The sequence below is a fragment of the Acipenser ruthenus genome, chromosome 36 (assembly GCF_902713425.1).
Source record: "Acipenser ruthenus chromosome 36, fAciRut3.2 maternal haplotype, whole genome shotgun sequence".
NCBI lineage: Eukaryota > Metazoa > Chordata > Actinopteri > Acipenseriformes > Acipenseridae > Acipenser > Acipenser ruthenus.
The window spans coordinates 9,938,611-10,176,110 of NC_081224.1; the positions used below are offsets into that span (position 1 = coordinate 9,938,611).

At 44.5% G+C, this 237,500-nt stretch overlaps 11 protein-coding genes across 19 annotated transcripts in view; 9 read left to right on the forward strand and 2 right to left on the reverse strand.

Annotated features, from left to right (window-relative positions):
• Nucleotides 1-34,728: 34,728 nt before the first annotated feature.
• LOC117402158 (TLC domain-containing protein 4-B) lies at nt 34,729-64,094 on the forward strand. Of its 2 annotated transcripts, none has more exons than XM_034913652.2 (7): nt 34,729-34,971; nt 43,116-43,268; nt 49,188-49,277; nt 53,606-53,664; nt 54,515-54,609; nt 56,162-56,235; nt 58,556-64,094. In XM_034913652.2, exons 2-7 carry the CDS (start codon nt 43,129-43,131, stop codon nt 58,881-58,883), a joined length of 786 nt encoding a protein of 261 aa, XP_034769543.1. In that variant the 5' UTR covers nt 34,729-34,971; nt 43,116-43,128; the 3' UTR covers nt 58,884-64,094. The 2 variants fall into 2 exon arrangements, with proteins under 2 accessions (XP_034769543.1, XP_034769544.1); XM_034913653.2 differs by lacking the exon at nt 34,729-34,971 and adding an exon at nt 37,994-38,622.
• An 8,279-nt stretch (nt 64,095-72,373) lies between these two features.
• On the forward strand, nt 72,374-94,791 carry LOC131706648 (calponin-1-like). Its single transcript, XM_059008149.1, has 7 exons — nt 72,374-72,593; nt 83,378-83,499; nt 85,855-85,921; nt 86,549-86,686; nt 87,678-87,794; nt 89,113-89,259; nt 91,106-94,791. The coding sequence occupies exons 1-7, from the start codon at nt 72,531-72,533 to the stop codon at nt 91,343-91,345; spliced, it is 894 nt and encodes a 297-aa protein (XP_058864132.1). The 5' UTR covers nt 72,374-72,530; the 3' UTR covers nt 91,346-94,791.
• An 897-nt stretch (nt 94,792-95,688) lies between these two features.
• Nucleotides 95,689-100,476, forward strand: LOC117965562 (transcription elongation factor 1 homolog). Of its 3 annotated transcripts, none has more exons than XM_059008041.1 (5): nt 95,689-95,795; nt 96,213-96,327; nt 98,539-98,659; nt 99,505-99,575; nt 100,244-100,476. In XM_059008041.1, exons 3-5 carry the CDS (start codon nt 98,544-98,546, stop codon nt 100,306-100,308), a joined length of 252 nt encoding a protein of 83 aa, XP_058864024.1. In that variant the 5' UTR covers nt 95,689-95,795; nt 96,213-96,327; nt 98,539-98,543; the 3' UTR covers nt 100,309-100,476. The 3 variants fall into 3 exon arrangements, with proteins under 3 accessions (XP_058864024.1, XP_058864026.1, XP_058864025.1); XM_059008042.1 differs by having other exon boundaries at nt 95,786-95,918; XM_059008043.1 differs by lacking the exon at nt 96,213-96,327 and having other exon boundaries at nt 95,697-95,795.
• A 6,669-nt stretch (nt 100,477-107,145) lies between these two features.
• On the reverse strand, nt 107,146-113,456 carry LOC131706617 (coiled-coil domain-containing protein 159-like). The gene is made up of 7 exons (XM_059008044.1): nt 113,404-113,456; nt 111,767-111,842; nt 111,654-111,678; nt 111,236-111,315; nt 110,378-110,459; nt 109,594-109,834; nt 107,146-107,562 (listed from the first exon to the last, which is right to left on the reverse strand). Exons 2-7 carry the CDS (start codon nt 111,827-111,829, stop codon nt 107,289-107,291), a joined length of 765 nt encoding a protein of 254 aa, XP_058864027.1. The 5' UTR covers nt 111,830-111,842; nt 113,404-113,456; the 3' UTR covers nt 107,146-107,288.
• A 123-nt stretch (nt 113,457-113,579) lies between these two features.
• Nucleotides 113,580-122,662, forward strand: LOC131706642 (transmembrane protein 205-like). Its single transcript, XM_059008138.1, has 4 exons — nt 113,580-113,687; nt 115,520-115,627; nt 116,407-116,570; nt 120,567-122,662. Exons 2-4 carry the CDS (start codon nt 115,528-115,530, stop codon nt 120,867-120,869), a joined length of 567 nt encoding a protein of 188 aa, XP_058864121.1. The 5' UTR covers nt 113,580-113,687; nt 115,520-115,527; the 3' UTR covers nt 120,870-122,662.
• A 409-nt stretch (nt 122,663-123,071) lies between these two features.
• LOC117409772 (ras-related protein Rab-3D-like) lies at nt 123,072-158,798 on the forward strand. Of its 5 annotated transcripts, none has more exons than XM_059008323.1 (5): nt 123,117-123,235; nt 147,347-147,574; nt 152,038-152,156; nt 152,863-152,987; nt 154,259-158,798. In XM_059008323.1, exons 1-5 carry the CDS (start codon nt 123,164-123,166, stop codon nt 154,441-154,443), a joined length of 729 nt encoding a protein of 242 aa, XP_058864306.1. In that variant the 5' UTR covers nt 123,117-123,163; the 3' UTR covers nt 154,444-158,798. The 5 variants fall into 5 exon arrangements, with proteins under 5 accessions (XP_058864305.1, XP_058864306.1, XP_058864307.1 ...); XM_059008324.1 differs by lacking the exon at nt 123,117-123,235 and adding an exon at nt 138,600-138,754; XM_059008320.1 differs by lacking the exon at nt 123,117-123,235 and adding an exon at nt 138,824-139,459.
• Nucleotides 158,799-165,762: 6,964 nt separating this feature from the next.
• LOC117409796 (erythropoietin receptor-like) lies at nt 165,763-175,384 on the forward strand. Its single transcript, XM_034016071.3, has 8 exons — nt 165,763-165,923; nt 167,485-167,617; nt 168,199-168,365; nt 168,799-168,950; nt 170,007-170,163; nt 171,142-171,229; nt 171,978-172,065; nt 172,728-175,384. The coding sequence occupies exons 1-8, from the start codon at nt 165,827-165,829 to the stop codon at nt 173,430-173,432; spliced, it is 1,587 nt and encodes a 528-aa protein (XP_033871962.3). The 5' UTR covers nt 165,763-165,826; the 3' UTR covers nt 173,433-175,384.
• A 5,132-nt stretch (nt 175,385-180,516) lies between these two features.
• On the reverse strand, nt 180,517-182,677 carry LOC131706660 (ATPase SWSAP1-like). The gene is made up of 2 exons (XM_059008189.1): nt 182,293-182,677; nt 180,517-181,269 (listed from the first exon to the last, which is right to left on the reverse strand). Exons 1-2 carry the CDS (start codon nt 182,608-182,610, stop codon nt 180,724-180,726), a joined length of 864 nt encoding a protein of 287 aa, XP_058864172.1. The 5' UTR covers nt 182,611-182,677; the 3' UTR covers nt 180,517-180,723.
• Nucleotides 182,678-183,563: 886 nt separating this feature from the next.
• Nucleotides 183,564-197,169, forward strand: LOC131706623 (zinc finger protein 653-like). The gene is made up of 10 exons (XM_059008055.1): nt 183,564-183,916; nt 185,764-185,807; nt 186,788-187,069; nt 187,689-188,152; nt 188,578-188,758; nt 189,737-189,830; nt 191,520-191,631; nt 192,504-192,618; nt 192,742-192,841; nt 194,195-197,169. The coding sequence occupies exons 1-10, from the start codon at nt 183,615-183,617 to the stop codon at nt 194,370-194,372; spliced, it is 1,872 nt and encodes a 623-aa protein (XP_058864038.1). The 5' UTR covers nt 183,564-183,614; the 3' UTR covers nt 194,373-197,169.
• A 1,097-nt stretch (nt 197,170-198,266) lies between these two features.
• On the forward strand, nt 198,267-220,656 carry LOC131706658 (tetraspanin-1-like). The gene is made up of 8 exons (XM_059008186.1): nt 198,267-198,375; nt 207,986-208,062; nt 212,471-212,677; nt 216,269-216,343; nt 216,835-216,942; nt 217,024-217,152; nt 217,968-218,060; nt 219,167-220,656. Exons 2-8 carry the CDS (start codon nt 208,006-208,008, stop codon nt 219,218-219,220), a joined length of 723 nt encoding a protein of 240 aa, XP_058864169.1. The 5' UTR covers nt 198,267-198,375; nt 207,986-208,005; the 3' UTR covers nt 219,221-220,656.
• A 788-nt stretch (nt 220,657-221,444) lies between these two features.
• LOC117409851 (tetraspanin-1-like) overlaps nt 221,445-237,500 on the forward strand; it is a 27,294-nt gene continuing 11,238 nt past the window's right edge. Inside the window, exons 1-8 of one of the 2 annotated variants that reach the window (XM_059008148.1) lie at nt 221,445-221,619; nt 222,527-222,633; nt 224,408-224,506; nt 225,176-225,373; nt 227,128-227,202; nt 228,126-228,233; nt 228,692-228,844; nt 229,498-229,581. In XM_059008148.1, the coding sequence (XP_058864131.1) occupies nt 224,438-224,506; nt 225,176-225,373; nt 227,128-227,202; nt 228,126-228,233; nt 228,692-228,844; nt 229,498-229,581 (687 nt within the window). In that variant the 5' untranslated portion in view covers nt 221,445-221,619; nt 222,527-222,633; nt 224,408-224,437. The remainder of the gene's footprint in view (nt 221,620-222,526; nt 222,634-224,407; nt 224,507-225,175; nt 225,374-227,127; nt 227,203-228,125; nt 228,234-228,691; nt 228,845-229,497; nt 229,582-237,500) is intronic. The other variant, XM_059008147.1, reaches the window with a different exon arrangement.

Here is a 237,500-nt window from a genome sequence, read left to right on the forward strand (position 1 = left end):
ATATCATATTATGTGTGTTCTCTCTCATATATAGAAATTTCCGAAGGATGGGGTGTGCAGCTGTATTATCTGTCCCCTCTGAAAACTGTGATTTGATACAGAGTTCCCATTAACTAACTCACAGCTGCCACAGCTGCAGAGGGGGGCAGGAATTACAGTTGCACCCTATCGGTCATTTCTGAAATTCCGTGGAGCTGGTCTTGCAATCACTAACATTCTGTTTTATTTTTTTGATAAGTCTCTATTAAGTGACTCTGACTATGAATTCAGGAGCTGCTCCACGCTTCTAGTTGCCTGCAATAGACATATGTAATGTTGGCTAGATCAGCCACAGCGCCTTTATATTAGTAAGCACTAGCGCCATCTAGTGCACAGCAGTGTATTGCCAGCAAAGCAAAACTGATCTTCTATAAAGACACTTTGGCTGATCTAGGTTAGAATTCAAGACCAGACTTATCAACACATTTAAAAACACAGCATTCACGTAGCTGCACCAAGGGGGATTGCAAACAGAAGAAATAAAAAATAAAAAATATATGAAAAGGTCATTTAAAGCTGCTTACTATAGATGGTACCGTATATAAAAAATGAAGATCAAATCGCATATCACATATGCCACAAAAAAAACAGACGTACAGTAAAGAGGGATTTGATTAATAACTATAATAAAGTATGAGATGACTAAATAAGGTTCATTAAAACTTACTGTTATTAACTAACCCAGTGCCAACACAGTCCGGTGGTCCTCCGAATCACACAATATCAAAATGCAAAGATACAGCCTACAAATATTTCATATAAAATCCAGTTTATCGGATTGTAGTCTAATGCAATCTGATTGAAGCAAACTCAAGGCAATTATCGTGTTCACTGTGTAGTGTGTGACAGACAGACAGACAGACAGGCAGGCAGACAGACAGATAGACAGACAGACAGTTTAACTAGCTTGCTAACACACGAACAAATGGTGTTCATTTTTGTTTGTTAATGTTTAGTTAATATGCGGCTACAGTGCCCCTATTTAATACACAGTAGTATACAGTATATTCAGTACACAGATTTAAAAGACCAGTTCAAACTGTTTAGCAAATATCACATCCCTATCCTCATATTGAAACGGGGTTAATTACATTAAATTAAAGACACTTTTAAAGATGTTGCTGTAGTAACGGTTAGCAAGAGATCAGGCTTTAACTATACCTTGTTTTAGTTTATAAACCACACATTCCCTGCTCACCCAAAATGAGCCCTATTTGTTAACTAGTAAGCTAGTTATAACATGAAATAAACTAACACAGTGCCACTTAAAAGATTAAGCATGGCCCATTTTTAATATGGTATTGTAACAAGGTAATTGAGCTGTATTTTCAAAGCCTTGATTCCAGTCTTTAGTGAACTCCTGTTTATTTTTTGGATGGAGAAACACTCCTGTTAAAATTAAACTAGAACCAAGCTAACAGATCAGGTATTTTCAATCTTTTTTGAATCACGCCCCACCTTTGCATATTTTTTTCCTGTACTTCTGTCAGTCATTAGCCAGGACATCACCTGAGACGACACACTGAGGACAAGGTTCCTCTTCAGTGCCAGCAAAGGGAAATCCAGGTTCCCAGTCGCTTTCTTCATATTTACAAACGTTTTCGTTTTTTAGACTATGAGGCGCCTGTCTTTTTTCACACACCACAAATCTCCCGTCTCTGAGTTGTTAAGCGTGGTTTTCCACACGGTCATAGGCAAACTAAAAACACATTTTAAAAAAAACAACAAAACATTAACGAGTTTGTAAGACTCACATTTAGACTTATTTGATGTATTTAATTAAAGGATGAATTTAATTTTTATTATTGCTACAATTGCTGCATTATTAGAACGCTCACCGCACCCCCTTGCTGAATATTATAAGTATTATATGGGAGATACTGAAATTGAAGAAGGGAACTATGAAAAAGACCTAGGAGTTTATGTTGACTCAGAAATGTCTTCATCTAGACAATGTGGGGAAGCTATAAAAAAGGTCAACAAGATGCTCGGATATATTGTGAGAAGTGTTGAATTTAAACCAAGGGAAGTAATGTTAAAACTTTACAATGCATTAGTAAGACCTCACCTAGAATATTGTGTTCAGTTCTGGTCACCTCGTTACAAAAAGGATATTGCTGCTCTAGAAAGAGTTCAAAGAAGAACAACCAGAATTATCCCGGGTTAAAAAGGCATGTTGTATGCAGACATGCTAAAAGAATTGAATCTATTCAGTCTTGAACAAAGAAGACTACGCGGTGATCTGATTCAAGCATTCAAAATCCTAAAAGGTATAGACAATGTCAACCCAGGGGACTTTTTTGACCTGAAAAAAGAAACAAGGACCAGGGGTCACAAATGGAGAGTAGATAAAGGGGCATTCAGAACAGAAAATAGGAGGCACTTTTTTACACAGAGAATTGTGAGGGTCTGGAACCAACTCCCCAGTAATGTTGTTGAAGCTGACACCCTGGGATCCTTCAAGAAGCTGCTTGATGAGATTCTGGGATCAATAAGCTACTAACAACCAAACGAGCAAGATGGGCTGAATGGCCTCCTCTCGTTTGTAAACTTTCTTATGTTCTTATGTTCTTATGTTTGACACAATTGCCCCGCCCCTTCACTGGCTTCTTTCATTAGCCAACCAGCTGCTTCCCCTGTTGACTGACATGCTTTCAGCCAGTCACATGACCCTGAAGACACTGCTGAGGTGAACTGAGCAAGGAAGTGCAAGTGTAACAGATATCCTGAGAATAGGGCATAGAAACTGAGAACTTCCTTTAAGCTAAAATGAAAATACTTGTTTGCAGTAAAATGTGTTTCTTTCACAACTGCACATTTGTGTTGACAGTCGTGGGATTGAAAACACGTGGTATGTGGGTTTTCAAAGTTCTTTTTTCGATTCTGCACAGTGTTATATACCCAACAGTTATGACCAACAGTTATTGTAAAGCCCAGAGAGGTAGAGTATGTTAAAGCATATTAATAAACATGAGAAACCAGGGTAAACTACAGCTCTGGCCAAAAGTGTTGCATCACACTATAGAATTAACTATTGAAACCTGCTGAATAATGTTACGTTAACATATTGAATTGCATACCACTTTGTAGTTTTCCATATACTTAAAGGGGGGGAAAAAATGACAAAAATGGAGAAATGTGACATTTTGAAATCTAACATGAAATTATTATTATTTATTTCTTAGCAGACACCCTTATCCAGGGCGACTTACAATTGTTACAAGATATCACATTATTTTTACATACAATTACCCATTTATACAGTTGGGTTTTTACTGGAGAAATCTAGGTAAAGTACCTTGCTCAAGGGTACAGCAGCAGTGTCCTCCCACCTGGGATTGAACCCACGACCCTCCGGTCAAGAGTCCAGAGCCCTAACCACTACTCCACACTGCTGCCCCTAAAATCCTGTATTACTGTTATGGCTTCCGATAGACTTCTGCGATATCATTTCCGTAGTTTCTCTGATTATGTGATGTTAAATAAAAGAGCTAAATTATATTCATATATACTGTATACATTTACTATTATGTCTAAATCCTTAAATTGTAGGTGATGCGAATCTTTTGGCCACAGCTGTGTATGAAGGTGCTAAGGATGCTTCACAGCCTCTCATTCAAATCAAATGTTACCCCACTCGACAAAGCCCTTTGAATGCACTATCTTGATACACCATCTTTAGTGAGATTAATTAGAGAGAGACAGGCATAAACAGAGCTTAGACTAAATTAGTTAATTAGCTTTCCGTCCCACTACTTAGGGTAAAATAGCTTAATTGCTCCAAAAATGGACTGAATAAAGTCGGCACATGTATAATTTATAAAGTCATTTATTATTCATTTTGATGTTTTTTGTTGTTACTATGTTTTTTAACATGCAGTCCAAATGCAAACTTAAATAAAGGCTAGAATACAGGGATGGGAATAAGACTCCCGTTGCATAGCAGTTTGATCCATTCCTGGTTTTACTAGGAGTTTAATAAGACACATCTGAGCTTGTTACCTATACCCTGGGGCTAATCAAGCTTGTAGTAAAACCTGGAATGGGTGAAACTGCTATGCAATAGGAGTCTTATTTCCATGCCTGGAATAGATTGATGGAAAATCATTTTAGCTTAGAGAAAAATGTATTTAGTATCCCTTATAAAAGTTCCCCATAGTAAAACCACAGCATAATAAAGCACAGTGAAAGCATGCTTAAGCATAGGGTTAGCGCTGTAAAGCTTATTATTATTATTATTATTATTATTATTATTATTATTATTATTATTATTATTATTAATAATTTCTTAGACACCCTTACCTAGGGCGACTGAAAGTTGTCTACAAAAAATACATATCAAGAATTACAGTACAATTAAGAGAAAGCTAGAAAATACAATGACTTCAGTCCTAATAAGAGCACATGCTGGATATCTGTAGAAGACTGTGTTAAGGGTCCTCTTTCAATTCGAAGTTGCTTTCCAAAGACACATGTAGACTAGGCTGGCTAAAATGCCTTTATAGTGTGAGGGTGTCACAGTGATCTGCCACTTCAGATGCGTTTTCTTTTTGTTTCGCTGGCAATTCACTGCTGTGCTCTTGACTGTGCTGGCGCTTGCAGACATAAAGATCTATCCAGCATTACAGTCTGTGTGTCTATAGCAGCCAAGCAGAACTGCAGCTCCTGAGCTCATAGACAACCCTTATTATCCTGGTTTCCAGGTGTCAAAACCAAGGCTTTGATTGAACATACCACTCTCCCATCCTCCTCCCCGCACATTTCTGCAATCTCATAGTGTACTGTATACCAGGAGAACACGCCCCACACCAGGGTATACCAGGAGAACACGCCCCACACCAGGGTATACCAGGAGAACACTCCCCACACCAGGGTATACCAGGAGAACTTGTCCCACACCAGGGTATACCAGGAGAACACTCCCCACACCAGGGTATACCAGGAGAACACGCCCCACACCAGGGTATACCAGGAGAACACGCCCCACACCAGGGTATACCAGGAGAACACGCCCCACACAAGGGTATACCAGGGGAACACGCCCCACACAAGGGTATACCAGGGGAACACGCCCCACACCAGGGTATACCAGGAGAACACTCCCCACACCAGGGTATACCAGGAGAACACGCCCCACACCAGGGCGATGCCAAATCCAATGGAGCAGGCAAGTCCTAATAAAGTGGCCAGTGTATTTTTAGATGTGGATGTACTTGTGATTCTGGTTTTGTTGTCTCATGTGTTACTTTAAATACTCAACAAACAAGTGAGTCAATACTGATTTGGAGGCAGTCCGCAGCATTTACCCAACCTTTTATACAGCCTGTAATCACACTCATGTTTGACCTGCAGTTGTTATTGCTTAGAGCTTGGGTTTGAAATATCGCGCTTGACTCACTTTGTTGTTTTGAACCACTTTGTATGTTTCTGTAACAGTAGTCACATCCTGGTGACTTTTGTTTTGTTTTAGAGCACGCTTTCTCTCTGACTGCAGCTGGCACACCAGAGTGTAACCACTAACCTGTCCCCCCTGCAACACTCTGACCCCCAACAGATGTAAGACAGGACACATTTTTTTTATTATTTCACAGCCAACCTGAATCTTTTAAGTGTTATCCAGATGATAAACTGCAAAGAAAGAAAAGTCTTCTTATAATTGCATTCTGTGTCTTTTTCAGAGTCCTGCGCCGCGCTGTTGTGGCAGGTCACTGCGCTTCGATTGGGATTTCCGGATGTCCACCGTTCGTACTCCCTGTCGATCACGGGTATTCTTGGGTAGATAATACAGATGATGTTGTTATTGCTTGAGAATACGCGTAGTCGAGGGGAAGTCACTTCCGCCCAGCTCAACCGGAAAACAGGACGTTCACTGGGTGTTAAGAAAGAGTAAAAAAAAAAAAAACTGTTTTCTGCTGACTGTCTTCAATGCTGATTCTTTATGCTATAACTTCGATGCCTTAAATTATTCCCAGCAATGGAATTACAAAAAAAAAGGTAAATCATATATCTTTTTATTTTATCTTTCGGTTTTTTTTATAAAATAATCAAACACTGTGTTGTTTCGTTCTTTAGATTTTGTGTTATGGTGCTTTGACAAGCTCAGGAGCAGCTCTTTAATTCGTGTTTATTGATACTGTAACTGTGGTCTTTTTATCAGTAAGCACAGGGATGTGTGCAATACCGAGTTGTCCACTAGATGGCGGTAGATCCAGCACTTTCCCTCTCTTGGCTCAAGGCTCCCCATGAAATTGGGCATCCTGAGTGAAATTCAGATCGTCTGACTGCAAATGCAGCAGAAACCTGCTTGTAAAGGCAAGCGAGAGCGGTATGGTTTATTTCATTCATGTGGGAGGAAGAAAATATGTCAGGAACTTCTACCGAGCAAAACATACATTGGCAGAAATCCTGCATGTATTTATCTATTTAGCTTAATTAAAAACAATTGCTGTTCTGATTATAAAGTGCAGTAATATAGTTGCGTGTGTTTTGTTGTGGTGTTAGCGCAGGCATGAGCGGATGGCGATGGAATTGAATTGCTTTGCCATTTGGGAGAGCATTCTTTTGTATGCGCTGCGGCCCCCTGAAGCTATCTCACGGCCCTCCAGTTTGAGACCCCCGGATCTAGCCTACACGATGTCAAAGCCCCTTGACACAGAAACTGATCGAGTAACTGCAATATGAATTAACACCATACAGTGATACAGGCAGAAAACATACAGTGAAACAACTCTTTCAGGTATGCAGGTATTTTATTTCGAATGGAAATAATGCATTTTTGAAATGCATTTTGTCATTATGCTTGGGCAAACTTCACACTGCTGTATCAGTAATTAAAAATAAATAACGAAACAAACTGTAATAAACTTTTACACCAGTCAAGTCTCTTCTTATTAAACTGTATTCAACAACACTGGTCTTTCAAGATGTAACAGAATTAACTGCCATTTTACTGTACAGAATTGATATGGGTTAAAAATGTGAGTGGTCAGTACAATTACCAGACACGCGAGCTGATGAAGTACGTGGGTCTCCACTGTAAGCTTTAAAACACACACGGCAAAAAGGCATCTTTGTAAATGTTAATTACTTTTTCTACAGCGTGGCACAGAGTGAGCTCCAGAGATCTTAATCCGTTCGTTCACTTTTAATATGGTGCAGAGAGGTAGGCAGGAGCTTGTGAGGACTATTCCAAGTTAATCCCAAACTGGATTGAGACCCGGGGATTGTGGTGGAACATGGGAGAAGTTTCTGGCATGGTAGATAGGGATGACCTGAGAGAGGGAGGCTCTTATACTCTCTGAACAGCCTCCCTCTGCTCTGTGCTGGTGGAGCAGAGAAAGAGAAAGGGAGGCTCTTATACTCTCTGAACAGCCTCCCTCTGCTCTGTGCTGGCGGAGCAGAGAAAGAGAAAGGGAGGCTCTTATAATCTCTGAACAGCCTCCCTCTGCTCTGTGCTGGTGCAGCAGAGAAAGAGAAAGGGAGGCTCTTATACTCTCTGAACAGCCTCCCTCTGCTCTGTGCTGGTGCAGCAGAGAAAGAGAAAGGGAGGCTCTTATAATCTCTGAACAGCCTCCCTCTGCTCTGTGCTGGTGCAGCAGAGAAAGAGAAAGGGAGGCTCTTATACTCTCTGAACACCCTCCCTCTGCTCTGTGCTGGTGGAATGAAAGAGAAAGGGAGGCTCTTATAATCTCTGAACAGCCTCCCTCTGCTCTGTGCTGGCGGAGCAGAGAAAGAGAAAGAGAGACTCTTATACTCTCTGAACAGCCTCCCTCTGCTCTGTGCTGGTGGAATGAAAGAGAAAGGGAGGCTCTTATACTCTCCGAACAGCCTCCCTCTGCTCTGTGCTGGCGGAGCAGAGAAAGAGAAAGGGAGGCTCTTATACACTCTGAACAGCCTCCCTCTGCTCTGTGCTGGTGGAGCAGAGACAGAGAAAGAGAGGCTCTTATACTCTCTGAACAGCCTCCCTCTGCTCTGTGCTGGCGAAGCAGAGAAAGAGAAAGGGAGGCTCTTATACTCTCTGAACAGCCTCCCTCTGCTCTGTGCTGGCGGAGCAGAGAAAGAGAAAGGGAGGCTCTTATACTCTCTGAACAGCCTCCCTCTGCTCTGTGCTGGTGGAATGAAAGAGAAAGGGAGGCTCTTATACTCTCTGAACAGCCTCCCTCTGCTCTGTGCTGGCGGAGCAGAGAAAGAGAAAGGGAGGCTCTTATACTCTCTGAACAGCCTCCCTCTGCTCTGTGCTGGCGGAGCAGAGAAAGAGAAAGGGAGGCTCTTATACTCTCTGAACAGCCTCCCTCTGCTCTGTGCTGGCGGAGCAGAGAAAGAGAAAGAGAGGCTCTTATACTCTCTGAACAGCCTCCCTCTGCTCTGTGCTGGCGGAGCAGAGAAAGAGAAAGGGAGGCTCTTATACTCTCTGAACAGCCTCCCTCTGCTCCGTGCTGGCGGAGCAGAGAAAGAGAAAGGGAGGCTCTTATACTCTCTGAACAGCCTCCCTCTGCTCTGTGCTGGTGCAGCAGAGAAAGAGAAAGAGAGGCTCTTATACTCTCTGAACAGCCTCCCTCTGCTCTGTGCTGGCGGAGCAGAGAAAGAGAAAGGGAGGCTCTTATACTCTCTGAACAGCCTCCCTCTGCTCTGTGCTGGTGCAGCAGAGAAAGAGAAAGGGAGGCTCTTATACTCTCTGAACAGCCTCCCTCTGCTCTGTGCTGGCGGAGCAGAGAAAGAGAAAGGGAGGCTCTTATACTCTCTGAACAGCCTCCCTCTGCTCTGTGCTGGTGCAGCAGAGAAAGAGAAAGGGAGGCTCTTATACTCTCTGAACAGCCTCCCTCTGCTCTGTGCTGGCGGAGTAGAGAAAGAGAAAGGGAGGCTCTTATACTCTCTGAACAGCCTCCCTCTGCTCTGTGCTGGCGGAGCAGAGAAAGAGAAAGAGAGGCTCTTATACTCTCTGAACAGCCTCCCTCTGCTCTGTGCTGGCGGAGCAGAGAAAGAAAAAGGGAGGCTCTTATACTCTCTGAACAGCCTCCCTCTGCTCTGTTCTGGCAGAGCAGAGAAAGAGAAAGGAATCAGAGACTTTAACGACACAGTGATCAGGACAGGGGGAAACATTGTGCTAAAGTACTGAAGCTATTATTAACAGGCAGGAAAGCTAGTCTGGGTTAAACTGGGCTCTATATAGCCCACGTATTTCAAATACCCTGGTTAGTGATTTAGCGTAGATTTTGGCGTAGTTGCTTCTCGGGTCTTGGAATTATAATAAAGGGTAATACTGCTGCTGTTAATATCAAGCGCTGTCATCACAACAGGAATGTGTTTAAGACTCTAATCCATCGCTGTCACACTCTCCGAATAGGCAGCCAAGTCACACAATGATGTGACAAGTTAACATGCGTGTCACTTAGAGGAAGCCTGGAATGGGCTATAATCATCCAGAACTGTTCAACACTCAACAGAGCTGAACCTAGAAATACTCAAAGGAACAGAATGCACTGATTGAGAAGCGTTTCGGCTACAAGCCTTTCTCAATGGCTTCCTTTACAATGCTTGTCTAAGAGGGCACGCATTAAGGTATGGCTTTGCGTGATTTGGCTTGAATACACTGGAAGTATTGTTGGCTGTCAGATGGTCTGACACAGTGGCTCTCATAACCATATCCCGTGGTGTCTGATCGCATCACTCCTATCAGCAAAGTTCTGGAACTGAATTACTCCGTGAGGAGACACACCTTTCAAAATCCAGGTGGAATGGGGGGGGGAGCTGCAGTCCTGTGAAGATAATGACCTCCCACTGAATGCAGACTTGCTGTGTTAAGAGCAGCCCTGAAAGATTCCTACACGGCATGGACAAAGAAAAAAAATGAAAGGGTTCATTGTGTGGCAGCCTTTACTGGTGCTTTTAACAAGCTTATGTAAATCTGTTCACTGTGGGAGGATGTGGCTTTCGTTTATCGCAGCCTTTTGAAAGCTTTTCCCTACTAACCTTGAAGTCAGAAAGAATGGATTGTTCATGGTACGTTGTGAAGGCGTGTGGGTCCTCCCAGGGCTCCAGTAACACAGCATGCTGTCTTGTGTGTGTGTGTGTGTGTGTGTGTGTGTGTGTGTGTGTGTGCGCGGACTCCTCTGTTTCACTTTGTACAGTCTTCACATGTGTTTGTATTGTGGAATTGCAGAGCTGCATGAATCGATTACTCAGATTGAGCTCTGCACAGAAATCAGGCGCTGGTGATCAGGTGAGGGTCACTGGTGTTGACTGGGCTGATTCACCATTCAGAGTGAAACAAGCGAACAAACAGCTGCTTGGATTTGTGGTGCTTGCTGCTTTTCTTAGACTGTGGAGAACAGCGATCCACACAAACCCAAGCAGCTGTTTGTTCACTTGGATTGGTAAATGATCCCAATCGACCCCAGTGCCCCTCACCTCCGCTCGGTTCATGCAGCTCTAGCTGTGAGGTCCTAAATCACAGGAATACAATTTTAAAGGGTTTATTAGATGGGAGTCCCACCTACAATTCAGCCAACAAGAAAATACTTACTAAGGAACCAGAACTGAATATTGTGTTCAGTTCTGGTCACCTCGTTACAAAAAGGATATTGCTGCTCTAGAAAGAAAGCAAAGAAGAGCAACCAGAATTATCCCGGGTTTAAAAGGCAAGTCGTATGCAGACAGGCTAAAATAATTGAATCTGTTCAGTCTTGAACAAAGAAGATTACGCGGCGATCTGATTCAAACATTCAAATCCTAAAAGGTATAGACAATGTCAACCCAGGGGACTTTTTTGACCTGAAAAAAGAAACAAGGACCAGGGGTCACAAATGGAGATTAGATAAAGGGGCATTCAGAACAGAAAATAGGAGGCACTTTTTTACACAGAGAATTGTGAGGGTCTGGAACCAACTCCCCAGTAATGCTGTTGAAGCTGACACCCTGGGATCCTTCAAGAAGCTGCTTGATGAGATTCTGGGATCAATAAGCTACTAACAACCAAACGAGCAAGATGGGCTGAATGGCCTCCTCTCGTCTGTAAACTTTCTTATGTTCTATGTTCTTTTGAAGTTGTTTCCCCTTTAGCATAACTTTCACAGAAGTGAACTTGTCTACAGACACCTGCTTATTTATTCGATCACAATCCCAGAATCCTCTGCTTGCAATTTTGCTTTTGTTTCATCCTTAAACCACATGATCGTTTCATCTGTGAGCACGTCTCCTCACGCTAAACAGCACACTGAAGACTGAAGCTGTTCAAAGACTGCGCTCACATTCAAACACGGATCATCCTTTGAGAAAAAAAAAAAAACATGAGACCCGACAGTGTATGCAAAACAAATGCTGACCCCTTTTTCACAAAAAGGAAAAATAAAATTAAAAACACAATTACTTGGTTCTATAAGCAATTGAGTAATGCCTTTAGAGCTGACACTGTTATGGCAGGTCCTTCTATATTATTCCCTTTTCAACATAAAATCCAAAAACACAGTTAATTTTTTTTTTTAATCCTTAAACACATTTTAATAGAGCATTGCACAGGAGATTGATACAAAACAGCAAGCCTGGCTTAGTTCTAATAGTCAGCCCTGTCTAAATGCTTAGGGAAGCTTAATTAGCTTGTAATGAAATAATCTTGATACGTAAATTGATTCTCATCAGAAGATGCCTTTTCCAATTATCAGATCTGACACCCTTAGCTGGCAATCAAATAGCAAAGAAAGAAGATACTTCACATAGCTCAGGGTGCTTAGCAACAGTATCCCCCTGGTTGCTAGGCAACCCGGTAGCTGCAGAATGTGTGAAATGATTGGCAGCTCTGACAGCAGTGCACCTTGGTTTGAAACATCACACTTGACCCCTCCTGACTGCTAAAAATTAATTTTCCATTTTTGTTATTCCACCTCGTCACCCCTCCCCACCAGTCACCACCGCCTCTCCTCCCCTGATCTCCTTAATCCTGCGCCCCTTGAAGTCGGCTGTGAAGTGCGTGTGCGTGCGTGTGTGTGTGTGTGTGTGTGTGACATGGATTTTAAATGAAATTCCTACTGATTTGTGCTCAATACAAGATTTAAAAAAACAGGAAAGTGAAACAATACCCATAATGTAAGCTGTACGATACAGCACACATTACACACAGTACCTTCTGGAGATGTAAATATTATGTACATATATTTATTACAGGACAAATTGGATTGCTGATTCCAGTGGCCAGTTGCATCTCACCTCAAGTCCAATCCCCCCTTTCGTTTCACTCTTAAGAGTTCCTTGCGTTTAAGGGTGTTGCAGAAAGAAACGCAACACATTTCAGAGACAATTCTCTCGATAAGGGAAAACGTATCGTTAAGTGATAAACTTAATATTTAAGGTGTTTTATGCAAATCAGCCCTCTGCAATTAATATGTGACATCAGCGCAAACAGGGGCATGCCAGCCATGCAATCCAATCCAATCCAATCCAATACAATACAATACAATACAATGCAATCCAATCCAATCCAATCCAATACAATACAATACAATACAATACAATACAACACAATACAATGCAATACAATACAATACAATACAATACAATACAATACAATACAATACAATGCAATCCAATCCAATCCAATACAATACAATACAATACAATACAACACAATACAATGCAATACAATACAATACAATACAATACAATCCAATAAAATACAATACAATCCAATAAAATACAATACAATACAATACAATACAATGCAATCCAATACAATACAATACAATAAAATACAATACAATACAATACAATACAATGCAATCCAATACAATCCAATCCAATCCAATCCAATCCAATACAATACAATACAATACAATCCAATACAATCCAATAAAATACAATACAATCCAATAAAATACAATACAATACAATACAATACAATACAATCCAATCCAATCCAATCCAATCCAATACAATACAATACAATACAATACAATACAATACAATCCAATCCAATACAATACAATACAATACAATCCAATACAATACAATACAATACAATACAATACAATACAATACAATAGACTTTTTTTTATAGCATGATTCATGCAGAGCATCCCACGATGCTTTACAATAAAAACCCTGTAAAATAAAATATTTAAAAGCCATTGGCCATTTTTTTTTGCTACTTTAACCTGAAGAAGAGCTCTTTGGGGTCTTGAACACTTGTGATTACTTATTGTTTAGTTAGCCCAATAATATATATCACATAAGAACATAAGAAAGTTTACAAACGAGAGGAGCCCATTCAGCCCATCTTGCTCGTTTGTTTGTTAGTAGCTTATTGATCCCAGAATCTCATCAAGCAGCTTCTTGAAGGATCCCAGGGTGTCAGCTTCAGCTACTGGGGAGTTGGTTCCAGACCCTCACAATTCCTTGTGTAAAAAAGTGCCTCCTATTTTCTGTTCTGAATGCCCCTTTATCTAATCTCCATTTGTGACCCCTGGTCCTTGTTTCTTTTTTCAGGTCAAAAAAGTCCCCTGGGTCGACATTGTCTATACCTTTTAGGATTTGGAATGCTTGAATCAGATCGCCGCGTAGTCTTCTTTGTTCAAGACTGAATATCTCTCCTTCTCTTTTAATTTGATTTAAAAGACTCACGTGTGCCAAGCATTCCTGATATGACTCCAAAGGCAGGGAGCAGAGCAACCAGAAGTTAGCTGATCTCAGGGTGCGACGAGGAGCATAAGGCACCAACATCTCCTCTAAATACAAAGGCCCAAAACCATGAGGGGCCTTATAGTTAAGGTGACCATATAGCTCTGTGTTCAGCAGGACAGTTTGGGACAGTACAGGCTTTTAAACTCACATCCCAATGCATTCTGGTAAACGTAGTCCTGCTTCTCTTAAAGGAAAGAGATAAGCACCTGAGGCAGGTAAAATGTACCAGAATGCACTGGGATATGAGTTGTAAAGCCTGAACTGTCCAAAACTGTCCCGCTGAACACGGATCCATATGGTCACCTTACTTATAAGTAGTTAGCAGGATTGTAAAATCACCCTTGAAATGAACAGGAAGCCACTGCAGTGCTTTAAGGAACGCAGTGGTGTGGTTTGAATGTGCCTCAGAGCCTGAGATCAGCTGTCTCTACCACGAGGCTGTGAAATGCAAATCAATGGAATTGAGTGATGGTGATGATAACTTTTGGCCACAGCTGTATATATAAATTGCATTTGAAATAAAAGTGTCCTCTATTTCACAAAACAGATCTAGAACATTGTGGTTCTAATCTTCAGTGGGTGAAAATCAGCCTGCATCTCACATAGCACCATGTACTGTATATTTTATAATAGGTAGTTAAATATGAATAATTAAATTGTATATCTCTGAATACAGACCTTTTTCAATGGCTGCATCACATTAATATAAGGGTCTATTACATTATACATCATTAATATATTGCTATATCACAAAGATCTCCTATGAAAAATATATTGTTATGCCTAAAGTCTGTCCTGAACTGGACTAGAGGGCGCACCCTTTCTCTTAGGGGGTGAGGGAGGGAGCAGTTCAGTCTCTATGCCTCAAGCCTGCCCTGGACTGGAGGGAGCACCCTTTCTCTTAGGGGGGTGAGGGAGGGAGAAGTTCAGTCTCCATGCCTCAAGCCTGCCCTGGACTGCCCTGCCCTGGAGGGAGCACCCTTTCTCTTAGGGGGTGAGGGAGGGAGCAGTTCAGTCTCCATGCCTCCAGCCTGCCCTGGACTCAAGGGAGCACACTTTCTCTTAGGGGGTGAGGGAGGGAGGGAGCAGTTCAGTCTCTGTGCCTAAAGCCTGTCCTGCCCTGGACTGGAGGGAGCACCCTTTCTCTTAGCGGGGTGAGGAAGGGAGTAGTTCAGTCTCCATGTCTCAAGCCTGTCCTGGACTGGAGGGAGCACCCTTTCTCTTAGGGGGTGAGGGAGGGAGCAGTTCAGTCTCCATGTCTCAAGCCTGTCCTGGACTGGAGGGAGCACCCTTTCTCTTAGGGGGTGAGGGAGGGAGCAGTTCAGTCTCCATGTCTCAAGCCTGCCCTGGACTGGAGGGAGCATCCTTTCTCTTAGGGGGTGAGGGAGGGAGCAGTTCAGTCTCCATGTCTCAAGCCTGTCCTGGACTGGAGGGAGCACCCTTTCTCTTAGGGGGTGAGGGAGGGAGCAGTTCAGTCTCCATGTCTCAAGCCTGCCCTGGACTGGAGGGAGCATCCTTTCTCTTAGGGGGTGAGGGAGGGAGCAGTTCAGTCTCCATGTCTCAAGCCTGCCCTTGACTGGAGGGAGCACCCTTTCTCTCAGGACCTTCATTAACTGCTTAATAATAGCTTCAGTTTGACTCTGAGAAGGGTTCCTTCATCAAGGCAACATTAAGTACTGCAGTGAGGATGGAAGTGAAGAGGTAAACAGCCGTTTGGAGTCTAAGGTGGTTGCCGGTGGTTACGGCGCTGAGCTAACGAGCCCGCCTGTCATATGAGAGCTGTCTGTGCTGTTTAATACGTGACCTTTGCGCTTCTCAAATCAGCCCAAATTAGCCGTGAAGCAAAGCGAGCTGATACAACCGCGAGACAGCGAAAGCAGCGTGTGCCTCCCGTCCCTCGACGTGATCCCAATGAAGTTCACCCAATTAAGCTTTTCATGGGGTTTGTTTTTCTCTCTCTCTCTCTCTCTCCACCCTGCTTGTACTCTTCATCTGCAGTGGAAAAATCCATTCCCCAAACTTGCCATTAACTTCGGTGGTCTTGCCTCTGCTCCCCTGGCAATGCCCGGTGTGGTTTTCAAAGCTGTGCCAGAACACGACGCGCAGTCTGAAAGGGCAACGTCATTCTGTGGCAGGGCTTGAAACTGGCACCCAGTCCTGGTGTTCAGAACTCCCCTTGTTTAGGGATATTATTGAAATGACCAGCTGGAGTCCTCACAGTGTGAGCATGTCTAATATGAGTCTGCCTACTAACAGGAACTGTTCCTGCGACTATAAGGGAAGAACAAATCATTTAACATCAATTATTTTGTCCCGTTGGTTTAAATTAGAGTTCTTAAGGTAGTTTTAGCTCCAGGAACGCAAGCCCTGTCTCTCCTACCCCTTTTCTACTTGCCCCAGGCTCACACGGTCCACGTGGTTTTCCACTGGCTGTTTGACAACACGTGTGAATCTCAGAGCCCAGCAGGGTCAGGGCGGGGTTAATGATATTCATCATTGCGTTGTGTTGCGTCTGCATCCCCCGTCCTCAGCTCAAACGCAGCGCCTCTTACACCTCAGCTTCTGCAAAATCAATCAATTTACACGCATGGGAGCTGCGAAACTGGAGAGCATTAACTAACAGAAAATAATGAGCCAAAATAAACGTGCTTAAGTGATAAAAAAAAAAAAAAAAATTCAAAAAAAAGTGAATACAAGAATTAAGTCAAACGTGCCTATTTAGTGATGTAAGTAACTATTTAGCAGTGTGGAGTAGTGGTCAGGGCTCTGGATTCTTGACTGGAGGGTCGTGGGTTCAATCCCAGGTGGGGGACACTGCTGCTGTACCCTTGAGCAAGGTACTTTACCTAGATTGCTCCAGTAAAAACCCAACTGTATAAATGGGGTATTGTATGTAAAAATAAGGTGATATCTTGTAACAATTGTAAGTCGCCCTGGATAAGGGTGTCTGCTTAGAAATAAATAATGAAAATAATAATATTAAAAATAAATAAAACACCATGCAAGACACCGTAATGTAAACATTTCCGTTGTATTATAAAATAAAAAAATACATATTTTTTTTTTAACCTATCTTGTTTGAATGAGAATTATAAATCCGAACGGTAAGATGCATATACATACACGCTGACGCACATTATATATTTTGTGCTTAAGTCAATCTGCTTACTCTGTTACAGTGCTGTGCTTTTAACTGGAGGCAGTGTGGTCCAGTGGTTAAAGAAATGGGCTTGTAACCAGGAGGTCCCCGGTTCAAATCCCACCTCAGCCACTGACTCATTGTGTGACCCTGAGCAAGTCACTTAACCTCCTTGTGCTCCGTCTTTCGGGTGAGACGTAGTTGTAAGTGACTCTGCAGCTGATGCATAGTTCACACACCCTAGTCTCTGTAAGTCTCCTTGGATAAAGGCGTCTCCTAAATAAACACATGCCAACGCGTTGAATCAGCGCGTTTTGGTCCACTTGGCATAACAATACGATATGCGTGGTGAAACAGGCACGCCATGAGAGTGCTACCCTTTCATTGGCACTTTCACAACGCGTTGCCAGACTTTGGCTTTGGCTTGCCATGTCAGCGGGCACGTTCATTGCGAGTCACCTCAGCTCCACGGCTCGGGTCTGCAGTGGAAAAGAGCGATCTGTTATAACTTCACAGTTATTCATCTGCTCCTGCTACTTCATAAAGCAGCGTAGAGTTTTGAAATTAAAGCCATGGTGTACGTAAGCTTCCAAATATCAAAAGGTGTAAGGTCAAACTTAAAACAACTGGACAAACGCTGTGGCTGCCGTCCGTTTGAAGTTCTGTTTTAGCTCACTGAAAACGTGTTTGTTTAAAAGCTTTACTATTGCAGATTTACTTCCGATTTCGATCAGCGCTGACATATAATTCCATTAAATCTTAGTGTTTATTGACATCATCATGTTTTCTTATCTGAAAAGCCCAAGCATGATGGTAAAGGTGAATTCATGTTTTTCCTGGTAATTTATTTGAATATTTGTCGAACGCTCCTTGCGCAAGAGACGCTCGCCAGTTTTACTGTTTACCAGCGCTATGAAAAAATACCATTAAAATCAAATACGCGCTTAACGTAATGCGTGCCTCATTCATATAGGAAAATATGAAAGAGGCACAACGAACGAAGTGATGGAATACATATTAGATCGGATTTAATGTAGTTATTTTGTTATCGCTGTATACTTTAATCAACAACTTATGGAAAATATTAGTTCATGTTCATCGACAAGCAGCCACCGCTCAATATAGAGCTGCATGTATAAATACGAACAGAACCCTGATCAATTCAAGTGAGAAACATTGCAATCAAAAACATTGAAAACTCCCTTGAATGTTTTGTGTTTCTAAATGTATTGACGGAGGGGTAGAGAGGAGAGCAAGGTGACTCTCTCCTGCGTTCTGCTCAAATTAATAACCACGGAGCCCTGCTGAGAAATCGTGCGCTAATTGCTCTGCAATCTTCACAATTAGCCTGGCTATTCATCACCGGCTGCCAGGAGAGAGCTGGTAACATTTCAGCAGAACATAACCCCACAGAGAGAGGGGCGGAGAGGGGGAGAGAGGAGAGAGAGGAGAGAGAGGGGCGGAGAGGGGGAGGCAGGAGAGAGAGGGCGGAGAGGGGAGAGAGGAGAGAGGGGCGGAGAGGGGAGAGAGGAGAGAGAGGGGCGGAGAGGGGGAGGCAGGGGAGAGAGGAGAGAGAGGGGCGGAGAGGGGAGGCAGGGGAGAAAGGAGAGAGGGGGGAGGCTGTGGGAGAGAGAGGGGCGGAGAGGGGGAGAGAGGAGAGAGAGGAGAGAGAGGGGCGGAGAGGGGGAGAGAGGAGAGAGAGGAGAGAGAGGGGCGGAGAGGGGGAGGCAGGAGAGAGAGGGGAGAGAGGAGAGAGAGGGGCGGAGAGGGGGAGGCAGGGGAGAGAGGAGAGAGAGGGGCGGAGAGGGGAGAGAGGAGAGAGGAGAGAGAGGGGCGGAGAGGGGAGAGAGGAGAGAGGGGCGGAGAGGGGGAGGCAGGGGAGAGAGGAGAGAGAGGGGCGGAAAGGGGAGAGAGGAGAGAGGAGAGAGAGGGGCGGAGAGGGGGAGGCAGGGGAGAGAGGAGAGAGAGGGGCGGAGAGGGGAGAGAGGAGAGAGGGGCAGAGAGGGGGCAGGGAAGAAAGGAGAGAGGGGGAAGCTGTGGGAGAGAGAGGGGCGGAGAAAGGGAGGCAGTGAGAGAGGGGGAGGGAGTGGGAGAGAGTAGAAAGAGGGGCGGAGAGGGGGAGGCAGGGGAGAGAGGAGAGAGAGGGGCGGAGAGGATAGGCAGGGGAGAAAGGAGAGAGGGGGAGGCAGTGGAGAGAGGAGAGAGGGGGAGGCTGTGGGAGAGAGGGGCGGAGAGAGGGAGGCAGGGGAGAGAGGAGAGGGAGGCAGTGGAGAGAGGAGAGAGAGGGGGAGGCAGTGGAGAGAGGAGAGATAGGGGGAGGCTGTGGGAGAGAGGGGCGGAGAGAGGGAGGCAGGGGAGAGAGGAGAGAGAGGCAGTGGGAGAGAGAAGAGGGGCGGAGAGAGGGAGGCAGTGAGAGAGGAGAGAGAGGGGGAGGCTGTGGAAGAGAGGGGGAGGCAGGGGAGAGAGGAGAGAGGGGCGGAGAGGGGGGCAGTGAGAGAGAGGAGAGTGGGAGGCTGTGGGAGAGAAGAGGGGGAGGCTGTGGAGAGAAGAGAGAGGGGGAGGGAGTGGGAGAGGAGAGGGGGAGGCGGTGGGAGAGGGGGCAGTGAGAGAGGAGAGAGGGAGGCTGTGGAAGAGAGGAGAGAGGGACGGAGAGGGGGGCAGTGAGAGAGGAGAGAGAATGTTTTGTTTCCTCAATCTGTCAACAAAAAAAAATGTCATGGTTCAGGATAATTTGGAGTATGTTATATCCTGTAGGATCTATAGCTTTAAAAACACAGTCCTCAAAACGCTCAGGTAGAACTGTAATCGACTGTAAGGCAAACAGAGAAATGTTTTGTAATTTTTTTTGTTTGTTTGTTTTTGGTATCCACCGGGGGCTTAGGTTTAAGATGTTTTGAAGGTGTCGGGATGTGGGTGTGCCCTCACAGCCAGGTACAGCAGCCCCGGTCTGCACTGGTAGAAGACGGAGACACATTCTCAGAGTCTCTTCTGTGTAATGTGAGGGGGTTCAGTGGAAGCGACGGCACACTTGCCCCTGGAGGGTCCTCGTTGTTTATTGTTGTCTTAGCAGATGCCAGAGCTCTCTGAAGTCTCCCTTTATTACATTTACGATGAAATGGTTCTTGTATCCCGGCAACCACAGTTCAGAGAGAAGGGGGCGGGGGCTGTCAAGCAGCTTCCAGGGCAAGACACACCGAGGTTAGAAAATAACTATTGTGCTAGACTAAGGATGGCCCTCGTCGTTCTCAAAACCGAGCTGCAGAGCTCAGAGGCTGTTCTGTGGTTAGTTGAAACCTTTCTTAGTTTTTCCAAGTTGAATTCTAAAAAACAGTCGTTCACTGGTGTCTGTTTCTGCGAGTTTCCTCGGAAGTGGTTCAAAATGAAAGAAAGTGCTCTGATTGGATCAGCCTGCTCTTTCATAAGACACAGCCGGATGTTTTAGTGGATTTTCCAGCACCGGTGAATCAACCTGGATTGCATCAGACATCTGAGATTATTGTGAGATTATGCCTAAAAAGAACTGGGTTATAATTAGAATAATCAGTTATGGTGATCCCTAAATTTAAACTCAGACCTATTATTTCTGCACCTGATGCTGAAAGATTATTGCATGCCTTTGTTTCATCTGGAACTGATTATTGTAATGCACTTTTCTCTGGTATCCCAGAACACGTGGGGTCTCGCTGACAGCTCGAATTCTGACTAAAACCAGAAAACGTGAACCTGTGACCCCTGCTCTGGCCTCTTTGCACTGGCTCTCTGTGCAGTTCTGAATTGATTTTAAGATTTTGCTTTTAACTGGAGGCTGTGTGGTCCAGTGGTTAAAGAAAAGGGCTTGTAACCAGGAGGTCCCCGGTTCAAATCCCACCTCAGCCACTGACTCATTGTGTGACCCTGAGCAAGTCACTTAACCTCCTTGTGCTCCGTCTTTAGGGTGAGACGTAGTTGTAAGTGACTCTGCAGCTGATGCATAGTTCACACACCCTAGTCTCTGTAAGCCGCCTTGGATAAAGGCGTCTGCTAAATAAACAAATAATAATAATAATAATAATAATAATAATAATAATAATAATAATAACTTATAAGGCCTTGAATGGATTAGCACCCAGTTACTTACAGGAATTATTGAGCCTGTACACTCCTAACCACACTCTGAGATCACAGGAGGCAGGGCTGCTGGTTATTATTCACCCTGTACACTCCTAACCACACTCTGAGATCACAGGATGCAGGGCTGCTGGTTATTATTCACCCAGTACACTCCTAACCACACTCTGAGATCACAGGAGGCAGGGCTGCTGGTTATTATTCACCCTGTACACTCCTAACCACACTCTGAGATCACAGGAGGCAGGGCTGCTAGTTATTATTCACCCTGTACACTCCTAACCACACTCTGAGATCACAGGAGGCAGGGCTGCTGGTTATTATTCACCCTGTACACTCCTAACCACACTCTGAGATCACAGGAGGCAGGGCTGCTGGTTATTATTCACCCTGTACACTCCTAACCACACTCTGAGATCACAGGAGGCAGGGCTGCTGGTTATTATTCACCCTGTACACTCCTAACCACACTCTGAGATCACAGGAGGCAGGGCTGCTGGTTATTATTCACCCTGTACACTCCTAACCACACTCTGAGATCACAGGAGGCAGGGCTGCTGGTTATTATTCACCCTGTACACTCCTAACCACTCTCTGAGATCACAGGAGGCAGGGCTGCTGGTTATTATTCACCCTGTACACTCCTAACCACACTCTGAGATCACAGGATGCAGGGCTGCTGGTTATTATTCACACTGTACACTCCTAACCACACTCTGAGATCACAGGAGGCAGGGCTGCTGGTTATTATTCACCCTGTACACTCCTAACCACACTCTGAGATCACAGGAGGCAGGGCTGCTGGTTATTATTCACCCTGTACACTCCTAACCACACTCTGAGATCACAGGAGGCAGGCTGCTGGTTATTATTCACCCTGTACACTCCTAACCACACTCTGAGATCACAGGAGGCAGGGCTGCTGGTTATTATTCACCCTGTACACTCCTAACCACACTCTGAGATCACAGGAGGCAGGGCTGCTGGTTATTATTCACCCTGTACACTCCTAACCACACTCTGAGATCACAGGAGGCAGGGCTGCTGGTTATTATTCACCCTGTACACTCCTAACCACACTCTGAGATCACAGGAGGCAGGGCTGCTGGTTATTATTCACCCAGTACACTCCTAACCACACTCTGAGATCACAGGAGGCAGGGCTGCTGGTTATTATTCACCCTGTACACTCCTAACCACACTCTGAGATCACAGGATGCAGGGCTGCTGGTTATTATTCACCCAGTACACTCCTAACCACACTCTGAGATCACAGGAGGCAGGGCTGCTGGTTATTATTCACCCTGTACACTCCTAACCACACTCTGAGATCACAGGAGGCAGGGCTGCTGGTTATTATTCACCCTGTACACTCCTAACCACACTCTGAGATCACAGGAGGCAGGGCTGCTGGTTATTATTCACCCTGTACACTCCTAACCACACTCTGAGATCACAGGAGGCAGGGCTGCTGGTTATTATTCACCCTGTACACTCCTAACCACACTCTGAGATCACAGGAGGCAGGGCTGCTGGTTATTATTCACCCTGTACACTCCTAACCACTCTCTGAGATCACAGGAGGCAGGGCTGCTGGTTATTATTCACCCTGTACACTCCTAACCACACTCTGAGATCACAGGATGCAGGGCTGCTGGTTATTATTCACACTGTACACTCCTAACCACACTCTGAGATCACAGGAGGCAGGGCTGCTGGTTATTATTCACCCTGTACACTCCTAACCACACTCTGAGATCACAGGAGGCAGGGCTGCTGGTTATTATTCACCCTGTACACTCCTAACCACACTCTGAGATCACAGGAGGCAGGCTGCTGGTTATTATTCACCCTGTACACTCCTAACCACACTCTGAGATCACAGGAGGCAGGGCTGCTGGTTATTATTCACCCTGTACACTCCTAACCACACTCTGAGATCACAGGAGGCAGGGCTGCTGGTTATTATTCACCCTGTACACTCCTAACCACACTCTGAGATCACAGGAGGCAGGGCTGCTGGTTATTATTCACCCTGTACACTCCTAACCACACTCTGAGATCACAGGAGGCAGGGCTGCTGGTTATTATTCACCCAGTACACTCCTAACCACACTCTGAGATCACAGGAGGCAGGGCTGCTGGTTATTATTCACCCTGTACACTCCTAACCACACTCTGAGATCACAGGATGCAGGGCTGCTGGTTATTATTCACCCAGTACACTCCTAACCACACTCTGAGATCACAGGAGGCAGGGCTGCTGGTTATTATTCACCCTGTACACTCCTAACCACACTCTGAGATCACAGGAGGCAGGGCTGCTGGTTATTATTCACCCTGTACACTCCTAACCACACTCTGAGATCACAGGAGGCAGGGCTGCTGGTTATTATTCACCCTGTACACTCCTAACCACACTCTGAGATCACAGGAGGCAGGGCTGCTGGTTATTATTCACCCTGTACACTCCTAACCACACTCTGAGATCACAGGAGGCAGGGCTGCTGGTTATTATTCACCCTGTACACTCCTAACCACACTCTGAGATCACAGGAGGCAGGGCTGCTGGTTATTATTCACCCTGTACACTCCTAACCACACTCTGAGATCACAGGAGGCAGGGCTGCTGGTTATTATTCACCCTGTACACTCCTAACCACTCTCTGAGATCACAGGAGGCAGGGCTGCTGGTTATTATTCACCCTGTACACTCCTAACCACACTCTGAGATCACAGGATGCAGGGCTGCTGGTTATTATTCACACTGTACACTCCTAACCACACTCTGAGATCACAGGAGGCAGGGCTGCTGGTTATTATTCACCCTGTACACTCCTAACCACACTCTGAGATCACAGGAGGCAGGGCTGCTGGTTATTATTCACCCTGTACACTCCTAACCACACTCTGAGATCACAGGAGGCAGGCTGCTGGTTATTATTCACCCTGTACACTCCTAACCACACTCTGAGATCACAGGAGGCAGGGCTGCTGGTTATTATTCACCCTGTACACTCCTAACCACACTCTGAGATCACAGGAGGCAGGGCTGCTGGTTATTATTCACCCTGTACACTCCTAACCACACTCTGAGATCACAGGAGGCAGGGCTGCTGGTTATTATTCACCCTGTACACTCCTAACCACACTCTGAGATCACAGGAGGCAGGGCTGCTGGTTATTATTCACCCTGTACACTCCTAACCACACTCTGAGATCACAGGAGGCAGGGCTGCTGGTTATTATTCATCCTGTACACTCCTAACCACACTCTGAGATCACAGGATGCAGGGCTGCTGGTTATTATTCACCCTGTACACTCCTAACCACACTCTGAGATCACAGGAGGCAGGGCTGCTGGTTATTATTCACCCTGTACACTCCTAACCACACTCTGAGATCACAGGAGGCAGGGCTGCTGGTTATTATTCACCCTGTACACTCCTAACCACACTCTGAGATCACAGGAGGCAGGGCTGCTGGTTATTATTCACCCAGTACACTCCTAACCACACTCTGAGATCACAGGAGGCAGGGCTGCTGGTTATTATTCACCCTGTACACTCCTAACCACACTCTGAGATCACAGGAGGCAGGGCTGCTGGTTATTATTCACCCTGTATACTCCTAACCACACTCTGAGATCACAGGATGCAGGCTGCTGGTTATTATTCACCCTGTACACTCCTAACCACACTCTGAGATCACAGGAGGCAGGGCTGCTGGTTATTATTCACCCTGTACACTCCTCACCACACTCTGAGATCACAGGATGCAGGGCTGCTGGTTATTATTCATCCTGTACACTCCTAACCACACTCTGAGATCACAGGAGGCAGGGCTGCTGGTTATTATTCATCCTGTACACTCCTAACCACACTCTGAGATCACAGGATGCAGGGCTGCTGGTTATTATTCACCCTGTACACTCCTAACCGCACTCTGAGATCACAGGATGCAGGGCTGCTGGTTATTATTCACCCTGTATACTCCTAACCACACTCTGAGATCACAGGAGGCAGGGCTGCTGGTTATTATTCACCCTGTACACTCCTAACCGCACTCTGAGATCACAGGAGGCAGGGCTGCTGGTTATTATTCACCCTGAACACTCCTATTATTATTATTATTATTATTATTATTATTATTATTATTATTATTATTATTATTTATTTCTTAGCAGACGCCCTTATCCAGGGCGACTTACAATCGTAAGCAAATACATTTCAAGTGTTACAATACAAGTAATACAATAAGAGCAAGAAATACAATAACTTTTGTTCAAGCAAAGTACAAGTGTGACAAACCAAAATTCAATAATACAGCAGATAATAGTGATAGTTACATCAGGATATGATTAAATAGTGATAGTTACATCAGGATGTGATTAAATACAAAGTACTACAGGTTAAACACTTGGCAGATTACAGTATTCTGAAGTACAGGATTAGATGCAGTAAAATAGGGGGCAGATAAGATCAAAATAAAGCACATTTAAATGAAGGGTGATAGTGTCCCAGGATACAAACAGAGGAGTTCTACAGGTGCTGTTTGAAGAGGTGAGTCTTAAGGAGGCACCGGAATGTGGTCATGGACTGGGCAGTCCTGACATCTGTAGGAAGGTCATTCCACCACTGCGGAGCAAGGGTGGAGAAGGAGCAGGCTCTGGATGCAGGGGAGCGTAGAGCCAGTCTTCTAGTGCAGGCGGAGCGGAGAGGTCGAGTGGGGGTGTAGGGAGAGATGAGGGTCTGGAGGTAGCTGGGTGCAGTCTGGTCAAGGCATCTGTAGGCTAGTACAAGAGTCTTGAACTGGATGCGAGCGGTGATCGGGAGCCAGTGGAGCGAGCGGAGTAGTGGAGTAGCGTGGGCGAAGCGAGGCAGAGAGAACACCAGACGGGCAGCAGAGTTCTGGATGAGCTGGAGCGGACGGGTGGCGGACGCAGGGAGGCCAGCCAGGAGGGAGTTGCAGTAGTCTAGGCGGGAGAGTACCAGGGCCTGGACCAGGAGCTGGGTAGCATAGTTGGTGAGGAAGGGTCGGATTCTTCGGATGTTGCTCAGGAAGAATCTGCAAGTGTGTGCCAGAGTGGAGATGTGCTGGGAATAAGAGAGGCAGGGGTCCAGGGTGACTCCAAGGTTCTTAGCTGAGGAAGAGGGAGAGAGTGTGGTAGATTCCAGAGGAACAGAGATAGAGAGATCAGAGGAGGGGGAGGAGGAGGGAAAGAAAAGGAGGTCAGATTTAGATAGGTTGAGTTTGAGGTGATGAGAGTGCATCCAGGAGGAAATAGCAGACAGACAGGTAGAGATACGGGAGGAGATGGTGGAGTCAGAGGTGGGGAAGGAGAGGAAAATCTGAGCATCATCAGCATAGAAATGGTATGAGAAACCATAGGATGCAGTGAGGGGGCCCAGGGAGCGGGTGTAGAGAGAGAACAGGAGAGGACCCAAGACTGACCCTTGGGGGACTCCAGTTAAGAGAGGGTGAGGTGTGGAGGTTGCTCCACGCCAGGTTACCTGGTAAGTGCGGTTGGAGAGGTAGGAGGAGAACCAGGCCAGAGCAGTGCCATAGATCCCCAGGTCAGCGAGAGATGATAGTAGAATAGAGTGATCAACAGTGTCAAAGGCAGCAGAGAGGTCGAGGAGAATTAGGACAGAGGAGAGAGAGGCAGCTCGGGCACACTTTATTGAGTTGGTGACAGACAGGAGGGCGGTTTCAGTGGAGTGAGCAGAGCGGAAGCCAGATTGGAGAGGGTCAAGCAGAGAGTGGTTGGACAGGAAAGCAGAGAGCTGGTGGTGTACAGTCTGCTCGAGGGTTTTAGAGAGGAAGGGTAGGAGGGAGACAGGACGGTAGCTCTGGAGGGAGGTGGGGTCGAGGGTAGGTTTTTTGAGGAGGGGAGTGATAGAGGCTTTTTTGAAGGCAGAGGGAAAGATACCAGAAAGTAGAGAGGTGTTGAGGAGGGAGGAGATGAAGGGGAGTAGAGCAGGAGCAGCAGCTTGAAAGAGGTGAGTGGGGAGGGGGTCCAAGGCACACGTGGTGGGTTTGTGACCCTGGAGCAGGGAGGAGAGGTCAGAGTCTGAGAGGGGTAAGAAGGTGGAGAAGGAGGGCGAGTTAGTAGGGGATGTAGTGGGTGTAGGGGTTGGAGCAGGAGGGGGTGCGGGGGAGGGAGAGGTGTTAAAGAGTTTGCGGATATCTGAGATTTTAGAAGAGAAGAAGGAGGCAAAGTCATCAGGGGAGATAGAGGAGGGAGGAAGAGGGGGGGAGGGTTTAGGAGGGAGGAGAAGGTAGAGAATAGTTTACGTGGGTTGTTAGTGGAGGCTTGGATTACAGATTGGAAATAAGCACATTTAGCAGAGGAGAGAGTAGAGGAGAAGGAGGAGAGGAGAGTGCGGTAAAGGTCTAGGGCAGCAGGGAGTTTGGTTCTCTTCCATTTCTTTTCAGCAGATCGCACACTCTGAGATCACAGGAGGCAGGGCTGCTGCTAATACCAGCGTGAATAAAAATTATTTATTTTTTAGCAGACGCCCTTATCCAGGGTGACTTACAATTGTTACAAGATATCACATTATTTTTACATACAATTCCCCATTTATACAGTTGGGTTTTTACTGGAGCAATCTAGGTAAAGTACCTTGCTCAAGGGTACAGCAGCAGTGTCCCCCACCTGGGATTGAACCCACGACCCTCCAGTTAAGAGGCCAGAGCCCTGACCACTACTCCACACTGCTGCTGAATTATGGGATGCTCTGCCTTCTGTCAGGGAAGCTGGGACTCTCATTGTTTATAAGATGGAAAACATATTTTTACACAATAGCTTTTTTTTAATCTTAGTTTTCCTCATTTTACAATCAAAACCGTGCTTTCTTTTTAATTCCAATATTTGTTGTGTGTGTGTGTGTGTGTGTGTGTGTGAGTGTGTGTGTGTGTGTCTGTGTGTGTGTGTGTGTGTGTCTGTGTGTGTGTGTGTGTGAGTGTGTGTGTGTGTGTGTGTGTGTGTGTCTGTGTGTGTGTCTGTGTGTGTGTGAGTGTGTATGTGTGTGTGTGTGTGAGTGTGTGAGTGTGTGTGTGTGTGAGTGTGTGTGTGTGTGAGTGTGTATGTGTGTGTGTGTGAGTGTGTGTATGTGTGTGTGTGTGAGTGTGTGTGTGTGTGAGTGTGTGAGTGTGTGTGTGTGTGAGTGTGTGTGTGTGTGTGTGTGTGTGTGTGTGTCTGTGTGTGTGTGTGTGTCTGTGTGTGTGTGTGAGTGTGTGTGTGTGTGTGTCTGTGTGTGTGTCTGTGTGTGTGTGTGTGTGTGTGTGTGTGTGTGTGTGTCTGTGTGTGTGTCTGTGTGTGTATGTGTGTGTGCGTGTGTGCGTGTGTGTGTGTGAGTGTGTGTGAAGCGCTTTTGGGTCCTTGTGATGAAAGGCGCTATATCAATGTGTATTGTATGGTATGTTACCGATAATTTGATTATTTATTGAAGTGGACAATGATAATCTTATCGGCGGCAGCCGTGTTTCTGACGATCATCTGAAGATTAAAAATATCGGCGCCGCTGTTACCGCGTCGTTCCTCTCTCCCCCTGTAGAGAACCGTCCATAGAGACACGCGGGGCTGATGTTAAGCGCGGTGTAATTAAACTGGGCTCCGGAAAATAACTTTAATTCAGTTCCACTGTTGTGGGAGAGAACAGTGGTATCGATTTATTTTTTTTAAAAAAAAGCCAGCAAGCTAAAACATGAAACAAATAGTGTGGGAGAGAAAGATCTGCTAAGCAGGGAGAAAGTCGCAATTATTAATAGAAGTTCAAACAGGATTTCAAATGCCTATCGGGATCGTTTATTTTCAGTCAGCTTCTTTCCAAGCACTTGACATTTAATTCCAGGCGTGATTAAAATGCAAAGGGATTTTTATTTTGGTATCTTAATGTGCCACGTTGGCAACTCGGACAGGATTATTTGAACAAACAGCTCATCCTGGGTTTATTACACACAGCGCTGAGATCATTGACCAAAGAGCAGCTTTTCACACAGAGGACTGAGGGAGGAATCTGAGTGCCACACCGCCACCATGTGGCTAGAAGGTGTCATCACAGGGCTTTAAAAACGAACTACAGTACAAGTCTATATTATAGGGCCATAATACAAACATATTGGTCGCTGTATGATTTGAACTATATTTTTTTCATGGAAGGAGTCAAATAAAAGAAGCATCGCAGTCATAAAAATAAGATTCCCTCCATTGCTATTTGTTCTTTTTAGTTTAAACAAAAATTACGTTAAAACAATTAGCAATTGCATTGTTCTCGTTCTTTTTTTTATTAGATATGTTTTTTTTTTTAGTTAATAAGTTATCAAGACACACACGTGGTTTATTAGAGAATGGATTTTTTTTTTCATTTTTAAACATGACATCTGGTCCTACTCTTGGTTAAAGAAGTCTCTGTTTGCAAGTCGTGTTTTTAGACTGTCTTCCACTTCCTGGGTCATTTTATCTGGAGGGTGAAATTGCCCCGCCCCTTCACTGGCTTCTTTCCTGTCAATAACCAATCCGCTGCTTCCCCTGCTGACTGACAGTAACACGTTTTGACCCTGAAGACCCTGCTGGGGTGAAATGACCCAGGAAGTACAACAAGTGTAAACAGATAACCTATGACCTATGTAGTGAATGAAAGTACAAGTCACTGCCTTGATATTTGGATCCCAGCAGGCGTTATAAACAGGTTGCAAAGAAAGAAAGAAAGAAAGAAAGAAAGAAAGAAAGAAAGAAAGAAAGAAAGAAAGAAAGAAAGAAAGAAAGAAAGAAAGAGTCGACTCTCTCCAAATCATTAAGTATTAATGCATTTTAGACCGGAATGATTTTAACCACAGAAAACACAGATAATAGAGCAAAGCGGATGTTTTTTTTTTTAAAGATGAATTCCTGCTCATATTGGTTTCAGCTCTCCAGAGCTGTACTTACCTTCCATTACTTCCGCAGATGAAGTGTCTAATCACTGGAATGGATTAAGAGGCTGCGTGTCTGGAGAAGGAGCTCTCTGCTAATTCAGCTGTCAGTTCCCTTGCATCCAAACCTCCCCCGTGAATGCCGCTTCACAGCCATTCATTAATTGCAGTCTCCTTTTCACTGATTACCGTGTAGCTGAAGTTGTAAAACGAGAACGCCTGCCGTCTGTAGCCATGCCGGTGCTGTGCAGGGTGCAGTGTGAGGGGTGCAGATGCTGTGCAGGGTGCAGTGTGAGGGGTGCAGATGCTGTGCAGGGAGCAGTGTGAGGGGTGCAGATGCTGTGCAGGGTGCAGTGTGAGGGTTGCCGGTGCTGTGCAGGGTGCAGTGTGAGGGGTGCAGATGCTGTGCAGGGTGCAGTGTGAGGGGTGCAGATGCTGTGCAGGGTGCAGTGTGAGGGGTGCCGGTGCTGTGCAGGGAGCAGTGTGAGGGGTGCAGATGCTGTGCAGGGTGCAGTGTGAGGGGTGCAGATGCCGTGCAGGGTGCAGTGTGAGGGGTGCAGATGCTGTGCAGGGAGCAGTGTGAGGGGTGCAGATGCTGTGCAGAGTGCAGTGTGAGGGTTGCCGGTGCTGTGCAGGGTGCAGTGTGAGGGGTGCAGATGCTGTGCAGGGTGCAGTGTGAGGGGTGCAGATGCTGTGCAGGGAGCAGTGTGAGGGGTGCAGATGCCGTGCAGGGTGCAGTGTGAGGGGTGCAGATGCTGTGCAGGGTGCAGTGTGAGGGGTGCAGATGCTGTGCAGGGAGCAGTGTGAGGGGTGCAGATGCTGTGCAGGGTGCAGTGTGAGGGGTGCAGATGCTGTGCAGGGTGCAGTGTGAGGGGTGCCGATGCTGTGCAGGGTGCAGTGTGAGGGGTGCAGATGCTGTGCAGGGAGCAGTGTGAGGGGTGCAGGTGCTGTGCAGGGTGCAGTGTGAGGGGTGCAGATGCTGTGCAGGGTGCAGTGTGAGGGGGTGCTGTGCTGGGAGCAGTGTGAGGGGTGCAGATGCTGTGCAGGGAGCAGTGTGAGGGGTGCAGGTGCTGTGCAGGGAGCAGTGTGAGGGGTGCCGGTGCTGTGCAGGGTGCAGTGTGAGGGGTGCAGATGCTGTGCAGGGAGCAGTGTGAGGGGTGCCGGTGCTGTGCAGGGTGCAGTGTGAGGGGTGCAGATGCTGTGCAGGGTGCAGTGTGAGGGGTGCAGATGCTGTGCAGGGAGCAGTGTGAGGGGTGCAGGTGCTGTGCAGGGAGCAGTGTGAGGGGTGCCGGTGCTGTGCAGGGTGCAGTGTGAGGGGTGCAGATGCTGTGCAGGGTGCAGTGTGAGGGGTGCAGATGCTCTGCTGTCTCACACAGTCTGCTGTCTCTCTATATGGTCACAAATAGAGATTAGGACCATGGACCAGGATTTAGGACCATGTATGTGCCCGCTTGACAACCGTACTGTCTGACCTGCTGAATTCGAGGGTAGGGCCGTTGTGGAACATTTTTATATATTATTTTTGCTATGAAATGGATATTATACAGTTCATATTTTCACACACAAAATGTAAAACCTACCTACCAACCACCCGTTGCAATTATTTAGAAGTATTGATTTAGGGAAATTAAATTATTAATTAATAAACCTGCATTCTGGCACGCAAGGTTTGGTTTTGAAGAAATCTGCCGTGTTGTTTTTAGGTAAACCGCGTCCAGAGTGTGTTTACAACTTAGCAGTCAAGATGTATTAAATATATGAGTACTCCATTATCGCTATTTTTTTCGTAAACTTTGCAGGATAAAATATACTACTTATAGAATATATTAAACACAGAAATAAAAAATACATACTCAACTATCAATGTAAATACATTTTAAAGAAATTAAATGGGCACATGGCCTCGGTTAAAATCATACTAATAATAATTTATTTAGGCCCTTTTACACGTTGCTTTGATGCAAAATAAAATCCTCGTTGTCTCGGAATAGAAAATAGGAGGCACTTTTTTACACACAGAATTGTGAGGGTCTGGAACCAGCTCCCCAGTAATGTTGTTGAAGCTGACACCCTGGGATCCTTCAAGAAGCTGCTTGATGAGATTCTGGGATCAATAAGCTACTAACAACCAAACGAGCAAGATGGGCTGAATGGCCTCCTCTCGTTTGTAAACTTCCTTATGTTCTTTCTTTCTTATAGCCCGTGGGACACAGAGATTACAAAGCATTAGATTACAAAGCATCCCCTGCACACTCCCACTCACACCCCCCCACACACACACCCACACACACCCCCACACACTGCAGCACTAAAGCATATCGCCTGCTTTCAGCAAGCTCCCTCCGACAGACACTGACTCAACGCATCCCAGACGTTCTTAATTCGATAGCGGCACGGGCATGGAAATAATACTCCTGTTGCACAGAAGTTTCATCCATTCTAGGTTTGATTAGCCACAGTGTGTGTAGGTAAGAAGCTCAGGTGTGATATTAAACTCTAAAAACAGGAATGGATTGCACTGCAATGCAACGGGAGTCTTATTTCCATCCCTGTAGCTGATGAAAATCTGGCGCTCTGTGGATCTTCAAAAGTGAGCAGCTCTCCTCATACCATTGAAATCACGTTATAGTGTGAACATCCAACTGCCAGCTTAGACGGAGAGTGTGTGGGGCTGGCAGATTGTCACTTGGCACTTAGAGCTCCCCAGACAAGCTCAAAGCCAGGCAAGGCAGAATTAGAGAACAATTATAACTCTGTATTGGATCAAGACAACCCATCACCACTCTGAATTATTACAAACACCATGCATAGTATAAAAAAGCAAATGGAAAGACATCTGAGGCTGATTTCAGTCACAGCAAGACAGAAAACAGATCAGAGAGACTTTGATTGAGAACAGAAGGTAGGAAGCACTTCTTTTTTTTTAACAGCGAGAGTTATAATTGCACTGGAATTCCAGGTGAAGCATCTGAAACCCTAGGTACATAAAAAATAAACAAAACAACAGATTATGTTGCTGCCCTTAATAGAGAGAAATGACGTGCCATTAAGGAGAAGGAATGATGGGCTGAACAGCCACTCTCTATTCACAAACCTTTCTTATGTTCTTATGATAGAGAGCTAGAACCTAGAACGCACTCTCTTTTTTCAAGCCCAAATGCTACAGAACAGAACTGCAGGCAACACACTTTTTTTTTTTTCCCCCCTGTTTGAGGGCTTGGAGTGTGAAAGAAAATATTTCACCATTTCTGAATTTGCTTTCTTTCCAACTGTGACTGTAAAGCTTCTATCATTTAATCCAAACAGAAAGCATTACTGTTTGCTCTGTAGTAATCTAATTTGCAGGCCTGCCGAGTCGTAGGCCGAATCTGGTGACTCAATTTGAAGCCCTCCTAACAGAAGGTAAGTGGTGGCTGCAAAGTCTTACTGAGCTACAAGACACACGTTCCCCTCCAAAACCTGGAGTAGAAATAAACAAGAGGGAAAACACTGAATTCAATTAGAAAATATGTGTAAATTCATGGGCCAAATGCGCAGTACTCACAGTGGGGGAAATAAAAACCTCCCCCAGCAGGATTGACAGCTTCTGGGCATCGTGCATTTTGGGGAATTCTGGGACTAAACTGCCTAATTTGGGGAAGAAAAAGTCCAGTATGTTTTTATATTTTTCACAGTGTGTTAGGAAGTGAATCTCTGTCTCGACCTCTCCTGTCTCACAGTGACCATCTCTCTCTGGCCAGCCAGGTTTGCCTGTCTTAGCCTTTTTCAATGGCCAGGTTGTGGTCACTGAGCCGGTATTTGGTCAGGATCTGCCTCTGCTCTGTCTTTCTGACAGTTACCAGGTATTCTGCCAGGGTGTAGTTTCTGTTTAGTTTTTTTGTGTTTTAGTGTTTGTATCCCAATGGTCCAGATAGGAGTGTTTCAGGTGTTTTATAATTTGGTTGACACTAATTGGAATTGTTTTTGCAGTGCTGTCCTGAAGCTGTCTGATGCCAGTGTGGCTCAGCTCGGAGAGCTTCAGGACCAGCTGGCTGAGGGGACTCTCTTCTGGGCTGAACTCTTGGTATTGCAGGGCTTTATGATGGAGTGAGTTTGGGTCACTAATTTTTAGATGAATCTCTCTCTCTCTCTCTCTCTCTCTCTCTCTCTCTCTCTCTCTCTCTCTCTCTCTCTCTCTCTCTCAAATTCAAATTCAAAGGTGCTTTATTGGCATGACCATTATTCACAGTATTGCCAAAGCAATGCATACACAGTACATCATCTGAACATTAAATAGACAATAACACTGATGAGAATGGTAATGATAATAATAATGGTAAACAAATATAAATAATAACCACTTTATTAATAAGTTAACAATAACAACAATGAAATATAACAAGATTTGAACTAATGTAGAGTGCTCACTGTCTGTCCCTCAGGCTGTGACAGGCGGCTGTGTACTGGGCTGCCAGTTGGACACAGCTGGACTCCTCTCCGAGGAGGATTGGGAGTTTCTGAGAGTCTGGCAGGTCTGGGAATGTTTTGCAGAGATTTTTTTCATATATATATATATATATATATGAAAACAGTTATTATTTTTTGTAATGTAGACAAAAGGTTTAAAGTTTTAAAAGCCATTCTTTCGTTACTTTTATTTTTACGCAGCTCAAGAAGGGCTTTTGTCCAAAACGTACATTTCCAACTAGCATATCTGCAATTTTAACAACACGACTCCAGGTCTATGTTTCACAGGTTCCACGGCTGTTTCCAAGACAACCGAACCAGCGCGTCTTCGGAGAGGGGGCGTAAACCACAGGACTGAACGGGCGGGGCGGGGCGGGGCTTTCCCCAGGCGGGCGGGGTAAATACGCAGTGACGTCAGCAGCTCGATCGGAGAGCTGTCAGAGAGCGCGCCAGGACTGCGGAGGCGAGCGGACCGACACATCTGCAAAAGAAAAGTTTCTCCGGAGGGCTTCTGGGGTAGGAGCGGGGGAAGTAAGTTAATGCATCTAATGCTGGGCGTCGGAGCAACAAAAACACACCTGCAGCTGAACTCGAGGAAGTGTCGTAGAAAGGAGGAGTCAGCCGCGTATACAGATCTATGCAACATTTATCGGGTAAGACGCATTACAAAATAATAATAATAATAATAATACAGTAATGCAGGGTGTGCAACTGTAGTTGACCTTGTGTAACCGCGGCTTGTGCTTTTAAATGCAAAAAAAATAAAATAATTAAAAAAAATAATACAAATGATTTAAGGTCGCTGTGAGTTGTTTACGCTCGGTGAGTTGCAGTTTGATGCGAGTTCAAACATTGACACGTACTGGTGGTATTTGATTAGCTTGCTTAAAGGTGTAGTGCGCCCAAGTCGAGTGCTGTGTAGTGTAATATTATAATGACGTTACACCCGCTGCATACAACAAAGCAACGCAAGTCTGCGCCGTGTGCAGTGTGCAGTGAGCTGTGAATAAATTAAGCGTAAAAATCTCATTAAACTGCACGGTGCGGGGTCTGTGTGAAATCAGCCCCAATGCAGCTCCGCTCTGTTCTGATCGGCTCGCAAGGCAATTGAAAACTGAAACCGACACGTCTTGTGTGTTTTTGGCGAGACAGAAATACCTTCCGACGCGCCGCAGTATTTGTGTAGTAAACTGCAGTTCTGATAGGCAGGGGTTTGTACTCCCAGTAAACACATAGCTTTCTTACATTATTATTATTATTATTATTATTATTATTATTTATTTCTTAGCAGACGCCCTTATCCAGGGCGACTTACAATCGTAGGCAAAAACATTTCAAGCGTTACAATACATTACACTGTCCCACTACTGCACTAATGGTATTGTGTGTGTGTTTTGGAAGTGTGAATACAATTCCATTGAACACAACGTGAGGGTATAGCTAAAAATAACACTGTTAAAAATGAAAGATGATAATAATAATAATAATAATAATAATAATAATAATAATAATAATATGAATTGCCCTGCCAAGACTTTGAACAAAAACAACAACATATATGCATTATAATTTGTTTATTTCTTAGCGGACGCCCTTATCCAGGGCGACTTCCAATTGTTACAAGATATCGCATTATTTTTACATACAATTCCCCATTTACACAGTTGGGTTTTTACTGGAGCAATCTAGGTAAAGTACCTTGCTCAAGGGTACAGCAGCAGTGTCCCCCACCTGGGATTGAACCCACGACCCTCCGGTTAAGAGTCCAGAGCCCTAACCACTACTCCACACTGCTGCCCTGCACAAATAGGACACTTAAAATGGAATGATAATACATGCAGTTTCAATAGCGCTGCATTAAACTAACGCATGCCATTGGAGCGTCTAGTGAGGAGGGAGGAGAGCTTCATTCTTTGCTGTTGGCTGTTGTATTGACACTCGGGCATCAGTCCAACATCAGTAAGTTGTGAGCAGTCCCCATTAATCCCTGTGTGTCAGTCTTTCTGGTCTCAATAGGATCGTATTGTAATGATAAATTGCCTCTTGTCAAACACCCCATTGTCAGCGAGGAGTATTTTCAGACGAGAGAGGGAGAGGGAGAGGGAGAGGGAGAGGGAGAGGGAGAGGGAGAGGGAGAGGGAGGGAGAGGGAGGGAGGGAGGGGGGTGGGAAACAGCTGCACAGCGAGAGACCAATACATTCATAAAACAATAATACAGATATGTTCATTTCACACAGGCGGGTGCTACAAATCTTCAATATTCCTGCCCCAGTTAAAGAAGTAAAGCCATTAAGGCTGTATACAGTGTACAAGCAGGGTTGGCAAAGCTGGCTATTCCTCTCCTGGTCTTTGTTCCAACCCTGTTATAAATTGTTTCATTGAACCAAGTAATCCTCCAGGCAGTTCATGATCTCGTGTTACCTGTTAAACCTGGAGTGGATTAACCCTGCAGGACCGGATTGGACACCCCTTGTGCAGTCTGAATACATATTTTGGCTCTGCATCGACACACTTTCGATATTGTTCGATATCCAGTTTGTTTGCTGTAGAGCTGTGGCTTTTCAGGATTTCAGGATTGAGACATCATTTAAATGCAAATAAAAGCCCGCTATATGAACATCATTTTATTTTTGTCAGTGTTTCCGTTAAGTATATGGGAAACAGGGTGCAGTTCAATATGTTAGCGTAACATTATTCAGCAGGTTTCATTTCATTTATGAAGCAAGGTGAGTTAACTCTAGGGGGATGCAAAACATTTGGCCATAGCTGCACAATACTTTTTTTCCCCCAATAAATGCTGTTCATGATGCTATACGTAATTATACATTCTGGCTTTCCTGATTGGTTAAAAACATGCGTTCAAGTTTAAACATTAAAACGTGTTTAATCCTAAAATGGAAACATTTAGGAAACAAACCGAAAATTCAAACCGCTAGTTTCAGTGGTTTCTTCCTCTGGCTTCTCAAGCTCAGGTGTGTCTAATTAAGCTTGGAATCTGTCAGCCCTAGCTTCTGTCACCATAGCAACATGTGGACCAGCCAGGTGGGCCATTAGCTTTGCCTGTGTGCAATAGAAACAGTCAAAGTAAATAAACAAATACAGGTCAACGAAGCTTGCTTTCTTTCTGTAGCAGAGGCTACAGGGTGCCAGCCCAAGGCTGTGCATGTATACTGGAGTAATCAGCTGGTTTTGAAATGAACGTGGTTGGCTGTGGGTAGCGCTGGGGGGTGAAAAGGATTTGAATATTCTTTCAGAATTAAAAAAAGCAGTGTTTGTTTGACTGCTTGAATATTTCTCCCAGGCAGCACCAGTGTTGGGTCTTCTCAATCAATCATTGCTGGATCAAAAAAAGACAGAACTGTGACTTTAAGAAGCTGCTGCAAGAGAGGAAGCGAAGACTGAAAGCCCATTGATAACGTGTGTGTGCAGAGTTTAAAAGATTACCACAGAAAGACTGATCTCTGAGCTTAACCAGCCCCGCGCCCGCGCCCTCGTACCTTTGTTCTGTGGGAGGAGACACAGTCTTGTGACAGTGCAAACACGGCAGTCTGAAAGTGCATGCTGTGTACAATGTAAACAGCTTCTGGGTTCAGGAACAATTACCTTAGAGATATATATATATATATATATATATATATATATATATGTACGTATGTATGTCTGTGTCTCTGTTTAAGGTAATTGTTGCCTGAATTCAGAAGCTGTTCTTCATTTCTAGTTGCTGGCTGTTGACATATATGAGGCTGGATCAGCCACAGTGAATTTGTTTTTATGCTACAGTGCGTTTCCTCAGCGGTTTGAAATGAGTCTCGTTCATTTCCATCAGCAGCAGATCTGAGATCAAATGCATTTCAAATCGGGACTCTGTGTGTCTGTCTATCTGTGTGTCTGTCTGCCTGTGTGTCTGTCTGTCCTGCCTCTCTGTGTGTCTGCCTGTGTGTCTGCCTGTCTGTCTGCCCTGCCTGTCTGTGTGTCTGTCTGTGTGTCTGCCTGTCTGTGTGTCTGTCTGCCTGTCTGTCTGTCTGCCTGTCTGCCAGTGTGTCTGTCTGTCCTGTCTGTGTTTGTCTGTCTGCCTGTGTGTCTGTCTGTTTGTGTGTGTGTGTCTGCCTGTGTGTCTGTGTGTGTGTGTGTGTGTGTGTGTCTTTCTGTCTGTCTGTCTGTCTGTCTGTCCGCTCCAGTTAGGATTGCAGGCTGCAGAACTGCATCTCTCCACACTGATGGGTGAAGTTACCTGATGAGCGTCCGATGAGAAGGACGTGAGAGACGGGTTTCAAATCTCTGCAGAGAAGCCCCTAACTTAAGGAGTGAGTTTCCTTTAATATTGTTGGCAATACTGAGTAAGCGGTTATCTTATAAAACCACATCGACAGTCTCAAGTCTGTGGACACGCCCTGATATTTGTGTTTTGCTTCTCTGAGCTGCAGGTGACATTCATAACCTCCTTCTGCTGCAGGTACAGCAATAGAAGGAGTGTGCCTTTTTATTTTAAGACACCCGAGAGTTGGAGTGCAGGCTCGTTTCACTCCCAAGTCACACAGAAGCAGAGAGATACAGTATATAGTAGTAGTTTGAAATGCCTCTAGTTCCTCCTCGCACTTTATCTTTTTTGGCAGTATTTCTTGTCACGTCATTTACAGCTCTGGGTGCACAGCTGCAGCTGAAACCAGCTTCAGAGAACGTAAACCAACAGGAACAACAAGGTCTGTACTTCAGAGTTCAGTTTGTTTACTTTCACTGCAAGTGATCCTGCAAGTACGGTTCAGAAATGTAGCGGCAATTTATAAATGCAGATAAAATGCTAGTGTAAGTTGCTCAAAGTGTGGAATACAAGTCTAGGGAGGTTATGCTCAGGCTGTATAATGCTTTAGTTAGACCCCCATCTAGAATGCAGTGTCCAGTTCTGTTCACCTCACTACAGAAGAGACATGAGTGCACTAGAGAATGCACAGAGAACTGGGCTGATCCCAGGACTCAACAGCACGAGAGGATGTTGAGAAAGGAAAGAGGGGTCTTGATTGAAGTTTATAAAACCCTAAACGGTACAGATAAACCCAGGTTTCAATTCAGCACAGAGAGTCGAACAAGCATAAATGGAAGCTGAGTGAAAGTAATTTGAGAGCAGAAGGTAGGAAGCACTTTTTACACAGAGAGATCTAAATGCATGGACAGGTTAGACTCTGTCCTATTGAATTCGATCCCATAGTGGGGCAAATGGTGCGCTAGGAAGGGGCTCGTCCCCTTTCCAAACTTGTTCTGAAATTACAGGAACCGTGACCAAGACAAAGGCAAATACTGCATCTTGAAACAGCTAAAATTGTCATCTTCATTGCCTCTTAAATTGCTTATTATTCAGTATTACAATTCAAATTAAATACTCGCAGAGCAGATTGAGATTTCTAAACATGTACAGTCTTGTAAACTTTACGTTTAGTCAAAGCCGGAGTAACTGGAGGACATTGACTTTGAAGACGAGGTGAATGAACTGGACCAGCCTTCTGCTTGTGTGTGTGTGTGTGTGCGTGCGTGCGTTTGTGTGTGTGTGTGTGCCTGTGACAAAAGTAAGGGTTAGAAACTAACACAAGTCCTACCCTCAAATGAGTATATTATTGAAATGATCAAGAGCCAGGAGTCTGGTGTTAAATAAACTGATCCTTCCTTTATAGCTGCGTGAACCACTCCTAATAGTAAGCAGACTCCGGTATGATTTATTCATGCTGTGTGGAGACGCTCGGAGCGGATTTCAGTACAGCTGGTACATGGCCTGCTCGTTTCAGTAATATATCTAAAGAAGGGATGATCTGAATCCCAGGACTGGGTGCAGGGTTACTCTTCTGACCAGGTCTCACCGTGCAGCATGCAGTACAGCACTGGGGACTCCTAATCTGGTGGCTTTGCATACAGCTCGCTTCTCGCTCTCACTTGCCCATCTAAATTGCTCAAGAGCAGACAGCCTTGTACTATGAAACCTTTTGTGTCAATGTTCCACGTGACTAGAGAACTAGTGCAAGGGGAAATTTGTCAGCAGTTCTGTCCTTGCCAAAAAAGCAGCAACATGACCTGCATTTTGATTTGAGGAACTGGATGAAAATAAAGTTGAAAAAAAGCTGCTTGAAGGGTAGTTGATATTTTGTGGTCTAAGGATACAGGGTCAACTAGGCTTAAAATGGTTTGGGTTTGATAAAATAAACTGGGTCTGGGTCCCCGAGGGTCTCCCCTGGTGAAGGCACGGCCGCGTGGAGCGCAGGGTGAATTTGTCCTCCAGAACCTGGAAGCTCAGATCCGCTGTGGAGCTCCTGGGTGTAAATGTTGAGCTGGGTGTGAGGATTTCTGGGCTGAGTAAACTTGGACATTTTTTTGGGTGAAGAACAGCAGTAAAGTAATTTGGTACGCTAAAGAAAATGTGTTAATAGCTGTGGGTATATGTGTGTGTGTGTATATATATATATACAGTGCCTTGCGAAAGTATTCGGCCCCCTTGAACTTTGCGACCTTTTGCCACATTTCAGGCTTCAAACATAAAGATATGAAACTGTAATTTTTTGTGAAGAATCAACAACAAGTGGGACACAATCATGAAGTGGAACGAAATTTATTGGATATTTCAAACTTTTTTAACAAATAAAAAACTGAAAAATTGGGCGTGCAAAATTATTCAGCCCCTTTACTTTCAGTGCAGCAAACTCTCTCCAGAAGTTCAGTGAGGATCTCTGAATGATCCAATGTTGACCTAAATGACTAATGATGATAAATAGAATCCACCTGTGTGTAATCAAGTCTCCGTATAAATGCACCTGCACTGTGATAGTCTCAGAGGTCCGTTTAAAGCGCAGAGAGCATCATGAAGAACAAGGAACACACCAGGCAGGTCCGAGATACTGTTGTGGAGAAGTTTAAAGCCGGATTTGGATACAAAAATATTTCCCAAGCTTTAAACATCCCAAGGAGCACTGTGCAAGCGATAATATTGAAATGGAAGGAGTATCAGACCACTGCAAATCTACCAAGACCTGGCCGTCCCTCTAAACTTTCAGCTCATACAAGGAGAAGACTGATCAGAGATGCAGCCAAGAGGCCCATGATCACTCTGGATGAACTGCAGAGATCTACAGCTGAGGTGGGAGACTCTGTCCATAGGACAACAATCAGTTGTATACTGCACAAATCTGGCCTTTATGGAAGAGTGGCAAGAAGAAAGCCATTTCTTAAAGATATCCATAAAAAGTGTCGTTTACAGTTTGTCACAAGCCACCTGGGAGACACACCAAACATGTGGAAGAAGGTGCTCTGGTCAGATGAAACCAAAATCGAACTTTTTGGCAACAATGCAAAACGTTATGTTTGGCGTAAAAGCAACACAGCTCATCACCCTGAACACACCATCCCCACTGTCAAACATGGTGGTGGCAGCATCATGGTTTGGGCCTGCTTTTCTTCAGCAGGGACAGGGAAGATGGTTAAAATTGATGGGAAGATGGATGGAGCCAAATACAGGACCATTCTGGAAGAAAACCTGATGGAGTCTGCAAAAGACCTGAGACTGGGACGGAGATTTGTCTTCCAACAAGACAATGATCCAAAACATAAAGCAAAATCTACAATGGAATGGTTCACAAATAAACATATCCAGGTGTTAGAATGGCCAAGTCAAAGTCCAGACCTGAATCCAATCGAGAATCTGTGGAAAGAACTGAAAACTGCTGTTCACAAATGCTCTCCATCCAACCTCACTGACCTCGAGCTGTTTTGCAAGGAGGAATGGGCAAAAATTTCAGTCTCTCGATGTGCAAAACTGATAGAGACATACCCCAAGCGACTTACAGCTGTAATCGCAGCAAAAGGTGGCGCTACAAAGTATTAACTTAAGGGGGCTGAATAATTTTGCACGCCCAATTTTTCAGTTTTTTATTTGTTAAAAAAGTTTGAAATATCCAATAAATTTCGTTCCACTTCATGATTGTGTCCCACTTGTTGTTGATTCTTCACAAAAAATTACAGTTTCATATCTTTATGTTTGAAGCCTGAAATGTGGCAAAAGGTCGCAAAGTTCAAGGGGGCCGAATACTTTCGCAAGGCACTGTATATATATATATCAGTTATCTCATGCCACCACTCCAGGCATTGTTCTCTATTTCTACACGGCTGCTCTCCCACTGTTTTCTATGGAGGTCAGCCGTTCTGTTACTCCTCAATAATGGAACGGGTAATAAAGCTTGGCTGAGCGATGACACTGTGTTTTAAAACCACTGTTTATAGATGACAAGCTTCACAGGAACGCTCAAGCCCTGCTCTCCAAAACCTCAGTTATTATATCAGACAAACCCAGGGAAATAAATACATACGTACATTTCAGCATGTGTCCTCTCAACTTGTTCTGTTATTACAGACCGCTCGGGGGCTCTCAGCCAATCAGAGCGCACGTTTTGCCTGCTTCACCACAAACTTCTCCATGACGTCAACCGTGCCTCTTTCAGTTTTAACTGTGCTGTATTCTCCATATCATACCTGCTTTAAAAAACCTGACACACCTCGCGGAATTTGACCTCTTAAAGTCCGTTCAAAACGGTGACATCACAATCGGCCACGTACGTCAGTCACATGACAGTATTCTCTTCAATCGTGTCCGTCTTGCACCAAATGCACCAAATACAGGCTGGTAATGATTAGAAAACAAATCCAGCTGGATGTGTAACTTGTATGAGTACTAAAGCAGTATATAACACAGTTCTAGGACTCTTGTGTTTGCTGTCCTGTATCGTGTATCAGTGTGTTAACTCCCTCTCTCTGTCTCTCTCCCCAGGCCTTGAGTGGCGATGGATGAGTTGCTGGTGGTCGCCGGGAGCTTCGTGGTTTTCCAGCTTATGTTTGTCCTGGCCAGTCCGCTCCTCACGGCCCTCTTCTGCCAGGGATACGGGAACGTGGTGCCAGCCAAGCACACCGAGTGGAATTCCAGGTAATCTCGTGAAGCCTGCTCTGGTCTCGGTGGGGTTAGATGTTGTACTGACCGGTCATGCAACACCAAGTAAGAAATGACCCAATAAGCACGTTCAGAATGTTCTGCATTCCTTTCAAAGTGTTCCTGTGAGCTCCTGGCATGAAAACAGGCCTTTTAAATGCTTTTCATTACACGGTTTAAGACAAATCGACAGTTGAACGTCCCTGATGTGATTTGCACATCCCCACGGCAGGGATGGAAATAAGACTGCTTTTGCACAGCAGTGTCATCCAGTCCAGATTATAATATGAGCTTGATTAGCCCCAGTGTGTAGGTAGCAAGCTCAGGGGTGTCTTATTAAACTCAAAACCAGGAGCGGATCACACTGCTGTGCAATGCGGCTCCTATTTCCATCACTGGCTATACTATGCTTTTGCGATAGCTTAACATGGTTTGTCATGTTTTGTTTAACATGCTTTACTCTGCGCTTTGCAATGCTTCCTTATGAGACAGATGCTGTCAGCGTGCTTTAAGACACTGTGCTGTGGGAAGCTTTTATATATCGTGGCTTGCATGATTCAGCTGGTTTCATTGGACTTTACAAAGCAGCTCATTCTACTGGCCGATGCAAAGCGTTTGTGCATCGCTCTGTGCACAGGAAGTGGTTCTGGAATGCCACTGTGGATGCAGGTCACACTGACCTGTCTCTCTGTCTCATGCTACAGAGTCCTGCGCTGTGCTATTTATAAACCTGTGTGTAAGCCGTGGCATGCCGTGTGTGGCAGGACATGTGACCTGAGCAGGGGGAAGGGATCCTGCTTACCTCCAGCCCTGGATATTCGAACCGCCTTTGAAATGCGTTGTGAAAATGATCCAGCCAGTGCTAAACCCCTCCCGGAACTATTCCTGCATCACATTAACCCTGCAGTGTCTAGTTCTGTATCACATATGATACAGTGCATAGTCACCCCTCTATAGTAAAATCCAGAAGCTTTTCTCATGTCAAGAATGCTTGGGCATTGCAGGGTCGCTTTTTTTTTTTTTTTTAGTTTCGCTTCCCTATTTCATGATATTTGCATTCATAGTTTGGAAATACTAAAGGCAACAAAAGTTCATCTATTCGAAACCTTTGTCTTTTGAATTTCAGTTTCTTTTAGTGTTTCTAAAACCCAGCGTTATTGAGTGATTACGTCTTTGAACCTGGAAGGGTTCCTAAACGCTTAGCCGTTGTCAGAAATGTGTCTCGTTGGAAGTCGTCTGTAGTAGTGTTTCCTTATTGCTGTGTATACATGCAAACACAGTTTCAAACTGCCGTTGGCATCTACAACCTGATGGAACTTCAACCAGCAGAACCTGTATCTCACCTGCATGTTTGACCCCAGAATTAAAAACGGTCAACAGCCTAATTATCCCCACGTCGAAATGTCCCAAACATTTATAATAGGAGTTTGTGATTGTTATCACACTGGTTAATATCACTCGCAATTCATATCGCTTTGAGAGTCCAAAGCACATGAGGGTTTACATGCAAGCTGAAATGTTCTGCGCAAAGTCTTACAATGTATTTACGCCTACACTCTCATAGACGATACATTGCAAAGAAAGGTTATTATCAACGAACACTGTTGTGATACCAAATACAGCAGATCCCGTCCTGGAAGATCATTTACTGATGGAAACTGATCAATGCACGTTTTATTGTGGGTCTAAATCAGTAAATGCAGTCTTCGCAGGACAGAATTGATTAAGTTGGAGATTTTTGTTGTTCCTTTTTAAGTGCGGGTGAACACGCGTTTACAGTGCACACAAAAAACCTGGATTACTGTGACATGGTCTGGAATGGAATGCTGTTGTGTGAAGTGCCAGGTACTGTATATTTTAGTTGCACAGCAAAACCGGCATGTTTGTCGTATCAACACTGAGTCTGTGTTTTATTGCTTATATTGCCGTGCTATTGTTGATAAAGTCAGCTCCGTGTCAGCATTTATGCTCAGTCCCTTAAAAAAAATGATTTGCTTTAACTCAGGTTTAACTGTAGGATGGTTTTAATGTAAAAACTCAGATGCAAAGTGTTGCTTACGCCGTGGGGACCCACATTCGCACAGTCATGTCCCAGCTTTGATTATCGCTGCCATCCAGCAGTTGCCTGTGTCTCTGATAAGAGTTGAAATGATAAGAGCTGGAGAACAAGGTCACTGGATTGCAGAGGTGGAAGTACAAAGGTCCTGTGCGTAACACTGCTTCAAAGAAAAGCTGTTCAAAAATGATTCATTTGTTCTGATATGTTCTTACACACATGCCGTATTCTGAATGATTAATCAACATCAAAATACTGTGATATTCAAGCACAGGGGAGCAGGGTGCAACACAGGGGAGCAGGGTGCAGCACAGGGGAGCAGGGTGCAGCACAGGGGAGCAGGGTGCAGCACAGCGGAGGAGGGTGCAGCACAGGGGAGCAGGGTGTAGCACAGGGGGGGCAGGGTACAGCACAGGGAGGCAGGGTACAGCACAGGGGAGCAGGGTGCAGCACAGGGGAGCAGGGTACAACGCAGGGGAGCAGGGTGCAGCACAGGGGAGCAGGGTACAGCACAAGGGAGCAGGGTACAGCACAAGGGAGCAGGGTGCAGCACAGGGGAGCAGGGTACAGCACAGGGAGCAGGGGACAGCACATGGGAGCAGCGGACAGCACATGGGAGCTGGGTGCAGCACAGAGGAGCAGGGTACAGCACAGGGGAGCAGGGGACAGCACATGGGAGCAGGGTACAGCACATGGGAGCTGGGTGCAGCACAGAGGAACAGGGTACAGCACAGAGGAACAGGGTACAGCACAGGGGAGCAGGGTACAGCACATGGGAGCTGGGTGCAGCACAGGGGAGCAGGGTACAGCACAGAGGACCAGTAAAATTCCAAATGGAAAGCCAATGAAGCAACAGAAGGCAAGCGTGCCAAAGAACAATTAAAGCATGCAGACAGAAACTCATGCTGAAACTGCACTCTGATCCAGGGCAGCTCCCATGTGCTGCAGTGTGGAAGGCAGGGTGTGACCCTGCTTACCTGAGCAAACAGAGAGAGCTGTCTGCTCCTTCAATGCATGCACTGCGACTGCACCAGAGTTATAAGGAACCGCATCCAGGGTGCTTTGATACACATGTAAGAAGCAGACGCACAGAGACAAGTAGACCAACGTTTCAGCTAGGGCCTTCTTCAGTGTAAAACTCTGAAGAAACCAAGTCCAGGTAGACAATGTCTACAGTACACTGAGGAAGGCACGAGCCCAAACATTTGTCCACTTGACGTGAAAGCATTTAGCAGAGGGCCATCAGTGATCATCCGGCCCCTAGCAGCTGATTAATCTCAAGCCAGGTCTTAAAGGATCTCGGTGATTCAGCTTCAGCAACGTGGCTGGCATTGGAATTTGAAATGGATATTTTAGAAACCTGATGATTGTTCAACTGCTTTCATTTGAAGCCGATTTTTAATTGACTAACAATTGTGAGAAGCTCATTTTAACAGAGTGCTGCTCGTGGCAGTTTTGATAAGTGATGTGCTGGAGTTGATTAAAAGGGAATTTGGAATTGGAATTAATTTTAAAAAGGAAATGGAAATGAAGCTGGAATTGAATGTAAAGAAATGGACTCTGAACGTGATTGGTCACCCACTCCACACCCTGTCCACTCTCTGGCTTCTTCTGGGTTCATCACAGACTTGTGAGTGAGCATTGGGACGCCACACACGTCTCCAATGTTGCCTGTTGGTCACAGAACCTCGGTTGCAGTTCTCAGAGCACATAGCTTCAAATTACATTGACTTCCTTTTGTTTTTTACTATTCCCTTATTACAATGTTCTGATTATTTGCAGTTACTCATGCTTGACGCGTTGCACCCAGTCCTGGTTTTCAGAACTACCTTCAACTATATTCCTGAAATGACCAGGAGCCAGGAATGTGACAGTGAATGGTTCCTCCCTTATAGCTGCATGAATAATTGCTATTAGTAAACCTACAGGCACAGGTGAGACTTGTTCATGCTGTAATGAAATCAGATTTAACAACTCCTGATCATTTTAATAATATACCTAAGCAGGGGGAGTTGTGAAACCCAGGACTGGGCGCCGGGTTGGGTTTGATCGGAGTGCGAGAGGGAGTGTTCTTGCATGCCTGTTTGCTCCTCTATCACTGAGGCTGTGCTCTTGCAGAGTCAGCAGGTCTGTTATGCACGCCCGCCCCGGACATCTCATAAAATTCCAAGCCAGGCGATACCGGCAAAAGATAAAACCGAATTAAAAACCACATTTTTTTTTCGACCGTCTCAGCACTGGCCTGTCAGCATTTTGGGAAGCTCATGGCACACTTTGCAGCTTGTGGACGGATCATATTCACGTCCCTTAATAATTGATTGCACCAGCCCTCAGTAGAGATGACCGTGGATTCATACTGTCTCGGGTTTCTAAAGCAGTTAGTTGATGAAAGGTGCCGGGGCTGGGGCTGGGACTAGCAGGCATATTTTATTTATTATTTATTTCTTAGCAGACGCCCTTATCCAGGGCAACTTACAATTGTTACAAGATATCACATTATTTTTACATACAATTACATTATTTCTTACACATTATTTTTACATACAATTACCCATTTATACAGTCGGGTTTTTTACTGGAGCAATCTAGGTAAAGTACCTTGCTCAAGGGTACAGCAGCAGTGTCCCCCACCTGGGATTGAACCCATGACCCTCCAGTCAGGAGTCCAGAGCCCTAACCACTACTCCACACAAACACTTTGCAAAATAAATAAATGCATTCTATGAAGTGAAAAGCTGATGCTGGATTAAAAAGATAAAAAGTCTTCAACAGGGTCTTCTGGTTTTCCAATTTAAGCTCTCAATTGATATAATCAATTGGACATGTTTAATATTTTTCAAGGTCTTTTACAGTTGGCGATTTAAAAAAAATGCACTTGATTAAAATATTACATTTGTCCAATTAATCAAATAATTAGACCAATTAAGTAATTGCGTGCTCGGGGTGGAACGAAAGCCAGAAGACTCTGCGTCCCTCCAGGAGCTGAGTTTGAGACCCCCTGGTGCAGACCTAATTAAAAATGAAAGAATGACGTTAAACTGACTAAAACAGCCAACCACTGTGAAACTGCAGTACCGCAGTAAGCTGGACGAACACAGACAGAGATCTGGAAGCTGCTTTTAATGAGATGCTTCTGTGAGCCAGTCAGTGTGTTTTTATTATTGGAGCTTCATTCACTGTGCAGGCATTGAAGTTAGTTTAATTTGCCTGGTGGCTTTGTTGCTGCTGCATGCAGATTTTTGCTGACATAAATCCAGGTGACGTTTTAAAACGAGAAGTGCTTCCTCATCAGAAACTGTTTCATAATCTCGGTCGCTTTGAAGCCTGATTTAAATTATTTCAATTTCAAAAGCCAGGAGCTGCAGTTCTACTCAGACATGATTTTCCACTTGCTGTACAACTGACTGCAGCAGCAATGGGGGTACCCGGAAATAACCAATCAGTTTGTGTCTCTTAGTATATGATACTCTCTACATGGTGATTGTATAATACAGGGCTTCTTAACCCTGATCCGGAGTGTCCTCTGGTTTTCATTCCAACTTAACTAAAGCCTTAATTGAACTACTTAATTAGACCTTTTTAATTGTTTTCTTACACAGTTGCAGATTTCAAGGTAACCATAACATTGTCTAATTAACTTGAAATCTGCAACTTTTTCATAAAAGTCGTTCAGTCCCTCAGCAGCCAGCTGTGCTGTGAATGGGACCCTTTGTGACGTTTGTTTTATTGCAGGATTTGGAATCCCACGGAAAGCGAAGGGGAGATTCCACCTGCCATATCATTGTCAATACACTGGCCCTGCATGCTTGTACATTCTGTTCTGAACCACTGACCGCTCCAGCGCCTGGGTCTCGTTGCAGGTTAGTGTCGACGGTCCACGCTCTGATCGTGGGGACGTTCTGTCTGTACATCCTGTGGTTCGATGACGCTGTGAACAAGGATCCCGTCTGGTAAGAGAGAGATTCATTTCTCGCTAACAAACCTGCTTTGCACCTGCGTTAGTTACACAGGCCTCACACGTGCTGTTTGGAAAGAAACACTGTAATAGCATATGCTTTCATTTTAAAACGGGATATCGGGAACCACACTGGGTTAAGAAAAGTTTTTCTGGCTTGTCCTCAGGAAATCAGTTATGCTAGCACTTCCTGCGTTCTTTCACAACACTGTGTGAAAGCAAGGCTAGCAAACAAAGACTTCTTTTTAAGCAAGTGTCGGACCAGGCCAGGTAGAGGCTGTGCGTTTTTAAAAAACGACTGCAGTACACTGTCAGTGAGTTTCAGAGCTGAAAACCTGAAACATGATGGGTTTGAAACAAAACATTTTTTTTCTTTTGTCTTGCTGGTGTGGAATTTGCTCCAGATGTGCAGCAGGCTGCGGTCGAGTAGGAAATGTCTCCTGGGAACACGCCAGGACTTTTTAAAACATTTTTTACGTTGTTTCATTTAATCAAATGCAGAACTAGCTTCTCCAGCCCTGTTTTTATTATTTAAATAGCTGATCTTATTTATTATCCTAGTCTTAGGGCTAAACAGCTTGTGAATGTTTAACATGAATGTTTGCAACCAACCAGAGAAGAGCTCAGAAGACATCCAGCACGTTGATAAATCTGTGCAACCCTATCATTGTGTGTGTGTGTGTGTGTGTGTGTGTGTGTGTGTGTGTGTGTGTGCGCAGCATTTTAGCTTTATATGGAAAAGACTGTGAAGAAATACTGAATATGAGTTAAGCCTGTCTCTTTGTTTTTCACAGATTTCACGTTTTCTGTTAAATTGACCTAGCCATGTAATATGTAGTTCCCTGTGAAAATACACATTTCTGAAAGAATAATGTAAATACTGTACTTTGTTATCACTTAAAGAAATACAGCTTCCGGTAAATGATTGAACACACACTGCATGATTTCTTTAAAATGTCTTCAACGGAAAAAAACAGCAGCTGCATCAAAGATCTGAAATATTTCTGCTAAAGATCAGTCTGTCCAGGACAAGGAGACGTTTCACGCGTCTGTCGTTGTTTTTACTTTTAACGATGTTTTCATTTTGTTTGATCATTCACTGCTGGTGAAAACAGAACGTCTTTTAAAGGCGGATTTTAAAAGGGTTTTCAGGTCGGCATTGAAATGTTTAGGAACGTGTGCTGTGTAATAACTTGAGACAATGATCAGTTTTGATCTGATCAGCCTGCAGGAGCCACAGCTGCATTGTACTGGAGCCTTCTGAATCGCCCAGGATATAAAAGCAGTTCATCGATGCAATCCAGGAGGTCCCTGCTTCACATTCAGCACAGAGAGTAGGATGAGAGAGCATGAGTGGAAGCCGAGAAGAGTTAGGAAGTTAGGAAGCCTTGTTTTACACAGAGAGTTAGAAATGCATGGAGCAGCCCACCAGGTGAAGCAGTAGGATCTAAAACACTGGGGACATTTAAATAAAGAGCAGATTCTGTCCTGTTATATTATACCCCCCTGATCGGGGCACATGGCATGCTGAGAAGGGAAGAGTCTTGATGGGCTGAATTCCTAAACCTTTCTTCAATTCTTACTCCCCAGCCCTGTAAAATATCCTCATTCTCTCTTTCGTTAACGTGACATTTTCCCCTTTTCATAAATAAATAAATAAATAAATAACTGAAGACCCGAGGCAATTCCTTGAAACATTTTTCCGTTTCGTAGCTTCTTTTAAATTTCTCATTAAGCTGAGAGCTGGGCTTTCTCAGCTCTGGTGAAGATTAGACCTCTGAGGAAACAAACTCCCTTTCATGACAAACAAACAGCCCATTAACGAGACGGCCCCCATGTGACCTCCCCACTCAGCTCAGACATTGTTCGGATCCGGGCTGCACTTGAAGGGGGGTAGCGGGGGGGTACAGTTACTCTCTCTCCTCCTCTCAGACTGCATTAGCATCTCTAGTCTGGAACCGATACTGTATCATTACAAATAAAAAGTGTGCTCTAGTCCAGAGGAGTCCGTCCGTCTCGTCTAAAAGAAGCTGTTTTTCACAAACAGTGTTGGTTTGTAAAATATCAGTCATGTGTTGTTATTTAGATTCACTTTGCGTTGCTTTCTGCCCAAGTTATCACATCCTGTTTACTTTTTAAAACCGAGTCGATAAAAACATCCCTAAGGCCTACAGCTCTGGCCAAAAGTTTTGCATCACCCTATAGAATTAGCTTACTGTGCTTCATGAAGTGGAATGAAACCTGCTGAATAATGTTACGTTAGCATATTGAATTACACACCGCTTTGTAGTTTTCCCAGATTCTTGACGGAAATCGGACAATGTGACATTTTGAAATCTAACATGAAATACTGTACTGTAGGTAGGCTTTTGCGATATCGTTTTGTAGTTTCTTTGTTTAGCTGATGTTAAATAAAAGATCTAAATTATGTTCATAAAGTTTTATTAATATGTTTCCATCCTAAAATTCTAGGTGATGCTAAACATTTGGCCGTTGCTGTCTATAGAGCTCTCAAACATTTGCTGCAAGAACACCTGAGCGTAACCATTAACCTGTCCCCCTGAAACACACTGCTTCTAGGGCAAGGAACACTCGGTTCCATGTTTCTTGCATCCACTGAAGGCAGCCTTGTTGCAGGGTGGACATGTTTAGGGTTACCCTTTGTTGCGCTCATGTGTTTGGGAGGTGAGACCTGATTCTGTAAGCTCCCCAGGATGTAATGAGTGAAACACAAAACCTAAACAACTTGAAAGCCTGGAACTAAAATGTGATACACAAGATCCTAATGGTGGGGCAACTCGGCAGGCACAGCAAGGTGTTAATAAGTAAAGGTTCCCCCGGAACACCCTGAAACCGTCTGCGTGTTAGGAGATAATCCTTCGCTCGCACACACTGCTCGGTTTCCCTTTGCCCCAGCTTCAAAGCACGCTGGTGAAAGCTGTAAAGAATGGCAAATCCTGAATTAAGCAATCAGGAAATAAACAACCTTTTTAAGCTTCTTATAGGTTTAGGAAAACAACAACAGCTGCATTGAAAGAGAAGCCAGTGTGACCCCCGTGGCTCCGCAGTGCGTCTTGAAGTCTGGGAAAGCAGACAACATCCGACTTTTAAACAAACCTTTGAAATGAAAATACGAACGCAGCATTTCACGTCATGTGATTCTTACTGCATGCGCTCCAGTACTGTGTGTTGGTCTGTGATCAGGAGCTGCTCTTCTAGGTGCCTGCCACAGACATATGTAATGTAGGCTAGATCAGTGTCTTTGTAACAGTAAGCAACAGCGCCATCTAGTGCACAGCAAGTGTATTGCAGAAAACAAAAAGGCTTGGTTTGCAGTGGTTCTTGCTTCTATGAAGAGTTACAGAACGGAGTTTACTAGAAACGCATCACGTTGCCTTTGTGCTGTGTCCCGTGTTGTCTGAAGCGTTATAGTTTTAAACATATTGCCGACTCTTCTGAAAATTTTAATCACAAATCATCTGGGCAATGCGTTTCTCCACATTTACTCGGGAGTGTTTCGGCAGGAGAATTTTCTTTTGCTTTATCTTCTGTGGGTCGCGGTGTGTCCAGATGACGCTCCCTCCTTCAACAATGCTGGTTTTCTGCCCCTTCTAAAAGGCCACTCATTTCAGTCGGAGCACCAGCGTCGTTGCAGGAGGGAGCGTGATCTGGACGCACTGCGACGCTCGGAAGAAAAATGATCTTTCTCTTGGTGAACTTTCCCTGAGTAAAAATTGAAGAAAAAAGTAATTCCTTAGTTGACTTCCCTGTGATGTGTGAATAAAAATATTGAAATCTGGATTCTGTTGAAAAACGTAATGCTGTGATACGGACAACGCAGGATTATTATTAATTAATTTCTTAGCAGACGCCCTTATCCAGGGCGACTTACAAGATATCACATTATGTTTTACATACAATTACCCATTTATACAGTTGGGTTTTTACTGGAGCAATCTAGGTAAAGTACCTTGCTCAAGGGTACAGCAGCAGTGTCCCCCACCTGGGATTGAACCCACGACCCTCCGGTCAAGAGTCCAGAGCCCTGACCACTACTCCACACTGCTGCTCTGAAGGTATAGTAATGCGTTCCTAGTAAACACTGTAACACTTCTAAAAACACACTGTTCAAATAGCTGTAATGGGATCCACTGAGACATCATAAAAAAGGTTAAGTTAACACAGAACTAAGAAGCAGCTGCGTGCTCATAAGAGCTCCTGGATGAAGATCAGCTGATCCAATACGACTGGCTTTCAGCAGCCCAGCCCTGGTCAGTCTCCCGGGAGAAGCTCTGATTCCTGTTCCTTTCTTCTCTCCTGCAGGGGAGAGCCCCGGCTGGTCAAGCTCAACGTTGCCATTACCTGCGGCTACCTCGTCTATGGTGAGTTTCCCATCGCTGTGATTTGAAGTGTTGCTGAACAGGCTGTAGGGTTTAAAACACAACGCATTCCGGCAGTATCTTCTTCAACATAATCGCCATATTTTTTTTATCCTTTATTTGGTCCTGTTTTCGGTTCACATCGGTTTTGCTTCAGGGATTTCCCAGTCAAAATGTCTTCTGAATTCATAGCATGGGCTGCTAAAATCCACACCTGTTCAATCGGAGACATTTCATTGGTTCCTGCCGACTCCTCCTCCTCTCCCAAAGCCTTTTGATTGGTGAAATGCATGCTGCCAGCAGCAGTAATAACTTCTGTATCATAGTTGTTTTTATGTGAGTGTTTTTATTTTTGAATGGTCAATGCTTCTTTTTGAATTAAATAGAAGTGTGAAATACAAAAAGTCAGCGCTAGACGTGGCACTTTTATTATGATCTAGATTCCGATCAGGACTCTTAGAGGAGTCAGTTATCATAACAATATAATTAAAGAGAAAATTTAAATTATAAAACATGCTCCAAAAATATGACCACCTGGCCTGTCCTGAAAGGAGGACAGTGGCTCTTAATGGGTTAATGTGACCTGAGCACCAGGACCTGCTTTTCTGTTCTAGCAGTCAGTCAGAAGCATGCGGAACCAGACGGTTCATCGAAAGTGTCTTTATAAAAGTAATACCGAGTATAAGCCCAGAATCAGAGTAATTTAAAAACAAATTAACAGAAAATGCAATGGTGCACCGAGGTGTATTATCGCGGGCTGCAGTTGCGCTAGTGATCCACTAGAGGGAGACAATCCCTCACAGCAGCCATGCTGGCACAGCCACAGGTCTCTGATCTCTCTCTCTCTTTGCAGATTTGTTGCTGCTTGCCCGGTACTGGAAGACCATGGGGGATGGGTTTTTCGTCTGCCATCACATTGCTGCGCTCTACGCCTATGGGTTTGTCCTGGTAAGGAGAGAAAACGAGTTTCTTCCAAGTCTATCCTAAGGGTGGTAACGAGACTCCTTCTGCAGCGGAGTTTGATCCATTCCTGGTTTCACTGTGAGTTTAAAAACTGAGCTTGTTACCTCTACACACTGTAATAAGCTTGTAATAAAACCTGGAATGGGTGAGGCTGCTGTGCAATAGGAGTCTTATTCCCATCCCTGCTATGCAATCTTCTTTAGTTAAGAGGCGTACCAGTGACCAGGTGTGTAGTTTATATAAATAACAGAAAAACATTAAATACTGACATAAAATGTGCTTTAGTTTAGTTTTATTTTAACTTTTCCTGGGACTCTATCTGCATTTATTTTTAAAAGCATCTGAAGGGCTGCATTTGCAGTTAACGAAGTTATCACAACAGTATCGTTCTGATGAAGTTCTCAGTTTTCCAGTTGAAGATCAGTGGTGGCACTCGCTTGACTGGGACACATTTGGGTTCAAATCAGACAATACCGACCTGCAGCTTTTGTAAAACCTCGGATTTATTTGTTCCGTTAAACGAGAATAAAGGAACTTGGCTAAAATGAACGAGCTGGCGGAATAGCTTCAAAGCTGGTTTGAAAAACAGATCTTAAAAGAGTAAGGAGCGGGGTTCTGAAAGTCGTTTTTCTTTTCATTGTTAACATCCTGACAACTTACACTTACAACTTTCAAATCTAAAGCTCTTTTCAAAATTTTGAAAAGCTCTTTGAAACTGGCTTTAAAGTTATAAGTATAAGTAAACATTTTTTAACTGTGCTTTTTTTTATCTATATAGATTTCCAAACATATATTAACTGTTACTAAAAGGTCTTAAAATTGTATTTTTCAAACATGAAAAACACACAATAAAAAGCTGGCAAACATTTCTGGCTTCACAGTATATATGTATATACACACACATACCAGTGCTAATACTCTCTATTAACAAAAAAAGAAATGAAAACCATGGAAAAGTTTTCCAACACAACTGAACAAAAAATAAATTAAACAGTGCTTTTTATATAGAAACACTCAAGACACTAATAGCACTTTATTTAAACAAGTTTGTACATTATGAAAAACAAAACGTTTCCAGTGTGCAATTTAAGTACTGGAAAATATGTTCTGTACTATCAGTGTGAAATCTGAGCTTTCATATTCTGCACCAGTAACTGGAAATTGAGAGTCAGCGAGTTGCTTCCACATTGACTTCACTGAGTCTGCTCCTAGGCTTTGATTTGAGAACTTCCACTGTTCAGCATAATCGTCCGATTTGAAGCATACTGAATGTGTGACTTCGCAACGTCACCTGAGGCTTGCAGAGAAAGCAAGTCGCTTTCAAATCGATTCCTAGGTTGCACGTTGTCCTATATGAAAGACACGGGCTTTATCTTAAAGGCAACGTTGTTAATGGCATTTAATTTGAAGCTAATAGTGAAGAAAACATATTGCTGTTATGAGCTTAAATAAATGTGGGATCTACAAAGTCCTGTTAGATAAGATTTACTGGAAAATGCATGTGCAGTAATGCTGTTTTTTTTGTTTGGTCTCGCAGAGTCGGGGGGTGCTGCCATATTTTGCGAATTTCAGGCTCCTGTCGGAGCTGTCGACCCCCTTTGTGAACCAGCGGTAAGTTTCTCTGTCAGGTTCGTTGTGTTGATTGAAGTCTTTAAAACCTGGCCAGGACCAGAGGACACAGTGGGGAGATTAAGCAGACATAGGACAGAGGGTAGGAGGCTCTTCTTCACACAGAGAGTGGTGAGGGGATGGAATGGGTTACCTAGTCATGTTGCTGAAGGAGACTCTTCTTCACACAGAGAGTGGGGAGGGGATGGAATGGGTTACCTAGTCATGTTGCTGAAGGAGACTCTTCTTCACACAGAGAGTGGGGAGGGGATGGAATGGGTTACCTAGTCATGTTGCTGAAGGAGACGCTTCTTCACACAGAGAGTGGGGAGGGGATGGAATGGGTTACCTAGTCATGTTGCTGAAGGAGACTCTTCTTCACACAGAGAGTGGTGAGGGGATGGAATGGGTTACCTAGTCATGTTGCTGAAGGAGACTTCTTCACACAGAGAGTGGGGAGGGGATGGAATGGGTTACCTAGTCATGTTGCTGAAGGAGACTCTTCTTCACACAGAGAGTGGTGAGGGGATGGAATGGGTTACCTAGTCATGTTGCTGAAGGAGACTCTTCTTCACACAGAGAGTGGGGAGGGGATGGAATGGGTTACCTAGTCATGTTGCTGAAGGAGACTCTTCTTCACACAGAGAGTGGGGAGGGGATGGAATGGGTTACCTAGTCATGTTGCTGAAGGAGACTCTTCTTCACACAGAGAGTGGTGAGGGGATGGAATGGGTTACCTAGTCATGTTGCTGAAGGAGACTCTTCTTCACACAGAGAGTGGTGAGGGGATGGAATGGGTTACCTAGTCATGTTGCTGAAGGAGACTCTTCTTCACACAGAGAGTGGTGAGGGGATGGAATGGGTTACTCTTAGGAACAGGATGAGCCGTAATGGGCCTCCTCTTTAAGACCAGACTTGAGATTTGAAAAGCAGTCCGTTACTGTCCTGGGAACTGGATGAGCACTGATGGGCTGAATGTTATTTGTAAATGTTCTTATGTTTCTTAATACAAGAGATCCCTGTGCCCTCCCTGTAGTCAGCACTGCTGCCCCCCCCACCTCTCCCTGTAGTCGGCGCTGCTGCCCCCCCCACCTCTCCCTGTACTCAGCACTGCTGTCGCTCCCCCACCTCTCCCTGTACTCAGCACTGCTGCCCCCCCACCTCTCCCTGTACTCAGCACTGCTGCCCCCCCACCTCTCCCTGTACTCAGCACTGCTGCCCCCCCACCTCTCCCTGTACTCAGCACTGCTGCCCCCCCACCTCTCCCTGTACTCAGCACTGCTGCTCCCACACCTCTCCCTGTATTCAGCACTGCTGCCCCCCCACCTCTCCCTGTACTCAGCACTGCTGCCCCCCCACCTCTCCCTGTACTCAGCCCTGCTGTCGCTCCCCCACCTCTCCCTGTACTCAGCACTGCTGCCCCCCCACCTCTCCCTGTACTCAGCACTGCTGCCCCCCCACCTCTCCCTGTACTCAGCACTGCTGCCCCCCCACCTCTCCCTGTACTCAGCACTGCTGCCCCCCCACCTCTCCCTGTACTCAGCCCTGCTGTCGCTCCCCCACCTCTCCCTGTACTCAGCACCGCTGTCGCCCCCACCAACTCCCTTTGTACTCAGCACTGCTGTCGCTCCCCCACCTCTCCCTGTACTCAGCACTGCTGCCCCCCACCTCTCCCTGTACTCAGCGCTGCTGCCCCCCCACCTCTCCCTGTACTCAGCACTGCTGCCCCCCCACCTCTCCCTGTACTCAGCACTGCTGCCCCCCCACCTCTCCCTGTACTCAGCACTGCTGCTCCCACACCTCTCCCTGTATTCAGCACTGCTGCCCCCCCACCTCTCCCTGTACTCAGCACTGCTGCCCCCCCACCTCTCCCTGTACTCAGCCCTGCTGTCGCTCCCCCACCTCTCCCTGTACTCAGCACCGCTGTCGCCCCCACCAACTCCCTTTGTACTCAGCACTGCTGTCGCTCCCCCACCTCTCCCTGTACTCAGCACTGCTGCCCCCCACCTCTCCCTGTACTCAGCGCTGCTGCCCCCCCACCTCTCCCTGTACTCAGCACTGCTGCCCCCCCACCTCTCCCTGTACTCAGCCCTGCTGCCCCCCCACCTCTCCCTGTACTCAGCACTGCTGCCCCCCCACCTCTCCCTGTACTCAGCACTGCTGCCCTCCACCTCTCCCTGTACTCAGCCCTGCTGCCCCCCCACCTCTCCCTGTACTCAGCACTGCTGCCCCCCCACCTCTCCCTGTACTCAGCAGTGCTGTCGCTCCCCCACCTCTCCCTGTACTCAGCACCGCTGTCGCTCCCCCACCTCTCTCCCTGCAGGTGGTTCTTCGAGGCCCTGTCCGTGCCCCGCTCGGACCGCCGGGTGGTCCTGAACGGCATCGCCATGTCGGTGGTCTTCTTTGCTGTGCGCATCGCCGTCATCCCCACCTATTACTGGCGAGTGATTTCCACCCTGGGGACCCCGGCCTTCGAGAGGCTGGGCCCGGGGCCGCAGGTGGCCTGGATCCTGTCCAGCGTGAGCCTGGACGTCCTCAACGCCATCTGGATGTACCGCATCGCTCGGGGCTGCTACCGCGTGGTCACGGGATCCGGGAGGAAAGCCAAGAGCCTGATCCCCATCACCGACACAAACAACCACGCTGACTGAGAGAGCCCAACACCACTGCCCTCGCCGTGCCCCTCCACACCCCCCGAGGGCATCACACTGACTGAGAGAGCCCAACACCACTGCCCTCGCTGTGCCCCTCCACACCCCCCCGAGGGCATCACACTGACTGAGAGAACCCAACACCACTGCCCTCGCCATGCCCCCTCCACACCCCCCGAGGGCATCACACTGACTGAGAACCCAACACCACTGCCCTCGCCATGCCCCCTCCACACCCCCCGAGGGCATCACACTGACTGAGAGCCCAACACCACTGCCCTCGCTGTGCCCCCTCCACACCCCCCCGAGGGCATCACACTGACTGAGAGAACCCAACACCACTGCCCTCGCTGTGCCCCCTCCACACCCCCCGAGGGCATCACACTGACTGAGAGAGCCCAACACCACTGCCCTCGCCGTGCCCCTCCACACCCCCCGAGGGCATCACACTGACTGAGAGAGCCCAACACCACTGCCCTCGCTGTGCCCCTCCACACCCCCCGAGGGCATCGCACTGACTGAGAGAACCCAACACCACTGCCCTCGCTGTGCCCCCTCCACACCCCCCGAGGGCATCACACTGACTGAGAGCCCAACACCACTGCCCTCGCCATGCCCCCTCCACACCCCCCGAGGGCATCACACTGACTGAGAGCCCAACACCACTGCCCTCGCTGTGCCCCCTCCACACCCCCCCGAGGGCATCACACTGACTGAGAGAACCCAACACCACTGCCCTCGCCGTGCCCCTCCACACCCCCCGAGGGCATCACACTGACTGAGAGAGCCCAACACCACTGCCCTCGTCATGCCCCTCCACACCCCCCGAGGGCATCAGAAATAACGCTGTGCTTCGGATGCATCAGATTCTGGGGTCTTTTCAATTCATGTAAACAGAGGCGTTCATTTTCTTCTGTGCATTTACCTTTTAACATGAGGTTTGCAATCGCTCAAAGTGGTTCTCTTGAGTACGATGTAAAGTCATTATCGTCCACTTTGATAAAACTAAAAGAGGCTTCAATTCAGTGACCGACGTTTCGACTAGAAGTCTAGTGAATTCAAAAGACATTTAGTTGAAAGTTTTGCCATTGAATTGAAGTTTCTTCCAGTATTTCTGAATTCAGCTCTATTGAGTGTTTAATGATCTGCCTCTCTGGTCCGGCGTTTACGAGACACTTTGGCTAATCTAGCTACATTACAAACAGCAGCGCAGCTAGAACTGAAGAGCAGCTCCTGAACTCACAGTCAATGCAGACTGAGCAAAAAGGAAACGGATAAATGTAATTTGAAGAAATCATAACCCTTTAAATTATTATTATTAGTAGTAATTAGGCAGACACTTTTATCCACAGAGACTAGGGGCTGGACTATTCATTGCAACTGCTGCTGCAGAGTCGCTTCCAATAGGACCTTGTTTGTTTTACGTCTCATCCGAAGGACGGAGCACAAGGAGGTGAAGTGACTTGCTCAGGGTCCCACACAGGGAGTCAGTGGCTGAGCTGGGATTTAACTGGGAACCTCCTGGTAACAAGCCTCTTTCTCTAACCGCTGGACCAACAAGCCTCCTCTATAAATCAACAGAGTTCTGAAGCTATGGAAAGAGAGAGGAGCCCCCTGCAGCTGCTGTGCTGTTCTACATGTCCGAGTGGTGCCTGCGTCAGAAACGCTGTGGATTTCTGATACCTCCGCCAGGTATTGGGGTCTCCACAGATCTGAATGGAGATCTTAATACCAGTGCCCTTCAAATCCTTCCAAGAAGTGGACTGAGAGAAAACCAACAGTGTGTGTGTGCGTGCGTGCGTGCGTGTCTCTCTGGTGTGTTTTTGTCTTTAAAAGAAACTAGAAGAGCAGGTCCTGTTAATATTGAAACAGTGGCTGCATTTAGCAGACAAGTTTCGGTTTATTTTCCTAAATGTGTAGACTTGAGGATTGAACACGTTTTAAACTTTAAAATATTGAGAATGTTTCTAACTAATCAGAAAAGCCATCATGAGAAACCGTCACTTCTTTTTATAGATTACTGCATCATGTATGTATGTGTAAGACAATGTGTAGAGCATTTCATTGTATACAGAAAAGAATGTGAACAAGTATTGAATATGAAGTAATTCAGTCCACTGTAACCTTTACTGCTTTGCAAACGCATTTGGCCGGCCTGTTCAGGTGAAATTCTAAACATTGAACCTATGTAGGCTTTAAACAGTTCAACTTAGTATTAGCATCCTTAGTACTGTGTTTCAATCAGCCTCTAGCCACCGTTACAGAATAGAAACTCACACGAGTCCTGCACCCAGGTCTGGGTTAAAGCCCTCCCTTCAGTTATCGTGTGTCCTGTTTGTATCCATGATAAATATCCCAGTCGTGTTGCTTTGATAACATAAAGAGAGCTGTTTGTAACGCCTGCTGTGTGTGAATGGCAGTCTTGTGTTTTGTGTAGGGAGCAGGAATGCCGTGATGATCCGTTCAGTGCAGATTGAACCAGGGGCCTGATCGCTCCCGTTCCTGTGCTTCTGGTCATTTCAACAATATCCCTTTGGTACCATGTTCCGGTTCTTATCTAGGTCTTTTGTAATGCTCTTTTAAAAGCCTTGGCCGGGCAAATTCTCGTACCCCATAAAGTTCATGCAAGCAGTTAGAAGAAATCCTAAAACATTACATTAAAAAGTCTTGACCGAAGGCTATGTTTTAGTACACGGGGGAGTTCTGTAACGCAGGGCTCGTGTGAGTTTCTATCCCTCTGCTCCCTTTCAAACCACCGGGACTCCTGCAAACTACCACTGATCCCTCAATCACCCTTAAAGACCCCTCTGTGTAACATACCTCCGCTCTCTCTCTGCCGGTGTCATCCCGTGCATCAAGGATAATCGTCTCTCTGCTGTCCTGCACCCTTTAAACTGATCAAATCATCTTTCACCCTCTTGTGATTGCTCTCTCAGTTGCTGGTACTTACAGCAGTGTGGGGGCAGGAAAGTGACCCACGCTACCCTGCTCGCTATCCAGCCACTGGAAAAACGTCCCTGTAGTATTTCTGTCTGCTGTCCTGCCTCCTCTTTTAACGGACTGACAATCTGATACATTCATTTAGCAGCTCTCTCCTGCAGTGCTGGGCTTTTATTTGGAGACACAGCGATTGGAATCCCAAAGGCTGCTGGGAGTTCCCAGTCGCTGTGTCTCCGGTCAGGGATCATAAGCGAAGCACGGGACACAGTTAGAACCATTCCCGCCATGTAGAAAGAATTTTTTTGTTGCTCTAAACTTTCAGAAATCAAAGCTTTCAAGGATTCTGGACTTTGAGTAGCATGGCATTGATTCATTCATGGACAAAATGGATTTGTTAACTGGAAGTCCTTCAACCTGTGTTTAAAATGCATTCTGACACTACATCGAAAAAAAATCTGTTTTGTTTTTTTTTGTCGATTTTGTTTGTATGCTTGTTAAAAACGTGATTTGATTTAATTTTCTTAAAAGGTACGTCCATTTCAAGTTGTTTAGTTAGAGGGAAATCGACCCATTTCATATTGATATGAAGCTGCTTTCAAGTACTGATACATAACCTAGTGTAATGTAGCATACCAGGTGTATACTAACTTACTCGCTGTAGCGTAGAGTCTAAAGTACTAGACTATTGTACTAGAGACAGTATTTTTCTGCTCAGGTTACTGTATATTTGTAGTGCACTCAGGAACTCACATCTTCATGATGGCATATTCTTAGAATGGGCGGGGCAGGTGATGTCATATTCTTATTGTGAAATATCCACTACCTTCCTTTGCAAGTGAAATGCAGTGTTGAAATTGAAATACATAACGCTCTCTGTTCACAAGTCATGAAGTCGCTTCAGATTTCATGTTCTTCTCTTTGCAATCATTCCCAAGTCGTTCTTATTGAAAACACTCAGATACCGTGTATAACACGTTCACTAAGTACTTTAAATAATTACCCAAGCATTAATTAAAAACGTCTAATTATGATTAGTATTATTATTTAATAATAGCGGAAACCAGATTGATTCAAACATTAGCATCTTACTGGCTCTCCGTCCTTTTGTAATAATTGGATCTGATGTCTTTAAGCAGACAGAATACCACACAGGGTTGGTACATGAGCCTTCTCTGTGCAAAACGATTCATTCAGAGCTACACAATCCGTCCACCACCGTCCTTCAGACAGTTTGAGGGAAACCTGGGTACTGTAATTTGTCTGAAATCTGTATAATATTTAGATCAGTGTTAGTTAAAGATCTCTCTTTCATAACTGACCCTTTGCCTTAAAACTGGTGTTCGTACTGCCTTTGATTGTAACAGTACTGTTAGTGGGAGGCTCTTATACTCTCGTAACAGCTTCCCTCTGCTCTGTGCTGGTGGAGAAAGAGGAAGGGAGGCTCTTACACTCGCGTAACAGCCTCCCTCTGCTCTGTGCTGGTGGAGAAGGAGAAAGGGAGGCTCTTCCACTCTCGTAACAGCCTCCCTCTGCTCCGTGCTGGTGGAGAAGGAGAAAGGGAGGCTCTTCCACTCTCGTAACAGCCTCCCTCTGATGGTGGAGAATGAGAAAGGGAGACTCTTCCACTCTCGTAACAGCCTCCCTCTGTTGTTGGTGGACCCTTGTCTTTTAATAGTGTTGTCAGACTCATGTACACCACTGATATTTATTGGGTGTGTAAGAAGATCACAAAGTCCCTCTGCGTGATGTATTGGGATGTATTGGGCTTTAATATGTGCTGCTTGGTGTGATGTGAGATGACAGAAAAGTGATCATGTATAACAAACTCATTATTGGTGCTTTCGATCTTCACAACCTAATGAGTTAGTAACTTAAAACTGACATGTGCCTGGCGTCCCTAGATCAGCCAAAGGGTCTTTATAGTGTGCTAGCGCCATCTAGTGCACAGCTAACGCACTGACAGCAAAACAAAAGAATGTCGTAATACTAGATGGTCCCAGCCCTTATCAAGTTGCATAAATCAAGCAGCTGGAACTGCAGAGCTGCTCCTGAAATCACTGTAACGCAGATTCATACAAATAATAATAATAATAATAATAATAATAATGAAACACTCAGAGTAATAGCAATTCTAACTAAATGAGTCCAATAAGGGGTCAGTATAGAAAGCTTCAGAGATGGTACTGTACAGAGGCATGAACCCTGTAATAAGCAAAGAGATCTTGTATCATTTAATATTAAATAATGATAAGATAATAAAATCGTTTATAATGGGAGTGTCGTGTGTTTTCTTGGTGCACGATTGCAATGACTTTTGATGTCATGTTTTGTTTTGTGTGATTTACTTTCCTAACTGTTCAATGTGCTGGTTCTTTTCTGCGGTGTTATTTCTGCTCAGATCGTTATCTTGAGAAATACTGAAAGAAACGTAATTAAATGGCAGACGTTTAGACTAGAAGCCTTTCTCGTGGTCTTCAGACACTTGAGAAAGCCTTTGAGTGGAAACGTTTGTCACAAAGTTTATTTCACTATTTCTGCCAAAAAATATTTAAGAAAATGGTGCCGTTTTTTACACATTTACTAGAGTTTACCACTGTTTGTCATGTGTTTAACATGCTTTACCAGACCTCTCTGTGCTTTACAATGCTTCCCTATGCTTTACCACACCTCTCTGTGCTTTACAATGCTTCCCTATGCTTTACCACACCTCTCTGTGCTTTGCAATGCTTCCCTATGCTTTACCAGACCTCTCTGTGCTTTACAATGCTGCCCTGTGCTTTACCAGACCTCTCTGTGCTTTACAATGCTTCCCTATGCTTTACCAGACCTCTCTGTGCTTTACAATGCTTCCCTATGCTTTACCAGACCTCTCTGTGCTTTACAATGCTTCCCTATGCTTTACCAGACCTCTCTGTGCTTTACAATGCTGCCCTGTGCTTTACCAGACCTCTCTGTGCTTTACAATGCTTCCCTATGCTTTACCAGACCTCTCTGTGCTTTACAATGCTTCCCTGTGCTTTACCAGACCTCTCTGTGCTTTACAATGCTTCCCTATGCTTTACCAGACCTCTCTGTGCTTTACAATGCTTCCCTATGCTTTACCAGACCTCTCTGTGCTTTACAATGCTTCCCTATGCTTTACCACACCTCTCTGTGCTTTACAATGCTTCCCTATGCTTTTCAGTCTGCAGTGCTTTTGCTGTGAGAAACGTTTATAAGGGATTGTGGAGAAGCGGTGTTGCACAGACACAAAGGAAGATTAACAGTGTAAAACTAGAAAGAAAAAAATAACTTATCCAAAGATTTTAATCTGTCCTTTTATAGTCTTTTTTTTTTAAGAGTAGCAAATATTAATATACATGTTTTATGCTTGTATTGGAGCATAAAACATGTTAATATTTGCTACTCTTAAAAAAAAAAAAAACAATAGTTATGTTCAACTGATTTTCCATCTACAAGCAGATATATTCAGTATAATGTATTTATCAATAGAATTCGTATTTGTTCGTTCTTTCACCCTTTCACTTTCTTTCAATTTCTTTCACTTCATTTTTCCCCAGTTTTCCCTACTTTTTCTCTTTCTATCATTTACAATCTCCTCCAGAACTATTAAACACTCGGCCCAGCCCAGTTTAGAACCCCAATCCCTTCAGCCTCTCGAAGTCTTTCTCGATGTCTTTCCAAAGCTGTTCATTAGCGGGCTGGGCAGTGTTAAGCTGTCACTTCACTGGCTCTGCAGGGTGAGAGGGAACATCTTGCTTATGTAAACTCTGCTCGTTTCTGCCACTTTAGGAAAGTGAGTTCCCAGTCGGCCCACTGTTACAAAAAGCAAGTGCTTTCTTCGGCTTTTTTGACCAAACATGGTCAGAGCGTGCAGGAGTATGAAGGAGTCCCTTCCCCAGCCCCACCCCCTGATTCTGGGCTTATCACAGATCGAACAGCGGTTAACTGTTCCAGCTCTTCATAGAGCCTGAAGGTGATGGGTCTCCGATGTTGTTTTAAACAGTGTTTTTGGTATAAAGCTGATGCTGCCTTATAAGGCTGTAAATCTTCAACTCGCACAGAGTAACAATCTTATTTTGTTGTACTTTTCCTGAGTCGCATCAAGTTTAAAGATGTAACTTCTTCTCAATCAGAAGCTAACTGGAAATGGTTCCTTGAAATCTCTCTGTGCCAGAGCACTAGTTTTTAGCGAGAGGTGAGATTTCACAACCAGTTTCCTAATTGAGTATCTGACTTTATTATTCAAAAGCAAAATGTGCGTCAAGAAAACCTTCCCATACAACTCAAAACATGCAACTCCAGACCCTCAGGGACCCCTGCACTCCCCTGACTGTGTGACTCCCCCTGCTAACTACGTGGCCGTGCCTTTACCAGGGGAGACCCTCGGGGACCCCTGCGCTCCCCTGACTGTGTGACTCCCCCTGCACACCACGCGGCCGTGCCTTTACCAGGGGAGACCCTCGAGGACCTCTGCGCTCCCGACTGTGTGACTCCCCCTGCACACCACGCGGCCGTGCCTTTACCAGGGGAGACCCTCGGGGACCCCTGCACTCCCCTGACTGTGTGACTCCACTTGGGGACCCCACATTAATTCATTTTTAAACGACTACCAAATTCATTCCCAATCCCAACTCCCTCATTCCACCAATATAAGAAAACATTTTAGTATTACTGTTTCTATTCCATATTATTATTTAAAAAGAAAAAAAAAATGATTAAGAGTTATTATTTTCGTGGAGTGTCTGTTTTCAGTCTGCTTTGTTTATCCGGCGCTCCTGCATTCTTTGCTGGCTCCCGGAGTAAACCTTCTTCCTTAAATAGCCAGGGAATGAAGGCCAGCACAGGCACAGACTGAGGGGATATCGTGCCAGACCTGCCCTGCGGGAGCCTGCTGGAGGAGTGCTCAGCTTCTCCATTCACATCACAGTCCAGTGGAACATACAGCTGTGGCCAAATGTTTCTCATCACTTAGCATTTAGGATTGATACATCATTTTAAATAAATAAATTTATATATATATAATAAGTGAGGAAAGGTTGGATAGTAAATACGACTGTGTATTTTGAATATAGCTGACACAGCATATGTAAATAAATATTGATTTATATATTTTGTTTAAATGTAGCTGTTACAGCATATGTAAATAAATACAGAAAGTCTCTGTCTGGTTTGCTGACTGCTGCATAATCCAGTTTATATCTCGTCTGTTATTATTTGTTTATTTAGCAGACGCCTTTATCCAAGGCGACTTACAGAGACTAGGGTGTGTGAACTATGCATCAGCTGCAGAGTCACTTACAATTACGTCTCACCCGAAAGACGGAGCACAAAGAGGTTAAGTGACTTGCTCAGGGTCACACAATGAGTCAGTGCCTGAGGTGGGATTTGAACCCGGGACCTTCTGGTTACAAGCCATTTTCTTTAACCACTGGACCACACAGCCTCCTGTTATATTTGTTTTCGTCGAGTTCAGAAAGTCAGAAAACAGTGACAGTGGCGTTTTAATCATTTCAGTGGAGCATCTTTCCTAAAGTGGCAGAAATGAGCACAGTTTTGTAATTCATTTTCTGTTAAGTCACAGAGTCACTACTGAGCAGGGTTTTTGTTCACATTTCACCATTTTCTCTTGTTGTGAGGAGTGAAGATGAAAGGCGTTCCTTTGAAAAGGGGCGGGACTGACAGTGATGTGAACCAATCACATGACAGACGGAGACTATTGCCCAGTGGTGTAAGGATGTTAGAGCAATAGTTAAATCTATTTTGATGAGGTTTTAACCAATCACGGGCCAGGATTTCCAACCACTGAAATACAGTATATATATAGAGAGAGAGATAGATATTTAACATCATGTAATCAAAGAAACCACACAATGATATCGCAAGTGTCTATCGGAAGCCAAAACAGTAGTACAGGATTTCATAATGTCACATTTTTCCACAGATTGATAGTCCTTCCAATGTGAGTTTAAGCAATATGTCTTGTAAGCACTGTGTTTAAATTACTTTCCCCCACTGGAGATGAAATTATTTATTTGTTTATTTAGCAGATGCCTTTATCCTAGGCAATTTACAGAGACTAGGGTGTGTGAACTATGCATCAGCTGCAGAGTCACTTACAACTATGTCTCACCCGAAAGACGGAGCACAAGGAGGTTAAATGACTTGCTCAGGGTCACAGAATGAGTCAGTGGCTGAGGTGGGATTTGAACCGGGGACCTCCTGGTTACAAGCCCTTTTCTTTATCCACTGGACCACACAGCCTCCAATCCCATCCTGTGAAGGGGATATAGTGGATGCGATGGTACAGGCGTATGCCACACATTCGCCATATACCCTACGAATAGCTCGCCCAATTGTCATGAAACTTGGTTGTAAAATTATTTAGCACAAGTTACTGAAACTAACAGGTTTTGGGGGTCTAGCAGAGGATCTGTCTGTCAGTTCCTCTGCACGTCACTCTTGAAGTTTGATAGCAACATGCTTTAGCATTCATCAGCAAGGAGCTGTGGCTTTGCTTTCCTTTGTGACATATGAGCTGATTTGAAATGCAGCCACTGTTTATTCTCTGTTATACACACACGGTTAAGAATTATGAGCTCGCCTGTCACAATGTTTATGTGCTAAAGCAGTCCTATCTCTTTGTGCACATGCTTTAGATTATGTCAGTCCAAACTGATACACAAAACACTGCTTGCCAAATACAATGTTTTAAAATAAAAGGATTTAGACTGATTTCTTGACACTTTGGGAAACAATTTGGTAAACATCCTTTCTCTTAGGGGGGTGAGGGAGGGAGCAGTTCAGTCTCCATGCCTCAAGCCTGCCCTGGACTGGACTGGAGGGAGCACCCTTTCTCTTAGGGGGGTGAGGGAGGGAGCAGTTCAGTCTCCATGCCTCAAGCCTGCCCTGGACTGGACTGGAGGGAGCACCCTTTCTCTTAGGGGGTGAGGGAGGGAGCAGTTCAGTCTCCATGCCTCAAGCCTGCCCTGGACTGGACTGGAGGGAGCACCCTTTCTCTTAGGGGGTGAGGGAGGGAGCAGTTCAGTCTCCATGCCTCAAGCCTGCCCTGGACTGGACTGGAGGGAGCACCCTTTCTCTTAGGGGGTGAGGGAGGGAGCAGTTCAGTCTCCATGCCTCATGCAATTTATTCTATATGGTATTTTTTTACTGGTATTTCTTACATCAAGGAGGCCAGGTTAAGAGACATGTTTGAGAGCTGAATTGTAGCTCCCAAAATAATTCCAGCAATTGATGGCTAGTTCGGACATTACTTCATGTAACTGTGATGCTGCATGCCACCGTGAAGCAGCATCTGGTTATAGAAGGTGACTTCACCACTCGTACTGTACAAGACAGGGGTGGCCCTGGCATTTTCATATTGTTTAGAGTCCTCTGAATCTTGAGTCAGTGTCTCGGATGATGTCATCGCAGAGAGAGTGAGAGTGGCTTCTATACATGGAAATCAAGCCAGAGAGGAAGCTACTGGAGAATTTCATAGGGAGTAATGTGAGTCACTCTGCGCTCTCTTAACTGTAATGTACACAACTGTATCCCAGTCTCTTAACAGTCATTACTTTAGTCCCGTCACACACTGCCATTCACGATCTCTGCAGCTCTTACACACACGCTAAGTAAAAGGAACTTCTTACTGGCTAAAAGCGTGTCAGTCCCTAGGAGAAGCAGCTGATTGGTTATTGACAGGAAGGAACCCAGTGAAGAGGCGGGGACAATTTCACCCTTCAGGTGACCCAGGAAGTACAAGACACTCAAGGCTTGCAAACAGATCTATTTACCCAAGAGTAGGACCTGATATCATGTTTAAAAATGAATTTCCATTTTTGCCAAAAACATTTGAACGCTATATTGTGAACGGAAGTGTGCATTAGGCAAGATTTCTGGAATTATTTTGTCAGCTATCCCCCTTTTAAAGCAACTGTCACACAAAAACAGTTTGCATCAGAAACGGTTCCACCTGGTAAAACTGCATAACCACGAACCTGTCTATCGTACAAAAACGAGCTAGCATCGAGGGACCAGACACATAAAGATGTCATCTCTACAAAAGGAGCCCTGGTGCGGTTGTGTTCTCCTGGTATACCCTCGTGTGGGGCGTGTTCTCCTGGTATACCCTGGTGCGGGGCGTGTTCTCCTGGTATACCCTGGTGTGGGGAGTGTTCTCCTGGTATACCCTGGTGCGGGGCGTGTTCTCTTGGTATACCCTGGTGTGGGGCGTGTTCTCCTGGTATACCCTGGTGTGGGGCGTGTTCTCCTGGTATACCCTGGTGTGGGGCGTGTTCTCCTGGTATACCCTGGTGCGGGGCGTGTTCTCCTGGTATACCCTGGTGCGGGGAGTGTTCTCCTGGTATACCCTGGTGCGGGGCGTGTTCTCCTGGTATACCCTGGTGCGGGGCGTGTTCTCCTGGTATACCCTGGTGTGGGGCGTGTTCTCCTGGTATACCCTGGTGCGGGGCGTGTTCTCCTGGTATACCCTGGTGCGGGGCGTGTTCTCCTGGTATACCCTGGTGCGGGGCGTGTTCTCCTGGTATACCCTGGTGTGGGGCGTGTTCTCCTGGTATACCTTGGTGTGGGGCGTGTTCTCCTGGTATACCCTGGTGCGGGGCGTGTTCTCCTGGTATACCCTGGTGCGGGGCGTGTTCTCCTGGTATGCCACCACAGTTCCCAAATCTCAAGCCAAACATTATTCAGCAGGTTTCATTCGACTTTATGAAGCAAAACATGTTAATTCTATAAGCTGATGCAAAACTTTTGGCCATAGCTGTGTATTTTTGTTTTCCACCAACCCACTACCAACCGAGTATAAAAACGGTACCTGCTGGAACTAGGTGGGTGTTTAAATGTTAAATCCACTGCCAAGACTTCTTGAATAGGCAGGAGCTGTTGAATAGGCAGGAGCTGTTTTCAATGTTTGTTTTACAGAAATTGCTACCAAAAACTTCGGATTAAAACGACACTACATCGGCAGACAAGTTCTCGAGTTTCCAGAACACTCTCTCTCTCTCTCTCTCCGTTGACAGGCATTCAGTCTAGTAACAGTCTAAATGACTGTTGTTTGGGTTTGGCACACCTCTTGCCCAAATAAAGACTCTACATTCCTTCTGTTCGGGTTTCTACGTGTTTGTAAGATCTCTCGTCCAGCTCTTTCTCTTCGCTTTAACTTCCTCTCCGCCCCCGCCCCCTCTCTCTCTCCCTGTATTTCAGCGTGCTGAGTTAAAATTGGTTACATCTCCTTATTACTTTAAGAATACGAACGCTATTTCAGTCCAGTCTCAGAAAACAGACCTTGTTGGTGATCCAATTCCATATATAATTCAATGTAAAACAACATAATAAAAACAATCTAATTTTATTAAATAAAATTGCTATTAATCGCGTATTGTTTAGTACATATAAATACCAGATACTTAATTTGCGTTTGTTGATGTACATAATAATAATAATAATAGTAATAGGCTACACTGGTGGTCAGAATTATGTGTCACCTGCCTTGACCGCTGTCTCTGGACAGATACCTATCTTACTTCGTGTTTCACAATCAGGCCCTTCGTTCACACAACATCCTGGTGTCCTTGAATAGATCAGTATGCCCTCTTTAAAAATGTTGATTTTAATTAAAAAAAACCTCTCCCACAGGTGCATCGATACCCCCAAAACGGTATCAATGTACTCCCCAATGCAGGATGCCTGTGTAGGGCAATTGTTCTTCATTGAACACCAAACCCTGCTGGATTTTGAATCAGTCTTGGTCGTCACCATCCGGGCTCCGAGCATCTATCGACGTCATTGCTCGATGTATTTGATCAGGAGCCTACAGTATCACAGTAGCTAATCTTTGAACTAATTCGTAAAAAAAAAAAAAAAAAACGCACCTCATTGTCAGCGCTCAGCCTGCTAGTCGTCACTATAATATATTACGTATTGTTATAAAGTCGTGTTCCTTATTTGGCAAGTAAGTGGACAGGGGTCTGAAGTATTGCCAATCAATGGTGAGTGTGTGTGTCAGTGTCTGTGTGTGTGTCTGTGTGTGTGTCTGTGAGTGTGTGTGTGTCAGTGTCTGTGTGTGTCTGTGTGTGTGTGTCAGTGTCTGTGTGTGTGTCTGTGTGTGTGTGTGTCTGTGTGTGTGTCTGTGAGTGTGTGTCAGTGTCTGTGTGTGTGTCTGTGTGTGTGTGTCAGTGTCTGTGTGTGTCTGTGTGTGTCAGTGTCTGTGTGTGTGTGTGTGTGTGTGTGTGTGTGTGTGTGTGTCTGTGTGTCTGTGTGTGTGTATTTTCTTGTTTTTTTATTATTAATAATAATTTCAGGAACAATATAAACGATAGATTATATTCTGTCAGCAGCTGGTGTTACGTAAAACATTTTTTTTTAATTAATATAGGCTAGTCTTTAATAAACCAAAGGTGGAAAAAATGACATTGCTAGCATATTGCTACCTAATACCATCGAGCTGACATCACTGAGAAACGTTATTGGACCCCGGCTGGGCCAATCGGAGCGTTTCACGAGGAGACACAAATGGGACCAAAAAAAGTTTAAAAAGTTGCACAACACCTTTGAAAACTACGCTGAGCGGGCACACACACACACACACACGCACACAGTCGGATAGCAGCGAACGCCGGTCAGGATTTAAATCTCACCTCCTCCTTCTGTTCAACGCGTCTCTGTCCAGCGCTGGGATCGATAGGAATCATGTCATCCGGACACTTCAACAAAGGACCCGCGTACGGGCTCTCCGCTGAAATTAAAAACAAGGTAAGTGCTGAAGTTAGACAGCGATACGCGATAGCGCGTCCCGTAGATAAGAGACGGTCCCTTCAACACAAGGTCCGTTTAAATAATAGGAGAAACGGTCGGCCAGTATTTCTGCCAAATCCAGTTAAAACTCGTATCCCACCACCGTGTTCTGCTTCAGTATTGCGGTGAAGTAACTTGGAAAAATACTACAGCAGCCAGCTCAGTGGGTGATAAACAGGTGTATTAAAAAATAAATAAAATAAAATAAAACTTTTGAAAAAGAAGAATGAATACAACACGTTTTCACCTGCATTTTGTTGTTCTGTGTGTGTTTGTTTGTTTGTTTTTTACTGATGAAAAACTATATGTCACTTTAGTTAAAGTCGATCACATCATGTATCACCTACCGGTACCCGCTTAATATCACATTCGGAAAACAAAGCGAAAGACTGGAGGCATTAAGAAACGCATTATACCATACAGAACACTGTTTGAAATGTAGTTTCAGTGTGCTGTGCAGGTTTGTAGACTGTATTGTATCACTGTGTGTGTGTGTGTGTGTGTGTGTGTGTGTGTCTGTTTGTGTGTGTGTGTGTGTGTGTGTGTGTGTGTGTGTGTCTGTGTGTGTGTGTGTGTGTGTGTCTGTGTGTGTGTGTGTGTGTGTGTGTGTGTGTGTGTGTGTGTGTGTGTGTCTGTGTGTGTGTGTGTGTGTGTGTGTGTGTGTGATATATTTAAGTTATCTTATGTAACTTTGTTCTACAGCTGAGGCGACAAGTTTTCAAAATGTCACATTTTTTTGTCAAGTATATGGAAATCTACAAAGCAATTCAATTCAGCATTATTCAGCAGCTTTCATTCGACTTCATGAAGAAGCAGGATTAGAGAGAATTATATATGATGAAAGTAAAACAGAAGGACTACAGCGTGTGATTTTTGCAGACGCTGTGAAACCCACAGATGATCAAATTCACAGCGCTATTCATAAACACAGCACAGCAAAGGCAACAATGACAGTTCTGTAATCGTGTAATGAAAATCACTAGGGAGGTTTCCTTTTAACTGCCTACAAGTTTTTAGTATGAATCTTGAAGCCCCTCCGTTGGAGCGCTGTTAGGGTTTCATGATGGCACGTGAATGTGGATGAGACTGCATGTGTGTAACATGTATGTGGAATGACCTGACACAGCATCCACACACATCCTGTTGTATAAACACTGCCGCTGAGCGACGTGTTTGACATGCACATCTTTTATGAAACATTAAACTTTAATTCATATGTGCCCTTCCTAGAAAAGAGGCTGCTTTTCTTTCGCATTGTGCTTGAATGGCTGCCCTTACAGTTAGGGGAGTGCAGGTTCGGTCTTCCCTCATCGCGCTACAGCGGACCGTACCGGCCAGGCGAGCTCAGAGCGGACACCTGCAGGGCTTGTCCTCCAGAGGGCGCCAGCTCGCTGACATGCGCTCTCGAGTTCCTGGGTATAAACATCACCTTTTTTTAAGTTAACAGGAATATGCTGTTATCATGTATGCAATTAATTGGTAAGCACTGTGCTTGTATAATTCTTAAACCTCTAAATGAACCTAATATATTGACACAAAACAAGTTAGAAAACAATACTGACGAATGACAACGGAATTAACTTTCCCCACCTGTGGCTCTCACTCACCTTCTCGGGCAGCACAGACTCTCTGTGGGCCTAGGGGCTCCCACAGGTAGGCTTGGTGGTCCAGTGGTTAATGAAAAGGGCTCTGTACCAGGAGATCCCTGATTCAAATCCCGGCTCAGCCACTGACTCACTGTGTGTGGCCCTGAGCAAGTCACTTCACCTCCTTGTGCTCCGTCCTTCGGATGAGACGTCAAACAAACTAGGTCCTATTGGAAGTGACTCTGCAACAGCAGATGCGATGCAGTTAAGTCACTTTGGAGAAAAGCATCTGCTAAATAACAATAATACATTAAAATACCTACTGCACATTCTATATAGGGCAGCAGTGTGGAGTTGTGGTTAGGGCTCTTGACCAGAGGGTCGTGGGTTCAATCCCAGGTGGGGGACACTGCTGCTGTACCCTTGAGCAAGGTACTTTACCTAGATTGCTCCAGTAAAAAACCCAACTGTATAAATGGGTAATTGTATGTAAAAATAATGTGATATCTTGTAACAATTGTAAGTCGCCCTGGATAAGGGCGTCTTCTAAGTAATAAATAATTATTATTACTTATCCAGACACCCTTATCCAGGGCAACTTACAATTGTTACAAGATATCACATTATTTTTACATACAATTACATTATTTTTTACACATTATTTTTACATACAATTATCCATTTTTATACAGTTGGGTTTTTACTGGAAGCAATCTCAGTAAAGTACCTTGCTCAAGGGTACAGCAGCAGTGTCCCCCACCAGGGATTGAACCCACAACTCTCCGGTCAAGAGTCCAGAGCCCTAACCACTACTCCACACTGCTGCCCTGATAGTTAATAATAATAGTTAATCTAAAGTCTGGAGGAATTCTATAGAGATCAGAGGTCACGGCTGCCAGCAGGCATGATGTCACAGCGCATCCGCCATCGCAGTAAAGGAAGGACTTGCACATTATGAATACATCTTTGGGGAAATCGTCTAAAATGAAAAATGTCCCTTTAATAAAAACCTCGCGATCTGGAAGGGAAAGCTCTGATCTGGCAACACTGAAATCAGCAGGGACTAGCAGCTTTGGAACTTCGGGTAGTTTTATTTCTGTAGCAGGGTTGAAGCAATATTATCACAGAGGTATCGCGTGTTTAGTCTTGAGACTGAAAATGTTTTATTGGTAATCCACGGTAAGCGTGTTTCTGTAGAGAGATGCTCATAAAGACATGCTGAGGGGGGATGTTAGGAGCCAGGGAACATGACTTGAATCCAGTCACCCCTCTGTTGTGGGAGAGGACAGGGGTTTATTTTAAAAAGCCAGCAAGCTAAACGATGAGAACAAAACTGTGTGAGAGAGAAAGAACTAAGAAGTTGGGAGAAAGTGGCAGTTATCGTGATCGTTGCTCGCTGCAGATCTGTCGTCATGTAGAACACCTTTGTGTTTCGGCCCTCGATGAGGAACGAGGGCTCGGTGTTTCGAGAACGTGGCTTTATTAACACGCTGTCTGGTGTTGTTTTGTTTCTGTCCCTCAGCCCAGCACATTAAGAGACACGGGGGACTGACCAAAGAGAAAGGGAGGCTCTTATACTCTCTGAACAGCCTCCCTCTGCTCTGTACTGGTGCAGCAGAGAAAGAGAAAGGGAGGCTCTTATACTCTCCGAACAGCCTCCCTCTGTGCTAATGAAGCAGAGAAAGAAAGAGAGGCTCTTATACTCTCTGAACAGCCTCCCTCTGCTCTGTGTTGGAGGAGCAGAGAAAGAGAAAGGGAGGCTCTTATACTCTCTGAACACCCTTCCTCTGTGCTGGTGGAGCAGAGAAAGAGAAACGGAGGCTCTTATACTCTCTGAACAGCCTCCCTCTGCTCTGTGCTGGAGGAGCAGAGAAAAAGAAAGGGAGGCTCTTATACTCTCTGAACAGACTCCCTCTGTGCTAATGAAGCAGAGAAAGAAAGGGAGGCTCTTATACTCTCTGAACAGCCTCCCTCTGCTCTGTGCTGGTGGAGCAGAGAAAGAGAAAGCAAGGCTCTTATACTCTCTGAACAGCCTCCCTCTGCGCTGCTGGAGCAGAGAAAGACAAAGCAAGGCTCTTATACTCTCTGAACAGCCTCCCTCTGTGCTGGAGGAGCAGAGAAAGGGAGGCTCTTATGCTCTCTGAACAGCCTCCCTCTGTGCTGATGAAGCAGAGAATAGGAGGCTCTTATACTCCCTGAACAGCCTCCCTCTATGCTGATGAAGCAGAGAATAGGAGGCTTTTATACTCTCTGAACAGCCTCCCTCTGTGCTGATGAAGCAGAGAAAGGGAGGCTCTTATACTCTCTGAACAGCCTCCCTCTGTGCTGATTAAGAAAGTGTTAATAATATAGCATTGAAGCCTATTCCCCATGCTGTATAGCATTTTTCCAGGTCAGCTCCCTGTAGAAATGAATCTGCCGTGATTCTGAAGTGCTGTTTGTTTGTCAGACTCCCTGTTGATGGTAAAGCAGATCTCACTGTTTCTCGCCTGCGGTTGAAATTTCACATCCCTTCGTTAACGCATGCAGCTGCGCTCCAGTAACTAAACCCAGCAATGAGTTCACCTTCATTGAAATGCCCTTTTCATGACTACAGCCTAAAAATGCAGTTCACGGTTTAGTACGTGGCTACAGCTGCCAGGTCTCCCCTGGTAAAGGCACGGCCGCGTGGTGTGCAGGGGGAGTCACAAAGTCAGGGGAGCGCAGGGGTCCCCGAGGGTCTCCCCTGGTAAAGGCACGGCCGCGTGGTGTGCAGGGGGAGTCACAAAGTCAGGGGAGCGCAGGGGTCCCCGAGGGTCTCACCTGGTAAAGGCACGGCCGCGTGGTGTGCAGGGTGAGTCACACAGTCAGGGGAGCGCAGGGGTCCCCGAGGGTCTCCCCTGGTAAAGGCACGGCCGCGTGGTGTGCAGGGTGAGTCACACAGTCAGGTGAGCGCAGGGGTCCCCGAGGGTCTCCCCTGGTAAAGGCACGGCCGCGTGGTGTGCAGGGTGAGTCACACAGTCAGGGGAGCGCAGGGGTCCCCGAGGGTCTCACCTGGTAAAGGCACGGCCGCGTGGTATGCAGGGGGAGTCACACAGTCAGGGGAGCGCAGGGGTCCCCGAGGGTCTCCCCTGGTAAAGGCACAGCCGCGTGGTGTGCAGGGGGGAGTCACACAGTCAGGGGAGCACAGGGGTCCCCGAGGGTCTCCCCTGGTAAAGGCACAGCCGCGTGGTGTGCAGGGGGAGTCACACAGTCAGGGGAGCGCAGGTTCCTGGCTGTATGAAGTCGCCGATCTTCGCTGGGGATTCCACAAGGAGCATCTAGCTTAGGGAGACAAAATTGGCAGGGACCATCTCTCCTTATTGCACTACAGTGAGCCCTACTGGCCGGGCACACAGGGAGCTCAGAGGGGACAGCTGCAGGGCTGGCCTGTGTTCTAGGGGCTGTGGAGCTCCTGGGTGTGAAGAGGCGATTGACTTGGGGATCAGAGCACCCCCACTGACCTTCAGTTCTGATGAGATGAGATTTGCTGGGATGAGGAATGGTAGCACAATGGGATGAAAATGCGATTGGTAGAATGTGTATCCAAAGAGAAACATTGGCAGCTGATAATGAAACTAAAAACTAGCAAAAATCAAGGCTTGCAAACATGCATGTTTGCAAGCCTTGATTTTTGCTAGCTTTTGCACCTGCAAAGTGAAATTGCCCCTACCCTTTTAGGGTCGTCTTTCCCGTCAATAACCAATCAGCTGCTTCCCCTGTTGACTGACACGCTTTCAGCCAGTAACAGGACCCCGAAAACACTGCTGAGATGAAACGACCTAGAAAGTGTAACAGATTTCCTGGAAGACAAGGCAAGCACACTGAGAACTTTCTGTAGTACCAGATGCTGCACATTCGAGACCTGAATTGTGTCTGGAAGTGAAACACCAGCCTGATCAAATTATTGTGCTAGCTGCAAACGCTGCAAGGGAAAAGATAAATGACTTTTGAAGCCACTTCTTATTTGTTCATGTTCTTATTAGGAAGTGGAACGCGAGCAAACCCAAATAAGAACCATCTTTTCCTCTACTGATGTTCAGCAGGCAGACAGGTACTTAGCGCCATATTTGGCATCAGTATATCTTGAAGTCAGTGGAAGACCAAGTCACCATGTAAAGTGTGTGTTCAACAAGGCATTCCACTTACTCAAAGAGGCCACTCAGTGTGTCACGCAGACTGCAGTGAAGCAGCTGCAAAGGAAGGTCAAGCTAAAAACCTAGTGTTAATTACACAACACAAAAGAATGGGTTCTGCACAACCATTGATTTAATACAGACCCTGTCATGATCAAACTAAAGGGTTACCCCACCCCGCAGTGTTTTTATCCTGTGCTGTCCGTATCACACCAGTGCAGTGTTGTGTTATTTTTGATTAATTTAGCTCTTTTCCATAGAAACGCGTCAAATCTGTGCAGTGAATTGTGGGATTGTAGTCCTGGGCAAGCGTTAATCTCGGATTCTAAAATCAACGAACAACTAGATCTCCCAGTATGCGCACAGCGGTAGATAATTCAGTGGCTTTTGCTTGTTTCAAAGCATGTTTTGTGTCGGTAAAAATGACTGGGTGAGAGGAAGAATCCATTCCAAATGCTTTCAAATCACTCAGTGTGGAATGAATTGCCATTGGTCGGAACTCAATTGTATAGCTGAGGGCTAAGGTCACACTGACACGAGATTTGAACGGACTGAGGAAAGATGTTCAGTCCAGGCATTTGTTTCATAGTTCTGGATTATGCATTCAAGAAATGAGCAATGAAGTTGCAGACCTGCTTGCAAACAGTAGGGGGCTCCAACTGCCATACCATGCCAACTTAATGTATATAGCGTCCTGCGTACACCAGCATCCCAGGATGCACTGCAAATGTTTAACAAACACTAGTTACTCATAACCAGAATTGTCTTAAAGTTGGCAGATATTCAATAAATCCATTAATTAAAGTGGATTTCAACCCCCCCCCCCCAAAAAAAAACTGTCCTTCCCTCATGTTTACAATTGCGTGCCAATTAACAGCAACTAGCTTCTGCATTGAGTGTTTTAAAAGCTGATTGGAAGATTCGTCTCCTCTCATCCGGGGGCATTGACATTTTTTTTACTGCCGTGAGCTGACAGTGAAAAGTCTGTCTGCAGCCTTGGTCGATCTGCCCTTGATTCGGTACTCAATTGTAAAGGTGGGGGAAGGACAGCTGTTCTCGTTTTGAAATCAACACGTTAATGAATGGATTTATTTAATACCTGCCGATTTTAAACACTTCTTAAAGGCAACAATTAGTAACTATATTATTTATTTATTTAGCAGACGCCTTTATCCAAGGCGACTTACATTTACAGTTGACATGTTTTGGTCAGATCGCAATAGAAAATAAACAAAATGGTTTACTGTATGTTTGTAAGGGTTCGGTGGCTAACCCTCTAATCATGTTGACAGTGTGCAACAAATACACTCTGAATTTGATTAGAGGCAGCCACTGAATACTTACAAACATACGATAAACACACTCTGTGCTTTGTGTTGTTATATACAGTTATTTTAATGGCTTCGGAGTTGCTACAGTGCCAATGAAGAAGAAGAAAAAACGTCCCATTTTTTCGCTCCGAAAACCTGATATTCATGCGGCCTTGTGTGGCCTCAGGCCTCAACTAAGACCCCCCAATTTACTTGAACCAGGCCTGTGCATTAGGTTTGTACTTTATTATTAATATTATTATTATTATTATTATTATTATTATTGAAAATTATTTTGTATTCGTTTTTTAAACGTACCACAGAAAAATAGAAAACACACACGAATATAAATAATAATATTAACAATAATTACATAGTTAAGAACGTGCTCCAATGTCAATTACTTTGACACCTGCGTTTTATAAACACAAGCAAACGCAGATTGGACAGCTCTCTAGTTAATGATGACACTGACAATTAATAATAAAGACGCTGGGTTGTTTTGTGTTGGCCAGCTGTAATCTCTGGTTAATCTTCAAAAAAATAAAGTTCTACACGAATCTGTGATCTGTCAGACCCCTGAGATAACTTTAATATATTATTATTTTATTCGTTTCGACAGCATTTGAAGCTGTTTAGCCGTTTATAAAATATCCCTTTTGGGAATGTCGCAGGACGACCGGTTGATTAAAAATAACCCTGTTTAAAGAAAAGGCTTGAATTCCTTTCCTATTCGAGACAGTGATGTCAGAGGCAGGACCTCCCGTGCGCGCGTTGAGCTTTTTTTTGGTGAAGGATTTTCAGGAATTTTTCAAGCAATTAAAGTTAGAGCTGTTCTCTTGTGCTACTGTAATGCCAGCTCCTGTTTTCCCTGTTTTTATTTTTAGTTTCCAGGATAACTTCAGTTTAAAATCTTATCAGTGCTGTGCCGAGCGTGGGGTTTTCATGTCCGAATAACGTTTCAAAATGTCAAAGAATATTCTAATATTCTTTTCGAATTAGCTGGAAAATAAAAGTATAATTCATCATATTACAGTAAAAACCCCATCAAATGACATATCTCAAAAGAAAGCAGCGTGAAGCGCTCTTCTGTACAGAATATTATTATTATTTGTTTATTTAGCAGACGCCTTTATCCAAGGCGACTTACAGAGACTAGGGTGTCTCAATTGTCCTTCAATTATACGACAGTGTGACCTTTCAACCCTTCTAGCCCCGCCTACTCTCTCTATATATTGTAGCGAGCACAGGGTAAGGAAACAGCATGGCAAACACCATACAAAAAGAAATATCTGAACTGCTTCAATATGACAGTCAGCTGGAGGAGCACAAGAAATTATTCCACATGCTGGAACTCATTTCAATGCATATTTACCACGATACCAACCCCTCGCTTGAATACCACTGATTGCATTTCCATTCATCTGTTTCACTGCCATTCCTTATTCTGTATATACTGTTGCTATACATCACGGTCAGCAACTTTCTCATCACACTGACAGCTCTGATTTCTAATTTACAATCCAGCGTACCTTTGCCCTGAATAGAATTCATTTTTCAGGGTCATTAAACAGCACATTGCTGTCCCAGACTACAAACCTCGACTGGTCTGCGTGGCATGGAAAGGCTCCTTTGAAACTGCTGCTGTAACAGACCTGCAAACGAAAGCTGGCTAGATGGTCCGCCACTCAGCTATATTGTTCCTGCATTTCATGTCAACCTGTTTGTGTTGGCACAGCGCCCCCCGGAGAGAGAAAGGGGGAGGACAGGGGAGGAGGGGGGGGGAGTAAGCCAAAAGCAATGCTTGCCATCCCTGTTTTTAATTTACAGCTGGGGAAAAATGTTATACTGGCACTCACTGTGGAATCCTCAGGATAAACAGAGTTTCAATATCCCTTCTAAAGGGGACTCTGAGCAAACACAGTGGATCTGGGGAACAGTTTAGACATGATTCTGAGAGCTCTACTGAGGGGTTCTTTCAACGTTTATAAACCGTCGTCGAAAACACAAAACGACATACAAAGTGCATCTAGACGAGAACAAGATATTAAGTAAGATGATATTTCCGAACTCTACCAGACAGCGGAGCAATCAACAGCCTAATACCCTAATCGATCGTCACAGATGCATTTATTTCTTAGCAGACGCCCTTATCCAGGGCGACTTACAATTGTTACAAGATATCACATTATTTTTACATACAATTACCCATTTATACAGTTGGGTTTTTTACTGGAGCAATCTAGGTAAAGTACCTTGCTCAAGGGTACAGCAGCAGTGTCCCCCACCTGGGATTGAACCCACGACCCTCCGGTCAAGAGTCCAGAGCTCTAACCACTACTCTTTTTTTTTTAAAATAGACTGTTTAGCTTTATTTTTTGAATCAGGAAAATGAAAATAAATTCCTACAGAATCCATGTTTTAATATAGACTGGCAATGGGAGGTCTAATTTGATGTGTCGATTCACCAATATGTCATTGAAGCTCAGGAAATTTAAGGACGGATGATCAATAACCGATGCATGAATTAATTGTTGCATCTCCAGTACCAAGTATATTTCATAGCCGCTTCAAACACTAAATGTATCACAGTTGTTCCAGATATTAAAAAAAAAAAACGCTTTGAGATTTTAGAATGGGGAGATGTTTATTAACATGGATAGCGTTTACTGTTTAGCAAAATATGAGCAAGGAAGAGTTTCTGTGAAGAATTCACAAGGCAGACTCACGCAACCTTCGCATTGGATTCCACAGCAAACGACCTTCACATACCTACAGAAGAGAGTCTTTGCAATTCCAATAGTTCCTTTAAAGGAGTTCTACTAACCAAGGTTTAAAGAAATCGCTCGCTGCAACATTCTCTAAAAACTCCCTAATCATTTTTCATTTGCTCTTTTTTGTTTTTCAATTTGGTGAAGCCCAATCTTATCATCTTCATTCATAGCAAAGTGTAATAAAGCACAGAGAGGTCTGGTAATACACAGGGAAGCATTGTAAAGCACAGAGAGGTGTGGTGAAGCATAGGGAAGCATTGTAAAGCACAGAGAGGTGTGGTAAAGCACAGGGAGGCATTGTAAAGCACAGAGAGGTCTGGTAAAGCATAGGGAAGCATTGTAAAGCACAGAGAGGTCTGGTAAAGCATAGGGAAGCATTGTAAAGCACAGAGAGGTCTGGTAAAGCATAGGAAAGCATTGTAAAGCACAGAGAGGTGTGGTAAAGCATAGGGAAGCATTGTAAAGCACAGAGAGGTCTGGTAAAGCATAGGGAAGCATTGTAAAGCACAGAGAGGTCTGGTAAAGCATAGGGAAGCATTGTAAAGCACAGAGAGGTCTGGTAAAGCATAGGGAAGCATTGTAAAGCACAGAGAGGTCTGGTAAAGCATATTAAAAAAAAAAAAAAACATGGTAAACTAACCTTTATAAAAGTTTGCCACAGTAAAATTACAGCAAAGTGTAATAAAGCACAGCGAAAGCACAGTAAAGCACATGCAAGCATTGTAAAGTCCAGTACAGTAAAACATATTAAGAAACATGGCAAACTATTATAAACTGTGGTAAATGCATAGCATAAGGATGGGGAAAATGCAAAAAAAAACAAAAAACAAAACATGTACATTTACCATTGAATTATTGTATCAGGGAGTCCTCCATTGGATGCTTCCATAATAACCCCTTGTGCTCTTTGTGCCCCAGCTAGCCCAGAAGTATGACGCCCAGAAAGAGGAGGAGCTTCGGCTGTGGATCGAGGACGTGACGGGCAGGAAGATAGCGGGGGGCTTCATGGAGGGGCTGAAGGATGGGGTGGTGCTGTGCGAGTGAGTATCGAGGGATATCTATAGCTTCATATTGAAGGATGGGGTGGTGCTGTGCGAGTGAGTATTGAGGGATATCTATAGCTTCATATTGAAGGATGGGGTGGTGCTGTGCGAGGGAGTATTGAGGGATCTCTATAGCTTCATATTGAAGGATGGGGTGGTGCTGTGCGAGTGAGTATTGAGGGATATCTATAGCTTCATATTGAAGGATGGGGTGGTGCTGTGCGAGGGAGTATTGAGGGATATCTATAGCTTCATATTGAAGGATGGGGTGGTGCTGTGCGAGTGAGTATTGAGGGATCTCTATAGCTTCATATTGAAGGATGGGGTGGTGCTGTGTGAGTGAGTATTGAGGGATATCTATAGCTTCATATTGAAGGATGGGGTGGTGCTGTGGGAGGGAGTATTGAGGGATCTCTATAGCTTCATATTGAAGGATGGGGTGGTGCTGTGCGAGTGAGTATTGAGGGATATCTATAGCTTCATATTGAAGGATGGGGTGGGTCTGTGCGAGTGAGTATGAGGGATATCTATAGCTTCATATTGAAGGATGGGGTGGTGCTGTGCGAGTGAGTATTGAGGGATATCTATAGCTTCATATTGAAGGATGGGGTGGTGCTGTGGGAGGGAGTATTGAGGGATATCTATAGCTTCATATTGAAGGATGGGGTGGTGCTGTGCGAGTGAGTATTGAGGGATCTCTATAGCTTCATATTGAAGGATGGGGTGGTGCTGTGCGAGTGAGTATTGAGGGATCTCTATAGCTTCATATTGAAGGATGGGGTGGGTATGTGCGAGTGAGTATTGAGGGATCTCTATAGCTTCATATTGAAGGATGGGGTGGGTCTGTGCGAGTGAGTATTGAGGGATATCTATAGCTTCATATTGAAGGATGGGGTGGTGCTGTGCGAGTGAGTATTGAGGGATCTCTATAGCTTCATATTGAAGGATGGGGTGGTGCTGTGCGAGTGAGTATTGAGGGATATCTATAGCTTCATATTGAAGGATGGGGTGGTGCTGTGCGAGTGAGTATTGAGGGATATCTATAGCTTCATATTGAAGGATGGGGTGGTGCTGTGCGAGTGAGTATTGAGGGATATCTATAGCTTCATATTGAAGGATGGGGTGGTGCTGTGCGAGTGAGTATTGAGGGATCTCTATAGCTTCATATTGATTATCTAGGGTATGTTAAGCACAGATGTATCTAAATTAATGATAGTATCTTAAAAGAAAATATGATCGAACTTTGATCAGTTAATGTAAATACATTCAATTAAAATACCAAGATTAACTTAATAATTCAATATATTTCCTTTCTGAATATATGTTAAACAATATTCCCCATTGGTTGAATAGAGGTTTATCTATAACAGGGCTTAATAACATTCAAAAATAAAATCAGTCAACTCAGTTTGAAAGTAGAATTACTTTTGTTTTGTGTCAAGAGCCACACCCACACTGACTTGGGAGCGGCGAAGACAAACACACACTGTCCTCCGAAGCGTGTGCCGTCAGCCGCCTGCTTCTTTTCACACTGCAGACTCACCATGCAGCCACCTCAGAGCTACAGCGTCGGAGGACAACGCAGCTCTGGGCAGCTTACAGGAAAGCCCGCAGGCGCCCGGCCAGACTACAGGGGTCGCTGGTGCACGGTGAGCCGAGGATACCTTGGCCGACCTAACCCTCCCTCCCCCTGGGCCGTGCTCGGCCAATTGTGCCCCACCCCCTGGGAGCTCCTGTCCTCGGTCGGCTGTGGAATAGCCTGGACTCGAACCGGCGACGTCCAGACTATAGAGCGCATCTGGATGCGCCACTCGGGAGCCCCCCTAGTGTTATATTTTTAAACCAACTCTTTTCAAATATTTAATCACCCACCATGGATGGGCAACGCATTTCTCAACATCGACTCGCGAGCGTTCGCCAGGAGAAAGAGGATTTCTCTTCTAAGGATCGCCGTGTCTCCAGATCACGCTCCCTCCTGCAACAGCGCTGGCTTTCAGTTCCCACGCTGCGCCGCTCGTTTAAATCAGCCGTGTTGCTGGAGGTAGCGTGAACTGGATACACTGCGGCGTTTGGAAGAAAAAAAACATCTCCTGGCAAACAAATGAAAGTTGAAAAAAAACCAAGTCACTCAATAACATGAAAAGGATCTGGACTGTGTTGAATATCACAGCAAAGGTAAAGTCTTGAGAGTCTTGGAAACACTGCAGGGGGTTCTGGGATGCTTTAGCTAAGGCATTATTTGTGTTGTTTTGCTCGTGCAGTTACAGGCATCGCATCCTGGTGACTTTGTAACCCTCCGAAGTTAAAAGCTCCATGTGGTCAGATCATTATGTATTTTTTTCTCCCCTTCAGATTGATCAACAAACTGCAGCCGGGATCAGTCAGAAAAATCAACCAGTCCACACAAAACTGGCACCAGGTACCATTTCATGTCATAAATCGTATTATAAACCGCACGGCGGAAATCAACCAATCACAGTGCAGCATTTGCCAGAATTCCAGTACTGATGTCATCCCGTGCATAGAACGCCACACCTAATTCCAATGTTCAAAAATCTAAATAAAATACACACACACACACACACACACACACACACACACACACACACACACACACACACAGAGCTGGTCCCTTTTGTAAAATGGATGATCCTATTAACGTCACCCTTTCTTTAAATTTCAAGGAACTTAGTTAGTTTCTCCGGTTGCCCTTTTTGTTTTAAATAAAGTGTCACCCGTGACACAGCCCCTGTAGGCCTGCCCGCATTATTCGGGGACTGTGGCAGCTGATTCTGGACTGAACCATTTCACAACCTGGGGGAGGGGAGGGCAGACAGTCTGTGTGATTTATAATAAATGAATCTGTGGTGTGTAGGGCGCCTCTTATCGTGTAAGCGATGTCATTTCACACAGATTGAGCAGCTCAGCTTCGCTTCATGATCCTCTCACCCAAACTGCACGAGATGACACCCTGCACACCGCGGATTCATTTATAATCACTGGCAAGATCCAGATAACTAACCTGATGTATCTCTTTATTTTGCAGCTAGAAAACATTGGTAACTTCATCAAGGCCATCACAGAGTATGGTTTGAGACCCAACGATATTTTCGAAGCCAACGACCTCTTTGAGAATTTTAACCACACCCAAGTCCAGAGCACTCTCATAACGCTGGCAGGAGTGGTAAGAGAATGGCTCCCTTAATGCTGGAAATAATGCACAGAAAAAACGTTTGGGAAACGAGAAAAAGCCTTTCAGCCCATCAAGGCTTGTCCCTTGTTAGCGCACCATTCTCCTCTACTGGGGGGAACTCATTTAAAAGCACAGACTGGTCTTTATTTAAATGTCCCCAGTGTTTTAGATCCCACTGCTTCACCTGGCGGGCAGCTCCATGCATTTCTAACTCTCTGTGTAAAACAAGGCTTCCTGCCTTCTGCTCTAAACTCTTCTCGGCTTCTATTCATGCTCTCTCATCCTACTCTCTGTGCTGAATGTGAAGCAGTGTCTTGGGTTAACTTTATCTGTTCCATTTCTGAAAGACCTCAATCAAGTCCACTCTTTCCCTTCTATTCACTCGTCTGAAGAGATCTCATTCATTTAGCCTGTCCTCACCGCTCATGTGTAAGTCAATGTAAATACAGAGAATGAAAACTTGGATTAAGTGCTCAAATTAGGGCAGCTATTTCACCTCTTCTGAATCACATAATGCAGAACCATTAAGGTCTTTTAAAGACTCCACCTGTGTATAGATGTCCCCCCGTGCAATTTTTGTTTGAGTAAAATGTTCATGTTTGTGATTTATAATATATTAACTGCACGACATCTCGTTATTTTAAGATAACACACAACACTTCCATCTCAGGATGCAGTGTAGGCAGAGCCACTGCTGCCCTCTGCTGGCCAGACTCTGCCAGTGCAGCTAGCTTCTCTGTTTTAACAATCCAACACCTATCATAACACTGTCAGTCAGGCAACCAGGACTGCACTGGCGGAACTGACTGCAAGGTATTGACCAATGAAGTTGCTTTCTATAATACCCTTGAACTTCAGCACAGGCATTGCAGTCGGTAACCTGCTTTGACCCAGAAGACACTGTTAAACTTTCCTGAGAGATGCTACACCTGGTTGTGTTGCAGGCCTTGTCTCACCTCTTCTCTGTTCCTATCTGGGCCAGGCCAAGACCAAAGGTTTCCGTTCCAAGTTTGAAGTGGGGGTGAAGTTCGCTGAGAGGCAGCACAGACAGTTCAACCCAGAGCAGCTGCGGGAAGGACGAAACATCATTGGACTGCAGGTGAGGACCTGACAGTTAAACCCACTTAATATCACACCCCTGCTTATCATCATCACATTGAAATGTCCCGCCCACAATGGAATGGGAGCCAATGGAAAGAGGCTCCTGATAATATCACTTTGGTTAATATCACACTCCGCTTATCATCATCACATTGAAATGTCCCGCCCACAATGGAATGGGAGCCAATGGAAAGAGGCTCCTGATAATATCACTTTGGTTAATATCACACTCCGCTTATCATCATCACATTGAAATGTCCCGCCCACAATGGAATGGGAGCCAATGGAAACAGGCTCCTGATAATATCACTTTGGTTAATATCACACTCCGCTTAATAGCAAGGAAATGTAAGTGCCATACAACTACTAAGAGATGAATAATTATTATTATTATTATTATTTATTTCTTAGCAGACGCCCTTATCCAGGGCGACTTACAATTGTTACAAGATATCACATTATACATTATACAGATATCACATTATTTTTACATACAATTACCCATTTATACAGTTGGGTTTTTACTGGAGCAATCTAGGTAAAGTACCTTGCTCAAGGGTACAACAGCAGTGTCCCCCACCTGGGATTGAACCCACGACCCTCCGGTCAAGAGTCCAGAGCCCTAACCACTACTCCACACTGCTGCCCTAATAATGAACTGAACTAAGTACTGCAGTAAATGTATTACAGTTAAACTGTAGTAAATACACGCTACTGTCTTTAGAAACACGAAACGAAACGCAAGAGATTCAGTGACAAAGCTTTCGATAATAAGTCTAAGACATTGATGAAGACTTCAATAAGTCTAAGACATTGATGAAGACTTCAATAAGTCTAAGACACTGATGAAGACTTCTTTGGGGACACCAGACTGTATTGCAGGGATGGTAATAAGACCCCTATCTCAGGGGGGTCCAATCCCGGTCCTGGAGGGTTATTCCGCTCCAGGTTTTACAGGTGAGATGATGAACTACTTCAGTGTCTGGACTGAGGTTTAATCGGTTCAATTAAACCATTTAGAACAGGGTTGGAACAAAGATCAGGAGCGGAAGGGCTAGCTTTGGCCACTCCTGCCCTATTGCACAGCAGCTTCCCCCATTCCAGGTTTTACTACCAGCTTGATTAGCCACAGTGTATAGGTGACAAGCACAGCTGTGTCTTATTAAGCTCACGGTCAAACCAGGAATGGATCAAGCTGCTATGCAATGGGAGTCTTATTTCCAGCCCTGGATTTGGTGGCTTCTAAGACGTCTAGTTACTGTCTCACAACAAAGAATAAGTGAATGAAGGGATCCCACCTGTTGACTCTTAACTAGATGGGCACCAACAAGTTTGCCAGCCAGAAGGGCATGACATCGTATGGGACCCGACGCCACCTGTACGACCCCAAGAGTGGCTCGGAGAAGCCCATGGACCAGTCGACCATCAGCCTCCAGATGGGAACCAACAAGGGAGCCAGCCAGGTAAGCTGCAGATACACTCACACAGTGTGACACAGCCATGGGCGACTTCATCCTGCTAGAACTACATACAGAAGCTGTCATGCCCAACCCTGATACACTCACACAGTGTGACACAGCCATGGGCGACTTCATCCTGCTAGAACTACATACAGAAGCTGTCATGTCCCGATCCTGTAAGACACGATCCTCTCTATTAACTGATGCACTTCTGGCTTGTGTCATTCACACAGGCTGCTGCTACCAACTGAACGGTATGGATAGAAACTGATCAATGCACATTTTATTATGGGTCTGAAACAGTGAGTGCAGCTCTGCGCAGGACAGAATTGATTACTTTTGACATGCTGCCCAGTTTAACCATGTTCAATAACACAAAACAAGAAGGCGACAGATTCACAGAATTACTGTAGCGGTAAAAAGCTGAAACAAGATTGTTTTTCTACTTGATTTTCTCATGGTTTTATCTCTAAATAAGTATCTCTCTCTCCCTCTCTCATCCCCCCTCCCCCTCTCTCTCTCGTACCCTCTCCCCATCTCTCCCCCTTTCTCTCTCTCCCTCTCTCCCCTCTCCCCATCTCTCCTCCTTTCTCTCCTCTCTCTCCATCTCTCCTCCTTTCTCTCCTCTCTCCCCCCTCTCTCTCTCTCGTCCCCTCTCCCCCTCTCTCTCTCTCTCTCTCCTCCTCTCCCCCCTCTCTGTCCCCCTCTCTCCCTCTCTCCCCTCTCTCCTCTCTCTCCCTCTCTCCCCTCTCCCTCTCTCTCTCCTCTCTCTCTCTCTCTCTCTCTCTCTCCATCTCCCCTCTCTCCCCTCTCCCTCTCTACCCCTCTCTCCCCCTCTCTCTCTCTCCTCTCTCCCCTCTCCCTCTCTCTCCCTCTCTCCCCCTCTCTCTCCTCTCTCTCTCTCTCCCTCTCTCCCCCTCTCTCCCCTCTCCCTCTCTCCCCTCTCTCTCCTCTCTCCCCTCTCCCTCTCTCTCCCTCTCTCCCCCTCTCTCTCCTCTCTCCCCTCTCTCCTCTCTCCCCCTCTCTCTCCTCTCTCTCCCTCTCTCCCCTCTCCCTCTCTCCCCCTCTCTCTCCTCTCTCTCTCTCTCTCTCTCTCCCCTCTCCCCCTCTCTCTCCTCTCTCCCCCTCTCTCTCCTCTCTCTCTCTCTCTCTCTCTCTCCCCTCTCCCTCTCTCCCCCTCTCTCCCTCTCCTCTCTCCTCTCTCTCTCTCTCTCCCCCTCTCTCCCCTCTCCCTCTCTCCCCCTCTCTCTCCTCTCTCTCTCTCTCTCTCTCTCTCCCTCTCTCCCCCTCTCTCCCCTCTCCCTCTCTCCCCTCTCTCTCCTCTCTCCCCTCTCCCTCTCTCTCCCTCTCTCCCCCTCTCTCTCCTCTCTCCCCTCTCTCCTCTCTCCCCCTCTCTCTCCTCTCTCTCCCTCTCTCCCCTCTCCCTCTCTCCCCCTCTCTCTCCTCTCTCTCTCTCTCTCTCTCTCCCTCTCCCCTCTCCCCTCTCTCCCCCTCTCTCTCTCTCTCTCTCCCCTCTCTCCCTCTCTCCCCCTCTCTCCTCTCTCTCCCCCCTCTCTCTCTCCTCTCTCTCTCTCTCTCTCTCTCCCCTCTCCCCCTCTCTCTCCTCTCTCCCTCTCTCTCTCCTCTCTCTCTCTCTCTCTCTCCCCTCTCCCTCTCTCCCCCTCTCTCCCTCTCCTCTCTCCTCTCTCTCTCTCTCTCCCCCTCTCTCCCTCTCTCCCCTCTCTCCTCTCTCTCCCTCTCTCCCCTCTCCCTCTCTCTCCCTCTCTCTCCTCTCTCTCTCTCTCTCTCTCCCTCTCCTCTCTCCCCCTCTCTCCCCTCTCCCTCTCACCTCCTCTCGTCTTGCCTGTAGTCTGGTATGACAGCCCCTGGCACCAAGCGTCAGATCTATGAGCAGAAGCTGGGCATGGAGAAATGCGATTCCATGAACGTGTCACTCCAGATGGGCACCAACAAGATGGCCTCCCAGCAAGGCATGACTGTCTACGGGCTGGGGAGGCAGGTCTACGACCCCAAGTACTGCGGCAACGGAGAGCAACTAAACCTCTCCGAGGATTACAACTCTCACAACTCCCAAGATTACTGCGACTAGCCTGGAGGGGGCGCCACAGACTCAAAACCCCAGCGCCACGAGGCATGCCCCCCCCCCCCTCACTGAAACAGCCAGGAAGCGTGACAAAAATATATTGTGGCAAAAAAGAACCCCCTTTAACACTTACATATAAATTGCTTTTTATTGCATTAGATTTGAAGTTCTCTTGCTCCAGTTTTGAGTTCTGACCTTTTATTCTTTCGGCTTTGCTTTGTCTGGAGAACTCTAAGTGCCAGGCACCAAACAGCCTTTCTGCTTTCCATTCAATCATGTGACACTGGGACCAAAACCTGTATTTACAGGTGGAGTCGGTGGGGCCGGCAGAGTTGAAAGGTCACGTTGTCACATGTTTGGAAGGCCGCTGAGTCCCGGCACCTCTGATTCTCCAGGTGAGCTCCGTGCCTCTCAGAGCCAGGTCAAGGCAGATTGAGAGACCACGTGGAAGATCTCAGTGTTGGAGTGACGGGTCTCAGACCCCTCAGAACGTCTGCAGACCTCATCAGATAGTAGCTGAGGTCACTTTCCCACGCAGACCAGAGCCTGCTTCGTATTGCTCTGCTTGCAGCTCTCCCAGTTTTACTGCGATTCTGGTGACGTTGCCACCGTGCTGTAGATTAGAGTATTAGCAGTTAATCCTGTCTAATGTGCCACTAGTTTCACCTTGGTTCCTTGGGGTCTAGAATTTGCTCTTGTGACTGTGCAAACCTATTTTAAATGGATTTTTTTTTTTAAAAGTACTTTGGACATCTGGCTGTCTTTTAAATATATATATATATATATATATATATATATATATAATTTCATTTTCTTAAACCTTTTTATTCCATTTAAAAAAAGCAAAATGATGCTTGAGGTGAAGTAAGAATTCTTTTTTCAGCCTTTGCTATTATTAGCCCAGAACATTGCCCTCACACAGGAACGCACAGCGTTACCAGCAATGCAAACACAATGGAGCCGCACAGCACCGTGATCCTGAGCGCAGCCCTGCCTGCCTGCCTGCCTGGTACTGACACAGTGTGGACTGTGTGTTATACCTTTAGATCTCTGCATCACAGTATGATATCCCTGCGGTACCATGCAGCCTAAAGCAGGCCACTCCCATTGTAGCTGCTCAGTTGCCACTGCAGCCTGGTCATGTGACTGGGCAGCTCTCCGCAGTTTCCTGTAAACCCGTCATTGCTTTGGTCTGTGCTAGTCGAATGTTTGAAACAGCCCAGAGTGTGTTCCAGCTGTCCTTTTGCGACGCTGTTCCGTGGCAGAGCTATGTTTACACTCAGATGGAAAACGGGCCTAGTTTGTTTACATCCACCCCTGGTAGGTTTAGCCCGGGAGACACATGCTCCTTCCGCTCCTCTGAAACGCGCTTGACACAGTTTTAGCCTTTAGAAGTGCCACTTGTTTTTTTTATAAGACTTTTCAGGTTATATTTCTAAAACATTACCATGAATGGAAATGCAATTTAACCCTAGAATGCCCATTTCAGCGGCGCATATCAGTGCTTAGCCCACCCCTCTATATTAGTATTCTTTAAATCCAGCCTCACCAGCCAGAATGTTTCATACGCAGAACATGATGTGTTTAGAATAAGAGCAAGTAAATACCCCTGCGTGGTCTTGACATGCATCATGGCATTTCAACACGGGACCACCTTTAGTTATATTCACAGCGTCAGAGCTGTTAACATCACCCTCCTGTTCTCATCACACTGAAATAGCTGCATGTAATGAGACTCAATGAGGACCAGGTTCTGATTATTATTATTTGTTTATTTAGCAGACGCCTTTATCCAAGGCGACTTACAGAGACTAGGGTGTGTGAACTATGCATCAGCTGCAGAGTCACTTACAACTACGTCTCACCCGAAAGACGGAGCACAAGGAGGTGAAGTGACTTGCTCAGGGTCACACAATGAGTCAGTGGCTGAGGTGGGATTTGAACCGGGGACCTCCTGGTTACAAGCCCTTTTCTTTAACCACTGGACCACACAGCCTCCTCCTGATGATAGCAGTGTTCACAGCCCGGTTCATATCAGTCACATTGAAATCACAGCTCTATTGAAAAGCTCACACTTCATTGCAAATACATTTTATTTGTGTATTTTAATCAATGCAATATCTAGTACTATATGTCAAGCTCCACAGCACATTATTATAAAGCAAAATCCAATTTGCAAAGATATTTGTGAGCTCCGGATCATCACATACCAGTATCACCATTAATGTCCAGTGGCTTTGAGGTGGTATTAAAAGGGAAATGAGAAAAGAAATTTGCTGGCACGCAGCAGCCAATCCAAATTGTACTTGAGCTTGTGTTGACTGGTGGGAGCAGAACATTTCAGATGTTAAAGTTAACAATCTCGTTGGGTTTAAAAGAATGCAACATAATTATTCTGCCCCTCACCTATTTTAAGGTAAAACACGAAGACAATTGAAGCTGCACTTGCTAAAGTAATCAGGCATGTGTTTACACACAAGTGTAGTTAACTCAGGCAGGACTAGTGGCTTTGAACCCCGCTGAAAAGCTGTGTGGCTGACATGAATGGTGGCTCTGAAATATGTTAACTGATGCGCTCTCTTTGCTGTCGAGAATCGCTTTGTATATCGTTTTTTGTTTTATTCATCACACCCTGCTTACAAAGACAACTGAAAGCTCCCATGTGGCCTCAATGTAGCTCTCCAGAGTGCACCCATTAACCCGTCCCTCCTGCAACACTGCCCCCCAGTGGATTATTATTATTTGTAAGTATTTATTTGGCAGACGCCTTTATCCAAGGCGACTTGCAGGTGTTACAGGGCAGGCGTGGAATATATTACAGTGTAGTTTACAATAAGGGCAAATACTACTTCTAAAATACAATATGAACTAGGATGCAGCCAGTTATAACAAGTTAGATCTACAATGACCTAATAGCAGTGCAATAGTGCATCAGCTGAGGATCCAGTAACGTGGGGTTTAGATCAGGGGAGTCCAGTGCAGAGTATAGGGGCAGATCTAGAAGGGCAGTCTAAAGAGGTGGGTCTTGAGGAGGAGGAGGAAGGCAGCGGGGGCAGCGTGGAGGTTAGCCGGTAACTGGTCCCACCGCTGTGTAAGAAATAGCGCGTTTATTTAGACCGGTGTGACGCAAACTGAAAATGACATGTAAAGTGATTGAGATCAGCAGGAACACCTTCGATGGGATATTTCCAGTGAGAAATGCTCCGACACGTGGAGAAAGAATGTCACGTGTCTAACGTCATGCACACATGCAACGTCTTGTTCATGTATCAGCTTATAATTAAAATGCAGGGACATCCAATATTCAAAAGGATATGCAGGGAAAAAAAAGGTTCACCCTAACGTCTAAATTGGTTTCAGTTTTGATGAGAATGCATTTTGATTATGTCACCTGAAAATAAATATGAAACATGTTGAATGTCAATAAACACATTTTTAAATACCGAAAAAAAGATGTCTTGTGTTGTTTCTCCAATGAAAGCTGCCAGTAGATGGATACAGATAGAGAATTCAAACACAGAGCACAGCTGTCTGTCCCGGGAGAATCGGGATCCAACAGGATACTCATCGATCGCCATCGCCCCGTCACAGAACCGCCCGCAACGTGCTTGAGAGAAATCCTCAGGACCGAATGCCAGGTTACTGGAAGCCGTTGAAGGGTTGTCGTTAAAATAAGGAGCCACTCTCACAGTGGCTTTCAATATTCAAACTTCAACAGAAACAGACTGCAATGAGCACGATTTTATCATGACCGTTTCACCAGAATCATTATTCATTTTACTGCGGTGTGTCTGTCTGAAAAGTGCGATTCTGCTATATAAAGCAACCAATGCAAACGCATAGCTTTTTTTTCTGCACTTAATAATGCAACATTTCGAAATGCTAGGAAGACGCTTGTAACTGGATTCATCAAGTTGCTTTTATTTCTGAATCTTAGAATACAGTAGAATCGTATTTCATCAGAGCAGTGTGTTGCATTTTCTTGTAAGGGAGAAATACTAAAATAATAATAATAATAATAATAATAATAATAATAATAATAATAATAATAATAATAATGTACCTGATCTTGCACATTTCAGAATATTGTGTTATCTTTGCTGTATGTTTTTAGTGTTGGTACACAATAAAACATATTTACACCCTGCATACAACATTGTGTGTTTCTTCGTTTTGTAATAAAAGTCTATGTCACTAAAGTGCACCATTATCCCAACTGGCAGAACCCCAGCGCTACCCGGCGGTACCCCGTTGCGTGTGATCGGGTATTGAGTGCAGTGGTGGGAGTCATTCGCCAGATGGCGCTCTCTATTCCTGGTAGAAGTTGAACAAAAAAAATCCGACACAAGTCTAGCAGGACAAAACCACCCAATCAGATTAACGACCTGGTAAAGACTTCCGGTAGCGGGCGTATGCGTTTCGTTGAGACTCGTGTTGCGTGTCACACGGAAAGCAGGTAAATAAACACGTTTTCTATATTTTCTAACGTTTTCCAGTAATCGTAATTCACCGGTAATACCTTCGTGTGTAATGCAGGTTGGGCTGCGTTAGTCTGGATTTGCACGGTCTCGTTGCACCCGTGAGTAAATATTAAAAATATGAGCTGGTTATTATTATTATTATTTATTTCTTAGCAGACGCCCTTATCCAGGGCGACTTACAATTGTTACAATATACCTTGGTTTATCATTCAGCGCACCTGGTTTAATTTAACAGCCATACACTGGCCAGATCTATAACGCGCTGCTGTATTTAATTAGCATTCATTTACGTGTTGTTAATCACGGTGGTGAATCGCGTTAATATGTCTTGTTTGACTCAATGCTTGTTCTATATCAGTAATTGTCATAAACTCGTTATAACTTAATTTCAGCGGGTTTGCGGTAAACACGGACCGGACACGGATTCAGAACCGGGCTGTCTTCTGAGACCCAGATCTCTTGAAGTGGAAATTAAATACTAAACTAAATCGTTTTCCCTGACCAGCGGTGAGTTTCCTCCATCCTTCACGGTTCAGAACACCTTTCCCGTTTAATTTGAAGTGTTTTTGTCTGTTTCTTAAGACGTCTTTTATTTTTATTTAAATTACATCGATGAGCGAAGGACTCGCCGACCTGTGTGAGTCGTTCTTAATCGTACTGTCCAGTGTTTATTATGATTAATTTAACCCATCCTCTTTCTGTGTACTTGGGTCCGATGTACAATATTCAGAAAGTTTAACGTTAGTCTGTTTTTTTTAGTAATATAACGCACGTTTTAAGAGGCAAAATATTGCGTAATGTGTGATCCGTCATAACTAAAAACACGAAGTTAGTGATATTGTGGAGACTTTAGCTACTGCCATGTAATTATGAAAAATTTTAAATAACTACCAATTATCACACCGTGAATTGATACTAACCAGTTATTTTTCAACTTTAATTAAACACAACAAATTAACCACAGTACACCACGTAACTTGAACCTTGAAATACAAAAAATGTGTTTTTATATATCGGAAGATAGTTCTGTTTTCTCATGGTTACTGTAAGAGTTTAGTTTCAAATTCGTTATCTGACTCCACATCAGAAAACATTGAACCAGTAAAGAGAGAGAATTTACTGAAGCGCAGAACAATTTACAGTCAACAGCGACTAACCTTGAATTATGAACTGCGGAGTCGAGATGTCCCCCCAGGCTGCTGGGCAAACAAGGGCGTTTAGTAGAATGATACAGCTGTGTGTGTCTCTGTGCAGTTACAGTGTTTCTGTGTGTCTCTGTGCGCAGTTACAGTGTTTCTGTGTGTCTCTGCGCAGTTACAATGTCTCTGTGTGTGTCTCTGTGTGCAGTTACAGTGTTTCTGTGTGTGTCTCTGTGTGCAGTTACAGTGTTTCTGTGTGTGTCTCTGTGCGCAGTTACAGTGTTTCTGTGTGCAGTTACAGTGTTTCTGTGTGTGTCTCTGTGTGCAGTTACAGTGTTTCTGTGTGTCTCTGCGCAGTTACAATGTTTCTGTGTGTGTCTCTGTGCCGTTACAATGTTTCTGTGTGTGTCTCTGTGCCGTTACAATGTTTCTGTGTGTGTCTCTGCGCAGTTACAGTGTTTCTGTGTGTCTCTGTGCGCAGTTACAGTGTTTCTGTGTGTGTCTCTGTGTGCAGTTACAGTGTTTCTGTGTGTCTCTGCGCAGTTACAATGTCTCTGTGTGTGTCTCTGTGTGCAGTTACAGTGTTTCTGTGTGTGTCTCTGTGTGCAGTTACAGTGTTTCTGTGTGTGTCTCTGTGCGCAGTTACAGTGTTTCTGTGTGCAGTTACAGTGTTTCTGTGTGTGTCTCTGTGTGCAGTTACAGTGTTTCTGTGTGTCTCTGCGCAGTTACAATGTTTCTGTGTGTGTCTCTGTGCCGTTACAATGTTTCTGTGTGTGTCTCTGCGCAGTTACAGTGTTTCTGTGTGTCTCTGTGCGCAGTTACAGTGTTTCTGTGTGTCTCTGCGCAGTTGCAATGTTTCTGTGTGTCTCTGCGCAGTTACAGTGTTTCTGTGTGTGTCTCTGTGCAGTTACAATGTCTCTGTGTGTGTCTCTGTGCGCAGTTAGTGTTTCTGTGTGTCTCTGCGCAGTTACAATGTTTCCGTGTGTGTCTCTGCGCAGTTACAATGTCTCTGTGTGTGTCTGTGCGCAGTTACAATGTCTCTGTGTGTGTCTCTGTGCAGTTACAATGTCTCTGTGTGTGTCTCTGTGCAGTTACAATGTCTCTGTGTGTGTCTCTGTGCAGTTACAATGTCTCTGTGTGTGTCTCTGTGCAGTTACAATGTTTCTGTGTGTGTCTCTGTGCAGTTACAATGTCTCTGTGTGTGTCTCTGTGCAGTTACAATGTCTCTGTGTGTGTCTCTGTGCAGTTACAATGTCTCTGTGTGTGTCTCTGTGCAGTTACAATGTTTCTGTGTGTGTCTCTGTGCAGTTACAATGTTTCTGTGTGTGTCTCTGCGCAGTTACAATGTCTGTGTGTGTGTGTGCAGTTACAATGTTTCTGTGTGTGTCTCTGTGCAGTTACAATGTTTCTGTGTGTGTCTCTGCGCAGTTACAATGTCTGTGTGTGTGTGTGCAGTTACAATGTTTCTGTGTGTGGCTCTGTGCAGTTACAATGTTTCTGTGTGTGTCTCTGTGCCGTTACAATGTTTCTGTGTGTGTCTCTGTGCCGTTACAATGTTTCTGGGTCTCTCTCTGCGCAGTTGAAATGGGCCGCAGGAAGTCGAAGCGAAAGCCGCCTCCCAAGAAGAAGATGACTGGGAATCTGGACACTCAGTTCACCTGCCCGTTCTGCAACCACGAGAAGTCCTGCGACGTCAAAATGTAAGCGTCTCAACCTCTCCCAGTCCCAGGGCTTCAGTCACAGCGTCTCAACCTCTCCCAGTCCCAGGGCTTCACACTGGCACAGCGTCTCAACCTCTCCCAGTCCCAGGGCTTCACACTGGCACAGCGTCTCAGCCTCTCCCAGTCCCAGGGCTTCACACTGGCACAGCGTCTCAACCTCTCCCAGTCCCAGGGCTTCACACTGGCACAGCGTCTCACCCTGATTTGGTGTTGTGATAAGGCCATTGCAATATTATACCTAAAACAGGACTGTGTGTTTATGTGTGTGTGTGTGTGTGTGTATATATATATATATATGTATATATATATATATATATGTATATATATATATATATATATATATATATATATATATATATATATATACATATATATATATATATACACACACACACACACATATATACATATAATGTTGTAGCGACGGTAAGAATCCAAGTGTACAACTTTTATCTTCCAAAATAGATTGCTGGTTTATTTAGCAAATCGAGTGAACAGCAACACTCCCCAGCATGTGGGGCTGATTTTAGCCGATGGCAGGGGCTGTTTCCCCTCATCACGCTGCAGTGAACCCTGCTGGCCAGGCGTCTGGTGAGCTCAGAGCGGACACCTGCAGGGCTGACCGTTCTCCTGTTTATCACGCTGCAGTGACCCCTGCTGTCCAGGCGTCCGGTGAGCTCAGAGCGGACACCTGCAGGGCTGACCGTTCTAATCCAGAGGCCGGCAGCTCACTGACATCCACTCTCGAGTGCCTGGGTGAATAACAAAGATGTCATGTTCCAGTTTGAAGTGGTTCGTAACCCTTTTTGTGTTTCCTTCTCCAGGGAGAGGACTCGGAACACAGGCGTGATCTCGTGTACAGTGTGTCTGGAAGAGTTCCAGACTCCAATAACGTGTATCCTTTTACAATGGCCTCAACACAACAGCATTGCTCTGTGCTTACTCTGGAAGATGGTGACTCTTGTCCTGTGGTTACTCTGTTCATAAAGCAGCAGATAGAATCTGGGGTACTGTCCCTCGCTAGGAACGAAACCCCCTGTGGAAGGGGTATAGTGGAGTACGTGTGCCACACATCGCATTTCTCCAAAAAGAAGAAATCAAGTTGTGATGAAACAGTATTTAGCCTAGGTTATAGAGAGAGTCAGGTTCTGGGGAAGTATAGGGCTATGTTTATGAACGCAAGTGTATCTGGAGAATCATCAAATTGTGATTAAGAATTTCATTGCTAATTCGTATTCTACTCTATCTACTGTTGATATGCATCACAGTCAGCTTTTTCATCACACTGATCGCTCTGATGGGGATGTGTGTTATTGATGTACATGTTTTGAATTTCAGTAAGTATAGTCCGTACCTGAAATAACTCTTATTGCATAGCAGTTTGATCCATTCCTGGTTTTACTGTGAGTTTAATAAGACACACCTGAGCTTGTTGCCTAGACACACTGTGGCTGATCAAGCTGGTAGTAAAACCTGGACTGGGTGACACTGCTGTGTAACTGGGGTCTTATGCCAGTTTTAACTGGAGACTGTGTTTGTGTTTTGCCTTGACTTCCACCTCAGATCTCTCGGAACCAGTTGACGTGTACAGCGATTGGATAGACGCCTGCGAGGCAGCCAATCAGTAGCAGACCCTGCCTGTGAAGGGCGGGCAGTTATCAGGGGATGGTTACCAGCAGTTCCAAGGACTCTAATGTTACTGGCAAAGCAAGGGTTAACACTGCAGCACCCAGTCCAGAGAACTTTATATGTGTGTAATCTTTACTTTCTTTATATAAATATTTGTTTTCATTTTAGTCTGTGTGATGATTATTATTATTTTAAATTTGTTGGTCATTTTCAATGAACTAGCCAGCGAATCATTACTGGTGACACTTTGCATGAAGCATCTTCGAATGACTGTGTGTTTACAGGTAGTGGACAAAAAAATGGAAACCCCAATGTAAAGTCTCTTAATAGGGCGTTGGGCCACTATGGTATCCCGCGCTGTGGAGTTCTCGGCGGACCGTTTTTGATGAAACTGGCTGCTCGCGCCCCAGGTTGAAATTTGCAGTCAATTGATCTGCAGTGGCTCGCCTTGCCCTTCGAATTAATGCACAGATATCACGATCCTGGAGTATGCGCTTCCGCCCACTGTTGCCCTTTGCTGATGATGGCATTCCCTCGGAGTTCCATGCCGGCATCACCTTAGACACCGTTGCTCGTGAAACATCAGCAAGTTGAGCTGTCTTGGTCACTGAAGCTCCTGCCAAACGCGCCCCGACAATCACCCCTCTTTCAAAGTCACTGAGGTCTCCTCTTGCAGCCATGCTTGCCATAATTATAGGCAACCAGGCCTGTCCAGCATTTTATACATGCCCCTAAGCATGCTGGGATGTTATTTGCTTAGTTAACGCATGAGCCACACCTGTGTGGAAGCCCTTGCTTTCAATATACTTGGTGTCCCTCATTTACCCAGGTGTTTCCATTTTTTTGTCCACTATCTGTATATAGTAGTTACTTAGTAAATACATGTGTAATTACACGTCATTACAATGTTATTACTGATATGACAATTATATCGATAATATCAACGTCTTCCACAACACAGAACTATAACACCACACGATTTCAAACTTGTTCACTGATCTTTCCAAATGAAAAGCAGTAACTTCCTTTAACTTCGAGGTGCTTCGCTTGGCTCCCATGGAGAGAAAACAAGGTCACATTTTACCATTCCATCATCAGCCGCCTCAAAACCAAAATACTTCTCTACTTCCCTGCGCACAGGCTTGGTCATTTTCTACCCAGTCTGGAAGTAATTGAATCTTCAGCTGCTCTGCGTGTGAAGGCTGACTCACGACACCTCTGAAGTATTGAGTACGGTGCCATGCTGAATTTTGCATTATTTTGAGACATGTGTTAATGTTTTAAAATCTCATTTACAATATCGAAAGTTCACATTTTAAAAAATATACTACCATGTGCGTATCTCAGTGTAATGCCGGTAGCGCTGAACGCAGCGTGCACATTGCGTTTGGAACCTAAACACCAAGCAGTGGAATACAATGGTTAAATAATACTTCAGTGTGTGGGGTTTGCCTACGAGAATGACTATGATTGGTATGTATAGGGCTTGTTGTATCTTAATATAAAATAAACTTGATTATACTGCATTTGTATTTTTAGCAGTATTAGCAATAAAAAGTATGTCCCTGCGAATTTCTTTTTAATACCGCGATATGGAAATTATCGATATCATATCAAAATATCGATATTGGTGCCCATCACTAGTTATTGTGCATCGTTACAATGTATTTAATGTGTCATTTTTATTTAGTTTTACATGATGTAATCCCAAGCCGTTTCCTGATACAATTGTGTGCTTGCATAGATCGTGTGTAAGTGCACCTGTATTTACTATGAAAACACACAGTAATTGGACACAGGTGTTCTGTTTTTACCTGTGAAATCTAGCGAATGACCACCTTTTTTTAAAATGCTTTTTGTTTAATGATGTTTGACTACGTTGTGTGTTGGGTCTAAACGGTACCCAGTGTGTGTGTTTTTGCGTATTGGATTTAGGTGCGGTGTTCTGTACAGAGGATAAGATGTGCTGGAGTTTTGGCAAATGCTGCACTGTGATTGGTTGATTTCTGATATTCTGTACATTCTGTTTGATATACGTCACAGTCGTCCACTTTCACACCTCTGCTCTTGAATTGACAGTGTGTTTGTGGCATACTTAACATCGCCACTCTAGACCATTAAAATACATTGTGTAGGAGTGAAGCTTGTCTAACTTGGCTGCTTTTGTCGGCGTGAAATGAGAGCAGGAAAATGCTCTCTAGTAACTCCAGCAGTGGTGCTGCCCGGCATGGGTTTTTATTTTTATTACTGTCAGAACTGAAAGAGTCCAAACGCACAAGAGCACTGGAGGCTTGGAGGTGAATGGCTGTGTTTGGGTGAGGCTTTGAAGATTGGACTGGTGTGAAGATTTCTGTGTCCCCGACAGCTCGTTCTACAGGAGAGAGAGAGAGAATTCAACTATTAAACACTCAATAGGAATAATAGGAAAGTAAATAGATCCAATGAAATGTTTCCACTGGAAGTCGTTTTCATTGTTGGAAGTTTTCAATGTTTGTATCGAGTTGTCAGTTTTTCACTATATCTGCCTCTGAGTTTGTCTGGAGAATCCTAACTGCCTCTCTCTCTCTGACCAGCCTTCCTACTTCTGTTCGGACCATGTGACATTGACTTTTCAACTCTGCTAGCCCCGCCCACTCTGTCACATGGTTCAGCGCTTATCAGTCCAGACCAGCTCAAAGGCAGGTTTAGAGAACAATGATAACTCTGAAGCAACGCAACCAGGAGCTACTGAGAGTGACTGGAAACACATTAAAGAGTAAGGAAAGACAAGCTGCTTTATTAAGAGTTCAACAATGCAGTCTGAATTGAAATTAACTCAGATAATGCAATAGAATGGATAGTCGCCACTTTAATGAAATAAATCATGCAACTGCACACAATTCCAACAGCTGAACCCAATTAAAATACTGACATTGCTGGTTTACTAAGTGCTGCTGTAAAAGCACAGCAAAGTGTAATAAAGCACAGTGAAAGCATAGGGAAGCTGTAAAGCATATTAATAAACATGGCAAACCAGAGTAAACTGGCAGGGAACTGCAAAAAACAACACAGGGGTGAGCTTTTATAAGGGCTGCCCTTCAGACACCCATGTATGTGTTGCTACCAGTGCTTTGTAATTGAAGTGTGTGGTTAATAGACTTCTAGGGTCAATTGCAACGAACTGAAAGCAGCGTCCTAACTGGGGATGATCCCGTGGTTAGTACAGAGGACGGGACTAAACCAGTATGCAAGTTAATACCAATCGCAACAAACTAATCAGCTCAGCTGCCTATTAAAATGTGTCTCGGTTGCAACAAACTCACAGTAACTGCTGTTGCCCTCTAGAGTATACTAAAACACGTTACTAAGTTAGTCCAGCGATTTCTGTAGATTAGTGCTATCGTACTAACGAACAAATCTGAAAAATCCCAAAATGTATTGCCAATTTTTATGAAACTGCACTATTCATAATAAAAATTATATAAAATGATTTGAATTCTTCTTGGGGAGGGGGGGGAACAGGTGTCAAAACATTTGCAACAAAACCAGTTTCATCCTTCAACTTAACTATTTTAGGACTATTTTATACAATAATAATATTATTTCCTGTGTCTCCACTTTCAGCCTCAGATTTGTTACATTGGCTGCTGTACCTGGCTGCCTCTCAGGTTAGGTATTCAAAGTGTATTTCATGGCGTTGTGCGTGGCAGAATTGTGTGGGATCCTTTCAGCCATCCTCCACAGTTTCAATACAATCTTTTATACTCTCTGTGAAAAAAAGTTTTTGCTCCATTGTATCATTTTGCACACGACTACTGGCCATGATTGCCTTCGTATGGATGTGCTGTGAAATGAAGCTCTTATCGGCTGTACCTGAAACATGTAATTAGCAATTCAGATACATGTTTCATAGTCTTCAACACACCTTTGGTCCTCTAAACGAATGCATGTGTTTTGTGTGTGAATTAAGAAATGAGAACTAATACAAGTTTTGTTTATCCTCTAACTCAGCTTCATTAATTCTGGTGTTTTAGGAAAAACTTTTCCAGGGGACTATTTGGTGAAAAGCCCCCAGCTTGGGCTGCCCCTCCTCCACACTCCCCCACTCTCTCTCTCTATCACACACGCTCTCTCACCTCGCTAGGGCTGCTGTCGGCCTGCCCGATTCATGTCCTCGGCAGAGGAGCTCAGTCCCTCGCTCTCAGGCGCCAGTCCGAACGCCCGGCCGATATCAGAGTCCTCGCTCTCGCCCGTGGTGCTGCCCGCCGCCGGCACCCTCCTCACCAGCTTTCTCTGCCGTCTGCGCCTCTCTGGCAAACACAAAACACACACAGTGCCCGGAGACCATCTGAACAGGGCCAAGTGCAACCCGCGCCTGGTCCAGAGACCCGAGAACCTCGTTTATTGTACTGCACTGGGGTGAACGCACGCTGAGGAAAAGCAGGCTGTGCTGACAGATTGTTTTACATTCCCCAAAGGTTCAGTAGCAGAAGACAAGCCAAACACTCTGGTAGATCATAAAAACTATTAATAACATCATATATATGATACAATGGATTATTTGGGGGTCAGTTGAACATAGAAATATAAAATACAAAGGTTTGTAAGCAGTGAAACCCCTTTGTCTTTACCCTGCAATCATTATTGAATTGTGCCATGCGGCTGTAGGCTAATACACACATGCACTTATATTCCCAATAATACAGTAAAAAAAAAAAAAGGACAATCTTTTTTCCCTGTGTGCTTATATTCCTGATAATACGGTAGTTTTGGCTGCAAGCCCCGCCCTTTGGAATTGTAACTATGGCTCATTTACTAAATTAGGTTTTTCATCAAACAAACATGAAGAAAGAAACCAGCGGTGCTTTACGCCTTTAATAAAGTCACCTCGCACTCTGGTCGGCATGTTTTTGGAGACGAGAAGGATTCGGACTTGCTCTTGCAGCTCGATGATTGCCGACCTGTTTAAAAAACAAAAAATAATAAAAAGCTGTGGCTCCTGTTTCGCTGCTCCCCTGATCATGGAGCAGTGGAAGTCGCTCTCACCTCAGAGCTGTGATCTCCTGCTCTCTCTCCTCGTTGTGAAGGCTGCTCTGACAGCCGTCAGTCAGACGCTCCTCGTTCTGGAAGGGAAAGGGTTGAACGCGGGGTGAGAAAGGAGCACTGTGTGACTCTCCTCAATCTCTGTTGGGTGCAGAAGATGTGTTTTAGCTGTGGATGAATGCAGGGTGATGGGACAGCGAACCTCTGTGTGGTTAATATGAAGCGCTTTGTGATGGTGATGAAAGGCGCTATATAAAATAAAGACTGATTGATTGATTGATAATGTCATTACGAGTGCAAGTGTTTGCTAATGCGTTTGAGTGTCTGTATAACCCACACACAGTCCTGTAGCTCTGTTATACACTCTGCTTTAATGTTAATATTAAAAACAAGCTGTCTGTTAAAGACCAACTTTTATTTAGTCCATTTAGATGTTCCTTTAAAAAAGAGGGGGGAGATTAATTATGAGAATACAGTTTAGAGGCTGACTGTGTTTTGAATTCACGAGAGGTGCCTGAGGTATGATTTTTTTTTATTTAAAGACCAGGTCAGCTGTACCAATACTGAGAATAAAGCACGGCAGAAACGTGCGTTCTGATTGGCTGAAAGATCCTCTCTGGTTAGAATCACGGTGTAGGTCATGCTCTGTTAAAGGCTGCACAGTGTAACATGCAAACCCGTTTTCACTGACTGAAAGAGACTGTCTTTAGTCAAATCCACGTTTTATGGTATGACTTGATGTGGGTGAGAGTGAACCAGATCTCTCTGGGGGGGGGAGGGTACCTGACCACAGCGCTCTCGTCCCATTCCTCCTGCCTTGTCATCATCCACACCCCTCACCCAGCTCTCCTCTTGGGGCTCTGACAAAACAACGAGACCCCAAATCAACTTCACAGGTCTAAATGGGTTTTAAATAAGCATGTTGCTGAAGGAGACTCTTCTTAACACAGAGAGTGGGGAGGGGATGGAATGGGTTACCTAGTCATGTTGCTGAAGGAGACTCTTCTTCACACAGAGAGTGGGGAGGGGATGGAATGGGTTACCTGGTCATGTTGCTGAAGGAGACTCTTCTTCACACAGAGAGTGGTGAGGGGATGGAATGGGTTACCTAGTCATGTTGCTGAAGGAGACTCTTCTTCACACAGAGAGTGGTGAGGGGATGGAATGGGTTACCTAGTCATGTTGCTGAAGGAGACTCTTCTTCACACAGAGAGTGGGGAGGGGATGGAATGGGTTACCTAGTCATGTTGCTGAAGGAGACTCTTCTTCACACAGAGAGTGGGGAGGGGATGGAATGGGTTACCTAGTCATGTTGCTGAAGGAGACTCTTCTTCACACAGAGAGTGGGGAGGGGATGGAATGGGTTACCTAGTCATGTTGCTGAAGGAGACTCTTCTTCACACAGAGAGTGGTGAGGGGATGGAATGGGTTATCTAGTCATGTTGCTGAAGGAGACTCTTCTTCACACAGAGAGTGGGGAGGGGATGGAATGGGTTACCTAGTCATGTTGCTGAAGGAGACTCTTCTTCACACAGAGAGTGGGGAGGGGATGGAATGGGTTACCTAGTCATGTTGCTGAAGGAGACTCTTCTTCACACAGAGAGTGGGGAGGGGATGGAATGGGTTACCTAGTCATGTTGCTGAAGGAGACTCTTCTTCACACAGAGAGTGGGGAGGGGATGGAATGGGTTACCTAGTCATGTTGCTGAAGGAGACTCTTCTTCACAGAGAGAGTGGTGAGGGGATGGAATGGGTTACCTAGTCATGTTGCTGAAGGAGACTTTTCTTCACACAGAGAGTGGTGAGGGGATGGAATGGGTTACCTAGTCATGTTGTTGAAGGAGACTCTTCTTCACACAGAGAGTGGGGAGGGGATGGAATGGGTTACCTAGTCATGTTGCTGAAGGAGACTCTTCTTCACACAGAGAGTGGTGAGGGGATGGAATAGGTTACCTAGTCATGTGGTTTCACCCAATTTGACAAAATGAATCACCTCTAAAAGGTATTTATAAACTAATGGATATATTGATTTACTTGGTGGAAGGCTGTGGTAGGAATTATGAAATTGTTTCATTAGCCTAGAACTCCTGTAACTGCACTGGTAGATCCAGGACAGTAAAGGGTTAATCGATTCTGTTGCCATGGAAATAAAGGAATACTTGCTGAGTTTCTGCTTGATGTCATCAATTTCTGCCCTGATCGCCTCCATTTCTTCCCATAAGAACTTCTTGCTGTGAAAGACACAGGTACACAACAGCGAGAGAGCTACAGACAGTACTGTTGCAGTTTATACTGGTGAGAAGCAGGGCAGTACAGATACTCAGATTTTCCAAGTCAGTCCCTTTAACAATGATATCTGGTTTACTTTCTCTGTCTAGCACTTTACTTTCTCTGTCTAGCACTTCCTGTGTCATTTTACCAGGAGGGTGAAATTGTCCACACCCCTCATTGGCTTCTTTCCTGTACACCGCCAGCTCTCTGCTTTCCTGTCCAACCACTCTCTGCTTGACCCTCTCCAATCTGGCTTCCGCTCTGCTCACTCTACTGAAACCGCCCTCCTGTCTGTCACCAACTCACTTAAATGTGCCCGAGCTGCCTCTCTCTCCTCTGTCCTAATTCTCCTCGACCTCTCTGCTGCCTTTGACACTGTTGATCACTCTATTCTACTATCATCTCTTGCTGACCTGGGGATCTCTGGCACTGCTCTGGCCTGGTTCTCCTCCTACCTCTCCAACCGCACTTACCAGGTAACCTGGCGTGGAGCAACCTCCACACCTCACCCTCTCTTAACTGGAGTCCCCCAAGGGTCAGTCTTGGGTCCTCTCCTGTTCTCTCTCTACACCCGCTCCCTGGGCCCCCTCATCGCATCCTATGGTTTCTCATACCATTTCTATGCTGATGATGCTCAGATTTTCCTCTCCTTCCCCACCTCTGACTCCACCATCTCCTCCCGTATCTCTACCTGTCTGTCTGCTATTTCCTCCTGGATGCACTCGCATCACCTCAAACTCAACCTCTCTAAATCTGACCTCCTTTTCTTTCCCTCCTCCTCCCCCTCCTCTGATCTCTCTATCTCTGTTCCTCTGGAATCTACCACACTCTCTCCCTCTTCCTCAGCTAAGAACCTTGGAGTCACCCTGGACCCCTGCCTCTCTTATTCCCAGCACATCTCCACTCTGGCACGCACTTGCCGATTCTTCCTGAGCAACATCCGAAGAATCCGACCCTTCCTCACCAACTATGCTACCCAGCTCCTGGTCCAGGCCCTGGTACTCTCCCGCCTAGACTACTGCAACTCCCTCCTGGCTGGCCTCCCTGCGTCCGCCACCCGTCCGCTCCAGCTCATCCAGAACTCTGCTGCCCGCCTAGTGTTCTCTCTGCCTCGCTTCGCCCACGCTACTCCACTACTCCGCTCGCTCCACTGGCTCCCGATCACCGCTCGCATCCAGTTCAAGACTCTTGTACTAGCCTACAGATGCCTTGACCAGTCTGCACCCAGCTACCTCCAGACCCTCATCTCTCCCTACACCCCCACTCGACCTCTCCGCTCCGCCTGCACTAGAAGACTAGCTCTACCACCGCTACGCTCCCCTGCCTCCAAAGCCCGCTCCTTCTCCACCCTTGCTCCGCAGTGGTGGAATGACCTTCCTACAGATGTCAGGACTGCCCAGTCCCTGACCACATTCCGGCGCCTCCTTAAGACTCACCTCTTCAAAGAGCACCTGTAGAACTCCTCTGTTTGTATCCTGGGACACTATCACCCTTCATGTAAATGTGCTTTATTTTGCTCTTATCAGCCCCTATTTTACTGCATTTAATCCTGTACTTCAGAATACTGTAATCTGCCAAGTTTTTAACCTGTAGTACTTTGTATTTAATCACATCCTGATGTAACTATCACTATTTAATCATATCCTGATGTAACTATCACTATTACCTGCTGTATTATTGAATTGTGGTTTGTCAAACTTGTACTTTACTTGTTTTATTGTATTTCTTGCTCTTATTGTATTACTTGTATTGTAACGCTTGAAATGTTTTTGCTTACGATTGTAAGTCGCCCTGGATAAGGGCGTCTGCTAAGAAATAAATAATAATAACCAATCAGCTGCTTCCCCTATTGACTGATATCCTTTCAGCCAATAACATACTTCGAACCAGAAATGACCCAGGAAGTAAAGCAGTAATAGACTTCCTGGAAAGCAAGGCATGCAAACTTCATGCAGTTTTCAATATAAAACAAGAAGATTCTTCAGCGTTACCTCTCAGATATCTCCTGGGTGATGTCATTGAGGGCCTCCTGTCTCTGACTGTCACACAGGGGTAGGCCTGGGCTGCAGCCTGGGAGTGGAGTTTGGAGGTGCTGGGTGGTTCCCTGCTCAATGAGGCCTCGAAGGAAGAGCAGCTTCCCAGACAGCTCCTGGCTCAGGGCCTGGAAACGCTTCTCTAGCTGCGAGTCTTGGTTCTGTCTGTCCACAACCTGGCCTAGCCTGCGGAGCTCCTCTGAGGAGTGACCAGAGACACAGACTCAGGTCAACACTGGCTTTCCTTTCTTACATACTTTAAGTTTAGTGTTTCACAATACATTATAACCATGTCTGTTAAAGCTAGCTGTGTTAGATACCACATACACACAACAATTAAAGGTATAGTTATCGTTAGCGGGTGAGGGAGCAGTTCAGTCTCCATGCCTCAAGCCTGCCCTGGACTGGAGGGAGCACCCTTTCTCTTAGAGGGTGAGGGAGGGAGCAGTTCAGTCTCCATGCCTCAAGCCTGCCCTGGACTGGAGGGAGCACCCTTTCTCTTAGGGGGTGAGGGAGGGAGCAGTTCAGTCTCCATGCCTCAAGCCTCTCCTGGACTGGAGGGAGCACCCTTTCTCTTAGGGGGTGAGGGATGGAGCAGTTCAGTCTCCATGCCTCAAGCCTGCCCTGGACTGGAGGGAGCACCCTGTCTCTCTGTCCACTAAGGTCTTGGTTTAGATTACAAACTCACTGCACTGGATTTGGGCCTTCAGAGGGTAGTGCATTAAGCCACTGAAACCGTTACCTTGAAATGCTCTGATCTTGTTAAACTGCTGGCTTCTCTCTCTTTCCAGCAGGGTGATGGTTCGATTGAAGGCTTCCACGGACTGTCAGAGATAAAGAAACAGGGGTTCAGTAAGGTGGGCTTCAGAAGAAAAGCTGTGCTGGAGCCGGGCCATTTATTGCAAACTCTATAACCCACCTAGATCGCTTGCTTATTAAAAAGCAGTTTAGTTTTATTTCTTTGTATTTTAACCCCTTACTGTTTCATGGGTTTGCAGTCATTGTGAGTGAGGCTGGGTTCTATTGATCAGGATGTTTCTCAGTTTCTCTGCTGCGATACAGAATTACCCCTTGGTTCTGCTAGCTTGTTTTTTTAAGATAGTACAGTGTTATTACTCCTCGTGGAGGGGATGCGATTCCCAGCAGCAGGGTCTAGTGGAGGCAGCTGCACGTTGGCAGATATCTGGAAAAGAGCTTGTCCAGTTGAGATTAAACTCGGTAGTTGCATTATTAAGGGTTACTGAGTTATTGGGAGTATGAGGTTGTAGAGGCACATGAAGGTGTCTCTCTGTCTGTGCATCTGCCTGTCTCACATGTATCTTGAGACACACAAAACGTTTCCCCACAGACTGGAAATCACTCCTTTTCAAATTCTTTTCATTCGCTCACCTAGTAGCATCATTATATAACATCGCTGATCCAAATTCCATTCATCTGTTTCACTGCCATTCCTTATTCTGTATATACTGTTGCTAAACATCACGGTCAGCAACTTTCTCACACACTGACAGCTCTGATTTCTAATTTGCAGGGTGGCGATGGGGGAGGGGGGGAGGTGTGACTGACTGACTTGTTATATTTGAAAGAACGGTCTATTTACCTTCGCTTGGGCGAACAGGTGCCTTTTGACAGCTTCCAAGTCATCTTTCAACATCTTCTGTGCTTCAAACAGCTGAGTTTCTATAAGACAGAGTTCCCTCGTCTCAGTCTATAGACACAGTCTATATAAAACTCCCAGAGAGTAAGCACTTAGAGCTGCTAGATCAGCCCAAAGTGTCCTTTACAGAAGTGAGAGCCAGCGCCATCTAGTGATCTGTCACTCTGGATCCAGTTTCCTTTTGCTTAGCAGGCAATAGAAAATGTCATTTGACGCTACTTATAAAAAAAATATTCTGCACAAGTTTAAAGGGGACCGATGATAATGTTAGTGATACAAATAAGGGGTAAGAAACCAGATTTTACTGTGCAATACAATACAACTGCCAAGCCAGCAGAGGAGATAAAGAAAAAGCCATCACCGTTTATTCCAGGGCTCGGGGACGGCTGAAAGACAAAGAAGAGGGAGGGTTGCTTATCAGAGACAAGGCAAAGTCACGTTTTTTAAAAAAAAATTTAATGTGTGTTTTCTCACCCGGGTGTCTCCATTCTCGTCTGCACTCAGCTGTGAGTAGGCTCTCAGTCTCTCAGTGTTCATAGTTAACTCAGTCCTAAGAACACAAGAACACAAGAGGTGCAAAAGAATTTAGTTTTGCTAGGGCTTCTCTTATAAGAGTTTAGCAGAGGACATCTGCACGGTATTTTTTTCCTCTGCTTTCCTCATGGTTATGCCAAAGTTTAACCTGGTTTGCCGTGTATTTTTATATTAATATTTCATATTAATTGTTTTTGCAACATAACATCAATAATGGTCAATTCATCTGCTAGTGTGCAATATCACAAATACCAATAAATACACAGAGAAGCCGTGGTGCTGATGAGAGGTTAAAATGAAAGGGCCAGTCAGAGTCGAAATAAATAATTAACGCTATGAAACAAAAATGTGTGTGTCGGGCTCGTGTGTAACACTGTAATCAAAATCCTTAATGTACTGAAGTACGGGATCGAGCCTCTTATTGGAGAGAGATGGTTTGTGTTTTTAATATGCTGTGCCAGATCTCTCTGTGCTTTACATTGCTCACCTGTTCTTTACCATTCTTTCACAACGTTTAATCAACTTTCCCATGCTTTACTATGGGGAACTTTTATATATATAAAAAAAAAACACTGGAGACCAAATAATAACTGGCAAAAGTGTAATATTAATATACTTGTCATATAAAAGTAGCCTCACATACATGTGCACACGAGTACCATATGAATGTAAATTGCACACATGTATGCAACATTATCGGTGCAAACACACACAGGAAAAGATATGTATAGTTAAACGTTTGGTTATGCCATTTATGATAAAATATCACATTGTGGTAACATGATGTCATAGGTTGCCAGTGTGATGTCATTATATTCCTTCCAATTCATCGGTGCATTATAAAGACAATGCAGGGTTCCAATAGGGAGATCATAGTTTCACACCGAACGCATAAGGATGCTGACATCATAGAACCGCTTGCTGTAAATATCATGCACAGTTAATAATAATAATAATAATAATAATAATAATAATAATAATAATAATACGTTGTTATTTAAAAAGTAATAAACTTCAATTAATCTCTCTCTCTCTCTATATATATATATATATATATCATATATAGATAGATCGATATAACATATATATATATATATATATATATATCATATGTAGATAGATAAATAGATAGATAGATAGATAGATTTAACAGCTTGTTACAGCAATATATATATATATTTGAATTCGTTCACTAGCTTATCAATACTTTTGTATAAATGTTTAATTTTTTTCTTAAACATTTGTTTTGTTTTGTTTTTCCCCGTTGGAATAATGCAAAGCTTAATATCAATCAATCAATCAATCAATCAATCAATCATTATTCTATATAGCGCCTTTCATAGCGGACCACCATCACAAAGCGCTTTACAAGATGCAGTAACAGCAAGAAAATCCATAATACATTAAACACAGAGAAATGCATCATACATGATATACAGTAAAAAAAATGCATGATACGTTAATAGAGTGGAAAGTAGCGTAATACATGAAATAGTAGCAGTACATAAAAAAATATATTATGGGTAGTTCTATCATAATAATGCATTTATTTCTAAAAGAGGAATGTAAACAGTTACCGTTTCAAAGTTCAAACGCACCTGTTTTGCAACCCAAAAAAACCTGCTGGTTTCTTATTCGCAAAGCACCATGCGTCACAATGACAGGGCGTGGTTATGCGGGACAAAATGTGCTTGGCGATGATTGGCCCCTGTTGAGATAGTTTATTAAATATGCATGAATCGAGGAGCATGATTGGTAAAGGTGCTCTGAGGGCGGAGCTATCTGTCTAGATCCCGGAAGACGAGCAAGACAGACAAAATAAGAGAGGACCGCTGCAAGGGTGCAAAGTTACAATAACGAGGTAATATCTAATAATAATAATAATAATAATAATAATAATAATAATAATAGGTATTTTATGTGTAACTAAGTATTGTAGACGACAGGTTATGTCGCTTGTGTGATTGCTGTACTGGTTCTGGCGTGGAATTTTCCAGGCTTGGGTTATCACAAGTCAATGAACTTCAGAATCCACAATCATGGAAAGTTTTCATGGTATAAAAACACAGCGAGTGCCATTGTCCTCGTTTCAGGACAGGCTTCTTTGTACATTTTTTTAAACATTTGTAACTGGCAGCATCGACCTGTTATTTCAATGTCACTCGCTGTTGTTTTTATGCTTTACCAGAATTATGCCGGGTTTAAAAGGCATGTTGTATGCAGACAGGCTAAAAGAATTGAATCTATTCAGTCTTGAACAAAGAAGACTACGCGTGATCTGATTCAAACATTCAAAATCCTAAAAGGTATGTCGACCCAGGGGACTTTATCGACCTGAGAAAAAAAACAAGGACCAGGGGTCACAAATGGAGATTAGATAAAGGGGCATTCAGAACAGAAAATAGGAGGCACTTTTTTACACAGAGAATTGTGAGGGTCTGGAACCAACTCCCCAGTAATGTTGTTGAAGCTGACACCCTGGGATCCTTCAAGAAGCTGCTTGATGAGATTCTGGGATCAATAAGCTACTAACAACCAAACGAGCAAGATGGGCTGAATGGCCTCCTCTCGTTTGTAAACTTTCTTATGTTCTTATGTTCTCTTTAACTATATTGTTATGGTAACCGACTCTCATTTTGTTAACCGCAAAAGTGAAGTCAAAACGTATCGAATTCCATAAATACAGCTTGTGTGGTGATCTCTTTAAAGAAAAAAAAAATAATGTTGCTACTTAATTTAAAAAAAAAAAAATTCAAATGTAAAGTAGTGTATAAACGTGGATAAACAGCAACATTACAAGCCGTATTTACCGCCGAGTCAAACGTTTAGAAACGGAACGTGCTTCGTTAATTAATTTGTCAGCAGGTTAGTTTGTCATTATCAGCTCCTTCCAGGGCTGGGGCGAGTTCTTTCACGGAGTTATCTAATCTGTGAAACGCGTGGGAAGTTGGATGCGGGAGCAGTTTACGCATTTTTAAAAGGCAGATGTTGCTACAGACCACTAGGATTATTACTGTCAGCTGACCCCGCTGCTGCCACTAGCGGCGCGAAACAAACTCTTAATAGAAGCACCCGTTTCACTTTCTCAATTTGAGTTTTTTTTTTTTTTTTTTAATTTTCCCCCCATGGTTGTAGTATGCATTGACCATATTTTACCAAGATTTGTCTTGTTTTAAGTATGCTTTAGGAGATGGAAATAAGTATTATTTGTTTATTTAGCAGACGCCTTTATCCAAGGCGACTTACAGAGACTAGGGTGTGTGAACTATGCATCAGCTGCAGAGTCACTAACAACTACGTCTCACCTGAAAGACGGAGCACAAGGAGGTTAAGTGACTTGCTCAGGGTCACACAATGAGTCAGTGGCTGAGGTGGGATTTGAACCGGGGACCTCCTGGTTACAAGCCCTTTTCTTTAACCACTGGACCACACAACCTCCTTTATTCCCTTTGAATAGCAGTTTGATCCATTCCTGGTTTTACTATGAATTTAATAAGAGCTTGTTACCTCTGTGGCTGTGGCTCATAATAAAACCTGGAATGGGAAATACTGCAATGCAGTAGGAGTCTTATTCCACACCTCTCTGGAATTGACCAGTGTCTCCTTCTGCTTCCCTGTGCTTTATTACTCTGTGCTTTTACTGTGGTAGACTTCTATCAGGGCTCTTCTCGTTCTGATGTCTTTTATATACAGGAAGCCCGATGGCTACAGAGGGAGAACCCACAGACCTGGTGAAAATCACCCATCTGCTGATCCTGGCTGGCTCGTGGGGCATGCAGCTCTGGGTCACGTTTGTATCAGGTGCGTGCCTCAGCCTGGCTCAGCCCTCGCTAGAGCATGATGAGACGGACCCGGGCTCAGGTCCAGCTGGAAGGGTGTCATTGTGTATTTAATTGCAATTCCAATAACATCGTAGCTCTGCACACCTGCGTATTTGTAATTGTAATTTTGAGTGTAATTGTAGTGGCATTTGCAGCCGTTGTTAGTGGCCCCGTTTGCTTGAAGACCCGTTCTGTAGCATGTTCCTGTATTTTGTACCAGCGATTACCGCTTGGTAGAATAAACAGAGCAAGCATGTTAATGTGTGGAGCTGGTTATGTTACCGTTTACTGTAATTGGAATTATAATTGAAATTACTGCAGTGTAATTGTAATTGATTGAACAATAGCATTGGAATTGGAATTGCAATTTCAGCAAACCACGCTGCTGTGACTGTGATTAGACTTGTTTTTGACCCCAGGTCTGCTCTGGGACGTGTTAAAAGATGATGTTGTTTAAAGTTGTGGCAATAGACCCTCCGTTTAAAGGTGAAACAACTTCTATAGGAAGTATTTCATTTTTTCGGGGCTTTTCTAGTCGGCAAAGTTCCCATCTTGAGCCTTGTGCAGTAACTCTGCAGCTGCTCCCCCAGGGGTGGGTGTTCAGTAAGGGGCTGCTCTGGCTGCTCCCCCAGGGGTGGGTGTTGAGTAAGGGGCTGCTCTGGCTGCTCTCCCAGGGGTGGGTGTTGAGTAAGGGGCTGCTCTGGCTGCTCTCCCAGGGGTGGATGTTCAGTAAGGGGCTGCTCCGGCTGCTCTCCCCAGGTTTCGTGCTGGCGGCTGGGGTCTCTCGTCACACCTTCGGCTTGGTCCAGAGCAAGCTGTTCCCCTTCTATTTCTACGGCGTGCTCGTCTCCTCCTTTCTGAACCTGGCGGTCTACGCAGCGTACCACCCCCGGGAGCTGCTCGACACATACGAGGCTGTGCAGGTGAGGGATGAGCTGCTCCACACACACACACACGAGGCTGTGCAGGTGAGGGATGAGCTGCTCCACACACACACACGAGGCTGTGCAGGTGAGGGATGAGCTGCTCCACACACACACACACACGAGGCTGTGCAGGTGAGGGATGAGCTGCTCGACACACACGAGGCTGTGCAGGTGAGGGATGAGCTGCTCCACACACACACACACAAGGCTGTGCAGGTGAGGGATGAGCTGCTCCACACACACACACACGAGGCTGTGCAGGTGAGGGATGAGCTGCTCCACACACACACACACACAAGGCTGTGCAGGTGAGGGATGAGCTGCTCCACATACACACGAGGCTGTGCAGGTGAGAGATGAGCTGCTCCACACACACACACACGAGGCTGTGCAGGTGAGGGATGAGCTGCTCCACACACACGAGGCTGTGCAGGTGAGGGATGAGCTGCTCCACACACACACACACGAGGCTGTGCAGGTGAGGGATGAGCTGCTCCACACACACACGAGGCTGTGCAGGTGAGGGATGAGCTGCTCCACACACACACACACGAGGCTGTGCAGGTGAGGGATGAGCTGCTCCACACTCACACATGAGGCTGTGCAGGTGAGGGATGAGCTGCTCCACACACACACACACAAGGCTGAGCAGGTGAGGGATGAGCTGCTCCACACACACACACACAAGGCTGAGCAGGTGAGGGATGAGCTGCTCCACACACACACATACACGAGGCTGTGCAGGTGAGGGATGAGCTGCTCCACACACACACACACGAGGCTGTGCAGGTGAGGGATGAGCTGCTCCACACACACACACGAGGCTGTGCAGGTGAGGGATGAGCTGCTCCACACACACACACACACGAGGCTGTGCAGGTGAGGGATGAGCTGCTCGACACACACGAGGCTGTGCAGGTGAGGGATGAGCTGCTCCACACACACACACACAAGGCTGTGCAGGTGAGGGATGAGCTGCTCCACACACACACACACAAGGCTGTGCAGGTGAGGGATGAGCTGCTCCACACACACACACACGAGGCTGTGCAGGTGAGGGATGAGCTGCTCCACACACACGAGGCTGTGCAGGTGAGGGATGAGCTGCTCCACACACACACACACACGAGGCTGTGCAGGTGAGGGATGAGCTGCTCCACACACACACACACGAGGCTGTGCAGGTGAGGGATGAGCTGCTCCACACACACACACATGAGGCTGTGCAGGTGAGGGATGAGCTGCTCCACACACACACAAGGCTGTGCAGGTGAGGGATGAGCTGCTCCACACACACACATACAAGAGGCTGTGCAGGTGAGGGATGAGCTGCTCCACACACACACACACGAGGCTGTGCAGGTGAGGGATGAGCTGCTCCACACACACACACACACAAGGCTGTGCAGGTGAGGGATGAGCTGCTCCACATACACACGAGGCTGTGCAGGTGAGGGATGAGCTGCTCCACACACACACACACGAGGCTGTGCAGGTGAGGGATGAGCTGCTCCACACACACGAGGCTGTGCAGGTGAGGGATGAGCTGCTCCACACACACACACACGAGGCTGTGCAGGTGAGGGATGAGCTGCTCCACACACACACGAGGCTGTGCAGGTGAGGGATGAGCTGCTCCACACACACACACACGAGGCTGTGCAGGTGAGGGATGAGCTGCTCCACACTCACACATGAGGCTGTGCAGGTGAGGGATGAGCTGCTCCACACACACACACACAAGGCTGAGCAGGTGAGGGATGAGCTGCTCCACACACACACACACAAGGCTGAGCAGGTGAGGGATGAGCTGCTCCACACACACACATACACGAGGCTGTGCAGGTGAGGGATGAGCTGCTCCACACACACACACACAAGGCTGTGCAGGTGAGGGATGAGCTGCTCCACACACACACATACACGAGGCTGTGCAGGTGAGGGATGAGCTGCTCCACACACACGAGGCTGTGCAGGTGAGGGATGAGCTGCTCCACACACACACACACAAGGCTGTGCAGGTGAGGGATGAGCTGCTCCACACACACACATGAGGCTGTGCAGGTGAGGGATGAGCTGCTCCACACACACACACACAAGGCTGAGCAGGTGAGGGATGAGCTGCTCCACACACACACATACACGAGGCTGTGCAGGTGAGGGATGAGCTGCTCCACACACACACACACGAGGCTGTGCAGGTGAGGGATGAGCTGCTCCACACACACACACGAGGCTGTGCAGGTGAGGGATGAGCTGCTCCACACACATGAGGCTGTGCAGGTGAGGGATGAGCTGCTCCACACACACACACACGAGGCTGTGCAGGTGAGGGATGAGCTGCTCCACACACACACACACACGAGGCTGTGCAGGTGAAGGATGAGCTGCTCCACACACACACACACACGAGGCTGTGCAGGTGAGGGATGAGCTGCTCCACACACACACACACGAGGCTGTGCAGGTGAGGGTGAGCTGCTCCACACACACACATACAAGAGGCTGTGCAGGTGAGGGATGAGCTGCTCCACACACACACACACGAGGCTGTGCAGGTGAGGGATGAGCTGCTCCACACACACACACACAAGGCTGTGCAGGTGAGGGATGAGCTGCTCCACACACACACATACACGAGGCTGTGCAGGTGAGGGATGAGCTGCTCCACACACACACACACGAGGCTATGCAGGTGAGGGATGAGCTGCTGCACACACACACACGAGGCTGTGCAGGTGAGGGATGAGCTGCTCCACATACACACACAAGGCTGTGCAGGTGAGGGATGAGCTGCTCCACACACACACACACACACGAGGCTGTGCAGGTGAGGGATGAGCTGCTCCACACACACACACACGAGGCTGTGCAGGTGAGGGATGAGCTGCTCCACACACACACACACGAGGCTGTGCAGGTGAGGGATGAGCTGCTCCACACACACACATACACGAGGCTGTGCAGGTGAGGGATGAGCTGCTCCACACACACACACACGAGGCTATGCAGGTGAGGGATGAGCTGCTGCACACACACACACGAGGCTGTGCAGGTGAGGGATGAGCTGCTCCACATACACACACAAGGCTGTGCAGGTGAGGGATGAGCTGCTCCACACACACACACACACGAGGCTGTGCAGGTGAGGGATGAGCTGCTCCACACACACACACACGAGGCTGTGCAGGTGAGGGATGAGCTGCTCCACACACACACATGAGGCTGTGCAGGTGAGGGATGAGCTGCTCCACACACACACACACGAGGCTGTGCAGGTGAGGGATGAGCTGCTCCACACACACACACGAGGCTGTGCAGGTGAGGGATGAGCTGCTCCACACACACACACACGAGGCTGTGCAGGTGAGGGATGAGCTGCTCCACACACACACACACGAGGCTGTGCAGGTGAGGGATGAGCTGCTCCACACACACACATACACGAGGCTGTGCAGGTGAGGGATGAGCTGCTCCACACACACACACACACGAGGCTGTGCAGGTGAGGGATGAGCTGCTCCACACACACACACACACGAGGCTGTGCAGGTGAGGGATGAGCTGCTCCACACACACACACAAGGCTGTGCAGGTGAGGGACCAGCACTCAGCTCTCTGTCCAAGGAGAATTGACAGCCTATATATAGATAGATAGATAGGTACAGCTGTGTTTAAAGGTTTGGATCACCCTGTAGAATGAACTAATCTTGCTTCACGAAGTCGAATGAAACCTGCTGAATAATGTTACGTTAACATACTGAATTACACACCGCTTTGTAGTTTTCCATATACTTAACAGAAAAACTGACAATAATTTAAAACTACACTGACATATTTCTATTTAAAAAAGACCGGGGCACCTTTGCTTGTAAACATCAATCTCTCTTTCCTACTTTCACCTGAAGAAGAGACCTTTGAGAGGTCTTGAAATTATTGTGTGTGTGGCTCCTTTAAGAACTGGTTCTGGTTATGTCTTTCCTGTTTCCCCAGATGGCTCTGTTTTTCTCCTGCGTGCTGTTAGCAGGCCTCAACGCCCAGTGGTTCAGCCCCACGGTGACGGAGGCGATGTTCCTCATGCAGGAGGTGGAGAGGGAGCACGGACTGGGGGGGGAGGTGGGCGTGCGCACCAGCAAGGAAGCCTACAGCAAGCTCCGAGAGCAGGACCCCAAATACAAGAGCCTGCGAGGGACCTTCTACAGATACCACGGGCTCTCCTCTCTGTGCAACCTGCTGTGTGTCGTCTGCACCGGAGCCAGCCTGGTCTACACTGCTCTCAACCTCCGCACTGTGTGAGGCAGGGCTGGGAGCCACACGGGGGCTCCGGAAAGCATAGCAGACCAGCCCTCGCCAGCATGCAGCTGTGCTGCAACTAAAGCTTTCTGAAGTCACCTGCAGCAGGAGGGAAGCTAGAAGGTTTTTAATATTATTTTTTCTGCTCAGGACAAGACTTAATATTTTCCATGGAAGTTGTTTAAACTGAGCTGGCGTTTAGCAGTATCGGACGCGATAAAAAGATTCAGAGGCGATATTGTTTAAAGATGAGGCTCGCATTAAAACGTGGATAGGTTTTGTTTGATACCAGGGTTGGGGTCAATCGCTTCTATTCAATTCCAGTTCAGTTTTGAAGGACGCGGGATTGATTTAAAAACGGAACAGGAATTGGAAATGGGTGTGACGGGGCCGAGGCTAACAGCCTGAACCACACCGCAAAAGAGAACACCTGCATTCCTGCCTGTAGAGCTTTTAACCTCATCTCACCGACAAGGGGTATCGCCTGTAATGACAGCACTGCCCGATACACCAATCAGGAAATAATAAATAACAATAAATTGCTCGTGCATAGCATTCCATACACATGGGGGGCAAAATAGAATCATTTCTGCAGCTATAACCACTTCCCTTACAGGCGGAACAGCAGCTGTAGTTAATCTAACGCAGACTGCCTCTGCCATTTGTTTTCTTTGCTTTGTACTACAATGATGATGAAAACTAGGGTTAGGACAGGTTACAGCAAACCCACATGAGCACGGGTGCCTCAAAATGTTCTCCAGAGAATGACTATTGGTGGTCAGTTTACAATCCTCTATCCCCTTACTAAATAGCTCTGTGCCAAGTGATTTATTCAGGTGTTTCTTTTTTGTATATAGGCAGGCGTGCCACAAGTTCAGTGGCACCCATACCTCCCAATGCAGATAGTCTCTTACCTCCCAATTAATCTGTTGCCTCCCAATGCAGAGTGAGGGGGTGTGATATGTGCTGTTCAGTAAAATGGATGTAAAGGTCACTGACAGGAATCACAGTGATTTCTGAATGCTTCTCTCAGTACCACGGCTAGAAGCTGTATTCTTCAGCTGCAAGTAACATTCAGGGATGGCACAAAGACTGCCATTCCGAAGCAGTTTGAGACAGTGCAGGTTTTACTGCCCGCTGAATTGGAGGCTAAATCTGAACCTGGTAGTTAAATCCAGCATTGAACCTGGATCAAGCTGCCATGCAATGGGAGTCCTGTTTAATCCATGTGTGTGATGTTTATTAGTATAATCCAAATCACTTATCACGCACCCTGGCAGTCCAAAAACTGCACACACAAACTGGGCAGTCAACAAGGTATTTAAAATATCAATTCACTCTAGGCTAAAATATTGAAAAAATGTAGTTGGCATGCAATCATATTTTAAGTTCAAGTTGACTAACACTTGTTTTAAAAGCATACTTACGTTCTATTAAATAAGTTATCACAAAGCAGTGTTTTGTTTTATTTTTTACATTGTAAGCATTGCTGTATATTCTTGTGTGCCTGAATTACTAACCTGATTTTTTTTTTTTTTTTTAATTCATATATTCTGATGCAGTATTTTTTGTGTGTGATCGAATATATCAGTTTAACAGTGTGATATACTGGTAATTGTTTTTTTAATGGGTGTGCATTAAATTGTGTGCATTAAACATAAATTTAATAACGTGTGCTGGTGTCGATTTTGCCTTCCTAGTAACTACTAGGAGCTATTTTCCTCAGTTAAACACACGTGCAATGGCTACTAATGAAATACACAGTGTTTACAATACACTGCAGTATTTCAGCTAAAGTAACTACGAGCGTGGTGCATTTAAATTGTGATGCAAAAACAGTACATATAATTGCATGGGTCCTTCTACCCATATTAGTAGTGTATTTTTGTGCTACTTTTTGCTTTGTGTCGCTAGAGGGCGCCAGTGGTGTTCAATTGCATTTGCAAGACACGCTAGCCTGTTTGAATTTTAATGAGTTTTTACTTACGATATATATATATATATATATATATATATATATATATATATATATATATATATATATATAGTAAAAGCCCTATATATATATATATACCAGACGTACGATAATTATCGTATTTGCACGATAATTTTCAACCCTTGTACGATGTACGACCGATAATAGCAAAAATAGCAAAATGCACGATACTTCTGGCAAGTCCAAAAAGTATTTGAACAATTTCCAGTTTAAATTTAAATGACGACCTTCTACGTCATCACGTCACGCAGCCACGGGCTTCCACGGCAGCTTTTCCACGCACGCACTATGTGTGTCGTCAATGAGGCGCTGGAGACGCGTGACGACTAGACACTCAAAAACATATATATTATATATATTTGAAAACTATCAGGTAAGCAACATGCATACTGACTACACAGACTCTGTATAGAATTGCATTATATGCAATGGAACATTGTAAACTCACAGATAACTGTAAATAAATGACATAATGCAACGCTAAGTACCTAATGCAATAATTAATTTACAAATGAAGTAAAAAAAAATACAGAGTGGGCAACCAAAGGATATACGGGGCAGAATGACAATACACAGAATTAAAGAGAGAAACGAAACAAAAGTAACGACTCTCATTGCTTCAAGAGTTAAACACAAGGTGCTTGCGATCAGTGGGCGGTGATACAGTTTATATGATGTCACATATTAAGCATGACAGAAAAACCGTTGTATATTCTTATTTTTACAATGTACGATAAACTTTTTTTTTCTGAAAATACAATAATTTTGAGGCCCCAATTCGATATTTCTACTTTTCAGATCTGGCAACCCCTACTGGTGGCGCGTAAACGTGTCAAACCCGAGTTTAAATTTCCACTTCGAAGTGCTTATTAAACTAAGTTTAAGTCTGTTTAAAGCAATTAAAAGTGATGCTTGAACACGCTGGTTGCCGTTAACAAACCAGACATTGATTACGACTGGGGTAACTGCCAAACAAAGGTATGTATGTTTCATGCCGGTGGCTTGCTTGTGCTTGTCTTTTTTACACGCCTCTAAACGTCCTAATTTGCGGGTTTTATTTTTAAATACCACACTGGAACACGCCAGGATTTTGAGAATACATCCCCTGCAATTATTAGTCGTCGCCCGGAGTCGTTTTGTTGGTTTATGTTTACATTTGACATTTTTTCACGTTGTTGTGTGTTTGAATTTTAAATTTCGGTAAACACAAAATAAGAAAAACGTCTGTAATATTATAAACCGCCAATTACATATACATACAAGTACAGGCCAAAATGACAGAATACACTGATATGTAAATTACCGGTAATGGAAACACACACATACAGTTTAATTAGTGTAAGTTTTGTAATTATGCTCTGTATTTTAGTACAGTAAATGGCCGGTGAAATATCTAACCCCATTTTAAAACAAGTGTGCTTAGCCTCCGGTGTATTAATAATAATGGGCTACTGTGAAGATTATTATTATCATTAGCCACAGGCTACTGTTTAAAACAACATTATTTTTTAAAACTGTAATGCAAATAACACTACTTCGACGAATGCATGTATTTATAAAAGTAAACGCTAACAGGGCTAAATCGTTTAATAAAAACGTGTAGGACGGCGTATGAGCGGCGGTTCATTTCAAAAGCCTGAACGCATGAAGTCCCGGGCAGTCCAGCCTGCTTAGGTTTCATGTTCTGGCTCATTTTGTTTACGGTTATTTTCTGCAGCAGCAGTGTGTTTGAGTTACCATGGTGATCAGCCCGAGTTACCATGGTGATCAGCCCGGGAGAGGTAACTCCTGGTGCAGTGCCTGAGCTCGCGGGCTCCAGTACATTCCAGTGTGACCAATGCAGTGCAAAGCCTGACACGTCTTATAATGACAGGGCGGTGAATGTTACTGCATTTACACACACAGGACAAAGTGAGTCGACTGTTTAAAAGTCTCTCATTAAAGTTAACAGCAAAACGTTGCGTATAGCAATAGCGAAGGCATTGTGAAGAGCAGGCACTGAGCTAGTCTGTAAGGGTTGCTAATGGGAGCTGTGCATAAGGGAGGAACAATTCATTTAAAACCTAGAATAAACAGGGTGTACTCAAATATAATCATTTGCTCAGCCAATTTCTTTTACATGATGTCCTAAAGTGAAACTTTATTTTTTTAAAAGTCTCAGCTCAGCAAGGCAGTATTTTCTCTACCTAAGGCTATTACTAGTTGCTTCCAGTTTGTTCCCCTAAGGGCCTTTTGCGTCATCAATGTGAGAAAGAGAACGGAAAATAATTATTAGAAACCAAATAACGTGGGTGAGAGAATGACTCTAATCTGTACAAGCTGTTTATTGTACCTTTTAACATCCAACACCTGGCTCCTGATCCGTGAAGTAAAACTGAAGGTAGTTCTGAAACCCAGGACTGGGTGTGAATTTCAATCCATGCATTATACTGTTTTATTAAAAAAACAAAAAATACACTACCACATCTTGACCTTGTTCCAGCTGCTGGGAAAAAAAAAAAAACCCAAAATGCTCCCGGAGGGGTTTTCGATGGGGAAAACGTTCAAGCTGTTGGGGATTGGCGTGGTGGCAGCCACCCTGAGTCTGGAAGGAATCTCCTGGCTGCTTCGCTGCCTGCGAGACGGGAGAGGCAGGCCTGTGAAGGAAGTCCTCTTCTTCCCCACCACGGTTACCTGCATTAACCACCTATTCCTGCCCGGCCCCTGCTCCTGCTCGCTGCCGCACGGAGACGGCACCCCTTTCACCCGGCTCCTGAGGCACCTGCTCTCCGCTCGCTCCTCCCTGGACCTCTGCATCTTCGCCTTCTCCAGCCAGGAGCTGTGCAGGGTGGTGCTGGAGCTGCATCGTCAGCGCGGGGTCTCCGTGCGCGTGGTCACCGACAAGGACTACATGATGATCAGCGGCTCCCAGATCGGAGCGCTCCGCAAGGCAGGTAGGTACCATCTCCCCTTCCCCCACTCCCACCCTGCTTCTCCCTCATCGTTTACAGGGCTGTCTATATAAGTTTCACACTTCAGAAACGCATGTTTTAATGTGAATTAAAAATGAGAGCGATCAGTGTGACGATGAAGTGGAAAATCACAACTTTTATTAACAGTTTGTACAGAACAGTATAGAGTAAGAAATGGCCGTTTAATGTTTTGTCGCAATTTGATAGACACCCTCTCCTCTCCCCTTTATCCCCAAGATCTAATATTCTCAAAAACTTTGAACAAAAAAAAATGCTAATGCCAAGTTTCATGAAAACTGGATAAGCGGATAACAGGATTGAAAAAAAAAAGCATGACACAGTGCCTTGCATAAGTATTCAACCCCTTTGGACTTTTCCACATTTTGTAGTGTTACAACCTGGAATTAAAATGGATTTAATTGGGATTTTTACCATTTGATTTACACAACATACTTAACTCTTTGAAGGTGCAAAATATTTTTTATTGTGACACAAAAGTTAATTAAACAAAAAAAAAGACATTTGTTGGTTGCATAAGTATTCACCCCCCTGAGTCAATACTTGGTAGAAGCACCTTTGGCAGCAATTACAGCTGTGAGTCTTTTTGGGTAAGTCTCTACCAGCTTTGCACATCTGGATCCTGCAATTTTTGCCCATTCTTCTTGGCAAAATTGCTCAAGCGCTGTCAAGTTCGATGGGGACCGTTGGTTAACAGCAATTTTCAAGTCTTGCCACAGATTCTCAATCGGATTGAGGTCTGGGCTTTGACTGGGCCATTCTAAGACATTCAGGTTCTTGTTTTTAAACCACTCCAGTGTAGCTTTGGCTGTGTGTTTAGGGTCATTGTCTTGCTGGAAGGTGAACCTCCGCCCCAGTCCCAGGTCTCTTGCAGACTGAAACAGGTTTTCCTCTAGAATTTCCCTGTATTTGGCTCCATCCATCTTGCCCTCAATCCTGACCAGTTTCCCAGTCCCTGCTGATGAAAAGCATCCCCATAAAACGATGCTGCCACCACCATGCTTCACCGTGGGGATGGTGTTCTCAGGGTGATGAGCAGTGTTGGCTTTGCGCCACACACAGCGTTTTGCGCTAAGGCCAAAAAGTTCAATTTTGGCCTCATCAGACCAGAGAACCTTTTTCCACATGTTTGCTGTGTCTCCACATGACTTTTGGCAAAATCCAAATGGGATTTGATATGGGTTTTTTTCAGCAATGGCTTTCTTCTCGCCACTCTTCCATAAAGCCCAGCTTTGTGGAGCGTCCGGGTTATAGTTGACCCATGGACGGTTTCTCCCATCTCAGCTGTGGATCTCTCCAGCTCCTTAAGAGTTACCATTGGCCTCTTGGTTGCTTCTCTGACTAATGCCCTCCTTACCTGGTCACTGAGTTTTGGTGGACAGCCTTCTCTAGGCAGAGTTGCATTCTTCCCATTTTTTAACAATGGATTTAACGGTGCTCCGGGGATGTTCAAAGTTTGGGATTTTTTTTTTTATAACCCAACCCTGATTGGTGCTTCTCCAGAACTTTATCCCGGACTTGTTTTGATAGCTCCTTGGTCTTCATCATGCTGTTTGTTTGGATATGCTCTCTAACAAACTCTGTGGCCTTCCAGAAATAGGTGTATTTAATCTGAGATCATGTGACACTTTAATTGCACTCAGGTGGACTCCATTCAACTAATTATGTGACTTCTGAAGGCAATTGGTTGCACCTGAGTTTATTTAGGGGTGTCACAGCAAAGGGGGTGAATACTTAGGCAATCAAGACTTTTCAGTTTTTTATTTGTAAATAATTTTGAAAAATATGTAGATTTTTTTACCCACTTCGACATTATGGACTATTTTGTGTAGATCAGTGACAAAAAATCCTAATTAAATCCATTTTGATTCCAGGTTGTAACACTACAAAATGTGGAAAAGTCCAAGGGGGGTGAATACTTATGCAAGGCACTGTACGACACATAAACACAGACGGATGAGCGTACAGACAGACGCCCCCCCTAGAATGTGTACCTGGATCACTGAGGGTGCTTGGAATTTAAAATTAGTTTGAAATGTGTTTTAAGGAAACACAGACAAAGTTAGGGCAGAAGATATCTATATAATATTTATATATATATATATTTTAGCTCAAAGGGCCAGCTGCCCAACGTTTCGATATGTTGTACATATCTTTCTCAAGGGAGCCTGTGTTTGAATCCAAACATTGGAGGTATTTATAGGTTTTTGACGGCATGACAACTACTTGTTATTGTTTACATTCAAATTCATGATTTATTCTTACATGATGTAATGGTGTTCTATATATTGTGACATCATTTTTACTTCTATCTTTGAATCTGTATTAATTCTAATTAACACTACTTTATATAAACTTATATTTTTATTATATCATGCAATGCTGGCTTTGAGGATCAGTCTAGATTTGGCCTCCCCAGCGCATCAGCATGCACAACTTTTGAATGAATTTTGTTTATTTATTTAAATGTTATATATTTATTGAAGTTAATTAGTTCATTCTTTTCTGTTGAGTCCCGCTGGCATAATCGTGTTCAGTCTATTTATCCATTTACTTTCTTTTATTCTTCTATATGTCGCATTGTCTAATTTGAGCTGTTCTAATACTACAAACTTTACATCATTTATGTCATGTCCCTGACTGGTGAAGTGCTGTACTATTGGTTCATTCATTTTTTTATTTCTAATTAATGAAAGGTGGTTCTGAATTCTTTTATATAAAGTAGTTCCAGTCTCTCCAACATATTTGATTTCATCACATTTTTCACAGGCTATTCCATAAACAACATTGCTATTTTTACAGTAGGTATTAGTTTTTAGTGGATATGTGGTGTTCTTATGTTTAATTATATTTTTACGTTTGTCTATGTATTTACACACTTTACATCTACTAGTGCATATGTTCGTAGAACCTATTTTGTCAATTATTCTTTTATGTTTACTGTGAACTAAAATATCACCTAAATTAGCTTCTCTTTTGAATGCTACAACTGGGGCCTTAAGAAATACGTTTTTTAATTTTTCTGAATTATGTAGAATCCGCAAGTGTTTCCAAACTATCTTAGAAATATTGGGCAAAAGTTTAGAGTAAGTCATTATTAATGGGACTCTTTTGACCTTTTTATCTCTATTTTTATAATCTAGTAGATCATCTCTTTTTAGTTTATCCACTTTTCTTAACTCTGTCTCTATAATTCTTTCTTTGTATCCTCTTTTTTTAAGATTTGTTTTTAATACATTTCTTTGTTTTACATATATAATGTGTGTGTTTGAGAAGCTGAAATGATCCTGCAATTTGTGCAATCATTGCTTTGATTGGATCAGCCGACCACAGCTGGATTGTATTTACTTACCTGGATCTTTCCCTGCATCAATTAAGTAAAGAAATTAAGTCCGGCAGACTTTAAATTACAGGCTGGAAGCAGCCTGGATTACATCAACCACCAATACATGATTATCCAGGGATTAACACTGATATGAGTGTCTGATGCAAGGCATGGATTCAAAGCATAGTAACGTCAGTAAACAGCAGTACCATCTAGAGCAGAGGTTCTCAATTTGTTTGTTGACGGACCCCTTTTCAAATGGAATAATAATCACGGACAAGCAGGGGACCGGGATTCGAAACAGATTCGCTAAAAGACCCGGCAGTCTGAGATGCTGTGGTTGTTACCAGGGAGCGATGTCACCAGCGGACACTCCACCAGCCCCTCTGCACACGCTCCGTCATGAATACAAGCACTCGCCCAGCCCCTCTGCACACGCTCCGTCAGGAATACATGCACTCGCCCAGCCCCTCTGCACACGCTCCGTCATGAATACAAGCACTCGCCCAGCCCCTCTGCACACGCTCCGTCAGGAATACAAGCACTCGCCCAGCCCCTCTACACACGCTCCGTCATGAATACAAGCACTCGCCCAGCCCCTCTGCACACGCTCCGTCATGAATACAAGCACTCGCCCAGCCCCTCTCCACACGATCCGTCATGAATACAAGCACTCGCCCAGCCCCTCTACACACGCTCCGTCAGGAATACAAGCACTCGCCCAGCCCCTCTGCACACGCTCCGTCATGAATACAAGCACTCGCCCAGCCCCTCTACACACGCTCCGTCATGAATACAAGCACTCGCCCAGCCCCTCTCCACACGATCCGTCATGAATACAAGCACTCGCCCAGCCCCTCTGCACACGCTCCGTCAGGAATACAAGCACTCGCCCAGCCCCTCTACACACGCTCCGTCATGAATACAAGCACTCGCCCAGCCCCTCTACACACGCTCCGTCAGGAATACAAGCACTCGCCCAGCCCCTCTGCACACGCTCCGTCATGAATACAAGCACTCGCCCAGCCCCTCTACACACGCTCCGTCATGAATACAAGCACTCGCCCAGCCCCTCTGCACACGCTCCGTCATGAATACAAGCACTCGCCCAGCCCCTCTGCACACGCTCCGTCATGAATACAAGCACTCGCCCAGCCCCTCTACACACGCTCCGTCATGAATACAAGCACTCGCCCAGCCCCTCTCCACACGATCCGTCATGAATACAAGCACTCGCCCAGCCCCTCTACACACGCTCCGTCATGAATACAAGCACTCGCCCAGCCCCTCTACACACGCTCCGTCATGAATACAAGCACTCGCCCAGCCCCTCTCCACACGATCCGTCATGAATACAAGCACTCGCCCAGCCCCTCTACACACGCTCCGTCAGGAATACAAGCACTCGCCCAGCCCCTCTGCACACGCTCCGTCATGAATACAAGCACTCGCCCAGCCCCTCTACACACGCTCCGTCATGAATACAAGCACTCGCCCAGCCCCTCTCCACACGATCCGTCATGAATACAAGCACTCGCCCAGCCCCTCTACACACGCTCCGTGATGAATACAAGCACTCGCCCAGCCCCTCTCCACACGATCCGTCATGAATACAAGCACTCGCCCAGCCCCTCTACACACACTCCGTCATGAATACAAGCACTCGCCCAGCCCCTCTGCACACGCTCCGTCAGGAATACAAGCACTCGCCCAGCCCCTCTACACACGCTCCGTCATGAATACAAGCACTCGCCCAGCCCCTCTACACACGCTCCGTGATGAATACAAGCACTCGCCCAGCCCCTCTCCACACGATCCGTCATGAATACAAGCACTCGCCCAGCCCCTCTACACACGCTCCGTCAGGAATACAAGCACTCGCCCAGCCCCTCTGGAAGTGAAGAACAGCTCCTGAACTCTGTCCATCCACAAACAGAACAAAACAAGAACAACACTGCATTTCAGGTATTGAAGTAAGAATCACTCATCGTGATTAAGAAGGGGAATATGAACATGAATTTAAACTTGTAAACTATTAAAGTCTGAAACACCTGCAGGGTCAGGCTCCATTCCTGTTTTTTTTTTTTTTTTTCTCAATTCCTTTTTCAAATCAATTCCCATTCCGACGCATCCTTGATCAGAATTGCAATCGGCAGTCTTCTGTAAAAATGAGTATCTCTCGGTGGCGACAGATTTCTCAAATCGAAGTCGCTGCTGGTCCGTGGCTTCAAATGGAAGCAGTTGAATAATCTCAGCAGTTATGATGTTTGAAATTATAAATTCCAGTTCATTCAAAGGAATTGTGAGAATTGATTTTCAGAAGGAAATGGAATTTGAATTGAAAAACAGGAGCTGACCTCAACCCTGCGCCCTTGCATTACTAATCTGATGAGTGTAGCTACTTAGCGATTCTAAATACACGCTACCATATCAGATGCTAGCATAATCTTTTATAAATACCGGGGCTGCATTACATCAAATAAATGAATAAAGAGGTTTGCAGAAATAAAACGCTGACGAGCAAAGGGAGATGGAAATGGAAGCGCTGGATCCTGTCCTGTCCAGCTTGTCTCTTTAATTAAATACATCAGGGAGTCTCTTAATGGGCGACTGGATCAGACACAAAAGAGCACTTCAATTTCAAGAGGACGGTTTGGCTTGGCTTCAGCGAGTCTCGCTGCCTTCAATCCCCAGGCTTTTTACATCATCCCCCTGCAATTTAATTTCTGCCAGGGTCTTGAGTCGGGAGCTGCTGGGACACAAAGTACTGTATGAAAACAATATTAATGAGGTGGGTGTCCTTTGTGTTTTATTCGTGCCTGTAGGAGTTTGTGTTGCAACTTCATTCAGCTCAAACAGGATCTTTTATACTTCGTTGTTAAGGATGGCTGACCGACATTCTCTTACCTAAGTTACAGGTGATCCTATCCTGTGTGAGTCATATCCTGCTAATTACACCCACAGGTGTATCCAGGTTAAGGTAAAGAAATCAAGAGCCGAAGCTGAGAAGACTTGTGTTTTAGAGAATGTCTTCATCAGTGTGTTAGCTAGCTCTGCAGTTTCTGGTGTCATATCTTTGCCCCTTAATGCCAGCCAGTGGTATGACGATGCACTGGTGTCTGTACTGGTTAATTTCTCCACAGCTGCCTGATGTTTCAGCATGCACAGTTTGATACAGCACACGTGTACAATCCAACAGAGTAAAGAAAAACAGAAAGGGTGTAGTCAATTATAAACTGCAGAGTCATTCAGATTTTGTTTTTACAGAGTGAAATAAACTCTCGAGACTGTGCTGTTGGTCTTCTGATAACCTTGGGCTCTTTGTCTGAGTCCTCGTTCACAACATGAATGTGCCGATCGTGGTGATTTTTCAGCAGACTTGTGTAATACACTCCTACACTCCAGCCCCTTTTAAAAGGAGCTCTAATAGTGTTTTAAAAACCATGTCTTACCCCTTGTTAGCACAAGCATCACTGGCCCCTTTTAATGGTGCTAACCAAGTGTTTTAAAACCCATTTCCTGCCTCTGAATAGCACTACACAACCCTTTGTTGTTGAAAATCCGTTGTCTGTTTGCTTTCCTGCTTTGATTGTGTCTGTGCATATACAGCTGTGGCCACAAGTTTTGCATCAACTAGAATTATGAACATCATTTAGATGTTTTTATTTAACATCACATCTAATCAAGAAACTACACAATTATATCGCAAAAGCCTACCGGAAGCGATAATACAGTATTTCATGTTAGATTTTGAAATGTACCATTTTTTCTTTTTTTGTTGTTAAGTATATGGAAAACTGCAAAGCGGTGTGTAATTCAATATGTGAATTTAATGATCGACGCTCAGGATTGTAGGATGTGAAGTGTAGTGTGGGCTGATTGACTGTTTGGCCCAGGATCTCGTCTTCTGGATCGATAGGAGCCGCCCTCGTTTGAGGTGTGACCTCCGAGGTCGGGTGATGGAGGACCATCGATCCCCAGAAGGGAGATACAGTTGCAAAGGAGGCGGTGGGGAGGTGGAGGAGAAAGACTTGCAGAACAAGTATTGCAAGGTGAGCCTGGGCTATATAGGCTGAGGAACCAATAGGATTAGCGTAGCTCCTAGAACTACGGCAAGTCTCTATTGTAAGATTATTCAGCAGGTTTCATTCGACTTTATGAAGAAAAATGTGTTAATTCTATAGGGTGATGCTAAACCTTTGGCCAGAGCTGTACATTTGTAACATGATGCATGTCATTTGCATACCTAATCGCATCTAGATCTTAATTACCACTTACCCAGTTTACATTAAACAGTGCAGTGTTGTTTCTTATTCTACCCTGGTCTGTGCGTGCTGTTGATCTGCCACGTCGTGCTCGTTCTGTGCGTGCTGATGTGGGACGGATGTTACTGACATGCTTGTCTCATTAGCTGTAACTCTTTAAACCTGTCTCTGAATCTGCAGGGATCTCGGTGCGGCACGAGCTGGGCGGGTTCCACATGCACCACAAGTTCGCCGTGGTGGATAAGAAGCTCCTGATCACGGGCTCTCTGAACTGGACGCACCAGGCGGTGCAGGGAAACAAGGAGAACGTCCTGGTCACCGAGGACAGCGGCTTCGTCAGGCCCTTCCTGCTGGAGTTCGAGAAGCTCTGGGACGCCAATGACCCAGCCAGATCACCCACGCTGTCTGACTTCATAATGCTGTAGTGACGAGCCCTAGTTATGAGACCGCGCTGTTTGTGTAACGAGGAGGAAAGTGCTGTAAAGCCACTGAGGTACTGTATTAACCATAACTACTGTACATGCATTCACACACACACACACATGGTAAGGTATTGGATGTGTAGTCTAGTAAAACTAAAAGAAACCTATACAAATTTTATGACAAACATTTCTACTAGATTCATTAAACACCATGAAAAAAAAAAAAAAACTTCACCACGCCCTGGCACTTGATAACTTGCAAAAAACTCTAAAGCAGGGAGTTCCTGGAGCAGCCGCAGTGTCTTCTGGCTTTCGTTCCACCCCGAGCTCTCAGTTAATTAATTGATCTAAGTATTTGATTAATTGACCAAATTTAACACTTCTCTCCAGGCCTCAAAATGTTTCATAGGTCGTGTACCTTAAATCAAGCGCATTTTAAAACCATCAACTGTAAAAGACCTTGAAAAATATTAAAACACATCCAATTGAACAAATAATTTGATCAATCACGTTGATTAAGAGTTGGAATGAAAACCAGAAGACTCCACGGCCCTCGAGGGCTGGAGTCTGACCCCCCTGCTCTTGGGACTTGGCTTTGACCTGTCTGGGTATTTTCCATGGAAGACCAGAGCTGCATAACAGGCACTTTGTACACAACCTGCGTACAGCACATACAACACCAAGGGGTCTGATCTCAGTGCTGCCGTCCTAAAACTTCGAAACATGCACCCCGTTTTTAGCAATGTTAACAAGCCTGTCAAGAAAAAAACTACTGAGGGATCAACCACAGCTGGATTAATACAGAGTTAACCCCTGAAGGTACACAAGGAATTTAGCGCTTGTTCAAACCTCTTAAAATACATTTGAGAGTGACTCGAGGCATCGCAAGGAGGACACTGACCGTGTGGATGACCAGATCCATCCTGTCAGTACATTGTAAACCCTGTTTCGTGCTCCTCATTGCAGAAATAAGAATGTTAGCTTTTTTTTTTTTTTGTCCCTTATACCTTAAAGAGCGGCAGTATTAAGATCTGCCACTGTGTAGATCATTAAAATAGAGCCCACGTGTTCATCCACACTGTATGTGTGCCGTGATTGTCTAGACCTGAAACGAAAAAAACATGTTATATAATGTTTTTTTTTTTTTTTTTTAATGGTGATTTGTTTTTGAATCCCCTTGTACATAAACTTTGTAGTTCCTCCTTACAGAAAATAAAATAACAATTTAAAATAATCATAAAAAAATAGGTTTTGTGTCTGTAGGGTGACAAATTTACAGCAAAAGGTTAAAAGAAAATTAAATTTGGAGGAAAAGCTGCTGCTGCAGTTCTTTATCGTTTTATTTGTGTTCGTTCTGTCTTGTTGTTTCAGCAAACGTTTTCTTTTACTTTGAAATGTAACAAACATGGGATGTTATGCAGTAAATGGTTTTCTCTATTAAAAAGAAAGACCTTTTAAATCCCTCAATTTGTGTCTGATTTTGTGATTTTTTTATTTCACAGATTAAAAGTGCAGTTACGTTAGAGTCTAATCGAAACCCGCTCGTCCAAACTGGCTTGTAATCAGAACCGTGCGATCGTAATGAAATGCTGGCTGGTAACGGCTGCAGAAACCAAACCTCAAAATCAGAAGCCGTGCTTAAAACATGATTGACATCATTCTCTTGTTTTTATTGAAAGGGTAATCAGTGTCTCACTTTAAACTGAACTAGGCGAGGCAAGCAAGTTTCTCTTCAGGTACAGATTGCGATCAGTAATCCGAGTCTAAACGAGGTCCCAGCTTGATAACGGAGGAGTGAAAGTCTGCCATGCAGCAAAGCCTGCAACGCCAGCAGCTATCTCCTGAGGAATGCACACAAACCAGACAGAGGCTACTGTAGGATTACCATGGAACCGTTTTGAAAAAAAACTACAGGTTTCAGCACTAGTGTCTTGGCTAAATTCCTGGGAAGTTCAAAAGAAATATTTAAAAACGCTGGTTAATTTAGTCTTATTTAACTCCTATAGATGGCAGCATGAGGCAGGTTTAAACGTGAGCTGTAGTCCTACAGGTATACTGTAGTGTTGAAAATCCATGCCATGCATTGTAACAATCAGGATCTCACCCAGCCTAGAATGCAGTGGCCAGTTCTGTTCTCCTCACTACAGAAGAGACATGAGTGCACTTGAGAATGCACAGAGAACTGGGCTGATCCCAGGATTCAACAGCACGAGAGGATGGGATAAAAGAATTAAAACTGAGAAAAGAAAAAGGAAAGAGGGGACTTGATTGAAGTTTATAAAACCCTAAACGGTACAGATAAACCCAGGTTTCAAATTCAGCACAGAACAGGACAAGAGGGCATAATTGGAAGCTGAGTGAAAGTAAGTTTAGAAGGCAGGAAACACTTTTTACACAGAGTTTTAGAAATGCATGGAATAGCCCGGCCAGGTGAAGCAGTAACACACTATGAATGTTTAAAAACAACAGTGGTCGCTTCTCCTTACTGAACTTCTGTTCTGCTGAAAATTGACCTTAAAATGAGCAAAATAGCATTCTGCAAAGAACGAGGTGCACATAATAAAACAATGATGCGTCAGTCAGAAGACAACTTCACTGCTGCAGATCTACCCCGCGGCACTTCCATGAAATGAAAACAACTTCCATGGAACACATTTCATTACTGACTGTCACTTACAGGCGAAATTCTTATCTTTAGATCTGTGTCCTTTGGTGGGCGAGTGAACGCCTGGGAAAACACTGTGAGTGAAAATATCTTCCAGTAATTTTTTTTTTTTACTTCTGTGGAGACATATTTCAAACCACATACCGTTTCGCACTAAAACCACAGCCGGTATTGACAGACCAGCAAAACCTGTTAAGAGAGTACAGCCAGCACTGCACTGGAGTAATGCTGCACATCAGTGAATCACAAGAGTCCTGGCGTTGCAGCCTGCAAGGTTACAGGTGCGGTCTAAAGTATTCTAAAACCCTTCCCTTTTTAATTAAACAGCCGTGTCAAACTCCAGCCCTCGAGGGCCGCAGGGTCTTCTGGTTTTCATTCCAACTTAAGCTCTCGATTAACAGAATTGAGCTAATTATTTGTTCGATTGGAGGTGTTTTAATTTTTGTCAAGGTCTTTTACAGTTGATGGTTTTAAAATGCGCTTGATTCAAGGTAAACTACCTGGGGCAGCAGTGTGGAGTAGTGGTTAGGGCTCTGGACTCTTGACCGGAGGGTCGTGGGTTCAATCCCAGGTGGGGGACACTGCTGCTGTACCCTTGAGCAAGGTACTTTACCTAGATTGCTCCAGTTAAAACCCAACTGTATAATGGGTAATTGTATGTAAAAAATAATGTAATTGTATGTAAAAATAATGTGATATCTTGTAACAATTGTAAATAGCCCTGGATAAGGGCACCTGCTAAGAAATAAATAATAATAATGAAACATTTTGAGGCCTGGAGAGAAGTTTTAAATTTGGCCAATTAATCAAATCATTAGGCCAGTTAAGTAATTACGAGCTCGGGGTGGAACAAAAGCCAGAAGACGCTGCGTCCCTCCAGGAGCTGAGTTTGAGACCCTCTGGTTTAACAGCTTCAGGACTCTTTTTCACTAGCCCCCTGACGGTTGAGACTACAGGCACACAACATGGCTGTCTAGTCACAGTTTTTAGAGAATGTCTAAGAGAAAGGGTGCTCCGTCCACTCCAGTCCAGGGCAGGCTTGAGGCATGGAAACTGGACTGCTCCCTCCCTCCCTCCCTCACCCCCCTAAGAGAAAGGGTGCTTCCTCCAGTCCAGGGCAGGCTTTAGGCATGGAGACTGAACTGCTCTCTCCCTCACTCCCTGAGAGAAAGGGTGCTCCCTCCAGGGCAGGGCAGGGCAGGACAGGCTTGAGGCATAGAGACTGAACTGCTCCCTCCAGTCCAGGGCTGTCCAATGACAATAACAAGCTCTTAAAAAAAAAATTCCATCCCTAAAAAAAAGTGTAATAAAATAAGAAGCCAGTTAGGATACTTTTAAATTGTAACAGACTATCCATTAGTGAATGGGGCTGCATTGGGACTTGTGCACAATGATAAATGCTGCCCTGAAGCCAATTCAATACTGCAGTGCTACGGAGCAGCGTTAAAACACAGCTTCAATTCCGCTGGGGCTCGGGAGAGACTCGGTGCTTACTGTAAGCTGCAGCGCGGTCGAGTTGCTTGTCTGTTGCTTTGCAGCCGAACAGAAAGAAAATACAGAAGCGTGTGCAATGAATACAGACAGGGCTTGAGAGCAGCTTTCAAAAGAAGCCCAGTGTAGAGGCTTTCATGAACTACTATCACAGAGCGAAGTTTAGCTCTGCAGGAAGACATGTTTCCTAACTGAAGTTTAAGATGTTTAAATGCAGTTAAAGCAAAGTAACTTCAACAACGTAATTACATTACAACTGTATGTTAAAACATGACGAAACGACAATGTCATGGTCATTTTGCCTCTCATATATTTAAACATTTGTATTAAGTATATATATAATCTCTGTACATTTGGAAAAAAAATACAGTAGTTTAGGAATGCATTTCCGATTTTTAATGACCCTCACAAAAAATAAGCGTGATACTGCCCGTGCTACTTGCAATGTTTTGCAATGTATTCTATTATTTCAGATAGAATAATCGTCATGCATGCACCAGCTACTGAAAATGTCGTCCGTCCGTCCCCTCCCCCTCCCTTTTAAAACCAGTTACGCCACTTTGTATGTAATTATGCTTCGATGTTGAAAGACCGTTCTTCATGATGCAAGCGGCATTAACTCCTCTCATGAAGCCTTCAAACAAACAACCCGCCTAACCCTGCATTAAAGAGCTTAGCTAGGGTTACACGGAGCAGTTTAAGAAGTGTATCTGGCGAGTGGAGGCGGTGCATTCTGTTATATAAGGCTTTTCTTTGTAAGTGACCTCCATATTTAAATGAATACTTCATAGTCGCTTTTTGTAACTACAGCATTATTAGATCATTTGCCTATTTTGCTCCTTGGTCTTTGAATGATTTACAATCTAAACTGAAGCTGCAGTAACAAATAACTTCAGTGCAATTTAAGAGTAGGCTGCACGATTGTCTGCTTGTGCATGTTTTAAGTATTTGAGTAGAATTTGTGTTTTATTGTGTTGCTGCTGCGTTTCTTGGCTAGGTCGCACTTGTATAAAATATTTTAATCTCAGTGTGCTTACCTAGTTTAAATATTGCCTAGCATTATTAATTAAAAGCCCCGTAGCAGGTGCCTGCATCATATCTCGACCCACGCCGTGCTTCATAATTCACAGTCGCAGCCTCCAAATCCAGTTGAATGAGTCAGAGCATTGATTGTTAAGGTCTGCAGTAAAAAAAATTAGAAAATACGGCGACACACCTCTTGAGTCTCGGAGCCAGCTGCAGCGCCGGGCTCGCTCGCTTCCTTGATCTGCATGCATGAGACTCGCTTAGATCCGGGTGAAGGGAGACAGAAAAGGAGCGAGGAGAGGGGGAGTGAAACAGAAACAAAAGAAGAAAAAGAACAAGAGGAAGGAGGAGGAGAAGAAGAAATACGCTCGGGGAATTATAGACTACACATAAGAGCGAACGCTAGCGAAGGGGGAAAGTCTTGCATCGTAAAGGTATGTGATGTGTATGTGCGTGTGTTTTTATAAACGCTAAGGTACGTTTCAAATTAAACCGAGACGCTGTCGTTTTCCCCACAACGTTTAAAACATATGGATGTTCATGCAGCTTCCTGAGACGTCGTTTTCAAGTGTCATTCTTATTTATTAGGGTTTTTTTTTAAATAGAAAAGACTTTTGCTTTTCAAAACTGCGTATAATTTTTTTCTGCAATTGTATTTCTCACGCCGGCTCACACGTCTGGCCCGACACTCGGTATGTTGTTGAGGTTTAGTGTAATAATTATAATCAGAAATAGTTTAATATAATACCTCAGTAAAACATTGCGGTGGTGCCACCGATCTGATTAATACTCACGGGCAATTTGGTAAAATAATTTTTACATTTGAATATTTACGATGACGATTTCCATTTCGAAAACGCTTAGCCGAAACATGTCCCCTATTTGAATGTGAAGTATATTGTGAAACGATTGCTGGTTTGAGTGAATCTTATTTATTTACTCGCAATCTAAACGGCTGCTTTTTACTAAGATGTTAAAGTTACAGAACGCCTTGCTCCAGAGAAGAAGAGACAAAACAGCAATGATGGGGTGTCTCAGAAGTGGGGTGCGTTTGCGGCTTTAAAAACGCACAAAACCAGCTGGTTTCAGTACTGTCTCTTTAAACTCTTGGGCGCTGTACAGTGGTTGATCGGGAGATGATGATAACGTGTTTTGCTCGGGTTATTTTTTGCAACTTCGGCTCAGTTTTTGCACTTTACAAACTAAAGCTTCACAGCGATGTCATGTGAACGATGGCGATGAGATGCGTTCTCCAGCATTGTGGCTGGATATGTTTTGTCTTGTCTTTTAATGACAGTGTTTTCAAATTAACTGAGTGACTTGAACCACTAGAAAATCTACTGGCAGCAGCCTTTTACTGCAGTATTTATTATTATTATTATTAATAATAATAATAATAATAATAATAATAATAATAATAATAATAATAATAATATCAGCATTACCCGCTGCACTGTTACATAGTCCTTTGGTGTATAAAGTGTAATAATTTGTGAGGAACAGTCCTTGTTGGATGTGCAGTTGGTTTACATTCTCCGAAGGCTAGTTTCAGCGGTCTGGACCCAACAAGTCAACGTTTTACCACGACAATGTGTCTCTCCTTGAAATTAGCAAGCCGGTAGTTCTTGCAGCAGTAGGAGGTTATGAAGGGCGGTACCACGCCATGCCAGGCCTTATAAATCAAGCAATGTCAACCCACGTGTTGATTTTTTTTTAAGTGTTTGTGTTGTACCTTATTTCAGCATTGACTTAGGCAACAAACATTTTAATTATTAAAAAAACAAAGAAAAACAACCGCTTTTGGAAACGGCAGCAGTCCAAGTGCAGTTGAGCTGTCGGCTGGCAACAGCTTCGCTTTCTTTCACCGCAGTTGCCTGTTCATAACCGAATAGTCTTATTTTCTCTGAGGCAGTTGACTCATCTATTCAAATCAATGTTGCCGAAGCTGACACCCTGGGATCCTTCAAGAAGCTGCTTGATGAGATTCTGGGATCAATAAGCTACTAAAAACCAAACGAGCAAGATGGGCTGAATGGCCACCTCTCGTTTGGAAACTTTCTTATGTTCTTAAGAAACGTCGCGGCTTCCAGTAAAACGTTATTTAAATCCAGCGTGTAGTTTGGAAGCACAGCGAGTATCATAAATTAACTAAAATAAAAAACAAACAATAACAGGTTTAGTTAAAAAAATATCCTATATTTATCAAAGTGCAGCACAGCTTCCAAACTTGGCGTTGTATGAACAAGGGTTTGCACAAATCTGTGAACATCGCGATTGCTGTAGCAGAGTGTATACATGGCTGCATCGAAAAGACACCGCGTAATGCAAAGAAACGCGGTGCATATGACGTACAAAAAAATAAACACCGCACGCTCTAAAGTACGACAGAGTCTCTCCCCTGTTCAGAAGGCAGTTTGACCACAGGATGGATTTTACTCCGCAGAGATTTATTTACTGTGCTAATTCAGAGTTAAATAACTTTTAGGCCTACATTTTGACAGATGTTGCTACCAGTAGGATTTTTCTCGGCACTAAGGCAGCTGATTCCGCTGCTGCCAGTAGCTGCACTATAAACAAACTCTTAATATAAACACCCGTTTCACTTTTTCTAAATAGAAGTATTTCTCTCTCTTCAGCCCTGATGTTAAACTGTGGGCTTCTTACTGGCAGTAGAGTTTGTACTGGTAATTGGAACCCCCTGAAAGTCTGCTGCTAGTAGATTTCATACTGGCGCTAATCACCTCGTTGAGTATCTGTTTGAACACGTGTTGACTACAATCATAACGCTGGCAGTGTAGCTTAACGCAAGTGCATGCATTTCCTGGGCATAAGCGAAACTGTGTAGCTAATCCACCATTTGAGGATAGGGAGTGAATGTATAGGACCTGGAGGATAGTAATAGCATGTCTGTGTTCCTGTGTGTGTTGTAATGGTGCATCAGCAATAGTAATAGCATGTCTGTCAGTCTGTGTTCCTGTGTGTGTTGTAATGGTGTAATAGTAATAGCATGTCTATGAGTCTGTGTTCCTGTGTTTGTTGTAATGGTGCAATAGTAATAGCATGTCTGTCAGTCTGTGTTCCTGTGTGTGTTGTAATGGTGTAATAGTAATAGCATGTTTGTCAGTCTGTGTTCCTGTGTGTGTTATAATGGTGCATCAGCACACTGCTGAGTAACTGACAAGGAAGGAAGGAAGCCGATGCAAAACCAGCCAGCTCCTCACGTGCCAACCAAGAACAAACGTACCAGAACTGTGCAGTCTCCATGCCTCAAGCCCGCCCTGGACTGGAGGGAGCACCCTTTCTCTTAGGGGGTGAGGAAGGGAGCAGTTCAGTCTCCATGCCTCAAGCCCGCCCTGGACTGGACTGGAGGGAGCACCCTTTCTCTTAGGGGGTTAGGGAGGGAGCAGTTCAGTCTCCATGCCTCAAGCCTGCCCTGGACTGGAGGGAGCACCCTTTCTCTCAGTCTCTGAAAACTATGACTAGACAGTCATTGCTTCACGTGGCTGACAGCAATTTATTTTGATATTTTAATTTTTTTTCTTTGAAAGTTATTTTTATCTTATCTTTGCCGGCAGTTGAAAAAGTTAATCAATTGTATTTTGTGGTTTTGTTTGACTTGGCAGGACAGATGATCCTTTTGAGAAACCTATAAAACCCTTATCTGGAGTAAGCTAAGGTAGCAGATCAGTCTGCTCTTTAAGGGGCACTTGCTAGGTTTCTCGGTGCTTCTCATTATATATTTGCAACAAATTAACGCACTTCCCCGTCACTTGCGATTTCCAACTCCGTCACCAGTTTTCTGATACAAAGCCCCTCTCAAGGTCACAATGTACTTGTTTATCGGTCACAGCCCTCAGTTCTTTTCTTGCATGCACAAACCCGTCTGTCTTTACTGTGCAGTTACACAGCGCTTCCTCCAATTTCACATGACGAAAATTGCAGCAGAAGCAAAGCGAACGAGACCAGCTACGGTAATGTAAAACGGTTCATCATTAAACAGTTTTAGATACTGTGATGTGTTTTTTCTCTAAATCTGTGACCTTTAGTTGTTTTTGTGCATTTTCATTTGCAAGTGAACTGTGAAATTTTGAATACTGACTTTGGATGCTGTTAATTATGGAAACTGTTTTTTTTTTTATTTATTTTTAAATCTTTTGATAAATCGCATTGCCTTTTACGTTTTACACTGTTCTGTGCACGAGTAACAGTTTGACGTAAGTTTGCTGTTGGGTCTTTAATGGGTAATTTTGCATACTGCTACAATCCGTACCAGATTTAAAAGTATATCCTGTATTACAGTCAACGTGTCGTCTTTTGGCAAGTGATATTTTCAGAATCGTATCGTTCTGAATTAAAATACTTCTGTTGAAAATATAGTACTTTACCAACAAAACCAATACAGTATATCTAAATGGAAGCCTATTTATTTTCAAACACAGTCCTTTCAGCTGTGTGTTTTTGACATTGTATCTTTTTTGTGTGCCCTGAGGGTTGGAACGGGCCAAAATGAAATATTCAGATCTGCGTCTCACTCTTTAACCGTCACTGAAGTCAGCGTTTTATAGGGCTGGATATGTGAGTGCTGACTGTAGCAAACTTTTTATTAACTTTGTCAAACATCCCAGACCCCCGTGATAACACGAGCATTTGGGGGGACTGTACTTGGACCCTTCCTGTGCCTCTATAAATATCCTGGAGCAGGATATACACGCCAGGATTGTTCAGTGTGCAGATGATACTAAACTAGAAGCCAAAATGGACTCAAACTGCAGCTCGGATAATTCGCAGGGATTTGGAGCTGTCTCTCTAACTGTTGCAAACGAATACAGGGATGGAAGTAAGCCTCCTATTGCACAGCAGTTTCACCCATTCCAGGTTGCACTGTGAGCTTGATTAGCCCCAGAGTATTAAACTCCTAGTAAAACCAGGGTTGGATCAAACTGCTTTGCAGTGGGAGTCTTATTTCCATCCCTGTAATATTCATGTTTAAAAGTATTGCATAATCTAAGATACAAGAACAAACAAATTTGTTGATCGAGAGCGAAGACCTTGAGGGTTATTGTGGTCTCATCTTTATCTTGCAGATGTGGTGACTTTTACGTTGCTCAAAGTGTGGAGGTTATGCTCAGGCTGTAGAATGCTTTAGTTAGACCCCCATCTAGAATGCAGTGTCCAGTTCTGTTCACCTCACGATAGAAGAGACAGTACTGCACTTGAGAATGCACAGAGAACTGGGCTGATCCCAGGACTCAACAGCAACCTGAGAGGATGGGATAAAATAATTAAAACTGAGAATGGAGAAGGGAAAGAGGGGACACATTCCAAATGATCTAGATAAAGTTAACACAATGCACTACTTCGGATTTAGCACAAAGAGTAGGACGAGAGGGCAGAAATGGAAGCCGAGTTAAACATTTGGACCTTGGATTGGGGTGTGCTCAGAACTCGGAACGGTACGCAGCAGGGTCAGGCCTGGTCAGAACTTCTTATTTTCGGAACTCTGATTCTGATCTGCTTAGACCGGGGGGGGGGGGGTCACATCGCAATCCTGCAGGACCGGTCACTCCAGGGTCAACAGGAAAACTGATCAAATTGAATACTTCAGAGTCTAGATGGGGGATTAATTGGTTCAATTAAACAATTTAGAACAGGGCTGGAACACAGATCAGGAGTGGAAGAGCCAGCTTTGTCCAATTCCTGGCTTAGATGTATTAAAGATAAGGCACAGAATCAGGCTCTGTTATTTGTGGTCAAGCTGACATTATTTAAAAAAAAAAAAAAAAAAAAGCTGTTCAAAGTTTTGTACTAGCTTACATCCTGTATCGCACAATCAAACTGTGATGTCAACAGGAGCCTGTGTGCATGAGGGGATTGCATTATTTGCACAGTCAAGCGGATTCACTGCTTCCTGGTAAGGGAGAGAGCAGGGATCCTGGCAGCGCTGCTGACTAACTGGAGAAGCACGCTGTGCCTGTTATGCAAACTGCAGAGGAGAATTGGGAAGCTCTGGTCTCTGCAGCACCTGGCAATGGAGTCGCACATGCAGAGCAGGGATGTTAACAGCTGCAGTGTTTCATGTTTGTACAGCAGGATGTGTGCTGTGCAAAGTGATAAAGTCAGTCTTTTCCATCTGTCGTGTCACAGTGTATTAACTGCACACCTAAAGCAGGGCTTCTCAGGGGACGTTTCTCATTGTTTTCAAACGTTCATGATATTTAAACTCGTTGAATCCGCAAGTTTAATCATTTAGGATGTTAAACAGAAAGCTGGTCGTTTTTTTAAGCTGAAGTCAACATGCAAAAAACAAAATGATGGGTCTTTAACAAACAACCGTGCTAAATGTAGACCTGCTTTGACAGGCGTTGTCGTGGAGAAAGGATGGAGTCTGTGTTGGTGTTCTGGCAGTGCCACGGTACAGATGGCACTTTCACATCGTTCTGTTTGTGCTTGTTGAAGCGTTTTACAAACACACATCATCACATTGTTAATATAACCTCTGAGACACACGGGGGCCGTGCTGAGAAGACCCAGATTCGTTACGGGAAACCACGACTGCATGAGGATTAGAAACGGCGCTCCCCGATCCTGTGATCGCTCACACGTACCTCTAACAAACTGGAAGAAAGATGATGATGCTTATTTTACTGTTAGAGGCTCTGTGTTTTTGAAGACATTTTGTGGAGCAGGCAGGGGTGCAGGGCTCCTACCCAGAGCGAGGTGTGTGGAGCGGGCAGGGGTGCAGCGCTCCTACCCAGAGCGAGGTGTGAGGAGCAGGCAGGGGTGCAGCGCTCCTACCCAGAGCGAGGTGTGTGGAGCGGGCAGGGGTGCAGCGCTCCTACTCGGAGCGAGGTGTGTGGAGCAGGCAGGGGTGCAGTGCTCCTACCCAGAGCGAGGTGTGTGGAGCAGGCAGGGGTGCAGCGCTCCTACCCAGAGCGAGGTGTGTGGAGAGAGACAGAGAGACAGAGGCAGAGATCAGGAGGATTAATGCGTCATTCAAGTTCATCCCAGACTTGCTCAGTCGGATTGAGATCTGGGGACTGTGGTGTCCACAGAAGATGCCTGAAGTCTCGCTCATGCTTCTCAAACTGTTGGTGTACAGTTCTGGCACGGTGGCTGGGTGCATTATTGACTATCCATCAGCTTACAAGTGCAGCATTGTTGGGTTGACTTGATCCACATCGATGCTTCAGTAAACAAAAGCATTCGTGAGCAATCGAGGGACTGGGAATACCAGGAGAACACGCCCCGCACCAGGGTATAGCAGGAGAACACGCCCCACACCAGGGTATACCGGGAGAACACGCCCCGCACCAGGGTATACCAGGAGAACACGCCCCACACCAGGGTATACCGGGAGAACACGCCCCGCACCAGGGTATACTGGGAGAACACGCCCTGCACCAGGGTATACCAGGAGAACACGCCCCGCACCAGGGTATACCAGGAGAACACGCCCCACACCAGGGTATACCAGGAGAACACGCCCCGCACCAGGGTATACCGGGAGAACACGCCCTGCACCAGGGTATACCGGGAGAACACGCCCCGCACCAGGGTATACCAGGAGAACACGCCCCACACCAGGGTATACCAGGAGAACACTCCCCACACCAGAGCCATGCCAAACAGAGCCGAGTAGAGTGGCAAGATACATACAATTCAAATCAACATGGATTTTTATTTATTTATTTTTTTTGTATCTTTTTAAAGATATAATTGGACTAAACCGGAGTGAATGTGCCGTCCAGTTTCTGGAAGATTACCTGACTGTACAGAGCAGCCAAGTAACTTCATCTACACACTGTAGGTTCTGTCTTGATTGATCTGCGTGCCCAGCGCTCTGGAATTGCTGACTGGAATGTAGTTCCTGCAGGCCAGCTAAATGGATGGGGGGGGGGGAAACAAACAAAAAAACAATTAGGCCGGTTTCCACGACAACAGACTTCAAAACCCCCTGTTCAGAGCTAAAAGACTCTTCGATTTATCAGCAGCCATCGCTCTTGTGTGTGGAGCGTGCTCTCCTGGTGTACCCTGGGTCCCTGGTTTACTCTGGAATGCCCTAGTTAAGCATTATTGCAGATCCGCTCCCCCCAGCAATGCTGCATGAGTACCCAGATGGCGATGCTGCTTGCAAGTGAATAATGCACCCATTCCTGGTGAGCCCAAATGATCTGAGGAGTCTGACAGAGATGCAGGTATCAGTCAATGGTAGTCTGTGAATAATATTGGGTGTTACACTGTGTTGCGTATTGGAATCTGTTGCTCGCTTGTTAATCTCCCTCTCCCTCTCCCTCTCCCTCTCCCTCTCCCTCTCTCTCTAGATGGCCTCCGCTAATGACTCCCGGCAGTCTCAGAAGGACGCGGCGGATCAGAACTTCGACTACATGTTCAAGCTGCTGATCATCGGGAACAGCAGCGTGGGCAAGACCAGCTTCCTGTTCCGCTACGCCGACGACTCCTTCACCTCCGCCTTCGTCAGCACGGTGGGCATCGACTTCAAGGTGAAGACCGTGTACCGCAACAACAAGAGGGTCAAGCTGCAGATCTGGGTGAGTGAGTTTTCACTCGACCTTTATTTAACCAGGAAAAGTTCAATCTCTTTTATCAAGAATCAATTTAGGAGCACCAGCCAGAACAGAAACATGCCTTGGCACTAGACTAAGTATTTTTAGTTTGAACTCCTTTTTAAAAGGGATCAAGACAGTAAGTTTCAGTTTTTCTTCCTGAAGTTTATTCCAAGACCACGGAGCTAGAAAACTGAATGCGTTTTTTTTCCAAATTCCCATACAAACCCTAGGAACTGCAGCACGGCTGCCAGCATCCAGAGCTGTCCAGCGCTCGCTAGAGCTGAGCAGAAAATTCAGTGACAAACTATCGACTATCTAGGAAGAGGTGCCGATAGACTTCTGGTTGAAACACTTGCCAATATCTTCAATTTTAAATATTCTAAGGAGCAAATAGAGAAGCAGACAATATCAACGACATCATTTTATTTGTTAATGTATTTTTTTGACGGCTCGTTGACTATTTCAGCCTTGACTATTGGAGCCTGTCGGATGAGTAGAGGCTCTGCCCCTGATCCGATGCCTGGGTCTGTGTGAGTGAGAGGATGCAGCCGGTGTGTGACGAGGGTGTAATGTGTTGACCCACAGAATGAGTGGATTACCTGCCTAAATCAGCTGGGTTTACATTCCAGTTAATGATTGAAAACCACAGGAAAATCCCATCTGTTCCACAGCGTGTTTAAAAAAACCTGGAAACTCACAAAACAGCAGTTACAAATATTTGCCATAAAGAATATCTGAGGGGGGGGTGGTGAAGGAGCGTCCTGTTTTTAAATGTGATTTTAAAAGACCAGACTGTGCCAGCGTTCCTGATAGGACTCTGGACGGAGTTGCACAGGATATCTGGTGCTAAGTTAAAGAAAGCATTCCAAATTAAGGTTAAACATTTCACAAATGAAACCGAATTTTATTGTAAAGGTCATTTAAACTGCATTTATGAAGAATAACAAATAACAAGGGGGCTGGAGATCTCCGAAGGGCTACAGTGTTAAAATAACAGCTGCATTGCTTTCTGTTGTACAATACAGTCGACTCCTCCGTTCCACCTGGCCTCAGACCCAGGCTAGTCTGGTGATACCAGTGTCCAGTGCGCGTGAATCTCTGGATTGCAGTGTGCAGCTGGTGCGTGACTCTGTGTGTGTGAAGAAGGGGGCAGGGTTGAGGCGTCTGTGTGCTAGCTGCACAAACACCCGTCTGCACTTTAAAAAGATAAGTCTGTGATCGGTCACAATGGCTCTCCTGTGAGCTGCAAAACCCTTTAGCATGTTTACACTGCCTGGGAACATGTTCCTAATACCTGATTGGGTGAGTCACCGTTTGCCAGCCTTGACTTTATATGGATATCGCAGACTGAGGTACAGTTATATTGTATAACAGCAGATCACATTGCATTCGTTTTGTACTTAAGACCGATACAGTATACTTACGTAAAACAGCAAAACATTCAGCCACAAAACTGGCTTGCTGAATAATGTTGTAGCATGCTACTCTTAAACATAATGCTCATGGATTTTCAGTTCATCTCATCTAATACGTATTGCTCTCCGTTCCTATCTGAAAGGCGCTCACGTTGTGTTAAGCACGATTTCTTTTCAATGCTGTTTTTTCCGTACCTCTTATTGAAATCTCTGAATGTCTTTGGCACTCTTTTTTCTTTTTCAATGCTGTACTTCCCGTTATGAAGGACTGCAGTCTAGTGAAACGCTCTGGGGAGTTTCAGTTTTGGGGAATTGAAAAAACGGTTATTTTAAATATCATTTTTCATTGCTTCAAGCATTGGCCTGTCTTCCCAGTAACCAGCGGTGTGGTCCTAATTCTGAAGGTACCAGAACACCACTAAATTATCGATTTTCTTACAAAAGAAATATTAGACGAATTCACATTTTATTTGTAGACGCAGCTTCTAGTAACACATATAAGAGGTGATGCATTTATCTCATTTCTACAAGCATCTCCACACAGTGTCTTTCTCCGTCAAGTCAGAATGCTTTACTTTATTGACGTGTGTGTGTGTGTGTGCGTGCATGCGTGTGTGTGTCCACAGTCGTAGTCCATTTGTCGTCTTCGTCAGCATTTTCAGCCTTCTTAAAGAAGCAGCTGGTAATTGAAGAAGTTCCTAATGCTCTTTCCATTGCATCAAGAGGACTGATTGAATCAGACAGGGGTGCGGGAGAGATGGGAGTCATGTGACTTAGCTTGCCTGTTATGTTCTGGCTTGACTACAGCACTGTCAGTAACCTGTCGCTGCCTTTCCTGAGACTTTTTAGAGTCCACTGCGTTCCTTTTTGATCTAGAATGCGGGAAATGGCAAAGGCATCTTTTGATGTATCTGCACAGAGAGATCAATAAATATCCTTCACCTCTACCAAAACCTGTGAGGAGAGTCGTGCTTTCAACCAGTGCCAACGTCCCTCACCTTTCACCAACTCGAATAATCATTCCGTCATCTTTACACCCACTCGGTTACCTCGGCAACCCCTTTGTGATTTGAAGGCCCCTTTTTTTAAAAACCGAGGCCTGTAAGCTGGTTACCAGGAGACCAGAGATGAGCAGAGGCTGGTTGCCACGTCGACAGATTTCATTCATTGACATTCATCAATTTTGTATTCATGTTTTGTGCTTGGGCTTTTGAATGACGCTTTTTATGAGGGTGTTTACGTAGGTAAAGAAAGCACCGTACGTCATGACATCCTAAAAAAAATGAGTGGTTCTGTGACTCAGCAAAGGAAGAGAACCGATGTTTAAAACAGCCTTCTTCATCGCAGCAGTGTGGAGTAGTGGTTAGGGCTCTGGACTCTTAACCGAAGGGTTGTGGGTTCAATCCCAGGTGGGGGACACTGCTGCTGTACCCTTGAGCAAGGTACTTTACCTAGATTTCTCCAATAAAAACCCAACTGTATAAATGGGTAATTGTATGTAAAAATAATGTGATATCTTGTAACAATTGTAAGTCGCCCTGGATAAGGGCGTCTAATAAGAAATAAAGAAGAAGAAGAAGAAGAAGAAGAAGAAGAAGAAGAAGAAGAAGAAGAAGATTTGCAGGAGCCCCTGACTGGCTGAGTTACAGGACAAAAACTACTTTCAATACATTTAGTGTGTCCAGTGACCCTTATTAGATGTGAAAATGCACAGTATATGATACTGAATTCACCACCCAGTGTTACAGAGTGTTTACAAGAAATATCTTTGCTGCATCCTGTGCATTGTCCACATCGCAGCAATAAAGGGTTAAAAGAAAACAGAATTGTTTTGATCTTTTTTTTTTTTTTAAATACAGCCCTCATGGGTCATAAATCACCCGGGGGATACAGTCCTCAACTTTTATTTTGTTCTCCAGTAGAGAGAGTGATTTTGTGTGATCAGTACCGCTGTGTATCTATGCCCTCATCCTCTCTCCCAGCAATACGCCCCTCGTTTTCAAACAGGGATCCTCTACAGCAATGCTTCCCAACCCTGTGTCTGCTGGTCTGCATTCCAAATGAGCTCTTGATTACTTAACCAGACCCTTCATTTTTTTATTATTATTTTATTATTTATTTCTTAGCCGACGCCCTTATCCAGGGCGACTTACAATTGTTTACATACAATTACGTTATTTTTTACATACAATTACCCATTAATACAGTTGGGTTTTTACTGGAGCAATCTAGGTAAAGTACCTTGCTCAAGGGTACAGCAGCAGTGTCCCCCCACCTGGGATTGAACCCACGACCCTCCGGTCAAGAGTCCAGAGCCCTAACCACTACTCCACACTGCTGCCCATTGAACTGATAATTTGCTTAATTAGACCTTTTTAATTGAACAGTTGCAGATTTCAAGGTAGCCGTAAACATTTTGAACTCTGCAACTGTTTTTAAGAGCGGAAAACAATTTAAAATGAAACAAAATGTCAGTTCAATGAAGGGTCTGGTTCAGTAATTGAGAGCTCAGCTGGAATGAAAGCCAGCAGACACACAGGGGGTCCCCCAGGACCGGGGTTGGGAAGCGCTGCTCTACAGTGTTTAAGAGGAATTCACGGTCTCCTGGTGGACCCCAAAACCAAGAAAAGTTTGATCAGATATCCCCTGGTTCTCGTTTTACTAATCCGTCCTCCTTCTCGGAATAACTCCGGATCTCCGTGTTCTTTTATAAATTATTATTAATTGTTTATTTAGCAGACGCCTTTATCCAAGGCGACTTAGAGACAAGGGTGTGTGAACTATGCATCAGCTGCAGAGTCACTTACAACTACGTCTCACCCGAAAGACGGAGCACAAGGAGGTGAAGTGACTTGCTCAGGGTCACACAATGAGTCAGTGGCTGAGGTGGGATTTGAACGGGGGACCTCCTGGTTACAAGCCCTTTTCTTTAACCACTGGACCACACAGCCTCAATCACGTGGTGTGTTGCTGTGTGGGCTGGCAGGCTCTGCCCCCATGTGTGAGTATCTGTCTGTATTTGTGATGCAGGACACCGCTGGTCAGGAGAGGTATCGCACCATCACGACCGCCTACTACAGAGGAGCCATGGGATTCCTGCTGACGTATGACATCACCAACCAGGAGTCCTTCAACGCAGTGCAAGACTGGTGAGTGAGAGCGCCCCGACCCCTGCCTGACCCCATTACATCACGGAAACACTTGTAAGAACTGACCACAGTAAATTCACGCTGAATTGGTTTTGCAGTTTGCCTATGCTGTTTTCACATCCTTCTGCCGTGTGTATACCATGGTTACCCAAGAAGCACATTCTGCATCATGTGCTGTCCGTATCACGGTTAGGGGGCTGTGTTTTAATTTCGTTAGGGTTAAACACTTTAAACTTTAACGCACTGGGAACGTTTGTTCGTAAAAGTCATCTTAAAAAATCCTCCATCTCCTTTTTGCACTTGATCTTTTGATATTGAGTAAGGGTGTAACGATACACTCATGTCGTGATGCAGGACGTATCGTGATACACTGGCTGCAGTACTCACTGTATCACGATGCATGTGATGGGCTACTTGTATGATGCACAGTAAGATCAAAAGATCATTTAATGAGAGACTGTTTTGTTTAAAAGACAAGCCTGCAATGAGACAGGAGAAACATGTATTCATGACAGCTATAAAACACTTCATTCAAGAACTGTTTGAGCTGCAGAGAGCTCTGCCGTTGGAGCACCGCAGTACAAACAGCACCCTCCTCTATTACGGTACAACAAGAAGGACCCGGGCCTCGCTGATACACAGTGAAGCGTTTTTACCCCTAACGCTTCACTCCTCTTCAGGACTCTCTGTTTTTCTTGTCTCTCAGGGCGACGCAGATCAAGACCTATTCCTGGGACAATGCGCAGGTCATTTTAGTCGGTAACAAGTGTGACCTGGAAGATGACCGGGTCATCCCAGCAGAGGAAGGCAGGAGGCTGTCTGACGAGCTAGGTGGGTTTGGAACTCAATAAAACAGCGCTTTGGGATTTAGACGGAGCTTGTGTGACCAGTGGCAGTGGCCAGTGTTGAGGAGTAATGCATTACTGCAATCTGAAAATTGTAGATATTTCAGAGCACTAGAAAAGCCTACAAATAGTGGTACTTGCTTCCTTACTAAAACGGAGTGCTGTTGTTTGTTAAAGGCAAGCAAGCAAAATCCCCCAGCAGCTGCTGCCAACATTCTCTGTCTCTGTGTTGTGACTTGCCCATACATTGAGACTGCACGTCTGCATCCACTGAATTGGTTGGAAGTGTAAGGCAAAGCTTTGCCAAGTTATACAGATGTGGAAATCAATTAGAAACGGATACACAAGGGCATCTGGCATTCTTTAATAAAGGCCTGCTATAATCTGCACGTTCATTGTCTTTAAATGTTATTTGTCTCAAGTGTGTGTTTGTTTTGTTTTCTTAACCCAAGTGCAATGCACACAGGACAGAGAAGGGATAAAGAAATCCTATCTGCAGAGTGAAGACACATAGTTTGCGTCCCTTGCGTTGTGCTGTAGTTCATTTAAACAAGGTTTTTTTTTTTTCTCTCTGTAATTGTCCAGTATGCATTGGCCCCTAAAGAGGTGAGTTTTGCGGTGACCCCTCAATTTCCTGATTTCCGTGAATCTGGTAGACCCCTAGCTGTAAGGGCTTTGACTGAAATGAGTCCTGATAATTCCTTCAAGGAGTTTTGTTCATAAAGACGTTCATGAGAGTCGCCCTAATGCGACGAAATGGTTTGAAATGAGACTAGTTCATTTCCATCAGCAGCAGATCCTGAGATCAAATCCATTTCAATGAGACTCCGTGTGTCTGTGTGTTTGTCTGCCTGTCTGTGTGTCTGTCTGTCTTCCTGTCTGTGTGCGTCTGTCTGTCTGTGTGTGTGTGTGTGTGTGTGTGTCTGTGTGTCTGTCTGCCCTGTTAGGATTGCAGGCTGCAGAACTGCATCTCTCCACACTGATACCTTATAAGCGTCCGATGCGAAGGACTGCAGAAAAATATCTAGGCTACATGAGGGCTGTAAATACACTGTCGGAGAAAAATTGAGAATTGGTGAATTGATTTGATTGCAGACTGCAGATGGAACCGACTGCAGCCCCAGTTTGATACTGGGAACGAGATGAGATTGAGTGTCACACACTGGCTTCATGGTGCAGCTGGAAATGTATTGTTTCTTTTTATTTTTTATTTTTACTACTTCTGCGACTTGAATTGATTTGATTTTGTGTTTTCAGGTTTTGAGTTTTTCGAAGCCAGTGCGAAGGACAACATCAACGTGAAGCAGGTGTTTGAGAGGCTGGTGGACATTATCTGCGAGAAGATGAACGAGAGTCTGGATTCGGACCCCACTGTCATGAGCAATAAGACCCCCACGCTGAACGAGAGCCCGCCTCCCAGCCAGGGGGGCTGTGCCTGCTAGAGACCCCCTTCAAACAACAATCTCATCACTGCACCTGCCAGAGACCCCTCCAAACAACAATCTCATCACTGCACCTGCCAGAGACCCCTCCAAACAACAATCTCATCACTGCACCTGCTAGAGACCCCTCCAAACAACAATCTCATCACTGCACCTGCTAGAGACCCCTCTAAACAACAATCTCATCACTGCACCTGCTAGAGACCCCTCTAAACAACAATCTCATCATTGCACCTGCTAGAGACCCCTCCAAACAACAATCTCATCACTGCACCTGCCAGAGACCCCTCCAAACAACAATCTCATCACTGCACCTGCTAGAGACCCCTCTAAACAACAATCTCATCACTGCACCTGCTAGAGACCCCTCCAAGCAACAATCTCATCACTGCACCTGCTAGAGACCCCTCCAAACAACAATCTCATCACTGCACCTGCTAGAGACCCCTCCAAACAACAATCTCATCACTGCACCTGCTCGAGACCCCTCCAAACAACAATCTCATCACTGCACCTGCTAGAGACCCCTCTAAACAACAATCTCATCACTGCACCTGCTAGAGACCCCTCTAAACAACAATCTCATCACTGCACCTGCTAGACTGAGACCCCTCTAAACAACAATCTCATCACTGCACCTGCTAGACTGAGACCCCTCCAAACAACAATCTCATCACTGCACCTGCTAGAGACCCCTCCAAACAACAATCTCATCACTGCACCTGCTAGACTGAGACCCCTCTAAACAACAATCTCATCACTGCACCTGCTAGACTGAGACCCCTCCAAACAACAATCTCATCACTGCACCTGCTAGACTGAGACCCCTCCAAACAACAATCTCATCACTGCACCTGCTAGAGACCCCTCCAAACAACAATCTCATCACTGCACCTGCTAGAGACCCCTCCAAACAACAATCTCATCACTGCACCTGCTAGAGACCCCTCCAAGCAACAATCTCATCACTGCACCTGCTCGAGACCCCTCTAAACAACAATCTCATCACTGCACCTGCTAGACTGAGACCCCTCCAAACAACAATCTCATCACTGCACCTGCTAGAGACCCCTCCAAACAACAATCTCATCACTGCACCTGCTAGAGACCCCTCCAAACAACAATCTCATCACTGCACCTGCTCGAGACCCCTCCAAACAACAATCTCATCACTGCACCTGCTAGAGACCCCTCCAAGCAACAATCTCATCACTGCACCTGCTCGAGACCCCTCTAAACAACAATCTCATCACTGCACCTGCTAGAGACCCCTCCAAACAACAATCTCATCACTGCACCTGCTAGAGACCCCTCTAAACAACAATCTCATCACTGCACCTGCTAGAGACCCCTCCAAACAACAATCTCATCACTGCACCTGCTCGAGACCCCTCCAAACAACAATCTCATCACTGCACCTGCTAGAGACCCCTCTAAACTACTCTCTGCACTTGCAAAACCACCTGACTCTCCCACCCCCCAGGCCATCGCTCAGCCCCCTTGCAGAGGAGGTTGTGAAACTGATGCCATTGCAGCTCTACCACAGAGCCAGCCTCCTGTAAGAAACAGTAGAGCAGCTTGAGCCGTTGCAGTTTCATTTTCTGTTTGACGCAATTCCAGATACTGGGTTAAAATCTAGTCAAGTGTTTTGTGGGGTTCTAAAGATTCCTGCTCAAGGTTGGAACCCTAGTATTGTAAGTCAGGTGCCCATTGTAAACGCGAGATCAGCCGTCCGTATCATCGCACGCAGTATTGCTGACGATTTTCAGAACGTGCTGTGCCAATGTTTGTAGCAATGCGATGAACACATGTAAGTGCCATGCTGGTTAGAGCGGGCTTCTATTGGAGCAGGTTACAGACCTGCTCTACCTTGAAGATCCTAGTCGTTAACACTGTGGTATCAAAAACTGCCAAAGCTTGGGTTTTTATGTCTTCAGCCAAGAATATAATTCAGATTTCAGCCCCCGCGTCTTGTTAAGAAGACTGATAGTCATTGCAGATCCTCAGTTTGTTAGTCATTCTCTCTAACATGTTGTAAGCTGTTGGGTGTTGCACAACACATAAACTCTTTCTGCCCTCGTACCATCTGACAGCGATTTTAATGTACAGCTCTGGCCAAAGGTTTTGCATCACCTACAATTTTAGGATTGAGAGATTAATTATATATATTAAAAAAAACTATATGAACGTAATTTAGATCTTTTATTTAACATCATGTAAGAAACTACAAAATTATATCACAACAGTCTAGCGGAAGCCATAATAGTAGCACAGTATTTCATGTTAGGTTTTGAGATGTCACAGTTTTCGGTCTGTAATTCAATATGTTAACGTGACATTATTCAGCAGCTTTCATATTTGGAGGGGGATCTAAATATCTGCACAGGCTGCTGGCAGACTTTTTTCAGTTTGTCATTTAGATTACAGTAGATGGGAGTCCCCCGTGTGGACCTGGAAGAAAAGTTCAGTATTTTCACACTGCTGCTGATCCGTCGCAGTGCTACGGTCAGTACCAGGCAGGCAGGCGCTGTGCTATCGGGATCACTGTGCTGTGCAGCGCCATTGTGTTTGCATTGCTGGTAGTGCTGTGGTCTGTGCATGGTTCTGCTAGCTGGGGTGTCTTCAGGAGGTTATAATGACACACATTTCTGTACCATTTCAGCAGGAGAAATTTGTGTGTCCCCTCCCCTGGGCTCGCTTCTAGCTTGGCTGTGACCAGGGCGAGGCTATGTGTTGCAGTGTTGTGTCTATTCAGGCTATTGCAGGAGCTCTTTTAGAGCAATATCGCCACCTGCTGGGCAGCCTTTTTAATTGCATGATTTAAGATGCCCTTACCTACAGATTAAGCTTTACAATACTGCTCAGAGATTGAAGTGGGACTAGACACAGGAGAAACGTCTTCACACAGAGAGCAGTGAGGGGATGGGATGGGTTACCTAGTCATGTTGCTGAAGGAGACTCTTCTTCACACAGAGAGTGGTGAGGGGATGGGATGGGTTACCTAGTCATGTTGCTGAAGGAGACTCTTCTTCACACAGAGAGTGGGGAGGGGATGGAATGGGTTACCTAGTCATGTTGCTGAAGGAGACTCTTCTTCACACAGAGAGTGGGGAGGGGATGGAATGGGTTACCTAGTCATGTTGCTGAAGGAGACTCTTCTTCACACAGAGAGTGGTGAGGGGATGGAATGGGTTACCTAGTCATGTTGCTGAAGGAGACTCTTCTTCACACAGAGAGTGGGGAGGGGATGGAATGGGTTACCTAGTCATGTTGCTGAAGGAGACTCTTCTTCACACAGAGAGTGGGGAGGGGATGGAATGGGTTACCTAGTCATGTTGCTGAAGGACACTCTTCTTCACACAGAGAGTGGTGAGGGGATGGGATGGGTTACCTAGTCATGTTGCTGAAGGAGACTCTTCTTCACACAGAGAGTGGGGAGGGGATGGAATGGGTTACCTAGTCATGTTGCTGAAGGAGACTCTTCTTCACACAGAGAGTGGGGAGGGGATGGAATGGGTTACCTAGTCATGTTGCTGAAGGAGACTCTTCTTCACACAGAGAGTGGGGAGGGGATGGAATGGGTTACCTAGTCATGTTGCTGAAGGAGACTCTTCTTCACACAGAGAGCAGTGAGGGGATGGGATGGGTTACCTAGTCATGTTGCTGAAGGAGACTCTTCTTCACACAGAGAGTGGTGAGGGGATGGAATGGGTTACCTAGTCATGTTGCTGAAGGAGACTCTTCTTCACACAGAGAGTGGGGAGGGGATGGAATGGGTTACCTAGTCATGTTGCTGAAGGAGACTCTTCTTCACACAGAGAGCAGTGAGGGGATGGGATGGGTTACCTAGTCATGTTGCTGAAGGAGACTCTTCTTCACACAGAGAGTGGGGAGGGGATGGAATGGGTGACCTAGTCATGTTGTTGATGCTGAATCACTGGGATTCTTAAAGGCAGGACCACATTTTGAAATCAACCAGCTACTGGGGACCGGACTGGCATTAATGTGGGCGAACGGTAATGAAGAACTCAGATGGTGAATATTAGCATCGCTGCCTTTGAGCCACCCTTTGCCTTCGTTAAATCTTATTCCTTCACAGTGTAAAACGTTTCCATTGCTTTGCTGCTTTAGTTACGAACACTGACTCTCTGGTTTTAGCTGTTAAGCAAAGACGCCTGTCTGCTCGTTTCTGTTTGAAAGCTGAATGATGCAGATTGTATGTTCTCGAACACACCGGGTCGCTCGCTGTGTGTGGTTTCTGAGGAGGCAGGGTTTCTAGCTGTGACCCTGAGACTTGCCTTAAATTGTTTTTCTGTTTTATTGTGCTTGTTCTTAAAGTTTTTGTTTTCTTTGCACCTGTATTGTTTGTGAGTCATTCATTCATTCTCAAAAGGACTGCTGACCAAGACTTTCAAATCCGTTTTCTCACCTATTTCCTCAGCAACATTATTACCCCTTTGTGTGCTGTTCTCGTTGTTTGCACACACACACACACATATATATATATAATATACATTTTTTATGAAATGCAACTCAATCATTTCTTCCTGGTTCCTCATCACTTCCCGTGCTGAAGGGACGTCTTGCTCCAGTAGTCTTGCTGCAATCCGAACATGGGAAGTGATCACCTACCAGGAAGCAGTGTCTTCAGTTTTTGGTTGATGCACATCCAAGTGCTAATAAGAGGAAAGAAGAAGGAAACGAAAGCCTTGGTTAGTTTAGTGCTTTTTATGAGCAAGTAGCTTCAGACGACGATGTTCCAGTTTGAAGTTTCCCTTGCCTTTTTGTGATATTTGCCGTTGCTCGGATATAGAGTTTAATGGGTCTTGTCTGTGTAAAGTGGGCTGGTGCTTTTCCCAGTTTTGAAAGCTGCCAGCAGTGCTGCAGTCAGTCGCACGTCCGCTCCGGGCAGTGGATTGTTGTGTCTGCCAGGGGAGCCCCCGTTTCACTCCCTTTGCTTTACGCATGTGCAGTTTTCACTGCGGCTTTATTCATGTAAAACCCGAGTGCTTCCCTTTTTAAATCATGTTCTTGCAACGCTGTGTTTTAAACATTGCCATTCGCTGTTCAGTCCGCATTGTAGTCCTTGGATCAGATAGAGTGATAACTGATCTCCTTGTTGTAATGGATCGCCCCCTAGTGGCTGAGGAGTTAACAACACTGACATCCAGCAGCAGACCCCAGCTTGCCTCTCTCCACTACACAGCTCGAAGTTGAGCTTAGTATTAAGATGTCTGTTTAATTCAATGGGCTAAGATGCCAAATCCTTACTAAGTGTAAGAGATACCGGGTAAGTTTCAGGGGCTTTTCGAAACGGTTAACTTACCCAGAGCTACTCCGAATAACTGCAAATATCAGACCAAGGCAAGAGAAAGGGACTTCTAGAATCTGGTGCAACCAAAGACTGACCCGAAACCGATTGTTCAGGTCAAGTGTTCTAAGTGAGCACTCTGTGCGAGGTCACTTCCTGTGCTGTAGGGCACGGGACCTGATGGCAGCTATACCATCGGAGTGAGATTGACCCGAAGCACAGGAAGTGGTTCTAGGAAGCGGGTCATAATGAACGGTTTGGCGCTCTGCTCGGTTCTTGGGGTTTCACTGTGTTCAAATAAAATGCCAAAACACTATTCTGTCTTGTGATGTATGTTTTTATTTAGGTCTTGAATGTGTTTAATTTTATCAGACAGAAAAAAATTATATATATTAAAAAAAAGGTTAAAAAAAATAAAGATTGCATTCATGAAGCAAAAAAAAAGGCTATATTGTTTTCTTTCTTGAACTAAAATCCACTTCCCTCTCGTTTCAAACAGCATTCCCCAAGTGTGCGAAAAAAACCCAAACAAAACACCTACACTGGGCAGAGATGAAATAGTGCCGGGACAAAGATAGATTTTGAGTTTTCTATCAACATTTAAACCAATATTCGATTTAGTGTTTCATTTTGAATTAGCTGGCCAAAAAAATCTGCCTTAATTATTCATCCCACGTTACATCTCTCAAGAGTAAAAAATACACCTGGCAAAATGACCTATTACAGGAAGTAGAGAAACAATGTTCTGTACAGTCCAGTGTTATTTATTTCAGCCGTCATTTACTGTATGCATTTGGTTTCCTTTGCATCTCGTTGATCCAGTCGTTTTATAAATTCTGATACAAATTCTGTACCCTTTTTGTGTTTGTGCGGACTTTTATCTTGCTATCCAGAAAACCACAGGCCTTTTTAATCACTCTAAACAAGGAGTCAGGCCTTCCTGCTCCCACTCCAGGTTGCCTAGCAACCCTTAGCCAGCAGGGCTAAAGGCCTACGTGAGTGCATTGGAGAGGCTTTGAAAAACATAAACATCGACCTGTAGCAGATTCTTCAGAGTGACAGCATGTAATAAAAGCTGATGTGGAACAACTCTGTACTGGAAAATCGGTTCAAATAACTGCAGTTCTGTAGTTTTGTAACTGATACTGCATTAGCTATTTTTAATTAAGGGCCTTGAACCTGTACAAAACCAAACATTAATATCGTACAATGTGTGTGTTTCAGTTTAAGACTACACATTCCTATTAGAGGCATTTGTATTGTGGATCTTGATATGTCGTCTTATCGTATTTTAGAAGATACTATAGGGCTTTGTTTACAGTACACGGGGCGCGGCCAGCAATAGGAACCAACATTTCGCTGCCACTTAGAGAGGGGCCCTAATTCCTGCTGCACAGGAAGCCAATCTCCAGTGTTGACCTGAGAAAGGTAACCCAAACTTTGCAAAAAGTGGTGAGGTGTTTTTTTTTGTTTACTGTGTAACAATCGAGAAAGCGGGAAACGCTTCCCTGAAGGGGTAGAGAGAGAGAGAGAGAGACGTTATCTTTGCGTGTGCAGGTTGCAGTGAATGCAGCTGATAAGAGGGTCCTGTAGCACGGACACACGGCTCCTGGCTGATAAGACCCCGCAGCTCCGAGCCTCCCTGCGTTACACACACACACACACACACACACGACGGGACAGAATGTTCTTGTTTGTGTCTCAGCATTATGAGAACGTGCCGCTCTTGAACAACAGTGAGAGGCCGACTAGGGGTGAAACTAAACGGTTTTCAGACGGTAATAAAGCTGCACGGGCACAATTATTTTAAGGAGTGTATTGCTCTCTGACTTGCAGCAATTAAAAAAAATATTAAAATACTGCAACAGTAAAATATTGATACAGTTTACTGTAAACATGACCCAACCCAACCCAGGGAACTTTTTTGACCTGAAAAAAGAAACAAGGACTAGGGGTCACAAATGGAGATTAGATAAAGGGGCATTCAGAACAGAAAATAGGAGGCACTTTTTTACACAGAGAATTGTGAGGGTCTGGAACCATTTCCCCAGTAATGTTGTTGAAGCTGAAACCCTGGGATCCTTCAAGAAGCTGCTTGATGAGATTCTGGGATCAATAAGCTACTAACAACCAAACGAGCAAGATGGGCTGAATGGGGCCTCCTCCCGTTTGGAAACTTTCTTATGTTCTTATGTTCTTATGTTCTTAACTGTGAATTATTTAATTGTCAAATACTGAAGGACCGCTGTGTTGGCATGTTATTAATTTCAAAAGTAAACATATTTACTTGTATTAAACCCCCAATTTTTTTTTGTTTTGTTTTTTAAATGCTGTGCTCGATGCATCGCTGTACACAAGATGGGACTTTTTTTTTAATCCATAACATAATGTTATCTGTGATTGATCTTAGTATCACCACCTATTAGGAAACGCACTGTGGGGTGAGTGTATAAGTACTAAGAGAAAGCACATTTCATGAGAGACGGTTCGACAGATTTTCTGAGCGTCTTCAATTTCTACACTCTAAAAGCCTTTGTTCTGTGTAATTTATCTGTAAGGCAGCAGACCGCAGTGTTGACTGTCCAGTTTGTTTACATTACCAAAAAAATGGTTAAAGCTGTAGGCACCAAATAAGACCCTGTTACGACTCTCAGAGAGTTTGTAAAGCGAGTGATATATTTTTGTAAGAGCACAGGACGCAAATCAATAAGACAATTAAAAAAAAAAAAAAAGCAGTTTCCTTCATTGTTTTTTTGTGCTAATGGCAACATTTTACAGACGACTCCAAACTGATAAAACATTGGACGATAAGGTTTACCATCTTCTTAAATACAGTAAAGAAAATCTAATGACATTGTCTATTACATCATGTATAATTATTGCATGTATCTGACTGGAAGTGGTTGCAGGCCGACGCAGCCGTTCTGAAGGAAACGCATGCAAGCGGAAGTATGACTTATGGTATGATATCTGGACGTGCTTTACAGCCTGGAACCACAAAGACACTGCTGAGGGCACCCAGGAAGTGCAGCAATAACAGACTTCCTGAGGATACGGCATGAAAACTGACAACTTTCTTTAACCCAGTGTAATACCAGAGGTCATCACTTAAAATGAAAATTCATTCACTCGATGATGATTCGTATACAATAAGTAAGTCGGTCACATATGCCCTCTGCCACGGCTGTAAATATAACATTAGAGCTATGATGAAAATGATAATGACGGTGACCTGTACCAGGGGTACGTACAGGATAGTGTAGAGCATGAAATTGCATTGAAATGCTGAATCACAGCTTGAACTAGCTCTCCAGATATCCACAACATTGTGATATACGGATGGACGGACGGACAGACAGACCATATCCCCAGAATCCAATGTCCTTGATAACGTTCACTAACGTATTTAAGGCAGTTTTTGGTATTTAAACTATACAAACTACATATTAAAAATAATGCAGCTGCAGCCTCAGGCAGGAGGGCAGTGTTATATTTTTCAGAATTGGATCGGTGTTTATTTTACGGAGGGGGTTTAGTTCATGGAGGTAACAGCTGTATTTACCGGGATTGTAATTGCGTACTTTTTTTTTTGGCAGCACTATTATGCGTTCAGTTCTAGCGATATCTCACAGGAGAGCATGAAGCTTGTTTGGAATACGTCTTTTTTTTTTATTTATTCGTTGCCAATTATTTTTTATAACTTTCTCCCAATTTGGAATAGCCAATTATTTTTAGGCTTTCAGGTGCTTGGAAACTCAATTATGACTGCCAGCCATGCTGTTTGTCCCATCAACTCCAACGCCTATCAAGTTGTGGCAGCTTTGTCTTTTTTGACCGCATCCTTCACAGCATTACCCATGCTCCATCCTGGAGCCTCCCGCGTCTGATCAAACGTAGTTTCATTTTTACACTTTGATTGACTGAAGTCAGTTGACTGATCAACGGTCAGGCTAAAAGCTTTTTGGACTTTGCATGATCTTGCAGGTCCTTTTTTCGAGCCCTTAGAGACACTTTGCACACCTTGCAAAATGCTTGAAATGGTTCTCCAGGGACCGCATGCAACCAGCCTGTAATTAAGAATGGGAAATTAAAGAATACAGCACAAAAACTCTAAGGTGTATTTTAATAATGTGTGGTACAGTGGCGGTTTCTAATGCTACGATCATTTGCATATTAAAAAAAGGCTTTTCTGTGACAGTTTTAAATATTTTAACTGGATAGGTATACATATTAAATCACTTCATTTTAGCACGTCACACTTTCTATCGACTGCTTTTAAAATTGCTGAAGATGTTGAATATTTGTGTTTGTATTGGGTTGATGCGGGCATTTCAACGATACAAAATATGGTAGCTTTCAGCTAACACAGGTTTTGTCTTCTCTAGAGTTTTAAAAATGACGTTTCTGCGCACTTCCAATTTATCTCGGGAGAGTAATAATAATAATAGTTAAGAGTTGCTAAGCAACTGTCCGGGGATTGAGCGGGAAGGATTATTATTGGGGCTCGAGCAGTCCCTTGATTTCACCTCGCGGTGTGCGTGCTAACGCGCCTGCACGTCAGCCCATCTCCTGCAACGTGGCTGTGTATTTACCGACATCATCTGCGATCTGCAACGTTGTTTGTGCCGTTGGCACACAAGGCAGTTCAATTCATGTGTTACTCGTCATCTGCTATCTCGGTAAAGAATGTTTGCAAACGTTCAAAATCTAAAAAAATCCTCTGAAAGTTTACCTTTAAAAAAAACCTTGCCCTTTCCTTCCCTCTAGGATTTCCCTGAAAACTAATAAAAAAACTCTAGATTTGGAGGGAAAACCTCTGATCTAGCAACTAGGACTGAAATGGGGAGATTAGATGAGTTTTTCAAACAGGGGCCCCCTGTTCGGGTGTCTACCTAGTTGCTTATTCTTGTGTCTTCGCTGATAATGGAGGTGCAGGGCAGGGCTGGACAAAGCTGGCCCTCGGGAGGTCCGCTCCTGGTCTTTGTTCCAGCCCTGTTCAATGTTGGACTAAAGACTTTAAGAAGCGCGCCTTTAATATTATTTCACGTTTACTTCAAAAGGCATTCTCGTTGCCCCATTACTGGCGATGCAGCAATTCTGATTCTTCATGCGATTACACTGATATTTCAATAATGCATCAATTTGGTTGACAGTAAATGGTACTATATTTTACTGTATAAGCATCCTTGACTAATTCCAGGTGTTTTAATATTGATTTTTTTTCAGACAGTGAAATAAAGAGCGAGCACTGTACTCAAACACTTTATATTTTTAAGTCCGTGTTAAGTCTTGCTCGTTTGGTTGTTAGTAGCTTATTGATCCCAGAATCTCATCAAGCAGCTTCTTGAAGGATCCCAGGGTGTCAGCTTCAACAACATTACTGGGGAGTTGGTTCCAGACCCTCACAATTCTCTGTGTAAAAAAGTGCCTCCTATTTTCTGTTCTGAATGCCCCTTTATCTAATCTCCATTTGTGACCTCTGGTCCTTGTTTCTTTTTTCAGGTCGAAAAAGTCTCCTGGGTCGACATTGTCTATACTTTTTAGGATTCTGAATGCTTGAATCAAAATTTTACAAAGACACTTCTCTGATGAGGGCTGTGTTACACATCTCAACAGCAAGACATTAGCACTGAAGAGCGCAGCTCCTAAACACAGCCAAAAAAAGTTTTATCTTTCTATCTATCTATCTATTGATCGATCTATCGATCTCTCTATCTATCTATTTGTAATTACAATCCACTCGCGATGATTGCGAACACCATACAAGTTAAGGGGAGGGGCAATTGAAACAGAAATATGAATATGAATAAATGCAGTTCCGGTAATCCCAGTTCTGTGAAAATCCTGGTTTCTGGGTCTAGATTGAAACCATTTTTCGTATCTTGTTTTCAAAATACAGTAAAACCTTTGAGCACGCTATCCCCGCCCCCTTTGTTGCTCCTCCCTCTTTGTAAAAGTTCTACTGGAGTTTGCCTCGGCTGGAGACACGCGCGCACATCACCTAGCGATACTGCAGAGCGAGCTGTCAGAAGATGTGAGCTACGAGACAGGAGACACGTCTCAACAGCAGCGATGAGAGTCACCACGATTCACAAATTAAGCCTCCTCTTTTGTCTGTTAACCAGCGCCTCTGCCTTGGATTCGGAGTATCGGGATACTGGGAGCAAAGGTAAGCTGCACTGCACGCATCAGTATTGTCATTGTTAACTAGATTGGATCTGCACAAAAACATCCTCTACCGTGATTCCTGTACCGTATTGTGTATATATAATGTACTGTATACTGTAGATCGGAGAAGATTTGTCATGCTCGAATATTCTTTCAAAATGTCAGCCCATATTTGAATGTTATTTTGCAATGCAAAGTATAACGGTACCATCCCTTGTCAGTGTGCAGTGCCTCCCTGTGCTCTGTGCTTGCACTCTGTTATGATCTTACTGTGGCAAACTTTTTATAAGAGTCAATGCATCTTTCTGATACGGGCTCGTTTTGGTAACATCGTGTATTTCGTGCAGTGTTTGTTCCAACACATCAGAGATTGCCCCACTACTGCCCTTATACAAGAACCCCAATAGTAAAAGCATTGCAAAGTGTGATGAAGCTGAAAGAGTGGTTAAGCACAGGGAAGCATTGCAAAGTGTGATCAAGCACAGTGAAAGAATTGGAAAGCACAGGGAAGCATTGCAAAGTGTGATCAAGCTCACTAAAAGAATGGTAAAGCACAGGGAAGAATTGCAAAGTGTGATCAAGCACAGTGAAAGAATGGTAAAGCACAGGGAAGCATTGCAAAGTGTGATCAAGCACAGTGAAAGAATGGTAAAGCACAGGGAAGCATTGCAAAGCCCAGAGAGATTTGGTAAAGCATATTAAAAAAAAAGACAAAATACATGCAAGAAACTGCTTCCTTTGCACATTCATAGGAGATATTTCTTATTGTATTACTTGTATTGTAACACTTGAAATGTATTTGATTTGTATTCCTAATACAACTGTAGACAAAGTGATATGGACTCAAACCTGTAAGAGAATGCTTGCTGTTGGACGGTTTTGCACGCGCGTTTCTTATCTCTAGTGAGCAGGCGTTGGTAAAGCGGCTCTGGGAGAGAGGAGGAAGGGGTGAGGGGTGTCATTGTAGTGCATGAGCTGCTGTTGTTGTTTTTCAATGCGAGAACGCGTCTGTACCACTTTCCACCACCAGAGGGCAGCTCTAACGCTGAAACCTTCGGGGGTGCTGCCTTTTATACCGCGGCTACTCTGTTGACAAGACAGGTCTGATGTTGGGCTGGTGACTTGGGAATTAGAGCAGATATTTACCTGTGACATATTTAAGGGTAACCATGTACACTAGGACAGTTTTCAACTCGCACCCCAGTGCATTCTGGTAAGTGTAGTCCTGCTGTGAAAGGTACCTGAGACAGGTAAACACGTCCCAGAATGCACTGGGGTGGGGGTTGAAAAGCCTGAACGGTACCCAAACTGCCCGAGTGTACCCGGAGTCCTACTGTAACCCTGCCTCAACCAGAACAACCAGCTGCAAACCAGCAAACCCTCAGCTCTGAGCAGCACACACCAGTGCTGGACATTGCTGGATTGTGCAGTGTGCTTACACAGTGTACTCTATATAGCAGCAATGGCTTTGACTGTATTAAGGATTGCTACCCAGTGCTGTCCCGGCTGCTCGCTGGGCTACGTTGGCTCTCTTTCATTGTTTTGGGCTGTGTCTCTCGCAGCTGCGCTGTTGCTGGCAGTGGAACCGAAGGACCCCAAGTGCTTCACGGAGAGTCTGAGGGACCTGACCTGCTTTTGGGATGAGAGCCTCCCCCAAGAGGGGCTCCCCAACCACACCTTCCACTACAGATACGAGTGAGTCCCGTCACAGCTTTGTTATTCAAAAGCAGGGCAGCAAACGAGCGTCCGGGCACCAAAAGCATTCAAACATTCGCTGTTAATAGAGCACACAGGGCGATTCATAATTCAGCATTCACGCTAACACTGTTGTGCATTGCTTTCAATGTTGCTTGAATGTTGACATTACTGAACAAACCTCAGGATCGAGATATAATTAATATATATATATATATAATATAATATAATTTTGATTTTTTATTTAACATCATGTAATCAAAGAAACCGGAAGCCATAATACAGTATTTCATGTTAGATTTAGAAATGTCAAATTTTTGGTGTGCAATTCAATATGTTAACGTAACATTGTTCAGCTGGTTTCATTCGACTCTATGAAGCAACATTAGTTCATTCTAGAGTGATCCAAAACGTTTGACCACAGCTTTAACTACTTCAAGGTCTGTGGGGATGTTTAATTTGGTTCAATTTCAACCATTTAGGACAGGGCTGGAACAAAGACCAGGAGTGGAAGGTCACCCCTGGAGGAATGGATTCCTTCTCTGTGTGCTTCTCAGCACGTTGTATTGCTTTGTTTGCAGATCAGAGGACAGTCGTCTGTGTAACCTGACCGTGCAGACGCTCAGTAATAACCGGAGCAGATTCCTGTGTGAGTTCCCTGAAGCCATCCTGTTTGCCCAGCTGGATGTCACAGTGATCGTCAATGATGTGATAGTCCATCACCGCAGCCTGTCTGCTGATCAAGTCTGTGAGTGTCCCTCCTGTACCTTGTCGTGTCTTTATACTGGAGCTAGGGGTGTTAGATTTAGGGAAAAGTCTGACTATAAAAAGTAGACAAGCATTTTGGATCGTAAAGTCTTTTCAAACCAAAACATCACATTCTTATCGGGCCACGTTTTCCAAAGCCTCGACTCCAATTAACTCCCGACTCTTTGAAAGAGACCAAACATCTGTCCCTTTAAAATGTAACAAAACTAGAACAACTTAGTTCTGTGTTCTCTCGCAGTCTGTGATCACTGCGATGACGACGCAGCTGCAGAACACTGTGGAAGACTGCGAATTCCCCGGGAGGTTCGGAGATTTCCCAGGAATTCCGTTCTCCGCCCATTTCGGGCGGCCTCTACTCATAACTGTAATGCGGGCTTTCCCAGCGTGCCTCAGGGCTGTGGTTTTCATTGCAGTGCTCCTAGACCCTCCCATGAACCTCAGCGTGCGTCAGACTGGCAAGCCAGGGCAGCTGCACATGAAGTGGTTGCCTCCGCCTCTGAAGTACATGGACGACAGCATCATATACGAAGTCGGCTTCTCAACTGTGGGCTCCGAGCTGCGGAAGGTGAGAGATAGGGAGCTCGCCTCTGGTGTGAACTGCAAACTGAAAGACTGCACGCATATCTGTGAGGATTGCACAAAGAAAAAATGCTTAAGTGTTTGCTAGCTTAGTGACTAACCCGCTAACAGATTTGATCCTTTTGTGTTCACATGTAGTTCATATATACTCTAACATACAACAGCCAGACCAGCTGTCCCATTGTTTTCTATGGAGGTCAGCCATTCCATTATTGCTCAAATAAAGCACAGCTCAGGCGACACTAATTATTGATACCTGTTCTAAAGCCACTGCTCTCAGGAAGCGAACTCTTTCAGTAGACCATTATTTCATACAAACAGAGGTAAATAAATATCTCATAGTGATAATGGCATTGCTGCGTCAGGTTCCTCTGGAATAATGGCACTCCCCTGTTCAGATAATGCCCTGGGCTTTATTGACTCTTGCGTTCCATTATTACCTCGTCACACAACGGCAATGCCATTCTCCCAAAGGTATCATGTTTAATATAATCAAAAAAAGGTGTCATAAAACAAAGCCAGATTTGAGAAGCTTTTACAGTCACATCTTTGTGCCGGGCAGCAGTGTGGAGTAGTGGTTAGGGCTCTGGACTCTTGACCGGAGGGTCGTGGGTTCATTCCCAGGTGGGGGACACGGCTGCTGTACCCTTGAGCAAGGTACTTTACCTAGATTGCTCCAGTAAAAACCCAAAGATAAAATGTGATATCTTGTAACAATTGTAAGTCGCCCTGGATAAGGGCATCTGCTAAGAAATAAATAATAATAATAATAATAATAATAATACTGCTGCTACTGATTAGTAACTGCATTGAGAACTGTTTCGAACACAATCAATCGCTGAATTCATGTTTTATTGGGGTTTGAAGAGTTAAACCCACGGCGTGCAGTAATCGAATGGTCAGTTTATTAATTCGTTGTTGCATGCGTGATGGAGTTTTGCTCTGAGTGTTTTGAAGAGATATTAAAAAGGCTGGTCTGTATGGGAGCCGCAGTGCGTCAGTGCTGTGCCGTCTTACTGACCGCGTGAGTTTCTGTTCCCAGACGGAGGTGATCAAGGGGGGGCGCACAGACTGTGTCCTCATGAAGCTGAAGCCGCTGACCCAGTATGTGGTCAGTGTCCGAGCCAAACCCGACGGGGTCACCTACAACGGCTACTGGAGCGCCTGGTCCGAGCCCGTCGCCGCGGAGACGCCAACAGGTGGGCAAAGACCATCTGAACTGCTCAGACCTTCATTCATAACTATACACTGCATAGCGGGACATGGAGAATGCAGTGAATTCAATGACAGTCCTCTCTTTAACCCTTTGTGGTCCATTTATTCAGTGCGTCTCAGGCGCGTCTGGTCCAATTTATTTTCACACGCGCAGTTTATTTTAGACGCACTGTTTAAAAGTATTTTTTTTCACTGTAAAACAGGTTTAAAAGTCCCTGCATATCAACAGGACACTCAGTACTGCATCTCCAGCCCCGCTCCTTGTTCGCTGTATTTTTCACATACCTCTTCATAGTCGTGCATACCGATCAATCATCTCCTGATCACTCATTTTATCACCAAACTCCTCAACAATGCGATCCAAGTCATTATTTTATTACTATAACATCTCAAAAAGCTCTGCACATGTCTGTGATATTCTTTGAGCGCTGGATGCAGAAGCAGCTATCTTGTTTGTTTATGTCCGTGTTATCTCTGTGGTGCAGGGGCTGTGTGGATTGCTCAGATCCGCCCCTTTTTTTTTGGCTTCTCTCGGCTCCTATCGGTCTCACTCGGCCATTGAATGGTTTTCTTGGCTTTTTCCTGAGAAAAAACGACTAGAGACCTGTGCTTTACGTCTTTTTGATGATGTCGGACCGGAAAGGGAAAATTGTAATGTCGGACCTGGGCCAACACAGGACCGCAAAGGGTTAATTGATTGAATAAGACTTTAAGCGTGTGGATTTGTTTTCATAAAAGACATTGAGAAACACTTTGAAACGTTTGTCATTGATTTTCAGATGTAATCGGTTCATGAGGGAAGACGGAAACAGCTCCATACTCTGTGTTTCTGTCTGCCCTCGCTGCTTGATTCGTTCTGTGTTGCTCAGAGCCGTCGTGTGTCCTCTCTGTACACAGCTGTGAATGGCTCTGGGTCGCAGCTGTGCTGACAAGCTGTTTAGTTGATGTCCTTGTCTCTCCAGATCTGGATCCGCTGATCCTGGCGCTGTCTCTGATCCTTCTTCTAATCATGACAGTCTTGTCCATCACTGTCTTCCTGTCACATCGGAGGTGAGTCTATTCAAGGCGCTGGACATTTATTGGTTTTGAAAGGTGGTTCTTGTGAATTTCGGAAAGGAAAGGGACAACGGCACTGGACACAGTCCGACAGAGAGAGAAAAAGAGAAATCCTCCCTCTGGCTGGCGGACAGAATAGAGGGGAAACTGCAGGTGGGGGAGAGGAGAGAGGGAGCATTGACAGCTGCAGAGTCTGTAGCGTCCTCCCACATGACCAGAGACGCATAAATATCATTCTGCTTATTTCATGCCTGTTCTTTTGCATTCTGTAATGCACTGCAATACTTGTTCAGCTTGCCATGCCAATAAAGAATTTGAACTTGTACTTGAGAGAGATAGAAGGCGAGAGACAGAGAGAGACCTTGGTCTCAGTCCTGGGCCTCTCTCAAGCAGAGACTGACATTGGTGCTGAATTGTGTTTGTTTTGTGATGTGGGGATATGTCCACTGGGAGTGCTCATTTTCTGCCTTATTAAACTCGGTCATCTGAAGCAGAAAGACATTCCTCTCTTCCTGTAGAGAGACGCTCATAAAGACATGCTGAGGGGGGGATGTTAAGAGCCATGCAATTGAACTGGGCTTAGGACCATGACTTTAATTCAGTCCCCACTCTGTTGTGGGAGAGGACAGTGGTGTGAGAAAGGAGGAACTATTAACCAGGGAAGCAAGTCACAGTTATCAACATATTTCTTTGCATGTTTTATCCAGCCCTGAATGTATTTTTGTGCTGATTTTTCTTGTAGGTTTTTGTTGAAGAAAATGTGGCCTCTGATCCCTTCTCCTGAGAGCACGTTTGGGGGTCTTTTCACTGTTCACAGGGGCAACTTCCAGGTATGCACAGCGCCTTCCGGTTAACTGTGAGGCAGCGAGACAACGCTGTAAAAACACGAAGAGGCAATCCAGGGGGCTCCGTTATCCAGCCGCAATTACTTTAGTTTTGTATCACCTAGAATTAATTAAAAAACTAAAAAAAAAAAAAGTATCATTTAGATCTTTTATTTAACGTCATGTAATCAAAGAATCTACAAAATGACATCGCAAAAGTCTACCGGAAAGAAGCCATAACAGCAGTAAAGTATTTCATGTTAGATTTCGAAATGTCACGTTTTTCGTTAAGTATTTTGAAAACTGCAAAGCGGTGTGTAATTCAATATGTTAACATAACGTTATTCAGCAGGTTGCATTGGACTTTAGGAAGCAGAATGTGTTAATTCTATAGGGGGATGCAAAACCTTAGGCCACAGCTGAATACTGTCAATTATCAGTGCAGTTGCTGCTAGCAGGTTCCAATGGGGAGGGGACTTATAATGTAGGTTCATGTGTAATAGGTATGAAAGCAGGGTACAGTACAGCATGCACAGTCCCCTTGATAGGAGCATGAAGAGAACCAAAACCCATTTCAGCATGGGAGACGTTGAGAAGTGTTTGTCATTAAAGTTTCTGTTAGTATTTATCAGAGGAATATCTGTGTAACTCGTTGCTTGGCTTGGCAGGAATGGTTGGGTCACAACAACGTCTATCCATGGTGGAGCCCGTCTTTCTTCTACTTTGAGGAGATGTTGGTGTCTCTGGAGGTCCTATCAGAGTTCAAACCCAGTGTTCTCCCACCCTTACCCCCAAAAGCTGGGCACCAATTCTGTCTGGAGGAGGGGGGAGAGGAAGAGGGTGGCGACCTTCCTTTTCCCCAGCTTCACAAGAGCCAGACCGGACTTGAAACCCAGACGGGGCCCCTGCATCAGTGGCTGTTTCCCTCCAGAGGGCCCCCGGAATCCAAAGACGCCTATGTGATCCTGAACTTCACCCCTGGAGATCCCGGCGTTCCCGACCCGGACGTTCCCGAGGAGGACGCCCCGTTGCAGACGCTCTTCGCCACTTCGGAATCCAGCGTCCGTTCGGGAATCTCTTCGGACTCGGAGAGGCAGAGCCCGGTGGAAAGAACATCCTCCGGGTTCAGCTTCGACTACGCCGTCTACGAGCCCAGCGGAGATCTGCTGTTCCCCAGCAAGGATCAGAGCTATGCCTACCTGAGGGTGGCTGATTCGGGCATTTCAGTGGACTACAGCCCCATGGGCTCTGGATCCAGTGCCCTGACCAGTCACAATGGCATTGGCATCTATACTAACCTTTATAAGAATGACATCTGCCATCATTTGGATCAGCTGCCCCATAGTAGTGGAGCCGTCTGCTCTGGGTACTGAGGGCAGAGGAGGGGAATCTCTTTTTGGGTTCCCTGGCCGTGGTCCATCAGTGGCAGAATCAGATCCCATTGCAACCCCAGTGTGTCACCCTGAAGACAGCCCAGCGAGCAGAGCCATCAGCAGAGCGCAGCATCACCAGCAATGCAAACACTATGGATTTGGAACTGTACAGTATGGTGGTTCTGATTGCACTCTGTCTGTGTGATTCTGAGGTCCATCTGATCCTGAAATTTGCTCTGTGTGTCGGTCAGTTGGTGTTGGGTCATTCAACGGTGACCCCATTGGAATGTCAAAATATGACGCAATCCTGGTGCCTTTCTACCACTGGCAGCCTCAGCGTATTGCGACACCGTGAGCACAGAAGCATTGATTAGCAGTTGATTAGGTTGCGATCACTAGGAGGGCTTTTACTGTGGGCAGGTGATTGCAAAATACATCCCTTATGAAAGTTCACCATAGTAAAAGCATTGTTAAAGCGTGATCAAACATAGGCAACCATTGCAAAGCCCATAGGAACCACAGTAAATGCACAGTATAACCATCACGGGCAGCAGTGTGGAGTAGTGGTCAGGGCTCTGGACTCCTGACCAGAGGGTTGTGGGTTCAATCCCAAGTGGGGGACGCTGCTGCTGTACCCTTGAGCAAGGTACTTTACCTAGATTGCTCCAGTAAAAACCCAACTGTATAAATGGGTAAGTGTATGTAAAAATAATGTGTAAAAAATAAATCTAATTGTATGTAAAAATAATGTGATATCTTGTAACAATTGTAAGTCGCCCTGGATAAGGGCGTCTGTTAAGAAATAAATAATGATAATGAGAGAACCACACCCTTTTTATAAGGGATGTATGTGATTCATAAACAGCGTACAAAAAAAACCATGTGATCAGCTGTAGGTACAGTATAGGATGCATCCCTCCCCATTGTATACATGCGTTTGATAGAAATATATCTACATAGTGTAGTGTATAATGTTTATGTACTGTATGGTAGTGGGACAGTGTTGTTTTTATTTTGGTTTTATATATGTTTTGTTTATGGTATATTCTGCCAAAATCGTAATCAAATCAAACACGTAGGAGAGACAGTTTACAGCGTTAAATAAAATAATACAGAATCACCTCTCAAACATGGGGAATAAAAAAGCAAACGAACCAACCGTTCAACACTTTACAAAAATAGGGGGCACGTGCATGACCGGCAGTGTGGAGTTTCAGAAGAGACACAATTAGATAACGAGCAATCCTGAAGAATACAGGAATAAATAGACTCAGTGCCACAGATACCTGTGGGTTTCAATAGCAAGGAACAGTAGAGCGTTACATCATTAACTATGTAGTACATGACATCACAATCGTAGATTTGAACAGAGTGTGATTACCATGGCATCACAAGCCTATCAATACCTCCGCTGTTTGTTTTCAAACACACTTTCCCTTAAGGTTTGGTAAACACACCGAAACGCTGGGAAGTTGACTCTTTTGAGCAACGGTACATATCTAAAGAAAAGACAGCATCAACTTTATGTTTAATAATACAGTTCCTGCATACAGTCTTTTGTTTTTGTGGTTGATAATAAGTTAATAGGGTAGCTTGTCTCTTATTAACACAGCATAGCGTGTAATACGAGTTTTAACAAGAGACACCCTCCCCACCATGTAAGCGCTTGTAAAGTATATTATATTCATGTGTTTATGCCATAATAGGGACAACAAATGTGAGATACATTTCAGTGGTTATTGTTCAGAATTGTTTTTATTCCAGTGAGAGGTTTTGATAGACCGCCTCCACTGTCTGAGACACATTACTTCATTCAAATTTTGTACCAAAGAAAAAAAAAAAGCATTATCACTGCCGTACCTTGTAAAAAAATGTTTTATTTGTTGTTCATTTTCTCTAATGCATTTCTACAAAGAATATTTTTGTAATAAACTTTATTTTGGGGGACAAAACTTGTAAATTTACATTTTTATTTGAGATATATATATATATATATATATATATATATATATATATATATATATATATATATAGAGAGAGAGAGAGAGATGATATATATAAATACAGTATATATATATATATATATATATATATATATATATATATATATATATATATATATATATATATATATATATATATAGATCTATATCTATCTATCTATCTATCTATATCATGAAAAAATATTTTGTTCCTGAGCAGTACTTTAGTGTAGGAGACAGAAGGTAGAGGGAAGGAGACTCTTCTTCACACAGAGAGTGGTGAGGGGATGGAATGGGTTACCTAGTCATGTTGCTGAAGGAGACTCTTCTTCACACAGAGAGTGGTGAGGGGATGGAATGGGTTACCTAGTCATGTTGCTGAAGGAGACTCTTCTTCACACAGAGAGTGGGGAGGGGATGGAATGGGTTACCTAGTCATGTTGCTGAAGGAGACTCTTCTTCACACAGAGAGTGGGGAGGGGAGGGGATGGAATGGGTTACCTAGCCGTGCTGTTGATGCTGAATTACTGGGATCCTTTAAGACCCAACTTGACAAAGTTCTGAGATCAGTCAGCTGCTGGCCTCCTCTCGTTCGTAGATTAGTCTAACCGCTCCGTTTCAGTGTAACAGATAGCTATGTTTCAAGTAGAACCTTAATAAAATGGGCAAGACTTCAGCATGACAGTTCAGTTTTGGAACTTGCACGGAAATAGCATGAGGTTGTGTCCCATTATTAATAATAACAACAGCAACCAGGACCTGTTTAAGAGAAGTGAGCGATTATCTTCATATGACAGAATCATTGGGATCCCATTCTAACCCCAGTGTGTCACCCTGAAGAAGCCCCAGCTAGCAGAGCCATCAGCAGAGCGCTGCACCACCAGCAATACAAACACAATGGAGCCGCACAGCACAGTGATGTTCCCATGCCTTCCTGCAAAAATACTATTAACCAGAGGTGTCTTGAAAGAGCATGCTGTGTGTGCCTGTGGTATGTGACGATCATTTTAGACGACCCCCAATGCTAGCCCCAGGCCGAGAGGGAGAGATTCCTTTGCTGTATAAAATGAATAAGAAATGTGACAAACACGACAGCGGAATTTCTTATCTGAACTTGAGAGAACATTTTCAAACCACAAAACCAAGCTTTCGTCGGAAAAAAGGAATTGCTCACTGTAGGAATTTCTCAGAATGGGATGATCGCTTGGCTGTCTGAACCAGCCAGCGCCTTTTTTTTTTTTCTTTCAGTATCTGAGACGGCAGAGTTGATTAAAAGCACAAGCCTTTCCCTTGTGGGCTGGGGGTTCAAATCCCGCTAGTTAGGATTGGGTGGCTTCATCTTAAAGAGCTGCAATAGCATGTTATGTCAATGCATTCATATTCTTTAGATTATTTTCTGTATCAGTCATCACATCCTGGTAGCCCTGATTTCATACCCAGTTTAGCATGTCCAATTACACTCCCACAACAGTTCAGAACTGAAGGCTCAGTGGCCATCCTCTGATTACATGACCGAGCCAGCTTCCTCTTCTACACCCAGGAACAAAAGGGAATTAATGTATTACTAATTGACCTCTGTTCTTAATCACAATCTGTTACTTACATGAATGAAACAGTTAGAAAATAAATAGATGGGAAGAACACCCTTTAGTCTTTCGAAAAATCAATATTCGAAGAGGCAAAGCACAGTACATGACGATGGGTCTTAATGAAACCTGGCAAGCTTGAAGGGAGTTAGGTGACCTGATTGAACTTCTTCATGTTTTACTTTTTGTTTATCGGATGGTCTCCCCTGGTAAAGGCACGACCGCGTGGTGTGCAGGCGGAGTCACACAGTCGGGGGAGTGCAGGGGTCCTGGACGGTCTCCCCTGGTAAAAGCACGGCCGCGTGGTGTTCAGGGGGAGTCACACAGTCAGGGGAGCACAGGGGACCCCGAGGGTCTCCCCTGGTAAAGGCACGGCCACGTGGTGTGCACGGGGGAGTCACACAGTCAGGGGAGCACAGGGGTCCCCGAGGGTCTCCCCTGGTAAAGGCACAGCCGCGTGGAGCGCAGGGGGAGTCACACAGTCAGGGGAGAGCACAGGGGTCCCCGAGGGTCTCCCCTGGTAAAGGCACAGCCACGTGGTGTGCAGGGGGGAGTCACACGGTCAGGGGAGCGCAGGGTCACGTCCTGGCTGAGTTCACGCCTGTGGGTCAGGAAGTCAAAACCAGCAGGGACTGTTTCTCCTCATCGCGCTACAGCGAACCCTGCTGGCCAGGCGCCCAGTGAGCTCAGAGCGGACACCTGCAGGGCTGGCCTTTGCCCTCCAGGGGGCAGGAGCTCGCTGACATCCGCTCTGGAGTTCCTGGGTGTACAAAGGGAAGCTGGCTCGGTCGTTGGATCAGAGGACGATCGCTGAACCTTCAGCTCTCCTGAGCAGCTGTGTGGGGGAATTACTGCGGTGAAGGGGAAAAAAATTATTGGATATTGAAAATTTGGGAGAATCAGGAGAAAAATAATTGGGCACACTTAAAAAAAATAAATGAAATACATACATTATATATATATATATATATATATATATATATATATATATATATATATATATATATATATATATATATATATATATATATACACAGACGTGCTCAAATTTGTTGGTACCCTTACAGCTCATTGAAATAATGCTTCATTCCTCCTGAAAAGTGATGAAATTAAAAGCTATTTTATCATGTATACTTGCATGCCTTTGGTATGTCATAGAATAAAGCAAAGAAGCTGTGAAAAGAGATGAATTATTGCTTGTTCTACAAAGATATTCTAAAATGGCCTGGACACATTTGTTGGTACCCCTTAGAAAAGATAATAAATAATTGGATTATAGAGATATTTCAAACTAATTAGTTTCTTTAATTAGTATCACACATGTCTCCAATCTTGTAATCAGTCATTCAGCCTATTTAAATGGAGAAAAGTAGTCACTGTGCTGTTTGGTATCATTGTGTGCACCACACTGAACATGGACCAGAGAAAGCAAAGGAGAGAGTTGTCTGAGGAGATCAGAAAGAAAATAATAGACAAGCATGGTAAAGGTAAAGGCTACAAGACCATCTCCAAGCAGCTTGATGTTCCTGTGACAACAGTTGCAAATATTATTAAGAAGTTTAAGGTCCATGGAACTGTAGCCAACTTCCCTGGGCGCGGCCGCAAGAGGAAAATCGACCCCAGATTGAACAGAAGGATAGTGCGAATGGTAGAAAAAGAACCAAGGATAACTGCCAAAGAGATACAGCGAAAGTGGGCTCCATGGAAGAAGACCCAGGAGGACTCCACTTTTGAAAGAAAAACATAAAAAAGACAGACTGGAATTTGCTAAAATGCATATTGACAAGCCACAATCCTTCTGGGAGAATGTCCTTTGGACAGATGAGTCAAAACTGGAGCTTTTTGGCAAGTCACATCAGCTCTATGTTCACAGACGAAAAAATGAAGCTTTCAAAGAAAAGAACACCATACCTACAGTGAAACATGAAGGAGGCTCGGTTATGTTTTGGGGCTGCTTTGCTGCGCCTGGCACAGGGTGCCTTGAATCTGTGCAGGGCACAATGAAATCTCAAGACTATCAAGGCATTCTGGAGCGAAACGTACTGCCCAGTGTCAGAAAGTTCTGTCTCAGTCGCAGGTCTTGGGTCCTCCAACAGGCTAATGACCCAAAACACACAGCTAAAAGCACCCAAGAATGGATAAGAACAAAACATTGGACTATTCTGAAGTGGCCTTCTATGAGTCCTGATCTGAATCCTATCGAACATCTATGGAAAGAGCTGAAACTTGCAGCCTGGAGAAGGCACCCATCAAACCTGAGACAGCTGGAGCAGTTTGCTCAGGAAGAGTGGGCCAAACTACCTGTTAACAGGTGCAGAAGTCTCATTGAGAGCTACAGAAAACGTTTGATTGCAGTGATTGCCTCTAAAGGTTGTGCAACAAAATATTAGGTTAGCGGTCCCATCATTTTTGTCCATGCCATTTTCATTTGTTTTCTTATTTACAATATTATGTTGAATAAAAAATCAAAAGCAAAGTCTGATTTCTATTAAATATGGAATAAACAATGGTGGATGCCAATTACTTTTGTCAGTTTCAAGTTATTTCAGAGAAAATTGTGCATTCTTCGTTTTTTGTGGAGGGGTACCAACAAATTTGAGCACGTCTGTGTATATATATATATATATATATATATATATATATATATATATATATATATATATATATATATATATATATATATATATATATAACTGCAGTGTACAAAATTGAAGGCATATTAAAGAAAAGATTTTTAAAACAAAGTTTAAAAGATTAAAAAATCTTTCATTTTCAGGACATTTCGGGCAAAAGCCGTTCTTCATATATATACACACCATGTTTAGAAGGCTAGTTCTTTTATTATTGATGTTTTAGAAGTCTAAGCGCAGAGCGCTGTGTGGAACAAACCCGTTCAGTTACTGTTTCAACCCCACCCTGTCCCCTCTCCATAACAGTCTATCTGTCCTGCTAACAGCCTGCACTGGTCACAGCCAAGAGGCTTATCAGGGAGCGAGGGCTGGCTTTATAGAAGCCTGCACAGATAACAAGTGAAACGGACAAAGGGGTTCCAAGAAAGAAAGGGAAATCTACCCAACAGCAACCCCTAGTGGAGTACATACCAGAGTCCTGATCACAGATGCAGCAATGAAGCCATTAATCCTGTACTGACCTCCGCTGGCTTTCATTTTGCGAGTCTCAATCCCTTGTATTTAAGTGCTGCAGGAAGCGATTATTCAGAACGAGCTCTTCACTGAAATCAGGTCCTGACAAGCATGTGAGGGGCATTGCTGTTGATTGGGCTAGTTTATCACTCAGAGTGAAAGGAGTGGAGGAGCAGCTGCTTGGGTTTGTGAAGATTGCTGCTTTTCTTAGTGTGGAGAACAGCGATCCACACAAACCCAAGCTGCTGTGTTCCTTCACTCGTTTCACTCTGAATGATAAATCAGCCCGATCCACACCAATGACTCTCACCTGTAGAGCTCCAGCCCAATAATCTGTTTGAGAAATGTCAGATTCTATAAAAAAAATAAAGTCTTATTTAATAAAAAAATGCATTTATTATAGTACTATAATTAAATGCACATGCATGTTTTCAGTTGTATGTTGTCTTGTATGATACGTTTTTCAAGTCACAGTAGCTATAATATATATATATATAATTGCATACAAAAAAAACCCAAACATTACAACAAAATTGTAGCTATGCCACTGACTGCGTCATTCAGCGAAACACAGTCCCTTCTATTCAGGAGCTGTTGTTGAATTCCCCGGGGTTTGAGAGTTTTCCCCGGGCACAGCGTGGAACTCCATCGCTCCGCTTTGGGAATACATCAACCTCCATCCCATTCCCAGATCGCATGAACTCTGCTGCGCCCCGGAAAAACGAACCCTCCACGCCGTGTCCCCGAACTCAGGCTCTCTTTCTAACAAGCACTTGGCTGAGAAATACCTCTCTATGACTGACAGAGCCTGGCCCCTTGCTGGGCTCTCATCGCCAGCCTCTGAATTGAGCGAGATGATCACCTGGCATTCTTGTGGGGCGTTGCCGCTGCCTCCATCGCTGCGTGCAGACGTTAGCTTCTGGCTCACGAAGCTGGCCGTGTCTGCCAGCAGGGCAGAGAGACGCGCTGCTATCAGACTCTGCTGGCTGTGGTCTCCCGCGCTGCGGAGGTACTGATCCAGCCCGTCGATTACGATCAGCGACGGGAGAGTCTTGTCATTTTCGTGCAGGGAAGCAACGTCGCGCAAGAGATCCACAGCTGACCTGGGGTACTTGAATTGGATTTTCTGTAAAGAAATAAACATTAGTGTTAAAGAGCAGCTTCTTTACAATGTCTTCTCTCTCTCTCCCTCTCTCTCTCTCCCTCCCTCTCTCTCTCTCTCTCTCTCTCTCTCCCTCTCTCATTATTTGTAATCTGTCCCCTTAATTTTTTGTGATGTTTGTATGTAATTGTAAATTGTAAATCTTTGTTAACCCATTAAGTGCCATTGCCCTCATTTCAGGACAGGCTACTTTGTAATGTTGTGGAGTATTTTTAACTGGAAGCATCGACCTGTTATTTAAATGCTCTCTTTAACTATATTGGGGCAGCAGCGTGGAGTAGTGGTTAGGGCTCTGGACTCTTGACCGGAGGGTCGTGGGTTCAATCCCTGGTGGGGGACACTGCTGCTGTACCCTTGAGCAAGGTACTTTACCTAGATTGCTCCAGTAAAAACCCAACTGCATAAATGGGTAAGTATGTAAAAATAATGTGTAAAAAATAATGAAATTGTATGTAAAAATAATGTGATATCTCGTAACAATTGTAAACCGCCCTGGATAAGGGTGTCTGCTAAGAAGTAATAATAATAATATTGCTATGATAACTTACTCTAATTGTGTTAACTGTAAAACTTACATAAATACAGCTTGTGTTGCGATTTCTTTCCCCCAAAAAGAAAAAAATATATTTGATACTTAATGGGTTAAGGCACTGAGAGTTAAGGAGCAGAAACAGTAAAACTATTGCTATTTTGTATTCGCATGTTTATATAAATACAAACCCGTAGCAGTGCGCTCTGCAAGTTGACAGCACAGTAATGAATTATACAAAAATAAGAAACGTACTGCTTTAGACGTACAGATACATACACATACATACACATACATACACACACACAAGCACAACCAATGTTTAACTTTTAAATTACAACAGTGTTATTATATGCTTATTTGAAACGCTTCAGAGTTAATACAGCTTCAATGAATTAATATAAAAGTCCCGGTTTTTCACTGTGGAAATGCGGTATCCCTCAGCACTGGAATCGTACCTTGAGGCTGAGGAGGTCGACGCCGGCCCGGGCGCCTTGCAGAGGGGCGGGCAGGGTGTGGATCGGGGTCCGGGACAGGAACACAACCCGGACTCCGAATTCAGAAGCGGCCATCACGGCGGACAGGAAAAGCAACGCCGTCTTACCGCAGCCAGCCTCTCCCAGGACAACGCAATGGCTAGACTTGTTTTTGTTGTTGTTATCAATATTATTATTATTATTATTAGGAGAAAGAGAAGGGTAATTCGCGTCGCTAGCACTGGTCACTTCCCCTGCCCCGCTGTAATGTCTGAAAACACGCATTAACATTTCTGCCATGCCGCCGTTGCCATGGAAATAAAACTTTATTCTGCTTAACTTCCTGTTTGTGAAATTTCCCGCGTAGAGTCCGTAGCCCCGCCTCCAGCGCGTTGATAGGCTATAATCTCAATGCAGATATTTTTCATTGGTTCCAAAACCTGTCATTGTGAGAGTTCTTTTAAACATACAGTATCCAATGCATTTATGAAATGGTGTATTTGAATCTTGTGTTAATCCGTTACGATTCGCAGACTATATTATTATTATTATTATTATTATTATTATTTATTTATTTATTTATTTCTTAACAGACGCCCTTATCCAGGGCGACTTACAGTCGTAAACAAAAATACATTTCAAGAATCACAGTACAAGTATTAATACAATTAAGAGCAAGATAAAATACAATCACTTTGGTTCTAACAAGTACAAGTGTGACAAAATACGATTCAATAACGGAGCAGATAACAGTGTCAGTGATAGTTACATCAGGATACAATTCAATACAAAATACTACAGATTCAATAACACTTGTGACAGATTACAGTACTCTAAAGTACAGGATTAAATGCAGTAAAATAGGGGACAGATAAGAGCAAGTAAAGCGCATTTAAGGAAGAGTGATAAAGTGTCCAGATGGAAAAGAGGAGTTTCTACAGGTGCTGTCTGAAGAGGTGAGACTATAGGCAATAGTTTTCAATAATTCAGACAACGTTGGTGAGGTCTTTAGAAAAAATGCATTTTTTATTCCCAAAACACCATTTTAAAATTGTAAAAAAAAAAAAAAAAATGTTTGCATATTTTGATAATGACATGTAAAACGTAAGTAACACTTTAATTATAAACGACATCACTTCCGGTAAGGTCAAAAAAGACGTCGCTGGCTTGATGCGCAGGGGGAGTAAAAAAATAGCCGTATCCGGTAAGGTCAAAAACAGACGCTCCTATTCTAAACTATCGTAAACCACTGCACATCCGGTAAGGTCAAAAACACCGCTCGGGTCAGCTGTTGGAGTGTCAAGATGGCGGACATTGGTCCCGAAGCAGAAGCGGCCGTTGTAACTGGAAATCAGGAGTTCGGCGAGTCCTGCTCCGGCTCGCTGAGGCGCTGCCGTGGACGGCCCCGGCTCCCTGACTCGGACCGGGCTCAGAGGCGCTTGGAGTCGCGGAAGAAGTACGACGTGAGGCGGGTTTACCTGGGCCAGTCGCACCGGCTGTGGAGCGAGCTCCGCCGGAGGACCGGTCTGAGCGACTCGGGACTGGCCGAGTATCTCGTACAGCTGGACGTTAGATACGGGGGGAGATACCGGGAGAGACACGGCGGGTAGGTTCTGTGTAACGGTATGTTGACACCGACCCGTCGTTGCCACGCAGTTACTTATGGGGTTAAAGTGAAAAACCGAGACTTTTTTTTTTTTTTTTCTTCAATTCATTGACGTCGTAGCTAGTTATACTACAAGTACTGTATAATCATAATTTAAAAGTTAAACCTCGGGTTTATTTATTTCACATCAGAGCCCTGTATCGTTTATTGCCATCTGACCAAAACTTGTTAAATAATTAAAAAAAAACAGGTAAACCGGGACCACAAAGCTAAGGCTGAAAACTGGGACATCTGGAGGCGTCTGGTAACCCTAATCATAACACTACAGCGATTAAAATTACACTTAGGTACCTGTTTCCTAAGCTTATAAATGAATCACCAGACGTCTCTGTATTTGATCCTGGAAGTAACTTAGTATGTTAATCTTTTAATATAGCGGTGTGTTGATTCGCTGTCAGTGTCAAACAAACAAGAGCGTTTGGAAACAAAATACTGTAGGTAGATCACTCGGAGATCCGTCAGGGTTAATATCAGATCACGATACTCCCCAAATCCTTCCATAGGAGCTGCTAGTCAGTGAGATGTTTATATAGACAAAGCTATTGTAAAGAGCAGCGTCCTCTACAAAGTGCTTTCAGTTTAATAAGGTTTGAATATTTTATGGTTTTGCCTTTTAAGCTGAGGGAATAGGAAGCCGCGTTTTTAGGAACAGTGGCTTGAGAGACCTAAGCCCCTTTCACACTGGCGCTCCTGGCTACCCGGGTCACAGTCTGGTGTAGTTTGAAACCATGTACCTGGGTTGACCCGGGTCAGCAGCGGCCGACCTCAGGATGTGGGTCGACACGCTTCAGCCTGGGTCGAGCGAGACACAATGCATGAGGGGCGTTTGTAATGGGAGGAAGTAAAAACCGCCACGCCTGCGTGAAGGTTTGACTTCCGAAAGGAACCAGATCTGTTTATTCACAGTTTGTTGATTGAGACGCACCATGAGCCAGGTCGATGCAGCTATAGTGTGGAGCGATTAATCAACGTTTGGGCTGACGATTCAGTCCGGAGTACATGGTTCCAAGCCACACAGTGGCTTCGTGTTCCCTCAGCTCAAGACGTAGCATGTCTAATGTGCTGTGCCCAGTGTGTGGCTGTTCTAATATATAAAAGTATACAACTGACTAATCGGAACTGACCTGTAATTTAGTCCAGAAGACGCTTTCACAATGACATGCAGTCTTACAACGGCTGTTGAAACCAAACTTATTACAGTGATCTCCTGTATTTATTTTTGTAAAATGTTATTACAGATTTTTGTCAAAATGTAAGAATCAAAAACCTAAAACAAAACCTAAAGCAGGCGTTTTTAGAATGGTCCAGGTTGGGGTCGGTGCTCAGTACAGGGTCAGTGTGGTCCAGGTTGGGGTCAGTACAGGGTCAGGGTGGTCCAAGTTGGGGTCGGTGCTCAGTACAGGGTCAGGATGGTCCAGGTTGGGCTCAGTTCAGGGTCAGGGTGGTCCAGGTTGGGGTCAGTGCTCAGTACAGGGTCAGTACAGGGTCAAGGTGGTCCAGGTTGGGGTCAGGGTGGTCCAGGTTGGGAGTCAAGATGGTCCAGGTTGGGGTCGGTGCTCAGTACAGGGTCAGGATGGTCCAGGTTGGGATTGGGGTCAGTACAGGGTCAGGGTGGTCCAGGTTGGGGTCAGTACAGGGTCAGGGTGGTCCAGGTTGGGGTCATTACAGGGTCAGGATGTTCCAGGTTGGTCTCGGTACAGGGCCAGGATGGTCCAGGTTGGGGTCAGGATGGTCCAGATTGGGGTCAGGGTGGTCAGTATTATCTCAATGTTTCTTTTTTCTTTCAGCAAACAATTGAACCAGGAGGCGTGCCCAGTGAAACAGAAACAGAGTGAGTCATCTATCTAATCCTGTCCTTCCCTGATTCCATCGTTCAGAAAGATTCACAAAATCAACACCTACTGCACTGCATCCAGTTGAAGAAGGGCATAGTGTCCGAAACGTCCTCAACTTTGATATTAAATCACTTTATGTGGATTTTAAAACTCCTAATTTTTATTTTATTTTTACAACTTAGTGTGCAAAGCGTCTTATGTTCGTACAAAGTGCAGTGGCATGCATTCTCGATAATCCTGTTATCATTGATAATGTTTCTGATGGGCATCTAAAGATCAAATGCCTGTGTGCCTCTCTCACTAAGATGTTCCTCTCTCTTCCTGTAGCCAATTGTTCATAAAGAGATGCTGAGGGGTTAAGTGCATCGCAAACCACTTGAATTCACCTTCCTCTTTGGTGCCGGAGAACAGTGGTTCCCTTATAAAAGTTTCCTATAATAAAATCATAGCAAAGTGTAATAAAGCATGGTAAAGCATAGGGAAGCATTCTAAAGAACAGCGAGGCATGGTAAAGCATATTAATAAAAATGTGAAGTGGTTACTGTTCTCACAGTGAGTGCGTGCTCCGTGTCTCCTGCAGGGGGAGCAGTGCAATGTGAAGTGGTTACTGTTCTCACAGTGAGTGCGTGCTCCGTGTCTCCTGCAGGGGGAGCAGTGCAATGTGACGTGGTTACTGTTCTCACAGCGAGTGCGTGCTCCGTGTCTCCTGCAGGGGGAGCAGTGCAATGTGAAGTGGTTACTGTTCTCACAGTGAGTGCGTTCTCCGTGTCTCCTGCAGGGGGAGCAGTGCAATGTGACGTGGTTACTGTTCTCACAGCGAGTGCGTGCTCCGTGTCTCCTGCAGGGGGAGCAGTGCGATGTGACGTGGTTACTGTTCTCACAGTGAGTGCGTGCTCCGTGTCTCCTGCAGGGGGAGCAGTGCAATGTGAAGTGGTTACTGTTCTCACAGCGAGTGCCTGCTCCGTGTCTCCTGCAGGGGAGCAGTGCGATGTGAACTGTCTGCACAGCCTGGTGAGCTGGTACGAGGAGCACCGGCTGACCTGTCCTCACGAGCCGCAGCTCCGATCCCTGGAGCCGGGGTTGGGCTTCTCCACCAGCGCGCTGTGGCAGTGCCAGGGAGGACACGGTTTCCACCAGCACCTCTCCTCACCGGACAGGGAGGCCAGCGACTCGGAGAACGAGAGCCACACCGACGGGGCGGCAGGAGGGAAAACGCCCCAGAGCCAGAGGAGGAAACAGGGGTCCAAGCACAGTCGAGGTGGGTCCTCCTCCTAGATGGATTTTCATTTTAAAACATGACTTACTAACTAGGATCAAGAAATCTTTCAGTTTCTATCTCGGCGCGGGCGCGGGGGGGGGGGGGGGTTGTTGTCAATTCTAAGGTCATTTCGCCTCAGCAGTGTCTTCTGGTGCAAAGCATGTTACTGGCTGTAGAGCATGTCAGTCAGAGGGGAGGCAGCTGATTGGTTGTTGACAGGAAAGAAGCCGGTGAAAGGGTGGTGACAATTTCACCCTCCAGCTGACCAGAGAAGTCCAACACCCACTGAAAGCTTGTGACACAGATTTCTTAACGCAGTGCAGGACCAGATTTTAAATTACAAGTAAATGTTTGCAGTAACATGTTTCTGTCATTCCTGTTCTTTCTCTGCTTTGTACCCTGCTGATGAAGTCAGTGCTAAACCAAAACGCATCCATTTTTTAAAATAGTTTTTCAACCAATAAAGTTTGATACGCAAGTTTTTCCTTTGCATTCTTTCATTGCTGCACGTTTGCGAGCTGTGTAGCGAATGGAAGTGCCTCACGAACGGTGAAGACTTGTGGAACGGTTCAGTCTGCTTCGATAGGTAATGCATTGATTTCTTCTCTTCCTTTTATAGACACGACAGAAAGCGCGGAGGACTCGGAGCGCTCGGAGGACTGTGGCACGACGGAGGTGGAGTGCGGTGACGTCCAGATCGCGGGAGAGACGCCGGCACAGTCCCAGGAAACCGATTTCAGACAGCCCAGCCCAGCGCGCCTTCACGAGAGGGAGGCGGGGATCGAGGGGGGTGGACAGGTCAACACTGACCAGACCCTGGAAAACCACACCTGCAACCAGCAGGGGGAAGCTAGCAGCATTGCCGTACTGCCGTCCGATACTAACTTTGTGGTGGTGACGACCACCGATCCAGAGACAGTCCCGGAGGACTCCAGCAGGGGGCACTCTCCTCCTCCTCCACCACCCCCTGCCGCTCCCCTACGACTCGCCAGCCCAGGGGAGCTGTATGAGCAGCAGACTCTGGAGACAGTGGTGGCTAGCTGTCAAATTGCAGATGGAGAAGGCTCTATGGAGGGCTCACAGGTAGGGCTGCTAACTGCACTGCTCCAAAATGCCTTGAAGTTGCTCCGTCACTTAGATGGCAAGATTTTAGTTTTGTTTATATTAGTTTTCGCTCAATTGAGCCAACGTCCCAACGTTTCGGTATGCTAAACACACCCTTGTCAACGGAAAGTGTGTTTGAAATGTGGAGGTACTTACAGGTTTGAATGTCCTTTGATGTGTCTGTGATCTGTTTTGTGTTTACTGGATATTTCAGTCAATCGCTCAGGGATGGAAACAAGACTCCTGCTGCACAGCAGTTTCACCCATTCCAGGTTTTACAACAAGCTTGATTAGCCCAAGTGCATGGGTAACGAGCTGTGTCGTGTCTTATTGAAACCAGGAATGGATTTAATATGCTATGCAAGGGGAGTCTTATTTTCATTCCTCTTGGGATCTACCTGCAGGTCATTATCATCACAGGATCGAGCTACGAGGCGCTGGCTTCGGAGGGTATCCACCTGGATGTGGGAGGAAGCGGGTCGGAGGGAGTGAGCTGCACAGTGATAGAGGGGGTCACATACAGCCATGTCTGTGAGACTGGCCCGGGACACTGCGACAGCATGCACTCCATCAGAACCATCGCAGGTACTCACTGCAGCAGCAGTTACTATTACCCGTGTGCAAGGCTGTATTATTTTGTTATCACAGATTTCTGTGAAGTGTAAACAGTGTAATATGCAGTTCCCTTTGAAGATTCCCTGTGACAGGGTAGTGACGCGGCCCAGGCTGGCTACCAGCAGGAGAGAACTGGGGAATGGCCACACCTGATTGCTGGCAGGGACAGATTTAACCCCGTCCCTGTCAGCCTTCTCCCACACACACTATTCCCATCAGCAGGGCTCCCATCCTGCTTCCCAGTTTTACTTGGTTTGATAATTCACTGATGGTGAAAATCTTGTAGAATGTCTTTAAAAGATGGACATTATTAAAAACGAAATATTCTACAATTTAGCATGTGCTGTTTCTCAGGTAAGCATTGAAGTATTTAGGAAAACGGTCAGCTTTGAATGTGACCAAAGCTGTTTGTTTCTGCTTTAATAAATGTTATGTTAAATGTCTTGAAATACCTATTTTTGGACCGTGAGATTTAGCAATGCTGGGTTATCCTGAAGTCTTTAACGCTTAGGAACTTGCATTTTCATCAGCATCTAGAGTCTAGGGGTTTATCAAAATACAACACAAGTGCATACAGGTTGAGTCAATTCCAATTCAGTTTTAAAATCCATTCCCAGTCATAACTATGGTGATTGTTCAGCTGCTTTCATTGTGAAACCAATTGAATTGACAACTAACAGGGACTTCAGCGTAAGTCATGTGCTGCCCCTGTGAGAAGTTCATCTGAACAGAGCTCTGCCGATTGCAGTTTTGACCAGCGATGTGTTGGAATTGATTCCAAGGCAATGGGAATGCAGTGGCCCTGTGTTCACGTGATGCTTCTGCTTCTTGGTATGACCCGTGTGGAGGTGAAGTGATCATCACTGATGGACTGATTCAGCTCTGAGTCATTCTTCTGTCCAGGCAGCATGCTGTTCTCTTAGCTCTGTTTCCTTCTGGTCTTTGCAGAGATTGAGAAGGAAGAGACCGACGAGAGCCTGGGGCTGCTGGAGACCCCCGAGAACACATCCGAGGAGAGGGAGATGCAGACCGGCTCACGCAGGTCAGCACGATCACATGAACGAAACTGAAACCCAATGACAAACCCTTCCACTGCGGCTGGAAGACACTGAACCAAACGTTTTTCATTGAACTTGAGTTTCTTTTAAGGTTTCAGAATTCAGCACTATAGAGTGATTTAATAGTTATGGATGATAGACACTAAACAGAGTTTGAACGCAGTCCTCCAGAGGGGAATGCACCATTATAGCTAACATACCGACCCCAGCGCTTGGGTTTGTGTCTAAGATCTAAGATGAAATAAAGGATTTGTTCATACAGTATGGTCAAATGTTTTGCATGCCCTAGACATTCTATATATATATATATATATATATATATATAAAGAAACTATTTCAACATAATTTAGATATTTTCTTTAACATAATTTAATCAAAGAAACTACAAAATGATATTGCAAAAGTCTACCAGAAGCCATAATAGTAATACAGTATTTAGTGTTAGATTTCGAAATGTCACATTTGTCAGTTCTGCGTTAAGTATCTGGGAAAACTACAAAGCGGTGTGTAATTCAATATGTTAACGTAACATTATTCAGCAGGTTTCATTCGACTCTGAAGCAAAATGTGTTAATTCTATAGGCCGATGCAAAACTTTTGGCCACAGATGTAGTTATTACAGAATTAATGTCTGAAAATCCATTCTGTCTGTCGTAAAGTCTAATATATTGTTTTAATCTAATTTGTAACTAATCAAAAAAAAGGTATATATATTTTGCAGTTTAGACGAGAGCATACCTGCAGTGTTGTGGTTCAGCTTTGAAGAAAGTTCTCTATAATGTAGCATCTTCCACAAGGAAGGGATCAGAAAAGGAACGTGCTGCTCCTAACACAGCCAGCTGATCTGTCAGCAGGAGAAGGTGTTTACAGACCGCCCTGCTCCTGACACAGCCAGCTGATCTGTCAGCAGGAGAAGGTGTTTACAGACCGCCCTGTGCCTGACACAGCCAGCTGATCTGTCAGCAGGAGAAGGTGTTTACAGACCGCCCTGTGCCTGACACAGCCAGCTGATCTGTCAGCAGGAGAAGGTGTTTACAGACCACCCTGCTCCTGACACAGCCAGCTGATCTGTCAGCAGGAGAAGGTGTTTACAGACCGCCCTGCTCCTGACACAGCCAGCTGATCTGTCAGCAGGAGGAGGTGTTTACAGACCTCCCTGCTCCTGACACAGCCAGCTGATCTGTCAGCAGGAGAAGGTGTTTACAGACCACCCTGCTCCTCACACAGCCAGCTGATCTGTCAGCAGGAGGAGGTGTTTACAGACCTCCCTGCTCCTGACACAGCCAGCTGATCTGTCAGCAGGAGGAGGTGTTTACAGACCGCCCTGCTCCTGACACAGCCAGCTGATCTGTCAGCAGGAGAAGGTGTTTACAGACCGCCCTGCTCCTGACACAGCCAGCTGATCTGTCAGCAGGAGGAGGTGTTTACAGACCGCCCTGCGCCTGACACAGCCAGCTGATCTGTCAGCAGGAGGAGGTGTTTACAGACCTCCCTGCTCCTGACACAGCCAGCTGATCTGTCAGCAGGAGGAGGTGTTTACAGACCGCCCTGCTCCTGACACAGCCAGCTGATCTGTCAGCAGGAGAAGGTGTTTACAGACCGCCCTGCGCCTGACACAGCCAGCTGATCTGTCAGCAGGAGGAGGTGATTACGGACTGTGGTTTGTTGTCTAGGTCCAAGAGGAGCCGCAGAGGTCCAGTGATCGAAGCGGACGGCATGCTGAAGATGTTTCATTGTCCGTACGAAGGCTGCAGGCAGGTGTATGTGGCAATGAGCAGCTTTCAGGTAAGAGGGAATCCCAGCACTACAGCACCTCCCACTCCCACTGCAGGGCGTCCCAACAGAGACCCCGAGATTGCACTGGTCCACATTTCAGTCTACGCCTGTGCTGTGACGGGATGGTCTGGTTAATGGAGAAGAGTCTCTCGGATACGTAGAGAATTTATTTTATGAATTACTATTTTTAATTAGTCATTTAACAGAAGCTTTTATCCAAAGCGACTTACAGAGACTGGGAGGGGGGGGGAACTCTGCATCACAACTGCTGCTGCAGAGTCACTTCCAATAGGACCTTGTTTGTTTTACATCTCATCCGAAGGACGGAGCACAAGGAGGTGAAGTGACTTGCTCAGGGTCAGCCTCAGTGAGTCAGTGGCTGAGCCGGGATTTGAACCGGGGACCTGCTGGTATCCAGCCCTTTTCTTTAACCAGCTGCTGGAGAGTAATGCATAACTAATCTGAGTGACTTTTTGCAGTAACTTGTAACTCTTAAGCGTTTTCTGACAGGTAGCTGAATGCAGTTACACATTTTCTGTGAAAAAAAAAAATATATAGCTTAATTACATAAAAACATTTTTTGGAAAAAGGACTCCGGCTAATGCATTAACGTGGAAACTAGAAAGCGTTTCAGTAGTGCAGGTCAAGCCTTGCGTGTCACGTGAACGCGCTTCTCACAGCATCATGTCAGTGCTTCAGTAGAACCTACGTGTATACAGTACAAGAAAAAACCCCGAAATACACGAAGATATGATGTCGTGCTTGATTTTGCTGCTTTCAGTTGTTTTTTATCGTACGGTATCTTGCTGCATTGTGAATCTGACATCCTTTGTTATTAGCCAGCTGTGTAAGTTCTGGTCCAACGTCCCCTTCCCTTTCAGAACCACGTGAATCTGGTTCACAGGAAGGGCAGGACGAAGGTGTGCCCTCACCCTGGCTGTGGGAAGAAGTTCTACCTGTCGAACCACCTCCACCGGCACATGATCATCCACTCCGGTGAGTACCGGGGAGGAGAGGGGAGGAGAGGGGAATGATGTGACCCCGTCTCTTCTTCGTTAGGGTTAGGGTTGGGAGAGTGGAGGGGAATGATCTGACCCTGTCTTATCTCTTCTGCTTTAGGGGTCCGTGATTTTATCTGTGAAACGTGTGGGAAATCCTTCAAAAGGAAAAACCACCTGGAGGTGCATCGAAGAACTCACACAGGAGAGACGCCACTGCAGTGAGTAGAGTATGTGTGTGTGCGTGTCGCTGTGTGTGCGTCACTGTGTGTGTGTCGCTGTGTGTGTGTGTGCGTGTCACTGTGCCATGTGTGTCTCTGTGTGTGCACTGTGTATGTGCCTGTCTCGGTGTGTCTCTGTGCGTGCACTGTGTATGTGCCTGTCTCGGTGTGTCTCTGTGCGTGCACTGTGTATGTGCCTGTCTCGGTGTGTCTCTGTGCGTGCACTGTGTGTGTGCCTGTCTCGGTGTGTCTCTGTGCGTGCACTGTGTGTGTGCCTGTCTCGGTGTGTCTCTGTGCGTGCACTGTGTGTGTGCCTGTCTCGGTGTGTCTCTGTGCGTGCACTGTGTGTGTGCCTGTCTCGGTGTGTCTCTGTGCGTGCATTGGTTTCCTTTGCATATTTTTGATACAGTAATTTATCCATTCTCTAAACGAATACAGACGTGGTCATTTCTGGTCTCTGAAATGTTTGAAAATTCAAAGAATTGTCCCATCCCTGTTCTAAAGAAAGTCTGAGGGCAGTAAAGCAATGTCGGGACCTCTTTCCTGCCCTAGCGGTTTGTTTTAAAGCCTAGTATGCAGAGATGAAGCAGTGAGACTGTAAAGCCCCTTTCACACTGGCATGCTCCACCCGGGTCAGAACCTGCCCGGGCAGGACCCGGTCTCATGCGGGTCGGGTATGTGATTTCACACTGCCTTTTATAAAGCTGGGTTGACCTGGGTGACAGACGCAAGTACACAATGTGCGTATCAATGCCCTGGAAGCAGCTCGTTACAGACGCTTCCATCCGAGCTTCTCTGGATTGAACGGTCGGCCCAAATGTTGATCAGAGCAAACGTTTCTTCATCCCTGCTGCAATCTGGCTCCTGGTGCATCTCAAGCAACACAAACATGGTTAAACAGAATAAACAGAAAGGTTCCTTGGTGAAGTGAAACCTTCACGCAGGCGTGGCTGTTTGTTATTGCGTCGGCCGTCATGCCTTTTGTCTCGATCAAACCTGAGTTTTATGTTTTCTGATTGATTATATGTGTTTTTTTTAATCCTTGTTTGATGTTGTTTGCTGGGGTGCTGTGAGCCTCTTGCCAGCTCATCATTGGAAATGAGAATGTGTTCTCTATCCACTCCTCTGGATAAGTAGAGGATTGATTGATTGATGGATTGATGGATTGATTGATTGATGGATTGATGGATGGATGGATTGATTGAGGGATGGATTGATTAATGGATGGATGGATTGATGGATTGATTGAATGGATGAATGGATGGATGATGGATTGATTGAGGGATGGATTGATTAATGGATGGATGGATGCATTGATTGATGGATTGATGGATGCGTTTCTCCTCTTGCCAGGTGTGAGGTTTGTGGGTACCAGTGTCGGCAGCGCGCCTCTCTAAACTGGCACATGAAGAAACACAAACCGGAGCTGCATTACAACTTCACCTGCGAGCAGTGCGGCAAGAGGTTCGAGAAGCTGGAGAGCGTCAAGTTCCACAAACTCAAGAGCCATCCGGACAAGCAGGCGGTGTGAGAGACTACGGGCAGGGACCTGCAGACTCCCTGGAGAAACAGGCAGGGCTGTCTCTCGCTCAGGATCCTGCAGACTATCCACAGAAACAGACAGGACTGCCCCTCGCTCAGGATCCTGCAGACTCTCCAGAGAAACAGACGGGGCTGTCTCTCGCTCAGGATCCTGCAGACTCCCTGGAGAAACAGACAGGGCTGTCTCTCGCTCAGGATCCTGCAGACTCCCTGGAGAAACAGGCAGGGCTGTCTCTCGCTCAGGATCCTGCAGACTCTCCAGAGAAACAGGCAGGGCTGTCTCTCACTCAGGATCCTGCAGACTCTCCAGAGAAACAGGCAGGGCTGTCTCTCGCTCAGGATCCTGCAGACTCTCCAGAGAAACAGGCAGGGCTGTCTCTCGCTCAGGATCCTGCAGACTCTCCAGAGAAACAGGCAGGGCTGTCCCTCACTCCCTTACTGTTTTGCACTTGAGACCGCAGGGTGAAGCTTAAAACCAGGCACCCCAGCGGACTATGAACCTGGTGGCTCAGCTCTGAAGCCCAGTTGTGTCTTGGACGAGCGCTGATAGTCTTGGCTCTTGCATGCAGGCTGTTCAGCGCTGGCCAGATTATGAGAAGAAATAATTATCAGCCATGTCGAAATTGCAGATTACACAAATCTAAATAGATCTTCAGTCTCTGCAAGGGACTGACTGAGAGAGACGGTCTTTATGCTAAGCTGCTGTGCACAATAGTGGGTAATGCAGTTTGCAGCATTCCGATCGTATATCTGTTTATTTTATCAGGAACGTGTGTTCGGATGCCAGCTCGGAAAGTGGGAATGGCTGGCCGGGTTTATCCGATACACCTCGTCTCTGATCAGCGTTCCAGACTGAAGTGAGGGGCTGGTTCCAGCTTTTTTCCCTGTTTCTGAATTTGCACGCAAGGTAGCAGGGAAAAGGAAAAAGGAAAGCTTTGATAAGGCAAATTCTCCAACACATCCCAGCAATGGATTTTTGCTCCAACCCTAGCAGTGACCTGCCACTAGGGTTGCAGTAATGATCCACTGTTGGCATGTGTTTGAGAATTAGTTTCGTCTTCGTTATTTGCTGTAACTGAATGTTCTCGATAAGCGCACTGTAGTATTGGCGATAATCGTCTAAAGCTAAGGTCAGTGCCACTGCTACCGACCAGTCAGGTCAAGAACTGGTTTTCAATTCCTTTTTAAAATCCGTTCCCAGTCCCTTCGAACGAATCTGAATTGATGTTTTAGAGAAGTAATAAGTGTTGCGATCGCTCAGCTGCTTTCATTGGAAGCCAGTTTAATTGACTAACAAACAGCGCCTTCAACGAAAGTCGTGTGTTGCCTCTGTGAGAAGCTCATTGTAACAGAATGCAATGTAATTGAGCTGCTTTAATGACTTGGATTCATCAGCACCCTCTGTTGGGGGAGAGAACAGTAGGATGGCTTCACTTAAAAAAAAAAAAAAAAAAGAGGAGGAAGTCACAATCAGTGGGATTTGAAACAGGGTTGATGATAATGACCAGGATCTCTTGTAGAAGAGTCACTGGAAATGTCATTATCATCAAGCCCTAGTCGCCATGCAACTACAGTATTTTTGAAGCTCTCTTTTACATTGAAACAAATTGAATATATATATATAGAGAGAGAGAGAAAATGCTGTTTACATTTTAATTGAATCAGCTGAGTTTAAGAGCTACCAGTATTTTTAGATCAGGGGGACACCCTCGCTAAATCTGCTGTGAGAGAGAGTGTTTGTACATATTAACGGCAGTGGAGAATTCCTTTTAAAAAATAGCGTTCTCAGAGTTTAATGGGCTGTATTCATCTTCAAACATCAAATCTGTACCATATCCAAAAAACAAAATAAATCCACAGATCTTACCCGTGAAGGACTGAAATGTGCAGTTTTGAAAGAAACACAGTAAGCATGTACTTTCGTTTGAGTACATTTTTTTCTCTTCCTTGGGGGACGCATCTGATTGGTTATAGGCAAAAAAGAAGCCAGTGAAGGGGTGGGGACAATTTCACCCTCCATGTGACACGGGAAGTGCAAGGCCGTGTGAAAGCAGGGCTTGTAAACAGAGATTCCCTGAAACTGCAGCTTTGATCAGTGAGGAGTAGGAATTGATTACAAGGGAACAGGAACTGGGGAATTGGTTTTAAATTGGAATTGAAATCCAGGAATTGACCCATGACCCTGGTTGTGATCTTCCATTCTCTCTATAGGACTCCAGTGTGCAGTGTTGAAAGAGACACATGTTGTGTATTTGGTATAATGACTGAAAGGCCAGTTCAGCTTTACCAAAATGCATTGTATGCAAGAGGAATGTTTATTAAAAGCGGGGCTATAGAGACATGAAGCGACACTAGTATTGTATTTTGCCACGTTACAGTATTCTGGATAAGGTCTGGGTGCAGTGTGGATCGCAGACTGGACCCGGCTGCAGCCCCAGTTTGATACTGGGAACGAGAGGAGATTGAGTTTCACACACTGGTTTCACGGTACAGGTGGAAATGGCTTATGTTTGCCGTGTAAACTCAGATGTTTGGCAGTTGGGTTTCCTTTCAGTCTGGTGTTTAGTTCGACCTTGTGTTTATTCTCGTTGGGGAATTGCTAGCGTTGACGTTTCTATAAAGTATTTCTGTACCTTTTTTAAGCAGTGTATGCACTAAAAGAATGGAAAGCTGTGAGTTTGTTTTTGCAGTTAATGTACCATAAAAAAAAAATACTAAATGTAAAATACTTGTATATAAAGCCTTGTACAGAATGGTCACAAAAACACAAGTTATGAAATTGAACAATAAACTTTTTTTTTTGTACTTTTGCAGTGTGAACAGCCTGTTTGGGGGGGGGGTGGGCGAGGTCTGTCAAAGAGACATAGAATCACGTTCGTTAACTGAAGCATCACACATTGCTTTACAAATCTAGTAGCTTCAGGGTGTGGTAACTGCAATAGGCAGTCATTATCCACCGAGCAGTGTTACACACTTTAGAACGCAGGATACAATTTGACACTGATGTAGTTTGCAGTTGTGGCCACGGGAGGGCAGCAAAGAACCGCTGCGTGAGAGGCGTTGGTTACCGCCGCTCTCCAATTCGTTCTGTGGATCACTTGTCATGAAACTCGGCGCTGGTGTTATTTTGCGTACGTTTATAAGAATATCACATTCTGGGAAGATGTCCGGCTGTCTGTCACACTTACATTTTTACATGCATCTTGAACACCAATGATTCTGCATACTATAAATCAGTCCTTTTTAATATACTTTACCATGATAATAAACTTAGTCATATGCTTACCTAAATTATTATTATTATTTATTTTTTTAGCAGACGCCCTTATCCAGGGCGACTTACAATTGTTACAAGATATCACATTTTTACATTATTTCACATTATACAGATTCACATTATTTTACATACATTATACAGATATCACATTATTTTACATACAATTACCCATTTATACAGCTGGGTTTTTACTGGAGCAATCTAGGTAAAGTACCTTGCTCAAGGGTACAACAGCTGTGTCCCCCACTGGGGATTGAACCCACAACCCTCCGGTCAGGAGTCTAGCGCCCTACCCACTACTCCACACTGCTGCCCTAGACGCATCTAGTTGTTAAATGGACCTGTGTTCTATACTGTACTGCGTCTCATATCCCTGATCTTCAGTATGATTAGGATTAGGAGATGAATATTAAAATATATATATCTGAACAAATGCCAGTTCCGTTAAAAGTGAAACAGCTTCCACAGTCATTATAATTGACATTATTATCCCTCTCCTCCTCGCATTTCATTCTAAACCCCTCCCTTAATCTCCCTGGATTTGCATCTCACCAGAGTCTGTTAATGATCAGCCACAGCGACTGCACTACTGGGGTTGGTAAAACCACACCTTTCCACAGAGAGAACAAATACAGAGAGAGAGAGAGAGAGAGTTCTGAACATCTCCCAGCCCTTCACAATCTAAACCCTTTGCTTGATTCTCACCTGCACTCAGGTAAGCTCAAACTGGTTTGAAATGCTTTTAATACCTTTTAAAGAGCAGCTCATCCTGGAGCTCGGTCCAGTGCTGCTGAAACCTGACGGTCCTGTTCAATATACAAAGGGTTAGGCGCATCAATATCAGGATGCACGGAGCACAGGAAGAAACAAGGATTCAGAAACACTGAAAGAAACTCCCTGAATCGAATCCCACACGTTTGCCATTCAATTTATTCAGCATTTCTAAATTCAGCGCAGATTAAGTGTTGATTGGTTCTGGATGAAGAATTTAAAATCTGCTTTCTGTTTATTTTAGTTTATGTTTCTGAATTTCATTATTTTGTTTAATTACAGTTTTATAATTCCGTGATAATCAATTTGTATTTTTTTTATATATAACGCTTTACTGAGACCTGCATGATATTTAAAGCATTGAATCAGACTTTGTTTGAAAGGTTTGTCATTGAATTTATCAAGTTTTGCATGTCTAAGCTCAGCACTGTTGAGTGCTATGTAGTTGAGAATGAAATATTGAAAATGGAAGCAACAGTCCTGATTTTTAAAGTTTTTACGTTTTTAGAAATTTGAAAACGGTCTGCGTGAACTCTGTGGAGTTTGAGAAGTCAGCCTGATAAAACAAAATAAGCATATCTACATTATAAAATAGATAGATAGGACACTGCACATGGTACAATTAGACACGCAGTGACTGAAGTGGAGATTTCAATATTAAAATGACATTGACAGTGCTTGTACCTGTCTTTTGCTAAACAGGGTTTCATTATTATTAGTCTATTTAGCAGACGCCTTTATCCAAGGCGACTTACAGAGACTAGGGTGTGTGAACTACGCATCAGCTGCAGAGTCACTTACAATTACGTCTCACCCGAAAGACGGAGCACAAGGAGGTTAAGTGACTTGCTCAGGGTCACACAATGAGTCAGTGGCTGAGCTCGGATTTGAACCGGGGACCTCCTGGTTACAAGCCCTTTTCTTTAACCACTGGACCACACAGCCTCCTCCTTTCAAACAATGTATCTGATACAACAGTACCATTAATAAAACAACTGAAAAATTAAACTGGTATAAAAATCAGCACAAGGATATTCTAATCTGTGTCTACATCACAGTCTACATGAACAGCTCCTGTGACCAAAAGGAAAATATGACGGAGAGCTTATCTCTTAAGATACTGCTAATGGAAGGGGCTGGCACTTTCATGCATTAAATATTTTGTAAAAACAAAAAGTAGTTTTGGACACATAATGAATCTATTTTCCATTGAAAATGCTTTCTGTTTTTTCATGCAAATGCGTCTTCCATATGTCCCCATATATATCTATATATCTGTCCCTGTACGAGGTTGCTCTGTGTGAAAGGGTTTTAAACACTGCTTTTGTAAACCAGGCAGCCATACAGTGGAGTAAAGATGTGATTGCACTGCACATATAACCCTATACCTTTCTGTATCACTGGAGAAGTTTTTAAATTGGTGTGCTTGCTGTGATAACATGTCTATTGAAAAAATACCAAAGAAGTGCATTCATATGGGAGACAAAGGAAAAAAAAAAGATTATAAAACATGAACATTACAAACAGGGGGGGTGGGGGGGGGGTCAGTGCCTGCTGTTCCTTTTTAAATTCCTTTTTAAACACCAATGCACTATTGTGCCAAAGTGGCTAACAGTGTGCAGGTGTGCAGCGGTGAGCAATAAGCAGGCAGACACCGATAATCCAGGAGTATTTGATTTGTATTCCAATTTGTCTGATGACACAAAGACAGTAAATAACAGTGAGAACAGGCAATGCAGCAGCATGTGGTGTTCTGTTTTAATCCATGGGTTGGTCCCAAAATAATCGTCCCGATCTTAAACACCCACACGTAACACAGTCACAAGGCCACAGTGTGTGATATAGGGCTCGTGGTGCAAGTACAGTTATTCGTGAACAAGGTGCAGTGCAGTCTGGGTAAGTGCTGGCCTTTGACGAGATCTCCAGATTGTTCAGCCGTCTAATAACAACAAACAAACTGGTTCCTTAGACACGACAAAACAAACAGTCATGATTATAATACACATTCTCCTTCCGGTTCAGCTTTGACCACACAAAGGAACAGATCGCTTCGCTACGTCCCCTTTTGTACCGTCAACCATGACCCCTTGGTTAACGAGCGCAACTGCTCCTCCAATCCGAGGCTGCACGTCGTTTTCCTTCCGGGTCGATGATTTAGTGTACCAAGCTCCGCCCCCTTTCTAGATGGCTGACTTCCGCCTAACCCTGGGAATGAATTGTCTGGCCATCCAGACCGGGGTACTCTGTTCCCTTTACACAGCGCCCTCACAGGTCGGGAGGGAGATTTATCACCAAGAATCATGCTGTCTCTGTCACAACTAACCAGCCAAATTCCTAAGTATTTGTAATCTGCAATTTTTATTAATTTATAAACAGGCAAATGTGCATTAACTAAATATGAACTCAAAATGAACAATATTTAACAACTCGGCTAAACAGTAATAAACTAAAAAGTGGCAATATCTGTCCATATCTAATAAATCCATGTAATTCCTTGAAGTTATTAGTACCGGTTCAATATTTATCAATGATTTAAACTCCAAACTTCAGTTACAAGTATCTGTATATCTGAGAGCTTGCTGTCTTGCTGAACCACACCTGTTACCAGGAAGTTGCAAGGTCTATTATTTTATAATGGTCTATTGTGTGTTTATATCTGAGGCAAATCTGACTTCTCACTTCATAAAATACAAAGAGACACACGCATGCACAATGACACACAGCTTTCACAGATTATAAGAGCTTTCAAAACACGAAACCCAAATTGGTGTCTATGGTAACTAAAGGACAAGCAGACCAAACGCTGTGGCTTGTCGGCAGTCCACTGAAATGAGTCGGTGCTTAAAGGACTGAATTAAACAGGGATGGAGCAAAGACCAGTGGAAGCACCCCTGCATTAACCTGTCCCCCTGTAACACCTATCATATAGAAAACAGCTAGTGTGCTTCACATGGATGGAGGGGGGCAGGCTTCTGTTAACGCTGGTGAATAAAAGTTTTGCATCGCCCTAAAGAGCAAACTCATTCTGCTTGGTACAGTCGAATGAAACCTGCTGAATAATGTTACCTTAACATAGTGAATTACACACCGCTTTGTAGTTTTCCATAGACTTTTAATGATTTCGAAATCGAACAAAATTACTGTACTGCTGTTCTGGCTTCCGGTAGACTTTTTTTTGCAATATCATTTTGTAGTTTCTTGGATAACATGGTGTTAAATAAAAGATCTAAATTATGTTCACGGAGTTTTTATTTTGAAATTCCGTCTTAATCCTAAAGTTCTCGGTGATGCTAAATGTTCGGCCACAGCTGTGTGTTAGACGTGATACAGAGAGCTGGACATTATTATTATTATTTGTTTATTTAGCAGACGCCTTTATCCAAGGCGACTTACAGAGACTAGGGTGTGTGAACTATGCATCAGCTGCAGAGTCACTTACAACTACGTCTCACCCGAAAGACGGAGCACCAGGAGGTTAAGTGACTTGCTCAGGGTCACACAGAGAGTCAGTGGCTGAAGTGGGGTTTGAACCGGGGACCTCCTGGTTACAAGCCCGTTTCTTTAACCACTGGACCACACAGCCTCCTATGGACAGACACTTTTGCTGACCTGGTCTTCACTGCGTTTGTCTACAGCAACTCAAACTGATGAGCAGCTCCTGGACTCGGAGTCCTCTACATTGAGGTCTGCCTCCCACCACCCCCCTTCAGTCTCGCTAAAGTTAGGAACCTGGCAAGCGCTGGTAACTGATTCATCTAGGACTGGAGCGCACGTGCCTAAACCCAAAAGGGGACGAGGAAAAGAGCGAGAGAGAGAGAACGAAGAGTGTGGGACAGTGACGAGCCTGTTTGTGTCACGCTCTGTGATCTGTTAAACTTGCACTCTTGAAACCAGGAGAAGGTTTTTAAATCTGTTTCCTTATTGGCTGTTTTGTCTCTGGATGGGCCTTCCCTTCGTGTTGGTCTGCGTGTTTTATAGTCCCCTCTGGTTTTCTTTGAACCCAACAACTGTGCATTGGTTAACAAACCAAGACTCCCCTGAGACTTAACATAGAGAGGGGACAGGGGTGGAAATAAGACTCCTGTTGCATAGCAGCTTCCCCAGTCCTGGTATTACTACACACTTGATTAGCCACAGTGTTATTGGTAGCAAGCTCAGGTGTGTCTTATTAGACTCCTAGTAAAACCAGGATTGGATCAGTCCGCTATGCAACAGGAGTCTTATTTCCATCCCTGGGAGGGATAAAGATTTTTTTTTTTTTTTTTTTCCTTATAGGATAACCATGGCCTAGATAAACAAGACGGAATATGAGACCAGTATCTCAAAGCGTTATTTACAATCTGAAAACTGAAACGTTATTTAACCTTCATATGTCAGCTATATTTGATCACGGGTCAAATTGAAAGGTAGCGTTGACGATGTGAAATCTCAAACAGTTTATGAGAACTTGCAAAAGGAGAGTTTTACAAAAACACTGAATTTGATTCCAGTTGTGTTCGTTAATTTAAAAAAATGCAATATACAGATTATTATTATTATTATTATTATTATTATTATTATTATTATTATTATTATTATTATTATTATTTAGTTATTGAGGCTTTTATCCAAAGTGACTAACAGAGGGGGTGAACTCTGCATCACAACTGCTGCTGCAGAGTCACTTCCAGTAGGACCTCGTTTGTTTTGCGTCTCATCCGAAGGACGGAGCACAAGGAGGTTCAGTGACTTGCTCAGGGTCACACACAGGGAGTCGCTGGCTGAGCTGGGATTTGAACCGGGGACCTCCTGGTATTGAGCCCCTTTCTAGTATTATAATTATTAAAAGTCATTTTTTATATTTTACTGTGGTACAGAAATTCGTTTTTCACATGCAGCATTTGATTCTGTAAATAAGATAAAACGTCAAAATCGGTGCAAAATCAACGTGACGGAAGAGTTTCAGCTAAACGCCTTGGTAAGCGCGGTGGTATTTAGCATTCGCATTTCACATTCAGCGAGTGCGTGTTTTACAGCGTTAATGAGAAGCGATCTCACCAGGCGCTTCCTGTGCTATTCCGATAGTCGTGATATTCCAATGACGTGATATTCCAATGACGTGATAATACAGAGAGGCTCTGTTAACAGTATCGGCGATGACGTGTGTTTAGTTTAAACTTGAATTGCGAAACGTTTCTTCGTTGTAAACTAAACTGAAGCAGGTACATGTCTGAACTTGACAGTCGTAATTCTGTCACATCATCGGATGGAAATGAACAGGTATGCGGCCATAAAGGCATTAAAACCAAGCTGTGGTCAAACAGTGCTGTGACAGAGTGATAGCGCGCAATGCGCAATGCACCGCTACCTGTTGTGGTTTCCACGGCAACGAATCCCGTTGTCCATTAACACTGTGCTGTTCCAGTGACTGCCCTCCCCTCCCTCTGCACGCAGGTTCACTCAGGTCAGTGTGAGGAATGGGTAGTACAGCACTGTGCTGTTCCAGTGACTGCCCTCCCCTCCCTCTGCACGCAGGTTCATTCAGGTCTCGGTGTGGGGAATGGGTAGTACAGCACTGTGCTGTTCCAGTGACTGCCCTCCCCTCCCTCTGCACGCAGGTTCATTCAGGTCTCGGTGTGGGGAATGGGTAGTACAGCACTGTGCTGTTCCAGTGACTGCCCTCCCCTCCCTCTGCACGCAGGTTCATTCAGGTCTCGGTGTGGGGAATGGGTAGTACAGCACTGTGCTGTTCCAGTGACTGCACTCCCTCCCTCTGCATGCAGGTTCATTCAGGTCTCAGTGTGGGGAATGGGTAGTAAAGCACTGTGCTGTTCCAGTGACTGCCCTCCCCTCCCTCTGCATGCAGGTTCATTCAGGTCTCGGTGTGGGGAATGGGTAGTACAGCACTGTGCTGTTCCAGTGACTGCCCTCCCCTCCCTCTGCACGCAGGTTCATTCAGGTCTCAGTGTGGGGAATGGGTAGTAAAGCACTGTGCTGTTCCAGTGACTGCCCTCCCCTCCCTCTGCACGCAGGTTCATGCAGGTCTCAGTGTGGGGGAATGGGTATAAAGCACTGTGCTGTTCCAGTGACTGCCCTCCCCTCCCTCTGCACGCAGGTTCATTCAGGTCTCAGTGTGGGGAATGGGTAGTAAAGCACTGTGCTGTTCCAGTGACTGCCCTCCCCTCCCTCTGCACGCAGGTTCATTCAGGTCTCAGTGTGGGGAATGGGTAGTAAAGCACTGTGCTATTCCAGTGACTGCCCTCCCCTCCCTCTGCACGCAGGTTCATTCAGGTCTCAGTGTGGGGGATGGGTAGTACAGCACTGTGCTGTTCCAGTGACTGCCCTCCCCTCCCTCTGCACGCAGGTTCATTCAGGTCTCAGTGTGGGGAATGGGTAGTACAGCACTGTGCTGTTCCAGTGACTGCACTCCCTCCCTCTGCACGCAGGTTCATTCAGGTCTCAGTGCGGGGGATGGGTAGTAAAGCACTGTGCTGTTCCAGTGACTGCCCTCCCCTCCCTCTGCACGCAGGTTCATGCAGGTCTCAGTGTGGGGGAATGGGTATAAAGCACTGTGCTGTTCCAGTGACTGCCCTCCCCTCCCTCTGCACGCAGGTTCATTCAGGTCTCAGTGTGGGGAATGGGTAGTAAAGCACTGTGCTGTTCCAGTGACTGCCCTCCCCTCCCTCTGCACGCAGGTTCATTCAGGTCTCAGTGTGGGGAATGGGTAGTAAAGCACTGTGCTATTCCAGTGACTGCCCTCCCCTCCCTCTGCACGCAGGTTCATTCAGGTCTCAGTGTGGGGGATGGGTAGTACAGCACTGTGCTGTTCCAGTGACTGCCCTCCCCTCCCTCTGCACGCAGGTTCATTCAGGTCTCAGTGTGGGGAATGGGTAGTACAGCACTGTGCTGTTCCAGTGACTGCCCTCCCCTCCCTCTGCACGCAGGTTCATTCAGGTCTCAGTGTGAGGAATGGGTAGTACAGCACTGTGCTGTTCCAGTGACTACCCTCCCCTCCCTCTGCACGCAGGTTCATTCAGGTCTCAGTGTGGAGAATGGGTATAAAGCACTGTGCTGTTCCAGTGACTGCCCTCCCTCCCTCTGCACGCAGGTTCATGCAGGTCTCAGTGTGGGGGAATGGGTAGTAAAACTCTGTGCTGTTCTAGTGACTATTTATTATGAATATATATTTTACAAAAGTTAATTTTAAAATGTATGTAAACTGATGTATTACCAAAGTTCACAACGTTTTGGATAAAATGTCAATTGGATCCAGTGCAGTAGGTTTTGATTTTTAAATAAGAATTTTGCCATGGTTCATAAATGTTACTTATTAGTTTATTCGTTTTGCTGCGACGGGCCCAACATCAGCTCCAATAACACAGTTTATCCATGAAAATGTATTCTCGCAGGCGTTGTATAAATACACGTGCGCTTCATCCAAGGACCGGGTGATGAATTAATAGCTTAAACCAGGCACGAGATGCTAAGCAGAGTGCTGTTTTGATTGGGCGCCGAGGGGCGTGAGGAATCCCCCTGATGACATCACACGCAGCGTTGCCAGGCAACACGACGCGGGTGTTGAATAAACAAAAGCGCTGTTTTTACCGGTGCCGGTGAGAAGCTTGCGTTTGTTTTGAAATTAGTATTTTAAAAAATAATTTGCTCCCAAACACCTAGTCACAGCACCTCAATACAGATAAATGTACACCATTACAAGTTTATCAATCATAAAATCATAACCGGCTATCTGGCCTGTAAGTTTCCCCTGAGTGTTATATATTTTTTTCTCATTTAGTTTTACTTTTACTACATATAAAGTTGAACTCTTTTTATATCGCTTCAAAAAGGCGAGGCAAAAAATAGTCATTTGACTTTAGCAGTTCACACATACCCTGGCGAAATACACTTTGAAATGTTGTGTTGATACAGCAGAGACGTCTGCTTTGCTGTGGAACTCAGAAAGCAGTATTATTAATATTAGGCGTTGCATTGGGTACACCATGTTCTCATTAATCGCATTTATTTTCAATATACAGCCTATTAAACTGTACGTGCTCCACATATTTAAATCCTTAATAAAGCTTTCAAAATACTGAGCGCACTGCATTCTTATCGAGTGTTTTGCTACCGTCCTTTTTTTTTTAAAAAAAAGAACATTCAAATACAGTACAGACTCACTTAAACGTAAAAATGTATTTTTTTTAAGCTGAGGGAAAACAAGGCCACTTTTTTTTCAGTTACAGTAGCTTGAAAGCTGCTTCCAGGAGACCTAGTCTGAAGCTGCTGTACCAAACTCCAAGTCTCCCCTGGTGTGCCTCGCAGTGGCACTGAAACCACGTTACCAGCTGTGTTCCCTAGGCTTGGATTTCCCAAAGCGATATTAATTGTGAAAATCAGTCGCCTGTTCATTGTGAGTGATATTAACCACAGTGATATTATCAGGTGCGAGTCCTTCTTGACTCCCATTACATCCTGGCTGGGTCATTTCAGTGCGGTGATAATAATATTTGGTTCCATTAACAGGGTCTCGTTTCACAATCATTAAACAGAGCTGAGAGGGAGTTGGAGATTAACAGAGTTTTACTTAAGAGTTCAGAGTCCGAGAGTACAGGTAATAGCAATAAGGAACACTAAAAGGTTTGAAAATCGAAGCAGACAGCTAGGCAATGACAAGGCAAACACTCCCTCATAAAACCAGAAGGAAATCAACAGGGCCATGTTCCTCATATCTGCAGTCTTGCTGCTGTGTTTTCAAAGCCCATGTTAATTTGGTTCAGGTTTGCAATATCGCAGTTATCTAAAGTATTGTTGTTGAGCTTCCCTTTTTATTTAGCATTTTCTGTTTGTCTTCACAGCCTGGTACACCAGAGTGTCGCCGCTAACCTGTCCCCCACCTGCAACACTCTGCCCCTAGCGGAATTAGAAATACGTCGGAGTGTTGCAGGGGGGACAGGTTGGCGGTGACACTCTGGTGTACCGGCTGAACCTGGAGAGAAGACATGTTTGAGAGCTCTAGGGAAGCCATGGGGGTGCTTTAAAGAAGAACACATTAGTTAAGATAACTGCGCAGTTTCAGCGCAGCACATTGACAACAAAAACACAAGGAGACTTTACCCACAAGATGCTCCTGGCTCTTACTTCTAGACCTTGAGAGAGACTTCTAGTCAAACACTGGTCAAAGTTTCTTTTAGCAGTGCTGTAGAAAGCATTTCAATCTTGTGTAACTGTCTTTGAGAATTTGTGATACCACAGGGATGGAAATCGCTTGTTACCTATACACCGGGGGCTAATCAAGCTTGTGGTAAAACCTGGAATGGGTGAAACTGCTGTGCAATAGGACTCTTATTTGCATCCCTTTTAATATAAAGAACTGTCAAAGTTCAAGATCTCTATCACAGGAATGGAAATAAGACTCGCATAGCAGTTTGATCCACTCCTGGTTTTACTATGAGCGCACCTGAGCTTGTCACCTAATCAAGCCTGTAGTAAAACCTGGAGTGGGTGCAGCTGCTATGCAGTAGGAGTCTTCTTTCCACCCCTGCACAAGACTGATTTCTCTTCTTTTTTTTCTGTAGGAAAGACGTCGTGAAACAAGATGGGCTGCTTTGGTTTCCTAAAAACGATGATGTTCGTATTTAACGGCGTCATATTTGTAAGTCCTTGCAAAGTCCCTTGCTGACTGGTTTGAAGGTTTAATGATCTTTTAACAAAGTGCAGTTTTGACAGAATGTTACAACAAATGTGTATTAGTATCTTAAAACATGGAGTCTGTTTCTACACCTGGTTGAAGAAATCCCCACCCCTTCAACGGCTTAACCAACCAGCTGCTTCCCTTATTGACTGACATGCTCTGCAGCCAGTAACATGACCCTGGCAGGACGTGAAGCAGCTACAGACTTCCTGCAAGGCAAATCAAATTAAAACCCTATAATAAAATGAACACAAGCGCACATTTTGAGAACTGTGTAGCTAAGCACAATATGGGTCAGTTTTACTGCCTTGTTTAGTTAGGTAAAGTTATCTGAGAGAAATGGTTTTTATAGGGGACAACAGTACACAAGCCCCTGGGAAGAAAGCCAGCTCAACAAAGAGTATAAGCCAGAATGTCATAAAAGTGCCAAGAGCCAGCAGTTTCGGTGTTATTTGTAAACAGTATTATCAAGCAGGAAACGCTTAAAAGGTTAGTCGGAGGTTTATCACCTGAAAGAGAACAGCACATGATAGCATTAATATGTGACTCAAGGGGGCTGTCCCAAGATCAAATGGCCTTTAAGTCTCCTCTTCCTGGATGTTTTCCTGGATATTTTATTTCCTTCAGTATACCGTTCCCTGTCCCTTCATTATTAACTTTTCCTTGTGATATTTAATTTCCTTTAGTGAAAAAAGAAAACCGCCACCCCATTCAATGTCAATGGAGCCATCTTTCCATGTAACGTGATCTAACTATTCTTAGAACTGCATTTCCTTATCAGCGCGATGTTATTTGATTTTCCCAGTCATTCAGTCATTGGATTCGAATGAACATACGAAATGTAAATAACACAGGAACAAAAAAAAAAATGAACGAATTCTCTCGCCCACGTACCTTTCCTTATTTGCTTCCTGTTCCTTGTCTAGTCCTTGAAACTTTTTAAAAACAACATTCCTGGTTTTCAGTTTCTTTTGAAGGAATCTGAGTGGATGTTTTAGAGATAATTGTTCAGCTGCTTTCATTGGAAGCCCATTGAATGGACTAACAAACAGTGACTTCGATGGAAGAGAAGCTCATTGTAATAGAATGCTCCCCATTACAATTCTGATCAGTGATGTGCTGGAATTGATTATAAATGGAATTGGAATTGAAAAATGGACCCCAGGCTGGTTCATCGCAGTATGTTCGCTACTAAAGACCATTCGAAGATGCTTCTAGTTAGTTCCCCACAAGGGCTTTTTGCATCATCAGTGTGGCTAATGAAAGATAGGACCTTCTGCGCCAGGGTGAGCTTCACTGCTGACATTACCATGGGCTAGTTGAGTTCATTGAGCTGCTAACGAGACAGTGTAATGTTGCTGTTTTAAATTCATTAGAGGCTCTCTTGCACAGGTATAGAAGGCAAGACTAGTAATCAAACGAGAGCAACCGGAATTATCCCGGGTTTAAAAGGCATGTCGTATGCAGACAGGCTAAAAGAATTGAATCTATTCAGTCTTGAACAAAGAAGACTATGCGGCGATCTGATTCAAACATTCAAAATCCTAAAAGGTATAGACAATGTCGACCCAGGGGACTTTTTTGACCTGAAAAAAGAAACAAGGACAAGGGGTCACAAATGGAGATTAGATAAAGGGGCATTCAGAACAGAAAATAGGAGGCACTTTTTTACACAGAGAATTGTGAGGGTCTCGAACCAACTCCCCAGTAATGTTGTTGAAGCTGACACCCTGGGATCCTTCAAGAAGCTGCTTGATGAGATTCTGGGATCAATAAGCTACTAACAACCAAACGAGCAAGATGGGCTGAATGGGGCCTCCTCTCGTTTGTAAACTTTCTTATGTTCTTATGAGTCTCTCACGTTGATTCCAGTATTGTTGTTCATCAGATGGGGAAGATGCCAGCGATGTCAGAGTCTATATATTTGCAAACGGTCAGAATTGCAGCACAGACCTCTGCTGACACGAACACAATGCTTGTTTTGCTTTTCCAGTAAACCAGGTGGGGTCGGCAACACAAAAACAACACAGACTATTGTCACAACGAGCGCACGCCAACGTGTGGTTAATGCTGGCAGCTGACATGCAAATGATCCAACTTCCTCTTCCTCCTCCTCCTCCTCCTCCTCCTCCAATAACGTACCTGCCATTTTTCTTTTCATTGTTAACATCCCGACAGCTTTTCACACTTCTAACTTTAAAGTCTGTTTCAAAGCTCTTTTCAAACTGTCCGCTCTAGTGCACTGGGGGTTTGGGATCTGTCCTCTAAATCACTGCAGGAAGAGCAATTTGTGTTTATCGCTGCTTCTTGTTTGACAGCGTGGCTATATAATCCTTACACTACCAGTACACTAGAGCAGCCATTTTGAAAATAGCTCTAAGTGTATAAAGCTGTCAGGATGTTAACAAGGTAAAGAAAAATGACAGCTGTGTTATTTAAACAGTTGTAGCAACACGTGGGGACGGGTAACCCGTGTTTTTCGGAGCCCCAGTACTAACTCTTTAAGTTTCACGTTGACCCAGAGAACTACTGGGATCCTGAATTAAAGTGAGTTGAAATGGTCTTCTGTAGCTAGGCTTGAGGGTGTGGAGCTTAAACTTTTTAAAAAATGAGTTTCATTGATGTGTTGAAAAACAGAAACAAGGACTGGAAACCAAAGGACACGAGTGTGAGAGAATGACAGGCATTTCAAGCCCTTCCCCACTCCTTGGAGATGGGTTCATTATTATTATTTATTTCTTAGCAGACACCCTTATCCAGGGCAACTTACAATTGTTACAAGATATCACATTATTTTTTTACATACAATTACCCATTTATACAGTTGGGTTTTTACTGGAGCAATCTACGTAAAGTACCTTGCTCAAGGGTACAGCAGCAGTGTCCCCCACCTGGGATTGAACCCACAACCCTCCAGTCAAGAGTCCAGAGCCCTGACCACTACTCCACACTGCTGGCCGTTCTGCTTTCTCAGAGAGCAGGGCTTAGTCTCTGCCCATTTAAGATCACCAAACTCACCATTGTGACCCACCCCCGTCTGAACCCACACTGAACCGTCAAACGCGTCATGATCCGTTTCTGCTTAGAAGGCTGTTTTTATTTTATTTTTTTCTAACCCTAGTACCAAAGTGCACAAGCGAGAAGCCGCAAAGTTAATTTTCAAGCCACTTTTTGTAATAATTGACTGGTTTTATTCCTTGTATAAAGGTAACAGCAAGCGAATGTAATTGCACTGTAAATGCGAAGTAAAAACCTATATTAGCATTCTATCACGCCGCTGCTTACTCAGGATCCTGATTTGACTTGACGTCAAACCTGAGCCACATATGCAAACGAGGTGGGTCACGTGACATGCGATCCCAGCAGTGTTCTGAAACTAGTTTAGTTCAGCCACAAGTCTAACGGTACCGCACTTGAATTCTGATTGGACCTGAGAATTGAGCAGGAACAGCCAGTGCAATGCTCCGATCTGAATCCACGACACCGCCCCCTCCTGACTGGATTTTTAAAGAATATTTCAAACTGCAGCCCGACCGAACCAAAAAAAAATATATATATATATCTCTTGTAAAATGTAAACTGGGCCTGAGAGTAACGATGTGTAACTGCAATTTTATAAGTTAATGTAATTAGTTACAGTTTGGGTTAAGGAAAAGTAAGGGGGTTACTTATTTACAAATACAATCTTGTTTTTGAAATGTAGACGTTTACACAAAGTAAAATGCATTAGCGCATTACAGTATACACAAGTCATTGCTGTAATACATCGTTACAGTGTGTCTACAATACAGCCCAGGACACCCATATCACAAATATTTGCCTTTTATTTAACTAAGGATATGTATGTAAAATGTGGTATTTTGGGATACAATGTGAAAGCCTTTTACTACAAAGAAACAGCTGTTCTATATCCAGCACCACACTTAACAAGACTGGACTGTGGTTCTGTATCTGTAGTTATACATCGTACAGGAGCTGCTATTATTAAGGAAAAAAAGGATCACATTCTTCGCAATTGTATGAACAATAATCAGTCAGCTGGCAACTGGTTAATTGCTTGACGTTTGTATCTGAGAAATGATACAGGGTGTCAAGTAACTGAGTTCATGCAGGGTGTAATCGGTTAGTATTTGTTTTAGATCATTCAATAGACCCATAACCAACGTCCTTGAAATTCTTATTTATATAATCAAATAGCTCGCGATGTTGAGAAACTTCAGCTATACACATACACACACAGTAAATAAAGATTAGCCATTAAACAATTCAGCCATACAGAAATCTATATTTAACTCCCAGGCCTGGATACAGGTTACCTTTTAAAAGCAGCTTCCCCTACACTGTCTAAAGTCTTGTGTCTCTTCCTCAGCTCGCTGGAGCTGGAGTTCTCGGAGTGGGGATCTGGGTGAAAGTGGACGGAGCCTCGTTTACTAAACTCCTGGACACGGTCAGTCCGGACCTGAGCCAGGTGGTGAATGTGGGCTACCTGTGCATTGCCGTGGGGCTCGTGCTTCTCGTCATGGGCTTCCTGGGCTGCTGTGGGGCCATAAAGGAGAGCAAGTGCATGCTGCTGCTGGTGAGTGTGGATCTCAGTGTCACTGCTGGGGAGTGTGGATCTCAGTGTCGATGCTGGGGAGTGTGGATCTCAGTGTCGATGCTGGGGAGTGTGGATCTCAGTGTCGATGCTGGGGAGTGTGGAGCTCAGTGTCGATGCTGGGGAGTGTGGATCTCAGTGTCACTGCTGGGGAGTGTGGATCTCAGTGTCGATGCTGGGGAGTGTGGATCTCAGTGTCGATGCTGGGGAGTGTGGAGCTCAGTGTCGATGCTGGGGAGTGTGGATCTCAGTGTCGATGCTGGGGAGTGTGGATCTCAGTGTCGATGCTGGGGAGTGTGGAGCTCAGTGTCGATGCTGGGGAGTGTGGAGCTCAGTGTCGATGCTGGGGAGTGTGGATCTCAGTGTCGATGCTGGGGAGTGTGGATCTCAGTGTCGATGCTGGGGAGTGTGGATCTCAGTGTCGATGCTGGGGAGTGTGGATCTCAGTGTCGATGCTGGGGAGTGTGGAGCTCAGTGTCGATGCTGGGGAGTGTGGAGCTCAGTGTCGATGCTGGGGAGTGTGGAGCTCAGTGTCGATGCTGGGGAGTGTGGAGCTCAGTGTCGATGCTGGGGAGTGTGGATCTCAGTGTCGATGCTGGGGAGTGTGGATCTCAGTGTCACTGCTGGGGAGTGTGGATCTCAGTGTCGATGCTGGGGAGTGTGGATCTCAGTGTCACTGCTGGGGAGTGTGGAGCTCAGTGTCGATGCTGGGGAGTGTGGATCTCAGTGTCGATGCTGGGGAGTGTGGATCTCAGTGTCGATGCTGGGGAGTGTGGATCTCAGTGTCACTGCTGGGGAGTGTGGATCTCAGTGTCGATGCTGGGGAGTGTGGAGCTCAGTGTCGATGCTGGGGAGTGTGGATCTCAGTGTCGATGCTGGGGAGTGTGGAGCTCAGTGTCGATGCTGGGGAGTGTGGATCTCAGTGTCGATGCTGGGGAGTGTGGATCTCAGTGTCACTGCTGGGGAGTGTGGATCTCAGTGTCGATGCTGGGGAGTGTGGATCTCAGTGTCGATGCTGGGGAGTGTGGAGCTCAGTGTCGATGCTGGGGAGTGTGGATCTCAGTGTCACTGCTGGGGAGTGTGGATCTCAGTGTCACTGCTGGGGAGTGTGGAGCTCAGTGTCGATGCTGGGGAGTGTGGATCTCAGTGTCGATGCTGGGGAGTGTGGATCTCAGTGTCGATGCTGGGGAGTGTGGATCTCAGTGTCGATGCTGGGGAGTGTGGAGCTCAGTGTCACTGTTGGGGAGTGTGGATCTCAGTGTCGATGCTGGGGAGTGTGGATCTCAGTGTCGATGCTGGGGAGTGTGGATCTCAGTGTCACTGCTGGGGAGTGTGGATCTCAGTGTCGATGCTGGGGAGTGTGGATCTCAGTGTCACTGCTGGGGAGTGTGGATCTCAGTGTCGATGCTGGGGAGTGTGGAGCTCGGTGTCGATGCTGGGGAGTGTGGATCTCGGTGTCGATGCTGGGGAGTGTGGATCTCAGTGTCGATGCTGGGGAGTGTGGATCTCGGTGTCGATGCTGGGGAGTGTGGATCTCAGTGTCGATGCTGGGGAGTGTGGAGCTCAGTGTCGATGCTGGGGAGTGTGGATCTCAGTGTCGATGCTGGGGAGTGTGGATCTCAGTGTCGATGCTGAGGAGTGTGGATCTCAGTGTCGATGCTGGGGAGTGTGGAGCTCAGTGTCGATGCTGGTGAGTGTGGATCTCAGTGTCGATGCTGGGGAGTGTGGATCTCAGTGTCGATGCTGGGGAGTGTGGATCTCAGTGTCGATGCTGGGGAGTGTGGATCTCAGTGTCGATGCTGGGGAGTGTGGATCTCAGTGTCGATGCTGGGGAGTGTGGATCTCAGTGTCGATGCTGGGGAGTGTGGATCTCAGTGTCACTGTTGGGGAGTGTGGATCTCAGTGTCGATGCTGGGGAGTGTGGATCTCAGTGTCGATGCTGGGGAGTGTGGATCTCAGTGTCGATGCTGGGGAGTGTGGATCTCAGTGTCGATGCTGGGGAGTGTGGATCTCAGTGTCACTGCTGGGGAGTGTGGATCTCAGTGTCGATGCTGGGGAGTGTGGATCTCAGTGTCGATGCTGGGGAGTGTGGATCTCAGTGTCGATGCTGGGGAGTGTGGAGCTCAGTGTCGATGCTGGGGAGTGTGGAGCTCAGTGTCGATGCTGGGGAGTGTGGATCTCAGTGTCGATGCTGAGGAGTGTGGATCTCAGTGTCGATGCTGGGGAGTGTGGAGCTCAGTGTCGATGCTGGTGAGTGTGGATCTCAGTGTCGATGCTGGGGAGTGTGGATCTCAGTGTCGATGCTGGGGAGTGTGGATCTCAGTGTCGATGCTGGGGAGTGTGGATCTCAGTGTCGATGCTGGGGAGTGTGGAGCTCAGTGTCGATGCTGGGGAGTGTGGAGCTCAGTGTCGATGCTGGGGAGTGTGGATCTCAGTGTCGATGCTGGGGAGTGTGGATCTCAGTGTCGATGCTGGGGAGTGTGGATCTCAGTGTCGATGCTGGGGAGTGTGGAGCTCAGTGTCGATGCTGGGGAGTGTGGAGCTCAGTGTCGATGCTGGGGAGTGTGGAGCTCAGTGTCGATGCTGGGGAGTGTGGATCTCAGTGTCGATGCTGGGGAGTGTGGATCTCAGTGTCGATGCTGGGGAGTGTGGATCTCAGTGTCGATGCTGGGGAGTGTGGATCTCAGTGTCACTGCTGGGGAGTGTGGATCTCAGTGTCGATGCTGGGGAGTGTGGATCTCAGTGTCGATGCTGGGGAGTGTGGATCTCAGTGTCGATGCTGGGGAGTGTGGATCTCAGTGTCGATGCTGGGGAGTGTGGATCTCAGTGTCGATGCTGGGGAGTGTGGATCTCAGTGTCGATGCTGGGGAGTGTGGATCTCAGTGTCGATGCTGGGGAGTGTGGAGCTCAGTGTCACTGCTGGGGAGTGTGGATCTCAGTGTCGATGCTGGGGAGTGTGGATCTCAGTGTCGATGCTGGGGAGTGTGGATCTCAGTGTCGATGCTGGGGAGTGTGGATCTCAGTGTCGATGCTGGGGAGTGTGGATCTCAGTGTCGATGCTGGGGAGTGTGGATCTCAGTGTCGATGCTGGGGAGTGTGGAGCTCAGTGTCGATGCTGGGGAGTGTGGATCTCAGTGTCTACTTATTGATTCCAATATTGAAAAGTTACACCCATACAGCTTAAACGTTTATCTTTAGACACAACTAATGTGGCACTGAGTTATAAATAGAAATCAGTTCATGATCGGTTACCCGATTCTCTGGGAGACAGCTCGGGTACGCAGGTGGTCTGTGGTCAGGAGAGGATTCAGGTAAGTGCCTGTCTTGTATATCTTACCTAAACGTGTGTGTGAAGCTAAACCAAGGTCCGCTGAGTTCCCACACTCCACTCGGTTCCTTGTCTTGAGGACAAGTCCTCTCTCTGCTGATAACAGCATGCCTAGCAGCTGTGTTCAGGGCAGTGTGCTCCATGACCTTCATTAACCTTCATTAACCTTTGTTATGCTTCATTAACCTGCACCTTCAATCCAATCCCCTGCATCAGTCACACAGCTGTGTGCTTTCTCTCCCCAGTTCTTCATCATTGTGCTGTTGATCCTCGTGGCACAGGTTGCTGGAGCTGTGGTGGTTCTTGTCTTCTCCTCTCTGGTAAGAAGGAACCTGTATTGTGTCCTCTCAGTCCCTCAGCTCTAACCACTAGAGCCACACTGCTTCCCTCCCTCCCAGTCCCTCCTCAGCTCCACTAGAGCCACGCTGCTTCCCTCCCTCCCAGTCCCTCCTCAGCTCCACTAGAGCCACGCTGCTTCCCTCCCTCCCAGTCCCTCCTCAGCTCCACTAGAGCCACGCTGCTTCCCTCCCTCCCAGTCCCTCCTCAGCTCCACTAGAGCCACACTGCCTCCCTCCCTCCCAGTCCCTCCTCAGCTCCACTAGAGCCACACTGCTTCCCTCCCTCCCAGTCCCTCCTCAGCTCCACTAGAGCCACACTGCTTCCCTCCCTCCCAGTCCCTCCTCAGCTCCACTAGAGACACACTGCTTCCCTCCCTCCCTCCCAGTCACTCCTCAGCTCTAAATCACAAAAATGGTAGTAAAAAAATGTCTTTTAACATTTTTTTTTAATGGATTTGAATTGATTTTTCTAGGCTGATGTAATTGTCGCTCAGATTGGAAATGTTGCGAAAGACAGTCTGGAAAAGGACTTCGGGAAGCAAGCGGACATTACGACCGTGTGGAACACGACCATGGAGCAGGTGAGAAGAGCCCGAGGCTGCTGGCCTGCCGCAACGTTAGGAAAATCAATTCTGATGCCAATGTTTCTTTATTGTTTTTAGCTGGAGTGCTGTGGATTCAATAACTACACGGACTTCGACAACTCTCCCTTTAAGAACTACACCAAACACTACCCCTCGCAGTGCTGCAAGGAGACAGAGCCCTGTACCGAGGCTGAGGCAAAGACATCGGTACTCACCACTGATATTTCTTGATCTTTCATAGATACATCTTCAGTATAAATTACAAGGGTCTATTGCAATGTAGAGACCATTATCTTGGATCTACAGCTCTGGCTAAAAGTTTAGCATCCCCCTATAGAGTGAACGAATTCTGCTTCGTACAGTCGAATGAAACCTGCTGAATAATGCTACGTTAACATATTGAATTACACACTGCTTTGTAGTTTTTCATATACTTAATGAAAAAACGGACATTTTACAATGTGACATTTCAAAATCTAAATACTGTACTGCTATTATGGCTTCCGGTAGACTTTTGCGATATCATTTTGGAGTTACAGTGATTACACGATGTTAAATAAAAGATCTAAATTATGGTCTGTCTCAGTCCTAACATTCTAGGTGATGCAAAACATCTGGCCACAGCTGTATAGCGAATGCTTGTGCAGGGCAGGGACAGTGTGTGGATTTATCTTTCCTTTAAGCACAAAGGAATTGTACCTTTTCAGTCCTGAATCGTATTTTTGTTGTGCTGAAGAATGCTAAATTATATCATTCAAAGGATTTTTTTTACATATATTTCTACACTTCCTCAGAGGAGGTCCAATGTGATTTCCGACAGCTCTAAGATACTGAAAGGGTTAAAGAACTTGGGGGGAGCTAAATTTGTATCAAATAAATTGGACTAAATAAGTGATTTTAACTGTTCCTGTAGTCATGGCGTCATTCTTGTTTGTAGCACTGACTCTTTTAAGGTGATATTTTTACCCTTTGGTATGATTGACACCCCTTGTTCTAAAATGTTTTTAAAATCTCTTTTCCAGCAAATCGCCGGGTGTTATAATGCGATCCTGAATTTCTTGAAGGACAACTCAAAGATCCTGGGAGCGGTAGCCTTGGGGATAGGTGGTCTGGAGGTACGGAGCGAAAAAAAACAACCAAACAAGAAAAAACGAAACAAGGCCCTAAATAAAAAAGGTTTAGACATTGTGTACCGAACAGCTCGTCTTAATCTCAACGTGAAGCCGTCTCTATCTGACTTTTTCACTGGCTTGTTCATAACGCCTCCACACAGAGCGTGTAACATCAAGTGCTGTATGTTTGTCACCTCACAATCCACAGGACAGAAACAGCTCATGAAAATCAAACTAATAATACAGCATGCGCCTGCCTTTGATTTAAAAAACGTCCAGTTTGAGAGAATTAAAAACATTGCTTAATTATGACATTTTGACCTCCTTCCCAATATATTCCAACGCGATAATCGTGACCCGAGAGGCATGTTGGTTAGTGTGTTTTTGTCACGTTAGCGGAGGTGTTGGGTATTCGCACGCAAGGGGAACGCCACGCCACAGAGATTCAATAGGAAGACGAGGCGACAAGCTGGGTTTCTTACACTTAAAGGTTATTTTCAGCCCAGCCGCACCTCAATTCTGATCTTTATTTGACAAAGAATTGCAAACAGATTTCTCCCAATGTGAGCAAACTCATAATAAAGTGCATACTGAGCAAGCTTGAGGCGTAGATAGAGACTGAACTGCTCCCTCCCTCACCCCCTAAGAGAAAGGGTGCTCCCTCCAGTCCAGGGCAGGCTTGAGGCACGGAGACTGAACTGCTCCCTCCCTCACCCCCTAAGAGAAAGGGGGCTCCCTCCAGTCCAGTTCAGGGCAGGCTTGAGGCGTGGAGACTGAACTGCTCCCTCCCTCACCACCTAAGAGAAAGGGTGCTCCCTGCAGTCCAGGGCAGACTTGAGGCGTGGAGACTGAACTGCTCCCTCCCTCACCACCTAAGAGAAAGGGTGCTCCCTGCAGTCCAGGGCAGGCTTGAGGCACGGAGACTGAACTGCTCCCTCCCTCACCCCCCTAAGAGAAAGGGTGCTCCCTCCAGTCCAGGGCAGGCTTGAGGCACGGAGACTGGACTGCTCCCTCCCTCACCCCCTAAGAGAATGGCTAGTAATATCTTTCTACATAAAACCCCAGAATGCTGTTAAATAACTGTGTGTTTTTTTCCCTTCTAATTTCAGATTGCTGCAATGGTGGTGTCCATGGTGCTGTACTGTCAGATTGATTCAAAGTAACCCAGGGAAAACTGGATCAGCACAACAAGACGACAACCACGAACCTCCCACGGACACCCCAGAGAAGCACAGACCCCAAACCCCCTTAGAAAAGCGTCCCAATATAGTCAACCATTTATGTATCTTTCCCTTTTTGTCTTTGAAACCCACAGCCAGCTGTCTTTGCCGTTTTTAATCACAGGCAGCTGCATGCTGTATTATTATTAGCTGTTTGATTTGTATTAGCTGGATTATGAGGTGCCAAACATACAGCGATTAGCTTTGCCTGCGCAGCTGCATGCTCTGTGTGGAGGCATTATGAACAATCCAATGGTTAGCTTCAAATCACATGCATGGTTTTACCGTCCTGTACACTTGGTGAGGCTTGCATCCCAGGGGGTTAGTTTTGAGCTGCTCTGCAGATCCAATCGCCAGCCGTGCCCCCCCTGTAACGCAGGTTAGGTCAGCCCTCCCAGAGCCGTCTAGTGCACAGCGAAACCAAAGGAAGTCTCAAGTGGCAGACCACTAGATGACGCTGGATCTTCTTTCAGAGACTGATCTAGCCTTGTCTTTATAAGTCTATGGCAGTGCAGTTAGAACTGAAGAGCAGCTCCTGAACTCTCAGTCCAAGCAGCTGAACAGCATAGCGAGTAACGATTAGAAAGCAAATTCAGTGCCAGTTAAACACGCACAGATATCAACATAGGATACAAAGATACGCGCTCTTTCAAGGTAATATAGACCCCTAACAAGGTAACGTTATTGTAACACATGCCAAAGCTTATGGGATCGTTCCAGTACAGTCCATACAATGTGTATATATCTATATATCTATATATCAAATACACATCCTATTGCAGTCTCCTCGTGTTGTCATATAACGCTGAAATAAGGTAGAGGAATTGATTCGCTTCAGCACACACTCAACCAACGCGCTTGTGTTTATTAATAATAATAATAATAATAATAATAATAATAATAATCATAATAATAATAATAATAATAATAATAATAATAATAATGTAATTGCAAAAATAAGTCTTTATTAAGTGCATCATAACAGTAAACGATCATTTCGACCCTTCGGTCTCAGTCACATCAGCTGATAATAGGTTCACTTCTCGTCCCCATTTCTAACGAGCATGTCAACGCTGAGCTGAATCAACATTCAGCTTAGCAGTTAACATTAGATAACACTAGCACTTAAAATCGTTAACTCGTGTTTCAAAAAGAAATCTGCAATGAGATTACACATGAAAATAAAGTTAGAATCAGAATTTCAAATAAACTATACACACACACACACACAAGTTGACATGTATAATAAATGACAGGTTTTCATATTGAACGAAACCTGTCATTTTGGAAGCCTTGTGCATTTTATAACAACGATGTATTAAAAAATTATAATATATATATATTTTAATGTGTGTCTCCATGTAGGCTTATAAAATCAAATCCACTGTAACGAAACTTTGTGAAAATTAAAAAAGGTTTTGTTTATTGAATTGTTGAAATAAAGTAAATTATTGTTGTATTTTTGTGGCTTTGTGTGTTTTACAGGAGTTACAGGGTGTTTTCTATTTCTTATTAACAGAACATTATTATTATTATTATTATTATTATTATTATTATTATTATTATTATTATTATTATTATTATTATTATTATTAAGTCGGCTTTTCAGTACTTGCACAGCAGTTGTCGGTGTTTTGTTCAGCTATCCTCTGTCTCCCTCTTATGTTCACAGATGGTAACTACACCATGTTTGCACAACTTAAAATTACATTAGGATGTATTCAGCAATGCTTATTAAAAACACATGCATACACAATATGAACTGTAAATCAATAGAACTCTAGTGTTTCGTCTTTAAAGTAAACGGTGTGTTTCTATTAATAAATATTTTCCTTGGATAAAGGCATCTGCCAAATAAATACATTTTTTTTTAAAAAAAGCATACAAATAAAATAAACGGCGATGGTTAGTAATCAAGTCACTCTTAATTTCTGGGGGGTTTACCAATGAACGTCCTTGTTTTTCGCTTGAGTTATTTAATACATGAGTTTTTAAAAAAAAACTACTACTGCGCCGAACTTTATGGGAAAGGTAATTCTGCCTGCTAGGTTGGCATTAAATTGTCATATTAGGCAAGATCCTACAAAACAGCAATGTTAATCAATTGGAAAAAAAAAGCTCTGTGTTTTAAAACGCCGGCAGGTTTATTTACGATGTTTGCAGCGCATTAAGATCGTGCAGAAACCAGGACGCGTGCGCGCTCGAGCCTGCAACAGCGCCGCCACGCGCGGCTCGACGCGAAAAGCCGTTTGAGACGAAGCCTGCCCTGCCGGTCACTGCGCATGCGTGAAGCCTGGACCGCGGCTGCAAATCTCAGATTGTTTTAAAATATCAACAAAACGGTAAGTAAATTTCTAGTAACTTATTATATTTTCATACGACGCGCTACACTTTTTAGGACCATGTACCCGTACTGTCTGACCTGCTGAATTCGAGGGTAGGGTCGTTCAGGAACATTTTTATATATTATTTTTGTTATGAAATGGATATTATACAGTTCATATTTTCACACACAAAATGTAAAACCTACCTGCCAACCACCTGTTTACAATTATTTATAAGTATTGATTTTGGGAAATGCTGCACACCGATAATTAATTAAATTATTAATGAACGCATGCCTATTATATTCTGGCACGCAAGGTTTGGTTTTGAAGAAATCTGCCGTGTTGTTTTTAGGTAAACCGCGTCCAGAGTGTGTTTTAATTTAGCTGTCAAAATGTATTAAATATATGAGTACTTCATTACCGCTATTCTTTCTTAAACTTTGCAGGATAAAATATACTACTTATAGAATATATTAAACACAGAGATAAAAAATACGTACTCAACTATCAATGTAAATACATTTTAAAGAAATTAAATGGGCACATGGCCTCGGTTAAAATCATACTAATAATAATTTATTTAGGCCCTTTTACACGTTGCTTTGACGCAAAGTAAAATGCATGTCATTCCTCGTTGTCTCGGAACAGAAAATAGGAGGCACTTTTTTACACAGAGAATTGTGAGGGTCTGGAACCAACTCTCCAGTAATGTTGTTGAAGCGGACACCCTGGGATCCCTCAAGAAGCTGCTTGATGAGATTCTGGGATCAATAAGCTACTAACAACCAAACGAGCAAGATGGGCTGAATGGCTTTCTCTCGTTTGTAAACTTTCTTATGTTCTTGTGTGCATGCACTTATTCCCAAGTCCCACTGATACCCATCTATAGACTTGCTCTTCTAAATCTTTACTGTCATTGCAGACTACAGCGACACCGTGCGGCTCGGTTCATGCCACTACAGCCGCGTCGTTAAACGTGTTTGAATGGCTTCGAATCGAACAAGGCTAATTAGCGACTTTTTTTTCAAGGTGAGGCAAAGTAATAATGTTGAGTACATGTCAGCCTAGGAGTGTAATCTATAGCCTTGCTGCATGAAGTAGAAAAAGCACATGTGAAATTCAGCCTTGCCAAACTCGTTGACCCTATCTTTAGGGGTCATCATTTAATGTTTTCAAAATCTTTGAACAGCTCTGAATATTGAAGTAAACTCAACTGGAATACCAGAAGCAGCTTTATTAAACAAGTATGTTTACGTAAATCTAAAGCAAAGTTGCCTGTGTTCATGTTCATGTTCATGTTCATGTTCATGCCTGTGTGGTCCAGTGGTTAAAGCAAAGGGCTTGTAACCAGGAGGTCCCCGGTTCAAATCCCGCCTCGAGCCACTGACTCATTGTGTGACCCTGAGCAAGTCACTTCACCTTCTTGTGCTCCGTCTTTCGGGTGAGACGTGGTTGTAAGTGATTCTGAAGCTGATGCATAGTTCACACACCCGAGTCTCTGTAAGTCACCTTGGATAAAGGTGTCTGCTAAATAAACAAATAATAATAATGTTATACATGTACTGATTTGGTTATTGTCAAACAAACAAAAAAACAGGCCTTGCGTGTTTTTTTGCTGCTCAGCTAGTGTAAAACTAAAACCGTGCTATCCTAGACAATACGCTTCAAAGTAAAAACGTGTGATATAAAAGCTATATTTTCCCCTTGTGCGGTTATCGTGAGCCTTTTCTGCTGAGCAATTAAAAAAAAAAAAAAAACTGGATCGCCTTTTGAACAAAGCAGCCAGGTTTGTATGAGAATGCCACCCTCAAACCCCTCACTGTACTGATGTCTTCTTTAAACTGGATGTCTCTGAATTGTAGAAGGCAATTACACTGGGTAAAACTATAATAGGTTTGTTGCCAGGTTACCGGGGTTTGTTGCTACAGGTAAATAAGTATAAGTGCCTTGAAGAAGGTCCTGGGCTGGCCGGTCAGCATTTAGCTACAGCGCCCCCTATGGCATGGAATCGTCTGAACAAGAGTATCCGGGATATGATCGCGCATCAGATCAGTAACCCAAACGTATCAGCTAAACGTAGAACAGCGACTAACATTACCTTTATTTTAATGAGTCGGTTCCCTGAATTCTCGCAGTATAAATGTTTCTGATCCCAGATTGAATGTATGATGAGATTGCATTTTAGAGCGATGTTATTTTTAGGGTTGTGAAATAATTACTGCTGTAAATTCAAGTTTGATAGATTAGGATTTAAAACCAAGTATAGTGTCTACAACAAATATTGTGGCGTTGCTAAAAAAAAAAAACCAAATATTTTCTTTCATATTGAATTTGAATGTTGCAAAGAAAAAGCTGCTTATTTGCTGGCTACGGCCCTGCTATAGAAAAATAAAAAAAAATAAATTCTAAAACTTTTTCAATATTTTTACAACATGAATTTCACAAATGTGAAAATGACTAGTTCACAAATGATGTTGTATTATTCACTAACATACTGTAGCGATCTCGGTTAACACAGGCAGGCCCATCACACAGGGCGAGGCAATCCACACACAGGCAGAGGGCGGGCTCGAACCCGGGACCTCTTGCACTAAAGCATGGCGAAGTTTGGGGTGGGGAAACAGGACGAAATGAACGTCCCAAGAAAAGTTCTGGGGACACTGGGACCTGTGTTCCGAAAGTGGGACTGTCCCGTCCAAAATGGGACGCCTGATCACTTTAGAAATAGAGCTTTAATAATGTGTTTAAAACTCGCCTGTTGTTCAAATGGGCAGCCAGTTTTAATGTATATATGTTTTTACAGATTAACTGAACCTTCAGGGACTGCATAAAAATGACTGAACTTAGTAACTTGTATGCATGTTTCAAATACTTGATGATGTTCTTCTCTGGAGTCATTTTTGTAAGTAGTCCATAACTTTATATAACCTAGTGGATACCCAGTTTACATTCACTATGTTGCTCAAATGTACAGTTTTGAAATAGATGCATTTTAAGGCATGATATCTGGTTCTACACTTAGAAATGATTGTTTCCAAGTCATGCCTCAGGTAGTGTAGATTTCCTTTTATCATTTCATAGAAACAGTAACACTGTCCTCACCCCATCAATACCAACCAGCACCCCCCCCCTCCCCTCCCCTCCCACCCCACTGCCCAACACACTGCTGAATTGAAATGGCTAAGGAAGTGATACAGACTCCCTGAAAATAGTTTGCTGTAACCTAGTGGAGTACCAGATTCCGTCTTTTAAAATGAAACATGTCTTCAACTTGCAGTTCATTTAATTCTTTCAAAACTTGAGCAGACCTGTCGCAAATAGAAGTACATGTGAGATAAGATTTAGATAATTATTATTTATCTACCACCCATCACTACAAACACTAAAATGCTGATTCTTGCACTCTAGAAGGCTGTTTGATTTAGGAGAAGTGAATTTGATTTTCTATCCGTAACAATCACACATTCGCCTCCACTTCCATCAGAGTAGTATGTCAGGTATTACTGCACCTATCCATTCACAGCTAACCCTCCTCGTATTTCGTGTCTTGACCCTTGTCTTTGTTTTCCAGATTGCGGGCGGTGTGTTGTTAGGACTAGGCCTCTGGATTAAATATGGAGCAGGCTCCTTCATACAAGTAATAGGTCCTTTCTCAACACAGTTTATCAATATTGGGTACATCTGTATCGGTGTTGGATCTGTGCTTGTAGTCATTGGTCTTATTGGGTGTTGTGGAGCATGGAAAGAGAACCGATGCCTTCTTCTGCTAGTAAGATTGCAGTATTGCTGTTTAAGAGATTCTGATAGTGTTTTGCAGTCGTGTACTGTGACATATTTACAGTGCCATGAAAAAGTATTTTCCCCCTGTCTGATTTTCTGCATTTTTGCATATTTTTGGCACTGAATGTTATCAGATCTTCAACCAAAACCTAATATTAGATGAGACTCTGAGTGAACAAATAACACAAAAAATTGATACATATTTCATTTATTTATGAAAGAAAGTTATGCAACACCCAATGCCCCGTGTGGAAAAGTAATCGCCCCCTTAGACTCAATAACTGGTTACGCCACCTTTAGCAGCAATAACTGCAACCAAACGCTTCCTGTAGTTATTGATTAGTCTCTCACAGCGCCGTGGAGGAATTTTGGCCCACTCCTCCATGCAGAACTGCTTCACCTCAGTGACATTTGTAGGTTTTCGAGCATGAACTGCTCATTTCAGGTCCTGCCACAACATCTCAATGGGGTTTAGGTCTGGACTTTGACTAGGCCATTCCAAAACTTTAAATTTCTTGTTCTTCAACCATTCTGATGTAGACTTGCTTGTGTGTTTTGGATCATTGTCTTGCTGCATGACCCAGCTGCGCTTCAGCTTCAGCTCACGGACGGATGGCCTGACATTCTCCTGTAGAATTCTCTGATACAGAGCAGAATTCATGGTTCCTTCAATGATGGCAAGTCGTCCAGGTCCTGATGCAGCAAAGCATCCCCAAACCATGACACTACCACCACCATGCTTGACTGTTGGTATGAGGTTCTTACTGTGGAATGCAGTGTTTGATTTTCGCCAGACATAACGGGGCCCATGTCGGCCAAAAAGTTCCACTTTTGACTCATCTGTCCATAGAACATTGTTCCAGAACTCTTGAGGATCATCCAGGTGCTTTTTGGCAAACTTGAGACGAGCATTCATGTTCTTCTTAGTGAGCAATGGTTTCCGCCTTGCTACTCTGCCATGAATCCCATTTTTGCCCAGTGTCTTTCTGATGGTGGAGTCATGAACACTGACCTTAGCCGAGGCGAAAGAGGCCTGCAGAACCCTGGATGATTTTACGCCTTGCTCTTGGAGAGATTTTGGCAGGACGGCCACTCCTGGGAAGATTCACTGCTGTCCCAAACTTTCTCCATTTGGACAATATGGCTCTGACTGTGGTTCGGTGGAGCCCCAGAGCCTTAGAAATGACTTTGCAACCCTTTCCAGACTGATAGATATCAACAACTTTTTTCCGGAGGTCTTCAGGAATTTCTTTTGTTCGTGGCATGATCTGCCTCTAGAACCTGTGTGCTGACAACTTCACTCTGATGGTAAGGGCCAAAGTTAGTCAGATTTATATTGGGCAGGGCTGGCCCAAATCAGGCTTGGTTGTTAACCAAAGTACTCAAACAGCTGACCCTAATTATGCCTTTAATTGGGTTGAGTTAACTAGGGGGGGGCAATAACTTTTTCACACCTGAAGATTGCATGTTTGATTACCTTGCACACCAAACAAATGAAAGAAGCACCAAACTTTGGTGTCATTTTTTCTCTCAGACTCCCTTTATATACTGCTACAACCCACAAAAAAATCTGACCAAATACAATGTGAAAAATGTGCAAAAATGCAGAAAATCAGACGGGGCAAATAATTTTTCACAGCACTGTATGCGATGTAAATATAATTTCGACAGCACAAGAACTTTATCACCTCCCCTGTACTGGTGCTGCATAATGCATAATAACATTTGTGTTTTTCTCAACAGTTCTTTTGCATCGTTTCAATTATATACATTGCTGAGGTTGTTGGAGCTGTGCTCATCTTCATCTATAAGGATATAGTAAGTGGATTATTTTTAAAAACATTTTTAACCTTGCACTTACATGTTTGTTACATGGATTGAGTTGAAAACTTGAAAAACAAAATACGCAGAACCAAGCTAGCATCAACAGAGAAAGGGCACACCAGTGTGAATATATTGCTGATTCTATACAAGGTAAAACTATATAAAACTAGGTCAAGAAGACAAAGGCTTTGACTAGTTAACATTATTACACTGAAGAAGGCACTGGGCAAAGCCTAAGTCTGCTTGAATTAGTTCCTTACAGGTTTTTTTTTTAAATTTTCTTTTAATTTAGTGTGTCCAATTATTATTTTTCCACCTATTCTCTCCCAATTTGGAATGCCCAGTCGCTTGTCCCCTCACTGCAGCGATTCCCCACGTGGTTTAGGAGACCCGATGGTTCAGCGGGCGTCCTCCGATCCCACGACCGAGCTAGCTTCCTTATTCACCCAGGAACTCCAGAGCGGATGTCAGTGAGCTACTGGCCTCTAGAGGACAAAGGCCAGCCCTGCAGGTGGGCGCCTGACCAGCAGGGTTCGCTATGGCGCGATGAGGTGAAACAGTCCCTGCTGGTTTTGCCTCCTTCACCCATGGGAGCGCCAGAGCCAATGTGACGCACCCTTCGGAGTCCCCAGCAAAGCACCTTAGTTATTTAAAGATAAATATGACCTGGCCAGGGTGACTATATGACTCACACAGTTCACAGGGCAGTTTTGACAATTTGGTTAGTTTAAATCGCACCCCAATGCATTCTGGTGCCTTTCATATTACATTTTTACAAGCAGGACTACAAGTACCAGAATGCACTGCATCAACAAAGAAACCTGGGACCACCCTAGTGCAGGAAACAACTCAGACGGATATGCAAGTCATTTCTGAGAATGTTCTCTCAGTCATGTAACCACTTACTGTTATTTCAGGTGGAGTCTGTTGTGCGTAACACCAGCCGGGTGTCCTTAATACATGCCTATGCTGGTCCTGTCGCAACAGACACAATATCCCAAGCATGGAACCTCATTATGTTAAAGGTAAGTAAAAATACTAGTTGCATCAATAGCAAAATATTTATTATAGGAGGGCAGTGGCTTAATTAGCTTTTTAGATCACAAGTTTGCTTTCAGGAGACAGCAGTGCAATTGAGATCGCCAAACAAATATACAGTTTACCACAATTTGACACAACTCTTATACAAGTTTACCACAGTGATGTTGCACTTATATGATCCCTTTACCATAGTTTATCATTTGCCCTTTGAATATGCTTTACCACTCCTCTCTGGCCTTGGTTACCCATGATTTTACTGTTGCAAAGTTTTAGAAGGGAGCAGACGGTCTGTTCAAGATTAAATATCCTCAGTGTCTTTGTGAAGCTCATGTTGTGTCATTCTCTCTGCTGCAGCAGGCTGTTATATTTGAGAGTATTAAGGGTTAAACCAGTTATTAACATGAAAATTTAAAAGCATGTTTTTTTTTTATCCCCCCTTCAGTATCATTGTTGTGGGTTCGATAACTATACAGATTTCACTGGATCCCAGTTCAGTAACTCCACAGGGCTGTCTTACCCCAAGACCTGCTGTGTGAACCTAAAAGAACCGGCATGTGATGGAAAAAATACTGCAAATACTATCATTCATGAAAAGGTATTGTGTCTTTCTACAAACATAAATGCATTGGTGTATATCTATCTATCTATCTATCTATCTATCTATCTATCTATCTATCTATCTATCTATCTATATATACTGTATATATATATATATATATATGTATATATATATATATATATATATCTATATCTATATATATATAAAGATGTTCAGGTTGCACCATAGGAAAGCAATGCTGTATATGTAATGCTTTGTATGAATGCATATGACAGTGGTCACATTACATTACATGCAGCCTGTATGTCATATATTACACAACAAGTATTAAGACATCTAGCGTTGCTTAGCAGCAGATGCAGAGCTTGGTCTAAGGAAAGTCATTGTGCAAATCCAGCTGCTGAGGGTCGGGTTAAGCACACTTTGTTTGGTACATTGCACAAACAGAATGCTCCATGAAGCCTCGTCGAGTGCTGTGGTTATTTTCACTCCACCCCTCGGGGAGCTTGTGGGTTATTCAGCTATCCTCACTCGCGGAGTAACTACAGTACTCTGAATGCTCGTGCTGTCTCCTCTATGTAGCTGTCATACTGTCTCACTAATGAGTACATCTCATTGTTTCTAACGAGTTGTTGTGTTCGTCATGTGACATTATATCAGACACGATGAGCTCTTTTTTCTTATTTTAGGGTTGTTTCCGAACGATGATTTCAGTGATTCAGCAACAAAGCACGATTATTGGTTCAACGGCAGCTGGAATTTGCGTACTAGAGGTTTGTGTAGTTAGAAGAAGATCTGTGATTTGGGAATGCTGCCCATAAGGGACACACATGGGATATTTACAGTGGAAGTTGTTTCTCCTTTAAATGGAACTACCACAGGATGTATTCGCCAGCGGTGTGCTGATACTCACACTTGTACTCCCAATTGCCTTTAAAGAAGAATTTATTTTAAAAATCCATCCATTAATGTGCTGATTTCAAAACAAGAAAACACGTCCTTCCCTCACCTTTACAACAGGGTGCCAATCAATGTCAAACAGCTTCCACAGTCGAATGTTTTAAAAGCAGATTGGAAGCTGGCATTTTTACTGCCCTAGCGAGTCCATAAACTGACAGTATTATAATATTATTTATTTAATACCTGACGATAAATTCTTCTTAAAGGCAATTACAAGTCCCACTATCAGCACACTAGTAACATATGCAGAAATGAACATGTTTCGAATAGGTCCACTTTTGCTGTTTTGTATATTTCATATTGTGGAAGCTGTGGTGAATATTAAAAGATGATACTGTGTAAAGAAAGCGCTCAGCGTCATATAAGTTGTATTTTATACAGCGTTTCAGCTTGCCGTTTTGGAAAAGCAGCAGGAATGCCTCACTCGGGGTTAGTGTGTTAGAGGTAATGTTGGTGTTAGAGGTATGCGGTGAGTGTTTTTCCTGTTCTGCTGTCTCATTTGTCCCATGTTATTTACTCCTTGAGTGTTTTGTGTAGTCCTGTTGTTTTGGCCCTTGCGCTGGTTATTTTGCTAATGTGTTTTGTTCTGTGTTTTGTCTAGTGTTTGTTTATTCTTATTATTTATAATAAATCTGCGCATCACAGTACTGGTGTGATGTCACCCACAAGCCATCCTTGTCACAGTGCCTGTCAGGTGAAACAAAACACAGCTGTCCTTTTCAGCCCTCCCCTGTGTCGGAAATCATGGAGTTTATGGGGGATCTGCAGGTGTATTCCTAACTTTAGAAGTATTTGTTAAATGAACCTTCAGATCTAATGCCATTTCTTTCTTTTTATTAAAGGTGGGGACTATGATCGTGTCCGCGGTCTTGTTTGTAAGAATTGGACAACCTAGAAATGAGGACTAATAGCAGAAGACATTCCAGGATGTTTTCTGAATACTTGCACAGTTTCTTCACCTTTTCCAAAGCAGTTCTTACTGTTTATTTAGTGATATGACCCCCAGTGAACATTGTGCTGCTTATGTAGTTTAAAACAATATAAAACCTTATTTAAGCTTCATAAACTTTTTTTATTTTTAAAAAACAGACATGGGTAGATTCAATCAAACTAACACATATATAGGACAACTAACAAGTCTGAACAGTGCAAGTTACCTTCTTCAGTATATTTGTTCTGTATCATATGAAACTTCATAGGAGCCCTTGATTTAAAATGCATTTACTTTGCCCTGCACTGAAAAATGTAATTGCCTTAAAACAGATTATTTTTCCCCTTTTGTATTCTGTTTATCGTTGTAGGTCTGTTTTTAAATAATACCAATAAATCTGGTGGTACCTCTTCAAATTGCCAACTAAAGAAATGAAAGAACCCCTCTCTTCTGCACAACAGAATGGATGTTATTTATTTGAGACGTCATTCATGCATTGATTTCCTTTGCATCTTTTTCATACAGTAATTTATAGATTCTGTTACATGAGTGAATACAAACATGGTCATTTTAGCCACCAAATATTCAATATTCAAATATTAGTCTCACCACTAATTTATATTAAAAACAAAGGTTTCTAGCTTTTTAAACTGCAGCTTTAACTTTTTAAATTGTATGTATCTGTGTAAGTCTTTGTAATATTTGTTAACAAAATACTTAATAAACGTTTGTTATATATTGCACAGCATTTTACAACTTATTTTATGTTGTAAGACTTTTTTTTGGAGAAAACATCTTACTTGGTAAAGCATGGGAAATACCGATCAAATAAGAGTGAGCTAAGCAGAAAGTCAGTGAGTTTGTCAATTGTTGTACGTGTTTTTGCCACTGGGTGGCGCTGTTGTGTTTCTTGAGAGAAGCCTGTGTATTATCGTCCGTTGTTGCACAGCTCATATAAAATAAGAAAGGCAGAGTTAAAATTGGTGGTAAGCTAAGAAGGCATGGGCGGTGCTTTTTAAAGTAAAGTACATAACATTTTGGTATAAGATACTGTACATGTTTACACGTGTATTATAAAATGTTAACAAGCATCTGCAAGGAATCAACTTGAACAGCAACATAATTATTTCCCAGTTACAGTGTTTTGGCTATATTTATACCTGTGTAGCTTGAATCTTGGTACGGGCATTCCTTATACGTGTTTGGAATTGGTTGAGAGAGAGAGAGAGAGAGAGAGAGAGAGAGAGAGAGAGAGAGAGAGAGAGAGAGAGAGAGAGAGAGAGAGAGGCTTAAAGTAAGAGTAAAAGGACTTAGAGAATTAAAAAAAAAATCTCAATATGGGTCAAAAATAACCTAGAACCACATAATGATTTGAAATACAGTAAAACAGTGAGGGGCAAGTAAAAATGCAGCAAATTAAAAGAACATTTGAAGCTACCCACTATTTAACATTTCTTACTAAATACCCCACATTACAGGACGTGCAATTTATCATGGCCCCGTAATTTCTGTTTAACTGACAGCATAATTGATTCCCTGAAGAATATGAGACGAAACACGAGCTTACTCCGGGAGGGAAAAAAAACGCTTTTCCTGTCGGCCCATGAGGGTACAATGTCTTACGGGATTTCCATATTGTATCAAGCCTTTGGTTCGAGTGACCCCTCTTCTCTGTTTAAGTAACTGTTCACGGCTAATGAGGAGCGTCTTTCTGGGGTCTCAGCGGTACAGAGGTAGTTTGTCTCAGGCAGATGTGATTCTAGGCTCGCTCTGGTATACACAGTCATCTGTCGGCATCTATTTAGTTTTTTCAAGCTATTTGGCAATTTAGAGACGATTGCTTTGCACTTTCTCCATGTCAGCAAACATCCGCGCACCTCTAATTGACTCGTCTTTGGCATAAGATAGGAAAAGCTCATCTCTGCGCTAGCTGCACTTTTTTTTTTTTTTGTTGCTTATTAGCGAGGTTTTGTTCGGTGTCGAGGGATGAGTTTACTTCACGGTAGTTATTGGCTGGACAGGAAACCGGGCCAGTACTGGGCAACTTGCTGCTAAAGCCTATGGCAACTTTATATCATCATGTGATTATTTCATTTATTTTTAAAATCAACAGGTTTTTTATTCAACTTCATTGTGCAATCGCTCTGTGTGCTCGTATATAACCCGGTCTCTGTTTTGAAAAATGCTGCAGTACAAATTGGGTTTCCCACAGGATATGGGATATTTAAATTACTGTTTCATAATTTCAGTAACATCAAAAACTGTAATATGAAACAAAATGTACTGGTTTCAAATGAATGTCTGGGCAAAGGTATTTGTTATCATGAATCAATGGAATAACCCTACACACGTGTCTGTTAAACGGATCGGTGCTGAGAGTCTGTGAAGCTGAACTCTCAGCGTGTCCCTGTGTTCTGCCACATGTCTTCAAACGGATCGGTGCTGAGAGTCTGTGAAGCTGAACTCTCAGCGTGTCCCTGTGTTCTGACACGTCTTCAAACGGATCGGTGCTGAGAGTCTGTGAGCTGAACTCTCAGCGTGTCCCTGTGTTCTGACACATGACTTCAAATGGATCGGTGCTGAGAGTCTGTGAAGCTGAACTCTCAGCGTGTCCCTGTGTTCTGACACATGACTTCAAATGGATCGGTGCTGAGAGTCTGTGAGCTGAACTCTCAGCGTGTCCCTGTGTTCTGACACATGGTCTTCAAACGGATCGCTGCTGAGAGTCTGTGAAGCTGAACTCTCAGCGTGTCCCTGTGTTCTGACACATGTCTTCAAACGGATCGGTGCTGAGAGTCTGTGAAGCTGAACTCTCAGCGTGTCCCTGTGTTCTGACACATGTCTTCAAACGGATCGGTGCTGAGAGTCTGTGAAGCTGAACTCTCAGCGTGTCCCTGTGTTCTGACACATGTCTTCAAACGGATCGGTGCTGAGAGTCTGTGAGCTGAACTCTCAGCGTGTCCCTGTGTTCTGACACGTCTTCAAACGGATCGGTGCTGAGAGTCTGTGAAGCTGAACTCTCAGCGTGTCCCTGTGTTCTGACACATGTCTTCAAACGGATCGGTGCCGAGAGTCTGTGAAGCTGAACTCTCAGCGTGTCCCTGTGTTCTGACACATGTCTTCAAACGGATCGGTGCCGAGAGTCTGTGAAGCTGAACTCTCAGCGTGTCCCTGTGTTCTGACACATGTCTTCAAACGGATCGGTGCCGAGAGTCTGTGAAGCTGAACTCTCAGCGTGTCCCTGTGTTCTGACACATGTCTTCAAACGGATCGGTGCCGAGAGTCTGTGAAGCTGAACTCTCAGCGTGTCCCTGTGTTCTGACACATGGTCTTCAAACGGATCGCTGCTGAGAGTCTGTGAAGCTGAACTCTCAGCGTGTCCCTGTGTTCTGACACATGTCTTCAAACGGATCGGTGCTGAGAGTCTGTGAAGCTGAACTCTCAGCGTGTCCCTGTGTTCTGACACATGTCTTCAAACGGATCGGTGCTGAGAGTCTGTGAAGCTGAACTCTCAGCGTGTCCCTGTGTTCTGACACATGTCTTCAAACGGATCGGTGCTGAGAGTCTGTGAGCTGAACTCTCAGCGTGTCCCTGTGTTCTGACACGTCTTCAAACGGATCGGTGCTGAGAGTCTGTGAAGCTGAACTCTCAGCGTGTCCCTGTGTTCTGACACATGTCTTCAAACGGATCGGTGCCGAGAGTCTGTGAAGCTGAACTCTCAGCGTGTCCCTGTGTTCTGACACATGTCTTCAAACGGATCGGTGCCGAGAGTCTGTGAAGCTGAACTCTCAGCGTGTCCCTGTGTTCTGACACATGTCTTCAAACGGATCGGTGCCGAGAGTCTGTGAAGCTGAACTCTCAGCGTGTCCCTGTGTTCTGACACATGTCTTCAAACGGATCGGTGCTGAGAGTCTGTGAAGCTGAACTCTCAGCGTGTCCCTGTGTTCTGACACATGACTTCAAACGGATCGGTGCTGAGAGTCTGTGAAGCTGAACTCTCAGCGTGTCCCTGTGTTCTGACACATGTCTTCAAACGGATCGGTGCCGAGAGTCTGTGAGCTGAACTCTCAGCGTGTCCCTGTGTTCTGACACATGTCTTCAAACGGATCGGTGCCGAGAGTCTGTGAAGCTGAACTCTCAGCGTGTCCCTGTGTTCTGACACATGTCTTCAAACGGATCGGTGCCGAGAGTCTGTGAAGCTGAACTCTCAGCGTGTCCTTGTGTTCTGACACGTCTTCAAACGGATCGGTGCCGAGAGTCTGTGAAGCTGAACTCTCAGCGTGTCCTTGTGTTCTGACACATGTCTTCAAACGGATCGGTGCCGAGAGTCTGTGAAGCTGAACTCTCAGCGTGTCCTTGTGTTCTGACACATGTCTTCAAACGGATCGGTGCTGAGAGTCTGTGAAGCTGAACTCTCAGCGTGTCCCTGTGTTCTGACACATGTCTTCAAACGGATCGGTGCTGAGAGTCTGTGAAGCTGAACTCTCAGCGTGTCCCTGTGTTCTGACACACGTCTTCAAACGGATCGGTGCTGAGAGTCTGTGAAGCTGAACTCTCAGCGTGTCCTTGTGTTCTGACACATGTCTTCGCTAGAAAAGCGCCACCCGAGTAATAACGACTTACAATGGGTAAGTAGGAGGATTTGAATGTGACGACAATAGCTTAGCTAGTCAGTTAAAATAAATAAATAAATAAACAAATAAATAAATAAATAAATAAAAATTAACGCTGAATTCAGCTCATGTTCGGGTCCCATAGTGTTAGTGTATTTACAGGTTGTATAGCCAGTGTCATGTGATAGGCAAAGTTCTGATTTGATTATTTATTTATTTTTAATTTTTTTATCGATTGATTCAGGACTTCCGAGATCAGAATTGAACTCGTTTTATTAACATTGGTATACTGTCAAAATACCGTAACGTTTAAATTATTAACTTACACAATTCTTATTCTGACGGATAAAATCGATGGCGGTCTAGTGGCTTACTTCTTGAAACTTCGCGTAACAGATTTATCATGCATGCCAACAGTCCCTATATGGTCGGGACAGTCCCGATTTACGTGCAAATGTCCCGATATTTATCCTGTTTTTTCTTCTCTCTCTTGTCTGTAGCGACTGCTGACCTTCCTGCTTTGCCATAGATAGCCGTGTGTATTGTCTAGCGTATTTATGACTAACTCCGTTATTATTTTTGTAATATTATACTGAAAACCTATTTTGAATACATTTTATTAAGTTAATCCATCGCAAAAAAGCTCTGCGTTTTAAAACGCCGGCGGGTTTATTTACGATGTCTGAGGCGTATTTAAAAAAAAAAAAAACCGTTCAGAAACCAGGACGCGTGCGCGCTCGAGCCTGCAACAGCGCCGCCACGCGGCTCGACGCGAAAAGCCGTTTGAGACGAAGCCTGCCCTGCCGGTCACTGCGCATGCGTGAAGCCTGGACCGCGGCTGCAAATCTCAGACTGTTTTAAAATATAAACAAAACGGTAAGTAAATTTCTAGTAACTTATTATAATTTCATACGACGCGCTACACTTTTTAGGACCCCGTACTGTCTGACCTGCTGAATTCGAGGGTAGGGTCGTTCACGAACATTTTTATATATTATTTTTGTTATGAAATGGATATTATACAGTTCATATTTTCTAAACACACACACATATACAAAATGTAAACCGGACATATTTCTGTGAGTCAGCCTTGGTCTATTTAAACTGCAGTATACTGTAGTACAATTTAACACAATACCACCAGATATCGGTACAAATCAATACGCATGCAGTATACACAGTATTGTGAAATTCTCAAAAAAGTTGAGGTACTCAGAAATGCGCAGCCGCCTGGAGCAGACGTGTGGTTAATATTAATTTATTTTCGACATGTAAACATAAAAGACAATTTGAGTGCCAATTAATAAACACTTCTAAAATCGAGAGATATCGGTAGACGATACATTTTTAAAATACAAAATAAGACTTAAAAAATAACTGATAAATGATAACCAATTCACCGTAAACAAGGAAATAGTGAAACTTTAACTTAAGCGCTGTAGTACCCTATGCAGTTATCATCACCCAGTCATGTTGTGTAAAATAACACCAGTGTTAAACCTTAAATGACAAGCGTTAAGAAATACTACACTGTGGAGTAGCTGCTGTAGAGAGGGAGTTTTGTTTCAAGATATCCTAAAAAAGGGGTGATGTTATACAAAATATGTATTAAAAATAACAACTGTGCTATGAACAAATTATTCAAAAGTATAAACAATGCATAAGGGGCTGAAATACCCCTCTGTTTTATTTAAATGTATCAGACACTACTTAAAAAAATGTACTTGACTTGACCAGTTTCAAATCCATAGTATTCTGTGAAATCACACTTTCCAGACCCTGGGTACTCACCTACACAATAGGACCTGACCATGCTACACTGATAGCCTTGGATTAGAACAGATAATCCTTGTTATTTTAGTTTTTAGGTTTTTTTTTTCTTATTACTTATCTACAGTAATATATTCTGTCTGCTTCTCTGTTGTGTTTCTGTTTAGATGAATTACCATTAACTAGAAAAAAAAAGTTTATGACACGGCTGCTCAAAGCTGAGTAAGAGGGAATGTGATGGGATTCTGTGTTGCATATACTGTACACCTTCTTAAATTGATTTTTCATCAAACCCTGATTCGTTTATTAGTCCTCCTCATAACAGAAAATAGGATCGGAACAAAGTAAAACATTGATCACTATACTGGGTAAGGGCATCTTCTAATAAGTAATAATAATAATAATAATAATAATAATA

Coding starts and splice junctions, on each gene's coding strand:
- LOC131706658 (XM_059008186.1), top strand. CDS start 208,006: ATGGGCTGCTTTGGTTTCCTAAAAACGATGATGTTCGTATTTAACGGC. Junction 216,344..216,834: donor TTCTTGTCTTCTCCTCTCTG/GTAAGAAGGAAC, acceptor TGATTTTTCTAG/GCTGATGTAATTGTCGCTCA. Junction 218,061..219,166: donor TGGGGATAGGTGGTCTGGAG/GTACGGAGCGAA, acceptor TTCTAATTTCAG/ATTGCTGCAATGGTGGTGTC.
- LOC131706648 (XM_059008149.1), top strand. CDS start 72,531: ATGTCATCCGGACACTTCAACAAAGGACCCGCGTACGGGCTCTCCGCT. Junction 85,922..86,548: donor CCACACAAAACTGGCACCAG/GTACCATTTCAT, acceptor TTTATTTTGCAG/CTAGAAAACATTGGTAACTT. Junction 86,687..87,677: donor TCATAACGCTGGCAGGAGTG/GTAAGAGAATGG, acceptor TATCTGGGCCAG/GCCAAGACCAAAGGTTTCCG.
- LOC131706642 (XM_059008138.1), top strand. CDS start 115,528: ATGGCTACAGAGGGAGAACCCACAGACCTGGTGAAAATCACCCATCTG. Junction 115,628..116,406: donor CTGGGTCACGTTTGTATCAG/GTGCGTGCCTCA, acceptor TGCTCTCCCCAG/GTTTCGTGCTGGCGGCTGGG. Junction 116,571..120,566: donor ACACATACGAGGCTGTGCAG/GTGAGGGATGAG, acceptor CTGTTTCCCCAG/ATGGCTCTGTTTTTCTCCTG.
- LOC131706623 (XM_059008055.1), top strand. CDS start 183,615: ATGGCGGACATTGGTCCCGAAGCAGAAGCGGCCGTTGTAACTGGAAAT. Junction 187,070..187,688: donor GGGGTCCAAGCACAGTCGAG/GTGGGTCCTCCT, acceptor TTCCTTTTATAG/ACACGACAGAAAGCGCGGAG. Junction 192,842..194,194: donor ACAGGAGAGACGCCACTGCA/GTGAGTAGAGTA, acceptor TCCTCTTGCCAG/GTGTGAGGTTTGTGGGTACC.
- LOC117402158 (XM_034913652.2), top strand. CDS start 43,129: ATGGATGAGTTGCTGGTGGTCGCCGGGAGCTTCGTGGTTTTCCAGCTT. Junction 53,665..54,514: donor CTGCGGCTACCTCGTCTATG/GTGAGTTTCCCA, acceptor CTCTCTTTGCAG/ATTTGTTGCTGCTTGCCCGG. Junction 56,236..58,555: donor ACCCCCTTTGTGAACCAGCG/GTAAGTTTCTCT, acceptor CTCTCCCTGCAG/GTGGTTCTTCGAGGCCCTGT.
- LOC117409796 (XM_034016071.3), top strand. CDS start 165,827: ATGAGAGTCACCACGATTCACAAATTAAGCCTCCTCTTTTGTCTGTTA. Junction 170,164..171,141: donor CGCCGCGGAGACGCCAACAG/GTGGGCAAAGAC, acceptor TTGTCTCTCCAG/ATCTGGATCCGCTGATCCTG. Junction 172,066..172,727: donor TTCACAGGGGCAACTTCCAG/GTATGCACAGCG, acceptor TTGGCTTGGCAG/GAATGGTTGGGTCACAACAA.
- LOC131706617 (XM_059008044.1), bottom strand. CDS start 111,829: ATGAACACTGAGAGACTGAGAGCCTACTCACAGCTGAGTGCAGACGAG. Junction 111,679..111,766: donor ACGAGAATGGAGACACCCGG/GTGAGAAAACAC, acceptor TTTGTCTTTCAG/CCGTCCCCGAGCCCTGGAAT. Junction 111,316..111,653: donor CCCGAGCCCTGGAATAAACG/GTGATGGCTTTT, acceptor TCTGTCTTATAG/AAACTCAGCTGTTTGAAGCA.
- LOC131706660 (XM_059008189.1), bottom strand. CDS start 182,610: ATGGCAGAAATGTTAATGCGTGTTTTCAGACATTACAGCGGGGCAGGG. Junction 181,270..182,292: donor TCGACCTCCTCAGCCTCAAG/GTACGATTCCAG, acceptor ATTTCTTTACAG/AAAATCCAATTCAAGTACCC.
- LOC117409772 (XM_059008320.1), top strand. CDS start 139,271: ATGCATGAGACTCGCTTAGATCCGGGTGAAGGGAGACAGAAAAGGAGC. Junction 152,157..152,862: donor TTCAACGCAGTGCAAGACTG/GTGAGTGAGAGC, acceptor CTTGTCTCTCAG/GGCGACGCAGATCAAGACCT. Junction 152,988..154,258: donor GAGGCTGTCTGACGAGCTAG/GTGGGTTTGGAA, acceptor TTGTGTTTTCAG/GTTTTGAGTTTTTCGAAGCC.
- LOC117965562 (XM_059008041.1), top strand. CDS start 98,544: ATGGGCCGCAGGAAGTCGAAGCGAAAGCCGCCTCCCAAGAAGAAGATG. Junction 98,660..99,504: donor AAGTCCTGCGACGTCAAAAT/GTAAGCGTCTCA, acceptor TTCCTTCTCCAG/GGAGAGGACTCGGAACACAG. Junction 99,576..100,243: donor GTTCCAGACTCCAATAACGT/GTATCCTTTTAC, acceptor CTTCCACCTCAG/ATCTCTCGGAACCAGTTGAC.